This window comes from Zootoca vivipara, chromosome 11 (genome assembly GCF_963506605.1).
Source record: "Zootoca vivipara chromosome 11, rZooViv1.1, whole genome shotgun sequence".
Taxonomy (NCBI): domain Eukaryota; kingdom Metazoa; phylum Chordata; class Lepidosauria; order Squamata; family Lacertidae; genus Zootoca; species Zootoca vivipara.
Genome location: NC_083286.1, coordinates 4050906 through 4327299, shown reverse-complemented (window position 1 = coordinate 4327299; position 276394 = coordinate 4050906). Strand labels below are relative to the sequence as shown.

Genomic DNA, 276394 nt, shown 5'->3' with positions numbered 1-276394 from the left:
ACTTTGGCTGGTCTCCGGCATCAGGGGTTGCTACACCACTGCTACAAAGTGTTCTTTGCAGCTTAGGTGACAAAATTCAAATCAATCTGCAGCATGGGTTTACAAGCATCAAAAACTAAGCAGTTTATTAGTAGGTATGACAAATCAAGAATCAAGGAAAGAGTTAAAAGAAAACCAGCTTTTGCCTCTGAGAGAAGCTAGTATTTTCATTTTGGCCTTATATCAATCCCATCTGCAATCTGGAGTAGAAAAGAATGGTCTCATTCATTGAATCACTCCCATTTATTAGCCTCTTAAATGTTTTCCATGATTTAAAGTTTCAGGACTTTTCTTTTAAAAATAAAATAATGTTTTTCTTTTAAATTAATGTTATGTACATTACTATGGAGTCTGAAATGTGACTGCCAGCCTGTTCTTTAACAGCAGGACTTGAACCAATATTTCCAGTCTCACCTTCCATTTGCAGAGAAGTTCAGGCTTGGCGTGCAAAGGAAACATGTGCTCTCAGGAGCCGATTTGGGACCAAGGCATATGAAAATATATAAAGTTCCCTCCCTGTTAACAGAAGAACATTCTCAGTGTGGCTTAGACATACGATCCCAAGGAGCACAGCAACCTGGTATTTAATTAAAAATATCCCAACACCTAAAAATGCAATGTCTCATTAATAGTTGCTAAAAGAAACAAAGAAGTCTCTGTTGCCTGCCCACAGTAAATATTTTCAAGGCCTCCTTTCAGTAAAGTCTATATATGCCATGGGTTCACATACACTTTAAGGGTAAATCTAACTGTGTATAAGCTAATGTCTGAAATGTATCCCATGTTGGTCAATACAGTGGTACCTCTACTTACGAATAACTCTACTTACGAATGTTTCTACTTATGAATGGAGCTCCGTCCGCCATCTTGGATGCGGTTTAGATAGGATTTTTTCTACTTACGAATTTTTAGATAGGGTTGCTTTGACTTACGAATTTTTTCTCCCAATGCATTCCTATGGGATTCGACTTACAATTTTTTTCTACTTACGGATGTGCATTCGGAACGCATTAAATTCGTAAGTAGAGGTACCACTGTATTAGGTTTTAGGCCCGTTTGGTAGACTGGAACTCATAATGCTTTTCCTTTTTTCCGTGCAAGGCTTGTTGTTGTTTAGTCGTTTAGTCGTGTCCGACACTTCGTGACCCCATGGACCATAGCACACCAGGCACTCCTGTCAAACTCATGTTGGTGGCTTCGAGAACACTGTCCAATCATCTCGTCCAAGCAAGGTTAGTGCTGCCCTATTTATCCTCCACTCTTTTCCTAATTGCTGCATCATCCTAGAACTCTAAAGCCTTTCTTAGGGTGTAATCCAGTGGTTTTCAGTCAGTGTGCCGTGGCACCCTGGGGTGCCTTGAATGATGGTCAGCAGTACCGCGGGCAACACTGGCCTCTGTCCCTCTTACTTCCCCTCCCTCCTCTGATGCTGTATCGGATCTGTGCCTCCCTGCACAGCTGTTATTGCAGCATCCTCCCCCCCCCCCGATTTTTTAAATTCATTTTCTAATAAAACACACATAAAACATAATACACAGAATTTAAAAACAAAACAAAAAATAGCACATTGCTGCATATACAAAACACAAAACTAAAAAATACTTTTAACTCATACCTTTCTCTTAACATTGTTGTTTGGACTTCCCCAATTCCCTCCCTTTCTGATTTTCAATTTTTAATCCTCTTCAGCAGTTACATATGTCATAAATTCAATTTACTTCTTTTCTTTTCGAGTTATATTTTATCTCCAATATTAACAAATCATTACCACTCAAATTCAATTTTACATTTTTAATATAACCAAACTATCTATTTTCAATCAACAAAATCAACTAGCTCTAACTCTAAGCCCATAATCCCCTCCAAGATTTTCCATAACTTTAAATTCCAATATTAACATTTTTACCATTAAAAAAGATTTTTTAGTTCTGCTTCTCTTTCCATTTCTTAATCACCAAACCTCCCGATCAAATCATCAATTTCCATATATCCTCTCATTTCCATACATATTATTTACTTTTATCAACCAGACCGTTTTCAATCCATTTTTATCAATTAGTGGCAATTCTTTTATTTACCCCACTCTGACTTTAACATCTCTCATAACCCAACAAGAAATCATTCCCCCTGCTGCTGCCCACACCACTTCAGCTCTTCCCTTATCCAGCCTCCACTTTTAACTTTTACAATTTCAAACACTCCCAGGTTCCCCTCTTCTTGTCTCTTCCAATCAAAAATAATGTCTATTGGAGCTTCTTGCTGTGTTTTTTTCCTCATCTTGGTCTTTTCCATCATCAAAATTTGTTATTGTCTCTCCATCTCCTCTGTCCAGTTTATTACTGTACAATTCCTCCCCCCCCTCCTCTCTGATGGCTTGCAGCTCGTTTTCGTCCATAAAGCAAATTCAATACAGTCTGTTGAAAGTGAGTTAACATGTTGGCTGTTAAGGTCTCTTTATCTTCAAGGTCACAGCAGGAGTGTGGATAGCCAGGGATGTGGGAACTTCATAGAATCATAGATTTGGAAGAGACCACAAGGGTCATCCAGGCCAACCCCCTGCCAAGCAGGAAACACCATCAAAGCATTCTTGACATATGGCTGTCAAGCCTCTGCTTAAAGACCTCCAAAGAAGGAGACTCCACCACACTCCTTGGCAGCAAATTCCACTGTCGAACAGCTCTTACTGTCAGGAAGTTCTTCCTAATGTTTAGGTGGAATTTTCTTTCTTGTAGTTTGAATCCATTGCTCCGTGTCCGCTTCTCTGGAGCAGAAGAAAACAACCTTTCTCCCTCCTCTATATGACATCATTTTATATATTTGAACATGGCTATCATATCACCCCTTAACCTTCTCTTCTCCAGGCTAAACATACCCAGCTCCCTAAGCCGTTCCCTCATAAGGCATCGTTTCCAGGCCTTTGACCATTTTGGTTGCCCTCCTCTGGACACGTTCCAGCTTGTCAGTATCCTTCTTGAACTGTGGTGCCCAGAACTGGACACAGTACTCCAGGTGAGGTCTGACCAGAGCAGAATACAGTGGTACTATTACTTCCCTTGATCTAGATGCTATACTCCTATTGATGCAGCCCAGAATTGCATTGGCTTTTTTAGCTTCTTCATCACACTGTTGACTCATGTCAAGTTTGTGGTCTACCAAGACTCCTAGATCCTTTTCACATGTACTGCTCTCAAGCCAGGTGTCACGCATCCTGTGTTTGTGCCTTTCATTTTTTTTGCCCACGTGTAGTACTTTACATTTCTCCTTGTTAAAATTCATCTTGTTTGCTTTGGCCCAGTTGTCTAATCTGTTAAGGTAATTTTGAAGTGTGATCCTGTCCTCTGGGGTATTAGCCACCCCTCCCAATTTGGTGTCATCTGCAAACTTGATCAGGATGCCCCCAAGCCCATCATCCAAGTCATTGATAAAGATGTTGAATAAGACTGGGCCCTAGGCCTCTGTGGGGCACTGTGAGGCAGCACCTCTCTTTGAGGGTGGGGAGCAGCTCAGAGACCAGGGGCGGCAGCAGCAGCAGCTGCCCAAAGCACTCCCAATGAGAGGGGAGGGGAGAGGAGGGAACACTCCACAAGGGAGGGTGTTTGAAAAAAGGGTGAGAGGCTGTCAGCTCTGCAGGCAAGGGGTGACATAACTGTGTTCCTGAGCCCCCACGGGTGCCGCAGAAAGAATGTAGTTGGTTAATGGAGCCGTGGACTCAAAAAGGTTGAAAACTGCTGGTGTAATCCAATTTTCCACTATGGTGAGTTATCCATCTGCTCTGGCTGTTGCAACACTACCCTTCTTTCTCTGCTAATGCTGCGCTAAGTACTCAGCATTGCAAATGTCCTATTGATGCCAGAAATAGCATGCATTCGAAAATATAAACCAACTATATATCAAGAGCTGTGTGTATATAAGATTCTAGATGTTATTTGTTCCCATACAGTCTATAGCAGATGAGCCATTTAAATGTAATCTATATACAGTACATATAAATGTAGGCATTGTGGGTGCGGAGGTCACAGCCTTTGTCCGTAACTGCTGAACCATAATGTAACAAATTTGGCCACAACGTTCCATGCCCATCAGGGAGGGATCTGGCACAATCCCCCCCCCAAAAAACCCACACATTTCACACCTAAAATAATGATTAAACACAAAAAGTGGTGCCCAAATTAGTCGTCACCACCAGAAGCTCTGAAGACTCCAGCAGCATCCAATAGAAAGGCAGATCGCATGCTGCTGCCTCCAAAGCTGCACCGCCAGATGACATCACAAAATTCCACAGCAACCAACTGAAAACAGTCCTTTTGCAGCAACAAGGCCCAGCTTTTCCAATAGGCCTCAGCATTGCCAAGCAGGGAAAAACAAACAGAGTAGGGCCTTTCACAATGGGGGGGGGGAAGGGATGAGGCACAACAAAGGGAGGGGGAAAACACATAGCCATTGGGGGGGGGAGGACCCTGAGTCAGCCAAAGCAGTGGGGGGTGGGTTGGGACAGCAAAAACTGAGTAGGCCACAGCATTGCCCAGTAGGCAACAGGCAAAAACAACATAATATGGGCCTTTCACAGGGTGGGGGAATCCCAGGGATGAGGCACAACAAAGGGAGGAGGAACACATAGCCATGGGGGGGGGGAGGTAGGACCCTGAGTTAGCCAAAGCAGTGGGGGGGGGTTGGGACAGGGAAAACTGAGTAGGCCGCAACATTGCCCAGTAGGCAACAGGCAAAAACAACATAATATGGGCCTTTCACAGGGTGGGGGAATCCCAGGGATGAGGCACAACAAAGGGAGGAGGAACACATAGCCATGGGGGGGGGAGGTAGGACCCTGAGTTAGCCAAAGCAGGGGGGGGGACATTTTCAGGAACATGCATGGGTCTTATTTTTGAAACTTACAGTAGGGGAGTCAGGGTTGGGACAGAGCAGGTGAAGGGACTCTAAAGGGAGACTCTGAAGGTCCATTTAACAGAAAAGTTCCATTTAACACAAAAACCCACAGCAACGCGTGGCCGGGCCAGCTAGTCACTAATAAAATAGAAATGTCATTTGTAATCATCCTGAGACTTTCAACTATAAGGTTACATACAGCATCAAAATAAATTCCTACACATTTCCCCTTCATTTATTGCACTGTTAAATATGTTTACGAACACATTACCCTTCAAAAGAAGTTGAGTAACATTATAAAGGACACCAGTTCAGATACATAGGATGACTTGCATCAGAGCCATAATACAAGATAATCTGGTCCTGTGTGCATATGTATGACACATATTTGGAGTATAGGTAGCTTCTTAGGAACAAGATAAGCAAGACATTTCAACACAAACACCTTAAATTAACAACAAACTGTATTGTGATGTCAGCATCCAGAGATGGAGGGGTCATTACCAGGTTTAAGAGCTCACACACCCAAAATATTAGGTCTGAAGTTCATTCACAGGCAGGAAGAACAAGAAAATAGTAGTGAGGTGGTTGTAGAGATGTCATGGTCTGCAGCAGCCTTTCCAAACCTAAGCCCTCCAGCTTCTATCAGCCCCCTGCTCACATGGCTGAATGGTTGGCAATGGGAACTGTTGGCTGGTCTGAGGCAAAACTCCTTAAAAATAGCAGCTGAGCAAAAGGCACTGGGGGAAACAGATGCAAATGCAGGTTATTTGTAACCGGTTCAAAATGAGCAGAGTTCGTATAAAGAGGAAGGCAGAGCAAGAATCCCCAAAGGAACCGACATCTGTGCCTGAGGTTGATTCTGCAAACAGCCTGGCATCCTGGCCACTCAACTGGGGACTAGAGTCAGCAAAATGTGACCATACCTCCTCTTTGAGAAAATAATATGGATGCTGGTAGGTTTCTAGATCCCATTCTAAACTATAATTGGCTTTCTCCTTTTGTCTTCCATAGAAGATTGCTAATTTTTTTTATACCATAGCGGATATAAAAGAGCAGTGCCGAAATATTACTGTTACAGAATTATACATAGTACGGATCAAGTGTTATGGAGCAAGGCCACTTGGGAACACCTGAATCTTCAGTAGGGCATTTACGTCCCCTCTGAATCACATGCACATCTTTAAAGCGATTCCCCAAAGGCTTAGGGAAAGATTCCCAGAGGCTTTAGAATGGTATTAGTTCTGGGAAGGGCTTCAGGCTGTAGGAAATGCAATCCATATTGGAGAAGACAAGGGCATCAAACCCTGCCTAAGATTCTCACACCAAATTTGAGAAGTGGGCCTATGTAAATCATACCATGCCAACATATGCCTCACTGACCTCGCAGAAGTTTTTGAAAAAAGGAAAGAAAAAAGAAAATAGGTTACACCAGCAACAATTTTGAATGTCATGTCCTGCATTTCACACTCATGCCATTGAAGAAAACTGTTTAATTTATATTTAAGGTGTTCAGAAAGTCAGGACTAATATTAATATACAATTTCACTTGCATGAAATATTCCAAGAGTGTATCAAGCAACAAATAGAATATATTGTATACAATGAAGCATTTATACTAACACAACAAGGCACATTAATATTTCCCTGAGAATATTTTAGGCAGTAGGCTTTTGCTACATCACTCTTGAACAACTACAAAATGTGTTAAGAATACAGCCCACTATTAAAATTTATGCATAAAAATACATTTTGCGGTTTCTATGAAGTATGCTAAATACAAAGCCGTTGGCACCGTTTTAAAAAGCTTCATGGATTTTCAACAAAAGCAGGATTAAATTATTTGGCTCTAGAGATACTTGAGCAAACTGTAAATGTGAACTCTGCAAAGTTGTGGCTTTGGCATTTCTCAATTCCCTTTTTATTTGTAAGTATAGTCCTGCTATGCTAGACAACCCATGTTCTATCCTATGATGCCTCCTCGCTCCTGGCCCCTCCCTCCCTCCCTTCCTATTGCCATTGCTTCATAATTGATGCCCTTTGTAGCTGCACCAAAAAATTGAGAACACTGTCTCAATAAGATTCTTAAAGGCAGGAGAAGCTTTAGTTCAGGTTAACTGTTATGAAGTGCTAATGTTGAAAACCTGAGCTCTTTGTTTCCAATAACCATACCAAATGTTCTGTTGTTGTCTATTACAACAGAATGCATATGATGGGAATCCTTTGGGAACAGCAGAAAAGCAAGACAAAGTACATAGGACAACATAATCAGCTAGTAAACACCCTACAAGGCTTGTTAAAAAAGACCAGCAAGGCAGATGGAAGAGAGGGAAAAGGTGCACCGCACACTTAACCTCTTATATTTTTGACATCCTTATCAGAGGGAAAGGGTTTGTACCATGCAGATGGTTGCACTTTAATGGCTGTGCTGATACAGTGCTTTGTCTCTTAAATACTCCTCCAAGCAGTGAACTGCAAAGGGGTCAAAGTCTGTGTCAAACTTGTTGGCAAAGAAGTGGTGTTTTCGTAGCATCCAGTTCAAGTCTCCCACTCCGAAGACACACACAGAGCGGATATGAATTCCATTACAAGGTGGGTACGGGGCACCCAGGGACACATCCCCCTCAAAGTAATGCCACTTAACAAACCTGGCAAGAGCATTCATGTCAGAGACATCATATTTGTCGCTGGCAGAGACTGCACCTGGAACCTCGGGAATTCGCTGAATAGTAGCCCACAAGTATTCATCGGGACTGTAAGTATCTTTGGCCCATTCTATAAATTCAAGGATTTTGTTGTTCTCTAGGACATATTCAACAAACCTCCGGCTAACAACAAAGTAAGCACTGCCAGAGAAAATTGGTGTATTGAGAGGTGAGCGTTGTTTGTCTATCCCCATATTCTTCACTTTGCCATCAACAACTTCATAATGCTTCTTCCATCGTGTCTCCTTGTTTGAAGGCATTTTCTCGGTTTCCAAACTGTTTTCACCCTTGAGAGCTTTTAGTTTCTCTACTATTTCTTGGTTAGTCTTGATAGGAAAATCCATACCACAAAGATTGATCAGGTATTTCCAGCTTGCACTCCTCCTGTAGAGATCCTTCATGCAGTTGAGGTCTGCTTGCACTCTACTCCACGAAGCATATACTACACTCTCCAGCTGGCTGGCCACAAAGACATTGTCAAAACATGAAGCAATCCCCTTCACTGCAGCCAAGAAAGACTCGGGGGACTTCTTATCAACATGAATGCAATAATAGTTTTGTGGAGCGTAAATTGATCTCAGAAGTCTATCAAACATATTAATTTTGTGATAAATTACTATTGAATATGCTATGGGAAACTCAGCCTCTTCTTTGCTCAGAGGCTGCATAATATACTTTCGCCTCTTAATAAAGGCGTTGCAGTCTGTTGTCATGTTGATGTAATCATTTGGAGTTAGTTTCGGGCTCTTTTTAAAGGAAACAGTTAAGAGCTCCAACTTCACTTTCTGAATTTCCTCTGGATCTCCCTGCAATATCTTGGAGCAGTTGATGTTACTATTTGGGTATTCATCAGTTAGCTCCAGACGCCCATAATTGATGTATCTTGGCTTCTGGTGGATTTTGATAAGGGACAAGGTGCCTGCTGTAAAAATCAACACCAGCAGAAACTTGAAGCGTAGGTTATGACAGTGACGAAGTTTCCTTCTCAGCATTTCAGAGTGTGTTTGGGAACTCCCATGTATCTAAGAGACTTTCTTCATACGCATGATCAGGATCCAGCTTCAGAGCCTTCTGTCTGCATTTCTCAGAAGCTCCTAGAATAGTGAAAGTACACATAAATTCAAATGAAAAACTAAATTCTGCATTTTTAAAATCTGTGTCACAGATAATCTGTGGAATGTTTATTCACTAGGAGTTCTGTTGTGTCATTGGCATGTCCAGTCCAGGGCCAGTCTAGGTCAAGGGTAGCCAACTTGGGGCTGTCCAGATACTATGAGCTACAAATCGAATCAGCCCCAGCCATCATAGCCAATAGACATGGATAATGTTGGCTGTAGTCCAAAACAACTGAAGGGAATCGTGTTACCTATCTTTGGCCTAGGTTGTTCTCTCTCTCTAAATATATATATATATACCAGTATGGCCACTTTACACATTTACACACTTTATATGGCCACTTTACACATTATGCTGGGACCTCTCAGGACCTGGTGGAACGCTCTGTCCCAGGAGACTAGGGCCCTGCAGGATTTGTCATCTTTCCGTAGGGCCTGCAAGTCAGAGCTGTTCCGCTTGGTCTTTGGACTGACACAGTCTGACCCCGGGGTTACCCTCCCCTAAGGTTTTAAGGTTTTATCTTATAATGGTTTTATCTTATCTGTAGATTTTTAATTTTAAAATTGAATTTTAACATTGTATTAATCTGCATTTTAATTGAATTGTTTCTTTTATACTTGCGTTGATATTTTTGCTGTTAGCCGCCCTGAGTGGGAAGTGCGGGGTATAAATAAAATTATTATCATCATCATCATCATCATCATCATCATCATCATCATCATCTATTCTGTTTTATATCTGCTAAAATCATAAACATTTTAGTTACAAAAACATTTTAGTTACAAAATCATTCTAATTATCAATGGCTGAACAACATTCAGGCTCTTACTGCAAGCTTACAATCTATAAATTACAGACAGGGAAAGAGGAAGGTAAGTAAGTAAAAAGGAATAACAACTGATGTGATAAGTTTATTACAGTGGTACCTCAGTTTGTGACAACCTCGGGGAGCGACCGCTTTGGTTTCCGACTACTGCAGACCCGGAAGTGTTTACATACGGGTTCCGCAGTGCTCAGATGCGCAGAAGCGATCTGCGCAGCACGTGCGTAGTAGCGTTCTATCGGCGCTTCGCGCACACACCGAAGCGTGCCTCGGGGAGCGACTAGCTCCCCGGAACCAATTGTGGTTGCAAACCGAGGTACCACTAGATTACATTTATGTTCTGCTTTTCCTCCAAGCCACTCAAGGAAGCATACATAGTTTGTGTACACAGCGAACAGGTAGTGAGTGGCTCAAGGTCGCTCGGCTTCACAGTTGAAGGGAGAGCTGAACTTGGCACTTCTGGTCCTAGTCAGACACTCTAACCATTATTCTACCTCTGACCCAGAAAATATCACAGAAATTAAAGGACAGTAGAAAATGGAAGATTAAGAAGCTGCTTAAATAAATACAAGGTAAAGGTAAAGGTAACCCTGAACATTAGGTTCAGTCGTGACCGACTGGGGTTGCGGCACTCATCTCGCATTATTGGCCGAGGGAGCCAGCATACAGCTTCCAGGTCATGTGGCCAGCCAGACAAAGCCGCTTCTGGCGAACCAGAGCAGGACACGGAAATGCCATTTACCTTCCCACTGTAGCGGTTCCTATTTATCTACTTGCACTTTGACGTTCTTTCGAACTGCTAGGTTGGCAGGAGCTGGGACCTAGCAACGGGAGCTCACCCCATTGTGGGGATTCGAACCGCCGACCTTCTGATCGGCAAGCCCTAGGCTCAGTGGTTTAACCCACAGCACTACCCACGTCCCTAAAGACAAAGAGGAAGCAAAGTTGATATCAAGAGGAACAGACAAAGAGGAAGCAAAGTTGATATCAAGAGGAACAGACCTCTGAGCACAGGATGCAACAAAAGTGATGGGGGGGCATTGACTGGTATTTTAAAATACAACACATGTAGTGAGGTGGGAGGGGCAGATAAGAAAAGCGAAACCAGTGAAGGCGCAAAACTACAGAAAGTCATGCAACCTGACTATAGTTACTCCTAATACCATTCAGTGGATTTTGCTCTCTAGTAAGCCTACACAGGATCAAGACTGAGCCATGTCGTTTTGCTGCTGGAGGCAAAAGAAAGAATGCCGCCCTTGGCAGCCCCCTTCCCTTAGTCATCACCTGAGGTGACTGCGGGGGGGGGGCAGTTGAGTGAAAGGAGGCCAGAGAGCAGCAGGGCTGGTCCTGCACTGGGATGTATCTAATGCTGGTCCTGGAACAGACCTGTTGAAATGAATGAACATAACTAACTTAGGTTCATTCATTTCAATGGGTCTACTCTGAGTAGGACTAGCACTGGTTACAACCCAAAGGGCTGCAACCCTAGACACAAAGCTGCAGTAGTTAATACTGGATAGAAGCAATGAAGAGAAACTAACATAGATTTTGTTTAACTGGTGTAGTTTTCAACCTTTCATTTGATATGTTTCATATCCAACTGCCACAGTTGTTGTGGCCAAAAGTCAATAAACTGCATGATCACATGTTAGATTGAACCAAACAAATGGATAACTCCCATGAGTAAAAGTAGTAGGTCAATGATGGATGTAAGCTGGCACAGAAGACCAAGTCCTTTTGTCTAATTAAACATAAATCTGAGATTTCTCAGGGAAATAAAATGCTAGGATCTTTAGAGACAGGCTGAAGTCTTCGGATTTTAAGACACTAAGCAGCTGAAAGTGCATTTCATCAATCTGTAATTATTGTTTTTTTTAAAAAAAGTATCCTAGCATTACATTTGACACCACAGAATTAACAGTGATTTAAACTGAAAATCTACAAAGAAAGAGGGATAATGAAAGTTTTCTGAAAGCCTTTAACTTAAAAGATGGGTGCTTGGCTAAACATTAATGTTACCTTAAACAAAAGTTTACATTCTTTGGAACCTCTAATTATATTCTTATTGAATCAGTCTGAGAAAAAGATCACTTTTCATCAAGTTCCAGCAGAAGTTCATAGCAAATAGACAATCAGCAACAGAGAATTAGGTATCATTCATTTTACCATCAACTCATTTATCTATGGTAACATATATTCCATGCACATCTAGGACCAGAAGATCTGAAAGTAGCCCATGAAGTCCCATTTCTGAAGCCAAACAAATGTGGCTAGAGGACAAATGGAAGAACCTGCAGAAGCTGCCCTGAGTTCTGATAAGGAAAGGCAAAAATACAGTATTTCACCGCATGATCACCACAGACTTTGCCCTAAATCTGTGATGCAAAAAAGGGGGTTGCAACCATTATATGAGGCCCCTGCCTGCACCATGTTCCATGCCAGACCTCTGGCAGCTGTTGCTGCCCCAGGGGGCTGCCTGCCTGCTCAGATTATTGCCCCTCCTCCCTTGCCATCTTCATCCCAGACCACAGAGGTGGTGGCAGTGAGCGGCTTCTGGTCCCTGAGCCCACACCTGCCCTCTCGCTCACGTTCACCGCCCCTTTTGTGGCAGCTGATTTGGAGACTGGAGGAGGGCTTCTTCAGAAACCCCATAAAGAACCCTTCGCTCCACAGCTTCAGATCCAACCTCCACCTCCCTTCGCTTTCATGTGAAGGGTCCTTTGTTTCCCACCCCAACCTGCTGTCTGGCCTCTGGGAGATGATTGATTTGCACCTAGAGGTGCCCAAAGGTTCTGCTGGGGGCAGAGGCAGACGTAGGGGTCACAGACAGGTGTTGGAGATGGCTGCTTCGCCTTCTTGGGTGGCCTATCCTGGGATGCCAGCGCAGGACCCTCGTTGTTCTTGTGCTGCTCTTCAGGCAAGGCAGAGCAGCCCCACAGCAGTTCCTGGCTGTTTGCCACAAGTCCAGGGAAGTGGCCAAGACGGCCCTGGGGGCTCAAGGGGAGTGGGGTGGCAGCTGGAGGAGGAAAGGAATTTACCCTGCAACTCAACCAATTTTTGAACCGAAAAAACAGTGTGGCAATTATGTGGTGGTGAGAATTATGCGGTGAATTATGGTACAACTTTCAGACTTGGGAAGTATAGGGTTAAGTTACAGAAATTAACCAAGATGTTGAAGTTTGACCTCTTTTTACACCTCAGTGCCCCTTCCTCTTTCTTTCTTTCTTCCTTCCTGACCAGCAATCAGGGTTCACCTTTGTTTCGCCCCTGCCAACATCCTGAAGAGACCACTGTGTCAATTTTCCAGGCAGAGACCTGTAAATGATGAACAAAGTCCTGGTTAACGGTCTTGGCTGGAGTTAGCGCCATGAAGTCCACACTGTTCAGCTCCCTGCTAGCAAGGTAAAGAGATATTGATGATACACTCAACTGTTGCTACAGCACATAAAAAAAGCAACCTGGCTATATTAATGCTCCCTCCCACCCTACTAATTTATACTGACTTCACTACCACATTCTGCATACTGTGGGTTTAATTCTGATGACAAAGGTGAAACACAGAGATGCCAATCTAATTTGGCCTTCCTTGTAATCTCCCAGAAATGTCAAGGCACAGACAGGAGTAAGGACCCCAAGGTACACCCTATAAGAAATAAAATGAGTGCCTGCTCATAGAAGAATACTTCATGGGGGGAGATGTGATTTTACAGCAGCGTGTGGAAGAGCAGGTGGTCTGATGTTTCAAGAAGGCAAGGAAACACCTAGCAAAAGATTTGAGTCACGGGAGTGAGGAGGGTTATTGCTTTTGCTACTATGGTATGTATTTTTGTGTTATATTGTAATTCCTGTGATCCTTGGAGGAAGAGTTGTATAGAAATGAAGAAGAAGAAGAAGAAGAAGAAGAAGAAGAAGAAGAAGAAGAAGAAGAAGAAGAAGAAGAAGAAGAAGAAGAAGAAGAAGACGAAGAAGAAGAAGGGGAGGAGAAGGGGAGGAGAAGGAAGAGGAGGAGGAGGAGGAGGCTGAAGCTGCAGATGGAAAAAAGCTGACTGACCATGATTTTGCAAGTCACAGTGCTATGCAGGATAAAAGTGGGGTTTCCAAAGACTTTTAAAAGGATTGTGCTGGGCACTTAAACACTACCTAAATGTTGTGTTGCTACCACAAACTTGTTGGGTCCACTATACAGAACACCCAGCAGCCTTGGACATTGTCAAATCTTTCATTTAGTTTGGGTTCAACAGCAAACTCCAACTCACATGGCATAGTAAGATATATACTAAGCCTGAAACATGCTGGACCTGAAAGGCATTTACCGTAAATCTGAGCTTACTCTGACTACGGGAGAAAACATTGGGTGTGTAACATTAGGTGTGTATGTGCATATCTGCCTACTGACAATAACGCTTCGCCACTGCTGGAGTGGACAATGGCTTTTACATTTTTAAAAAGTGGCTACTCTTTAACACATAGTGGATCTTGATTTTTCATGTTAAAAGATGCAAAAGAGTTCAGCAATAACAAATCCAGCATCAAGATTTTTAGTTTGGCTTAGCATGACTGAGCGAAAGTACAGGTCCTGTGAGTGAAGACTGAAGCTACAGCATGACTTCTTTGGTCCTGGTGCCTGCTCACGGCTGTGTTCGCTTCACCCTGGGGCTCGTGATCTATCTTACTCTGGACAAACCATGGGCTGTAACCATTTGTGGTTTGTCTGCGGGAAACAAACCACAAAGTCAAGTCCAGGCATAATGCTAAGTTGGCCACACAGATATTGAACTAAATAGGCCTTTGGTCTAATCATGTCATCAGCCTAGTAAAATGCCAATGAGAAGAACAGTAGCAACACAATGGATGTGGAATTATAAGCACTGTTGAAAGGTTTTGAAGAAAATGACCTTAATAAAGAAATGATAGAAAAGCAGAAGAACCACTACATTTCCTCCTAGTAGATGATGGATACCTATAGTCTACAACATCCTACACTGTCCTACTCACATAGGTGATGCAATTGATGTAAAATCCTTCTTGTCCAGTTCCTGATCAATCCCCCCTTGCTATCTCTCCCTCCCTCTCATACTGCTGTCTATCAAACTCCTATTCATGTGTTCTCCCCTCTGGCTGGATAACCATAAACTTCATTGCAGAATACAAAGTCTGCTAGAAAACTTAGAAATTAGGATATGCTGTGGAAATTAGAAGTGCTGTTTGAGAATCAGATGGGAAGAGGAAATTAGAAAGAGGCCAAATCTTCTGTTTGGATGATTGATGGCTTTGTTAATGCAATTACAAAAGCAATCTTATAAGTACTATATTGCCATCTTACTTTGAATCAAAATGTAGTGATAATTATAGAGCAAAGTTCAGAAAAACATTATCTTCCATATGAAGAAATTATGTGCTTTGAATGAAGCACCATACAACTGATTGATTGTTTCAGTTACAGTCTTAAATCTGTGGTCTTTAACACTGGCTATTCTTTATTCCCCGACTTTCTGAGTTGCTAATGAGTGACCCCTGATTAGATAACCACATTAAACACAAGACTGTACTATCTTGCCTTCTCTTGCATTGGTGTCCTGTGTAGGATTCACACTGGGAAATGAGCCAGTGGGACCTTCATGGTGGAACTATTCTCCCTCCTCCATATCTTTTTAAAGAGGGACAGATAAGGGGTGTCAAGAAGAAGAAGGAGGTTGTTGAAAACAAAAACCATACTTCTAACATTATTCCCAACCCTGAATTATAGGAACCATCCTGTGTTATTGACCATTATTTTTAAACTATTAATTTGCACAGTTTACAAAAAACGCAGAGCTGTAATTACAAGAAAAGGGATTTGTCTTTACTCTTGTATAATAGGATTATTTAAGCAACTTAAATATGGATTCCTTAACCCTTATGTTCTTATTGCATTTTAGAAGGCTCTTCTCAGATTAGCCCTATGACCAACTAAATTTAATCTTAAACTCAGAAAAAGACATTACAGTCATACCTTGGTTTAAGTACACTTTGGTTTGAGTACTTTCAGTTTAAGTACTCCGCGGACCTGTTGGACTGGATTAATCCACTTTCCATTACTTTCTTCTTTTTTTCAAAAAATTTTTATTAAATTTTCCAAATAAACAAACAAAACAATAACAATTTTTTTTATACAATTCATCTTATGTTCACCCATCTCAGTTCGTTTCGTTCTGCCAAGCTGGGACTTCCCTCCCTCCCGTCATTTGGCTTTATTTCTCACTCTTATCTCGCAGTTCCTTTTTACCCACATTTTAAGCCAGTTCATAGAATTTATTTCAGTCCCGCATTGTGGGATCATTTCCTGTGCCATCTTCTGTTACTGTACTTGCAATATTTGAATCCATAAGAGTGAGGGAAATTATGGGGATCCTTCTCAGCTGGGAGGTAGGGCACCCATAAGATGGTGAAAAGACATCATTGACCTCATCCGGGGATGCCACAACTATGATTTAGAATGAAGTGTGACAGGTGGAGGGGCGCTGAATTTTGGTGTTGTGCAGGGTGCCGCTGAAATTTGAGACCCCAAGATCCACCATTGCCCACAGGGATAGATCAAGGCCATGATGGTCCCTGGGATATGGCCATAGCAATAGAAATCTACACAGATAATAGGTTGTCATAATTAATACTATGGGAAGGATTTTTTTTTGTCTCTTTGAATTCCAAAATGAATTCAGAAGGGAAGATTATGCACTGTTTCTTCAAGCTGACGGCCATTTGCTTACAAACTTTCCACAACTAATCCTGAGCATAAAATATGTCCTGATTATTATTAGTATTCATTCTTCCACAAACAAAAGCAGAGAATTTCCAAAGAATGATGGCTACTAATTGCTCATTCACATTTGGCCTGGGCCAGTCAGGATCTTGAAAAGGACAGCTTCTGCAAGATACCACACCATTGTTCTAAAAAGAATGTGACTGGAAGTGCCAAACAAAAGTTCTTACAATGGGGGAAAGCTCCAGAGAACTCTTGCAAACATTGCTCTTACTTGAGACAAATACGATTATGAATGCAGCGGAGAACAGTCATATCATAAAACAGCACAATATAACCTCCTTTAAAAGGCAGTGTTTCAGAAGGGTATTTGTTCATTGTGGAAAAACTGGCTGGGACCAGGCAGCAGTCACAAACTATGCAGCACTGTTACTGATCATCCCTTTCTAATTTTGCACAATATTTGTACAGTATTCACAGAATTCTTCCCTGTGGGAGACTTCCATTAAGCCCTATTGCTGTTCAGTCTCTCTTCTTGCCTATGGGGCTTGCTTAACACTCTGACATGAGCTCCACCGAAACAGATGGTAGCTGTGTAGTAGGAATGAGATGACAATCAAGGCTTCCACTGACACCACCTTATTAAAGTTCCTGAAAAGAAACCCAAGCTTACCCTGACCATCCCGCGATGGCAGGATAATTACTTCTTACAAATTAAAAAGGAAGAGAGGAGAATAAGAGAATTTTAGCAGAAAGGATAAACCAGCCAAGAGCTACCCAAAACAGAAAAGGCCTTTGTGCCTCTGCACAACAGCTTCTATGTTCTTGGCGAGCCTGAAATCTGTTACCTCCAGCCTTATTTAGAAGACCTGTTTGGAACAGCACAGATTCCAAATGGGCCACTCACACCCCTGTTTAAAAGCCACCAACCCCTCCTCTTTCTTTTAAACAGATATCCTTTTCAGAACACCCTAGAAAAGGAGGCATGAGGCCAGATCAATACTGAATTGCCTGCTCATGACTGCTCATCATAAATAGCCACAGATAGTCAATGGGGAATAGCTAGGTATCTGCTGTCCTTGAGCACCAGGGATGCTATTTAAGATTGGGTGCTTCAGTTGATGGGAAGTAAGGAAACAGTACAAGTAAATAAATAATTTCTTAAGCATGTTTGTTTATACACATGCCCATTTCAAGATAGCACACAACTTTCCCACAAGGTAGTGAAGTAGTCAGTCCTCAAGAAGGTATCAAGAAAACTTACATTAAAAAGAGAACAAAGATTTTTTTATAAAAAAAAATTGACTATAATTCTGCACAGATCCCACTTTAATCATAATGGTGGCACCTACCTATGAATTGCTAGGTGCAAGAATGCAGGCTTAGCTACTTTTCTAATCCACCACTTTTGTACTCTGAATAGACCAGGGGTTGGCAACCTTTTCGGCCTGTGGGCAGGAGGATTCCCACGGACTATTGTCCGTGGGCTGGACATGGGCCGGACAGGCGCAGAAGCGATTTCCGGTGCCATGCTACCCATGTCCCAAACACCGGAAATGGCTTCTACGCATGTCCGCGGCTGCACAGAAGTGATTTCTAGTGCTGCAGACATTTTGGAAATGGGCAGCGCAGTACCAGAAATCGCTTCTGCGCGTGTCCGCGGCTGCGCAGAAATGATTTCCGGTGCTGGCTGCCCATTTCCAAAATATCCGCAGCACCAGAAATCGCTTCTGCGGCTGCATAGACGAGATTTCTGGCGTCGCTTGGCAAGTCCCCGCGCCGCACTACACCGGGGCCAGATAAACGGCTGGAGGTTGGAGGTTGCCGACAGTATTTTTTAATAGACTGGAAATGTGCCAACCTCTTTGTTCAAGAGTGTTGCATTACAGATCAAACAGAATCATTCAGCAGAGGCAGCTGCATTTTTATAACAACTCCTCTTGAAACAGCTAAATGGAGGTATATTTTTAAAAAGAACGAACACATATTCAACATGCTTCAGGACCTGCTGGATAGCTTTAAACTATACTCATGCAACTTAAGTTACTTTCAATCATATTTGCATTTAAATTAAGTAATCAGCCCTGATGAAAGCTGCCAAATCATCAGTAATAAGGGCAAGGGCATCATTTGTGGTGTGCACTTTCAATTTTGTTCTACCAGTTACCAGTTACATATTGAGCGGCGATTGTTCTAAATAATGGGTTAGTGTATCCACAGTCCCAAATCCTTTTGGCTAATTTAAAACAAAAACATCATGACTATTTGACCAATGCTGATTACACTGCTCTAAATCCCCCCCCCCATTTTATTCCACATGCCAGTGGGGAGTCACAGGCAAAAAGTAGTGAGTGGAGCAAGTGATGCAACTCTAACTTTTGTACAGGAGGCTATATTCCAGACATGTCCAGGTGAAAAGTTTCTACATGAGCACCCCCCCAAACCATCTCTCCAGGTTTCGTCCAGATAACATCACAGTTCAAGGTGACATTCCAGCTAGGAAAGAGTCCCTGAAGAGGTTACACAGCAGGGACAGTGAAGCGTGAGGTCTGAGGAGGCATGGGCTGGAGAAAGTCCAGAGGGCTGGACAGAGAGGCTTGGTGGATGGACTATATTTGGTCCCTGGGCCCAAGATTGCCCACCCCTGCCCTACAGCATTCTACACAGGGCAAACAAACCAGATGCCAGGCAAAGACATAGGCTCAGAACCATATTCAGAGGCCTGAGGGGAAACATTTCAACCTCCCAGGACACTGGTTTTAAGATGCTGTTTTTCATGCAAATAACCTCAAAAGAGAGATTTTCCAGCATTGAAGGACAAAATTATGGTATCACCTGTGCTGTGAACAGTTCTGATTAACATGTGTTAATTAGCTGACCAAGGTAAAGGTATCAATACTGCTGTGTGAATGCTCACTGGTCTTATTTTACATATACTGTAAATTTTAATGTTAATTGCCAGTTTACTTTTTTACACTGTAACTTCATCAGACCTCACAATATGAGGATGGTAGGCCTACAGCCACGTGCCTATATATTCTTACTGACTTCATATAATACATACATCATGCATCTCACAAAGTGGCCTCTAGTCCATGAAAGTTGATGTTATAATAAACCTGTTAGGCAGCAATCCTAACCCTACATACCTGAGTATAACATCAACAAAGTTGACTGTTACAGGTTGGTAGCCGTGTTGGTCTGACATAGTCGAAACAAAATAAAAAAATTCCTTCCAGCAGGTCTCTAAGGTGCTGCTGGAAGGATTTTTTTTTAAAGTTGACTGTGTTGTTGATACCTCTCCAGAAATCACTTCAGCAATGTAGGACCTGAACTGAAATTATGCCGGTAGGAATATCAAACCCATATATGAACTCAAGCAAAACAATTACAATATTTTTTGGGGGGAGACATCCTGCTGTTAAACCAGAAATCCATTTTTGAAACTTTTCTTTTTCAAAGGAGCCACTTGCCTCCCCCGTGTTCTTTTGCCAGCTGGTAATGACTCTGGTTCTAGCGGGGAGGAAGCCAACGCTTTCCGAGCTCACCATTTGCTCCATGAAAGCGGCTTCCCCTCCGCCCGCTTCAAACTCAAAGATAGAAGTGAAGCTTGTCTGGAATCACCGCCTTACCTGTACAACCTTCCACTGATAATCATGAACGTGTGGAAGAGCTTTTTAGAATTGAATGCCTGAAACAGATCCCCCCCCAACACGTGAAGCTCGGGGTTCAGCAAGCCGAGTCCCAAGTAAGCAAGAAGATGCAAAACAGCTGAGGATCGCACGCACCTCCCTCGCCCGCCTAGCGTGACCCTCTGCGTGCCCACCTTGTTCCGCGGGACTCGTGGAGGATCGCAGCGGCGGGAAGAGAAGGCGCACATTTACGTCCGATTCGTTTCCTTTCTGTGCAGAGGCGGAAGCGCAAGCCTCCCTGCGAGGAGAAAGCGAGTTGTGCGGAAAGGTAGCCACCCCTCCCCGAAGTCAGCCGCCGGCGAGTGACCGCTCATCCTAAGGAGACGCCAGCCCAGAGCCAGACCTGCTGCGGACTGAGGGGGGCCGGCTCCACGCTGCACCTCGCCCCCACCGTCCCACCCACCCCCGGCTCTGGCTTCTGGCGTCGGAGGCGCCTCCCCTCCGCCACCAGCAGCTTCCCCCCTCGCTCGCCTGGCCTGAAAGCCCCTCCCCGCGCAGGAGTCCAGAGAGCTGCCTTTCACGCTCTCCTCGCTGCGGAACCCGCCAGGCGCGCCGCCGCTCCCGCCCAGCTACCTGCCACCGCCTGGAATCCCGCGCGTGGCCGCCTTACGCCGAATGGGTCTTTTTAGCACCGAAGCAGGGAGGCAATCCTGTGCGCACTTACTGACTGAGCGCCTCCAAGTGAGCAGCATTTGCTCTTACTTCTGCCACGGCTGACAACAGAGGCAAGAGTTAGGATCAGGGGTCAGCAAACTTTTTCAGCAGGGGGCCGGTCCACTGTCCCTCAGACCTTGTGAGGGGCCAGACTATATTTTGAAGAGGGGAAAAAAAGAACGAATTCCTATGCCCCACAAATCACCCAGAGATGCATTTTAAATAAAAGGACACATTCTACTCATGTAAAAACATGCTGATTCCTGGACCGTCCACGGGCCGGATTTAGAAGGCGATTGGGCCGCATCCAGCCCCCGGGCCTTGGTTTGGGGACCCCTGGTTAGGATTGTGCCTGTTTGTCAAGGAACATGGGAATGGAGAAGGTAGTTTCTCTGCAACAAGAAAAAGATGCTTGTCATCATAGGTTAGGTTGGGTGTGGGCCATGGAGGTGAGATGGTTGCCTTGAGGACCTATGTGAGTCTCCTCCCCATCTTCCCCCCCCCTTTCTCTGCCTTCCAGCCTGCTCAGAGCAAAAAGACACCTTTCCTCCTGGCCACCCCTTTCCAAGAATGCCAAGGGAATGGTTAAAAAGGCAATGCATGGGGGGAAACACCCCCTCCCAGCAACCTGGAATCAAAGGGGGGGGAGGAAGGAAGTAAAGCTCCATCTCATCCCTCCCAGTCCAGGCCAATACTGGGTGGGGAAACAAGAGAAGACTAGATGAACAAGCTTGGCTCTGTTGGAAGAGGGTGCCGACTTCTGTCTCGTCCCTCCTAGGCAGAGCAGAACCAGTCAGCCAGGTTGCGAAGGGGTCTCAGGTCCTAGCCCAACATTCTTAACTGCTACCGTATACTTCCCTGGCTGTCTTATTTGCTTAATCCTATTTTTTCCATAAAGAGAATCCTCCCCCTTCCCCCTCCATTATATGGGGCAACCTCCTCCACAATGTCAGTTTAACAGGGGACACATGACCTGAGGAAATGAAATACTACTTTTATAGAGGGATAACTTAACCAGAGTTGGATCACTGGCCTACCTAGCTCCATAGTGTCTACACTGACTGACAACAGCCCTCTGGGATTTTTACACGGCCCCATCCCAGCATACCTGGAGATGCCAGGACTGAACCAGGGACCTTCCGTATGTCAAGCAGATGTTCAGCCGCTTACACCAGTTCTAGACTAGACCACACATTTAAAGCACGTGACTTCTAGAGAATCCTGGGAACTGTAGCTCTGTGGGTGGGAAGCTACAGTTTCCAGGATTCTCTAAGGGAAATCATGTGCTTTAAATGTGTGTTGAATGTATGATGTGGGAAATGGAGTGGGGGCGCCAGAGGGATCTTTGTACCCTGGTGCCAGATATGCTTAAGACGCCTCTGCACCTGACCTTGCTACGCCGCTGATTATGGCCCCCTGCATCACGGGAGTCCTGGGCCCGCGTCATGCCACCCCGCCAGCCAAAAGGTCGACAACTCTGGGAAACTGGGGGGGGGGCACCGCCGGAGGGATCTTTGCACCACGGCTATACTTAGTGATACAAATAGAAGTCAATAAACTACCAGTATTTGCTGTTCCCTCACTGTACAGCAGGGAACCAGTGGCCCTCCAGATGCTGTTGAACTCCAACTACCATCAGCCCCAGGCAGCAGAGCCAATAGCGGGGATGATGGGAATTGTAGTCCAAGAGCATCTCAAGCTTAGCTTCCTGTACCATACAAAATGCCCCGGGAAACTGAACAATTGAGAAATGTTTAGTTTGCACAGAGTTCATGAATAAAATACCTTTATTTTAGTTCAGTGACCTGAACCAATTGACCTACTGTAGGTTTGTTTCTCACAGACATAATGATAGTGAAAGCCTCTCCAGCCTACTGAGATCATTCAAAGTGAAGATCATACTGTACTGGAAATGCTTTTTGTGAAACACTTCCCAGAATTTTTTCAGGATGCAGCTTGAGTTGGTTTGGCCACTGCTGCAGAAAAATGTTTTGTGGAGAGCTTTTCCTGTCTAAAGGGTGGCAGGAAAAACTATTTAATTTGACAAGGAAAAACATGATAGCTTGGATCCAGAGTTGTGCAACTCTGGATATGTGATAAAATGTGTATACAGGATCACTGCGGCAGCGCTGCAGAGCTGCCATCCTGGCACCAGCGTTGCTGCTACTTACGGGGGTGGGACAGGGTGGTGGCGAGGTCAGGGTGGCACCCCAGGGGAGCCACCCTAGCACTCTTGCCAACATACCCATGCTGCAGCACCCACTCACTGTCCAGGGTAGCAGCAGTCAGGCTGGTGTTGGGAGGGAGACTCTGCAGCAGCACCCCACTCTGCCAACTGCTTCTGTGTGCATGAATGTCTGTTGTGGATGTGCAGGTGTGGGGACATTATGAGAGATGCCCCCCCCCACACTATTGCATTGGTCTTGTCCACCACTGGCCTGCAACCCATGCTTCTCCCTCTCCCCCGTAGGTCACCTACAAGGAGTTGCAACCCTTGGGCTAAAATACGTTCCACGTCCCTGGCTTATGCTTTTAGCCAGGCATCCCCAAACTTCGGCCCTCCAGATGTTTTGGACTACGATTCCCATCTTCTCCGACCACTGGTCCTGTTAGCTAGAGATCATGGGAGTTGTAGGCCAAAACATTTGGAGGGCCGCAGTTTGGGGATCCCTGCTTTAGACTGTGATATAACAAATGGTATAACAGTGCTTTAAATGTCTGGTGCAGATGTGTGGTGAAGGCAGAGTGCCCCTTCTCCACAATTCTCCTTCACCAAAGCACTCCCTTGTGTGTTTTAAGTGTGACATGAGCCAGAGTGATTATAGCCCCAGGGAGCACATCTTAACATCTGACATGTGTCTCTTTATATCCAGGTGTTGATGTACTCTGACTGGGTACAGAGCTATACCAAATTTTATAAGTTGTTTTGTTTTGAAAGCAGTAAGAGATGGGAAGGCTGTCAATTTGTTTTCATTTTGCTGTTTTCCCCCTCACCCCTGAGCTCAATAGGTGAAATTTTCCTTATGCCTGCTCTATAGAAATAATAATAATAATAATAATAATAATAATAATAACAATAATATTTATTATTTATACCCCGCCCATCTTGCTGGGTTTCCCCAGCCACTCTGGGAGGTTTACAACAGAAAAATGAAAAAAAAAATCTATTAAACATTAAAAGCCTCCCTAAACAGGGCTGCCTTCAGATGTCTTCTAAAAATCTGGTAGCTGTTTTTCTCTTTGACATCTGATGGGAGGGCGTTCCACAAGGCGGGCACCACTACCAAGAAGGCCCTCTGCCTGGTTCCCTGCAACTTGGCTTCTCGCAACGAGGGAACCGCCAGAAGGCCCTTGGTACTGGACCTCAGTGTCCGGGCAGAACGATGTTGTTAAGGACATGGATGGGGTCTGAAGAGTATAGCATTTAGCATCTGTCTGCTCCTTCCATGTCCTGTACACAACTGTGTCCCTTTTTGGTTGCTACACTGGCATGGTTGTGTTGGTGACACAGATACATGAGGATAGTTGTTGTGCCAGCATTGGAATGCCAACTTTGCCAGCATAGCAGGGAGCTTCTGCCATATGGCCTGCAGGCCCTCTGCTGGCATATCCTGATTAAAGGATTGTGCCCTGAAAACTGGTCTAGAAAAATTCCATCAAGTTTAAAGAAATGAGTCAGTTCTTTAAGCACTGGAATTTCCTGTAATGCATCTATCATTCATTATGCAGGAGAATTTCAGAAATGAATGTGAGCTTTAAGAGTTACATGACATGACATTACACAAATATGCTTTCTGGCTCTGCAAGTCTGTTTAACCTGGCTTGCTTTCTGTTTGGGTCAACAGCTGCCAATTGTATAGTCCCTTGCCTGTGGGTTAAATGCTTACTTCCTGGAAAAACTAGATACAGAGAAATAGAAGGGTTGCATTAAAACTCTCTTTGGTCACCACTGGAAAGTCATGCTAGTTATTGTGGATATGATGGAAGCCCAAGACATCCTTGCTTCAATCTTTGAGACCTTGATTATGTCACCTTCAACCTCAGCGCTTAATGACTCCCATGTTGTTCACACACAGACAGCCTAATCAAACTGAGGCAAAACTGAGATCAAGGCATAGCCAGGATTTGTGTGTGTGTGGGGGGGGAGACTTTTGTTGGGGGTGGGACAGAACCTCAGATTTGTATCGATTTTTATTGACTTAGGGGGCCCAGCTGCCCCCCGCCTCCCCTCGGCTACGCCCATGACTGAGATGCAGACTAGTTAAAAGAAAAAGTTGGCTCAGTCACCATTGCTACATATTCCTCCTCCTCTTGACTTGCCCCTCTCCCTCTCCCTCTCCCTCAATGCTGCCACTGATTCACCTCACCCTGCCTCTCTTCCCTCCCACTTGCAGCAGTCCCTTCCCCCACTTGCTGCCTCTTCCTCTTCAGTTCAAAAGAGAGAGAGAGAGTGTGCTCAGACAAAAAAACATTTTGATGCATGGATAAAAGAGGAGACCACACTTGCATGACTGAATGCTAATGTGGAATTATGGCCAAGACTGATTTCCCCAGGGGTGCTTTTTGTCTTTTAAAAAAATGCTTAGGGGTACTCTCCTTTTCCTTCTCATATTGAAATACTGCCCCTCATTGAGGCCAAACTTAGATTCACAAAATGTTTAGGGGTGTGCGTACCCCTGTGCCCCCCCCCAGAATACAGGCACTGGCTACGCACAGTGCCAGTGTCAGAGGAGGGATCCTTTTTCACTGGATTACGTTAGGTCTCTGCTTTCAATGAGCAACTTAGATCTTGCTGAAAACTTGATGGCCAACACACACCACAATTGCCTGATTACATAAATCATGTTTGGAACACCACAACACACATGTAACTTGGCTGTAAAGTAACATAACATTATATGTAATAAAACTGTGATTTAATCGTCCTATCAGAAAATGGCAAAGCACAGTTCCTGATGGCAATAACATATCATGTTAACCTTAACATAACCTTCTATATGTATTATTGTCGTAAAGTCCAAGGATTGTAAAATTCAAAGATAGTCTAGTCTAACGATTACAATGTACAGTTCCTGTTGGCAATGCTTGACTTGACAACCCTTCGACTTTACGACAATAATACATATAGAAGGTTAATAGTAATATGATATGTTATTGCCATCAGGAACTGTGCTTTGCAATTTTTTTATATGACGATTAAATCACAGTTTTATTACATATAATGTTATGTTACTTTACAGCCAGTTATGTGTGTGTTGTGGTAAAAACTTGATGGTGTCAGAGCCTCTGTACTATCAGTGCTTCTAGACCAGGCATCCCCAAACTGCGGCCCTCCAGATGTTTTGGCCTATAACTCCCATGATCCCTAGCTAACAGGACCAGTGGTTGGGGAAGATGGGAATTGTAGTCCAAAACATCTGGAGGGCCGAAGTTTGGGGGTGCCTGTTCTAGACTATCAGTTCTGCCCTGGCTCCTTCTAGTCCAGCTGAAAGAGGTAAGCTCTGGCCAGTTTGGTGTCACTCAGCTGTTGGGCTGGCTCAGTACCAGCCAGAAGTGGATTGCAGCAGTAGGAGCCATCACTTTAGGGAACAGTGCAAGATGCTGATAAGCACACACACACATTTGCCATAGTTCAGACGTGTGGCTAACCATCTGGTCACTCATTTGACCTCCTTTCCATTGGCATATTCTTTTCTGGTTTTCTCCTTCATTGTTTGGAATCATTGCTATCCATCCATTTCCTTGACTTCCCCCAGCCCACATCCTCCCTCCTTTCCTCTTCCCCCTTCATACATATCTCCCTCCTCTAAAGAAAAGTCACCTTCCAGCTAACACCTCATTCATTTAAAATCTGCTCTGACTTCCTCTCATCATTCCAAATCCTCCCTCCATGATTGCATCCTTTCTCATGTCTTCTTCCTTTCTAATTTCTGCCTATTTATATCATCTTAATTCTTTGCAGCATCAAGTCTTATTTCCTCAAAACAAGACTGTGTATGCACACACACAAACTTTTCTTCCATGCAAGTTGCTGTTATCGTATTTACATCACAGTTTCAAGTGTGTGTATGATAAACATAAGTTATAGAGGTCAAGAAAGCATGATGTCAGCCAGGCAGCCCCTTCAAATGCTGAAGAGGCTCAGCTCCACTGGCACATACCTCCATATGTGGTGAGAATGCCCCCAAAATTAATCAGTGCTGCAGGAAATCTGCAAAATAACAAAACAAGTAGTAGAAGCAACCCCAGAATCAGCCCTATTAAATATATTCCAAGACAAAGATGCACATTCACATGACAAGAAACTCAAAGTCACTCTAAGCAGCTAGAAGCATCATACAGTACTGGAAAGACCTATCAAAAGGGAATATACAGTTAGACCTGGATATGGAATAACTGATTGGTTCAAAATTGGGAAAGGAGTACGAAAAGGCTGTAAATTGTCTCCCTGCTTATTTTACTTATATGCAGAATTCATCATGTGAAAGGCTGGACTGGATGAATCCCAAGCCGGAATTAAGATTGCCAGAAGAAATATCAACAACTTCAGGTATGCAGCTGACACAACCTTGATGGCTGAAAGTAAGGAGGAATTAAAGAACCTTTTAATGAGGGTGAAAGAGGAGAGCGCAAAATATGGTCTGAAGCTCAACATCAAAAAAACCAAGATCATGGCCACTGGTCCCATCACCTCCTGGCAAATAGAAGGGGAAGAAATGGAGGCAGTGAGATATTTTACTTTCTTGGGTTCCATGATCACTGCAGATGGTGACAGCAGTCACGAAATTAAAAAACGCCTGCTTCTTGAGAGAAAAGCAATGACAAACCTAGACAGCATCTTAAAAAGCAGAGATATCACCTTTCCGACAAAGGTCCGTATAGTTAAAGCTATGGTTTTCCCAGTAGTGATGTATGGAAGTGAGAGCTGGACCATAAAGAAGGCTGATCGCCGAAGAATTGATGCTTTCTCAACCGCTGTTCCGCGGCACACTAGTGTGCCGCGAGACGCTGGCTGGTGTGCCGCGACGTGCGGCAACGAGAAGGGCGATTTTGCAGCTGCAAACTCCACCTCCCTGGGCGTCCTATTTCTTCGCCCCTTCTAGTTTCCACAGACCAATCAGCTTTCATTATTTCCATTTTCCCCATGCCTCATGTGACAGGATCATCCCAGAATCCTTTAGCCAAGATGGCAGCCCCCAGCAGCTAATAGTGCCGCACGTGTGTCTCTTTTTTGGAAAATCGAGCGGACTTCAAGTAGCTACTTTTAAAATATTCCATCTCCATCATTCAAAAGGTAGTTTGTTGCTAATTCACGGAGGCATGAAGACCAAATCGTCCTCTCACAAGTCCGAGAACACGCACAGGGTAAGATACGGGATGGGGTGGATCAGAAAACCGGATCTTTTAAGAACTCGGCAGCGCTGACCCGCCGGAAAGCAATATTTGGCAAGTGTTTCTTACAGTCATAATTATAATATAGGGCGGCACAGAGTTAATTTTTTAAACTTTTTTAATGGTGGTGTGCCTCGTGATTTTTTTCACGGAACAAGTGTGCCGTGGCCCAAAAAAGGTTGAGAAACACTGATTTAAGTTATCTTAAATAAATAGACAAGACCACAGATAACCAGCAAGGCATCCAGTAGATACCTGTTTGTTTGTTTGTTTGTTTGTTTGTTTAATTCTGCTGCAGTAGGTCAGTTCCTCCAGTCAAAATCCAAAGGCACTGCCCAAACAAATAAATATCCAATGGATTCTACATGCCCTAACTATGCCCAAAAGACTGGTATTGATCAACTAGAAGAACAAAATATGCTCCCCTTTAATCAATGGATTGAAGACATGACAACACTTCCAACATATGAATGGATTGCTTACAGAAGCAGACTTTGCAAGTACCAGTATATTGATATTTGGAATGAGTTTATACAGATTATAGTAGGTTATTAATAATCATATATGTACTAGCATATATATATAAGAACCATCTACTATATATTAACTTATACAGTATTCTTTTTTTTCTTTTTTCACTTTATTTTGTGTAAGTGGAAAAACTTTAAATAAAATATTAATAAGATTCCTGCAACATTCTCCCTGCACCCATGAAGCTGGGTGACTGCCTAGGAGGAGGGGCTTGCCTGGGGGGAGAGGTAGAGAAGAAGAGGGAAGAGGGATGTTGGGGGTAGAAGGGGAGAGAAACACAGAAGACACTCCTCACTTTCTGAGTTATTTTAAAATCCCTCCTTATGAAGCACACAAATATCCAGGCACACACACCATCAAGCTACTTTGCTGTCTTCTTGCATTTCTCAAGCCCTCTGAAGCTGGGGAGGATTTTAGTTTGTGGTGGGGGGAAGCTTTTAAGAAGAGGCACATGGGGGGTGGAGAGAAAGAGTTGCAGGAAGATAATAGGCTGCAAGTTAAAGCTGCCAGCTCCCCTGAATGTTCGTCAGAGAGAAAGAGAGATAATGCAGGAAGAGATGGGCTGCAAATTAATGAAAGGACAGCCCCCTGGGGCTCTCCTAAATGTTCCTCAAGTCACCCCAGGGTGCCATGGCACACTGGTTGAAAACCACTGCTATAAATAATAAGCACTGCTTGTTTTAGATACCGGTAGTTGTATTGAATGGGTGATATGACCTACTTGCACAATGGGCTTTGCTTACGCAAATAGGAATTATATTTCCTCCTCTCCTGTCCTCTTCCCCTTGTGTGATGTTTTGCTTGTGCTTAGACATCCAGCAGTCTTAAATTAAAACAAGCAAACATTTTATTACTATTTTAAAAATAAAGATAAAACATAAGACTACAAACTTAGGACCTACTTTCTTCTGCTCAGTCCCCCAAGATCTGCTTATCAGTTTCAACTAGTTGTAACACCATTTGCTCTCCCGGTTCTTAGAATGAAATGTTCCTACATCTTGCATCCTCTAAATCTGCTCCGGAAGGTTGAAGGAGTCTCTGGGACAGATTGGGGTGGGGCTACAGTAGGGCTGCAACTACTGGATTCAGTTTATTGTGTGTTTGCAGCTGTTTATATTCCCATTTAATTTGTATAGGTCACATACCATTATTCTCAAACAACACCAAGCTTGAGGCTTTCCTACTATAAATGTGAGTTTATCTGATATGGGAATGATAACCTAAGAAGCTAGGGAGAATGGCCTCTAATCTGTTTTATCTGGGGTTGTAGGCAATTAGTTTCAGTGTTTTTGGGTGGATGGTGTTTCATCCTCACTTTCCGTTACTCCCCTTGCCATGCCCATTTATTTCTCAATTCTTTCTTTTCTGGCTGTGCTTGTAATTATTTCTGGGGCAATCCTGTACAGAGGAGCATAGCCTTATATATTTCTTTGGATCCCTCAATTTTGCAGAGAACCAGAAAACTGCACAAGCAAATGGCATTAAAAATGTCTGCAACAGATACTGCAGCAGTATGAAAAATGTGCATTGAGAATTTCTTTTCTTTTCAGATTATTTCCAGTGTGCTCCTGATCAAAGTGTTGTGATATTGGGGGTGGTTAGCTGCATTCCTGATCCCCCTTCTAATTCCTGGATCCAGCTTAGATTCAATTCCTGGAACAGCCAGGCTTGCTTCCTGGTTTGGTAATGGCCCTCTAAGTTGGGACCACTAAGGTGACAAAGGAAGTGGCTTTGTGCCAGAGAACGAATCGGTGGGACCCTCTCCTTCAACCAGCTGGTAGTTAGAAAGACAGAGGGCACCGTTGAGAGTTGGGTGTGTGAGCTAGAAGCTAGCAGCAAGGCTTTAGACTGGGCAGCTGGGAGAGACATAGCCATACCTGATTTCTGCTTGAATCCAAGGCTATGGGAGAAGCAAGATTCACTCATGGGGTTAATGCTGTGAGCCCCTCCATCATAGGCTCAGGGTGTATATGTGTGTGGCCAAACCATATATCATAATGACACCACAGTCTCCACTGTCTCATTCCAAGGAAGCCAAACCTTGGGGAAGTGCCTGGAACCTCTGGAATCTCACACTGCTCAGAGATTGGGGTGGCATGCAACAAAAGTATAGCCTTATATACATACATTGCTTTCGATCCCTCATAATTGCACAGAACTAGAAAACTGCAGAAGTGCATGCTGAGATTTTGCAATTGCCTGGCGATGTGTGCATTTGTGCATTTCCTGGGTGAGATTTGAAAACAAAAACAAGGTGCACATACTGCTATCTGCATACATGCTTCATCATCTTGGAAAAGAGTGACAAGTGGGGAGTCACAGGGTTCTGTCGTTGGCCTGTTATTGTTCAACTTCCTTATCAACAACTTGGATGAAGGAATTGAGGAGATGCTCATCAAATATTTGCATGACACCAAGCTGAGAGGGGTAGAATTGGGATTTGAGAACTGGGGCAAAAGTACCAAAATGAATCTCAATAGGGACAAATGTAAGGTTCTGCACTTAGGCAGAAAGAATCAGCTGCACAAATATAAGACTGGGGACACCTGGGACGCAGCTACACAGCCACAATTATAACATTATGTGTTATGAAAATGTGACACCAGATGGCACTATAGAGCTCAATGGCAAATTGCACATATATTTTTATAGTGGGTTTTTTCATAGCATTTTTTATAACTGTGTAGATCCAACACTAGATCACCAGTAGTACATGTGAAAAGGATCTAGGGGTCTTAGTAGACCACAAGTTTAACATGAGTCAGCAGTGTGATGCAGCAGCAAAAAAAGCTAATGCTATTCTAGGCTGCATCAACATAAGTAGATTGTCCAGATTGGGAAGTCATAGTAGTGCTCTATTCTGCCTTGGCCAGACCACACCTGGAATACTGTGTCCAATTCTGGACACCACAGTTTAAGAAGGATGTTGATAAGCTGGAAAGTGTGCAGAGGAGGGTGACCAAGATTATCAAGGGTCTGGAGACTAAGCCCTATGAGGAGCGCTTGAAGGAGCTGGGTATGTTTAGCCTGGAAAAGAGGAGACTGAGAGGAGATATGCTAACCATATAAAAAATCTAAACAGCTGTCACATGAAAAATGGAGCAACCTTGTTTTCTCCTGTTCCAGAAGGTAGGACACAAACCAATGGCTTCAAGTAGCAAGAAAGGAGATTCTGACTAGACTAGGGCTGGGTGACAGCAGCTTTTCAATGTATCACCAGCTAAACATTGCTATATATTGATACATTGCAATTTTGAAAAGGAAGGAGCATCGGCCCTGGCCCTGCGAGGGTGCAAAGGTGAAACCACTGCAGCACCCTCCACTGCCAGCACCCAGCATGCGGGGACTCCACCAGTCCTGGCCCTGTGAGGTGCCGGGGGAAACCACCGCAGCTCCCTCCTCCACCAGCACCCAGCACACAGAGTTCACTGGTGCCAGTTAAAACTGCTGCCACTCCTGCCACTGCCCATGCCCAGCGCAGGGAGGCAGGAGGCAGGCAGGCAGACGGAGAAGGAAGGTAAGGCGCCAAGCAGCAGGCAAGCCCCACCTGCGATATACCACCAGGTGAAGGCGCCATCACGCTTTGGCCCTCAAACCGGTCCTGAGCCATGTATCAATACATAACCCAGGCCTAGAATGGACTCCCTTGGAAGGTGGTGGACTCTCCTTCATTGGAACTTTTAAAGCTGAGGTTGGATGGCCACCAGTCCTGGATGCTTTAGTTGAGATTTCTGCATTGCAGAGGGTTGGAGTAGATGACCACCAAGGACCTTTCCAGTTCTACAATTCTATGATTCTATGCCCCATCAGTATTAATTGGCCTAATAGAACCAACAAATCAGAAGGCCACGACAAATTATAATTATATTTATTTATACCCCACCTTTTCCCCTGACAAGGACAAACACAAAAGGCAACACCTATTGATAAGAACATGAGTTTGACCAAACTGCGGGAGGCAGTGGAAGACAGGAGTGCCTGGCGTGCTCTGGTTCATGGGGTCACGGAGAGTCAGACACGACTAAACGACTAAAGAACAACAACAAACAATTGATATGAATGGGAAAGACCAATGTTCAAACTGAAAAACAAGTGGGTGTGGACTACTTCAGTGTCATTCAATGGGTGGAAAAATGGATTAACAACTAAATGATGTTCAAAGATGGATAAGCCCTTACATTTCATGGCTGTTAGGCTCCATTGTTAACATTTTCCCCCTGTGTACTTTATTTATGAATTAAAATAATTTATACCTTACCTTTCCACTATGAAATAGCACTCAAGGCAGCTAACAACATTCAATTGTTCAAGCCTGTCCATATTTACTTGGAAATAGGCACCACTGAGCACCACGATGTCATCTGCAAATTTGATGAACATCCCCTCAGTTCCTTCATCCAAGACATTATAAAGACATTGAACTACAACAGGCCCAGGACAAAGGCTTACTCCCAGGTAAACAAGCTTAGGCTTGCAACCTAAAATGATCATAAATGAAATACAACAAATCACAAAAAAATCACAAAAAGATATATGGAAGATAAATAAAAATAACATTTTAGTATAAAAATTAAGACTAAAATTGAAAAGTCTGCCTGAAGAGAATTAACTTTATTAAGGCAGTGGAAACTAAAAACCTCAGCTCATGGCATATTCTTGGGTGGGTCTTTGCTAACTTCAAAGGCACACTGATCTTGCAAAATGGAGACCAGTAACATTACTGGTTGAGTCATACAGCAGTTTCATGCTGGTTGAAGATATCAGATCCCCTTCTCAGTAACTGCCATGCAGGTGAGTAGTGATGTCAAAAGTACTTTACTGCTGCAGGCCTTTGGTGCATCTGCGTCAAGCATGGGAAACCTTGTTCAGCCCAGAGGCTGCATTCCTTCAAGGCTCCACATACCATAGTGGGTGGGACAATAGATGTCACTCTTATATTTGTGCAGTAGGATACTGTCCAGCCACTCACAAGTCAGCAGTTTCAATAATCATTACTAAATTAATTTATATACTACCTAACACTAATAAAGGCTTCTAAGTGGCTTACAAAACCCAGCCACACAAGCATTAAAATATGGACACTCACCATTAAGCTAGACAATAAAACAATCCCATTAAAATTAAAAACAGGAGACTCAGGTGGAGAGATCAAGGGAATGTAAACAGCTACATTTTCAAAAACCAGGGAAATCCCAATAAAGATGGAAGTGCTTTCCATATTGCTGGTTCCCTGTCACCACGAACCAATGATCATTAGGCTAGGGCAAGGCTAAGCTAGTTCCATTTGTTGCTATTTATGCCCTTACTGGGCAATGGAGGGAAGTCATTCTTTCAGGTAACCTAGCTCAGAGTTTAGGGCTTTTATATGTAAAAGCAACCAGTTCAGAGCCTTTAGCACAGGTGTAAGGGGCACTGCTCCCTACCTGTGTGGGCCTCAGCATTCTGAGCCAGCTGCAGCCTCTGGAGCAGCCTTAAGAAAGCCCCACATAGAGCACAGCACTGCAGTCCAAACTTGAGGTCACCAGTGCATGGGCCACAGCAAAGCTCTTCATCCAGCCAAACAAGATACTATTCTATTACTATAGGTAGCTGCCTTATACTGAGTCAGACCTTTGGTCCATCTAGCTTAGTATTATCAACACTGACTGGCAACAGGTCTCCAGGATTTCAGACTGGGGTCTCTCCCAGCCTTACCAAGAGAGGTCTGGGGTGTTCTGCATGCAAAGCAAATGCTCTTCTACGGAGTTATGATCCTTTCCCTGGGAAGCCCCCTGTTGTCCAGCCAAAGCAAAAACAGCATCTTCTTCAGAGTTATTCTCCTGTAAAATACTGTAGTTACTGACCAGCAACCTGCACTTGAAACTGATCTTCTTGATCCCGTTACCAGCTTAACAAATTCAAGACCTAAAAAATGCACTTCATCTATATTTTAATAAAGTGCATGTACAATGTCAGGTTCATGCTCTAATACCCACACAGGCGTTGAACTGTAAGACACACATTTTTCTCTGTGTGTGGTCACATAAGAATAAAGGCCCACCTAGGCCAGCATCCTGTTCTCACAGTGGCCAGTCAGGTGCCTGTGGGAGACCTGCAAGCAGGTAATGGGTGCAACAGCACATTCCCCACTTGTGAATCCAAGCAACAGGTAGGCAGAAGCTTACCACCTACAGCTGTGGAGGTTGTCCGTGGCCATCATGATTTGCAGGCTTATCTTCTAGGAATTTACCTACCGGTAATCTCCTTTTAAAGCCACCAAGGTTGATGACAAATCAAGGACAAATAGGTACATTTGAAAAAGTGGGAAGAGCATTTTTTTGACTCAGGGAAATCTTCTATGAGTTTAGTTTAGAATGTGTAATTGATTTAGAGTCTTATTTACAGAACAACTGTTAAGGGTGTGTTTGTGAGGGAGTGAAGTGGCAGTCCAATTGCCACCTTACCAGTAGGTTATCCGAGGTCCTTGAATCAGTTAAGCAGGTGGATAATTGCATTTAAAGCAATATTTTAAATTCCATTTACGCATATGGCAGAACCATGTGAATCCTTTATTCAGTAGAACATTTTGCTTAACAAATTTGCTAATGGAAAAATAAATGGTTCACAGGTATTGTGTCATTAATTGAACATTATATTTGCCATTGATTTTCTCACTAAGTGTTGTTTCTTTAACATGCAGATTAAGGACATATTCTCTATACTACTTTATGGCATAGTGGTATCAGGTTTTGTTTTTTGTTTTGTCATATTGATTCCTCCCATCAGATATTCAGGACAGAAGTCCAAGAGATGTAGCTTTTTTCTTTTAAAAGGTAGCTTTTCCCAGCACCAGAATGATCATGGAGCAATTAATGTGTGCCCTACAATCCAATCCTATGTCTGCTCTGAATTAGGTCTCTTTTAGTACAGAAGGGCTTGCTCTCAGGTGAGTATAGGATAAGGCCGGCTCTAGGTATAGTCCCGGTGGCACGGGGCACTGCGTGCTGCGAGGGCGGGGGCACCGGAGCAATCTCTGCGCCTCAGCGCCAGGGCGCCCGACCTGCTCGAGACTGCCCTGTATAGGATTAAAGGTAAAGGGTAAAGGGACCCCTGACCATTAGGTCCAGTCGTGACCAACTATGGGGTTGCGCGCTCATCTCGCATTATTGGCCGAGGGAGCCAGCGTATAGCTTCCAGGTCATGTGGCCAGCATGACAAAGCCACTTCTGGTGAACCAGAGCAGCACACGGAAACGCCGTTTACCTTCCCGCTATAGCAGTTCCTATTTATCTACTTGCATTTTGACGTGCTTTCAAACTGCTAGGTTGGCAGGAGCTGGGACCGAGCAACGGGAGCTCACTCCGTCACAGGGATTTGAACCGCTGACCTTCTGATCAGCAAGCCCTAGGCTCAGTGGTTTAACCCACATCGCCACCTGGGTCCTGTATAGGATTACATAGCTTTAATGAATGGGAATTAAATGGGTGCATGCACATCCTTCAATGGGGGGGGCAGGGCGAGGGACGTGCAACTCTAGGTGCACATTAAAATACAGCAGAGGACAAAAAATTAAGTGGAGAACTAGAGATTCTTGTGGTGGCATTCATACTTTTTAATTGTGGAACCTGAATGTTGCAATGTATCATGTATCAATAGTAAAAAAAGATCAGCTATCACAGCCGGACATTGTGCTTTGTCTCAGGTGGAGAACCCAAAACAGAGTTTGCACAAGATACCAGCAGATTCCAGACATCCAAGGAGCTTATTAACATATTAGTTTCTAAGCAGAGATCTTAGATATGAATTACATAGCAGCATTATACAGCAAGCTGTCCTAAAACTACTGACTTCTACTGAGTCCTGAAGTAACTTAAATTGTCCTGAGCAGCTATTCTTGAATCTAAAAGTAGATGATCTATGCCACCCAGTGGACAGAAGAATATTTAAACAATTAGCCTGAATTTTCTGAACATGACAGAACCTTAAGAAAGGTTAGTCCATTGCAGCAGAAAACAATAGGAAGTGTTTCATAGAATTTGCATTTTCTGTTGTGGAGTTTTAGAATTAAAGTCATTATGTTGGCATAACACTGGTTTTGCCCTCCATGCTGATCCTCCTAACCTATATTTGAACTAACAAAATTGGGATGAGCATTCCCTCCTCCTTCTCCTGTGCAAATAGTTGCTGACCAAAATTCAGATTCAAAGTACGTACTCACAAACCTGACTGTGGACTGGTTGTTTTTACAATCCCGGCACTGCCCATCAATCTGTACTGGCCACCTAGTCTTGACAGTCCCACACATCTGCTACCAATCTGTCACAAAGGGTGCACTTACTATGCTTATATTATTACATATAGGGTCTCTGCCACATACACCATACAGTATACTGTATTAAAAGTATGTACTAGCATTATCCCAGTTAACCAACCTACTGCCATCATTTCAAGTAAATAATAGCTTTGTATGCCTTTTCTTGCTAGATATAGATACGGGATGAACAGACCAGAAAATGAAGATTGGAGAGATGTATTACAATTTATTAAAGGTTACTATAATATAAAATAATAGGTTTATTTACAGGTTGGATGTATAACAATGTTGCTTCACCTATGTTAATGTTACTGTTATTTTAAAGAAGTGACTATATAGTTGCTGTAGATCCTACCTTCAAACATTAGCCAATTACCCTTTTAATCTTCACCCCAGTTAAATCACAGGCTACTTAGAGTTCATGATCTCTGCAGTTTAACAGCCAACTCCAGGTATATTGCCTGCAGTTCTTCCATAGTATTGCTACTGGAGTCTCCCTCTCACCCTTGCAGATCTTCTTAGCTTCTATCTTTAATGATTTCAGCTTTGAAGCATTGGCTTCTTCCTCTTTATCAGCTGCCTAGCCCTGGGGGCCCCAGAGCACCCTCAGGTACCCTGTTTGGAGCCTGCCAAAGTCCATACTCCTCCCACTTTATTATTATGATTGAGTTTTTGAGCTTGTTAATCCTGTTGTTGCATTTTTTTTTGCAGGGGAGAGGTTGTTGCCTACCTTTTTGTCAGTTTTTTGGGGGTGTGTGGGGGGGTGGGGGTGTTTGTTTGTTGGTCATCCCCACCACCCCACCCTGGTCCACCACCGAATCTTAAAGCTTTAATATCTCTGTGTTTGGAAGTTCAGCAGGTGCTGCTGTGAAAGGAAACCAGCACCCGTGAAAGTATCAGTGCTCTGTACCAATTAAAGGTAAAGCTGAAATCAGTGTTTGGAAGCATGACTTGACACTTATTTACGAGTAATAAAGACCACAGCCAAGGAAAATCCCCGGTGCCACCTGTTTTGCTTCCAGCAGTGTGCCAAGACTTTTTAATGCAAGAGAACATATTGGATCATGTGACACCTATGGCAGCCAGCCAACAAAAACAACGTTGTCTGCATGCCTTGCCCATGAAGGTGACCCTGCACACTTGACAGAACAAGCATCTTCACTGTGTGGACAGGAAACCTGGGCGCATGCCAAACACAGCATGTGGGCTAGGGCGTGTAACTGTGAGGCAGAGTTGGCAAGAGGGGAATCACTCTATAGAGAAGTACGGTATCTTAAGACAGTAGAAATGGTCAAAGCATTATCAGGGCCAGCCCACCCATGAGGCAAAGGGAGGTGACCACCTCAGGCAGCAGGATCCACAAGGGCAATAGATCCCAATGTAGATCTTGGTCTTTAGGTAGATCTTCACTCACTCCTTCCCTGGTGGAGGAGATTGAATTTTGTTCTCAGGTGCCAAGGTGTTTTGGTTTGGCCCTGAGCCTTATTGCCATAATCAGAAACTCTGCAAAAAGGAATCACAGAATTGTACACTTGGAAGGGACCCCAAGGGTCCTCTAGCCCACCCCCTGCAATGATCTTCCTGTATGTGCTTCGTGCACCATCTTCCCTGATGGAGAGTTCTCATGGGCGAAGTCAGAGAAGAAGTAAATAAATAAATAAAAATACTTAACAGAATTAATAGAAAGGTTTTGACAGATTTTTCTGAGCCCTTGGGGGTCAAAGGCAAGCAATTTAAAACAAGTGTTTTGGGGACATTTCACTCCGAATCTGCTAGAGGGTCAGACAGGGGATGGTGCCAGGTGGGCGTCCTGCCCCGTCCCCCATAAATCCTGGCTATGACCTTGAGACTTTTCGTGACGTTTTGGCCGGTCCCAATAAAGATGCTGCCTCGCTGTTGACTTCGAGGGCTTTTGACCTTATGCTTTTTCTGCAGAGAGGAGGGGCGAGGGCTGCAGCTCCCGAGGAGGAGAAAGGCAGTTCCAGGGCTCCTTCCTTTTCTCTTCCAAAGGAAAACAAAGAGAAGCAGAATAATAAAGCATTTAATACATAAGCATTTACTGTGGCGGAAGGGGATTGCGATCACTACTCGGGTTGACACGTGCCCGCGAATGCAGACGAAGCGAGCCCCGCTAGCCTACGAGGCAGCTTCGCCTCCGCGCAGGCGCAGAGGCGCCGCTCCTGCCGTAGCTCCTCCCTACAGAAACGGATCGAGAAGAGCGGTGGCTCCGCCCACCAGTGGGCGGGTTCGAGGCGTTGTTGGCCGCGAGAGCTGGAACTTTCCAGCGGAGTTTCGCCACTGCCTCCTGTGACGCAGCGCGAGGACCCGCCTCTTCCGTACCGGCACCGGCGGGTGTTCGTTGGCCGCCGCGTGCATTCCGGGCGGAGCTTGCGGCCGGAGTGGGCTGCGCATGCGTGCGTGCTTCTGCCTGCCTGCCTCCTTCGTCGCCTCGGGTCCCCGCTCTCCTCGCCGCGGAAAGTCCTTCCGACCGCGGCGCTCACCGCCCACCCGCTGCCGTGGGAGCCGGATCTGGCCGCCTCCGTGGCCGCGCGGGGCTTCGCTCGGCTCGCGGGCGCCATGAAGAGCCTGCCGTATTTCTGCCGCGGCGAGGTGGTGCGCGGCTTCGGCCGGGGCTCCAAGGAGCTGGGCATCCCCACAGGTGAGCACGGCGGCGCCCGCTCGGGGCCTCTTCCCGCAGGGAGGGGGGAGGGAGGGGGCCGGGCCAGGCCGGGCTCCGGGTGGCGGGTTTCGGTTTCGTTCTCTGCAGTCAAAACAGCCGGCCACCAAACGCGGATTCTGCCGCAGCTTCAAAGCTTCAAATGACCACAGTCCTTGCAAGCGATGTGTCCCAGACTTGAAACCAAACTTGGAAAATATCCGCGACCTGTTTAACCAGGATTTTGTAAGGAGAGAGAATCTGATAACGAAACCGGCTCACAGTTTTAATTTGATGCACTAACCACTCTGCACAAAGTTCACCGTCAGGTCTTAACCTACAGTCTTGAAAATTTTGTGGAGGATTGTGGCCCTTGTCTTAAAATAAGTTACCTTGCTTAGTGGTTTTGCATCTCCAAAGAAATAGAAGTACTAGAGGTTTTTGGGTTATTGTGTTGTGCAGTATAACAGTATAGCCGTTGTGTTATTCCCCCCCCCCCCCAGCAACCAATTACTATACACAATTGTTTTGCAAACCATGACTTGATAAAGAATTGATTTAAAACACTGGCTAAAACTAGGACAATCAGAACCCAACCTTGATCTGGATTCTAATCATGTTCCATCTAAATAGGAATACCAAGCTAACTGAACTAACTTGAGGCATTGTCCTTTTCCTATCGTTTATGAAACATTTTAATGTAATTGTTCATTTAAATTTTTCAGCTAACTTTTCTGAGGAAGTGGTTGATAGCTTCCCATCTGATATCTCTACTGGCATATACTATGGCTGGGCTTGTGTTGGAAATGGAGATGTGCATAAAATGGTTGCAAGCATAGGCTGGAATCCATATTACAAGAATGTTAAGAAATCGGTGGTAAGAATATTATATTTTATCTAGCTTATGAGAAAGCCAATGTACTTTCAGTTGGAACAGCTCCTGAGAATATTCATTGATAATGTCAGAGCTGATCTGAAAGCATTAAGGTCTGCATACTGCTAAGATCACAATTAAAGAGTTTTCCTTTTTAATAATAAGAGCATTTATCTTTTGTGCTTTCAAATACATTTCTTATTTCTGATCCTTGATGACAGATCAAATACTGATATTTAACACTTTAAACTGAAATTGGGATACATGTATTGGCTGTGGCAGAATGTTTCTTATCCTGAGATCAATGGTAGTTACTTTTAAATTCTCCAAGAACCCAGGTGTATGCCTGCACTTACACATTCTGTTATGTGCTTCATCAGAACTAGTTTGGCTGGAAGCTGTGTAAGCTCATGAGGAAGTCCTCCCTGAACTGAAGGAGATACACAGTTGCTATTTCAAACTGATTTCAAGTGAAAGGCTAATATTAGAAGAGTAGGTAGTAATAAAATGGTGGGGGAAAGTTAGTAGCAGCAAACTGTTGTGAAAGTGCAACAGGAACAGATGCAAAAGACTAGCAACCTTAAAGGGTTTCTGCCTCTATTCCACTGCATTGTTAAATGCGTAACACCTAGAAAGGGTTTTTTGTTTGTTTTTAAAGTGTGAAAACTGTACTCTGCCTTCTATAGTATATTTAATATCTGGCCATTAGGATTGCTAAATTCTCAATCAAGCCTATATATTAAATTACGAAACTGTTGTTCTAGGAAACACACATCATCCACACCTTTGCAGGAGACTTCTACGGAGAAATACTTAGCATAATTATTGTTGGATACATAAGACCAGAAAAAAACTTCAGTTCTTTAGGTAAGTCCTGAGTACCTTTTGTAAACACTGTCAGTGTAGCTATAGCAGTATTCATTCATTCATTCATTCATTTATTTACTTTAATTATTTACTGTACTAATATACCAACACTCTCTTGAGGGACCCAAGATTGGGGGGGCACAGTCTAACTATGGCAGCCCCAATGTTGCCTTTGACTGCCTCCCTTGTTCTCTTTTTCCTTCTCATGGTAATGGCACCTGTGACAAGCTAGACGTCCCTTTGTCAAGCTGCCCAGACATCAACTATTATTATTTAGTAGCTTCTTTTTTGAGTGAGATAAAAAAAACCTGTTTTTGGAGTTTCCTATATCAAGATACATGTCGCCACACCCCCCCCCCCCACTTTCTCCAGCTAACTAGACATTTCCAGGATCCAGTTTTGTATTGTTTGTATGCCCTTGTATGTTCTCCCTGTGTACTGCCAATGCATTTTATAACACAGGGTTATATAAAGGCAACCGTCTTAATAGGAAATGTATTTACTCTCAATATGGTGTACATTTCTTGGAGGATAGGTGGGAACAGAATATAAAATTACATTTACTTAGATGTATGATACTACAGTACCGGACTGGTAAATCTCAATTTGGCACAAAACAGAGAAATGTAATACCAAATCATGCCTTTCTCTTTTGCAAGCTACAGATTGTGCAAACCATACTTTAAAACATTGAGTCAGTTGTAGTTTCCGGTTTGGGGTTTAATTCTTTATATTTTGTCTGGGTTCAGTCCAACTTAGGGGATGTACTAAGGTTCTTGGATGTTCGTCATCAAAGCAAAGACCAGATCTGCTTAGCTTAGCAAGGTTGCTGCATCATGTGCCTTGAGACACTAGCTCATCCAATATGGATGTAATGCCAAACTGGTTTGCTTGCTGTGTTTGAACCAATATTGAGTCTGCCCCTTATCTGTGATAAAGTACCTTTGATACTTTTGAAGAAGGCTTTTAAGAATGTTTTATGAATCTTTAATTCAGAAGTAGTCTGTGAAATGGTATCAACTTCTTTTCATTTTATACAGATGCACTAATAGCAGCTATTCAAGACGACATTGAAGAAGCTAAGAAAAAACTAGACTTGCCAGAACACCAGAAATTAAAAGAAGACAACTTCTTCCACACTGCTACTGTTAGCAACATAGCTAATGGTCATTGACTGATGCCATTCCTTAATTTTCACTGTATATTGCACTAATTTTAGTGGCTGTCCTTTAGAGAAAAAAAACTGTAACCAGTATTCCTGTGATTTAGGAGTTCTGCTTGTATTGGTATTGAATTAAAATAGTTAGGCAAAAGTAACTTATTAGTCTACATATTATAATGGCAAGTTAGGAAAAAATGGCAAGTTACCCAGAGCAATGTAACACTATTACTATTACTAGGTCATCCAAGGTCAGAAACAGTTTTCTTAATGTTGACAGGTAATTTGTAAATGTTTTTAATGATGGTTAGCTAATCTTTAAGTGAGCATCATTTTCTTATTTTAAAGGTCAAAGCAATCATGCCAGAAGCTCTTGTAGTGAGGGGAATCCAATGGTAAAGTACTGTAAACTTCTCTTTTGGATACTTGGTTTTTATTTGTTACATAATTAAAAATGGGTTGCATCCAGGGGGAAACTAGTTACATTTCAGGATATATTTATAATGAAGTTTGTCTGCTGTACTTGCTTCTCAAATAGGGTGCAAAGACCCTGGTTTCCAGAGAAGCATTTGAAACCAGATAAATCAGAAACTTTTAAATAGCAAAAACACATTTCAGTCTTTGTCTCACCATATATATATGCACAACTTAACTTTTACAAAATGGATTCTAAAATAAATTGAGTTTTCAGTGATGAATATACCTTACTTAGAAGATGTATGGGGCTTGCTTTGCTGCTATATAAATTTGGCGGTTGCCTCTTGGTGAAATGTTTGTGCATAAGCACTGATTAGCTACATTGCCTGGTTATAGATTAAATATGGTATAGCTTTGATTTATGACTTGCGTAATATATGACTTGCCTACAACTTTAGTGATACACATATGGTGGAAAGCAAGGGGGATTGGCCTAAGCAACGTTTAGCTTTTGCAGAAACCTAATTGATAACAGAATTGTGTCTAATTCTGATTCTATGTAAAACCTTCTTTTAGAAGTACACATAGTATACTTCAAATTTTTTGAAACCTTTTATGTTAAACATGACCAAAGTCCTACAATGAAACGTTAGACTGCTTAGAAAAAATGTGTTGGAATGTAAACCTTTGGGCATTTGTGCTGTCCCAGAAAGAGCCTAAATTAAGAATAATGCAATTTAATTGTAGGGAGCTAAATACATAGCAGTTTTCACATGGTTAAATGTGTAAACATGTTTGTTGGCAGTGAAATTGCAGCGGGAAGCCCTGCTATGCATATGTATTGAAGATATACAAATGAGTATGCAAACTGAACGTGCACTTGAAGATCATACTTTTTCCAGACAGGTTGGAAATAAATGCAGGGCTTGTCATTGTGATCTTGATGCCTCCTATGTGTTTATTGTATCTATTTTTTTGTGGGAAAAGTGCTTATATATTTCGGAATTTTCCCATTGTGTTGATTTGCAAAGAAACCTCTAGTCTCCTTTTGTCATTGTTGAAATGTCCCAATATCCATATCTGAGTGATGTAGCTAAGTTTAAATATTCTGGTTTTCTTCAACTAACTTTTACACAAAGTACACCCATTGAAATGAATGGCTATAACTAATTTGGGTCCATTAAGTTGCAGTAAAAGATAGATGAATACTAACAGTTTTTAATAATATGTCCACTATTCTTCGTGCCGCCCATGTCCCAACAATTAGGCTTTCTGCATTTTTAATATATTAGATATTCATGATTTGTGCATACCACGGACTTGCAAGTTCTCTGTGTAATGTGTATGTTCTAGCATGCAGTTAGCAGGCCTGTAGCAGCATGTTTCTGCTTCTTCCAGCTTCAGGGTTGAGCAGCACAAAATTAGGTGGACTTTGTCTGGGATTTTAGAGCCAGAAAAAGCCATTTTTTCCTACTACAACGTTCTGTAGTGCCACATGGGAAAAATCCCCTCTCTGGCTCAGGAGAGGAAAAGGAGGCGCCATGCCATGTCAAGCTGAACTATTACTTCTGGAAAATAGGTTTGTGGAATCTTACCCCACAATACTTTAAATGTTAGCAGTTGGAAGTAAGCATACTATCTGACAGGTGATAATGTAAGCTTAACAATCTGAGGACTTGATAATGTTGCTACCTATGATTGTTTGCCATTTGGGTTGTCTTTAGAAATGAGTGCCTTCTGGAAGGGTTTATGAGTCTTGAGCATTTGAATGAAGAGAATGTAGTCACAGAGTACTTTAATTTTGTGGAAAAACTGCACTATAAAGTATGAACAGGAAAAATGTTCATTGTTCAGGCCAGATAAAAATACATGCGTGTATGAAATCATTTATTGAATTCTATCTTTTTATATACCTGTATTTAAGATGATTCATTTAAAATTTACCACTGTAATTTTATTAAGGGTTTTATTTTTCTACTCATTTCAACAAATAAAAGTATGGAAATGTGTATATGTAACTATTCAGTTTGTCATACTTGATGTACAAAGAATACAGAATAACATGACTAGTTTGTCCACATCTGGCACTTCACATGCATTACACTGGGGTAACAGTTTGCACTAACTACCATATTTTTCCGTGTATAGGACCATGTTTTTCTGCTAAATATTTTTGGTCAAAAATTGGGGGTCATCTTATACACACATGGTGAATGCACAGGGGTTCAGGCTCTGGTGCGGGAAGCCTGGGCTCAGGCTCTGGCCCGATTTGGGGTTCAAAAAAAATAGGGGTTGTCTTATACATGGAGGCGTCTCATACATGGAAATTTGGTATTGTTTACTTCACAATTTATGTCAATGTTTATAGTGAATGTTTTATGCTATTACCCTGTTTCCCTGAAAATAAGACATACTGTATATTCCTGCGTATAAGACTACTTTTTAACCCAGGAAAATCTGCTCAAAAGTCGGGGGTCGTCTTATACGCTGGGTCGTATTTCTTATACAGCGAGTATATCCCAAACTCTATATTTTAACTGGAAAAGTTGGTGGTCGTCTTATACGCCCAGTTGTCTTATACGCCGGAAGATACGGTACCCATAAAATAAGCCGTAGCATGATTTCTACGCATTTGTGCAATATAAGCCATACCGCGAAAATAATACATAGTGATAGGCACAGTTCTGGAGGGCGCCAAGGAAGAGGCGAGGTTGGATGCATAATTTTTTAAAAATAAGACATCCCCTGAAAATAAGCCATAGGGTGTCTTCTTGAGGAAAAATAAATATAAGACGGTGTCTTATTTTCAGGGAAACACAGTATGTGTAAAATGTGTACTGCTCCTGACCTGCTTTAATTGAGCAATGAGAGATTATTTGCTTTGGTACTACAGATTCTGTCAAATATTTACAAAACTGATTAAAAAGTATGCTCCACTTCATCCTTCACTAACAAGTACAAAGTATAGTTGGCAACAAGGCTATGGTCCAAATATTCAGCACATTTCATTAGGATAGGCGCTTTGGGAATTAAAACACAATTCTGACTATGAAGCCCAATAATGTCAGAGTGAGCACAAGGCAGGAGACCACAGACTCAGTTGCATGCACACACAAAGGGGGAGGGGATAAAAAGAAGTGGTGGAGACACAGGTGTGCCCACAAGCCCACCCCACACCTATTCTCTCTCCCCCCCCCCCAGCCACTACTTACACTTTATGACTTTCCAAAGGCTGACTTCTTCCACCACGAGGCCAGCAACTGAGCAGCACACCTACACACTGTGCACGCCTGGAGAACACGCTCTCCATTGCTCCTGGCACACGCAAAACAGAGCCAGCCAAGATGGCCCTGCTGTACTCTGACTGTGTCTCCAAACATGAGTAAAATACTCACTGAGGCCACAGCCTCATTTTTCTCACAAATACTCACTGAGGCCACAGCCTGTACATACCTGGTGCACTTCATAGCCTACAACTCATTTAGAGTGTAAGAAAACTCAAGTGATTTGATAATTGCACGGGTTAATTTTACTCTTCCCTAGTCCTGGTCATCTTCCTGTATCTGCCATTCAGCAGCTTTTACAGCAAGCCAAAAAGGAAACGTTTCCCAATAGCCATTCATAGGAAAGAGTAGGACTAGTAAGGGCGGCATAGTTCAAAGTCATTATTTTTAAAAACGAATATCAATTATATTCTGCAGTAAACTATTTGTTTGAATAAGCCATTTTTTTAATTGTCTGCTTAGAAATAGTAATGATTACTTAAAGCTATTTACAAGGAGGGTGTCGCAGAAAGGAACCCCAAAAGTAACCTAGTCCAACCCCCCGCAATGCAGGAATCTCAACTAAAACATCCAGGATAGATGGCCACCCAAGCTCAGCTTTAAATCCTCCAAGAAAGGGAAATTCCACTGTCAAACAGCTCTTGCCATCAGAAAGTTCTTTCTGATGTTTAGTTGGAAACTCATTTCTTGTAACTTGAAGCCATTGGTTCAGGTCCTACACTCCAGAGCAGGAGAAAACAGACTTGCTCCACCTTCCATGTGACAGCCCTTGAGATATTGGAAGATGGCTATCATATCTCCTGTTTAAAGTACTGGTAGGTAGGTATTCCCTTACCTCCTCCTCTCTTCCTATCTTGGGCTGCAGGTTCCTCTTTACATCATTTATCCTGTTATCACCAGGTTGGGCATCACTTTCCTTTTGAGTGAAGACCAGAGGCAAAGTAGGTGTTGAGTAGTTCCACCTTCTCTTTGTCACCAAATACAGCTAGATGAAATTAATTCGTTCCATGGGTCAATTCGTGTAACGAATTTTTCGTCTAGCAAGTCCCAGTTTCCCATAGGAATGCATTGAAAATCAATGTGTTCCTATGGGCTCTGGGGGGACTGGCGGCAGCATGCAATGGGGCTTCGGAGAAGGTCTCCGAAGCCCCGTCCGATGCCGGTTGGGTGCAAGGCGGTGGGGGGGGAGAAGCTTGCCTGCCTCCCTTGACATGGAGTGCAGCTTCGGAGACCTCCGAAGTTGCGCTCCGTGCCAGCTGTGCACGGCGAGAGGCGGCGGAAGAGCTTCTCCCGCCGCCGCCTCCCACCTGCTTCCCACGCTGACAGCTGATCTTCCTTTGCCACTTTCTATGGCTGTGCTTCGTAAGATGAAGCGGCAGTCATAGAAAATTTTGTCGTCTTACGAATGCCTCTCGCAACGCAAAACTCTTTCGTCTAGCGAGTTTTTCGTTGTGCGAGGCATTCGTAAAGCGAGGCACCACTGTAGCTATCGTCTCCACACAATGGACCTACCACTTGTTTGCTCTTCCTCTTGCTTTGAACATAGCTGAATAAACCTTTAAAACTATTTTTAACCTGTCTTGTAAGCCTGAGCTCATTCTGCCAGCCTGACCTTCACCCTGCAACTGTTGGCTACTTTGTGATTTTCCCTTTCTTCCATTTCTTACATCTTAGCTCACCCTTCTTAAATCTTAAATCTCACCCTTCTTAAATCTTAGCTCACCTGTAAGCTCCATATGCAACTACACCAGCTTCCTTAGATGCCCCCCCTCTTGTTTCTTGTTGGTATTTGGGACTTCAATATTTCGCCTTTAAGAAACTCCCATCCATCTTGGACTCCCTTCTCCCAGAGTATTTCTGGTCATGGGATCTCCCCCAGTAGCTCGTTAAGCTTTTAGAAATTGGCCTTCCAGAGTGCCTGTCTACACTCAGCTTTCCCTTTCCTCTGTATCATGAAATGCAGAAGGACATGATAACTTCCTCCCAAGGTTCCCAGGACTTCCACTTTGTCAATCCGTTCCTCCATGTTGATGAGGAGCAGGTCTAAGATAGATGATCCTCTTGTTGTGTTGTTTCTTCCACCTTCTGGAAAATGAAATTGTCAGCAAGGCAATTGAGGATTTTTTCTGAATACAAAGTCTGGATCCAACCCCATAGTCATATATATATACTGTAATCTAAGCATTAAGAAATAAAAAGAGAATTCTGACACAGAGTGAGGGACTCGATTAATCTCTGTCCTGCAAGTCTGCGTCCTGCATTCTTTCAGTGCAAAATAAAATGTAAATATGGGTTCTTTTCCTTCCTTCCAGTTTTAGTATCAGAATACACAAATGTTTTTAGTTGAACTGTGTAATGCTTACAATACTATCTAATCAGCATACTTCTGTATAAATATTTTTTTAATCTGTTGTCATAGGCATGACAGGTTTAGTGCTTGAATTACAAATGAACAAACCTTACATTCCTTGATGATACTGTTTTGTTTTTGCATTCCATTCATTTAATTTACCGTATGTTTTGGTGCAATATTAGGCCTTCCTCTTCCTATCATCATGAGCCATACAACTAATAAGAGAAGTGGAAAGATTAATTCCCTTGCATTTAAGTGCCATTAAAAAAAACACTTCTGCACAATCTTTTAGGGAACCAAAAGACAGTACTTTTTGTCCAATTTATAGGATTCCCCCCCCCCCCGATGAAATGTGCCAGTCTGTAGCCTGGGAAACAATCAAATACATAATTTCCAATATCAGAGTGTTTCAAGAATTATGCAAAAAAAAAAGTTTAGAAATTCTTGTAACGTTAGCTTTGTTCCATTTGTGGTGGACATGGGCAGAAACCTCCAGGTTAGGTAACTGCAACACATTATATGTAGGGCTGCCTTTGAAGATGCTTTGGAAACTTCCTGGTTGATCACAGCCTGGTTGATCACAGGGGCAAGATGGGTTGAGTATATTACCGTGTTTCTCCAAAAATAAGACACCGTCTTATATTTATTTTTCCTCAAAAACAACAACAGGGTGGCTTATTTTCAGGGGATGTCTTTTTTATTATTATTAAGTATGGTACAGTTTAACCTACAAGGTTAAACTGCCTATCACTATGGCTTATTTTCGGGGTATGGCTTATTTTTTGGAGAAACACGGTATGCCAATCCTGGTCCGACTGCACTGGCTACCAATTAGTTTCCAGGCCCAATTCAAAGTGCTGGTTTTGACTTAAATGGCTCAAGACCACAATACCTCTTCCCTCCCTGGACCCTGCAATCATCAACAGAGGCACTTCTTCGTGTGGCTCCTCCACAAGAGGCCCAGAGGGCAGCAATACAAGAACAGGCCTTTTCTGCAGTGGCTCCCCATTCGTGGAAGATTTGGCTGGTGCCTACACCTTCAGGTGCCAGGCGAAAATGTTCCTCTTCAGCCAGGCCCTTTGGCTGGTGCAGAATCTCCAAGTATCCCTACTTTCCAGGGGTGTCCCTGATTTAAAGAAGCCATCCTGATTTCTGATTTGATCCTGGAATGTTCTACTTTTCCTTAGACTTAGAATGTCTCTATTTTCATTGGAGAAATGTTGGAGGGTATGGAGTTATCTGACCCCAAGCCATTTGAAGGCAATCCTGTATAGGGAAGGAGTTTTTTTTTCTAAATGTTTAATGTATTATTATGTTTTTTTTAATATGTTGGAAGCTGCCCAGAGTGGCTGGGGCAACCCAGTAGGATGTGTGGGGTATAAAGATTATCTTTATGGAATGGGACATCCCTATTTTCATCAGAGAAATGTTGGAGGGTATGCTGATGCCCGTTTAAATGTGTTTGTGGTTTGTGTTTTAATTTTGTTCTTGTGTTTATTATCTATTTTGTGTTTTTTTATCTTGTATTTTTATGTTGTGAACCACCCAGAGATCTACGAATGAAGGACATTGTACAAATTTAATAAATAAAAATGAACGTTTACACAGAATGGTATTTGCAGTGACTTCCATGAGAAATGCACTTTAATGCATACTAGGAAACATTAAAAAGCTGAGAGACCTAATAAATTTGGTGGTAATATACCCTGAAAATGCAGACTAGAGAGAGATAAATCTATCACAAAATGAATTTCAGTGCAAACTATAATCCACCGCAGCAAGTAATATCATGAAAGCTCATTCCAGTATGGTTAACTATTTAAATATAAATACATCTCTCTTAATAACAGTACATAATTTAACAGATTGGTAAGATATTTGGGGCTAATGGCATGATTAACATACTTGTGCAATCTGTAATTGCTTGATGACTCCCAGATGAATGTATTCTACTTCATCTCAATTAAAAGTGAAATAGCAGGAAGTGACCTGGAAGCTTTGCCTGTGCTGCAGATTAGTGCCACTAGCCATCAAATTAGCAACATGCATGTATGAATTGGAACTTTTGCCTGACCTGTTTCTTTTACATTTATAACATAGCTGGATGAATGGGATGACTTTTGCCACATGTAGAATAACCCCAAAGATAGAACCATAGAGTGACACCCACAAGTAAGGCTTCCCTCCTCTCCTCCACTGCCCCGGAGGGTTGGGGGGGGCCTCCTGGAGCAGACCGGAGGGCTCAGGAAGCAGCAGGAAGGAGAGGAATGGGTGTTCCTGTCATGTCTGTTGGGGCCATATCAAGTCATGGCCACGGTTATGTAGGGGCTGCATTATCTATACCCCAATATTCCCAACAAAACAGTGAAAACAAAGAACACAGGCTATGGGTGGGCAAAGCCGAGCCTTATATTGCATTGGACCATGCATATTTATTGGATGGAATTCGATGTTGTGCTATGTTGAATGTTCCATCTGCACAAGCGTATCAGCTTGCCAGATGGAATGATTCCTCCTTCCCCAATGTTCTGGGTATTCTCCCGACCACGACAGGGAATTTCAGGGGACAATGGGGCACACAGGCAGAGAAGGGAAGGAAGCCTTGTTGGGCACATGGAAGCCTTTGACCAGGGATTCTGCTGCTCGGGTTCTTTAGGTGAAATTCCATTGTGTGTGAATGGGGTTGCCAGTCTGCCAGTTGTATATGGTGCTCTGAACCCTTGTAACTCTTTTTAGCATTGTGTCACACAATATAAGTAGACTAACAGTGGAGTGAATAAAGATATGTCGAACTAAGAAGACACCATGTCATTTTGTTCCATGCTTAGAGTGTTTTGTGTACTAGAAATGTGTCATGAGCCCTATAGACAATATAATATAATAATAAGAGAACAGGAGGAAGCAATTATATTATATCCAAACTATATTTGAAAAATTTCTGCGTGGCTATAGATAGCCATTTAACAAGGTGCTAATTTAGGATAGTATACATATAATTACTTGATAAGCTGAATGCCATCTCCTCCTTCAGAGCAGTAAGGATTCCACATCCACCCACAGTCACATACAATAGTCACAAATATATCTATTGTAAATGGCTGGCTGTACCATTCAGGTGAGATTCTGAGTGTGCAGGAAAGACAAAGTGACACATAATCTAACTAAAGGTTATCTAAAGGAGTAACTTTCATCATCATACTCCAGTTCATCTACTTCATCATCCTCTAGAAGTCCATATTTAAATTTGCGATAGACTGTGCCATCTTGGCCCATATAAACAATATCGTCGTCGTCATCATCATCATCATCTTCATCCCGGTCCTTGTATTCAATAACTTGGTCTTCATAATAACTGGTGCCCTGGTAGTGGTTACTTTTGAGAGAGGAAAGTGCCTTTGCATTATCTCCCAGCTTTTCATATCCACCTTGGTTTACTGGCTTAGGCTTGGCCCGTGATCTTCTCCATATGAAAACAAGAGCTCCAATGGCAAGGAGCAACAAAATGAGTATGGCAACAACCAAAGCTGCAGCTTTGCCTTTCGCTCCCTCTGGCAAGTTTGCGATGCGTAATATACATTCATCTGAAAAACAAAGCCTTCATATATATACACACACACACACACATTTACAAACAAGCACGCATGCATGCATGCATGCATGCACGTTTTTAAAAGTGGAAACAAATTTTAGAATAAGGACTAGCTGGCCCAGCCATGCGTTGCTGTGTCTTAGTCTGTTAAATGGGCCCTCAGACTCCCCCTTCAGACTCCTCCCCCCACCCCCAGCTCATCACTGTGATTGGCCCTACCCTGTCCCGATCCATGACCTTTCCCACCCCCTCCTCCCCCACCCCCACCCAGGGGAGCCCCCACCTCTATTTGGCCTAGTCTGCAAACCTCAACTCGGCCTAGTCTGCAAACCTCAACTCGGCCTAGTCTGCAAAGCCAAGCCAAGCTGATGTGGAGAGGGAAGCTTTCCTACCTGCAGTACCAGTGTAGCTGCCACTAGAGGCCGCTGTTGTGCAAGGTCTCCTGATTCTGGCTTCTATTTCCCAGCATGCACTTTAGGGTGAGTTTTGAGTTCTTGAACATGGGGTTTTGGGGTTTTTACGTGGCCCATGTGTGACATTTGTCTTTGAAAACGGTAAGGGCTTGCTCTCGTAGTCACATTTGACTTTGTGTCCAAATTTGAACACAATCGGTCAAGCGGTTTCGTTGAACATTGGAGACAAATACACATCCCCAGTTTACATTTTTATATATATAGATGAAAAACCTTTTCCATCCAGTTTTGAATTCATCACTAACAGCTGGTTTGTTCATGCACACAAAGATATAAACATGAATTTTTCTCTACACACTCACACAAGGCCACCACTGCCAATACTAGCTTTGGTTACAGTTGTAACCCTGCTTACTTGGGAGTAAGCCCCAATGAAATCAATAGGACTTAATTTTATGTAGATATACCGTAGTTAGGATTGCACAGTTAGTTAGGAACAAATGACACTAGAGAATCTGCAGGTGAATTCCCAATGATAAAACACCAGAGGAAATTTTGAGGTGCATTTGTAGTGTCTGCTGCTAATCCTCTGAGACAAAAGCTTTGTCCCTTAACAAAGAGAACTAGTAGGGCACAGGAGTATTGTGTTATGACGAATCCGTGTAAAAGTTACACCACTAAGGTGGTTAAACTTATGTCTGGGTTTTACCACTGCAGTCTGCTGATTTAATTTCAGACTGCAATTCTTCACAGGACTTGGATACAGGAGGGGGAGGGGGAAGGAAGAGAAGAAGAAGCTACTGTGCACAAGACCATCAAACATTTCCCATCAACCCCTTCTGCTCATTATTACCTCGCATTTTACTGCAGTCACAGCACTCCTGAGTTTGCCCAAGTTCAGAACTCTTACAGCATGGCACACAACGATTTTCATCCAGGTAGAACTCCATGTTAAGATGGCATTCTGTACAGTTGACGGGGCCAGGTCCCTTACACTGCATGCAAGTCTCATGGCATTTTTCACATCTTGCTGGGTGCTCCTTGAAGTCAGAAACACAGGAAGAAACTTGGACTTTGACTCTATAAGATGAAACCTACCATACAATATGAAACTGTCTGGTCCCAAACAAAAAAGTGTGCATGCACCAGGCCAGGTGGCTTTCCTATATAGCCCTTTTAAAAAAGCCAGAATCCTGCCGATAAAGCTGTTTAGCTAGGAAGGAGGAGCAGGGAGGACTACATCCAGCTAATATTTCACCTTTAAAAAATGTGCATGTGTGTAGTTCTGCCTGTTGCATGGGCTAGGGCAGGCATCCCCAAACTTCGGCCCTCCAGATGTTTTGGACTACAATTCCCATCTTCCCCAACCACTGGTCCTGTTAGCTAGGGATCATGGGAGTTGTAGGCCAAAACATCTGGAGGGCCGCAGTTTGGGGATGCCTGGGCTAGGGAATCATGCACACTGTACTTATTTGTCCAGTTCTTTATCCAATTCCTTATTCCTTGCAACGCCATCTTGGCTGTGAGTCCTGCAAGACCTGCCTTATCTGCCTTTTCCCATCTGGCTTGGAAGAGCAGAGCCCTGACTGACTCCAGCTACAAAGGTGAAGCTGCTGAACAGACACTTGGGTTGGGGTGTTGTTTGGGGTTCTTTTTTGGGGTGGGTGTTGTTGCTGCTGTTTTTTGTATCTTTATTTTAGAACTTGTGATTTATGTGAAATGGTTCAGTTTGGTTGTGTATTTTTTAATGTTTATTGTTTATTACTACCAGGGCCGTCCTTCCCATTGGGCTGACTGGTACGGTGCGCCAGGGGCCGCATCAAGGAGGCACATGGAGCCGCCCGCATCTCCGCCTCACCCCGCTCCTTTCCTGGCAGCGGTGGCTGAAGCGAGGCGGCAGCAGCGGCAGCGGAGCTGCCTCCGTCGAGGGAAACCTGCACTTGGACCTGGGCTACCTTCCGCCCACACTCCTTCAAGTCACAGCGAGCACAGACAGCACTGCCCCACAATGCTCCGCAGCACCTCATTCGCATGCCGCTGCTGCTGTCTCGCTTCAGCCGAGCAGGTGGCAGCCTCCCTGCCTGTCGCGCCGTGCCCTCCGACTGCCCCCTGCGCCTGGGCCTGCCCGGTGGAGCGCAAGGGGCGCTGGAGGGATCATTGTGCCATGGCGCCCAGTACACTTAAGACAGCCCTGATTACTACTTTTGTTACATTGTAGTTTTGTATTTTTTCTTGTTGTAAGCTGCTTTGAGCATGGTTTGAACTGTGACAAGGCAGCATACAAATAAAATTATGTATGTATGTATGTATGTATGTATGTATGTATGTATGTACCTGTGCAGAAGCTTATTTACATGCGTGTGTTGCATGTAGCTGGATCAGGGCCACTGATAACCTTGGGAAGCTGGACCATGGGATCAGGCTAGAGAAAACTGTTCTTATTTGTTATCACAGAATCACAGAGCTGGCAGGGACCCTGCAATGCAGGAATCCTTTTGCCCAACATGGGGCTCAGTCCCATAACCCTGACATTAAGAATCTCACGCTCTACCAACTGATATTTTTTCCAGCATCCTAAAGCAAAGATTTGGCTAGCAAGTTCTGATTGTTAGTGACACAAAGATCTCCTTGTCGTGCTTCTGTCTACCTTAACCATGGTCTTCTCACAGTGGGTTGCAGATAGCCAACCAAGTCATACTCAGATATTTTCCAGGTGACATTATTAGTGAGCATTCATCCTGATTGCTTCAAAGCAATTTTAGCACATTTCCCACTCACTTTCATTATCACAAAAGTCTGATTTTTCTGGGGAAGGTTTGTTGCACAGGACCTCCCAATCCACTATAATTGTGAGACATGAATTTTCTGGGATGTGATTGGACACCCCCCCCCCCCCGACAGCCTGAGAGCATCCTTAGAGTAGAAAGGAATAAATTTATCTGATTGATATAAACCTGTTCTACCTCCTGAGTATACCAAGTTAGAAAGAGCCCTTTTGCAGGCAGGTCCTGCTTGGGGGATTCTCACTGGCATCTGGTTGGCCACTGTGAGAACAGGATGCTGGACTAGAAGAACCATTGATGCAGCAAGTCATTTTATCTGTATTACAAGTCTGCAGTCTGTTCTTAAATCTAATCTTGCCCTTCCATTAGTTGCTTCATATATGAGAATAAGCAAGTAGGAAAAAATATGACAGCGCAATGGGTGCTGGTAATAATTTGTAACAAGGAGAGAACGGGAAGTTAATCTATGGATCGCTTGGTGAAATGTTTCAGAATCACTAGTTTAATGTAACAATGCCAATGAAGGTGTGTGTGTGTGTGTGTGTGTGTGTGTGTTTCTGTGTGTGTCTGTGTCTGTGTCTGTCTTTCTTTCTTTCTTGGTTGGTGTATGAAGTACCTCTGAGGCTTTGTATTTTCCTAGCAAGCATTCTGAGTTGCAGATTCCAGCAGCGAAATGGTAACTCCATACACAGGATGTGCAGAAGAGTGGTCCTTTCCCTTAAAACAACAAATAAAATCATTTTTAAAAGGTAAGTAATAGAAAATCACCCAACTTGTAGTTCAGTAGTCTTCAGTCTTTGGGGTCCTTTAGGCCAAACAGATAACTGGGAGCTCGTTTCATCTTATTTTGTAAGTTGGTGCTCCTCTTGTAACCCACCTTAGATCAGGCAGCAACACAGTAGTGTGTCCTGACTCACCAGTTGAAGACCAGTGGTTTTTCATTTAATTAACGAAGTAAATAGAGTAAAATAAGCAGGTTGCAGTGTTTGATCCCTAAAAGCTTAAGCTGATTTTGAAACAAAAACCATTCTAGAGGTATCTTGTCTAGGCTTCAGTTAAATCATTCAACTATTACAACTATTACAACTATCATTCAACTATTACAATATCAGTTTCAGACACCCCCCCTCCCCCTCCATAATTACATCTATTTTTGATAGGGGTTATATCATGGCAATGATGTGCCACCAGTGTTAGTAACTCAGTGATGTGGGAGGTTGGACAGGATGCATAAGGGGAACACGACACAGGCAGTTAGTGATTGTGCCGTGTGCCAGCCCGTCCTCCAGCCTGGGGAATTGTGGTTGTCTTATCAGCCAGCCCTTGGGTCTGCAGCTGCAGAATGCCAGGTTAGCTCCGAGAAAGACTCCCCTAATCCATGATCTGATTGTGGGTGAAGAGGCCAGTCTGACCTGTATCACTGAAACCTGGGAGGGTGAGCAGCATCAAGTTGGTCTCACTCAGCTGTACCTGTCTGGGTACTATTATCAGGGTAGGCCTGAGGCCAGGGAGGGGGGAGTTGCTGTGCGCCATAGAAATAACCCCCCTCTCTCCAGGCTCTCTGTCCACTTGCAGGGGAATCTAGTGTGTGTGTTCCTGGCTTTGGGCAATCAGGACACATTAGGGATTCTGCTGCTTTACCACTCATCTCACGGCTCAGCAGTCTCGCTGCCTGAGCTGACAGAGCTGGTCTCAGAGGCAGCGTTGAGGACCCCCAGACTGCTACTTTTGGGGTGCTTCAACTTCCATGCCGACATTGCCGAGGCAACTGGTCCTGGGGTGGCTGAGGACTTAATGGTTGCCACAATGACCATGGGGCTGTCCCAGCATGTCATCGGCCCATGTGACAGGCCACACTCTGAACCTTGTTTTCTTAACTAGGCAGGAAGAGGGTGATCTGAAAGTGGAGGAACTTGACATCAGTCCTTTGTGGTGGTCAGATCACTTCCTGTTGAGATTTAGGCTTTCAGCACCTTTCCCCCTCTGCAGAGGCAGGGGACCTACGAGGGACCTACTAAGATGGTCCACCCTTGGTTGCTGATGGATCCAATGGGTTTCCAGATGGCTCTGGGGAATTTTCTGGTGAAGCCCCACCTGACCTCTGTTGACACTATCATTCCTGAGCTCCCTCTCCTGCTTCGTAGAGCCTGTTAGGTATACCTCAGAGCTTAGGGCGAGGAAACAAGCTGGGAGACATATCAAATGCAAGTGGAAGAAAACTCCAGTCAGATGCAATAGAATACAGGTGAGGGCTCATCATTGAGCCTACCTAGTGGCAGTGAAGGCAGCAAAGAAGGAAAAGAATTTGTGAATGCAGAAGCATATAGGGTGGTATCTTACCACTGCAAGTACGGCAGGTTGGATGGCACCGCTCACAGCTGCCTGCATCACGATCAGCATAGTAATTTTCAGGACAGGAAATGTGACATTCATTTTTGGAGTGCAGCAGGAATAAATCTTTATCGCAGGACAGACAGTCTGTAGATTCTGGTCCCATACACTTCTTGCAACTTTTGTGACACCTCTCACAAGAGCCAGTAGAATTGTTTGCATAGTACCTGAAACAGACAAACAAAGCACACAAGGATTCTAGAGAAGGGTAATGTCTCTTGATTCTCTTTGCATTTTGAAAATCTGAATTGTTAACAGATGCTGGGTGTTTGTGCTTTGTAATAGCCATGAAGTTCTAACAAAACTTCTTCTTCTTGCAAAAGAAAAAGGGAGTGTGTGTTTGGTATTATTGCCACACACCTTGATCATTTTGGCAAGGATGGGTAATAAATTTAGTCTTACTATCTTGGCATTAACTGTTATGCTACAGCCAGCAGTTCTGAAAGAGTTCCAGCTTATAAACTAAACCTTCTTTTCGGGGAGTTGCAACATTAGTAAATATTGATAAAAATATCTTCCCCTTTCCACTTGGGTGTTAATTAGGAACATTAAAGATCATTTAGATTCAGTATGCCAATACATCCTTAGGCTACACTCCTCAATTCTAGGGAAATTATGTTACAGTTTAGCATAGCTCCTATCCAATTTGTTGTTGTTTAGTCATTTAGTCGTGTCCGACTCTTCATGACCCCATGGACCAGAGCACGCCAGGTACCCCTGTCTTCCATTGTCTCCCGCAGTTTGGTCAAACTCATGTTAGTAGCTTTAAGAACACTGTCCAACCATCTCGTCCTCTGTCGTCCCCTTCTCCTATCCAATAGAGCTTTTTAACTTGAGACCTAATGTCTTACCCAGTTGTACAAATTGATACACATCCCTTTTCTTGCTTGTACCAGCCTGGTGGGCAGGACAGGCACTGTCTGCTGTGCTTCCCATGGCAAGTCTCACAAGTCCTGTGGCAAGTGTGGCATTGGCCTTCATCCCTGTCCATATAATATCCATCTGGACAGACTTCAACACAGGTTCCATCTGCAGAGAGAACAGCACCAAATTACAGACAGGCAGCATCCCCGTTTTGCACTGCAATGAGAAACATCAACTCAACTGAGCTTGGGGATGCTGAAAGAGTCTTTCAAAAATCAATTCTTTCTCATTTTCACTTGTAACTCAGAAAAAGGTTATGGAAATCCTATGGCTGAGTTGCCAGGCACTATCACGTGAATGTCAGTGGAAGCTGGTGTTAAGGTGCAAAGAGTAAGTGGTTTGGAAAGGTCAGTTCCCTAGATCAGTGGTTCCCAACAGGTGGTCCGGGGACCCCCAGGGGTCCGCGAGCTATGCCAGAGGGGTCCTCAAGATCCTATTAGAATAAAAAATATATTAAATATATTTCGTATGATAACAGATTTTTTGTTTTGGCCGCTTCCTGCATGAGCAGAGTCTAGCGCAAAATTAGAATTAGATAGAGGCAGTAGTTCTGCTGTATGCCGCAAGGACTACAAGAAACTTGGAGATAAGGCAATGAAAAAGATCCTTCCATTTGCAACCACATATCGGTGTGAGCAAGCATTTTCTTCCATGTGTTTCATGAAAAACAAATATAGGAATCGGCTCGACATGTGGTCGGATTTCAGAGTGAAAGTTTCAAGTTTGGAACCTAATATTTCAGAAATAATGGACTCAAAGGACACATTTAACTCATCTCATTAAGAACTGAAAATTAAAACTAACTGTATACTGATGGAGTACTCTGTTGTAACTGTAAAAAACGCATAAATATAAAATATAAAAAGGCTCTTAATTTGGCTCTCACTTTTTAATTTTAGGATTAGGAATTAATGGGGGTCCTTGTCACAATAGCGGCTCGATGAGGGGTCCTCGAGAAAATTTTGTTGGGAACCCCTGCCCTAGATAAAAATCTACTGGAATATTCCCATCAGCAGAACGTTTGAGACTCTCATGATCTGATCCCGAGCACCTGCCCACTTCGCATGTTTCCCAGTCTCCTTGAATTGATTAGACAGCTCCGTGCAAGTTGCTTACTTTTGTGTTTAAGTGATTTGAGTCATTCACAAAAGAACTTAAATACAGAAGACGACAAAGAAGGATACAACCTTGGGAAAAGGGCAATGCTTACTGAGAAGAAGCGTATCTTGGGGACAGCTGAAACACTGATCTTCGGCAGGGCCTGTACACTCCAAACACTTCCTGTGACAAGGGCTGCATGCTTTGGTGTATCCATCATAGAACTCAGTGCTGGAGCAGCCTTGGGGCATCTCACACAGGCCTGAAGTAGTCATCAACAGACCTTCTGCACAGGTAAGGCAGTCAGTGGAAGAAGAACAGGTCTGACATGTCCTGTCGCAGTCTGAAATGTGATGAATCACAACTCTTTGTTCAAGGCTCTTACAAGTCCCAGGTGGCTATCTGGCTCCTTCTAGTCTATTTATACAATTAATTGTCCATCTCTAGCTTTTCCTATGTCTCTAATTGCAACTATTTCTGCATCCATATCTGTCTTTTCCATGGAATGCATGGTGTACCATTTATTCCCACTGCATTGGGTGGGCACTGTACTGAGACAGGCACCCACAACCAACACAGAATTGACACCAGCTGATAAGATAGGTGGTTGTGGTTTGGGGAAAATAGCTTTAGGGACCAAATTGGACACTACCGGGGGGCAAGCAATCCCCACCTCTGGGGTAAACTTGCACATAAGAAGTATGTGTGTATGTGTGGGGTGGGGTGGGACAAATAAGTCTTTAATTAGTTATTTTGTTGCATCAATACTGATAAAAATGATTTCTGACCTTTGCCTCTGAATTGAAAAACATACCTTTACAGATGTCAGTCTCTTCTTCATAGTAAGTGCCATCTGGACAATTTGAAAAACATTCACCATTGTATAGATAAAAGGAGCAATCGGTGCAGTCATTGGAATCTGGCCCATCACATTTTTTGCAGTCTTTATGGCAGGGGAAACAGCGGTTGGAGTCAGCAAAGAAGTCAGGAGGGCAAGAACGCAAACAATTCCCGTTGTGCAGGTGAAATGGTGGAAGGCACACTTTTGAGAAAGAGGAGAATATATCAGGATATGCAAAAGAATACAAAATATCACAGTGTGCTCTTGAATGTGCTATGAACTCTTCCTTTCCCTTGTTCTACATTTTGTTGGCTGCATTGCAACAAAACAAAAAACCCTTGCCACAGCCATGTCTCAACAAGAGCTCTTCTCTTCCTGCTATTTGCCGCTTAACTCGACAGGCTCACCCATCCCTAATCAGAATACAGCGATTTCCTTTCCGACTATATCAGAGTGGCACAATCCAAAACTCTAGTCATATCTGCATGTTTTTTGTAAAAGTCTTTGCAGTATTAATGTGAGGCACCAAATTTACACAAGCCGCTTGGCTCTTGGGTGGACCCCACATTGATATGCTAGCTAGGAAGAGCTGGCCAGGGAGATTCTAGATCAGAATGTACTGCAAAGTCTACAGGGCAGAAATATGCCAGACCTCAGTAAGCACCAATCTATTTTCCCCGGCACATTTTCCCCATGCTTTTGGTTTTGTCTCAAAACACCAAAATGGAAGAACACAAAACAGCCATTAAACATACCCCCCCCCCGCATTTCTAAATAGGCATTCATTTAACGACCTGGGTCAGTGCCATACTGCTGATTTTCTGCAGTACCTTTACATGAGCTCTTGATAATGCATTCCTGACACATCTCAGGGCAATCTCTACAAATGCCATCATCAGCAAAGTGCTTCTCTGAGCAGGCAAGTTTACATTCTGTTTGTTCTAGGAGAAAAGGACTTTCACAGGACAGACATCTGGTGGCATTTCCTTCACACGTATTACAAGGTCTGTCGCACTCTCTGCAGGCCCCATCTATGGTGAAAAAGCCCCTAAAGAAAGAAGCAAAGAATAAAAAAAGATCAAGCAACAGAATATGCTGTAAATAATCAGAGAATTAGAAAAGGCTCTTTGGGGTGAGCTGAAAGCTTTAAGAAAGCGTTCACAGTAGACATGGCTTGTGCACCATATGGCCTTAGATCTTGAGGTGTCAGGTCATCTTCTCTCCAATAATATATTATGCAGCCTGTCAGGGCTGACGGGCTTCCTCTCTTCACACAATCATCATGAGAGTCTCCTGACGGTTTTTATAGCCTTTATTTACAGTATTTACAACCGGTCATTAGCACATAATGATCATTCATCAGAGTCACTCAGTTCAGATCTCTGCTGAGGTCTGTGTTTACCCTTCCAGCAAGCCAGAAAATGGTGAATTCTCCCACTCCTCTCTTCTCTACACGCTTCCGGAGAGCTGGCTTAACCCCCCCCCCCATTCTGAACTGGAACTTAACCCTTGTTGGTCCCGTGAGCTCCCTGGCTTTATATCCCTCCCTGTCTGTTCCTCTAGACTGACTTCAATAACTCTCTCCTCCTTCTCCCCCTCGGGCACACCTCCTTCTTCCTCCAACACTAAGTCTCACCCTCCATCTGGGAAACTTGAAACCTCTGGCTCATCCCTGACACAGCCTATGGGACTCTATGACTGCAATCCTATCCACACAAGGCCTGAAGCACAAGGACTTATTTGCAATTGAATGCATAGCTAAAAAAAAGGAAACAGAGGACTCTCCTCACATTATAAAACTCTTTAGTGAACTTTAACTGTTTAACCTGCTGTAGAAATAGTAGTTTGGCATAAGATGTCATTTGGCTATAATTATGCATGTATTGTCTAAACATCAGCTTCTGGGTTAGGTTGGGACATTTCATTATTTATCTATGTTGTTGTTGTTTAGTCGTTTACTCGTGTCCGACTCTTCATGACCCCATGGACCAGAGCACGCCAGGCACTCCTGTCTTCCACTGCCTCCTGCAGTTTGGTCAGACTCATGTTGGTAGCTTCGAGAACACTGTCCAACCATCTCGTCCTCTGTCGTCCCCTTCTCCCTGTTCCCTCCATCTTTCCCAACATCAGGGTCTTTTCCAGGGAGTCTTCTCTTCTCATGAGGTGGCCAAAGTACTGGAGCCTCAGCTTCAAGATCTGTGCTTCCAGTGAGCACTCAGGGCTGATTTCCTTAAGAATGGATAGGTTTGATCTTCTTGCAGTCCATGGGACTCTCAAGAGTCTCCTCTGGCACCAGAATTCAAAAGCATCAATTCTTCGGCGATCAGCCTTCTTTATGGTCCAGCTCTCACTTCCATACATCACTACTGGGAAAACCATAGCTTTAACTATACGGACCTTTGTCAGCAAGGTGATTCTCTGCTTTTTAAGATGCTGTCTAGGTTTGTCATCGCTTTTCTCCCAAGAAGCAGGTGTCTTTTAATTTCATGACTGCTGTCACCATCTGTAGTGATCATGGAACCCAAGAAAGTAAAATCTCTCACTGCCTCCATTTCCTCCCCTTCTACTTGCCAGGAGGTGATGGGACCAGTGGCCATGATCTTAGTTTTTTTTTATGTTGAGCTTCAGACCATATTTTGCACTCTCCTCTTTCACCCTCATTAAAAGGTTCTTTAATTCCTCCGCACTTTCTGCCATCAAGGTTGTGTCATCAGCATATCTGAGGTTGTTGATATTTTTTCCAGCAATCTTAATTCCGGTTTGGGATTCATCCAGTCCAGCCTTTCGCATGATGAATCTATCTATATGTATGCTGAAATAATTGTAATCATCATAATAAACAGTTTTTAATACGCTCCATTGGGAGCGTAACCATTACATTAAAAAACCCCACAACACTGTTGATGTAAAGACTGAGGAAGGAAATGGTTGCTTAACCAGTCCTGGGGTGGACGGCGGTTGTGGCCCATTGCATCAGGTCCTGACCCCTCAGAGCAATGCCAGGCAGGGCAGCCGACAGTTAGAAAATCCCCACGTCAGCCAATGGGAAGGGCAGGCATTTCCGCCAGACCCCATTTGAATTCTGACCAACTGAGCCAGTCCAAGGGGGTGGGGCCTGGGAGCAGACTAGAGTGGAGCAGGCTTCACTCTGACCCACCCCCTGGCTATAAAAAGGCAGTATGTCCCCTCCCCCATCCTTGGGACCACAGTCTACCAAGAGCACACCCTCCCACCCCACCTTCATAATTACACGTTGGGGCTTGTTGTATACAGTGGAACCTCGGTTTATGAACACCTCGGTTTACAAATTTTCGGGTTACGAACGCTGCGGACCCATCTGGAATGGATTAATTTACTTTCCATTACTTTCATTGGGAAAGTTCGCTTCATTTTATGAACGCTTCAGTTTATGAACAGACTTCCGGAACCAATTACACCCATGCTTCGGGTTAAGTACGCTTCAGGTTGAGTACTCCATGGACCCGTCTGGAACGGATTAATCCACTTTCTATTACTTTCAATGGGAAAGTTCGCTTCAGTTTATGAACGCTTCAGTTTATGAACAGACTTCCGGAACCAATTGTGTTCATAAACCGAGGTACCACTGTATTAACATTTCTTCCCTCTAAGGTTATGTGGGTTTGTTGTGCTTCTATAATAGTTGCCGCATTCGTTGCCGGGAAGGAATTTGCCTGAAAACAGATTGGTCCCATTTGCAGGTTTTGCCTTCCCCATAGCAGTAGTCCCAACTTTGGCGGATAAGGCATTGGGTGGAATCCTTAATCTAACATTTCGGGCGGGGGGTGAAGTGGGGCCTCACCCCCACCTCAGAACCACACGGTCACAGGGGTACCTTGTTAGAGGGGTATAGGTGGAAGAGACCTGTGTCTTGCTATGGAACCTGAATCCCATGATTGACCCTGCCATGTGTCAGCCCAGCTGCAGAGTTGGCATCTATGGACTAGGCCTAGCTTCCTGGGGAGGGGTCACTGTGAGTAAAACCGCAATGCATTTCTCAGCACCCCCATTTGCAAATTGGCAATTGTTCTGAAGCATTCAGGTCATTATGCAGCTTTCTAGAACCAGAAGGATGAGATCCATTTTGTGTCACAGAAAATACGAAGGTGAGAACAACATAGAAGTATGTGAAGGAAAACTGCATGTCTGCACAGATTAATATAAATGGAAACGTACTTGGGACACTCCTGCAAGCATTTGCCTTTGTGCAAATAGCGTGGTATGTCTGCATCGGAGTGACACTCACAACGTCTTGTCTTCACATTTCCAAAAGTTCCTCGTGGGCAAGTGTGGATACAAGACTTGCCAAAAAGAAATCTCTCTGAAAATAATGGAACAGGCAAAGCATGTTGTGACAAATTGAAGCACTTTTAAAATGTTTATTTCTGCCCGGCTGGCAAAGAGTTAACCCACCTCCAGCCTGACTGGCATAGAACTCTGATGGGGGCGGGACTGTGCCCGGTTTGAAAGGAGGGAGGGTTGGTTTGGTCAGTTAGGAGGGAGAGGGAGGAAGGTGTGGTGTGATGTTATGTGGTGGCTTGTTAGAAGACAGTGAAGAGGCTAGGAAAACTTAAAGTTAAATGTTTGACTGAGTTTATTTTGTAAAACTGGAACAAAGCTAATTAATAAATGACACGTTAAAGAATCACTTATGTTTTTAACACAATAAAACTTCATCTCTGTTTTTGCCAACAAGAGGTCCGTCTGTATTTTTCCAGCGAGGTACCAGGACTCACAGCCGTGGTGACTCAAGAGAGAGCCAAACTCACCTCAGGCAGGGAGGTGGTGGTTTGTGTCCTGAAGTTACACGGAGGAGGCTTAGAAGGGTAACCTGAGGTGCCAAGAAGTTGCCAGAGTGCCTAGGGCAAACTTCTACAGTGGGGGAATCCAACTGAGGGAGACCCTTTACAGGAGGCTAGAGGTTATTCCTGGGGGACAGCCTAGAGTTTCTTAAGGTACCAGGCCACGTAGGCTGGAAGGCTCTCCTTACTTAGAAACCCATTAGGAAAAGGGGTTTATTTTTGAGGCGGCAGGAGAAGAGGGTGGGTGTTTTCCCCTCTGTATTCCTGTGTCGCAGTGATAGTAAGGTAGAGTGGGACCCGGGTCGTCACATTTTTGGTGGCAGCGTCGTGATCGAAATTCAAAGCTCACGCGCCTAGTTTGGTTTGAGTCTGTCAGGATTTTCCTGTGAGGAAAATGACTCACGTAAGAAAACCCAGAGAGGCAAAAGGAGATGAAAGAACGGAAGGGGCTGAGGGAAGCCCAGGTTCTGAGGTAGAACTGATGAAACTACGAATTGAGATGGCCCGAATTGAAGCTGAGAGGGAAAAGATAGCAGCTGAAAGTGAGAGGGAAAAAGCCAGAATTGAAAGTGAGAGAGAAAAAGCCAGAATTGAAGCTGAGAGGGAAAAGATAGCAGCTGAAAGTGAGAGGGAAAAAGCCAGAATTGAAGCTGAGAGGGAAAAGATAGCATCTGAAAGTGAGAGGGAAAAAGCTAGAATTGAAGCTGAGGAGAGAATGCAGTCCGAGAGGTTAAGGGTTCAATTAGAACAGGACAGAATGAAGCTTGAAGAGATACGTTTGCGATCAGAATTAACTAGTAGCCCAGTTAACAATGATAGTATCGCAATTAATTTAAAAAGGTTCCCCAAATTTGGAAAAGACGATAATGTCGAATCGTTTCTATTTACCTTCGAACGCGTTTGTGTGGAATTTCAAATACCTGAGGAGAACTGGATGCTTTATTTAAGACCTCAAATTTGTGGGATACTAAGTGAAATTTATGCTGACCTGAGGGAAGAAGAGCTGTCAAGTTACCAAGTATTTAAGCAAAGGGTCAGGGTTCGATGTGGACTCACGGCTGAACAAAGCAGAAAGGCTTTTCGTGAGGCAAAAAAGGAACATAAAGAGACTTATGCCCAACTAGCTAGCCGCTTAGATAAATTACTTGACAGATGGATTCAAGGGAGTGGAGTGAAGGACTTTGATGAGTTAAAACAATTAATTTGTTTAGAACAATTTTTTAAGCAAATCCCTAGCAATTTACGTTGGTTCTTGAGGGATAAAAAACTGAAAACTGTGGCACAGGTTGCTGAGGTCTTAGACGAACTACAAGGAGATTTCAATGAAATAGCATTCCCAAAACACTCACAGAAGGGTAATCCATGGAGAAACAGAGAAAATAAAGACAGGCAAGAAAATTTTCCTGTCAGGGAATCAGTTTCTGACAAGACAGGGTCTAAGAAAATCACTTGTTTTTTCTGTAATCGTGAGGGCCATGTACGTGCCAGGTGCCCCCTGCTGGTTAAATCGCAAACTACACCTACTGCAGCTAAACAAGTAAAACTGGTAATGCAGTCACAGGAAAATAGCTCGCCTCTGACAGAAGGCTCAGAGAAATCAGACAGTCCAGCTGAGACTACTTCTAAGGTCTTACAGGTCTGGAGGGCTGAGCAGGAGTGCAACCAAGATTACATGGAGCCAATTGAATTAAATGGTCAGTCTTTTTTAGGTTTGAGGGACACAGGAGCAGAAGTCTCACTTGTCAAATCACAATTTGTTCCAAAGGAGCAGTACCTCAAGGGTCAGTCCTATAGTTTAAAAGGCATATGGGGCCCACATTTTGAAGTACCATTAGCTGAAGTTGATATTACCTACAAAGGATTTTGTGGCAAATGGAGAGTAGGAATCCTAAATGAATTGGAGGTACCCTTTTTAATAGGGAATGACCTAGCTAGTCAGAAGCACCGTATTCAAGTGATAACTAGGTCACAGTCTCAAGTCACTGAGAGTAATCCTCCTGCAGTTATAGAGTCACCCATAGATCCTAGTGAGGGTGAAGGGCTGATTAGCGTGCCAGTGGTCCAGGAGCACGGTGCCCAATTCTTGAGTGATCAAAAAGAGGATGAAACTATAAAAGAGCTGTGGGGTAAAGCACAAAGTCCTAATGCCGAAGTAACTGTGGAGAACCCCTGCTTATTTACCACCATTGAGGGAAGACTGTATAGAATTTCTAGGAGGAGGAAAACTGCTGCGGTTTGGGAAAGGAAGAAACAGTTAGTGTTGCCAAGAGCTTACCGGTTGCAAGTGCTACAAATGGCACACGACGCACCCTCAGCAGCGCATCTAGGCATTAGAAAGACTAGTGATAGAATCCAAGCAAGATTTTACTGGCCTGGGATGGGCAAAGACATCAAAGAGTATTGCAAGTCCTGTGTGATCTGCCAAAAAGCAGGCAAAAGAGCGGACAAAACGCGAGGCTTGTTACAGTCTATTCCCGTAATTACTGAGCCCTTTTCCAGAGTAGGAGTGGACATCCTCGGGCCTATCTCCAGAGTTACAAAAAGGGGGAATAAGTTTATTTTATGCCTAGTGGATTATGCTACGCGCTATCCAGAAGCAATACCTCTAAAGGACATTGATTCCAAGACTGTAGCAAAAGCCCTCATGTCGGTGTTCTTAAGGCTTGGATTCCCCAAAGAAATTATAACAGATTTAGGGACATCCTTCACGTCCAAGACCATGGAAGAGCTTTTAACTCTTTGTGGAATTAAGCATGTTAAAACTACGGCTTATCATCCACAGTCGAATGGCTTGACGGAGAAATTTAATTCGACCCTGAGCCGGATGCTAAAAACCTATTCCATCAATCATCCTAACGACTGGGATGAGAGGCTGCAACACTTCCTATTTGGTTATCGCGAAGTGCCGCAGGAGAGCACAGGGTTCAGTCCTTTTGAACTCCTATTTGGACGACAGCCACGAGGACCCCTAGACTTGATGAAAGCAGCGTGGTCAGGGGAGGAGCAGATCGACAGCCCTGATGTTGTGACGTATCTACAGGAGCTGCAGAGCGACCTTCAAGAGCTACGGGAGCAAGCTGCTCACAACTTGCAGCAGGCACAGCGTCGACAGAAGCAGTGGTATGATGCACACGCAAGAGACAGAACTTTCCAGCCTGGTGACAGTGTGCTCGTGTTAAGAACAAGACGTCGAAAGAAGTTGGAGATGTCGTGGGACGGTCCCTTCAAAGTGGTCGAGAGGATATCTGCGGTGAACTATTTGGTAGAGTTAGATGGGGAAGGGAACCGATGTAAAAACTTTCATGTAAATTTACTTAAGCCTTATTTTGACAGAAATAAGTTGGTGTTACAAGTAAAGGGGAAGGTGACCCAAGGGATTCATTTAACTGGGTGGGGAGAGCTAAGTAAGGGCACAACTCTAGCCGAGGTGTCATTCGACGAAGGTCTGACCCCAGAGCAAAAGGAGCAGTTAAAAATAGTCCTTGCTCAGTTTGCTCAGATCTTCTCAAACATCCCAGGGAGGACCAACCTAGCAACTCATAAAATAGATACGGGGGAAGCAAGACCCATAGCTACCCCTCCTTACAGAGTGACGGGGGAGCACGCCGACTTGGTCTCTTCAGAGATCAGGGAGATGCTTGCACTGGGATTGATTGAGCCCTCTTACAGCCCCTGGTCATCGCCCCTGCTCTTGGTCAGGAAGCCAGACAATACCTTTCGTCCCTGTGTAGACTTCAGAAAGTTGAACCAGGTGACCGTGCCGGACGTTTACCCCATGCCACGGGTGGACGACTTGGTTGAGACCATAGGAAAAGCGAATTATATATCTACACTTGACTTAACAAAAGGGTACTGGCAAGTGGAAATGGATCCCTTAGACAAGCCCAAAACCGCTTTCATCACTAGAGATGGGTTGTTTGAATTTAAAGTGTTGCCTTTTGGATTAAAGAACGCGGCAGCCACGTTCCAGCGACTCATCGATAGGATGCTAAGGGGTCTGAATACGTTCGCCCTTGCTTACATTGACGACATAGCGGTATTTAGCCCATCGTGGAGAGATCACTTACAACACCTAAGTGTGGTTTTCCAGAGGATAAAAGCGGCAGGCTTAACAGTAAAAGCGGCTAAGTGTCAGATGGGGAAAAGACAGGTTAAATACTTAGGCCATGTTCTCAGAGGGGGAGTGATCAGGCCAGATACTAACAAAGTGGAAGCCATCAGAGGCTGGCCGGCTCCCAAAAGGTGCGTGCCTTTATAGGAGCTATAGGTTATTATAGGCGTTTTATCCCCCAGTTCAGCACTCACGCGGCTGTGTTGAGTGACTGTACGAAGAAAAGCCGCCCGGACAAGATTATCTGGACATCACAGTGTCAACAAGCTTTTGAACTTTTAAAGGCTGCTCTGATGACAGAGCCCATTTTAAAAGCACCTGATTTCTTTTGCCCTTTTAATTTAATGACGGACGCTTCAGGTGTTGGTTTAGGTGCAGTGCTGGCACAGGAGGGAGAAGGAGGGTTTTTACACCCAGTATTATATATCAGCCGGAAGCTATTGGAGAGGGAAAAGCACCTCTCCACCATAGAACTCGAATGCCTAGCGATTTTGTGGTCCGTAGGTAAACTGAAGCCTTACCTGTGGGGCCGAAAGTTTACCCTATATACCGATCACTCACCGCTGAAATGGCTAAACCAAATGAAGGGTAACAACAGTAAGTTAGTCAGGTGGAGCATGCAGTTACAGGATTACACTTTTGATGTCAAACACATAAGTGGGAAGGAAAACATCATAGCGGACGCCTTATCCAGGTATTTTTGAGAGGTATAGGATGGTGCAAATTATTATATGAAACGGTAATAACCCTAGCAGAACATTTGTGCTTAGGCATTATAGTCTGACACATGCCAAACATGGTTTATCTGTGTACAAGTTTATGAGATGTTAATTTAGTTGACTTTGTAATATGAATGTTATAGAATGCATTGAAGTATTTTTAACCCCAAGCCCATTGCTTTGGCATTGCTCTAGTTAGTTAAGAGCAAGCCGACGCAATGTCTTTGTGGTGGGGGAGATATGTGACAAATTGAAGCACTTTTAAAATGTTTATTTCTGCCCGGCTGGCAAAGAGTTAACCCACCTCCAGCCTGACTGGCATAGAACTCTGATGGGGGCGGGACTGTGCCCGGTTTGAAAGGAGGGAGGGTTGGTTTGGTCAGTTAGGAGGGAGAGGGAGGAAGGTGTGGTGTGATGTTATGTGGTGGCTTGTTAGAAGACAGTGAAGAGGCTAGGAAAACTTAAAGTTAAATGTTTGACTGAGTTTATTTTGTAAAACTGGAACAAAGCTAATTAATAAATGACACGTTAAAGAATCACTTATGTTTTTAACACAATAAAACTTCATCTCTGTTTTTGCCAACAAGAGGTCCGTCTGTATTTTTCCAGCGAGGTACCAGGACTCACAGCCGTGGTGACTCAAGAGAGAGCCAAACTCACCTCAGGCAGGGAGGTGGTGGTTTGTGTCCTGAAGTTACACGGAGGAGGCTTAGAAGGGTAACCTGAGGTGCCAAGAAGTTGCCAGAGTGCCTAGGGCAAACTTCTACAGTGGGGGAATCCAACTGAGGGAGACCCTTTACAGGAGGCTAGAGGTTATTCCTGGGGGACAGCCTAGAGTTTCTTAAGGTACCAGGCCACGTAGGCTGGAAGGCTCTCCTTACTTAGAAACCCATTAGGAAAAGGGGTTTATTTTTGAGGCGGCAGGAGAAGAGGGTGGGTGTTTTCCCCTCTGTATTCCTGTGTCGCAGTGATAGTAAGGTAGAGTGGGACCAGGGTCGTCACACATGTTTTGAAAGACATTTTGCATGACATTTTGCATTTGCATGACATTTTGGAAATTCCAACTAATTCAAGAATTAACGGAGAGTTAATTAGGGTGCTTTTTTGTATGCATGTATAAATAAATACTGTTATGTTTTAATGAATTCTTAACTGTATGTTCTCCACTCATGCATAAAACCTATCTTTAAACAATAACGTTTTTTTCTAGCATTAGCTGAAATCTATGAGAATATACCCAAACCTCTTGATAATGACAATGTGTAGCAACAAAGAAGATGAATGCTGTTACCTTGGGGACATGAAGTGCATGTGCTGGCAGTTTTCTCACAGGTTTGGCATGAAGGATCACATCGCTCAAACTGAGTAGTTGTTGCTGTATTAGGAGATAAGGAGGAAATGAGTTAATAATATCGCTTTATTTATTTGTGGGCATGCGTGCCCAGAATACATGGTTCCAGATATGATTATTTAGTATCATTTAGATAATAAAGGGAAATAAATTCAAATCTTGCTGAGATGATGAGACTTTCACCTTGACTGGAGATATTGCCCATAGTAACACAGAATATGAATGAAATAAGGGGTGGGAACAATGTCTACGAATCAGCAAGTAGCACCCATCTAGATTTCTGTTAATTACTTGATTCACTTTTTGCAACTGAAATTCTGATTTTAAAATGTGCAGAAATATACAAGCCACAGTGGCCTTCTACCGAATGCAATCCTATTAGAACAGCTTTCATGCCCTCCAACATTTCTCGGATGAAAATAGGGACTCTTCATGACCCCTATTCGACAACAACAATATTTATATATCACCCATTTGCCTGGGTTGCCCAGCCACTCTGGGCTCCTTCCAACATATAAAAAACACAATAAAACAGTTGCTGCCACTGTGGCAGCAGGGCCACGCAAATGCATTCCTTGGAGGCCGGATCTGCTGCCCATGGGGATCCTGCTGCCTGAGGCGGTCTCCTCACCTTGCCTCATGGGTGAGCCAGCCCTGCAAATCAGGTTCATTGCAGCTGATAATCGTCCTCACTTTGCTAAAGGGAATTGATAATCCACGTCTGCTCACAATGCCAGCGTGAGAACGTCAGAGAGTATCGGTGTACCCCCATGGTGTCTATTATACATGAAACATTGCCTTATGTGTCCCTACACAGGACTGGCCTGTGACCTTTTGTTACCTGAAGTGAAAGGCGATATGATACCTCCTTCCCATTCTACATGCAAAAACCAACTGGACTGGCAGCTTGGTCTTCTTTAAAACTCTGGCAGTACGATAACATTTTTCATTACACCTGAGGCAGTAAGCTGGTTAAAGGCTCAGGATAGGTCATGGGGTAACCAGAGCTCTTTTGTACAAACAGAGGTGAATGACTAGGGCAGTCAGAAGAGGAAGTAAAGAGGGAGAAGGGCCAGTGTTGCCCGCAGCACCCCTGACCATCATTCAAGGCACCCCAGGGTGCTACGGCACACTGGTTGAAAACCACTGAACTAGGGAGCTCAGGAGAAACAGAAGGAGTACTGCTGCTGACCGCAGTTGCCTCATTTTGTTCCTATGTCGATGATATCCTTATTTATCATTAGCTAGCACAGCTGATCTTACCCTCTGTTCTCAAACTAAAAATGGTAATATTCAAGGTTTGCATAATGCTTCTTCTGGCTGCAAGATCAGGAGTCAGCAAACTTTTTCAGCAGGGGGCTGGTCCACTGTCCCTCAGACCTTGTGGGGGGCTAGACTATATGGGGGGAATGAACAAATTCCTATGCCCCACAAATAACCCAGAGATGCATTTTAAAGAAAAGGACACATTCTACTCATGTAAAAACACGCTGATTCCTGGACTGTCAGCAGGCCAGATTTATAAGGTGATTGGGCCAGATCCAGCCCCCAGGCCTTAGTTTGCCTACCCATGTGCAAGATTATTAGTGCTGTAATATTTCTGAGTCTCCACCAGAGGGGACTATGTACTAGGCATTGTGGCCTTACAAAGTACATGAGACATGAAATGCGGACCAGTCAACAATTGTATCTTCCAGTCAGATGGAAATGCTTATAAATACTTACGTCCACAGCTGCTTTTGACATTACCCATCTCTTAAACCATAGCTGCCAAGTTTTCCCTTTTCTCGCGAGGAAGCCTATTCAGCATAAGGGGAAATCCCTTAAAAAAAGGGATAACTTGGCAGCTATGCTTAAACTACATTCAGATATAATTTAAAAGGGGCTGAAAATGCATCTCTGTCCCAGGGAAGATCTGAAAACTTCCAGGATTTTCCTGAATGTGCTTCTTCACAGGGATACAGTATCAGGTATGCTACTTAAAAAGCTGCACATGTTGATATGCAAAAGGTCACGAACTGTGATGTAACCAAATATCCTTTCACTTCATTTAGTCTAGTAATACAGCAATATCTTCTACTGTATCCACCTGGTCTCCCTGAATGCATTTTTTTCAGTAGTCAAAGTAACAAGTGGAAAAGCCAACAACATAATTACACCTCTAGGTCCATGGGGATTAGGAATTCTACAATTTGAAATCACTAGGGCAGGCACGTCCAACAGGTAGATCGTGATCTACCAGTAGATCACTGGACGCCTGTGGTAGATCAATGGCAGATCACTGGCTTCCCCCAAAGAAACTCAACAACTTTGGCTCCCCTAAAAAAAGCTCAATTTTTTTGCCCTGCACCCCCCCCCCCAAATGGCACATTCCTTCTCCCTAAAAAAGCTCAACAACAACTTTGATCTGAATGCCTTAAAAACGGGCCTTCCTCCTCCCCAAAAAAGCTCAACAACTTTGACTTGAACCCCAAAAAAGGGGGTAGATCACAGCAAGTTTTTAACTCTGTAAGTAGATCGCAGTCTCTTGGCAGTTGGCCACCCCTGCACTAGGGCATGTGATGAACAACTTGTGGGCAACTGGATGCATATTTGATTTCTTGTAGGTCAGTGAACTGCTGCTCAGGCATTAAGCCACAGATGTATACATGTCTCAGTATTATCTGGGCAAGAGTTCTTCTGATATTATGTCTATTCAAGGCAGCTAGATTGAGATTCCTATTAATGAACAACCACTTTTCCTGGGCAATTTATTGCCTTCAACTAACAATGAAATCCCAATCCTGTCTATTCAGAAACAAATCCTATTGCATTCAGTGGGGCTTACTTCCAGACAAGGGTTGCAGCGTAAAACAGTAACTTTAGATGAAGCAGAGCTCAACAGACCGAGAAACTGGGCAAGGTACTCTCAGTACAAAGTCCTTCATTCCACACCCGAGAAATTCCTGTGATTACTTGAACAGAGTAGATTGTTGTAATCTCTTCACTCAGTACATTTACTATTATTTCCAGTGCCTGGAAACATTTCCTTTTCTGCCTCATAGGCCATAAAAATGCATAATATCACAATGTATAATCTCCGTGGATTGCATGCAGCCCCAACAACACCCAACATACCATCTCAGGACTATTTAATTGCTCATCCTCTAACATTGTGTATGCCATCAAATGCCAACAGTGCCCTTCAGCTCTCTATATTGGACAAACAGGCCAAACCCTACGCCAAAGGATAAATGGACATAAATCTGACATCAGGAACCAGAAGACAGAAAAACCAGTAGGAGAACACTTCAATCTCCCAGGACATTCTATACAAGATCTCAAAGTAGCTGTCTTACTACAAAAGAATTTCAGAAATAGACTGGAAAGAGAAGTTGCTGAATTGCAACTTATCACCAAGCTCAAAACCATGGAGGGACCTGGTTTGAACAGAGATATCGGGTTCTTATCTCATTATACATGATAAGCGATCTTCAGCCATCTCAACCCTTGCTTTTTCATGCAAAACCATTTGCAGTCGTTTGCAGTCATCAACAGCTATCAGTCAGTCAATCACCCATTTCCACCACCCTTCTGAGTGATCCCCCCTCCCCATCCCCACCCCTCCCCACCCCTTCTCTACATAAGTGCCTGGAAACTTCCATTTCACTGTATCTGAAGAAGTGTGCATGCACACGAAAGCTCATACCAAAATAAAAACTTAGTTGGTCTTTAAGGTGCTACTGAAGGAATTTTTTTATTTTACTTCGATCCAGACCAACACGGCTACCTACCTGTAGCAAGCAGTAGCGGCTCATGTGCTTTGGATATGCTTTAAATGTAACTTCTGTACACAGTATCACAAGCTGTTTCACTGTGTAGTGATTATATATGTCCTCCAGATATGTCATAAAGTAAGAATAACCATGCTCTGCGTATTAATTCCCCCCCTCCCCATCGCCTTTCTAGTGAGCACTCAAAGCTGGTATCCTGTTAAATGAGGAAGGAAGCACATGTGCAAAAGCTGTTTGGGCATGTGATTCCTGATTCAGACAAAAATACCTTTTAGCTGTATTAGGACAGGTACACTTGACACTTGCAAGTCCTAGAGAGATGCTGTCGATTCTTTTGCTGATCACTGCTACTCCAGACAGAATGGCAAAATTAACACAGGTGGCATATTCCACCTGTGCTTGTAGAGTCTTTTAGAGTCAATACTCCTCAGCTGGTTACATCTTCAGGTAGATAACTTTCCCCTTAAATTCCTGTTTATAGTATTGCAGTTTTAGAGAAAAGCAGCCCTTGGGAACCTTATTCAGTGAACTGTGCAGCCCCCCCTTTCCATTAAAGCCCAAGGAAGATAGTAATATTTTAAAAGAGATTTTTTAAAGTCTTACATCGTTTCCAGACAATTGGGTTTTGGCGAACCTCCAGGGGAAAGGACTTCCACAACTGTGGAGCAGCCACCGAGAACGCCTCTTTAAGTGCCCTTTCCGTCTGGATTTGGTGCACGGATGGTACCAACAAGAGATCGTTCTCGGCTGACCGTAAGGACCGTGAAGGGACATAAGGGAAGAGGTCTTTCAGGTCTGCAGAGCCCAAGCCATTTGAGGTAGGCAGTTTCAGTCTCTCTATCAGTAAAATAGGATTGATAATCATTATTCATATTTCTGAAACAGAATAAGAGCTGCAAGTAAGAGAAAAGTGCTATATGTCATGGTTTATTAATTATTATGTATTTAATTATTAGGTACTAATCAATCATACAATAATATTAATGATTTATCATTTACTGATTCATGTAATGCTCTTGTTAAGATTTTTATTTTATTAAGATTACACTCTAAATTCAGTTGAATTCAATACTTTACTTGGATTTCTAAAACTATCATTATGCTCAAAACTGTGTTCATCTCAATGTGTACTGTATGTTTGTGGTGGTGAGGAGGGAATGTGGTTTTCATGTGCATGTGTTCTCATTTATTTTTCCTGGATAACTCCTGACCAGGTTATGATGTGATCAAAACGTTAAACTATCAAACAATCTTGACATACTGTTGATAGGGGAATGTAACTCACATCAGATGAGAGTCACTCCTGTGGTATAAAGCAGATGCAACAGCGCTGTGGTGAGTGAAGAGTTAATGATGATTGGAAGGGTCCTCTGTCTTCCAGAGGCAGTGCAGGAAGAAGCACTCTGTGACTGTTGCTGCTGTTAAGGGGGGCGGCGGTGGCAGTGACTTGTTAGAGGTTCTGGCCCTCCACTGCATTTTATACTAACATACAATGTTCACCTTCATTCACAAGAAACAATGGCTATTCTTTCTGTGATGCATATAAATATTCTATTTGCATTAGGTGTGGTGTTAGTCGTGGGCCCTGCTAGGATACTGGACTGCCAGAAGTTGCCAAGTGTTGATGTTGGGTCCTATGTAAATACAGTGGTACCTCTACAGTACTTACGAATTTAATGCGTTCCGAACGCACATTTGTAAGTAGAAAAAATTTGTAAGTCAAATCCCATAGGAATGCATTGGGAGAAAAAAAATCGTAAGTCGAAGCAACCCTATGTAAAAATTCGTAAGTCGGAAAAATCCTATCTAAACCGCATCCAAGATGGCGGACGGAGCTCCATTTGTAAGTAGAAAAATTCGTAAGTAGAGTTATTTGTAAGTAGAGGTACCACTGTACAGTCACTTACATTTCTATACATAAAATCTATTTGAGAGTTTGGAAAAGGATGAGGCTTTCCCCCCAGTGGTTGTGGGCAGAGAGAAATTGAGGGGGGGGGAGAGAGATTCAGAGGAAGCATGGCAACATACCGTTCCAGAATTTCCTATTTACTTGCTTTCTTTTGAGGTTCACACACTTTCCATGGAGTAACTGTAAAATTCCTTTGCAGCTGGTACAGTCGTTGGAGTCGAACCCTTTGCATGTTGCACAGGTCCGGTGGCAGGGCTCACATTCTTCTGTGACCTCATCGCTGTAGTAACCAGCTCCACAATCACTCACACATTTCCCATCTGGAGGAAAAATAAAAAAAGCCTTTATGTCATAGCTGCCAAGTTTTCCCTTTTCTCACGAGGAAGCCTATTCAGCATAAGGGAAAATCCCTTAAAAAGGGGGATAACTTGGCAGCTATGTTTATGTCATAATGTGACTGATGCCAGCTAAGTCCTGTTATTTGGAGCATTGAAAGTAGAGAACAATGTGTGATTCTATTGCCACTAAGCACCCTAGGACAGTTGAGCTCTACTAGAGAATGCACGTGTACACAGCCAAAACGGGGTATGAGTGTATAGATCTGTAAAATCAATATATAAAGTGTATATATGATATGAATGAATGAAGTGTGTCAATGAAAATGCACAACTTTAATCTCTCCACAAATTTCAGATTTGCAAGATGTTTAAAATGTCTGAAGTATCACTGTTATTGAAGTACCAAAGTTAAAACATACCAATTTGCAATGATATTGAAATCTCTATAGCTGTAGATTTCTAATTGGGAAATATGGTAAAACCCAAATATAAATATATAAGGTTAAAACATGTTTAGCACATGATTATATTTGGATTTTGTCACATTTGCTGGTTATAACAGTGGAGATTTTGATATCATTGTGCTTTGGTATGTTTTAAATGCTGGCAGTTCAAATATTTTAAATATCTTTTTGATTTGTATTTTGTGGATGGATTAAAGTGGTATGTTTTTATTTCCACATTTGTTATAATTTACAATTATATACACTCTATACCACGGGTGTCAAACACAAGGCCCGGGGGCCAAATCCGGCCCTTCAGACCTCGTCATGTGGCCCGCCGAGTGCCCCAGCCAGCGCGACCCAGCAGCGGGACCTTGCTGCTGAAGCGCCGCGCTGACAAAGCGCCGACAAACAGCTGGGGCTGGGGGGTAGAAAGGCGGCCGGAGCAGCGCCGCACGGAGAGTCCCGAGCCTCTGCGACGCAGCAGTGCTCTGTAGCATTTTGAATCCTCTTCCTCCTGCCACGGCTCGGCGCCTGGAAACGGCTGCTGCTGCTGCTGAAGCACAGACAAAGCACCCAGCAGCGCCGCGTGGAGGAGGAGGAGGATTCAAAGTGCTACAGAGCACTGCTGCGTCCCAGAGTCTCGGGACTCTCCACACGGCGCTGCCAGGCACCGACCCAGCAAGCCGCCTCCTCCTCCTCCTCTTGCCTCACCTCCTCCTCCTCCTGCCGCGGCTCAGCCTCACAAACGTGCAACTCTGAGGCTTTACGCACTTCTCCTAAAACGGACACCCGCTGCCTCACGCTGCACGGGAAATGCTTTTTGTCCCTGGGTCCCTTCGCGCTCTTTTCTGGCGCTGAATCAAGGCGACGACCCCCCCTTCCCTTCCTTCCTTCCTCTCTCTCGTTCTTAATCTTTCTTTCCCTCTCCTTCCTTCCTTCTTTATCTCTGTCTTCTCTCCCTCTTTCTTTTTCTTTCCTTCTTTATTCCTTCCTTCCTACTCTTCTTTCTCTCACCTCTTTCCTTCCTCTCTCCCTCCTGCTCCCTCTTTTCTTCCTTCCTTCCTTCCTTCCTTCCTTCCTTCCTTCCTTCCTTCCTTCCTTCCTTCCTTCCTTCCTTCCTTCTGTCCTTCCCATCTTTCTTCCTCTCCCTCATTCTTAATTCTTTCTTTCCCTCTACTTCCTTCCTTCTTTCTCCCTTTCCGTCTTCTCTCCCTCTTTCATTTTCTTTCCTTCTTTAGTCCCTTCCTTATTTCCTACTCTTCTTTCTCTCCCCTCTTTCCTTCCTTCCTCTCTCTCTCCCTCCCACTCCCTCTTTCTTTCCTTCCTTCCTTCCTTCCTTCCTTCCTTCCTCCCTCCCTCCCTCCCTCCCTCCCTCCCTCCCTCCCTCCCTCCTCCCCTCCCCTCCCTCTCCCTCTCCTCAGAAACATAGGATGCTGCTTTATACTTCTGGCCCTTAAACCCTGGAACCAGGAGAGCAGCTCCAGTGAGTCAACCTCAGCCAGTCCCTTTGGTGAAGGGTGGTGGCTCACTGGCAGAACATCTGTCCTGCATGCAGAAGGACCCCAGCATCTCCAGGTACTAGTAGCTCTGCAAAGGTCCTGCATGAAACCCTAGTGAGCCTCCACCACCCAGTGCAGTTACCAAAAATCATTTTTCAATAAATTGTACAATAATTGTACATTTGAATATCTACTTGCCATTATTCTGACTAGGTTTCTGCTTTCAGAGCTAGTTATTACTTACATTATTACAAAAAACAGTAATAATTGAATGCAGTGACAATAATTTATGATAATAAAGAGTGGACACATAGTCCTACAGATACAACCGGCCCTTTGAGGGTGACCAAACTGCTGATGCGGCCCCCGATGAATTTGAGTTTGACACCCCTGCTCTATACACTCATACCCAGGTTTGTGTTTTGGCTCTGCTACACCGCCTTCAACACTAAGTCTAGAGAAGTAAGTACTCTGAGCATAATTTCTACCTTATTACTTACAACAGAACTGCTGGCCAGCTTTCAGGAGCACACTGGTTCACTGTTGCAGCTTGGAGTATATGAGAGTTGAAAAACTGTAAAGCAGAGCCACAACTCCACCTCCTCATAATACCCCCAAACCAGATTTTCTTAACCTCTGACCGCAGAGAATCCAGTTTGAATAAAATAACAAGGTCCAAATAACTTATGACAAGGGGACAAGGTATGTACACCTGGGCCTCATAAAAGTTTCAAAGTGCATTTCACAGGTCTATACAAGTCTTGACTTCTGGAGTGTGGGCTGCATCCTTGCCTGCCTGCAATTTCATAACCATACACCATAATAGGAGGCATGTGGATTACGCCACATGTTGACTGCAAAAAGTCACCTACAAAGAATGGAAGTGATGTGAAACCATTTTCAGGCTAAAGTTACTTTGTACCATTCATTTATCTCTTATATTGAACAAATGACGTTTGCATTAACATGCTTAAAATGAAAGGCTCATTGGAAGTTTCATTAATAAATATATATTCCCTCTTTACCCCCAAAGTAGGGGGTTGTCTCTGAATCTCATTGCTGACATTTAAAATCCAAAGCTGATTAAAGTTTAAATGTGCATATTTGAAGACCTATTTGTTTGATGTTCTTGAGCTTCTAGCGGCATTATTTCCTGAACCTTATTTTACAATCACTTAATTAAAATAAATGAAATTTTAACCTTGAATACTTTAGGCTTATTGAAGCAGATGCCTGGGTGTCATTCTTTTTAAAAGGTGGTTGGGAACCTACAGTCCCTTAGATTTAAGATTGTAGTCAGTCTCCCTTAGGGATAAAATGATCTGCCAATTTTAGTTGCCTCACTTTCTCATGTTTCTAATCTTCAATTCAGTTGTCTACATTTTTTAAGCCTCATGAAAATTCTTCAGGATCTTTAATGTACATTTCTCCTAGTAAATGTATTTTCATATGCAGTTTTGACTAATGTAAGGGAGACCGGGGCACGTTTTCCAACTTTTTATAATTTAATTTTTGGTATTTTTTTTATTCTTATCTATTTTGAGGTAAACAGGATAGCATTGTATTTCCTATACCTTTGTCTACAAACTAGCACAATTATTTTTCAAAAAAGTAAATATAGTTTTTGACAGCAAATGGTTAAGTCTGATCATGTCAAATTGGAAAATGTGCCCCGTATGCAGGGCAAGTTTTCCAGCCTGCTAAAAATGTGCAGGGGCAAATTTTCCAACTATACTTTAAATGGTAAAACACAGGTAATAAATCTTGCTTGTTACTTAATATGTATTTTTTATTGTAAACTAAAAAGGCATAATAATTGTAGGTAAGATAATAATAGACTAATAGAGAAAGTACAGTCGTACCTCGGTTTACGAACCGCTCGGGTTGCGAACAGTTTGGGTTACGAACTCCGCGAACCCGGAAGTGTTTTCGGCGCGCGCGCTTTGCACATGCGCAGAAGCGGCACTCGGTTTGCGACCTTTTCGGGTTACGAACTGCGACCCGGAACGGATTGCGTTCGTAACCCGAGGTACTACTGTAATAGAGAAAGGAATTGGATATAGGAAACAAATGCCATTTAATGATTTTACAAAAAATGTCACTTAACAATTTAACAAAGACCGATTTTTTTTTAAAAAAACCAAAAGTTGTCATTGTCTGAATCACAGTGAACACAAACAAAAAATGTAGCATCCCGTTTGGTGCAGTCTTCATGCACCCATTTTCCAATGAGACACGTGTTGGAATACGTGCCCCGTATGCTGTTGGAAAACCTGCCCCGTCACCATATTGGATCTTTGACACTCCCTCGACGAGTAGCGGTGTAAGTTATTTACAAAACAAACGCATAGTTACGTGAAGAAAGAAACCCCTTTTTAGTACATGCAATGTCAAAACAGTAAGTTTAATACTAGTACGTTTATTTTAAGTTTCAATAAAGACCTGAAAGTTTACTGAAAGTTGAAAAAATGAAGAAAACAGCTCTTCCGACGATGAGACAGCAGCTACTAAACTAAAACTTCCGTAGATGATGTGTGCTGTGATGCTACTTCAGCCAGTTCGCCCCTTGGCGTCATCTAGCGGCTCATTTCAAAACTAAAGTGAGTTGGAAAACGTGCCCCTATGGAAAATGTGCCCTGGTCTCCCCTACACATTTTACAAGCAATTTCTCTTAATGCAGTGCATTATTTAATGCTTTTTTCACATATAGAGTCATTCTAATGCATACCTTCTCCTAATACATACATTTTTGCAAACATTGGTTGGAGAACTGCATTGTATAATTTGGGTAAGTGTGAATTTTGAAGGATGGCTATGTTTTGGTTCTCATGCTGTTTCAGAAAGAACAATTTTGACAGATTTGGCTTGAAATGGGAACTGAATGGAATTTCTGCCCCTTCCCAGTCTCGCTCAACTGAATGCACATTTTGCCTTCTTGGGCAAGGTATGAAATCATTTCCCCATGTAAAATACTTGTCACCTTTCTTACCTAGAAGGAAAAACCCTTCTTTACACCAGTAACACTCATATTTGTCGCAGCTTCTGCAATTTGGTTGACACTCTATGCAAAGGAGAGACTTTTCATCATTGTACGTATTCTGAGGACAAGTTCTATAGCATTGCTGCTTGTACCTGTGGGAGGGAAGCATTTTTGATCACCATAATTTTCATTATGGAGGGATAATGGTGCATCAAACAATTGTAATGAACAAACATAATCTTATAAATGTACTCATGTGTGGCAAGCATCTCCTCTAAAATGAGGGGTGATAATAGGAATGTTTTTAAATACAGTAGCTTAATGGTTAAAGGAGCCTTTTTCAGACTCTGTCCCATGCTACCCCCCCCCTCGGGGTTCTGTGAAGCAGTACAAGCAGGTCTGTGAAGAAAACAGTTGTAATGGCAGATGATGTGTCATTTCCATTGAGCTGCAGTCATGGGGATTAAATTACTCAAGCAATTGTCCTGGAAATCCCTCCCTGTTTTCATTTCCTCATTGAGGTTTCCAAGAGTTAAAATCTGCAGCAGTGCAGGCAGGATGAAGTTGCTTCTGCCCTCCATAGCTGCCAAGTCTCCCGTATTCCCCAGGAAACCCCCGTTTTTCCAGCTGTTCCCAGCCGAAAAAACTGATTTTTTTTTGTTTCCCCCCGGTTTATTCTGGCGCAACGGCCATTTTGGAACTGGGCGGAGCATGCTCAGAAGCGACTTTTGATGCTGCTTTGCCCAGTTCGAAAATGGCTGCAGCGCGACTTCTGGTGCGGCGGCCATTTTGGAACAGGACAGAGCAGCATCAAAAGTAGCTTCTGAGCATGCTCCGCCCAGTTCCAAAATGGCGGCAGCGCTACTTCCGGTCCACTCCCTTATTTCTCAGGCCGGAACTTGGCAGCTATGCTGCCGTCACAATGCTACACATCACTGCCAGTTACCAAGAGGGGGAGGGGGAGGCAGCAGAGAGCTCAGGATGGTGCAGCAACAGAACCTGTCCATCACACCCACTGTTTTCCCCTTTCCCCCTTGAGGACCACTGGGTTATGTTATGCTAACCTTTGGCTCTCCAGGGGTTGCTGAACTACAGTTCCCATCAGCCTGAGCCAGCGTTTCCAATGGTCACTGATGGTGGGAGCTGTAATTCAGGGACATCTGAAGGGCTATAGATTAACTATCACTGTGGTATACCTTACCCCCCCCCTTCAAACAGCGTATTCCACCCTGCTTAGCTCTGAAATATCTAAGGCCGCTCTATGGCCTTCCAATGAAAGCACTGTTGTGTTTCAGAAAAGAGAGAAAGAGAGGGAAAGTGGGGAAGAGAATAATAAACTTACATGTAATAATTATGAATGCATGATGTGCAGGCTCTTGGGTCATCTGGAATTAAAAGCAAACAACACATTGGAAACAAAATACTGTGCCAGTTTCTCATGTATCCAAATCTCATTTGGCTAAATGAACAGTGGGAAATTAAGAAATGCTTAAATAAATAGGGAATGCTACCAACATTGTTGTTCTAGATGATGACCATTCCAATTTAAATCCCTTTGGTGAAAAATTTATCCTTTGATAAATTGCAGTTTCTTCTTTTATAGCAAGTTTTTATTGCATGGCTTAAATTTGCTCTCACTAGAATTCTGGATACATAAAGACTTCATAAGGACTGTATAACAGGCATCCCCAAACTTCGGCCCTCCAGATGTTTTGGACTACAATTCCCATCTTCCCCGACCACTGGTCCTGTTAGCTAGGGATCATGGGAGTTGTAGGCCAAAACATCTGGAGGGCCACAGTTTGGGGGGTGCCTGCTGTATAACTTTCCTTCTTTATTCATTACATTTATATCTTGTCTTCCTTTTGAGGAACTTAAGGTGGCATACAAGGGACCCTCAATTCCATTTTATCCTCACAGTAAACCTGTGAAGTAAGTTAGGCTTCAAGATAGCGAGTTTCATGATCATGTTCACCCTGTGAGTTTCATAAGCAAGTGGGGATTTTAACCTAAGTCTCTCCAGCCTTTGTTCAACACTCCAGTCACTACACCACACTAGTATAAACTCAGGCCTATTTTTTAAAGAAGACTCTGGTTCCAAAAGACATATGGGAACATTGAACAGAACAGTGCTAAAGAAGGCAATCCCTAGTTATTTTCATGCATCTAATAGATACCTATTTCCACTCCCCCCAAAAAAACAGTGCCTGCCACTTGCACACTGGTGGCAGATAGGAAGGCCCTCTGCTTTTTGAAGCAGCTCCCACTGGAAGTATAATTGCTTGCACGGAGTGATCTTCACATAATGAGATTGCTTGTATAGTTGACGTTTCTTGACAGTTGGTTTCAGGCTGCAATCCTATAACACATACTGACCTACAAGGTAGTGACCCTCTAAGTCAGAGATGTCATTGGGTCCTCCAGATGTTGCTGGAATACAACTCACAGCAAACCACACCACTAGCCACAGTAGCAGACAGAGGGCCAGCACAAACACCTTAGAAGTCAATGGGGAGCTCAACAGGTGTGGCGCCCAATTGACACTCCTGTTGCCATGCCCACACCAGCTGAGCTCCCACTGCCTTGCCCCTCCCCCTCTTCCTCCCAGGAAGCGTAAGCAGTGCTCAGGAGTCAGGAGAACAGCACAACTTCGTCTGCCCCACCAGACGCTTCTGATTGACCATGCTGGTTGGGACTGATGGGAGATGGAGACCAAAAGCACCTGGAAGGTCACATCCAATGGTATTTTTCTGGCGGTACTCAACAATACACATTACCAACACTCCCCCCCCCCACAATCTTACAATAAGTAAATGGAGGGTTGGGAGAGCGAGCAGGCAACTGCAGCGAAAAGGGGGATTGTGAAAAGCAGGATCATTGTGAGTACCAGCACCATTTTTCTATATATAAAAAGCACTGGCACATCTAAGTGATGGCTGTGTAGTCCCTCTAGTCTCTCAAGAAAGACTGCTAGTTTTCAGTATTCCTGATTTTTTTCTTAAATCCAGCTACTGACATCAATACTGTAGCCCATCTTTTATGAACTATTTATTCTTATTTTTTAAGAAAATATTTATAGCCCATCCTTCATCGGTGCTGATACAAGGATGAGGTACAGCATAAAATAAATTATCCCACCAAATTTATGCAAAACCAACAGTAAAACACAGGTCTTTACACTGTGCTGTCCCCAACACAAAATTCATTGTTATTGCTAACCAAAGGCCAGTTTTAAATAAGTACGCATATAAATATTTTTGGAATTGGAAATCAAAGGGTCTTTTAAAAAACAGGACTAATTATTTCTCTCTCTCTTTAAATATGTGCCTTGCTTCAGTTGTTATATGATTCAGCCTCATATAAACAGGCATTAAGACTGCAGCCAAAGTCAGGCACCCTAGCTACTAAACCACGCTGAGTTCAGTACTGGACTACATATAATTTGCTCGGAATTTGTTGTGACAAGACATTTTGCATTCCCTAAACTTTGTGCCAGATGTGTTAGATATTTCACTACCTTAAGGTCAGGCAGTTGGAGATTTAGAAGACATCTGAAGGCAGCCCTGCTTAGGGACGTTTTTAATATTTGATGTTTTATCCTGTTTTTAATCTGTTGGGAGCCACCCAGAGTGGCTGTGGAAAACCAGTCAGATGGGCAGGGTATAAATAAACCATCTCTTCCAACTCTATGGTCTCTTCCAACTCTATGATTCTATGAAACTTGTTGGACCATCATCCCTCGTGAGCAGGGTCAGTGGTGAGGGATCTTGAGAGCTGTAATCCAATGTATGGGGTCTGAGCTTTGGATGCTCAGTGCAGGATGACATGGATCTTTGACTTGGTCCAGCTGACTTTATGATCTTCGATGGTATTTGCAAAGTGCTGCTCATGAGAGAATCAACAATCAAGTTTTCAGAATTCCAACTCACATGAAGCTCTCAATTGAAGTATTTTGCTGCTCAAGATAAAGGCAAGCAGCTATACAAATCTAAGGCTCTTTTTGAGGAAGGACTTATAATAAGGATATTTTTCAGCGGGGGGGGGGGGCAATGAGCATGCCAATAGAGGGAAAATTCTTACAAATAGTAGGGTAAATACATTTCATTTCCATGTTTTAAAAATTAAGTGGTGAAAGATGTCATCTACAAGTAAGTTAAATTGTCAGTTTTTCTTAAAGTTAAACTGCTGAGATGGATTTTACAAGGTTCTATAACACATGAGGTTTATTTCCCCATCTCTTTGGAAGTTTTTACACGTGAGGTTGAAATGTAACTTTGAGACTCTTATGTCTGTGCATCTTACTGATGTAGAATAGAATGCGGATGAGAAATTCAAGTGTCTAGGCTTTATGATCTTGTGACAAACTTGTTATGACACAAGAGACAACACCCTTAATTTTATCTGCTAGGTCAATAGATAAGACCAAGCTCTCTGTCTTGCTAGGTATTGTAGCTATTCATTCTCAGGGATGATTTTGAGATACAGTGTCTTTGTTTGTTTGTTTGTGTGTTTGGGCTTTCTTTTCAACAGAAATCAAAAGATTTTCTCCTAGTGAAAAATGTAACTTCCATAGTTCCAGCCATCAACTCATAAATGTGACAGTTGTGTCCTTTAGATACATCATTAGCTTCTTCCAATATTCCAAAGTCATCCTTGCCTTGCTCTCTTTTTTCCTATCTCTGTATAGGATGCACACGAAATGGAATCTGCAGAACCCTTTTCAAGTTATTACATCTCACTTGCAAATATGCCTGCACTAAATACAATTTAAATTTAAAAGATGGTTTTAAGGAAAGGGTTTATTCATGCCTGCATGAGCCTCTCAGAAAGACAGAGAGGAGAGATTGGGAAATTCCACAACTGGATACTCAGCATGCCATCTAAAGACAACAATAGGTTAAAAATGACACAGTGAGAAGATCAGTCACCACATGCTAAAACAAGTGCTATAAAATGTTGATGCTCTTTTGCCCCAGTAAGGCCCTAGAGTGGGAGAATGCTAACAAGGTTGATCCAGATAAATGATTTGAAGCAAGGAGTACCGAGTGCAGCAAGGAATTCTGCCATGCCACTAGTAGTATGAATATAAATTTAGAACTGCAGGGAGCCTTCATGATAGTCACAGCCATACTCCCTCCCAGTCACACCCCTTCTTTACGATTATATAGGAATATAATTGTAGACAATAATAATAATTGGGATGCACTGCAATGATCAATGGAGGTCTCCATGTGTTGCCTTTCAGCTAGCTAGATCTACTATCTTCTATCATGGGCAAATGATTTGGAGTATGGCAATATCATCTTTCAGAGTCATTTAAGTTGTGTTTACTTGTAGTTCCATTGTATATGATGCAAGAGTTGTTGAGCTTTTTTTGGCAAAGTTGTTGAAGGGTTAGGGTTAGGATTTTTGGAAAATCTCAAAAGTATTTAACCTTTTTTTTAAAAAAAAAAATCGCCCAGACACCATTTTTGACAGGCAAATCCCAGCTATGTCCAGGAAATTCCAGACATATGGCAGCCCTATCCTAAATGCTTAGCTTTAGAAGAAACAGAAGAACTATTCCTCACTGTTCTTCTGATGTACTTTCTCAAGAGTGACCCTAGGAGCCAATCACCAGTGACTGACTCGCCTCCTTTCGCTTGGATTGGCTCCCATCAGTGTAAAGAGTGAGAAGACTTCTCAGTGGCCAAAAAGCTTCCCTTTCATGCTGATTGGGTGGCCCTAGGATACTGGAGACCAGGGGCGTAGCAAGGGGGGAGCAGAGGGGGTGGCCCGCTCCTAGCTCCGTCTTTTGGGGGACAGCACGAGCAGTGCCACTGGCACCCCGCTACGTAGTGTGCATGCCCAGTGTCACGCGTAGCGACACATGCATCGTACGTAGCGACGCTGTGCATGCGCACTACGTAGCGATGCCCCGTCCCCGGGTGCGCATCATGTTTGCCACTCCGGGTGACCGAGCGGCTTCCTACACCACTGCTGGAGACAGTTGCAAAAATAGCAACAGGTCTTCAGTGCCCCATAATCTTGGACCCCTACAATTTGGATTCTCCCACAAGTTCTACAACTGTCCCAAGGTAAAAGGTAAAGGGACCCCTGACCATTAGGTCCAGTCGTGACCGACTCTGGGGTTGCGCGCTCATCTCGCATTATTGGCCGAGGGAGCCGGCGTACAGCTTCCAGGTCATGTGGCCAGCATGACAAAGCCACTTCTGGCGAACCAGAGCAGCACATGGAAACGCCGTTTACCTTCCCGCTGTAGCAGTTCCTATTTATCTACTTGCATTTTGACGTGCTTTCGAACTGCTAGGTTAGCAGGAGCTGGGACCAAGCAACGGGAGCTCACCCCGTCACAGGGATTCAAACCACCGACCTTCTGATCAGCAAGCCCTAGGCTCAGTGGTTTAACCACAGCACCACCTGGGTCCCACTACAACTGTCCCAAGCGCTCATCAAATACCATACAGTGTCTACATGCAGTGATTGGGTAGAAGAGTGGGGGGGGTTGCATAGTTTTACACTCATTGCACCTCTTTTATTCTACATACTGTATTCATCTGAAGGTGTAAACAGTAAAGCTTCATATGTACAATTCTCCAGAAAGAGCCTCACAGATGGATATTCAGAGGTTCAGATTGTAGGCAACCCCATTCCCTGACACCACATTTTCACTGACTGTGGAAATGACCTCTGAGAAAAGAAACAAACCTGCTTCTGTCCAGAAAGCAGGCTGCATCAGCACCCTTTTACAGTGCAAAAATTGTACCTGCATTTTGCAACTACCAAGCTGACAGCTTAGCAAACAAATGGTTGAGTAAGAGCATCAGGAAGTTGGCAGGGGGTTGGGCTAGATGACTCTCGGGGTCCCGTTCAGCTTTTAAATTCCATGACTGAGGCATCACAGCTTCATCCTGTTTGCCTTTATCCATCCTGTTGGGTGGGTTCTCTCAGATACCAAAATATTGGCTTTCAGGAGTTTGCAATCCTGCTTGAAGATGTCTAAGCTTATCTATGTTTGGAAATGTCTCTTTGTGATATTGGTGGGTTGTTTTTTTAAAAAAAGCAAAACTAAACTAAACTAACTGCTTGTAACTCCAGCAGTTTGAAAATGGTTTTCTCTGGGTCGTCCTGCTCCCATTCATTCCCAAGGTCACAGATCCTCCCAACATACTCCTGCCAGGCTTTGTGAGCACAAAAGTAATAAAACTAGCAAAATGAAACATCTTTGAACTTCGAATTATGTACCGTATAGCACAGCAAACCACGGAGAGTAATATAAGGGAGCAAAGGACAAATAATAGCTGCTCTCCACCTGAGCTTGTAAATGTAGTCTGTCCATCTCTTCAGATGGTATTTGGGTGGTGACTGCCAATTTTAGCACAAAACATTGAGCATAAAATGCACATTTCTTTTTCCTCATGATTTATTTTTGGCATTAATAAGCTTAAACATCACAGGAAAATTTGACCTATAATGAAATTTTAATTTTTTTATTTAAAAAACAGTATTATAATATACTTCAGAGTTTTCAAAGTTAAAGGAAAGGCAATAACTAAAGGATAAATTAGACATGACATGGAATATCCGTGATCAGATATCCTGATGTCTTTGATTAAAAGCAGCTGCACTGAGGTGGGGAGGGGGTGGTATTTGGACTGAGCTTGTGGTACTTGGGTAGGGGTCCCTCCCCATGTCATGACAACTTGGCCCTGAGTAAAAATATAAGCAGGCTCAGATTCCTGTTCTAATTTTCATCCAGCAGTTGGAAGGAAAGGAATAGATGGCATAAACAGGTTTCCTCCATTACAGCCCATCAACATATAGCTCCTCCTGCTGCTATCACATGAAGGTTGACATACTGTAGTCCAGGAGCAATTTTTATTAGACTGTAACATACCCATAATGAAATCCCATTTCACTCTTTAGAAGCCTCTGGAATCAGAGGTATCCTATATAGCAGAGGTTCTAAAACCTTTTACCCCCAGGGCTCACATAATGACAACTGAGAATTACTGAGGCCCACCACTCACAAAAACGATAGTGCAGGAGCAAAAACAGTCACAACATGGAGGCAGAGGGAGGCAGCGATTGGCATAATAGCAGCTAGTAACTATTGACATAATTTTTTACTGATCTCCAATCCATCTTTGGAAATTGCTAAATTCTATGCCACCGTATTTTGCTTGTCATCAAGCTATGTGCATACATTTGCTCTGGAAGTATCATCACTCAGCCTAACCAGTTAAGTCAGAATTTGACGAACCACAGGCTTTAAGTAGAGAATGTTTTTTCTTTTATATTTTTCCCTTTCCCACCTGCCCCTCAATGTTTATTTATTTATTTATTATTACGGTCGAGGACCAGTTCATAGAAAAATATAAAATACAGATAAAAATAAAAATAAAATACTGTGAGTCCCTTTTGAAAGAACAGTTTCAGGGAGCATAACGTATATATGACACTTTGTGGAACATTTAAAATACATTGTTAATTATATATACAATGCTGAAAGTTTAACCCTTAAAATAGAAGCTGCAGAAAACTGAGCCTAACTCGCTCGGGTACCATATGTTGGGAAATTCAGACGGACTCGGGAGAAAGTCTGTGTCTGCATAGTTGGGCATAGAATCTGGCGACCGCCCTGGTTGCCCCTCAATGTATTTTTACCCATCTCTACTAATTTATACTCACATTGTGTTGCACACTCAATGAATCCCTTCATCCATGTGTGCCCCCCCCCCCAATCCAGTTTCTTTCAACCCTTCTCCCTGGTCCCTTTATATTCACATGTTCCTCCTCTCTTACACCCTTCCTTTATTTTCCCAATTTATATATAACAAGAGGTAAATAATAATAATAAACCTTTCACTCCACTTTCTAACTCTTTTCAACAGCTCCTCTGGCCTTTCCCTCTCCCCACAACCAAAGGGCTATGGCATGCTAGCAGGATGGACAGGTAAGTGAGGAGGTTGTGGCACTGAGACCCACCTGAGGCCCATTGAAGGGTCCCAGACTCCCAGTCCACTCCTTGAGAAAACTGTGCTATGCATCAGTAGCGTCACCTGTAGCAGCTCACCACAGTTTCAAATTTCAAGGATTTCCTATAGGCTCCTGACCCAGAAATACACTGAGTTTGGGAACTAAACATAGCTCATAGAGGAACAGAGTTGCCTAATAGACAATAATCCTACCAAACGATTTGTCACCTAAAAAGATGTGTGACTGCATTATCCAAAGGAGGAATGTTCCAGAAGTGGGGAAGGTGAGTTACCTTAGTTACCCTCAACTATCAGACTCTAGACAAGTTCACACAAGCACAGAAAACTTTTGATTTTTGTGTCACCTGCTTTGATTTGTTAGCATAAACTGACTCCCAACTAAAAGCACTGTGTATGAGGCGTCGTTCAATTATAATAAAAGTCTATGGGGTCCAATTTGTGATCACTGCCCAGAAACAGTTGATACTGCAGTCATCAAGCAGAAGGCGTGTGTGTGTGTGTGTGTGAACCAGCCTTCACTGTGTGATGAAACAGCAGTTTTGGGGCCAATGCAAACAGTGGTCATTTTGGGAAATGATTCTATAGCCGTCCACACATTTTGTGCAAAATTACTGGTCAGAAATGAAAGAGCTAGTAGACCCCAGAAACTCAGAAACTCTTCCATCACCCCATCAAGATTGCTGCCACAAGCAGACCTTCGATTCTCACATGAGCTGGGGAAAGGAATGAGGCTGGCTTAAGGAGGAAGGGAAGGTATTGTTTATCAAGGCTGTTATTTGCCAAGGCTGTGCTGTGTTTCCCAACCAATGGCCATATAGCCCCCTAGGGGCCCCAGGATATTCCAAGGGGGCCACAGGTGAAAACCACATAAATGGGGGGCCACAGCAGGTGACTTAGAGGCCACAGAGGGAAGTGAGAAGTGAAGAAAGAAAGAAAATCATTTTTAAAAATCCTGATTGGTTGGCTAGCTGCTTAGCCAATCACAAGCAGGTAAGGGGGCAGCCCACCAGGGCCTGGTGCTCCTTTTTGCCACGTGCATTTTCTTGGAGCAGTCCTGGTTTGCTTCCAGGGGATGAGAGGGCGATTGCTGAGGCTCCCGCTTTGACCAGTAAAGCCCGTGATTCAGAACCCCCATGTCCGGTAAGTGTGGGGGTGGGGTGGCTGTGAATAGGGCTGGGCGAGCCAGAGCTGGACCTGGTGGCAGGCTGGGCCTGACTCTGCAAGGCACAGGGTGCAATCCACCCCAGCACCTAGCTGAGTGGGGTCGCCTGCTGTTGCTGACTTAAGTGTCTACTCAGAAGAAAGCCGCAGTGAGTTCAGTGGGCCTTACTCCCAGGTAAAGGTGTGTGGGACTATAGTGTTTGATCTAGGCAGCCAGGGCTCCTCCGGATGACAAGATCTTTTTGCAACAGGTCAGTGAGGAGCACTTGCTTTAAAAATTATCCCATATATACAGAACTCCCTGTGCACGTTTTGGACTATATGTGTAGGTTTCCCTCTCTGTGTCAAATAACTGGGGTCAAATAAGTGTTGTTTACTTTTTATAATACATGGAAGATGAATCTCCCTCTGGAGGTTCTGGACTCTTCTTACTTGGAAGTTTCTAATCAGAGGTTGGATGTCCATCTGTCATGGATGCTTTAGCTGAGATTCCTGCATTGCAGGGGGTTGCACTAGAAAGATGTCCCTCGGGGTCCCTTCCAGCTCCAGGATTCTATGTTTTTCTGTTTCAACAATATTTCTTTATGTTCCTATCAGTTTATGTAACTGTATTTTGTATAAATTATAAAAATTATAAATAAAACATATTCTATTTACCGTACAAACAACGCATTTAAATACAGTGGTACCTCTACTTATGAATGTTTCTACTTACGAACGGAGCTCCGTCCGCCATCTTGGATGCGGTTTAGATATGATTTTTTTCTACTTACAAATTTTTAGATAGGGTTGCTTCGACTTACGATTTTTTTCTCCCAATGCATTCCTATGGGATTCGACGTACAATTTTTTTCGACTTATTCTGCATTCGGAACACATTAAATTTGTAAGTAGAGGTACCACAGTAGCTACCTTTCTACCACTAGGACAGAAAGGGGCATGGGCGTAGCCAGGATTTTTGTTAGGGGGGCAGGCTTTTGTTAGGGGGGGGGAGAACCTCACATTTGTATTGATTTGTATTGATTTGTGGGGGAGCTGCCCCCTGCCCCTGCTTGGTTATGTCCATGGGGTGGGGCACAGGAAGAAAATGAGGTCAGAAGGGGGCCATAGTCAGATAAAGGTTGGGAAACCTGGTGTACTGCACTGACTGAGAAGGCCCTGAGAGCTTTATTAACCAAACAAATATATGTTATAGTCTTACTACTTGTTTGACATTATTTGTTACTTTTGCATATTTTTTAAAAATTGTTAGATATATCACTTTACTACAGAACATGACCATGGTCCATTTTTTTTTCATGAATGCAGGAGTTGCTAACACCGTTGAGCCTGTGGGCAATGGGCATATTTTGAGAAAGTTCTGTGGGTGCCAGTCACTAACTGTCTGTTGTGGGAGTGCAGCATAACACAACATGGCCGTTGTGGGGCAAGATGACTGTTGCGGTGACAGCAGTTGGTTACAGGGATAGTAGCTTCTATTGGGCCCACACAGGGCCGTCTCAAGCAGTTCGGACGCCCTGGTGCTGAGGTGCGGAGATCACTCTGGCACCCCCACCCTCGCAGCGCACAGCACGGCTTCTGCGCGGCTTTGCCGTGCAGCGCCCCCCCTGCTGGCCTGGTGCTCTGGCGCCCCGCGCCACCAGGACTATACCTAGAGCCGGGCCTGGGCCCACATCCAGTTCAACTCCAGGCTCTGGAGCTAAATTATCCTAGTATGTGCATGAAACAAATTAGCTTTTGTAAGCTGCCTAGGGAGGGCTCTGCCCTGAAGGGTGGAGTATCAGAATAAAAACAAAAAAACAAAAACAAATATATAAGTACATATTAAAGAAATAACTAAAAGTACAGAAGTAGAAACTTGAAGATTAAAAAATGAAACATACCCAGGCTGCAGGAGAGGCATCCATCTGCACAAGGAATGCAGTCTTCCGAGTCAAGTTCCTCTGCTTCGCCTGCACATTAGGCAGCCCAAGAAACAGTCAACATACATGGATTTCACTTCATGGGAGTCCAAACATCATTTCTCTGAGACTAACAGAAACTTGTAACATTGGTCTGTCAGCAGCAGTCCCCCCCCAAATATTCCATTGTCTGCTAATATCAATATTAAGGCGATGGCAGGTGAGCATCAGGTACAAAGGTCTCAATAAATGTATGCCTGGGGTCTATGCATCACAAATATACCTATTTATCAGAATAAATTACCTGGAAATGTTTTCATGTCCACTTTTTAAACTGGTGACTTAGGGGCATTTGGTGACCAATAATGGCTTAAACATGGAGAACCACTGGCCTACTTCACAGGGTGGCACACTTCTCTTTATCTGTTAAACGACACGTGTGAGAGTTCTCCACATGGAGGAGCTGCATAGGCAGAAGAGATATCCCCTCCATCACACTGGTTTGAGTATGAAGACTGAAGCCTTTTGTGTTAGAGCTCTTCTGGGGTGTGTGTGCAGAGGGGAGTTGTGTAATATCAGGGTTGGGGCCCTGGTCGCCCTCCTGCTCATTTTGCTGCTTGTTTTGTTCCAGCACTGCTTCTGATTAGCTCCAACAAACCTTACAGGACCTGGGATACCCCTGGGAAATAATTTTGCATCAACCTTGTTATGTATTGGAGTTTCCCCTCAGGTCCTCATCAGTTGTTTTAGGCGGGAAGTTTAGGAGGAAACTTTGAGTTAGGATTGTTACATTGTTTGAGCCAGCAGGCTATAAAAGCAGGCTGGCTGAGCAGTTGAGTTAGTTCTGTTCCAGCTTCCAAAAAAGAGCTGCTTTGGAGAAATAGCTGTGTCGTCTGCTATGTCAATCCACTATTCAACAAATCTCTTTCAGTATAATCTATGGCTGGGTCACTCTGGAGTCTCACACCCAAGTAAAGTGGAGCTGTTTTACCTCCAATCATGGGCGTAGCTAGGCATTTTGTTGGGGAGGGCAGAACTTCAGTTAGTTAAGTATTTATATTGATTTAGGGGAGGCAGCTGCCGCCCGTCCTCCCCTTGGCCTTGCACATGCCTCCTATGCTAGAGTTCTAATGGTGAAGCTTGTGTAGTTTTATTGTGAAAACAAAGCTTTTACACGTTAACAGTGCACTGTTGCAACTACCCCACTAACATTTTATTTCATTTCATCGTTGTGCCAGATGCAGTACAGAGCACAGATGTGTCAAACTGTCTGGACAGAGGGCATATTATAAGACAGGCAAGTTTCTAATCCCAGAACAAAATGGTTTTCATAGCAAAAAAAGCTTATGTACATTTCAGGTTCATCAAACCTGAAATAAAAACAAAAGTCTGCTCATGTCCTTCCGTATATGATGGCATACAAGAGTATTTAGAGTAAACTCGAGTATCATTTTGCATGAACCAAAAGGATTTTATTTGTATTTTCAGCAGCAAGCAACAGTAACCGACGTTGTTGCTGTTTATGGAAATGAGCAAGGCACTAATGTAATGGTTTTGCTCTTCACCAGAGGTCAGATTGTTTTAAAAACATATAGTGGATGTAAAATGCAAATGTAGGCAACGCCAGGCTTTGGGGAGATGACTTCCAGTCAGAGGTCTTGTACAAGCATGGCAATGTTGAACATAAATGCGTATAGGTTATAAACATAGATGAGTTTGTTGTTGTGGGTCAAGTGAGTCTCTATTTTACATTCAGACCCAATTTAACTGCAACCCCAATGAACAAATTACATGTCTATCCAGAAGTCAGTCTGTGGGCTGCAGTGGAGCTAACTCTGAGGCCAGCCTTAGCAGGGTCACCCAACAATGTCAACTATTTCCCTCCCTGAAGAGAGGGTTAAGACTTTGTGCATTTAATGTATTGACCTCTTTGGTTTTTTGTCTATTGGTTTTAAATAAATATACAGTATCCACAGAGACCAGAGAGCTGAAATGCTTTCAGAAAATCGGTGTATTTGAAAAACTGGAGATTGGATAAAGAAATTCACTCTGCATCATTGCATCTTCATCAGAGCAAAACAATCATTTTTGTAAATGGTTGTTAAAGCATCCCAAAGAGGTCAGCTTGTACTACTGTAGGAGGACCTAATACTGGCATGAGATTCTTCACCATCCAGCAAGGCAGCTCCATGCTTCCACCGCACAGTGGCTACCTTAGGGCAGGTGTTCCGGGAGAAAAACTTTGGCAATCAGGAACCAGCTTATGGGCACCACATGGCCTATACTTGCATCCCCTCCAACATTTCTCCAATGAAAATAGGGATGTCCCATTCCATAATGATAATTTTACTATTTATACCCTACATATCTTACTGGGCTGCCCAGCCACTCTGAGCAGCTTCCAACATAGATAAAAACATAATAAAACATTAAACATTAAAAAAAGCTTCCCTATACACGATTGCCAGGGAATTGTCCTGTGTGTCTTCCACCATTAGGTGGAGTGAAACTGGGAAATGATCACTCTCAAATCTGGGAAATCTGGATATGACCTCCATATTCTGTATGTGTAGGAGAAGCTCCTCAGAGACATTGATGTACTCAATAGCACTCATCCTGATTCCAGACAAGGAGGTGAACTCAGCTGGATGGTCCTTTCCAAGGGTACCATTTAGAATGTAGAGGTTTAGTTTGAAAGACATTTGTGCTAGGCAGAGACCTGCAAAGCTTAACATTTGGTCTTTTGAGTTGTAAGTGGGCCTTTAACCTCCAGATCTGGTGGGGTATGGCCAAACTGTATGTATAAAGTTTGGTCATTTGGCCCCAGTCTGGCATTTAGGTCCCCTCCCAGTACAACCATTGCATTTGGATTTTGCAGTGTAAGGTCTGCAGCATATTCTTCCAGCTCACCCCATTGGGCTCTGATCTCCAATTTCTAATGCATTGGGAGCATGTAGGCATTTCTAATTAACAGAGCCTTCTCGTTAAAGTGGGGCAGAGTAGCCATGGTGTATGTCTTAAGTGAAGGGAGGGGCCTTGGTGTGGAGTTGATGTTGGTAGAAATAAGGATCCCCAGTCCCCCCCTTTTGCTCTGCCATGCCTCTTCCTGGGTTCAGCTCCCAATGTAAAGGAGAGGTACCCATTTAATGACATCTCATCCCTGGTCCAGGTTTCCTGTATCAGTAAGATGTGATGTTGTGATAGAAAGTCTGTGAAACAGGTGTTCCTGGTAGATGAAGCCCATCCAGCCACATTTCTGGTTAAGAGGGTAACCTTATGCTGGCCTGTTGGCTGTCAATCCCTCTTTCCCTCACGAGGTGGTTGGGCTGTTACAGTAATTCCACCTGTGCCTTCGGAAGTATTAAAGAGGCATGCGCTGCAATGTGGGGGTCTTTGGCCAGGAAGGAGCCAGCTTCATAAGCAGGGTCATCATTTGTCCTGTTCTGCCAGAGATGTAATGGGAATAACTGGCCCTCCGGCTTGTGCCTCAGTAAGTTCCTGAGTCTTGGAGGCCTGTATGTAGCCTGGGTATTGTTGTGTGGCTTCAGCTGTCTGTCAGCAGCATGATCTTTCTTGGTTTCCGTAAAGGTTACTAGTTTAGGGGTAGCAGGGTTGCCAAGCTCCTCCTCCTCTTCTTCGGTGTTGCTTGAGAGAATATCTGGCTGATGCACACGTAGCCTTCTTTGTGGTGAGGAGATGTTGGATGTATTTAATTGGTGTGTGTCCAACTCCTGTGTCCTTGCATCTGGAGTTGAGATTACAGATTTAATGTTTGCTAATCTCCTCTTCAGATCAGAGAGTTCAAAACTCAAGGATTTCTCATCCTTCTTGGTGCTGTTAATATTTTTATTACTGTTTGTTTTGGTTTCCTCCACAGGGTATGTTACTATACTGGTGATCAGCTCTTTCTTTCTTCCCTGTATTCTTTTCAGTGCTTGTTAAAAACATTTTTGTTTAGACAAGCCTATTCAGATGTTTAGAAAGTTGATGTGAGTCTTAATTGTTCTAGTCTGCTGCTTTTTTAACTTTTTAAATGTATTAAATTGTTGTTGTTATATTTTCTTAGTAATAATTTTATTGTTTTATCTTTTTTGTAAACCGCTCTGAAGGTTTTTTTTTTAAAAAAACCCAATCAAGCAGTGTATAAATCTTACAAAAAATTAAGCTGTAATTACTATTGTGTGTGGAGGTGGGAGGAAATTGGCAACCAGCTGTTTGGTTGGTGCCAGTGTGCCTTGATGTAGAACTGTCTCCCTTGGGAGGTTGTGGACTCTCCTTCCTTGGAGGTTTTTAAGCATAGGTTGGATGGCCCATCAGTCATGGATGCTTTAGCTGAGATTCCTGCATTGCAGGGGGTTGGACTAGATGACCCTGAAGATCCCTTCCAGCTCTACAATTATGGAATCAAGGAGAACATACTGAGTGTTTGGCCTTAAGTGTGTTAAAGTGCTGTTGTCAGAAATTTTTACCTTTTCTGCATTTATGCTTCTGGCAACTATTATCAGCCAGGTAGTATCCATCAAAGCATCTTTCGCACATGGTTTGATCAGGGCACACTTCACAGTGCTCAAAGCACGGCAGGCAGGTGTTCTCTTCGTCTGAAGAATAGTGGCCCAGGGGGCAACTTTCTCTGCATTCTCCCAGGTACAGGAAGCGTGTGTTGCCTTTCTTATCTGTAAGGCAGAAAGCAAGACAAAGCAGAACAAAAAAACACTAGGAGAATTGTTCATCAAAAACAAACAAATCAACCCCAAACCTTCCTGTTTGTATTAAAATATCATTTTGATCTGGGGAACTGATTAGTGGGAGCATTTGTGGCTGAGCCACCAGGACAGTTAATTGAGATTCGGAGTTGCTGCTGCCCCTTCTCTTACATTTACCTGTCTGCTGAGAAATAGAAAGGTTTCCCATTAACAATAACTGAACCTTTTTCTTTCAGAAACTCATTCTGAAGCCCATTATTTTCTCTGAGAGCCTGAAGTGCTTAATTAAATTAATGCAGGGAAATCTTCAGGAAAAGCAATGACTGGAAAAGAAAGGTTCCCTGAAGGTGCTCATGCAGTAACCCAGGATACAAGCCCCATTGATTCTCGGGAGTATTCTGGGGGTGCATTCATAATTGCCATGTAAAACATTGCTTGTTTCCCATGTGCTGTCTGGCTTGTTCAAACCTCTTGTCAAACTAGCTGGATTTATGACAATGAGAACTGGCCTGTTAATTTTGTTGAAAATAAATACTTAGATGTATCAACAAATGTTTAGAATTGCACCTACATCTGCATGCCTGTCTTCTAGATAAAATCACACACAGTGGTGGGAGGATGTTTCACTGTTTTCATTAGGAACCTTTTAACCTAAAGACACAGACTTAATGCAACTTGATTGAGTGTTTTCCAAGTCAATTCAAAAGGCAACCTGAGTTCAATCACCTTGTTTTTTCCCTTAAGAGCTGCTGTCCTTGAGATCAGGACGACTAAATGGGTTGATGCCACAACATGCACACACACACACACACACACACACACACACACACACACAGAGAGAGAGAGAGAGAGAGAGAGAGAGAGAGAGAGACTGTTCTGTAGAGTGGCCAGTTATGCATCACCAAAGAGAGGAAATGTGAGTTGAAAAAGAAAAAAAGAGGACAAAAGAGGGCACAGGCTGGCATAAAATTCACATTTGCAAATAGAATGTCCCTATTTTCTAGGGAATGTTGGAGAGTATATTAAATTTATATACAGAGATGCAAATGTATATTATTTAAATAGACATGCACTGTACCAGAGTGGGGAGTAGCCTATGACCATGTCTGCCGTCAAGAACCTCTAAATGGAAAGTTCCGAGGTCCCTGCTGTCCCTTCTTAAAATGGTTATTTATCTTTAATGAGCCTTGGACCAGGCAGCCCTTCAAACAGAGGATGCCTTCATTCAGAGGACTGGAATCTGTAAAGTGTGGCACATCGACACTCTATCCCTCTGTCTAGGCTGTCATTGCTCAACGGGAGGGAAACAGCAGCTCCTGAGTCCTGGCAGCAAAAATCCTTCACTTCCACGTTTGATACTGTCAGGACTCTGGAAGACTGGGAACCCATTAGCTAATAAATTTGGTCGATATCCAGTATAAATATCTGGAATTCAGTTTTGGTCTGGGATTGGAATGGAGTGGGACCAAGAAAATCCCAGTTGTACAAAAGTACACTGGCTTACAAAATATATAAAATAAGTACTGTTTTTTTAAATAACAAAATCATATAAGCAACTGTACTATCCACTTTGGATTTTGAACTAAAATCAAGGCAAGGGAGTGAAGTGGTCAAAGAGCACATCCTTACCTTTTCCACAAGCAGAGCACTGGTCGGGTTCGCCTCCACTGCATTCCATGCAGGTTTGATGGCACGAATGACACTGACTTTCAAATTCATATTTCCCTTTAGGGCACTGAAGAACACAGCGCCCATCATTCAAAGAACTGTTACAAAAGAAAAGGGGGAAGTTTAATACTAGAATCAAAGAACAGGAGAATGCCTTCCTTTTAAAAAACAAGCTCAAACAGATTCTGAGAACTGCTTCCATGTTCAGTTATATTCTTTATATTCTTTGCACTTTGTTCTCCTATCAGTATGAAACGTATTTATGACATGTGGCAAGATAAAGAGTAAGGTCAACTAAGCTGTGAACTTTGACTTTATTTTGCCACCTGGAGCCAGATTTTCACAGACCATCCTCTTTGATCTCATGTTCCCGTCTCCACATCTTCGTCACTGAAGTATTCCAAGATCCTACTATTTTTTTTGAAGAATCAACCACTTTTCATGTACACACACACACACAGCTTTAGCTCATATATTGTAATTTTTACTCGATTTGGTTTGTGACATGACCTCCAGGAAGCCTAGCGTTTATTTTTAATTTTTAAATAGTTAACAGTTGATGCTTTTTATGAAGGATTTGTTGGTTTTGGCAGATGAATAGTTTAAGTTGCTAGAAGGATGCAAATGACTAGGTCCTTCAAATATGGGCCTCATTTCTATCTCTTTCTTTTTAATTACTGTATTTCACTCAACATTGATATGGGAAAGTTGTATTCTAGATGAGATGATGCAGATTCACCAGTGCATGAGACATAGAAATGACAAGGTCTTCCTGTACCCTGATCTTGTGTGTTACCTTACGGCAATGAGGAGAATGTTGTACCACAGCTTTTATTCAGGGGGACTTACTACAGCCCAAAGCTGTAGTATCTCCAGGGTATTAGAGTATCCGACCTTTGGCAGCTCTTTCCTGGCTCCTTACACTGTTTGCATTTTTTTAATCTGGTGTTTATTTCTGGATATTATTCCTAAACAATTAATGCTCTGCTTAGGTCCTTGTTGAAACCCAATTCTGATTCTGAACATGGATTCAGTTTTCAGATTCCTGATTGTGTTAGGATATTTGCTGGAAACAGATGGCATAGAATACACCTGTTCTTAGGGTGATAGAATCATAGAATCACAGAGTTGGAAGAAACCACAAGGGCCATCCAGTCCAACCCCCTGCCAAGCAGGAAACACCATCAAAGCATTCCTGACAGATGGCTGTCAAGCCTCTGCTTAAAGACCTCCAAAGAAGGAGACTCCACCACACTCCTTGGCAGCAAATTCCACTGTCGAGCAGCTCTTACTGTCAGGAAGTTCTTCCTAATGTTTAGGTGGAAGCTTCTTTCTTGTAGTTTGAATCCATTGCTCCGTGTCCGCTTCTCTGGAGCAGCAGAAAACAACCTTTCTCCCTCCTCTATATGACATCCTTTTATATATTTGAACATGGCTATCATATCACCCCTTAACCTTCTCTTCTCCAGGCTAAACATACCCAGCTCCCTAAGCCGTTCCTCATAAGGCATCGTTTCCAGGCCTTTGACCATTTTGGTTGCCCTCCTCTGGACACGTTCCAGCATGTCAGTATCTTTCTTGAACTGTGGTGCCCAGAACTGGACACTGTACTCCAGGTGAGGTCTGACCAGAGCAGAATACAGCGGTACTATTACTTCCCTTGATCTAGATGCTATACTCCTATTGATGCAGCCCAGAATTGCATTGGTTTTTTTAGCGGCTGCATCACACTGCTGACTCATGTCAAGTTTGTGGTCTACCAGGACTCCTAGGGTGAAAGGTTGGTTTCTGCTGCTCCAGAGAAGCGGACACGGAGCAATGTTCGACAGTGGAATTTGCTGCCAAGGTGTGTGGTGGAGTCTCCTTCTTTGGAGGTCTTTAAGCAGAGGCTTAACAGCCATCTGTCAGGAATGCTTTGATGGTGTTTCCTGCTTGGCAGGGGGTTGGACTGGATGGCCCTTGTGGTCTCTTCCAGCTCTATGATTCTATTTGCAAGGGCGTGTGCTAGCTTATTATTAGTCCCTTGCTCTGAATGACATTCAGTAGAGGGATAGCTGCAAAAAACAACAACAATAAAAATAGACTGCAGTGCTGACATAGCTTTAGAAACAGATACAGTAGCTTAGTCTCAACTTGTGGGTAGTTACAGACACTTATTAACCACTAGTGGGCTCAGTAGGCTGCTGAATTTGTCACCTGAATGCGATCTGGACAAGAAGGAAATAGTATTCCAAAGTGTTGCTGTATTATTGCCTAGGTTGACTCCATTCATTAAACAAAAGATTCAGAGGAAGGTTTTGGGATGTGAATGGTTGAGTGATGATGACCTGTTTTTGAGAAATCATGAGGCACTTCAGAATGATTTTTACCAACAAAATCTGGGAGTGTTGACCACACTGGAGTGTACTGTGTGTTTGCAGCTGTTGCATTTCCATTTAATCGGTCCACATGAGGTTACCCTGAAACAACAACAATCTTAATGCTTTCCCTTTGTAAATTTAGGTGCATTTGATTTGTGGACAATCCAAAAAAATTGGGGGAAGTTGAGTTGCACATCACTCTACTCACGGTCTCAGGTGATTTGTTTCCATGTTTTGAGGTGGGTCACTTTCTGCTACTATGTCATATCCTCCAACATTTTTCCAGTGAAAATGGGAATGCCCAATTCCATAATAAGAACAATTTTATTATTTATATCCCACCCATCTGACTGGGTTGCCCCGGCCACTTCCAACATATATAAAAACATAATAAAACATTAAACATTTAAAAACCTTTCTATATAGGGCTGCCTTCAGATATCTTCTAAAGGCTTTATAGTTACTTATCTCTTTGCATCGGGAGCCCCATAACCTCCAACATTTCTCTGACGAAAATAGGGGCATCCTAAGGAAAAGTGGGATCAGAACAGAAACTGGGACGGCTTCTGTGAATCTGGGGCTGTCCCTGGAAAACAGGGACACTTGGAGGGTCTGCTATTTCCTCAGTGCCTTCATTTCTTTTCTGACTGTGCTCATAACTATTTTCAGTATGCTACTGAATAGAAGAATTCCCCCCCCCCCGATTTGCACAAATCTTAAAAACTGCACAAGCAATTGCCTGACTATGTGCTTCTGCCCACTTCATGGACAGGTAATTTAAAAACAAAACAAAAAAGCATCGAGGGTTGATGCACAGCTCTCTGCATGTATTCCCAGTTGGCATTTGAATAGCATAATAAAATCAACAAATTAGAAGACGGGGCAAACACAGGGCATGCCTACTGTTATAAACAGGAAAGAGTGTAGTTGCTCCTTATATACAGATTCAAATACATGGTGGTGTAGACTACTCTGATCAAATTTGAAGGGTGAGGGAACTAGATTCACAGCCAAACAATGCTCAAATTTGGACAAACCACAAATGTAAAAATGTCTTCATTATCTTTTTTTGTCAGTGCAGATCTTTATCCTGAATTCTTCACAGCTTTTCTGATAAATTATGCTGCAGAATACATTATTCCTCTTTTAACTGAAACAGGTAGTGGCTTGATGCAAATAGTAATAGCAATAATATATAAAAAGGGAGATGGGTGGGATAGCACAGCAAGTGGTAATTTTCATGATGCATCAAGAAGCAGGAGCTTAGTGATTCTTTTTTAAAAAATAGGGAAATATCTTGACAGCAGATGCAAACACAATAGAGGACACTAGTTATGTAATGGTACCATAGAGGATTTTTTTCACAAGTTTTTTTCATTTTGGGAAGACCCACAATACTTGTTTCATACTTTGTGGAAGCAAAAGAAAATCTCAAGGTAGGAACTCATCTCAGCTGAATGTCAGGTGGCATTATTGATGTGTCATTCATTACTTGGTTTGGTCCAAGCTATTAAAAGGCCATAAAGCACCAGAGGACCCAGGAGATTCTGAGAGTGGAGAGGGCCGGCTGCCAATAAATTAAAAATAGCATGCTTCAAAGCATTTACTTTCTATTAGCCTCGTGACTTATTCCTATATGCAGTACAATCATTTATGTTTCACTTTCTTTTGCTTCTCATGATTTCTTATTGCATTTTCTATAACCTTAAAAGCACCTAGGGTGCATTACCGTGTTTCTCTGAAAATAAGACACCGTCTTATATTTATTTTTCCTTAAAAAAAAAAAACCCACAGTGGCTTATTTTCAGGGGATGTCTTATTTTTTATTACGTGTCCAGCCTTGCCTCTTCCTTGGCGCCCTCCAGAACTGCGCCTATCACTATGTCTTATTTTCGGGGTATGGCTTATATTGCGCAAATGCTTAGAAATCCTGCTATGGCTTATTTAATGGGTATGTCTTATTTTAGGAGAAACAGGGTAGATACATCTAAAAAATTAAAAATAAAGGAAAACCTAGTAAGAGGAGAGAGAGAGAGAGAGAGAGAGATATGTAAGCACTCAGGTGAAGTACAAAGGTAGAGTAATTTATTTGCAAATAGCCTGTACATTGGGGAGGAAAATATTTAAAACAGTGATATGAATGGAGCTGAACAGAAACCATATCAGGCTATGTGGCTTTACAAAGAGCTGCTAGAAATCCTTTCATAATTGTAGAGACAACCAAACACTTCTTTCAATTCAACATGTCTAAATAGGTCAGTTGTGGGGAACATATGGCCATCCCAGATTTTGTGGGCATTATCAAGGAGGATGGGAGTCGTAGTCTAGCAACATCTGAAGGCTCCTGAAATAGGCATTTTGTTAGACTGTAGACTGTGTGGATCATTCCAGACTTGGATATGTAAAACATGTTATTGTTTCATCACATGCCTGGCTTCTTCTTCAACTTTCAGAGCAGCTTGAACTGTAATGCACTAGACATGGACCAATTGGACCATGTTGCAAGTTTCAGGGAGCTACAGACACACACACACCCTACTAATGAAGAAGAATCACGTACCTTGTACAGCCAGTGCAGTTCTCTGACGTTGGTTCTGGGCACTTAGAACAGGAATCATCACAGAACTGACAGTGACCAAGAGGGTTGACATATTCCCCTGACAAATAAGAGCTTATTTATTACTTAATTTCTGTTATATGTTACAGACAAAGCCTTTTGTACAAGAAGGCATCATAATACCAGATGAAGAAAGCCCCTTGTCAATTTTGTGGGTCTCCAAGCTCCTGTTCCTAAGCTTTGTTCAAGGCTTGCAGCGGTACTGGTCAGGCCACAGGCACAAATTGCTTAAGGCACGGCCATAGAGTTCAAGAATACACCCGGGGTCTGAGACCAGATGAAAGCTGCAGAGATGCCTCAGTGGCTAGTCATGACCCTGGGCCAGATGGACAAAAGAGTCTGACTCAGTATAAACAAACAAACAAAAATTCCTTCCAGCAGCACCTTAGAGACCAACTAAGTTTGTCATTGCTATGAGCTTTCGTGTGCATGCACACTTCTTCAGATACTGCACACGAAAGCTCATACCATTGACAAACTTAGTTGGTCTCTAAGGTGCTGCTGGAAGGAATTTTTTTATTTTGTTTCAACGACGTCAGACCAACACTGCTACCTACCTGTGACTCGGTATAAGGCAGCTTCCTAGGTTCCTATTGTGAAGAGTGCAGGGTCCTGGCTGGTTCATTTGTGGAGAGGTGGTCCTTGAGTACCTGCTTTATAGGTCAAAACCAGCATTTTGAACTGAGCCCAGAAAATAATAGGTAGCCAGTGCAGTTGGGCCCGAATTGGTGTGATATGCTCCCTGGTTGTTTATTCCAGCTCGAGATGTGGTGTGTAAGGCTCCTAAGATGAGTTTGTGTTATGTAGAAGAATTATGAGAAATGGTTCTCAAGCATAGGGTGGCAATTTAAGGTATTTTTAAAAAGGGAATAATAATAATAATAATAATAATAATAATAAATGATGATGATGATGTCATGGAATACTTTATGTGGATTTGCTTGTTACAGGAACAGCTTCTATATTTAGCTATGAAGGAGACAGATCTAACTCCCCCTTTCACATACTACTCTGGAAAGGCAGAAAGAGGTTGTGTAACTCATTCTTCTCAGCTGATGGTAACATGTGAAAACACCCTTAGTGGGTGATTCCTGCAAACAAGTTGTTGAGATAATGCAATGGGGATGTTGGGAACAGTGTCTTTTAAAAAAAAAAATAGCAAATTTTTCCTGGAAGTGGTAGATCCAATTTAAATTGTAGAGGTGGGATTTCGGCTGGCATTTTGATGCCAATAATATCTTGTGGATGATGCAAAGAATTTGCATACACAAGGAGCATTGATATCACAATAAACAACCATTTTGGAAAGCACTCGGTATCTTGGAATGGACAGTGTTTAATTGTCTTTTTTAAAGTCATGGATTGGAAAAAGAAAAGCTAACAAGTAGGGCATTCCACAACCGAGACTGGTCAATCATAGATTTTGTAAAAGCAAATAAGGAAGAATTCAAAAAGGGCTGACCTACAGTTTGGAGAAACTCTTTACATGCTTATTAATGTGAGCAGAACAACAAAACAAAATAGGTAATATCATGTGATGTGGTAGTCACAAAATAGCAGTTTAAAGGTACTTGTATTAACATAGGTGCAGGATGCCTTCGGGGCCACCTCAACTCTTATATCACAGCTCGGGCAAAGAAAAATGTGTGGGAGCATCATCCTGTGGAATGCGCTTCCAGTAGGGTTCTTCGATTCCACGATCACTGCAGATGGTGACAGCAGTCATGAAATTAAAAGACGCCTGCTTCTTGGGAGAAAAGCAATGACAAACCTAGACAACATCTTAAAAAGCAGAGACATTACCTTGCCAACAAAGGTCCATATAGTTAAAGTTATGGTTTTCCCAGTAGTGATGTATGGAAGTGAGAGGTGGACCATAAAGAAGGCTGATCGCCGAAGAATTGATGCTTTTGAATTATGGTGCTGGAGGAGACTCTTGAGAGTCCCATGGACTGCTATACTATTAGCCTATCCATTCTTAAGGAAATCAGCCCTGAGTGCTCACTGGAAGGACAGATCCTGAAGCTGAGGCTCCAGTACTTTGGCCACCTCATGAGAAGAGAAGACTCCCTGGAAAAGACCCTGATGCTGGGAAAGATTGAGGGCACTAGGAGAAGGGGACGACAGAGGACGAGATGGTTGGACAGTGTTCTTGAAGCTACCAACATGAGTCTGACCAAACTGCGGGAGGCAGTGCAAGACAGGAGTGCCTGGCGTGCTATGGTCCATGGGGTCACGAAGAGTCGGACACGACTAAACAACAACAGTTGCCTGCTGCTTTAATATTTAGAAGTCTCTGGAAACTTTTCTATGCCACCAAGCCTTTGCAGGCAATGAAGAAAATATCTATCTGTAAAAGCTGATCTCTGATTTAAAATTTTACATGCCTTTTTTGTATGTTGTGAACTGCTTTGATTAAAACAAAAGAATAGTGGTATACATTTATTTTTTAAAAAAATCTAAAGATTTGTGAATGGGCAGAAGGTGAGAAGCATAGCTGGACAAAGAGAGCATATAAGAAGTAGGATTACGTGTTCATTTTTGTGTAAAAGCAGGACATAGCACACAGAAGAACACCAAGCACACAGGTTTTAATAGCTGAGTGCGGAGATGAAATATAGAAGAATTTGGAAATGGGGGTCTTTATAAATGTGGTTTTGGTTGGGATAAAAAGGGATTAGAATAAATTTTGGACATTTTGTTCTGCTCAGCATAAATAAGCATGGTAGATAGCTAAAGCTCTGAGAGATAGAGAAATGACACATCTCTGGAGGAATTCATTCTGCAGAGTTGGCTCTAAACTCATTTGGAATTCTCTATAACAAATGAACTGTTTTGCACCAAGGGATTTGCAAACATACACTGATTTCCAGGAATCATTAGCACATTTGTGTCTGGCAGGGAGTGAAACTGCTGAGCCTTTCCACCTTACTTTTTGTCTACAAGCAATATTTTTAAAATTATATTTTACTCACTTGTCCTATGCACATAGCAAATACAAAAGTATTAATGAAGAAATTCACATTTTTATCCCATTTATATCTGGTTTAGTAACACTTGTGTCACAGCAGGTAGCATTTCCCCACTTCCAAGACCAGGAAATATCTCAGGGAAGAATGAATGCTAGAATGAATTCAGTATATTGGACAGAATGTCCTTAATGTATTATGTTTGCTTAATATTTGGCGGCTGCTGCTAAATAGTTTTCACTGTATCTTGAATTCCATATACAAATATGGGTTATGTTTAACTATATGCATATTGCTGTCCTGACTTTCAGCAGATTAGTGAGACAGATTTTCCATTACAGCATCTGGGGCTGAGATGTAATGGTCCCAGGCCAATAACTATGGTTTATCTGCCTGCGAACAAGCTGTGACCTGTGTATTCCCTCCTTGCAGTGATATTGAAACCAGTTTCCTCCTCCAAACTGGAAAACTGTGGTTTAATCACAGATTACTAACCAGGATATGAAACCAGGGATCTTAGCATCGAAACCAGAGTGTGCAAAGAGAAGAGAGGTGAGCATGAGACTAGTCGCCGAGCTGATAAGCTGTGATTTATCAGCCTCAGAATGTTTATGTCTGAAACAGCCCGAAATGCATTTTGACTCTTTCTCAACATGCTCATGCGTTTGTGGCTTCTGCCATTTCATTATCTGCTGAAGCTAAAGAGCCCATGCCAGTATTTAGACATGTTACTAAGAAGGCAGAATGTGAACTGGAATGTAAAGGTTACAGCTACTGTCAAAGAGCCCAACTAAATGAGGACATGAAATGGAAGAAAGTCTGGTTTTCTGCTGGTTTTCTCTCTGAAACCTGCATTATCCAAACTACCCAAAATACAGTTTAATATTTATGTGATCCATATTTACAGGAAAGCAATATAGAGAATTATATCAACACAAATTATCTTTCAGGGAGATATGAAACACAAATAGACATCCCCCCCCCAGTATAAACCATATATATATTACAGGAAATAACAAATTTCCTCCAGGCATAGACCTGGTTTTTGTGCCTCTGATCCACAGAAAAAATGAAACACCTAGTACACTACTGGGTGCTGTAAGGGAGTAATTATGCACCAATTCAATAAACAGGATTTCCACAGAGCAATAAAAGCTGATGGCAATACAGTGGAAAGAAATGTTTCACTGAAAAGTTCTGTGGCTGTTCCTGTGGACTCTGATCTCATGATTTCCCCTGGGCTATAGAATCTGTCGATATACTATTAGCCTTGTATTAAATCATTCTTTGACCATTCTCTTTGTACAATGTCTGCTGTACTGTGTAAGTTCCCCCACCTTTACCCTCCATCAAATTGGCTGCATTATGGTAGACAATGCCCATATTTCTAAAAATACTGTTAAAAAAATTCAGCGGAATCATAAGCTTTAAGTCATGTTCTCCACAAGAATTGACACACACTGCTTCTGCCTTTCAAGCTCTAAGCCCCCAAGTGGAAATCTGGAATATATAAAGGTCATAATTAAGCAGCTGTTCACTCGTCTCCTTATTTTATACCTTTGTGGGGAAATGCATTTTGGGGGCCCAGACCAGCATTTAACTTCCTCCAAACACCTCTGAGGTTAAAGAACAGTTTGCAAATGGACACATTGTGGGACCATTCTCACTTCCACTTCATGTGCAGAGACGGTTTTGTCTGGTGGGCTCTCTGATCATTCAATGCTTGACTAACGGAAGCGGGGGGGGGGGAGCCTCCTACCTTTTGTAATGCCCACCATAGTAACTATTTTTAGAAGGCTATTTTGGGTAGGATTTGTCAATATTTGGTGAGAATCAGGAAGGGGGTGGGGCTTGTTTATTTCATTCACCATTCTGAAAATTGTGGCTGCCCTTCCTTTGGCTAACAATATCTTGAAACAGGGAAGAGACTATCACAAATTCATCGGGGGGGGGGGAGATAATTTTTTCTAGTTATTTCCCCAGCTACTGAAAATTGCCAATAATGAATAAAATGCAGCGGTATGGTGAATTGCCACACAGAATTTTTAATATTGGCATAGCAGATACTTTCAGTAATGCTAGACTTCACTGTTTGAAATGCATGCACAAATTTTGTGACCCATAGGGACCAATTCTGGCCTCATTTATTTTTTCTTATTAAATCAATACTGGCTCTGCCACACCATTCCTCTGTCTTTGTTCCCCTGCTTCTGGGTACAGATGATCATGCTTTTAGTTTCTGCATGCACTAGAGCACATGCTGGCAACCTACCACCCTCAACTGTTCTCCATGTGGTTCACCCTCCTGCCCAGCTTATCAACAATCAGCTAGGCAGTGGAGAAAATTCAGCTATTCCCATGCTGCTGGGCTTCAACTTTGGCTTCTTTGGGTGCTGGTGGGGGGATAAGATACACATACACTTATTAACATAAGGGAGGGGAAAGGACAGAAGGTTGCATGTTAGAGAGTGGGGGAAAGTTTGGTTCACATTTGTGAGTGCGTGGAGAAGCCATGCACCTGTGAGAGAGAGTAAGTTTGGATGTACAGCCATACCTTGGTTGTCAAACACCTTGGTACTTTTGGCTCCTGAATGCTGCAAACCCAGAAGTGAGTGTTCCGGTTTGCAAACATTCTTTGGAACCCGAACATCCAACGGGGCTTCCTGCAGCCAATCGGAAGCCGTGCCTTGATTTCCAAATGTTTTGGAAGTCAAACGGACTTCCAGAATGGATTCCGTTCGACTTTCGAGGTACCACTGTATATGTAAATGTGTGTGTGTTTTACCAGGTCTGGCCCCGCCCACAGACATGCAGCTTCCACCTTCCTGTTCATTGTGCCTGTGGTCTTCAGTGCCAAAAAAAGCTGCTCCTTCCTCAGCTGGATGAACTGTGTCACTCATTTGGCCCTTTGCATAAAGTTCAGGTAAGCCTCACTTATCCTCCTGTCCTCTAAAGCTAATTGTGTGAAAAATCTGCAGCAGCTGAAGAGATGCCCAAGCTGATCTATACCAGGATTCAAAAGAACACTATCAGATTGTTGCAAACACCAGTATTTTTTTCCTTTTTATAGACAAATATATATTTAATTTAAAACATTGTTTCACTTTATTTCAGTGATTTCCTTTTTAGTACCAAATTGCTTCTTGAAAAAAATGGGGCGGGGAGGAAGAGAAGCCCAGAAAAACTAGGTCCCCTTCTAAGCATAGAACTGTATGCATATGGTTCATAAATGTGCTTTACTACACCAATGGCACAGGAATGTAGGTTAATTTAATAAAAAATAAAATATGGAATAACATTGATTTTGGCCAGTATCAATTACAACAGTACTACCCTATTTTACAAATAATAACTGGACACTTTACACATGTACAGTATTCCTCAGTAAAAATGTATCTGGATTTAACAATGTATCAGTATTTAAAAAAATTAAATTCTTTTCTATAGTTGTGTTAGAAGCATTTGTAAGTATCCAAATAAATTCTTTACAATTCAATACATTATATCACAATTAGGAATATATATATATATATAATATTTATTTATTTATTTATAGAATATATATATAACATTAACTTAAACTTTGAAAGCATTATTTTCTTGTTAATAATGTTATGTAGAGAAACAAAGCATTCCAGACAGTACTAGCAGTTAAATTAGTACCAACAGAGTTGTGACAGTTTCAGAATTTTTAGTAAGTAGATAGATGCCAATGGAACTAAACATATCAAGTTGACTGTGGTTTCCTAGAAGACACAGTCACCAGCCCCAGGCCCAACATCTTCAAGTTACACTTAATTTCTGTTGAAATAAGCTTGACAAATTATCTGTGGTTAACTTAAGCTCCATTGATTTCAGTGGGACTTGAACATAAATAACTCCGCTGCATCAGTAACATGATGCCTGATGTTTCCCCATTTTCACCACTTTAAAGCCAAAAATACTGTTAGCATTTCCAGTTTAAAGTAAACTACTTTTCAGGTGCTTTGTCACAGATCATCTGTTTGTGCATTTCTTTCTGTTCTAGGTACCTTCTGAATGAGTTTTAGGGAATCTGTGTAACTTTCCTTTTCCTCCTTACTGCAGCCAGACGAGATGCCACAGGAGGGGGACCTGAGAGCAGGCAGTGGAACGCAATGAAGTTTCTTGCTCCATGCTCTGTGCAAGGCACTTGAAACAAATACTCTTTCCCCCATTGTGTGGATCCCGGATAGTTTTTAGAAGAGTTGTATTCTTTATTCTGTTAGTAATAAGTGTCTCCATCTGTCACTATGTTACTTGCATGTTTGTTTAACAAAACTTATATACCACTTGATGGTAATAAAACCTTTAAGTGGTTATGATTATTTTATTACAGTAACGTTTTTCCTAACTCAGAGAGTTGTCTCTAGAACATAAATGAAAGGAAGTAACACTAACTGGCCTATTGACACCATCTTGGACACTTATGCCCACACTTAATCCACTGCCATTTTGAATGTCTATTGACAAGTTTAAGTTTATAATAATAACAACAACTATTAAATTGATAATGGCAGTATATATTCAAATCATGAGGCCTAAAGTGACAAATTGTACAATTTTAATCTTAAAAGTGAGTTCTTTCGAACAATATATTTGGTGGTGATCTAGAGGGAGTTATCTTTTGGAATAATTCAGCTTTTCTGTTAAAAGAGGGTTTTGTTGTTTCTACAAACTGGCACAACCATTTGTAATGTTTAGGGGCTATTATGGTGCTTTCAGAAATCTGGGAAGTTCTGTTTTATTTCATGATGAACTAAACCTATTGTAGCACAGTGAAACAATTTTTTTTTGAAGGAAGAAATTTGGGTCCCTGTTTTTATCTCAAATAATCTATCATACGTTTATTTTCTCATGTAGGAATGTATGAAATGTACTTAAATGTTATTTCTAGATTGCCTAGAAAATAAAATATATGTAGTTTTAAGGGTTTTTTTGCGGGGGAGATTTTCTCTACTTATTATATGATAGCAGAATATGAATAGCACCAGGCCTAGAACTATTAAGTTAACTATTATTGCACAAGTACCATATTGGTCCACTCTTTTATGTTCCATTGATGATGTATGAACATCAAGAGTTAAATTTGGTTCAGTGTATTTCAGTTATAGGCACCAATCATGCAAACATTTTGTAGAAGTTCCATTGCAAGATAGATCTCAACACCAATCCCTTTACACCATTGCCACAATCCACAGAATGCAATCAGTGGACAGAAAACAGCCTACCGTGTATGTATAAGGTTTAGAATGTATTAAAACTCATGCACAAGCCACTGTATATGTACCTCCAGAAGGGCAGGCACATTATGATGCATACATTGTAAAAGTAGGGAGGTAACTTTCACTTCCATGGAGAAGGCAGTTCCAGCTGCATAAAAGGATGCAGGAGTTGGGCTGCTCTAACCAGTAAAGTGAATGGCGAAATCCACATAAATGCAAAGGGTTTCTGGATTTGTGTGCTGGTCATCTGAGTAGTGCCCCATGTCTAAGAGAGTGGATCCATATTATTATTCATGGTTATTGGTGCATTCCAGTTTCAAGTATGAAGACTACATTTTAAAAAAATATCAAAATCAAAACCTTAACAGGACTCTGCACCTTTCAGAGTTTATTCACAGCAGGAAGAAAGCCCTGAATGTTTTAGAACTTTGCACCTTTAAAAATATAATAAAACTATGACAAAAATGTCACCTTTCAAAATATACCAGTTAACATGGCTACACCTTAAAATGTTTTTGGCAAAATGTAGCAAATGCTGTATAATTAACACAAACAACACACAATATAGGATACGACTAGAAAGCATACGCAGATGCGTTGAGTCTTCTAATATTGCAGTGGATGTTTGAGCATAGCTCTGATTTGAAGCTTGTTTCTAATTCTCTTAAGGATTGCTTAATTGCCTAACATTCTTCCACATTCTGAGTATATAAGCACAAAAAAGACCAATGCAAGCATGTTTTTTGTTCTGTTTTAATCCTTGTAAACTTGTGTTGTATTCTTGAAACACTCTACACATCTTGAAGGGGAAACAACCAGGAAAAAGGAAATGAGAATGTTAAAAAAATATGCAGGAATATCCTTAAGTTGATAGGAAATCAAATCTTTAATTTTGGCATCAAATGCTTTGGTCATGATACTGACACTGTGATCCAGGGTGCTTTGTTCTAAACACCCAGTTAAGAAAGGTAGGCTTGTTGTAGTTTTCTATTTTAAGTTCCAACGTACAGTTCACCCTCTCCCCAAAGGGGAGATAGAGAAAGAGAGAGAGAAAGGTGGTTTGCTTTTTTTGTTTTTCATTTTTAATAATATGGATTAATCTATAAGTCTACAGGAGCAAGAGAACTTGGAGAGGTGCCAATTCAGCCTTTTAGTGTACATGTTCTGCAACAAAGTTGCTGAAGTACTTTTCGTTGACAAAGATTGTTCTTTTTCACTAGCATACAGAAGCCTCCTTCAGCCCAAGATTCTTCCGTTGCTTCCAGAGGTCAAAGAGAGTGAAGAGAAGTTGAAGTTTTAAACAGCATGGTATCAAGTGAAGGAAGATTTAATTTGTCAGACAGGCAAATTTGATGGAAGAGACCATTCAGGAGCAGGTAGCAGGTAACAAATAGGAAATTGCGTTTTCATCAAAGGGAGTTTCAGTCACAACAGCATTTGTTTTCAGGAAGAAATATTGTGTTCCAGGAAGGAGTGATTTGTATCCATTCATGAAAGGAGGGGGGAAAGACCAGAAAGAAAAAATATTAGAAAACAGTGAAAAATACAGTGGAAGGTAGTTTATTGAGTATTATGAATACTGTTGAATAAACAGCCACATCCCAAGAATATTTACATAATTTAAAATTGTACTGAGTAGTGGGTGGTATTCAACCAAGTTTCATTTAGTTCAGGGGTCAGCAAACCTTTTCAGCAGGGAGCTGGTCCACTGTCCCTCAGACCTTGTGGGGGGCCGGACTATATTTTGGGAAAAAATATGAACGAATTCCTATGGCCCACAAATAACCCAGAGATGCATTTTAAATAAAAGGACACATTCTACTCATGTAAAAACATGCTGATTTCCGGACCGTCCGTGGGCCGGATTTAGAAGGCGATTGGGCCGCATCCAGCCCCCGGGCCTTAGTTTGGGGACCCCTGATTTAGTTCATTTAGTTTCATTTAGACTGGACCTAACTTAGTCTTGCCTGAGTAAAGCTTAGTTGAATATCACCCATTAATCCTGTTCCTAAGCCTTTCTACTCCAAAAAGAAGTGTTTACAGTTAGGAAACAACCAGTGACAATTAAAAGCTTTCATGGGCCTGTTCACTTGTTACTTTCTGGAGAAATCTTAATCTGGTCTGGGCCTTAGGCTGGAGTCTACAACCTGCCCCCCTTACCTGCCTCCCACAATATGAGTAAAAAGTAATGAGTGAACTGTATTGTACTGGCCATAATGTCTCTGGAAAGAAAGCATGTTTTCACTCAGGTTGTAATGGAAATCCCATGATTAAAATAAATCTGCATAGCTGCCAGGTTTTCCCTTTTCTCGTGAGGAAGCCTATTCAGCATAAGGGAAAATCCCTTTAAAAAAGGGATAACTTGGCAGTTATGAATCTGTTGCACCTAAGTTCACTTTTTAATATCTCTCTCCAGTGTATAAAGGGTTGAGATTTCTCCCTGGACAGTAACAAGCAAACAGGAACTATGGCAGTATTTCTATTGTAAATTGTAAATCATAGATCAAAGTATGGCTGAAGTTCTCGATTCTCTCATCTATCTGTCAAATGTTAGCTGCTGTTCTCTCAATGAAGCTTGCTCTACACTTGCAAACTTAGGCAGAATTGGAGGATATTAAGCACCCAGTTAAAGTAACATTATATCAGTGCTGCTTGGTTTCAGCAGTTTTATGCCTTGTGTACAAGTGGGGGAAAGAGTTTAGAATTTCTTGTGACAGAGTATCAAAAAAGAGCTACAAAATGTGAGAAAGTGCAAATCATACTTGAAAGTAATCCATTCCTGAAAAATAAAAGGTCTTCACAGGAGTTTTGTTTTCTTAAAGCTCAGCATTAGTGGCAATCAGTATGAAGTATGTAGAACAGAAACCTACTTTCAGTAACAGGTAGGTAGCCGTGTTGGTCTGAGTCGAAGCAAAATAAAAAAATTCCTTCAGTAGCACCTTAAAGACCAACTAAGTTTATATTTTGGTATGAGCTTTCGTGTGCATGCACACTTCTTCAGATACACTAGTGTATCTGAAGAAGTGTGCATGCACACGAAAGCTCATACCAAAATATAAAATTAGTTGGTCTTTAAGGTGCTACTAAAGGAATTTTTTTTATTCTACTTTCAGTAATGCTTCCATGTGTTGTTATGGAGGTGGCAAGCTGTCTATTGCAGGTGGCTGACACAACTTTAAGTCAAAATACTTTGCACAAAAAAGGTTCACAAGCTAAAGCCTAGTTTCATTTACGTATTTAGTATTTATATTTTACTCTTCCAGAAGAGCTTATAAAAATATGGAAACATTAATATGGAAATCCATGAACATGACCAAGAGCTTTTTTAAACCAAACACAACACTGACAGATTATTATAATAAATATATCATAGCCCAATGCAGGGCTTTTTTTTTCAGTCGGAACAACTCGGGGGTCGGGGGGGGGGCATCACTGTCATCATTAGAGAACGAGGGAAGCATTCATGGTGTGTTCTGGCACCTACTTTTCTAGAAAAACAGCACTGACCAAATCTCAGTTTATCAGTAATTATTAGAGTGGTGTATGTTTGTTCTATTCACATCATTCACAAATGTCCCATTTAGACTGTCTAAATATACTAATTATATCCAAATATAGGGTATCTGCATTGATGCATTGTAAGGTTACTCACTGTGATCCTAGCGAAAAGATTAAAATTAGCTGAACAATAGTTTTAACACCCCCCCCCAAAGATCACAGGAACTGGAGAAAAAGGTGAAATTTTCAGTTTGGAGGCAATTGCAATTGGATACAAATCATGAAATGGGAGAAAACACTTGGGAAGGGTAGTGGAGTCATCAGAGCTAGAAGGGAAAGTTGCCAGCAGGTGTCCCACAGTAGAGGATAAGGAGATGTTGGTAAGACACAAAAGCAGCTGGTTCACAGAAACTGGGAACAAGAAGCAAGTGATTCTGGGTGAAAGGCATGGGTATCTGAAGACAAGGGGGCAATCCACACACGAGCCACCATTACAATATGTTATTCTGTCATGCCAATCAGCTGAGGCTTCCTTAGTAATCTAGGAAATCCAACACACTTTACTTTATGTTGAATGCTAATGAAGTCAACTAGAATGGACATTGTTTACAGGAACCAGTACTTTTTCTACTACTATAAGCTTAAAAAAGGTAAAGGGACCCCTGACCATTAGGTCCAGTCGTGACCGACTCTGGGGTTGCGTGCTCATCTCGCATTATTGGCCGAGGGAGCCGGCGTACAGCTTCCAGGTCATGTGGCCAGCATGACAAAGCCGCTTCTGGCAAACCAGAGCAGCACATGGAAATGCTGTTTACCTTCCCGCTGTACCTTCCTATTTATCTACTTGCATTTTGACGTGCTTTCGAACTGCTAGGTTGGCAGGAGCTGGGACCAAGCAACGGGAGCTCACCCCCGTCACAGGGATTCGAACCGCCAACCTTCTGATCAGCAAGCCCTAGGCTCAGTGGTTTAACCACAGCACCACCTGGGTCCCTACTATAAGCTTAGTCTTCAGTAAACATTTGGTTAAGATTTCTGGGTTGTGCATCATAGCATAGTCTAAAAAGGGTGAAATATGTGAAAGGAGGGACAATTACCTTCCCGCTGTACCTTCCTATTTATCTACTTGCATTTTGACGTGCTTTCGAACTGCTAGGTTGGCAGGAGCTGGGACCAAGCAACGGGAGCTCACCCCCGTCACAGGGATTCGAACCGCCAACCTTCTGATCAGCAAGCCCTAGGCTCAGTGGTTTAACCACAGCACCACCTGGGTCCCTACTATAAGCTTAGTCTTCAGTAAACATTTGGTTAAGATTTCTGGGTTGTGCATCATAGCATAGTCTAAAAAGGGTGAAATATGTGAAAGGAGGGACAATTTGCTTGCTTTTCTCAGATGGCTTGCACAAGGGATTGAGGCCTTGAAGAAAGTCGGACAGGGAGTCGATGGAATAGATACCCATTTAGCAAAAAGTAATATGGTCAGCATACAAACTGTTTGGGTAATTTATAGGTAGTGCTGCTGATGCAATTAAGAGAATTTTACTAGTAACTCCTCTGGATTAAAAAGCCAGGAAAATTACCATGGTGGGAATCATCATCATCCCATAGGGGTGAATGCTACTGATGTTCACTGGTCGGATGTCCACTTTGATAATTTACTTATTTTAAATGGTATGCAAAATTCTACCCTCTAGCCCTTGTTGTCTTCTGAAATCTGTCCTTCAATTTTTAGACTAGTGCAGAAATATATGCTGGAATTTGGATAGACCCTCATATCCAAACATCTATAGTTGTCCAGCATTATCCCAGCTAAGCTCCCCAGATGTGTTTTGAGAAGTACATTTGTATTTTGGGGAAAAAAACATTTCACTCAATGAATGATAGTTTACTCATGAACAGTCTTTGGGTAAAGAACACATTCTTGAATTAAAATCAATAATAAAGGGATAGCAGGCACTATGTAGATGATGACACTCAGAAATGTCAGTAATCACATTTTCATAACCTATTTTTCTACTATATTGCAGTAAAAATAAACATGGGGCACCTATGATTTAATGGATGAATATAGAGAAAAATGTACAAAATATAGATACAGACAATAGTATTTGGCCAGGGTGTGGGTTATTAATTAGAGCAAATGTGCATTTCTCAGAAAATAGATCAGTCCCAACATTCCTCATTTCCCACTTGTTACTCCATTATATAGCTCCCTTTAAGACTGCAAAAATTAAAAATAACATTCAGCCTCTCCCATATGTATATTTACTATTTTATGGAATGTTGTTCATGGATTTCTGCTTCTTGTTTTGTGAATCATGGATTTAAAGAGATAAATAAAAATAGATTATTACTTTAGAATACAATCCTGTAGTCCCAGGGACAACAAGAGTAGATCCCATTGGAATGAATGGGAGGGGAAATGAGGGAGACACCCAAGAAACAATGGGGGAGCTTTGGTGATTCTTCTGCCTTAGATTTTCCCTCATCCACCCAGTAGAATTTGCCTTGCCCTCCCACTGAAACAACAAACAACCACAAAGTGTGTGTGATGTGGTTTCACTTTTTTGCTGGCTGGTGTGAGCCCAGCAAAGCTCGGTTCCTCTGCTGCAGAATATCCCTACCACCCAGACTGCTTTTAGTTTATAATATTGCTAAATATTTGTAATTAGCTGCCAAAGTTACGGAAGTTACAAATGAAAAAAGTTAATTAAATAGTAGCACATGCATTCTATTCTTGTGAAATGAAAAACACAATTAATTGTGTCTACTATGGCTATGTCATATGAAACAGATGTGAAGAATCTGGAAAAAGACTAAAAAATATTTTATTTTGAGATAGGTGAAAATACTTACCATCTTTACAGACTAGACCAACTGTGCAGAGACCTGTTTCTAAGATATAGCCATTTGGACAACTTGTACAGTTTTTCTCTCCTGGACCACTGCACCCAAAACAGCTGGCATCACATCTTAATGAAAGGACAGCATGTTAAATATATGGTTAATCACATTGTCTCAGTATCAAAGACTGCTTGATTACTTCATTTCATATCAAGAGGTGCTGAAGCTAAGTACCGAAAGTAGAATATGTAACAAATCATATGCCAGAACTATATTCTCCAATTAGTTATGGTTCACATATTAAATAGATGCATTTGGTTTTTTTTTAAAAAAAACCTAAATATAGTTTTTGAGGAATACTTTTTACCTTTTGCAAGTTTTGTATCCATTTTCTAGTGAGTGATCAAAGTAGTAGCCATTGTTACAAGCCAGCACACATCTTCCATTCTCCATAAGATACTCTTCGGTGCAATTTATGCAAGCATCTGCTCCTGGACCTCAGAAGTCAACAGAACAAACAAGGTAACATATTGACAAATTCGCAGCAGAGCATAGAGACAATGGATGTGTATTATACCATGCACACAGAAGTATGAATGACTACTGAAAACACATTGAGTAGGTTTGTGTACTTAATGAAAAGTTATTTCAAAAAGATTTTAAAAAATGAAATCAAGTATACAGTACGTACAGAAAGGTCCTAGCACTGGACGAAGTGCTATAGTGTAGCAAATTAACAGCGTATGAACCCCCCCCCCCAATTTTAGCGCAAAAGAGATTGAACATTGATGGAAAGATATCAGAGGTACCTGCACAAGAAGCACAGGAATGGTGGCATGGCTCACAGTCCCTGCCATTGTAATATTTCCCTGTTTCACAGCGGATAACACACCTGGATCCTTGTAAACTACAGAGATACACAAGAAAAATTAGAAAATGCCGATTAGCATGTGGCATTTCTGTGTGGATTTTTTTTGGCAACAGTTAACATACTGTTAATGTTCAAACAAATGCATCTACTCTGAGGAGCACTTGTGTTTAGTACCACCACATGAGTATAGGGTCAGTCTGGTGAAATGACTTGCTTACAGAGGCTTTCCTGTAAGCAAGTCTTTCTCCGCTCCCGCACTTATACCACGAGTAGCATGCTAGTGCACTCTGCTGAATTTTGTTCTGCCCTTCCTGGAGCCAGCAGCAACAAATTACAGGCCTCGAATTAACGTGATGTGTAAACCCAAACAAGCCATGATTGGAAATACAAGAACAAACTTTGGCTTACCACTGAAGTTTGTTTAGAGAGAAACAAACCATAAGTTTTGGTTTGCACATTATGGTAATCAAGGCTCATGGTTTGCTGCTCCTGGCTAGGAAGGATAGAATGAAACAGGATCATGTCAACATGCTGCTCATTCACAGTAAGCCATGGTTTATGGCCCACTTTGACATGCTCATGCAGTCACTGTATATTAAACAGACCACAGGTTCCGTTTTCCAAAGCTTTTCATTTTTTTATTCAGCGTTGGGCATGATTACACATACTGTACAATGAATATTACACTTCAACAGACTGCAATGTGAAGTTTAAATAATATTATTTAATACAATCTATCATTTCCTTACCTTAGGCCATGTCTGCATTCTGAGCAGGTTTGAAATTCAGTGCATGTCTTACAGTTTTCACTGCATTTACGGCATACAATCTTATCTGAAAAGAAAAAGGAACACAAAAGAAAAAAAGAACCCAGTTCAATTACATGCAATAATATATTTATATCTCCTTGCTTATTGCTATTCCTAATGTGATACCACAAATGGGAGATGAATAAAATATACCGTATTGGCCCGAATATAAGCTGCACCTGAATATAAGCTGCACCTTTAAAATTCAGGGGGGGGGGGGGAAGAAAAAAAGACACTACCCAAATATAAGCTGCTCCCTTAAAATTCCACAGCCACTCACACCCATTCCGTTTTACCGTATGTCTGTTTCAGCAGCGATATCGTAAAAGCCAGTTTTTGTAAGGTCGCGAATTTAAGCTGCACTTTAACTTTTCGTGGTCAGAATTAGGAAAAAAAGTGAGACATATTCAGGCCAATACAGTAAAATTCTGTGCTGCTGAAGTACTAACATTCAAATAATTTCTATTATCTGATTATATAAATGATTTTAATACACGGGGTGAATTCTGTAAACCCTTGTTTAATGTAACTTTTCCTCATTGAGTTGTAGTAAACCTTTTCAGTAATGCCAAAAGAAAACAAGCTACTTTTATAAAAATAATAATAAAAAGACCTTATTTGCTGTTCTTCATAGCACGTAATCACTGGATCCTGTAGAAATAAACTTCTTGTATACATATCCATGTAATAATATTTATTATTATAATTAAAAATATGTACATAAATTAATTAATTAAAGTATAGTTAAAGTATAGACTGTATACATTCATTGTCACGAGGGAAATTTCTTGTGTGTGTAAAAGCTCCTATTTTCTGAGTCGTTGGCTTCAGTGCTGCAGACATAAAGATGACCGCCCTGACAGAGGAACCAAAATCAGGATGTTTGACAAAAACAGTATGAAAAAGAAGAGAAATGGGTAAAACCAGAAATGTGTTAGGGGGTGGCAATGCCATTGTAGAATGAAATGTCCTAGGCATAAAAAGGGAGACTAACATCTCATGCATGTTTACCCAGAACTAAGTCTCACTGTGTTCAGTATCTTATTTTCACTAATATGTTATTTTTTATACAAACTTCATCTCAATAAATGCATATTTGTAGATATTGTTTGGTTGGAGAATTTTGATTAGTACAAATTTTGAAAGATGACTGTGTTTCAGTTCTCATTTTATTTCGGGAAGCGCAAGCTTTAGAAATTCACCTTTAAATATGAACTGAAATTTCTTCGCAATCCCTGATGTGTGACTGTATTGTGACAGATTTCCTTTATATTATGCTTGTTTTTTATTGCTGTTATCTGTTTTTATGTGTTTATTTGGTGGCATTATAGAATTCTGAAATGAGACTTGAGTGTTCAAACTGAAACGGAAAGGCAATATGTAATAGTTTAATAAATATCATCAGCCTTAATATGCATTAATGGCAACTTGAAGATTTCCAATTATTTCCAATATTATAACAGGGTTTTGTTTTTAAATACTTACTATTATCCAAGTAAAACCCATCTGGACAGCTGGTAACACAATTCCTGGACTCTTCATTGATATAGTAACCAGGTTTACAGGTATTACATTGATCACTGTGGCTTCCAAAACATGTTTCACAGTTGGGTGAGCACTTTTTACAGCGTTTCTTGTCGGCGCTGTAGTGACCAGGAGGACAGTTGGGAACACAGATTCTTCATTGTACAAGATAATAAAAGACCGAGTCAGTTTATCAATCAATTTGGCAGGAAAAAGGCAACTGCGTTGATTAGAACAGTGGCTTTCCTCTTGTTTATGGAAGCAGAGACTACAACCAGCGGTGGCACAAACCAAGTCAGTCTCATTTGTGTCCAAAGCCCTGTTCGGCTGTCACACGATAAGGGAAGGTAGGCTCACTGAATCTGCTTCCACTGTTACACCCCAATTACCAGTCCTGCTACCCTCCACTTTGTTAGAAGGCAAATGGCCTAGAGCAGGCCTGTAGGCTCTTGTATGATCAGGTTTAAAAATTACAGAGGGACCCTCGGCATGTAGAGCAGGCCTCCTTCTGCAGATCTTTAGTCTCTAATGAGTGGAGGGTAAGAGACCGACTGACGTCAATGCATCAGAGAGGGTGGGCCTAGCAGGTGTGTCCCATTCTCCCCTTACCAAACCCTAATCACATGAAGGCTCAAACTCCTGAATATTGTGTCTAGATAAGATTCTTCACTCAGTTTTATCTTTTGCCCATTAATTGCCAAGCCCCTTCCTTCATATTTTTTAAAGTATTTCAGTTTGTATCCTCTCTTTCTGCATATAGAACCAATGACAACCAATGACAGTAATATCAATATCAATACAAATATAATAAAACACTTGTAAGCCAATCAGGATTCTTAACTAAAATAAAATGGTGGGCAGATAAAACCTAGTAAAGACACAAAGCCAAAGGCTTATCAAAATGAACAAGTTGTCGCCTGAAGGACATCTGACATGACGCCTAGTGGGCATCTCTAGGGAGGGAGTTCCACAGTTTAGGCACAACCATGGAGAAAAGTCTTTTCTCATATCCCTCCTAATTCTCAGATATTGGCAGGATTGAGAGAAGTACCTCTCTCGGAGATCTCTCAGCAGGCTTGTATGGGAAAGTCAATACATTTAGGTTGGAACCAGCACTTTGAATTGTTTCCAGAAACAGAAGTAGTAATTTAGGAATCACATGCTCCTTACATAACTTCTCCCAGTTAACTATTTGGCTAAATTGGGTGAAGTTCCAAACATTGTTCAAAGAGAGCACTACAGTATTCCAAATTATATATAACACAGGCATGTATATATAACCAAGGCCAGATTTGACACATCTAGGAATGGGTATAGTAGGCACACCAGTGTGAATTGTGCAAAAACCACTGCCAAATCTGGAGATCTAGGCTTATGAATAGATTCAGAAGAAAACTCAAGCTATGAACCTGAGCCTTCAAGTGCAGTGTAAGCAAATTCAAGCATGGTTGAACCCTTATCCCCTGATCTGCCAGTCTTGTTTGGTTTAAACTTTAATTTGCTCACCCTCAGGCAGACAGTAATGGATGCCAGACACTGACCGAGAACTTCAGTTGTTTCCATGTACTGAGATAGAAAGGAGATGTAGAAGTTGGACGCCATCAGCATATTGATGACCTCAAACTCCCAAAACTTGGACGGCTTCACCCAGAAGAGGCTGAATAGCATAGGAAGCAGAATAGAGCCCCATGAGACACTGTAGGTCAATGACCAAGGCATCAAATGGAAGTCTACCAGCTACATGTTTTGGAAACTTTGCTGTAGGAAAGACTGAGACTACCATAAAATGATGGTCCTAAGCCCTGTCCCAACACATGTGATGTGTTGTATCTGTTTGGAGAAAAGTAATAGCAAGTGAAGAAACAATAAATTACCTCCTCCTACTTCTTTACTCCAAATTTCACTTCCTAAAGCTGCAGGTTTTGTTTTTTGTTTTTTTAAAAAAATACCCTGTCATCAGTTTTAATATGTGCTTTAATGTGCACACATTCCTGTAACATATAGTTAGTCTCTGAAGCCTACTGATGCTGAAAATGTAAAAGTATCTTGAATAAGAATTTTGCTAAGATTCGAATTTAACTTTGTCAAGCAAGTTAAATATATTCAGTATAATCTAATGGTTTTGTGGGGCTCGTGTGCCATGAGTAACGCAATATACTGTCTTACCGCGTGTTGTTCTTAGATTTGTAGTAGTAGTGTAGACAGTCATTGCAGTGATCTGGTCCTGGACCACCACATCCAACTTTGCTGCACTCTGCATTGCATGGACCTTTTGCGAAAGGAGCAGGAGGGAGAAAGCAAATCACCACTTGTCTTTATTTCAAAGGAATTGTTAGAAACGATTTGGTTTTATGTATTTGCTTTGGAAGTAAACAATAATGATAAAATAAATCAAAACTGGAAATACGTATTGTGGGGAATTCTGGATTTCTGAATCAGACCCTGACTGATCTTTAGCCAGAGTCACTATCCAAGGTTTTTTGAACCAGGACATGACATTAATAGCTTTATGTAAAAGCAAGTGAAAAAGGGACCTCTAATTTTTTACACTAGTGTATTGGTGGGTACATTTGAGGCAGACACATCTGAAAAATTCTGCTTCATATTACCTGCATAGTCATCTGCCCCATAATCTTCTGTAGGGTCTTCTATTGGACTTGAGCGTACTCGTTCGGCTTTTGGGAAATCATTTCTTGGGGAATAAGGCTGAACAGAAGTACCATAAAGTACTAAGGACCATTCTTTCAATTTACCTAGGTGAGGCATATTAAAAACATGAGATGTGGGAAATACTTTTTCTAAATTTATTTTCTCCTACATTTGTATCATAGTCTGAGCTATAAACAGAAAAAAATGTAACAAACATTTTAATAGTTATAATTAATACTAATAACACCAATACAAAAAATAAAACCACTCCTTTCCCCACCTGAACAAACCTGTCAACAATGGCCGTATCAGTATTAGTGCAGGAAAGAAATGACTCGGCACCACGATAACATAGGCCTTCAAATGTCCATTAAGCAATGTTAAGTGAGATTCTGATCTAGTCTTTTTCCATGTACATCCCAGTTGTTTTCCAGTACCACATACGCAAGCAATTTCCAACTATCCCCACTCCTGCAGTACCCCACACTCTTAAACCTGCTCCAGAGGGTTGGAGAACCCTCCAGAGAAGATTTAGAGAGTCCAAGGAATGTCAAGGGATTGAGAGGATAGTTGAACTTTTAGTAGGTCTGAGTGGCATACAACCCAGGAAGGAAATGGCAGAATTTTTTTACATGTGTGGCAGATCTACCGTATATCTATATACTGTATCTGTATTACTCTCCAGGTCGTAATAGTCTCCAACATTGTCCTGAATCTCTATTTATACATAACAGAACCTGGACATAGTCTAACCCAGGCATCCCCAAACTGTGGCCCTCCAGATGTTTTGGCCTACAACTCCCATGATCCCTAGCTAACAGGAGCAGTGGTCAGGGAAGATGGGAATTGTAGTCCAAAACATCTGGAGGGCCGAAGTCTGGGGACGCCTGCTATACATGATTTAGGCCAGGGGTAGGCAACCTAAAGCCTGTGGGTCGGATGTGGCCCAATCGCCTTCTCAATCCGATCCGCGGACGGTCCGGGAATCAGCATGTTTTTACATGAGTAGAATGTGTCCTTTTATTTAAAATGCATCTCTGGATTATTTGTGGGGCATAGGAATTCGTTCACCCCCCCCCCAAAAAAATAGTCCGGCCCACCACATGGTCTGAGGGACAATGGACTGGCCTACGGCTGAAAAAAGTTGCTGACCCCTGATTTAGGCTTTGGCGTGATCCCCAGAACATAACCCCCACATAGGATACGCATCTGTTGTATTCAACTATTTTTATTCTACTACTCCTACTATCCTCCCAGTGTCTCAGCTGCCAAAACTTATAAACATGCATTAAAATGAAATGTACCAGAAAAATGATTTTGAAGTCACCCCAAATGAAACAGGAACATGGGAGTACAATTATTTTAAAAAGTTTTATATCTCTTTCTAGTGTTTGTAAGTTGCTTTGAGTTCATTTTTTTTAAAGTGACTGATAAATATACTACTACTACTACTACTACTACAAGACTTTTCTATCACTGACCCTAAATGCACATCACTATCAAAATTATCAGATTTGTACCTGGAGTCTTGACGTTTCTTAGCTGTGATGGGGTATCATAAATTTCCAAAATCCAGTCACCAGCTGCTTTCTCACCCCAGCAATGAGTAGTCATAAACTCCCAGCTTTTAAACCCTTCCATGGAATGGTCAAATAACCTTTTAAAGAAACCAATAATAATATAAACTAACTTAAAAATACTAATACAAAAATACATCGGAACATACTTTTGCACAAATGTTTTATATTATATAAAGTAATATTATTAAATAAACCAGGCAAGCCCATAAATCCAATTACAGTAATGGATCCAGTTAAAATGTACATTGGAGTTCCTGTCTCCAACTTCCTGGAGAAATGCATGCAGGGTTATTCCCTAGATAACCCTTGGTGTCCCTTCCAACTCTATGATACTATAGGATGCTACACAAAGAGCCTGGAAGGAATGACATGACACGAAAGGGCACCAATGCTACAGCAAAGTTGCAAATGTGCTTGTGTTCACCAATGCCATTAAAATGAATTCTATGAATAGATTTTTCTAAGTCACAAAACATGCACATTTGAAATAATTGTGCTTGAACCTGTGTCTGTCAGAAAGAAATGTCAACTTCTGCTCTAGTGAAGAATCTTGTTTTATAATGTTGCTCCAATTTCTTCTGGATTATAAGCTTGGCAGTCAAGTGATCTGGCAGGTTTTTAATGGGGCTAATGGCAGAACTAGTATAAGTCCAGTCAAAGGGACATGGGTGGTGCTGAGGTCTAAACCATGGAGCTTCTTGGGCTTGCCGATCAGAACGTTGGCGGTTCGAATCCCCGCGACGGGGTGAGCTCCCGTCACTCTGTCCCAGAACCTGCCAACCTAGCAGTTTGAAAGCACGCCAGTGCAAGTAGATAAATAGCTCCTGCTGTGGCAGGAAGGTAAATGGTGTTTCCATGTGCTCTGGCTTCTGTCACGATGTTCCGTGCACCAGAAGTGGTTTAGTCCTGCTGGCCACATAATATAATAAATAATAATAATAATATTTATACCCCGCCCATCTGGCTGGGTTTCCCCAGCCACTCTGGACAGCTTCCAACAGAAAAATGAAATAAAATAATCTATTAAACATTAAAAGCCTCCCTAAACAGGGCTGCCTTCAGATGTCTTCTAAAAATCTGGTAGCTGTTTTTCTCTTTGACATCTGATGGGAGGGCGTTCCACAGGGCGGGCGCCACCACCGAGAAGGCCCTCTGCCTGGTTCCCTGAAACTTGGCTTCTCGCAACGAGGGAAACGCCAGAAGGCCCTCGGTACTGGACCCGGAAAGCTGTCTGTGGACAAAGGTCGGCTCCCTCGGCCTGAAAGTGAGATGAGCGCCGCAACCCCATAGTCGCTTTTGACTGAACTTAACCGTCTAGGGGTCCTTTACCTTTTACCTTTAGTATTTTTAACCTGCAGAGAGCATTTCGGTCTCAGTCCAGTATACCTGAAGGAGCGTCTCCTCCCCCATCGTTCTGCCCGGACACTGAGTTCCAGTGCCGAGGGCCTTCTGGCGGTTCCCTCGCTACGAGAAGCCAAGTTACAGGGAACCAGACAGAGGGCCTTCTCGGTAGTGGCACCCACCCTGTGGAATGCCCTCCCACCAGAGGTCAAAGAGAACAACAACTACCAGACCTTTAGAAGGCATCTCAAGGCAGCCCTGTTTAGGAAAGCTTTTAATGTTTGATGGATTTCTGTATTTTAATATTTTGTTGGAAGCCGCCCAGAGTGGCTGGGGGAACCCGGCCAGATGGGCGGGGTATAAATAATATATTATTATTATTATTATTATTATTATTATTATTATTATTACAGAGCTTTGCATCTGTAAGAGTTTGGGTAAATTATTCTCTGAACAACTGTTCTCCAGGTTCTGGTGACAGCTTGAAAATAGGAAGAAGTAGCTACGAGGAAATCAAGACAGCTCAAATATCTCTCAACCAAATCCTTATTATATTACTTTTTTAAAGATGAAAAATAAAAAGCCCTGTCTAAAGCAGAAAGCACCGTGTTTTTTCCAACTACATCTGTTTATGTTACAGCCATCTTTCATATGAAAGTTGTGTGTTATCTGCCTAGTGCAGGCATAGGCAACCTTGGCTCTCCAGATGTTTTGGAATTACAGCTCCCATGATCCCTGAGCACTGGCCCTGTTAGCTAGGGATCATGGGAGTTGTAGTTCGAAAACATCTGGAGAGCCAAGGTTGCCTATGCCTGGCCTAGTGGGTCTGAATCTTGCCATATACAGTGTGTTACAGTAGTCCAAGTGGGAGGCTGCCAGAGCATGGGCAACTGAGACCAGCCTCTCCTGGACCAGGAACCGCTATACCTGGTGGTCCAGCTTAAGCAGGACATAAGCACTCAAGTGGCAGCTTGAAATTCAGTTGCAACCCTTCCCAGAATAGGTTGTACACCTAATTTCCAGACATGGGAACTACCCATCAATAGCACCTCCATCTCAACAGGATTCAGCTTCATTTTTTGGCCTCTCATCGAGTCCAACACCTTCTCAGCCTCTCCTGATTAGGATGGAATGGAGAGAGAGAGAGTTGCATGTCATCAGTACACTGATGACACCATACTCCCAATTCTCACATGCCAGCTCCCAAGAGTTTCATATAGATATTAAATAGCATAGAACAGTGGTTTTGAACCTTGTTGAGTCCACGGCTCCCTTGACCAACCACATTCTTTTGGGGGCTCCCTTGTGGAAGCCACTTACACTGGTGTTCTGTTACAGGACATGCGTAAGTGGGGATTTCTCTGTTCCACCCCTGCCCCATTCTCCCCTGCCCCTTTTGGGGGCTGTTTTTGGCATGCGTGGTGTTAGCATTTGTCGCCCGGGCCAGTTGTGAGACTGCCCAGGGCAGGGACAAAGCCAGTGCACACATGCCCGGGTACTTCCGGTGGTGCAATCAAATCTGTGATTGTTCTCCAACGTGAAGAACAACACACACAAGCCATTGGATGAGGCTAAACTGCTTTATTGTGGCAAAATGCAGAGTCTGTCTCTGTTTGCCCAGCTCAGACATTCAGAGCTGTTTAGCATGGCTGCCTCTCTCTAGCATAGCAGGCAGTGAAGAAAGAACAAAGGAAACAACAGTCCCACTTCAGGAACACAATAGTAGACGAACATCCTGTCTACGCCACTTCCACTCTGTGGAATGAAAAACACATGCAGTCATATGATAAACAACTATCCTATGACTGCAGGACAGGGAATGAATCTCAACACGTGAAAGTGGGAGTGCATGTTTTTTTTGACAGAATTACAAGCCTGGTAGATGAAGGGAACGCTGTGGATGTAGCCTATCTTGATTTCAGCAAGGCCTTTGACAAGGTGCCCCATGATATTCTTGTAAAGAAGCTGGTAAAATGTGGGCTAGACAATGCTACCATTCAGTGGATTTGTAACTGGCTTACTGACCGAACCCAAAGGGTGCTCATCAATGGCTCCTCCTCATCCTGGAGAGTAGTGACTAGTGGGGTGCCACAGGGTTCTGTCTTGGGCCCAGTCTTGTTCAACATCTTTATCAATGACTTGGATGATGGGCTTGAGGGCATCCTGAGCAAGTTTGCAGATGACACCAAATTGGGAGGGGTGGCTAACACCCCAGAGGACAGGATCACACTTCAGAATGACCTTAACAGATTAGACAACTGGGCCAAAGCAAACAAGATGAATTTTAACAAGGAGAAATGTAAAGTACTACACTTGGGCAAAAAAAATGAAAGGCACAAATACAGGATGGGAGACACCTGGCTTGAGAGCAGTACATGTGAAAAGGATCTAGGAGTCTTGGTAGACCACAAACTTGACATGAGTCAGCAGTGTGATGCAGCAGCTAAAAAAGCCAATGCAATTCTGGGCTGCATCAATAGGAGTATAGCATCTAGATCAAGGGAAGTAATAGTACCACTGTATTCTGCCCTGGTCAGACCTCACCTGGAGTACTGTGTCCAGTTCTGGGCACCACAGTTCAAGAAGGATACTGATAAGCTGGAACGTGTCCAGAAGAGGGCAACCAAAATGGTCAAAGGCCTGGAAACGATGCCTTATGAGGAACGGCTTAGGGAGCTGGGTATGTTTAGCCTGGAGAAGAGAAGGTTAAGGGGTGATATGATAACCATGTTCAAATATATAAAAGGATGTCATATAGAGGAGGGAGAAAGGTTGTTTTCTGCTGCTCCAGAGAAGCGTACACGGAGCAACGGATTCAAACTACAAGAAAGAAAATTCCACCTAAACATTAGGAAGAACTTCCTGACAGTAAGAGCTGTTCGGCAGTGGAATTTGCTGCCAAGGAGTGTGGTGGAGTCTCCTTCTTTGGAGGTCTTTAAGCAGAGGCTTGACAGCCATCTGTCAGGAATGCTTTGATGGTGTTTCCTGCTTGGCAGGGGGTTGGACTGGATGGCCCTTGTGGTCTCTTCCAACTCTATGATTCTATGTGTTGATGGGAACCCACTGCTCTGCAGGGCCGAGCTGACACACCCCACATGGCACTCCTAGCCTGCCTTTCCCGAAATTAGAGGCACATGGGGGTGGGGTGGGGCTGGAAAAGGCAAAACAAGATTAATGGTTAAATGGGGGTGGATTGCCATCTGTCATGTATTGATCCAGTTGAGATTCCTGCATTACATAGGGTCGGATTAGATGACCCTCAGAGTCCCTTTCAACTCTACATTCTATTATCTAAAATATCTCTGTAACAAGTGTTTGTTTTAAACAAAGTATTCTGACTTTCAAAAGGAATCACTAGGCAATAACTTATTTGAGAGGAAATAAAGTTCTTCTTTTGTTCTAAAAGTGCCTCCTCCTTATTTGGACTTGCTGGTTGAGAATTAATTGGGCACAAGTTCCCCTCTACATACAGTAGATGCTACCACAGTTAATCAAAAACCTCTGTTGTGGGAATACCGGAAAATTTTACCGTATCTAATAACACACCTATAATAGCCGTCAGGTTACCCATCTTCAGTGAGGGTGTCTGTCACACTTTCCTTCACCACTTTTTGGGGAAATATTATATAAACTGCTCATATCTCTTTATTTTGTAACACTGAAACCTTTGGACTGCTGACAATTGATTGTTTTTATATAATCATTGAGTATTATAAAACTTGAAGAACAATGTAATTTACTTTGGGAAACCAACAGTAATCTCAATATTGAATTTGAAAGCCTTTTTCTTTATTAAAGGCCCAAGCCCAAGAACCTTTCTGCTGGCCTCACATCTCAGGCCCCTGCTCCTTAAAAATAAAAAAAATCTTTCAACACAAAGCTTTTGTTACATCTCTTACAAGGTTGATTGGTATGCTGCGAAGTACTGTACAGTTGTACCATGAATCCCGAACGCCTTGCAAGTCGAATGTTTTGACTCCTGATTGCTGCAAACCCGGAAGTGAGTGAGTTTGCAAACATTCTTGGGAAGCCAAACATCCAAAGCAGCTTCCGTGGCTACCGAATGAGTGCAGGAAGCTCCTGCAGCCAATCAGAAGTCATGCCTTGGTTGTCAAACGTTTTCGGAAGTTGAACGTACTTCTGGAATGTATTCTGTTTGACAACCAAGGTACGACTGTACAGTACTAGTGAGACCTGAGCACACACCATCTTAATTTGCTCAGAAATTACATGTGCAATTTTTATGCAAATTTGCACCACAGACCTGTGTCAATACCCCTGATTAACAGTATTTTGCATTTTGCCTTACATGCAATAAAAGTATAGGGCCCTGTAACATTGCAAAATAGCTACTCTTCTTTAAAAAATGTGTTTCATGCTGTTTTGCAGTTTGAAAGAAACAAAAGTAAATGTTTTCCCCACATCTACTTACTCATGCTGTTGCATCCTAGACTTCAGCAATACTTATTTCCCCAGAGCCATAGAATCTATTTATTTTTTTATTCACTGCATGCCTGCCTGGAATGATGCTAATGCATTGGAACAGCACTTGTTTCTGTCAATTATATCAACAGAAACACTCAGGGCCTTTTGGAGGTTCATCAACATCCAGTTCAGACGGAGAAGTTGGGGCCTAGGCTATACAGCATTAAAAATGGGTAGAATACTTTTAGAATTATGTTTTTCACTGGAAAAAAAATAGAATGGAACAGCACAAAGCAAGCATCTCATAAAAAACAACAGGCTGAAGGTGGGAACAGTGCATTTTGCTTGTTCGCTTTCACAGTTTGATCAAGAGCTTTCAGTAATTCAGTGGATGGTTAGGGGACCTGCCAGGCTGGATCAATCGAAAGTTCCATGGACTCCAGCAAGGGCTGGCGAGATATTCTTAGGAAACTCAGAAGCAGGGTGTGGGAGCCCTCCCCTCCCCTCCCACCCTCCTGTCTGCCCACAGGATTGGATTCTCCGAAGTATATCGTCTCTGAAGACAGCATGTTCCATTTCTTGCGACTGGGGCTACTAGCTGCTGGTAGTTTTTTTCTCACAATACTACACTAAATAAACCATAGTTTAGGGCAGCACTAGATCTATTGAGCTTAAGCTATAGGAGGGTAGATTTTGATTTAACATCTGGAGAGACATACTGGTAACAAGAACACATTGACAGCCCTGTTCAGGGAGGCTTTTAATGTTTAATAGATTATTGTGTTGTATTTTTCTGTTGGAAGCCGCCCAGAGTGGCTGGGGAGACCCGGCCAGATGGGCGGGGTATAAATAATAAATTATTATTATTATTATTATTATTATTATTATTATTATTATTATTAACAATGGAACCAATTGCCCAGGGATGGTGGTGGGCCACCCCCACTATAGCTCCTCAAGGAGAAGCGTTTGAGACGTTCTTGCTCTGGAATTCCTCCACTGAGCAGGGGGTTGGACCGGATGGTCTTAAAGGTGCCTTCCAAATTTATTATTCTATGAGTCGCACTGAAAGCATGTGATCCCTGTCCCTTTCTAAGCTTGGGTTTTCCTCTTATTTTCTTCTGTTCTGTCCCCTGAATATCCAGTCTAACCACGTGAAAAGGCAGGTGTTAAGTGTCGTAACTTTGACAAACAATGTAAAGACTCCAGCAAATGACAACAGAATACAACAAATACCTAAAAGCAAACACTATCATTCTCACTCCCTTAAGGTTGTTTTTTTTGAAATGAGTAACCACCATTAAAAACTGAACTATTCATAGACAAAACCCTAACACTGTCTGATATAATAGCTTAACTGTCGAATAAAATGCACAATGAAGATTTGTTTATGTTTTAAGAGTTCAAGTGTTAAATACATCTTTGCAGTTCAAGCAATCTCAATAATCTCTTCCAAATCAAACCCACAAGATTAATGATGAATCAATGATTTTTCTGACTTCAGTAAAAACATGTGAATTGCTGCTATTAATCATGTGTATCCAAGGTTCACTGTGTCTGAAAAAAGTGTCTCTATGAGTCAGTAGCAACACAGCACTGACAAAGGATTGGGGATATCTGCTGCCAAGGCATTCCTGAAGCTAACAACATGCAACAATGTTTTCAAGCATTGCTTATCCTGTCCTTACTGTATTACATTTCTGTATTAAAACAAGCTCTTTTCTACAGAACAATGATGATGCACATTTCCAACTGCAGCAACAGACCACCACATATATTTTCAGTTACTTAGAAAGAAAATAACCTTGTAAACATTATTTTTGCATCCTCTTAGACATTTTTAAAAGAGCATACCAGAAATAAATAAATAAAATATTAAATTTGTATACAGTCCTTCATCCGAAGATCTGAGGGCATTTAACAAGATGAAAATGCAAGATAAAAGCACAAATAAATAGTTAGAACAAAAACAAAAACAAAACAAATCCCCCAAACACATTTTAAAGGCCCTAGAATATTAATCAGCCCAAGGCCTGGTTGAAGAGGAATGTTTTTGCTGGTGCCTAAAGATGTATAATGAAGGCGCCAGATGACCCTCCCTGAGGAGAACATTCCACAAAGGGGAGCCACTGCAGAAAAGGCCCATTCTTGTGTGGCCACTCTCTAGACTTCTTCTGGCGGAGACACACACTTAACGAATAGGTTTTGCGATCGGAGGTTGCCTTGCAAAACGACAAAGCTTCATCTTGCGAAGCGTGGCCATAAAAACATCCGATCACAAAACCTACATTTGTCTAGCGAAAGGGGCATTTGTCTAGTGAAAGGGGAACCAGCAGTAGCAAGGGAAGAAGGTGAAGGAAGATCAGCGCCTCTCAGCTGATCTTCCTTCGCCTTCTTCCCACGCTGCAGCTGGTTCCCCTTTGTGTTCCGCTGGTCTCTGCCGGTTGCCGTGAGGGGCAACTGGCAGAGACCAGTGGAACACTAGCGCGGGAAGAAGGCAAAGGTTTTTCCCCCGCCACCTGTCCGATCCAGACGGGAGGCGGCGGCGAGGAGTAGAGCTTCTTCCCGCCGCCGCCTTGCTGTGCACAGCCGGCATGGGATGCGGCTTCAGAGGTCTCCGAAGCTGCGTCCCATGCCGGGGAAGGCAGGCGAGGTGGCGGCTGGGAGAAGAGAGCTTCTCCTGGCCGCCGCCTCGCCGTGCACAGCTGGCATTAGACAGGGCTTCGGAGACCTTCTCCGAAGCCCCGTCCCATGCCGGGGAAGGCAGGTGAGGCGGCAGCCGGGAGAAGAGAGCTTCTCCCTGCCGCCGCCTCGCACACAGCCGGCATCAGACGGGGCTTCGGAGACCTTCTCCGAAGCCCCGTCCCATGCTGCCGTCCCCCGGAGCCCACAGGAACGCATTGATTAAGTTTCAATGCATTCCTATCGGAAACCAGGACTCGCTAGACGAAAAATTCGTTACGCGAATTGACCCATGGAACAAATTAAATTCGTCTAGCTAGGCACCACTGTATTACTTAGGGAAACCTTAAAATAAAACTTGCCAATTACCCCTGACAAACATAGGGTATGCTACAGGCAAAGTTTAACACTTCAAAAGTTGACTTAGAAGTAATGAGCATAATTCTTTCCCACCAATACTTAACCATGTATTGTTTTCAATTTGAATTTATGTACTTGATGCAGGCTGAACTTTATGTACCTTTCTTTTAATTTCTCTCTTTTGTGTATTATCTGGGCTTGGAGAGAGCCAAACAAAATGTAGTTTAAAGCTTGCAGTGCCAGCAGATTAGGCCAAAATGTAACAGCTATACCAAAGCAAGATCACAAAACCTGACATTCTGCTAGTAGTGAAATGATGGTCTTGTAAGCAAGGATGCTAACTGAGGCTCCAATCCAAGACTTCATGCATCATGTTGCATGCATCATGTGGCTTTCCTGTCCCCACCTCCCTATGCATGTCTGTGCACCCTTTAGAGCTGATCCTGACAGTTGAAGAAGTGTTTGGATTTGATATCCCACTTTATCACTACCCTAAGGAGTCTCAAAGTGGCTAACATTCTCCTTTCCCTCCCCCCCCCCACAACAAACACTCTGTGAGGTGAGTGAGGCTGAGAGACTTCAGAGAGGTGCGACTAGCCCAAGGTCACCCAGCAGCTGCATTTGGAGGAGCGGGAACACAAACCCGGTTCACCAGATTACAAGACTACCGCTCTTAACCACTACACCACACTGGCTCTCACACCACACTGGCTCTCCAGTTGAGAGACTCTCCAGATCAATATGGGACATGCAACAGAGAGAGGAAGGCATTGTCAGAACTTGGGAGACAGGCAACTTGCACATGTGGAAGTGTCACCTGCTCAGAGGTGGATTTAGGCCAGTGCAATGGGTTGTGCTTCACTGGGTGCAGAGTCTAGGGGGAGCCAAAGGGTGTTGCAACTATGATGTAGTGAATTGAACAGAATGGAAGGCGAGAGGCGGGGGTGCAGAATTTTGGGCTTGCATAGTGTGCCACTGAAATTTGAAGGACCAAAGTTCACCATGACCTGGTCATGCGAGAGCACTAGCTAACAACTCTGGAGACTTAGCTGAAAAAGTCCTCACATTATGCAGTATTACTTCCAAAGCGACAATAGCCCTAACCAGACCATTAAAATTAATAGACAAGCCTTTTTCATCATTTCATTGACTCTTTCATTACATGTCTTTCCACACTCAACTGTGGCTAACCGTAACTGCTAAGGTATTAAACCCAACCCACTGATTATGCTAAAGGATTCTCGGACCACTTGTCCACTTACCCCAGAAAACAACCTCATAAAAATCAGAGTTCATCAAATATTCAGTTAGAAGCTCTTGATCAGCACCAGAACTCAAGACAGACAGACAATATCAACAATGGAACTAAGGTTTATGATAGTATCATGTCTGAAACACTCAGGTCAGACATGACAGGCTGGAACATCTACTCTGGCATTAACCTTATTCTGGAAGGACAACTTTAACAGCACTTGTCATTAGCAGCTATTCCTCCATCAACCATCGTCTTGCAATATTGATCTTGTTTCACTTCCTCTGTATTCTGCAATGATCTCATCCCTCAAGGATTTGTCAAAACCTATTGTGTCCAACGCTAAAGATTACAACATTAGTCTAGCCACTGTTGATATTAATAGTGGCAGCAGATCTTCAATTCCACTTCATTTTTTTATTCTCTCCAAGACATGAGTATCTAAGCATTGCCTTTATTTAAACTGTGTACAGTACACCCTGGACAGTCAACCCTTATTGGACTGAAAGTTGAATATGATTATTATACCTGTTAGCCAATAGTTGAGATTTTGTTCCAGAAGGCGAAGTCAAATAAATTGCCAGGTCACCTCTCCGGGGATGTGTGACAGTGATGCGCACAACGACATGTTCCAGGTAGATGACATGGTGATTCGCATTATCTGCGCAGCCTGTCGCTTTGTATATTGAACGGACACCATTATCTGGTCCATTACGAATATTATCTGGTCGTATTGTTCTGTTTCAAAGACATCAACATAGTCATAAATCACTTTTATCCTTGAACTGTGTATTGAATTTTAGTGATACTGAAATAGGCTTAAGCAGGTCTTTTTTAAAAAACATTCCCGAGTTCTAATTCTATTCATTTGATGAAATCAATTATATCCTCACTTAAATAGTACTACAGGCTAAAAGATAAGCATCACCACAGTTTAACAAGAAAGCCAATTAGTTTACAGAAGTTCCAGATTCTAGAAAACAATTTATATCATCTTTCATATTTTTCTGTTAAAAATTATTTGAGCTGTATGAGTTAGCCTCTTCTGAAGGAACAAATGAGAGATGATACATTTAAGTCACAAGCCATCATATGTGTCCCTGAAGTCTGGTTCATAAAACCGTGTTAATCAAATGATAACTTTCACACAACAGCTTGATATTGTGAAACAACTAAAGATACATGCACTTTGATGTAAATTCCATATCATGTAAATCAGTAACTATCCTTGGAAGTGAGCTTGTCAAAAACAAAAGTTATAATCAGGGCCTCCAAAAAACAAGGCAGGCTTGGAGAGGTGAAGGGTAGAAACAGCAACTAACCCTCATTATTAAACTGGTTTCTCTGCCAAGTATGTTCTAGTTTACTTTTGGCTCAGGCTTTTACAAGCCTCTATGAGGCTGTCATTATAATTTGATTGGAATTATTAGATTTAGGCCTGATAAATACCACCTGAGACAGAAAAGTTGAGATAGGAAACCTGAGATCCAGACCACAAATAACTTTTGAATTGCAGAAAGAGAGGACTGCAGCAGAATTATGTACAGAATTGCCATTGCTCATAATATCCTGGGGCATTGTCTCGGTGTTTGCATGGAACGTATGGGGAGCTTAATGCTGTGAAGAAATAGTCTATTGAGCCCCACAGGGAGCCCTCTATGTATGGGCACAGCACCCTTACGGTATTCATCAAAGTAACAAAGGATTTAATTAAAAAAACAGTCTGAATGGAAACTTCATAAACTGTGACATTCACAGAATAACAGCACAAATATCCTTAATATAATTCTTTTTTCAAAAAACAACAACTGGGATTTATGTTGCACCTATTTTCCTGTAGTCCTGACTTCCATGAATTCAACTGCAGGTCTGAGCAAAGCATATGTATGCTACAGACTGCAGATGCATAGACATCCCTGATCATATATTCAGAGCCTACATGGTCTGGGAGTGAGAGCTTAGATCTTGTCCCAAACCCAGAAATGTTTGTGAGGTAGAAGTGTACTGAGTGCTGACACTAGATGGATTCCTCTCAAACTTATATATTATTATTATTATTAAACACAAATCATATTATATTAATGATATGATTTGTTATCTAGTATACCAAAGCTAAGCAATAGATCCAAAACTACAAAAAAGAGGTTAGGGTCAACAATCAAACACATGGAAGAAAAGGGATGGCACGGCATGGTGCCTAAAATGTAAAGAAAAAGGATGGTGCTAGGTGCGTCTCCCTGGTTCCACAATTGGGGAACCGCAGCTGAGAAGGTATTTTCTCTGCATCTCTACCACCCAGAGGAGGAGCTAATTGCTGACCTGGCACTTGTTCAAATTGGCTTGTTGTGAGTCTCACGGGCTAACAAGGCCCTGGCCTAGGGACCATAATTTTTATAATATGGTGCTATTTTCAATGACAATGTTGGCACTGAAATAATAATAAAAAATATGAGTTATATATGTGCTTTGATTTGTAAAACACAAACACGCAATTAAGTGATCTGCCAAGAATCTCAGAAATCTTCAAATGGCCAGGAGGAAAAAAAAATGTTTGAGAACCATTGCCTTAGGATAAGCTTACAAAAAACCAAACAAATGCAAGCTGCTGCAATGTACAACCACAGTAAATATATATGCATGCATTATGTCTCAACAAATGTCTTCAACAAGCATTACTTGATTTGCCGATCTGTATTTTCAACACACACATGCTGTGGAGGGACTGTTGTCCACTTTTCTGCTTCTATCACCATGGCTTCAGCATCCATCAATCCAAATCCATATAGGTGGCTAACTGCAAAATATAAACAGAATTGTTTACAATTGCAAAGTAATTCTATGCTGTTTCATAGAACACAACACACATTACTGCTACATTCCTCTTAATTCTCCTCCCTCACCTAATTGCCAAGAACCACACTGCATATAGTTGCCAATCATATCTAAATTTATTGTTCAATTGTTAACTGGCGGTGTCAGATATGGGTCTGCTTCACAGATACATGTGCAATCTATTTCCCCCATGTGATTGTAATGTAATTACAGAGTTTGTAGCAGCTGGAAAAATTGCAACTAAGATCACAGAAGTGACTGCCTGCAATCTTTGGATAACCACCTGGTTCACATTAACATTTCTGTATGTGGCTGCATGCCGAGATGGTGTTTAAACAAAAGTGGGGCTTGCAGAATGATAATTATAGAATGGCAATGTTTCTTGCTTGGATGCATCAACCAGACCTACACCTGAGATTCTATAATATCAGAAAGCAATAGAAAAATGCCTGGTGGAGCAAATGTGTGTGAACCAGATTATCTTTGAGTCTCTTTGGGAAACACTTCCCCACCTTAGCCCGTGCTTTTCCCAAGCTTTTAGAATGAAAGGTTGGAATGTTATAAGGAGTAAAAGCCATAATCAGAATCCACAAACACCATGGTGCTGGCTGCTGTGGAATTCTAAATATGATACAGCATAGACTATAGTATAGATTTATACTGTAAGCTCTTTTTCGCTTTATTGAAGCTGAGTTTTGCTTAAGTTAGCTGTATAATGTATCAAGCACAGTTATCATGTGCTCTAGGACTCATAACTTTCAAGGCAATTCAGTAATCCTTACTGTTAATTTTAAGCATTTGAGCATTTGTTCATGGAAATTATCTATTAAACCATGTTAGAATTGCGTACATAGTTCAACTAGCACCCTGATTTCATCACACTCTTCAAGCTATGGGTAGAAAAAGCTACCTTCCTATTAGCAACTTGATTTTTAAATGTATTTTATTTAAAAAGTCTATCTTTTTACTCCTGATAAAAAGATTACTGCCCAGTATTGTAGTACCCACATTAACCTCTTATGGCTGACAGACAGTACACTTAATATTTCAGAACTTTATTTTTGTGATGAGCAAAGAGTAGCATTAACATGTGCACTGCCATTTTAAAGAAAAATGCATACAAACAAGTGATTTAGACCCCTGCCAGCCAAATCAAAACAGCCTAAGTGGTGCTATTATGGACTTCCATGTGCAGCCATTCCAGACAGCTGATATTTGGCTGTCTGCGATGCTCACACTTCAAAGGCCCCAATCAAATGGATTTGGCTAGCAGCTCTAGGTACTGAGACAGGCCCATCATTTTCACAGACTAAATAACAGCAATTTGGGAAAACATTACAGAGTTGATAAAACAGCCAATCCCCCACATCTCGATAAAAAAAGATGTGCTTACTCATGTGACCACACCATCAAAACGTTACCCATTTTTATGTGTTTAAATTAGAATTGCTACTGTTGCTGAACCTGACATTATCAAATTCAGGAGCCTCTGGCAGTGCTATAAGATTCCTTTCAGGTAACATGTTAGAATTGCAATTGCATTAACAACTTCTCGGGAAAGATAATGGGTGGGATATATACTTTTATTTATCATGAACTGCAAAGCACTACCTACCTGAAAAGGTTGATGAAATACTGCCATATCTGTGCTACCAAAGGCCACTGCAGCCTCTCTGCTTCCCTAAATATATGTCTTTATTATGTACAGGTGTACTTTTACATCAATGTGAGTATTGTAGCAAGGGATCTCATTGTGAGCCAAGTACCAAGGTGACCTGTGACTCACAAAAGCAGGGTAGAAGCATGTGGAAGACAGATACCTGCTGATGCAGTTCTCAACTAGCTTGACTGTCCAAAAGAAGTAATCTTTTTTAGACTGTTTAGGTATTATAAACAAGGGAAATATCCACTTACTTTAAAGAATATTGGAACTGTGCAGTTCTGACGCCTAGTTTTTCTCTAGACTACACAGAATGGTCCCCTGTGACAGTGATGTAGTGCTACATTTTGAAGTGAAGGAGCTCATCATGGCAGCCCCATCGGGACCCATGCCACCCCAAGGGGAATTCACAGCTTCACCTCACCTCCATTATACAATTGTGCAATGAAGTACTGCCAAATTGCTAGCATGAAGTAGAAAAGGAAAAAATAAAGTCCCACATCTGTTCTCTATGCCACTAGACATCAAGTATGGCACAAGGAGACTGGATACCCATATCTCCCTGCCTGAAATACTGGGGCTTTGCAGACCACAGACCTGCCACAGGGATATGGAGATGTTTGACTTGGGGAAAGAGCAGATCAGCTTCTTGCCCCCCCCCCTAAACTATGTCCTCACCCCAACAAACCATTAATTAGTGTATGAGCTAGCATTGCTTCTCAGTAGAGTTCTGGTGGGTTACAGGATCTTTAGGGAACTTTGAAGATGTGCTGGGAGGTGTAACTCCAGTGGTTTTGGCAAATCTAGATCGTCTTTAATCCGAAAAGGGACTCCAGTCTTGCTTGGGTTATTCCTACACAAGGGATTCACTGAATACCCATGGGATGACAGCTGTAATACTGTCATTAACATTACTGCTCATTCATTTATTTGTATGACTTTTCTTCAGCAAAAGGGTTGCCAGAGCAGCACACAATATTACAATATTAAAATTACACATAAAACAGCGAAACACAAAACTGTCATACTGGATAGATAATAAAAACTCAGTCAACCAATCAGCAGTTAACACTAGATGAATTTATGTTGAAAAGTCTATGACCTCTAAACAAACAGGTCTTTGCCTGATGTAGAAAAGACTGTGGGTGCCCAGGGCCGTGTGATGTCAACGGGGTGTGTGTGCTGACGTCCCTCGTGCATGTGGCAGAGTATGGTGACGTTGCACGCGTATGCCCCATGGCGTGCATGCCCGGCTGTGCTGTGCTTTGTGGGTGCCCAGCCCCCACATTTGAAATGTTGTGTGAACCACAGCATGCAGGGCCCCTGGGACCCAGCGCCTAGGGTTGTAAGCTATAGCAGATAGAGATCAATAGTTTTGAGGCCTACGAAGAAAGGACAGAAAAGAATAGAATAATAGAATAGAATAATAATTTATTGGCCAAGAACCAACATACTTGGAATTTTGCTTCGGCTACATTGCAATGTAAATGTACCTGGAGCCTTTTCTTGTCCTTCTTGGAGGCTGTGCCATACCAGGCAGTAATAGAATTACAGAGAACAGTTTCAATGATACCTCTGTAAAATTGGATCAACACTTCCTGGGGCAAATCAAATTTTCTTAGTTGATACAAGAAATACAACCTCTTGTATAAAACCCTTGTTTTTGCAAGAGAGTGAACTTCTATTCATTATTCTAAAAGTTGTATGAGGTGAAGTAGCAGGTCGAAAAGGAGCCTTGCAGGACACACTACAGCAGGCATCCCCGAACTGTGGCCCTCCAGATGTTTTGGCCTACAACTCCCATGATCCCTATCTAACAGGACCAGTGGTCGGGGATGATGGGAATTGTAGTCCAAAACATCTGGAGGGCCGAAGTTTGGGGATGCCTGCATTACAGTGTATTAAGCTTTCTGTTTCTATTAAAGCACACTATAAATAAGCCAGATCTCAAGCAGTTAGAAAGGGAAAATGTAGTTTTCTGAGCTGAAAAAAACGAATACTTAGAATTCATTTGGCTGATGGGAATTTAAAAACACTGTTTGCTAAATGGTCATAGTGAATACCAGCAGCCCATTCTCTAACATGCAGAGTTGGAGCAAATATAAAGATTCACCCCCACTTCATTTATCTCCCATTACTGTGGGGAGCAATGGCTGCATTTCTAGCTCTTTCCATCTGTTTTCTGGCTTAAAATTGGAAGGAGCAACGGCTCTGAGGCACAGCGTTGCCATGCAAGCAAGTTAATCAGCCCACTGAAAAGGCATGCTGACCCACTTTCAGGTGCCAGCTCTCATTGACTCTTTGTTGAGTTTGAGACTCCTTCAGGTTTTTGCTGTTTTACTCCTCTGATTTCCCATTTCAAAAGAAAGAGGCATTCTTTCCTTTCCCCTACTCGCTTCTTACTCATTTTTCACGTAAAAAGGCAGTTCTCCCGCACCCTGTGTTACAGTGTAATCCTAAACGTGTTTTCCCAGAAGTGTCCCACAGTGTTCTACAGAATCCCTAGGAAAGTGTAACCAAGAGTAATCATGTCTACTCAGAAGTAAGTCCCACTGAATTCAATGGGACTTACTCCAAGGCAGGTGGGGCTAGGATTGCAGCTTACATCAGTTTTAGAAGCTTGCTTCCTTAATTTCTCAAATAAGCCTGGGTAAGAACATGTCATGGAAGAAATGTGTTTCAGCCATTAAGAGAATGATGGTACATTTCTACAAGAAACTCAGTCTGATCAGAGTAATTCATTCTATGAAAAACAGGCATTTAATTGTTATTTTTGGCTGTAGTTGAGGACAATAGTGAAATATTACACTAAATATCGCCATGTGCAATAGTAGAGTACTGATCCATTCTTGCCAACAGCAGTGTGCAATTCTCCCCCCTCTCACATCAAATTCAAAGTTGGATATTGTTATTTAATCTAAATCATTTGCTTTTCCTTGATCCAAAACTAACAAGAGGTTTAGAGAGAGCTACAGTTTTATTGGAACCATTGTTCAGCATTCATTGCCAAACTAATTTACTTAAAACTATTCTTTTTATTTGGGTTAAAGTTGATTCCTCAATTCCACAGTGAAGGGGGCCATTTCCCCCCCTTTTCCAAATCCAACATGAGGTTATAGAACAATTTTGTTAGGTCGCATTCTATTCCTGGTATCCCTTCATCTATGGCATTAATCAGGCGGTGGTGTGTGTGTGTGTGTGTGTGTGTGTGTGTGTGTGTGAGAGAGAGAGAGAGAGAGAGAGAGAGAGAGAGAGAGAGAACCCCACCCTAAAATATGGTTGACATATACCAGATGGCTCCCAATAGCAGCTTAAAATAAAAGATACAGAATTACTGCAACTGCATATGAATATTGCAATGTTTCACATATTTACATATTGACAAATACTGTAAAATACAATAGATTTCATAAATTACTGCCACTGTGGCAGAAAACATGACAAATATAGCATTCTAGATATTAGCATGTAAGAGCACATACAGAAAACGAAATGTGATGCTATATTCATGCAAATAATTTGGTTGATTCCTGACAACCTATTTACTCATCCTGATTTGTTTGCACAAAGTTTGCTTGGTTAAACAACTTCGGCTGTCTTTTGAAAATTCATTCTGATTTGTTTGCAGGGTTATATCATGCTGTGTTAAGCAATTGTTATCCCACTCTTTACAGTGCATTTTCCAACCAATTCCCTTATTGCAAAAGGTCTATTAGGTCTTTGGGGGGGGGGGGTTGTTGTTCAAGAACTCTAAATTAACTTTGTGCAATTTGAATCTGCCAGCATGTGAATGACTCCCACATGAAAATAGTGCCTCAACATCCGACATAATATGGCACAGTGTACTTTCCTCTGGCCCTGCCATTTTATATATCTTTGTGCTTATGATACTGAGCCAAGATAGGGCACAGATGAAAAAATATGCCCAGAGAAAAGTAGTCTGCAAGTCTTGCCTGATGACATACATCTGGGGTGGGGAACCTCAGTCCTGGGGACTTAATGTGGCCCTCGTGGCCTCTCTATCCAGCCCCCAGGACATTCCACCGACCATGTCTCTTCCCTAAGCCATTCCACCACTTGGCCATGCTTTGCACCTTCCTGGCCTGTTTTTACCGGGCTGGAATGTGCCCAGAAATGCCTGCTGCTTGCCTGGATAGAGGTCGTTTGCATGGCTGGACTGTAGTCCACCAGGCAAAGATAAGAGTCCCATCTGTTGCTCCACCCCCTTTTTTGGCTCTGACTTGCTCTGACCCACCACTTGCATGCAGCCCATTTTAGTTTTTTGCTTTCAGGAACCAAAAGTGAAAGGGTCATATTTCCTTCCTAAATCACAGTGGTCCCTTGGGTTTAGAACTTAATTCATTCTGGAGGTCCGTTCTTAACCTGAAACTGTTCTTAACCTGAAGCACCACTTTAGCTAATGGGGCCTCCCGCTGCTGCCGCGCTGCTGGAGCACGATTTCTGTTCTCATCCTGAAGCAAAGTTCTTAACCCAAGGTACTATTTCTGGGTTAGCGGAGTCTGTAACCTGAAGCGTCTGTAACCTGAAGCACCTGTAATCCGAGGTACCACTGTACTGCATATGCCTTTTTGTTATTCAGAAATTAAATATTCATAAAAGTTGCATAAAGGAAATATCATATAAGCTTAGATATATTGTATCGGCAAATATTTTCCCCAGGACTACCATTTTTTAAAAAGCAAAACTTTCTGCAAATGTGGTAAATGATGTCATTTATTATTTTGGAACAATGGTGGCATACATCTTGAAGTTTGTTGGTGCACTTCAACTTGGAACTATGTGTTGGTTAGCTTCCTTTGTACTAGAGATGGGGAATTTATGGCTCTCCTGAAGTTGCTGGACTCCAACTCCCATCATTCCTGTCAATTGCGTGTGGTGGCTAGGGCTGAGGGCAGCTGGAGTCCAACATCTGGGCATCCACAGGTTCCCTATCCCTGCCTTATACCATGATCCTAAATTTATAATATCTATATCTATATACAGTGGTGCCTCGCTAGACGAATTTAATTCGTTCCACAGGTCTTTTCTTATAACGAAAAATTCATCTAGCGAATCCCATAGGAATGCATTGATTTTTTTGGGGGGATTTTTTTTTGACCATAGGGACGCATTAATTGAATTTCAATGCATTCCTATGGGAAACTGCGATTCGCTAGACGAATTTTTCATAAAATGAATTTGTCTAGTGAGGCAACTTCCACTAGAAAAAACCTTTCGTTAAGCGGAAATTTCGTTAAGCAGGGCATTCGTTAAGCGAGGCACCACTGTAAATGTAAAAGGGGCATGTGTGTTTCCGTCACTCTTACACCGAAACCGCTTGACTGATTACGTTCAAATTTTGACATGATGTCAAATATGAATGTCTGAGTGACACCAGGCCCATTGGGAAGACAGATGTGACACCTCCGCAACATAAAAAACCCCAAAACGTGGTCATTTGGAACCTTCAAATCACACAGCCGGGGAAGCTGGGAAATAGAAGGCAGAGATTCCACAACAGCGCCCTCTAGCGACGGCTACACTCTCCACTGTAAATCTCGCCTATGCAGACTAGGCTGCTTTCAAGACTAGGCTGAGTGGAGGTGGGGGGCTTGCTTGGGGGGGACTGGGGGGAGGTAGCCGGATAGATAATCACAGGGATTCGCTGGGGGTGGGGGAAACAGGGGGTGGGATAGGTAATGGGTCGGAACAGGATGGGGGGAGTCACAGGGATATGCCTGTTTAAACTTACCACGTGTAAAACAGGGGGACTCTGAAGGTGAGGGGGGGTCTGAAGGGGGACTCTGAGGCTCCATTTAACAGACTGAGCCACAGCAACGCGTGGCAGAGCCTGCTAGTAGAAATATAGAAATATGTCTAACTGATTTCAAGGAACTTACTTCTAGGTAAGCGTTGTTTTGATCACTACTTTCAAAAATTCATAATGTTGTAAATACCATGCTAAACATCAGACTTTAAAATCACATTTAGGCTTCCAAGCCTAAGAGTTAGCTGAAGAGCATTTTTGCCTCCAAAACCAACCTATATTAACTGTTCCAATCAGGTTTCCTTTAACTTGCATACAGCATAGCTACATGATACAAGTGGCTGGTAAAGCCACAAGGAGGCAGACTTCCAAAATGTTTGACCTCATGGTCTTGTTTATTTTATTAATCAAAATAGAATGGCTCTAACTGGCAGGCAAAGCATATGGGATTTTTCTCTTTTGAAAGGTGGAAAAAGGGTTTGCAATGATGAATAGGAAGGGAATACTCACCCTTGTAACCAGCCCCATTGGTTTTCCAGTCATTAGCAATCAGATGCCCTGCCCGTGAAGTCCTTACAATGATATGCTGTATATCTCTCCATGTCAGTAGTCGACTAGGGAAAGACAGTGAACAGTCATTTTACAACAACAACAACAAAAAAGAAAATCCCAAGGAGGAGAGGGAGTGGGAGAGAGTGTCTCAAAGCAAAGAACAAAAACCTTTTGCAAAGTATTCAAGCCAATATACAGTGTTAAAAGACTGCAATATATTTCAATCTTCATAATTTTCAGGGCAGAAAAGTTTTTACAAGAATGAAGTGGTTCATAATTACAGGAAGAACATATCTATCTATCTATCTATCTATCTATCTATCTATCTATCTATCTATCTATATATCTAACATCATCTATCATCTATCATCTATCTATCATCTATCTATCTATCTATCTATCTATCTATCTATCTATCTATCTATGGTTCCTAAACTACTTTCCCCATCAACCAGTTGCTGATGTCTTGGAGGACAACTTAATGATCTCTCCAACCCTGACCAGAGAGCAATGCCAGTCTCACACTGCTTATGTGGAGCCTGCATAAAATCCCACAATGGGGCATTCTGGGGAGTAGGGGCTGTGTCGGCCTCACTGCCACCACATGACAGTGTTCCAGGCTGGTGCAAGATTTGCCTACAACCTGACCTTTGATCCCATCTAAAGTGAATAGCATGGCTCCAGAGGCTTGTGGCTTCATTAAACCCTGCTGGGTAGAGGCTGAAATTCAGATTGCACTGTAAATCTCTTTAAAAAACAAACAAACAAACCTGCAATAGAAGAAAATAATTGTCTATCTTTTATTTATTTAAACAATTTATAGAATGCTTAACTCTGTAGTGTCTAAATGGTAAGACTACTTATCTGTCCAAGAGCACTGAAATAATAGGCAACTTATGGTTGCTTTCAGGTATAACTGTGGTTTCTGTTAGTGATGGAATTGTGAGCAACTACTGCTAGTCTTGTTGCCCTTTTCCTATGCGGAGTCTGCTAATACATTTGAATTAGCAGCAATCAGTACAGTTCATGTCCAGGTTATGCTTGACTTTCATGTTAGTACATCAATGTGTCGATCACCCACAAAAAACCCCACAAAGATTGGAAAAAAGAAGAGGAAGAGGAAGAGGAAGAGGAAGAGGAAGAGGGAGAAGAAGAAGAAGAAGAAGAAGAAGAAGAAGAAGAAGAAGAAGAAGAAGAAGAAGAAGAAGAAGAAGAAGAAGAAGAAGAAGAAGAAGCCAGTCTCTGGAGGCATCTGAGCAGTAAATAGAAATGAAATAGTAATATGGATGAGATTAAGTTGTCAGGCAAATAACCATCCAATTCTCACAGATAATTCAAAAGGTTTCTTTGTCCAGCTCAGTTTTGAACAGAATCCACATTCTTCCTACAACAGAATTAACCTATCATTGGGACAAATGCAGCTGTTGGACACTTTAAAACACATAAAGGTTTTCTACTATACTTCATATGCAATTCCTCAAATATTTTTTAATAATAATAATGGTAATATTATATGCATTCCAATCCTACAACTAAACAATAAAATGTACCATAAAAGATTCAAACAATGCTTGACTTCACAAATATGGAAATTAAACAAAATAAAAGTAGGAAATGAAAGCTCAAGTACTCATCATTGCCTGCCAAATTTCTATCTATAACTGCTTGACTATTTGTTGATGCATAAATGCTCTCATGTTCCCACTAATACAAATAAAAGTGGCTTGGAAACATTCCCCAAATCATCAAACTTTCGAAAAGGTGAACTGTGAATATTCTGGGAAGACACAAAAGAAGTATAACTTTATGCACCTGGTATTCAAACTACACTGTTGATTTTGTAATTTTCCTAATCCACTTTCATATACTCCAGACAACATGGTCTGATGAAGAGTTTAGCTTTTTGAAACATTGGATGTGTAGATATCTTATACAAAAGCAAGCATTCCCATTCATTATTTTCTGCTGTAGATTAAATCTGTGAGATTTTCAACATTCAGCTTGGTCAGGAGAAATAAGTGCTTTGTGTTGCTGCTGAGGAGAGGATGCCACTTTGCTTTTAGCTATATGCATACAATCAAGATGATAAATGAAAGTATGAGGAATCAATGCACAAGCAAAAATTAAAGCAACCATTAAAGCCTTTGGGTAAAACTAGGATTTCCCTAGGCAACAAAAGGACATCGATTTCACCAGGTCTTCTACACTCATTGATGGGGGGGGGGGGTTTCAAACGCTCTGCCATAGCGGTTCAGCTTTAGATTGGAGATGCACTGTATAAATATCAGCCCTGTGTGAAAGACTCTTCTTGGCCTATGAGAAATATATATAGCAAGTAAACTATTAAAATAACAATTTTGTACATGTCTACCCAAAAGAAAATCCCACTGAGTTTAACGGGATTTACTTTCAGGTAAATAAGGACTACAATCTGAATGACTGTGAGAGAAAATGGGGGCAAGAATGGCCTCAGAGGATAGTTTTACACACAGTGCTAAAAATGTCTTATTTTCAAGTATGTTGTGTCTGAATGTTGTTAGTTAGAAGAAGACTACCAAGTATAATATTCAAGAGGCTTAGCTTCACCTCTTGCGTTACAAAATACAATCTATTTTGCTTTCCTAGCATCCCTGAAAATGCATGTGGACTTCAGCTGGGACTCAAACTTGACACAGAGAATTTGTTCTGATCAGGGCCGGGCCAATACATTTTGGCACCTGAGGCAAACCACAAAATGACACCCTCCCCCTTATTGGCAAGAGAAGAAGCGGTGAGTACAGATCTTCAACAGGAGCACAGGGGTGGGGTGGAATTAAGATCTATGTTGGGATCTGCCGCTCAATGGATCCTGCCACCCAAGGCAGTCACCTTGCCTAGTCTCCGGGGTGAGCCAGTCCTGGTTCTGATCATAAACAGCAACCTTCAAGAGAGATCTCACATTGCTACAGTATATGTTTTACATCTCCCCTGGTTTTATTGAAAATGAATATGTTGCAATCTCTTCTCCATGCCCAAGGTTTAAGTTAGTTTTGGAACTTGAAAAATAAAATGATGCTTTGAACATACACACCACATTTCCTTCAAGAGAAATAATGCATTGCTTTTTCTTTTACAACATAGTAATACTGATTATTGACACTAAATGGTGATATTTAATTCTGATAAATTTATGCAGTCATCACACCATGGTGTGTGTTAAACCTTCCCATATAACACAGGTCCTGAAAGATCTTCATTGGCTCCCAGTACGTTTCCGAGCACAATTCAAAGTGTTGGCGCTGACCTTTAAACCCTGAACGGCCTCGGCCCAGTATAACTGAAGGAGCGTCTCCACCCCCATCATTCAGCCCAGACACTGAGGTCCAGCACGAGGGCCTTCTGGCGGTTCCCTCACTGCGAGAAGCCAAGTTACAAGGAACCAGACAGAGGGCCTTCTCGGTAGTGGCACCTGCCCTGTGGAATGCCCTCCCAGCAGATGTCAAGGCAATAAACAACTAGTTTACTTTTAAAAGACAACTGAAGGTGGCCCTGTTTAGGGAAGTTTTTAATGTTTGATGCTGTATTGTTTTTAATATTCGGTTGGAAGCTGCCCAAGGTGGCTGGGGAAACCCAGCCAGATGGGTGGGGTATAAATATTATTATTATTATTATTATTATTATTATTATTATTATTATTTCTAGATTTCCTTGAATAAATGGGTAAAGGTCCTGGCATGGGTTCAGACTGGAAACAGAATGAGGCTACTAATATGCATACTAAGTTTATGATGTTAATAATCTCCAAGGGAGATGTTGCAATAGAATACATAGGAGATATCACATATTGCTTTCAATATATAAAATTATCTTTTGTTGCTACAAACTAGCAACACAAATGCCAAAAATTAAAGCATAGGCCTCACTTTGACCAACAATGTTTATGTGTTCAAATGCAAGATTTTAATAATATATTTCCTCTCTCCTACGTGGTATTAAACCCAATCCTGACAATAATTTCCCTAGTGAGTGCTCTTATTAAATATACCTGCAGTGTGCCCAACACAAGGGGAGAAAAAACACCTATGGTAATGAGCTGGTTTGTGATCAAAGGCTTTCCCTTTGACCAAAAAATCAAGAAATGAAAAACAAATATCTTGATTGCATAATGTAACTTCTCATTTGTATATGTGGCAATAAATCTGAACAAACATAATATTTGCAAATTCGCAAACATTTTAAAATATATTATTCCAATGACCATAGCTGCAAAAAGTCATGGATTAAAAAACTCTGAGCAAGACCACCCTGAAACAAATCTCACTAATGCAACATAGACTGCACAGAACACAGACATGTAACTTTTCCTTTTGGTGAGAGTACAAGAGAGAGTCCTGTCTTTCAAAAATCTCCACTGTGGTAGCCATTCTGTTTTGGTCCTTATTTCAGAACTGCTGTGTACAGCCAGGCTCCTCTAGCTTTTCCAGGGTCCCCCTTGTCACAGTGTGTACCTGAGTTGTTGTTAAGTCTTGCTGTCACTAGAGGACACTGTGGTGCCTACTAATCTCCTGCATACTCAACCGTCAAGTTTTAAATCATTGTACCTAATATTAATTGACAAATATATTTTGATTAATTTCTCCAATGTTAACTACTTACTTACTTACTATTTAAATTACTAGATATGCAACTTAATTTTTCTTAATTTAAATAACTATATTTCACCTGACATTTGAAGTAGACATGAGCAGCATATGAACTGAGGGCCTAGCTGTGCTGTGACCAATTTTCTAAAAAGAAATTGGGTTCTGGCAGGTTTGCAAATTCAAGCATTTACCTTTTTGCTGCTCTTTTTTGAGAGTCTCCTCGATCAATCCTTCTCACCAGCTACAGCTCCTATGGTCATTCTTGGCCATGGAGATTCATGCATTTGTAACTTCAAGAGTTGATTATCGCAATGTGCTCCATGTGGAGCTACCCTTGCGCTTGGTCGGGAAGCTCCAGCTAGTGCAAAATGCTAGAGTTGAATAGTTGGCGGGGACAGACAACCACCAGAACGTAACACCAGTGATATATATATATATATATATATATATATATATATATATATATATATATATATATATATAGGGTAAAGGGACCCCTGACCATTAGGTCCAGTCGTGACCGACTCTGGGGTTGCGCGCTCATCTCGCATTATTGGCCGAGGGAGCCGGCGTATAGCTTCCAGGTCATGTGGCCAGCATGACAAAGCCGCTTCTGGCAAACCAGAGCAGCACATGGAAACGCCGTTTACCTTCCCGATGTAGCGGTTCCTATTTATCTACTTGCATTTTGACGTGCTTTCGAACTGCTAGGTTGGCATATATACTGGCTATCCCTATGTTGTCAGACCAGGTTCAAGTTTCTTGTATTCATTTACAGTGGTACCTCGACTTACAAATTTAATCCGTTCCGAACGGACCTTCGTAAATCGAAAAAATCCTAAGTTGAAGCCAATGGGGGGGGGAATAAAAAAATTCGTAAGTCGGAAAAATCCTATCTAAACTGCATCCAAAATGGCGGACGGAACTCTGTTCGTAACTCGAAACATTCACAAGTCGAGTCATTCGTAAGTCGAGGTACCACTGTAGTTTGTAATATAGTATTAATTGTAATTTTTGACTTGTCAGCAGCCTTCGAGAGGGTTGATCACAATCTTTTGGACCATGCTTTTTAACATCTTTATGTCCCCCTTGCCCAGATTGTCCGGAGTTTCGGGCTGGGTTGTCAAGTAATCTGGTCCAAAACAATATAGGGATTTAAAAGCTAAAACCAGCACCTGAAATTGAGCCCCAAACCTCACTGGGAATAAGTGCAACTGTTTCAGTAATGGCGTCATATGGTCCAAACTCATTATTTGCACCAATAACCAGGGAGCTGCATTCTGTACCAGTTGAAATTTCCAAACTAGCCTTTAAAATTAGCTCCACATGGAGCACATGACAGTAGTCTAGACGCACTAGTCCATGACGAATTGAGGCCAAATCACCTGTCTCTAGATAGTGCTGCAGCTAGCGTATCATATCAGTCTAAACCTGCAAAAGGTGCTCCCTTTGCCTCCTCCCCCCTCTACAGTTAAGGAATTGTGTCTAACACTTGCAACTGCAAAATGATCCCTTGGACCAAAAGGGGTTCGTGAACTGAGGTCTCAAGATGTATACCCAACAGAGAATATCCTCAGGTCTCAATTTTCACCTTCAAAGGATTCTTTTGCATGGTGAAACGGAGTGGGGGAGAGAATTTTTGTTCTCTTTTGAAAGAACTGGGGGGGAGGGATGGGTAATTTCTTTCAAAGGAAAGGAAGGGGGCAGAAGAATAGAGTTCTTTGCTTTCACCCTATCCTCTGAATTATTCATAGGTCCCTATTTGTGCAAACTTAATAGGCTCAGTTACTTGACCAAAGGGCTCAATTACTTGGGAACAGCAACCAGTTCATCTTGTTTAGAGGGTCACATATTCAGACTAGAGACAGTGTATTAAATGGGCAGGTTCAAAAATGAATCCTTAGTCTGCTGGTGTCATCTCTCCTAAGGAGAGATGTTTTTGTAGAAGCATGTCAGAATATGAAGGTACACGTGATTTTAAGAGGGCTGGGATAAGCAGACTATTTCCAAATGCCACCATGAAGAAACAACAAAGCAGAATATTAAAAGTGTGGGAGCTATGCAGTCAAATGCAACAATGAATTTTTTTGCTACCGGTAGTTAGCATGTGAAGCGGTTAAGACCGTAGAGCTCTATTGCTAACAGGCTGACTCAGACCATAGACACATAATTGGTAGAAAAGGCTCTATGTGATATTTCCCCTCCTCTTCTGGGAGGAAAGAAGCAGCAGAGAAGTATTTCCTGTTCCTTCCCCCCCTCTCTCTCCAGCCAGCCATGAAGGAGGATTTGCTTCAGCATCAGGCACAGGGGCGTACCCAGTGCGGGGCGGGGGGGCAGCTGTCCCCCCCCCCTAGAAGCAAAAAAAGGGGGAAATGGTATAAAACAGCTCGCGGCGCGCGCTGTTGTCAAGGCAGTTCACATTCTCAGTCAGGTACACGATCTTGCCACAGCGGGCAGGGCCATCTTAACTATACCAGCCACCATGGTCCCACGCCCTGCCAGGCAGGGCGAGGCATGGCAGGCAGCTGGAGAGCACAGCAAGACAGGTAGGGGCACTGCCAGCTGTGCTCCGCCTCGGCCTGCTCGGCTGAAGCGAAACAGCAGCAGCGGCAGCGAAGCTGCCTCCATCGAGGGAAACCTGGACCTGGGCTAACTTGCATGTATGCAAATGAGGTGCCGCGGAGCATTGTGGGGCAGAACTTTCTGTGCTGTGCTCGCTGTGACTTGAAGGAGTGTGGGCTGAAGTTAGCCCAGGTCCAGGTCTCCCTCGACGGAGGCAGCTTTGCTGCTGCCTCGTTTTAGTCACCGCTGCCGGTAAAGAAGAGGGCAAGGCAGAAGCGCAAGCTTTGGGTGGCTCTGTGTGCTGCCTCGGCAACGGCTGGAAATGGCCCCCTCCCCTCTGGGGGGCCTGGACGTTGACCACACCTCCTGGGGGGATCCCGGCCACGTCATCGCCAGCCAGCCAATCGGGTAGCTGGGGATGGCGTGCCCCCCCCTAGTTTTGATCCTGGGTACGCCCATGATCAGGCACATACCTGAAGCTGTTTTTGCTGCAAACACAAATATTTTACCTTCAGTTACTGCTAAATACAAATACTTAACTGTGAGTAAACTATATGTTTTAAACTTACATTTTAGTCTGCGGCATGTTTCTTTGATAAATGGGGTAATAAAGGGGAGATCAGCCTAACAGCTAATTCTTATGCTTCTAATTAAACTGCCTAAGATGGGATTTAAACTCTGCTCAGCCCCCACTTTTAACTGCAAGTGTTAAGTGGATCCTTGTGTCTGTGAGTCTGTAGAGGAATAAAATATAGTTAATTATATTCCCTCGCCTACCTAATAAAATCCATAAAAATGAAGTGTGAAGCATTGCATTTGGCAGAAGATGTAGAATGCAAGGGGAGCTGAGCAGATTGAGTACAACTGCTTTTGCCTCAAGCATCAGTGCTCATAAGAAACACCCAGTTCCAAAAAGCAAGTCCTATTGTATTCAATGGAGCTTACTCCATTGAAAATATAGAGGAAGCAAGAACAACATTTTTGAATGGAATGCTCCTTATCTGCTCCCAGCAGTAGATGGTATGGTGGGGCACTGTTGCACAGCTGACCTCTAGTTGGTTGCTGCTGCTTACCAAAGAGTAGAGACATGAGGCAGTGGCAAGGCTGGTGCAGTGTACCTGTGGAGTCAGTCTGGCATACTTCCATCTCTACCTCCGGTTAAATAGCAGCTATATGACCAACAAGGGGTCAGGTGAGTGGAGGTGTCCCACTGTGGTTTCTACTTTGTTGTTCCTGATCAAAATAAAAAAGTATGCTGGGCTGTTACCTCATGGTTTGCAGTGAAGCAGGTGGAATAAAATCAGCAAGAGGTTCGCCCCCTCTAAAGTATGCTATATTGAAGTAACAGAACAATCCCATACATGCCTATTTAGAAGTGAGTTTAATGAGGTGAGTTTGTATATGATTACAGCCCTAGACATCAACAATGCACATTAACCTGGCAGTAAGCTCACTGAACACAGTGGGAGTTCTTCTGAGTAAACATGCATCAGATAGTGATGTAAGAGACTTTCCAAGTACTGTATTATATAACAATAGAATTTTACATTTTTGCTAAAGCTAATTTTATTCACATCTTTGAACCCTTCTATGTTGCAACCCCTCTGCTGTCCAATTAATTAATTTGCCGGTAGACCACTAAGAAAAAAAGAAATTAAGAAAACATTTGTATTCCAACACATTTTCCCCCTCTACAGTTTCCACAAAACTCCACTCCAAAAGGTCATAAACAGAACATAACACAGCTGCCTGGCTGTTCCACAAATTACCCATCATTCAGAGGCTAACCCAACATCTTCCAGTATTTTGTGCATCTTAAGATAATTCCAAATCCAGTGTTTCATCCAAACTTCACATTCTAATTTAAAGAACATTAGAAATATAATTTACAGCGGAGAGAGAGAAATTCTTCATACTCTATGGAGAATTAATACATCTCTGTGCCTTCCAATTTCTTAAGACTTCAAAGAATGTTATCCTTAAGCCATAGTTCATTGATGGTACAGATAAGCAACAACTTCCCACATTTTTTCCACTATCCCCAGACATTATACTTCAGCATGTATACCAGGAGTAGGAAACCAAATAGGCTGCTCCCCACTCCATGACCCTACTGACTTTCCCCCCTCTTGTTTTTGCCTGGCTGGAATGTGTCATTGAGCTCTGATGTTTTTTGGTTGTCTGCATGGAGGAGAAAGGCAACATTTGCACTTGTTGCTGTGCCTACTTCTGCCTCTGCCTCCACCCACCACTGCCATCAAAGCATCAGCCACTGCCTTCAGCACCAACCTCTCCCTCCTCTTGCCTCCCCAAGGCCCACTTATCTGGGGCTGGAGAAAGGGGGAAGGAGCAGACGCAGCAGCAAGCACCGCAGTTCCACAGCAAAGCAGTATTTCCCACTGAGGAAGGGACTGGAACTAAAAGTGCCACCAGTTTCCATGTCAGTTTCCACTGACAAGACAGGAAAGGACCCTCCTGTGTGGAGCTGGAGCACTGGCTTCAGAGCCTCTCCCTTCTCCTGTTCCAAATGAGCACTTGTGAGGCAAGGGAAGAACTCAGTGGGTACTCAAGGTGTGGATCTATTGGGACATATTCACAGTCTGCTTGCAAAATGCTATAAACAGGCCATGCTTGACCTATACCTACTTGGAAGAAGTCAAACAAGGAAACTTACTTTGATTTCTTGACAGATTCCCTGCAGATAGTACTTAAATAGACCTGGTGTGAATTTTCAAAACATTTATGGAACATTTGGCTGCCTCTACTCCTATTTATTTTCTCAAATAATGGTCTAAAATATATGAGATCATGTTTGGCATTAGTTGCAACACTGCTGGGATTCATCCATCAGTATTATGAATTATACTGGATTATATCCATCAATATTATGAATTCCCATCCGGAATGTTTACATCACGAAGCTCAGTTATTACTACATTTAGTTCTAGAAATATATGCAAGTTATAGTTACTGACAGTGGGAAAGCTCTTAGTGTATATAACAATTTCCATATCAAAGTGTGATCAAACAACAGTTGTAAAAAAAAAAAGTTGCAGGCTTTTCGGGGTGGGGGAGCTTCCTACTGATGAATTTTTCCTTTGGTTGTTTGCTGAATAGTAGTCTAGACACTGAACTCTCTCCCACATTAAGAAGAAAACATTCAAAGAATTGAATCCAGACTGGATAATGTGGAAAGACCCAGATTCATCCCTCAGCGCTACAGCTTTTGTCGTCAGTTAATATGAAAAAACACACACTCTTAAACTTAAAGAACAAAATCATATTGCACCACTGCCAGGATTCAGACAGACTTTGCAGGTCTTTAGGACATATACCAGGCACCCCCAAACTGCGGCCCTCCAGATGTTTTGGCCTACAACTCCCATGATCCCTAGCTAAGAGGACCAGTGGTCAGGGATGATGGGAATTGTAGTCCAAAACATCTGGAGGGCCGAAGTTTGGGGATGCCTGACATATACGATTGAAGTGCAGAGTGTTTGAGGACTGGGACATTTGCAGGGAAACCAAAGTGCTTGTTTACGAAGCTATTGTACTACCAACATTACTATATGCTTGTGAAATAATGGACCACTTACAAACGCCATTTCCAACTCCTCGAAAGATTCCATCAACGGTTTCTCCGAAAATTTTTACACATCACTTGGGAAGATAGGCAAACTAATATCAGTGTACTGGAAGAAGCAAAGATCACCAGTGTTGAAGCAATGATTCTTCAACATCAAGTATGTTGGACTGGTCATGTTGTGCGGATGCCTGATGATCGTCTTCCAAAGCAACTACTCTATTCCGAACTTAAAAATGGAAAGTGTAATGCTGGTGGTCAACAAAAGAGGTTTAAAGACTGTCTCAAGGCAAATCTAATAAAATGTAGTATAAACACTGACAACTGGGAAACACTGGCCTGCGAGCGCTCCTGTTGGAGAACAGCCTTTACCAAAGGTTTCATGGGCTTTGAAGAAACTTGATCTCAGGACGCAAGGGAGAAACATGCTAAGAGGAAGGCACGCTTGGCAAATCCACACTGTGATCAACTCCCACCTGGAAACCAATGTCCCCACTGTGGAAGGACGTGTGGATCCAGAATTGGCCTCCACAGTCACTTACGGACCCATTGTTAAAACCGTGTTTATGGAAGACAATCTTACACGGCTGCGAGTGATTGCCAAAGAAGAAGACTTGGACCTAGAATCTGGAGTGACTATCAGGAACAAAGACATGTGGATGAGGTATATATCAGCTTCCTAACAAGAGACTTTCAGGCTGTGGTATTCAACAAAGTTTTATTCACGGACTTCCGGTCGATCGCACAGCCATTTCGGTCGGGGTTTTCCTCATCGGAGCAAAACCCGGTATGTCAAAGGCTGGGGACACCACTCCAGCACAGTGGGTCCCCTTAGAAATCCCAAATTGAGCTTTTTGGGAACGTGGCGTCCGGCTAGCGTGGATTGTGGGCTCCCTCCTCCCCGGAAACGGCTCTATTTTGAGCCCCCAAGAGTGAGGGGGTGGGAGCTGCAGCACAAACGAATTTATCACTTCCTTTGACAGCGCAAAGCTGCAGGACTGATTGGCGTCAGCGATTGATACTTTCAAAGCACAATTACTAAAGGATGGTACCATGAGTACTTTGAGTTATTGGATTTAATTCAAAGAGAATTTGGCCACAGGAAAGGGATTTTTTTAAAAAACGGAAGCCGATCCCTTCCCACTGATTGTCATAGAAAGCAAGGACATATACCTTAAGCCAGAAAAAAGTGCAAGAAGTTAAACTTCCAAAGGTAGGACTAAAATCCTCCCCCAAGAAGCAGGGGAAGGGGGGGAGGAAATTTATTTTGATTTATATCCCTGTGAAATCTGAGAATTTGGATTGAGAAAGTGGCATCCTTTGTCATAGCTGCATAAGAAAATGGCGACAGCTTAAAAACAAAGGAGACATTCCACTTTCGCTTTTATATTCAGAGACACTGAATGCACCCCCCACATCCTGTTTTCTCTCTGTTGTGACCTTCACGTTGGGATAGCCACCACAATAACAGATGATCAATATGCGGACATAATAAAACTGGTGCAAGAAAACAAGCAGGAATTAAAAGCATGTATTTCTGAAGTTAAAAAACTTGGTGACTGTTTTAAAGGCTTCAAAGTGAACTTTGAAGAAAAAATGGGTACAGAAGAAAAACAGCAAGAAATGGAAAATGGAAGGGAGGACGCAGAGGTAAAAAAAATGATGACTGTTTCAAAAACTTTAAAGTGAACTTTGAAGAAAAAAATGGTTTTAGAAGAATCAGCAAAAACTGCAAATGAAAGACTGTGCTTTCAATGAAGAGTGTATTTTCAGTTGAGAAGAAAAGAAGAATGGGCAAGGGAAATAGGAAGGGGAGCTGTCAGGAGTGGGTTAGAAAGAATAGAGGTTTGGCAGGGGAGGTGGCGGCGGGGGGAGAACAGGAATGAGGGGGAGGGGAGACATTGGAGAATGGGATTGGGGTGAAATTTGTGAATAATAATGTGTTAATTGGGAGAAAGTAATCTGTAGTTATGAAGAGGATGGATAAAATTGGAAATAGTCTGAAGGGAATTTAATTATATATATATTAAAATTTAGTGAATATGAAAGGAATTTGGAAGAGATGTATAGGCTATAGGAAGAAAATATTTTAAGATTGTGTAAATGAAAAGAAAAAATTAAGAATGAATTAGAATAGATTAATTATGGTATTAGGGAATAATGGAGTTGCCCTATGCCCCTACCATTCACCCCTCGTCTTGGACCTTCTGGTGGCAGGGGGGGTGCTGGGATGAGGGATTGGGGGGGGGCTTCAATGAGAAAAAGGACTGCCTTCTCCTCCGTCCTACTACTGAGGATTCCTTGGTGGCAGGGGGATCTTTGGGAAGGGGGTGGGGGAGGGGCAGCATAATATATGCAAGAAAAATTTAGTTAAGGATTGGAAAATTATGATAAAGGATATTGCTAAAGAAGGTTATAAATTGAAGATCAGAAAGGGGGGGGGAAGGGGAAGTCTACAAGATAATGATTTAAAAAATGGATGTTTAAAAGTTTTTTTCCCTTTTCCTTCTTTTTTTCCTTTTTTGATTTTTTTCTATGTATGTGTTTGTTGGTGTATTTGTTATATTGTATGTTTATTTGCTTAATTATGTTTAAAATATCCAATAAAAATTAGTATTAAAAAAACCAAACGAAGTTTTATTCACAGTAGTGTCAATGAAATTAATGAACCTAAGTTATGTTCATTTATCTCAGTGGGTCTACTCTGAGTAAAACTTTATTGAATATCACACAGGCAACCAAATATTTTTGTTTGGGACTTAGGGGGAAAAACAGCATGATGCCTGACAAAGTATTGTGTGAAATACAACTGGCATTTTTCTAGATTTATAAGAAGTGGGTAATTGTTGTAAACGGGTGAAAATAGGTGGTATTTCCTCTGTGTTAAAGACTCAGTTTGGCACTCCCCACCACACACACACACACATATTTCTAAGTTAGATAAGTATGATTTATCATTTACAGGTTCTGCCTTGTTGACAGAAGAGATGCAGTTTTCTTCATCTAAGGCAGGTATCTTCCACATTTAACCCCAACCCAAATATGCATTGGGGGACCCATTTTGTAATCTTTTAATCGATAGTAATTTCTGTGTTAATTGTGCACAGGGCTGAGCCTATGGACTTATTCTGTCTTCCTGTGTTTACATTTATCATGCTTCTCCTAGGCTCGGCCCTGTGCACAATTAGCACAGAAATTGCTAGCATTCCTTCCCTCAATAATATCCTCCTTTATTGACCCCACAGCTAATCCTAGGAATTGAGGTTGCCACCCTCCTGCTTAGCCTGCCAGTATTTTGGACCTCTGCAGAGGGAGGGAGATCACCTCTTTGTTGCCTATTCATGCCTCACTGTGCTCCTGTGAGGTGGGGCTAATCTGCCCCCCCCCCCAATATTTTATTCAAGTTGGAAGAGGGAGGGAGGGGTGAGAGAGAGAAAGAAGGAGAGACAAGGAAGGAAGGGGTAAAAGAGAGGGGGGAAGGAAGGAAGGAAGGAAGGAAGGAAGGGGTGAGAGAGAGTGAAAGAAGGAGGGAGAAGGAAGGAAGGGGTGAGAGAGGGGGGGGAAAGGATGGAAGGAAGGAAGGATGGAAGCTGGGATCAGGGGCAGAAGGGGCTCCCTTCCATCTCTCCTCTCACCTCGCTCACTGTCACGGAAGCAGCCCAAGAGTCGGTTTCCCGCTGCGCGCGGCTCTGGCATTCGCTCCATAGGACGCACGGACTCCCCCCCTTCCTTTTTGGAAGGGAAAAAGTGCGTCTTATGGAGCGAAAAATATGGTATGAATTTTGTGGTTTTGTATTTTGATTTTATTCTGTGAACCACCCTGAGACCTCCAGGTATAGCGCAGTGTATGAATTAAACAAATAACAACAACAATAACAACACAAGCTAAAGCAGGTTTTTCAATTTTATGGTTAATTTTAACTACTTTTATGCTTTACCCCTTTAGAATTGCTCCTGTACTCCTATTGTACACTGCTTAGAAACTGTGGTTTAAAATAATATTTAAAATAAATGCAAGCGAATACAATTGGTTATAAGTGATGTGTTGCAGCCAAACAGTATCATTTGTAGTAAAGACACTGAATGGTATCTAAGTCATTCCCAGAATAGACTCACACCTAATCTGTCCAATTGATTTCAGTGAGACTATTTATGGCAAAGTCTGGATAGAAACCAATATTCTCAGAAACTAGGTATAATTCTCATTCATGCACACAAACATGGTCCCACATCTGGCTTTATTTTGTAAGAAACTGAGGATAGGAACTATAAAAGCTGATTGTATGTGCCACTTCCATATTTTTAGTTCACAAGCCTGAAACACTGACCTATGATAAACCACTAAGCAGTGGCTAAATATAAACTAACTTTAAGCAAGTAAGAATCTACTAGAATATAACTACAGTCCAAATCCATCTTGATGTGGAGGCATATGCCTACATACCGTGTTTCTCATATTATAAGACACGTCTTATAATTATTTGTACTCAAGAAAATAAGCCTATGGGTTATTTTCGGGGGGTGTCTTATTTTTTTAAAAAAATTACAGTATGGTACCTCCTCTTCCTGTCGCGGCTCGGTGCCCGGAACTGGCTGCTGCTGGGGCTCCATGCGGCGCGCTCGCTGCGGCTCTTGCCGGGTCCCGCCGCCGGGTTGGGGCTTGGAGCAGTGCCAGAGCCAAGCGCCAACCTGGCGGCGGGACCGGCAAGACCCGCAGCGTGCGCTGCTCCAAGCCCTGGCGCGGCGGCGGGACGCAGAGCCATAGCGCGCTCAAGCTCGGGACTTTTTTCACTCGCCCCTGCTTGGCGCCGAGCTCCCAGCGAGACTCACCGCCACTGCTGCCTCCGCACGCAGCAGTTCAAAGCTCCGGTGGGGCAGCCTCTTCGCAAAGGAGCTCCGGGAGGGACCAGCGAGTGGCAGCCGCGGCGGCCAATGAAGGCTCGGCTGGGTGTTTTTTGTTGTTGTTGCTGCGTCCCGCTGCGTCCCTGCGTACCTCCTCTTCCTGTCGCGGATCGGCGCCCAGAACTGGCTGCTGCGCTGCTGGGCGCGTTGTCGGTGCTTCAGCAGGGCACGCTGCTGGGTCCCGCCGGGTCGGGGCTCCACGCGGCGCGCGCTGCGGCTCTTGCCGGGTCCCGCCGCCGGGTCGGGGCTTGGAGCGGCGCGCGCTGTGGCTCTTGCCAGTCCCGCCGCCAGGTCAGCGCTTGGCGCGGTGCATGCTGCTGGGCATTTTGGAGGGGCAGCAGCATCCAGTTCCGGGCGCTGACAGGCATCTTCCCCTTCCATGGCGCCATCCAGACCTGCTCCCACCACTATGGCTTATTTTTGGGGTATGTCTTATATTTCTTCAACTCAGGAAAATCCTGTCATGGCTTATTTTGTAGGGATGACTTAAAATATGAGAAACACGGTATCTTAATTTTTCTCCAAATATCTCAATGTAAATGCAGCAAGAAAAACCCCCAAAATGTGCAAAGTCTAATGTCTTAATGACTGCTCATATCACTCAAATCTTACTTTGCTTCCAGGGCCAGTGCAATGATTCCTGCAGCCATAGGTGCCGATGCTGATGTTCCCGTGTGGCTGTCTGTGCAACGCTGCCTCAAGTCTGTAGTGATCTGGGGAAAAGGAGAGTATGTATTTGATGGCATGGTTTATTCATTTATTTTTTTGTTCCTTAGTTTTATACACTGCTCTTCGTCAAAAGATCTTAGGGCGGTTCACAAGACAGTAGGAATCAAAAACATGTTTCAGTTGTCCAAATGACTTATGAGCATGTGGAATATATTTAATTACTGATTGAGAAGAATTTTTTTTATTTTTTATTTTTTTTAAAAAGTATTTGGTTTGAATTCTTTAAAGCAAGAGGATCAACTAGCTGACTTCCAGAACAACAATGAAATTTCAAGCAACAGGTGAAATTAAAAGCCATTAAAATAATGGGTTTTATTACTTCTATCAGTTCATTAATTTCCAATATTCTATGCTAATACTGGAAAATTAAAATTTTAATTAAAAGTTTAATTAAAAAATTAAACTCCACCCTACTGTAAGTTTTTTATCTGTCAAAAAATGAACTGAATTACTTGCACCGTCAGTTGCTACAGAAAAGAAAGTTACCAAAACATAGGGGAAAGGTTGGATGCTGTGCCTTGGCTATTCAAGTAGACATAATGATCCTCAGGAATATAATAGCCTGAGGGAACAATGTACAAAGCTGCTAAAACAATAATGTGGAATGCCAATTGAAAAGATAAATGCAATTGCCAGTAGAAAAGTTAACAGGGAGCCAAGAAGGTAACATACAATAGGAACTGAGTTATGTATGTGCTAAAAAAAACCTTGTAAGTGAGAATAACAATATGCAGGGAAGAAAATTATGTGAAAATAAAATTCTTACTTTCGCAACAGTTGTCAGGAATAAAACAAGTACCCCACAGCAAGTCTGATGCTATTGAATTCAGGTGCACTCAAGAAATAATGACAATATAAGAACACTACTTCTATCTATATATCATGGGCTTGACATATCCTGAGTTCTATAACTTTGTCACAGCTATCCTTCATAAGTAATAGCATACTAGTTTGACTCTTTCAGGGCCATAGCCAGAAATATTATTGTTGTTGCTGTTGTTGTTATTATTTTATTAAATAGACACCCAATAAGAGAAAATATTATTGGTGATTTACAAACTAACTTTTAAAAAAAAAAAAAAAAACACACACCATTGCATTCATCAATATACTAACTACTAACAAAAACAATTCCAGGAATCATATCAACAGCAGCAACAATGAAACAATCAGAAGTGTATGGGCCATACAATCTGCAACAATCTACTTAACCTGGCGTTGAACAGTTTGTGCCAGGCAGGCTTAGCTGAGAGAGCACTCCATAGCTGGGAGGCCACAAAGGAAAAAGTCCCCTTCCATGTCACCACCCTCTGGTAGTTGTTGTAGTGGTGGGAGATAAGGGTAAAGATAAGGGGTCAGTACTAGCCCAAGACATGGTTCTGCATTAAGAAGAAGTCATATGGTGGCTCTCCTACTAGCAATAACACTTTAAGTCGTCTCGCTGCATCATTCGGATGCCACTGCCTGAAACAGGTTGCTTTCCCTTACTCCATGGCAGGCTCAACCCTAAGAGGGGGGTCATTTTAAGTCAATGCAAAACAACAAAACCTTAATAAAGGTAAAGGTAAAGGGACCCCTGACCATTAGGTCCAGTCGTGACCGACTCTGGGGTTGCGCGCTCATCTCGCATTATTGGCCGAGGGAGCCGGCGTATAGCTTCCAGGTCATGTGGCCAGCATGACAAAGCCGCTTCTGGCAAACCAGAGCAGCACACGGAAACGCCGTTTACCTTCCCGCTGTAGCGGTTCCTATTTATCTACTTGCATTTTAATGTGCTTTCGAACTGCTAGGTTGGCAGGAGCTGGGACCAAGCAACGGGAGCTCACCCCGTCACAGGGATTCGAACCGCCGACCTTCTGATCAGCAAGCCCTAGGCTCAGTGGTTTAACCACAGCACCACCTGGGTCCCTTTGTACTCATATTTGTCTGCTGATTAAGTTTCCTTCTATTCAAATTATAAAGGCTAAAAATAAATGTTAAGTGTTTGACAATGATCAATGATTATGTTAATAACCAGTGCCTTTGAATTCACTATTCAGAAAGACTGGAAAGCAGTGCTGCTTAATTCTTGCAGTAAACATATAGAGAACAGAATCACACAGGCACTTGTGGTGTTGTTTAAGCCCTCAAACAAGAAACACCTAAGAAACAGAAGCCATTCAAAAAAGAGACACACACTGTTGCCTCTCAGCGCTTATATAGCACATGAAAACTCGGTTGGATCAGTTTCAGAAATTAGCAGAGAAAGGGAGTGCAGGCCTAAGCTCATGACCAAAGAGAGAAACATGCAATGGTTCGGGATGTTCAGCTGTAGCAGTTTTCCTCAACTCATTCTAAATGCCAACCTCTTACTTTAAGGACCTTCTGTAAAAAAACAAAACAGGCTTTGATGCAGGATCAGTGTGAATGGGAGTTGCGCAAGCTGTTTTTGCTTGGTTAGACTCTTCCAAGGTTTTCCTCAGTCCCTCAATTCCCAGGACAGGTGTTGGCTGTTTTTGGACTGCAGCTGTGAGATGGGAAAGCTTGTTTTGTGAGCAGCTTCCACGTGGGGAAGTCCTGGATCCAAGCTGTATTTTTTTCCAGTTTTTTGTTTTAGTAGATTTAGTAGATTTCACACAGGATCTACAGTAGAACCCTACATACAATCAATCACAATTTTGAGTTTCAGCTAATTAAAGAGCCCTTTCCTTGGCAAGTATGTCACTACGGAAAATGTTGAAGAAAACTCACTGAGATGTCCCATTTGAGTCGACAGCAGTTAAGATATTTAGATGAAAGTCTAAAGACTTAACATTACCCCCCCTGCTTCGTTGAATGGTTGCTGCTAAGATTGCCTTGTCAGGGGCAGCTTGTATCCATTTTCAAAAACGAAAAGAGTGGGACCACCAAGAAACAAGCAACCTTCAAGAAGAAAAATGAGTTTGAGATTCCAGGACCACTGAAGAACCTCATTAATCACAATGTAGAAATGTGAAGTTTGGTAGGGGTATAAATTTGACATAAAAAGAGTATGAGTGTGTGAAAGATGTCAATCCATTCAACACTAATTTCTCCATCTTTTAACCACAGCTGATTAAACCCCGTCTGCTCCATAAGCTATCCCAACTGCTATCTCATGTTTGAGCTTGGCAATTATTTTATTGTGCCAGGTAAAATGACTTCAACTGAACTCAAATAACCATTTCATACGACTTGGGATGTAGTGGCAATAATAATTTTGCAAATAAAAACACAAAACTGAGGGCACCAAAGAAAATACTGTTATGAGTTTGTGGCGGCTAGGCTGTATACCTGAGCCCCGCTTCTAATTCCTGGATCCAGCATGGATTCAATTGCTGGAATAGCCAGGCAGCCTGGCAATGGCCCACACAGAACCACTCCCTTTGTTAAGATAACAAAGGGAATGGTTCTGTGTCAGAGGGCAAATGGGCAGGCCTCCCTCCCTCCCCCAGCTGTCTGTTAGTTAGAAAGACAAAAGGCCAAAGTTGAGAATTGAGTTATGTTAGCTAGAAGATAGAAGCAAAAGCTGCAGGCTGGGTTTCCATATTGGGGTGTTAATGCTGTGCCCCCTCCATCGTAGGCTCAACTTGTACATACAGTGGTACCTCGGTTTACAACCACAATTGGTTCCGGAAGTCTGTACTTAACCTGAAGCGTACTTAACCTGAAGCGAACTTTCCCACTGAAAGTAATGGAAAGTGGATTAATACGTTCCAGATGGGTCCGCGGTGTTTGTAAACCGAGGTGGTTTTAAACCGAGGTATGACTGTATATGTAAACAAGCCACATATCACAAAGATACCAGCATCTTTGCTGTGCCCCATTCTGAAGGAAACATGAACCTTGGGAATCCCTGGTATCTCACACCGCTGGGAGATTGGGATGGGGTGCAACAGTATATAGGTATAATAGCTATTATGGAAAAACACTTGCTATGAGAAAGCCTGAATATGCATTGCACCCCACATGGGACTCCCAGCAAGGCAACCAACACTTTTAGCTGTACTATTCTTAAATAATTTTAAATACACAAATTACTCTAAGTATGGTGTGTTAGAGATTCAGATGGTATGTATCAGAAATCCTTACCTACTAATATTCTCAGGAAGCAATGTGCTCTAAATTAAATCATGTTTCCAAAGAAACAGGAATTAGAAAACAGCAGTATTGCACAAGAGGAGGAGGATATCAAGTATCTTACCATGAACCAAAGGACCCTCAACAAGATGATGAGAAATTTCATCAGAGGAATGTTATTTACTGGGGAACTGAAAAATCTGTTTTCCTATTATTATTATTATTATTATTATTATTATTATTATTATTATTATTACAATGAGGAAGTAAGCCACACACAGATACATTTTTTGTTTTTAAAAAGCAGATATGAATAGAAATATTACTGGAATGAAGAATTACCTCAGAATTTGTCTTTAAATTAATCATTTGAAAACAGCAAGTTTCCAGGAGAGATGGTTAATATCCCAGATTACTAGAAGAAATGATAGACAATATTTTGAAAAACAGCTGATCTTAACTCCTTATTAGTAAGTAGCAAGAGACTGAAAAGGAGAAAATGTTGGGGCAAATTTGTAAGGATGACGGAAAAATAGTAAAAGAACTGAACAGGATTTATTTCCTTCAATAGGATGATGATCATGTGTTTTTGCTTCGTTTTGTTTATTTGACTTTTGTGCAAACCAATTTTTGCTTGCAGAAAGTGACTGAGAAATATAAGTACCAATTTTCTACTCCTTTGAATGTACCTGGTGTTCTGAGCAAAATTTTCTAGCTCAATAAATATATTCATCTGCATAAAGCCTTAGCTGATATACTTTCCTTTCCCACAAGATGAGTTACAAAACATGCTTTGATAGTGCTGAAAATATTACATACTATTTTCCTGTCATAGGATTCTCCGCTGCTGTAAGTTGTGGCAAGTGTAGATGCACATTCTTCCAGATACCAAGGTTTCCGCCCACTTTCAGCTGTGCTGCTGATGGAGATCGTGTAGATGCTGTTGGTGTAGCCATCACAGGAACAATGGTCCTTACTCCTTCCACCATTTCCAGAAGCCCAAACATAAATGGAACCTAAGCTGTTTCGGCCCTATTTGAAATAAGTAGGGAAAGGGTAGTTAATGCAATTTAGTAAGCATGAAAGTATTCCTTATTTGTTCTCTTTGTTTGGGGCAGGATAGAATATTCCCTGAAACCAATATATAGCTTGATTACCACTGCAGCCCACTCTCTTTCCCCCAATATAACTGGCCTGGAGGAGAGCTGAGCAAATGGTGGGAGATTGCCTACTTTTAAGCACCTGAACTGGCCCAGACAGAATGGAACAAATATTTCTGGTTAAAAATATAATTTACATATTAATTGCTATGGATCATTCATATAGGATTTGCAGTGTACCTTTATTATCTCTGAGAGCATAAAATTCCAAGATATCTGTGCATCTTTACTTGCTGGATTTCTTGTCCTCTTATTTTCCATTTCTCAAATTTCCAAGAATTAGAGAAGACCAGAATTTTGGTCTTCTCATAATTTATTGAGAGTTTATTGATTTCACAATAGGAAACCAGGGACAGTAGAAGACATTTCAGAGCTATTGTCATCAGTGATAATAAGGTCATATCATCTGCATACAGTAACAGTGGGATTTGATTGATTTTGGGGGCATTTTTTGAATGTGCTCTGGAAGATCTGATAAAAATAAATTAAAAAGAAAAGGGGCAAGAATACACCCTTGTTTTACATCTTTCATATTAGGAATTTCGGAATTGAGGTGACCTTTGGCATTGTGTTTGATCTGGCAGATGTTAAAGGGATATAAATTCTGTATTAAGATCAGCAAGTGTTGATTGCTTCCTAACTCTACAAGCTTCTTCCACAATATCACACTGATTCAAAGGCACCATGAAAATCTATGAAAGCTGCATAAATCTTGGACTGGTTTTGAAGTCTATATTTTTCAACCAAATGTGTAAGTATGAGACAATAGTCTAAGATAGAGCAGCCTTTGGAAAACCTATGGTATTTGTTCTTTTCCCTGGCAAGTTTAGATTTTTCATCCAGGTAAGTAATTTAAGTAAATGGCACTATTTAGCGGGAAGAAACTCCTATAAAAATCCTTGTTATTACAATTTTTTTCATGGCTGTTTATTTGTATATATCTTAAAATTTTATATATGGATGTTTTATGATGGTTTATATTTGTCATCTATATACAGTGGTACCTCGCAAGACGAATGCCCCGCGCAACGAAGAACTCGCAAGACAAAAGTGTTTTGTGTTGTGCGAGGGACTCGCAAGACAATGAGGTTTTCTATGACCGCCGCTTCGTCTTGCAGAGCACGGCCATAGAAAGACGAAGCAACAGCGAGCGGCAACAAAAGGGGAACCAGCTGTAGTGTGGAAAAAAGGCAAAGGAAGATCAGCTGCCAGTGCGGGAAGCTGTCAGCTGATCTTACTTTGCCTTCTTCCCGCACTACAGCTGGTTCCCCTTTGTGTTCCGCTGGTCTCTGCCGGTTGCCGCGAACGGTGAGGGGCAACCGGCAGAGACCAGCAGAACGCAAAGGGGAACCAGCTGTAGCGTGGGAAGAAGGCTGACAGCTGATCTTCTTTGCCTTCTTGCCGCGCTACAGCTGTCAGCACGAGCCAAAGCGAAGCAAAGCCCCGGGAAGGCAGGCAGGCAGGCGACAACAGCCCTGGAGCTGAAGCTCAGCGAGCGCTGCTTGCCGCCTGCCTGCCTTCCCCACCAGTCCCCCGAGCCGAAGCGCGGCTCGGGGGAGCCGCCTGCCTGCCTGCCTGCCTTCCCCGAGGAAGCCCTGCTGCCACCGCCAGTCCCCCGGAGCCCATAGGAACGCATTAATTAAGTTTCAATGCATTCCTATGGGAAACCACAATTCGCAAGACGAATTTTTCGCAAAACGAAAAATTGACCCGTGGAACGAATTAAATTCGTCTTCCGAGGTACCACTGTATATAAAAATGCAGGCATTGAGCGTGCAGAGGTCACAGCCTTTCTCTATAACCGCTGAACCAAATTGCATCAAATTAGGACAAAGCGTACCTTGCCCATCAGTGAGGGATCTGGCATATTTTTTCCCCCCAAAAAGAGTTTTCATACATTAAATAGTGATTAAACACAAAAAAGTGGCGCACAAATTAGACAGCACCAGCAAAAGCTCTGAAGACTCCTGCAGTATCCAATAGAAAGGCAGACTGCACGCTGTCACCAGCAAAAGCTCTGAAGGGCGGCGCCAAACAATGACATCATCAACCAAGCAACTGAAACCACCAAGGCGGCCATTACCAGACCCCTAGGCCACTGCCAGGCTGCCAGGCCCCCACTAGGCCTGGGGGTGGGGAGAGGGCAAGTGCCCGGATCGCAGGCCGCAACACGGCCTTTGTTTTATGTAGGTCCCTGCCAGGCTGCCAGCCCCCCACTAGGCCCGGGGGAGGAGGGGGGAGTGCCCAGATCTCAGGGCGCAGCACGGCCTTTGTTTTATGTAGGCCCTTGCCAGGCCCCCAGGCCCCCACTAGGCTCGGGGGGGGATAACCCACAGCAATGCACTTGGGGGCACGGCAAGGGGGTTTTACTTTTAAATTTTAGTGGGCGTTGTGTCACATGCGAGGCTCTGGTGGCCATTTTAAGTAAGGGCAGTCGTGCCCCTTTCAACCTAGGCTTTATACTATGACTGACTGCAAGCCTCTGCGTCTTTAAAAACAACAACAACCATGCACTTTCTCTCCCCAGTTTAAGTCCTCGGATATTTGCAGTGGCCACCCCCCCCCCCCGATTTACAATCTCCTACCTTCCTCTTGCCACTGCCTGGGTTTTTTATAGAACCAAACAGCTCGGGCACTTCAGAACGCGCCTTCTGTTGCTACGGGCTGTGGGTCTTCGCTATTTGATTCCCCCCCACCCCCATTCAGGATTATTAAAGTAGTTCTCTGGTTCTCTGGGTCATCTACTCCAAAATTAGAAAATCCAAATAACAAAACACACACACAACCCCCCCCAAACAAACAACAACGGCCAAATCATACAATACCAACCAAAATAAATGACAACCCTAAAAATAAAATTAAACAATAATAACTTCTGCTTCTCGTGTTCTTATTTCAAAAATTTTTAATCTAAATATATAAAAATGTTCACAATGCGTGCGCAGGGGCCAATGTATGGAGATACAGGGGGGAGGGGACAACACTCCCCGGGGAAAACAGAGGGAAGGGTCTCCTACCGAAACACAGGGATGAGCCAGGGGGTTGGAGGGAGGAGGGGCAGGATACGTCATGGATCGGGACAGGGTGGGTGGGGGGGGGGAATCACAGGGATGACCCACATGGCCGGGCCAGCTAGTGCCTAGTGAAGGAAGGAAGTATTTTGATATGCTTTGGCTACTTACTCTGACTGTATACAATTTCTTCCATTTAAGTCCCATGGAAGCCAATGGAATAAGCTAGTTTCAACTAACTTTAGTTGGACTGAGGTTTCTGTGTATGAGGTACAGTACACAATTAAGCATTGGAATTCAACACTATAGAAAACACACCCTATTCCCAATTCATCATTCAGATCTGAGCATTGGTATCTTCCATGTGAATGTGAAATTATTTTTAATTCTCTGCTATGATCTGTTTTTCACCTCACTGATCTCTCTCAAGGAATGATTAAAAATATTTGCTATTTCTAAAGAAAGACCACTTCCTTCTTACATTCTGATCTCATACTAATTACCACCTGTAATTTCTCTGCACAAATGTATCATTTAGAAATTAAAGACATGAAAAATAACTTTTTAAAAAACCAAAGGTTTTGATTCTATTGTCTTTGCTATCTGTGTGGTTAATTCCCTCTCTTTGGATTACAAAATTATTAGTACCAAATTGCCTGCTGTTGCCCACAGCTTCTCCTGTTCACTCCAGGTCACTGATTCTGTCTTCCTGTATATTTCCTACCACTTAAGATTTAGTTTTCTTTCTCCCAGCCAATTTGGTCACTGTTGAACCGACTAAAGAAAGAAGGGAAGGGGGGGGGGGGAGTAAAGAAAGACTCATTAACTAACTTCAATTCAGATTCGGCATACCTGCCAGTCAGAGAAATGTGATGGTGCTGACTTAGGCAAGAGTTTATTAATTTTATTTTAGGCGATGTGATGAAAACCAAATACTTAAAGTCAACAGTGTATAACTCTAAGCTACATTTTTCTTCCATCAACAGACTATTAACACAGTGAGACCTTTTCCATGATTGACTGGTGCTAATTTCTCACTGGCCTTGAATGCAAGTTCGGAGGGAATGAACTGTTATGTACAGGCAAATCTGGAAGCACATCTTGCCATGTCAAATCCCAAACTATAATCTCTTGGAAATAGAGTGTTTCTTAATGTATTTGGTATTATTCAGCTCTCTGCAGAGTTGAGAGATAATTTTTCTTCTAGCCTAATTGGCTAGGGCTTATACCACTTTTTGGTTCCTTCCACAAATGTACTGGTAATGAGCTTTGCTAGTTAAGCAGTTTATATCCTGTTTCTGCCACAATTTTCAAATGCTAAGAACCCTGACACAACCAACAAGAACCTATTGGTGATACTGAAGGGAAAGAGGGTCTTAAGACACTCATATGCTGTATAGAGCCCAGAATGTACATGAGGTTAATGGTTTCTGGTTCATAGTAAATTGTGTTGCCACAGCTATTTATTGGCTGGTATCTATAGTCACAGAAGACAAGCTTTCGCAAGCTTCATAAATTTTATTTAAAAGAAATGGTATGAATGTATCTGAATCAGGTTGCTTTTTTCTTGCTTTTAATAGAGGGGGAAATGAGAAAGGTGCCAAATTAAAAAACAAAAATACTGTCCAGGTTTTTAAGGAGCATTTTTATTTCAGACTGTTGTAGAGGACATATTTTAAATGCATAAATTGGCATGAATATGCTGAAGTATCTTGACAGGCTTTGGAGTAACTCAGAATTTTGCTCTCTTTTTTTTAAAGAATTACAGCCAAAACAGCTTCAAGCTATTCCCCAAAGAGCTATAATTAGTATTTAACAGTGCAAACATAAGAAAACAAAAGCTGCTGCTGGCTGGAATCTGAAATCGGAACCTGTGGAATGCAAGACATTTTACTTTCGCAAACACAATAAAGTCAGTAGCATAACCACATATTGTGTATTTTCACTCTGGCTAACAGTTCAGGCTGTTAGTATTAGTAGTAGCCTAGCTTTCCTCCTCAAGAGAGAAGTATTTCTGAACATTTTTGTCACTAGATAGATGCTCTGAGATCTTGAAAACAATCTTATATTCACATTTGGTTGTGTTAAATATCTCCAACGTAGATTGTGATAAAGGGTGATAATTTGCTTAAGTCACAGAGCAGACCCACTGAATAATTTCAGTGGGTCTACTCTGTGACTTAGTTGAATAACATCCAATAATGTCTCCAAATGTCATGTATTTATTTTTAAAGTCCAACAAACTCATACACCCTGAATGAGAATCCCCTTCAACTCTATGTGAGGTCGGGCAAGTAGAAAATTAATTTTATGAAACGGTACCTGACACCTTTAATTAATATATATTCTGTATTTCAAAATCAGATTTTTAACTTACTACTTATAGATGATCTTTAATGGTGCAAGTTTTGCATTTTTAGGCTGAAATTAGACATGACTGCAATTGCACACAGCTTCCCCCTGCTCCCGACATTTTTAAAACCGAAAGCAACTGTGAGGCCAGCAAATTTAAGTGGAATCATGGAGGCAAGCTGCTTAACTCCTCTCTCACTGGCTGCTTTACCTCCTGCACATACCAGGGGGGAAAGAGACAGATACAAAATCTGTTAGGGAAAGGGGGAAAACAATTTGGGACTATGACTTTGGGACTGGGTATGTGTGACTTTTAATTATGAAATATGTGTCACCGGTCTAAACCAAAGTTTGGGCTTACATTGGTACTCCTATTGCCTGTGCTCATTATTAGCTAGGATTCATAGTTAATAAAGGATTTGAAATATGTTGCTTCCTGAGGCAAAGTACATAAGGGTAGTTCTCTCCATTTCATGTACAGAAGTTAACTGGACTCCCAGTTCAATCTTATTCCAACTCTGGCAAAGGAGTAGCGTTCTCCACCACACCTGAAGCAGTATGATAGTCTAGTGACCAGGATGGGCTGTGTAGCATGTACAGCTTTGTTGTTATCCAGAGGGCAGTGGTCTGGGCAGGGCCGGCTCTAGGTAGAGTCCCGATGGCGCGGGGTGCCAGGGTGCCAGAGCGATCTCCGCCCCTCAGCACCAGGGCGCCCGACCTGCTCGAGACTGCCCTGGGTCTGGGTTTACCCCCAAGCCTCTGGTGCCTGAGATGGTCATCTCCCTCTGCCTGATGTTAGGCTTGGCTTCCAGTTTCATGATGGTGCTTATGCAATCTTAAAGTATGGTCAATAAATACCTAATTTATGGAAAGTGACTTACTCAAGGTCACACTGTAAGTCTGTGGCCTAAAATCTTTCAATATACAACAAGCACTTCTGCGTGAATCGAAGGTATCATAAATACACAAGAATAATAATCAAGACAAGAATTCTGCAAATGATAGCATTACAGTGGTACCTCGGTTTACGAACTCAATCTGTTCCAGAATTCCGTTCTTAAACTCATTGCTTACCCTAATGAGGCCTCCCAGCACTGGTGCCCTTCCACTGTTCGGATTCCATTCTTAGACCGAGGTAAAGTTCTCAAACCAGGACACTATTTCCGGTTTTGCGGAGTTTGTAAACTGAATCGTTCTTATACTGGACTGTTCTTAAACCGAGGTACCACAATACCTTAATCATTCTGAACACTACAGTATATTCAGTGAATTCTTCTGTGATGCAATCAACTAATACATGCCCCAGCCATAAGCCACTGTGCTGCAGTATTTAGAAGGACCTAGGAAACCAGGGTTAAAAACCCCATTTGGCCATGAAGATCACTGGGTGATATTGGGCCAGTGACTGCCTCTTGGGCAAACCTACCTCACAGGGTTGTTGTGTAAGAGGGGAAACCATGTATGCCATCCTGAGGTTTTTAGAGAAAATTAAAAAATGCAATAAATAAATAATAATAAATGCATAAAGCTCAAATGTGTGCACACCTATATATAAATACCATATTTATCTCTTCAAGAATGTGCTTGAAGAGCACCCAATTTGTGTGTGTTCAAATTGTGCTCAACTGTGCAGATGTGCACTTTTTTAGCACCAAAAGGAGGCAGGGCAGAACGGGGTGGAATGGATGGGAATGAAAGGGGCTGACACCTGTGGCAGCCAGGAACAGACCCCTCATGTAAGTGGGGATTCCACTGTACACTTACTTCAGATTTATGTTCACTCATTTAACATCATTTATCAAAAGCTTCTAAGACAGTGAACTGAAATTTTACATTTAAACTGGAGAACCTGTATCTTAAACATGGAGTAATTGGTCATGAGAACAGTATAGAAATGGACAGAGTGGCTGATTCATCTACTTTTTCTCCACTGTCTATGTCTCTCCATAATATGCCAATGACAAGACGAGCAGGCAATAGAAGTAATTAAAAAGCTGCCTCCTGTGATACTGTGATATCACACAGTGATTTTGAGACTGTAAGAGAAGGTACAGAAACTGGAAGGGGGACAAAAGAAACAACAACAATTCAGCTGCACAGAACATGTGAACTGACAAAAATAAGGTGGGTGGGTATTATCACTTCTGTATAGAAAACAATAGGGATGCGGGTGGTGCTGTGGTCTAAACCACAGAGCCTAGGGCTTGCCAATCAGAAGGTTGGCGGTTTGAATCCCCGTGACGGGATGAGCTCCTGTTGCTCAGTCCCTGCTCCTGCCAACCTAGCAGTTCGAAAGCACGGCAAAGTGCCAGGAGATAAATAGGTACCGCTCTGGCGGGAAGGTAAATGGCATTTCTGTGCACTGCTCTGGTTTGCCAGAAGCGGCTTAGTCATGCTGGCCACATGACCCGGAAGCTGTCTGCAGACAAATGCTGGCTCCCTCAGCCTATAGAGAGAGATGAGCGCCACAACCCCAGAGTCGTCCACGACTGGACCTAATGGTCAGGGGTCCCTGTAGCTTTTATAGAAAATGTCAGGGTGTGTTGTGACTACTCTTGAGTAACAACCATCCACATGCTAGTCTTTCAGACGTTTTTATTGGTGCACATTATTTACAGTGTAACGGATTGCTCATTTCATGTCTACCCGCTCGAGTCAGATTCCTGCACTACCCCCTTCTACGTTCGGGACCAGCATAAAAGCCTCGGAACTGAGAAGCGCCTCCCTTTCCTCCTCCTCCGCAATTCCGGCGTCTGGGGGACTGGTCTTCTGTCTGACCTATTCCTGTCCACTCTTTCCGCCTCCCTCTCTTCCTGCCTAGGGAGCAGGGGCTCTTTGATGTTGTCAGAGCCCTGGCACTCCCTTCTCCGTTTCCTGACTCACCCCTTCAGACCCCTCGCTCTCATGACTGCTGGGAGACGGGCTGCTTCTGATGAGGGGGAAGGGTTCTCTATAATCCCTCTATAATCCCTTACAGAAAACAATATAGAGTTTATGCAGTACAGTATGGTAATATTTCACTGAACATTCTTTGGTCATCCTTAAGAAAAATGCACAATATTTTTTCTTGCAAATTGGGTCCTCCCTGCAAGAGAGGGCACGTGTTGTGGTGTGTCCCAGCAGACCAGGTCTAGGTGTTGGGGCGGGACAATTGGAGCAGCCACAACACCCTATTGGTGGTCCATCTGACGGGATGCAATTGGGCTGAGGGCTTGCCAATCAAAGAGTCAGATGGACCAGTATTTAAGTGCTGCACTCACTGTAGAGATCCTCCTTCTCCAGTTGAATTGCATTGGAACACGACCTTCGTCTCCATTGCTAACCTGAGAGGGAATTGTGATCCTTTGGAGAGCTGTTTACGGTGAATCGTTCTAATTTCTGTTACCTTGTTTTTTCCGTTTTGATTTGTTTTGGTTTCTTAGCATTCCCACTTTTCTTCATTTCAGCCTTCATCCTCCCCTGCTATTCATCCCCCCGCTCCCCATTCATTTTATTTCTTCCCTTTCTTTTCTCCTCCCCCTTCCCTCTCCGGAGCTTCGTTTTGAGTCCGGGAGGGATAGGAACCCGCTTTTAAACTTACCACTTGCTTATTTGCCTCTTCACTAGAGCGTGGACGGGAAAGTTCCCTCTTCAATTTTAAAGTGATCAGGAGGTTTTAAGTTAAGCGGGTTATTTAAAGCTCCCTTTTGCTGAAGCAATTTCTCCCTGTAAATAAGCAGGGCTTGATTTGGGCTTCTAACGCTGCGAGCAGCGATTGCTGCTTGTGTGCCTAAATTTGGAGCGTTGCTCTGTTTGGATCGTCGGTCCTGCGGGGATCCCCCCCCTCGTCGGGCATAGTGCCAACGGGGGACTTGTGGAGACGTAGTTGTTCCCCAGATGCCACCAAGAGGGCCAAGAGGCACATCAGAGTGCAGTGGCCAAGATGGTCTTGAGTCTCTTCTGGAGTGCAATGGCTGAGATGGTCCTGAGTCACTTCTGGGGTGCAGTGGCCAAGGTGGTCCCGAGTCGCTTCTGGGGTGCAGGGGCCAAGATGGTCCTGAGTCGCTTCTGGGGTGCAGGGGCCAAGATGGTCCTGAGTCGCTTCTGGGGTGCAGGGGCCAAGATGGTCCTGAGTCGCTTCTGGGGTGCAGTGGCCAAGATGGTCCTGAGTCACTTCTGGAGTGCAGTGGCCAAGATGGTCCTGAGTCACTTCTGGAGTGCAGTGGCCTAGATGGTCCTGAGTCACTTCTGGAGTGCAGTAGCCAAGATGGCCCTGAGTCGCTTCTGGGGTGCAGTGGCCAAGATGGCCCTGAGTCGCTTCTGGGGTGCAGTGGCCAAGATGGCCCTGAGTCGCTTCTGGGGTGCAGTGGCCAAGATGGTCCTGAGTCGCTTCTGGTAGCTAGTCGAACCAGAGCCTATGCAACCACTCACTTGATTTGTAATCAATAAAGTTGTGGCCTAAATTCTGCCAAAAACCAAACCAAAAATATGAGTCATGTATGAATTTATTTCTAGGCCTGGGATAGAGGGTCTCCACACGCAAATCCCATGCCTATAGGTTTCATAGGGAAATAAAGGAAGCTTATTTCGTGGAACTCAACCAATGCCAACACTAAAAACAACAACATACAATTTACTTTGGAAGCAGGACTAAGTGCACTTAGTTGGAAAATGTCCATAACATCCAGTACTTAGGATCACAGCCTACTGAGCAGTTAGAATTCATAAAATACCATTGTTACCCTTTAGACTGATGCTTTGGACTCATGTTTCTATTAAAAACAATTACTTCTGAATAATGAAAAATTCTGCCTCCGCCTTCAGAAGATGGACAGTTGTTTTGTGATTGTAAGAGCGCCTTCTGTTCCTATCAGCACTTTGAACACACACTCCAATGCCAAAGTTGGTGAAGTGAGAGAGATGAAAGGGGGCAGTGATGATGAGAGGGGAGGCACCAAGCAGAGTTCTCACAAGAGACTCAGCAGCACAACATCTGATCATTAATGTCCATCAAACATTTTGGCTCTCATTCAGCTCACATAAGAGAATGGTGTATTGGGAACAAGAAGGAGGCTGCTGTGCTGACCCAGGAAAAAAGCCAAGGTGTCTGATTTAGGTTTCAGAGGCTGTCCTCCCATTCTCCGTTACAGTAAGAATGATATGCTATGCTAGAGCTGTGGAGTGCTTCATGAGTATGCAGATCTAGCTAGCCCTGTTAAGTATGCAGCTTGTACAGCATTATAATTTGGCTAGCTAAATAATTTAAAAACCTATTCCACAAAAATAGCTTTAATTTTCTAGAAACCTGACATTTTGGCTTTGGCTATAGTTTCTGTAAATGCAATGTCAAAATAACATAATATTTTGAAAACAATCAATATGCTAGGTAAAATCGTATCCATGAATTAATAGTGGTCCACTGTAAGATGTACTTTGACTCTTTGAACTGATTTCCAACTCTGAGATAATTTCAGCAAAGGCCACACTCTGCAGGCCATGGGCCCATTGAAAATCAACACACCCACATGAGTAATTGTGATAGGGTTTGGACTGATTGCCCACTAGACCATAGGTCTGAAAACAGAATTGCTAATTTGAGCGCAACTTGAAGAGGAAAAGCAACAGCTGGGTGCAGCATAAGTGCCATCTCCTTGCCCCCCCCAACTTGATGCATACCCCACAAGCCAAGTGCCTCTCCTTGCTCTCTGCTTGGAGGTTCCTTGAAGGTTGCACGAGTGTTAACAGCTGCAATACAGCTGCCAATTCCTAGAGCGGAAGGGAAGGTCAATGAGAGGGGAGGTTTCTGTTTCCCTGCTTCCTAGCTGTTTCCTCTGTTACTGGAGAAGAGAAATGTAAGTGAAATCAGAGAAGTCAGGGAGCCCAGGCTAAGGAGCACAGAGCCACCAGCTCTTTTATGGAACACCAACAGCCTGAGAGAAGTGTTGGAACAGCCTCACACCCACCAAGGGTAGGAAAAATAGGGAAGCCCAGGCTCCATCAGATAATATTTTGTGTCACTATTTCCTTTGCAGGAAAGGTGGTATATATATGCAATGAATAAATAACAGATTAAGGAGGCCAGGGCAGCAGATGGGGTGGGATGGGGTGGAGATAAGGTGAGGGAGAGGGGAGATTCAGTACCTCCCTTCTACATGCACCTTCAACTCTTGAAATATGACACACTGCTCCTTTCTTTATATACAGACAGCGCAGGCATATGAAAAGAAATATTGGGAACCCCTGTTGGTGGGCACCCCTAAACAAGGATATGTGATTCAGAGCTCTGTCATTGTGATATCACGCATCACTGTCAGCATTTGCAAAAGGATCCTCAGTCATCTGTGAGGGTTTTTTTTCATTGCAATGGTTTTAAAAAACATGTATATTGGGGGATATTTTCCACAAATACATAAGGCATACAGAAGTTTATCCACTATGAACATTATAAATAACTCAGAGCCCTATTAACAATGCAGCACAACAAAAGCAGTTAAGATTAATAGTTACTCACAAGTTTGCTGGGAAGAATTAACACTCACACAAGTACTTCAAATGCAGCCAGTGAATCAAAAACATTTCAATGCAGGAATATGCAGCTGTCCCATATGGGGGTCAAACATGCAACCTTTGTATTATCAGTACCATACTCTAATCAACTGAGCTATCCATTTAAATGGTTTTAAGGTTTTTAATGCTGTTTTTAATAGGGTTACTTATTAAACTGGTTTTTAATATTTATATTTATTGCATGTTTTCAATGGTATCTGTTTAATTTATGCTGTGAACTCCCTTGGGCCCTGAAAGAGTTCCATTTGGATGGTATGCTATAGCTACAGTTGCATAGGGGCTTTTAATATATGTTTCTTCGCAGAACCAACCGGAACTGGTTTTTCCCCCTGGATGCTTTACAACTTTACCTTTGACAACAAAGTAGTTTTTGCTCACAGAGTAAAAACATGGAGTCTTCCATGTTCAGACTCCCCAGAATTGCAGTTTCCTGGCTATTTTCTCTTAATAAGGTATGCTACCGCTTCTGCAAATGCAAACAGTTAATTAACGTTTACTTCCTGCTTTTCTTTATGAAAACCTCAAGGCAAAGAAAATGTAAATAAAAGGAAATAGAGCTCCTTTGAAAGACAAGAACCATATCCCTTGGGCACAGACAATCTACTGACTTGAGCTGTCATCATAATTTATTGGGTCCTGTTTAAATGTACAGATGATACAAACAGCAGAATTCTGTTGCACGGCTTCTGTTGCAGAAAGCATTGACTTAGCTCTGCGGCTGGCAATAGTTCAATTAGTACATAACTGGCCATGTCCAATGGAGATTTTTAAAAATAGGTGTAAATGTTTAGACCAGTCCTTATATCTTGATAAAAGCATTGTGGGCGCCAACACAAACTGGCTGCCATGGGAACAACAACAGAAGAAGTGATGGCACTCCACACTAGAGAGTACGCTCACAAAAAACATGGTGGCTATTAGGCACAAATTGGCAGCCATGGGACATGGAAAAGGAAGAACATAAAAGTAAAAGAAAAGAATAATCCACAATTTCCCTTGGGATCTTTCCCAAAACACCATCAAATCAAAGTCTCCATGGATGGACCTATAAAAATCACAGATCCAGAATTAGACAGCAGAAAAAGCCTCAAGGCACACAATTTTTGTTTCAGTCGGCTCAGCTCCTCTCAAGAGCACCAAGGGAGGTCTTGCTGGACACCCATTGAGGACACTGAGATTAGACAGCAATGTGCTGCGAATCAAGGGCTCTCCTGCCTCCTAATAGTGGTGGTGAAAAATTTCTAGTCGTGAATGGTGGGGGTGGGGGTGTGGCAGTGGCTCACCTCAGGCAGCACCAGGTCTTGCACCAGCCCAAGTGCAAGATCTGGAATGAAATGTGTTGGTTCCTTCTCAGATCTGCTATATATAAAGAATGAGTAATGAAGTAACAATGAGTGAATAATAAAACAATGGATGCATTAATATATCCATGCATTAATGCTTCATCCAAAATGCATCATTTCTGGAAAGATTTCTAAAGTTCAGGATGGAATGAGCAGTTAAAGGGCTGAAGCTGAGAAGGTCTGAGTTATTGCCTGAAAGGGAGATTACCTAAGGACCTAATGGACAACACAAGGAATTTAATTATGGAAGGCAGGTGGAATATACATCTATGAAATAAATACAATACATATATTTTTAGTTGTGGACAATAGTTCAAGTGATGGAGGTTATTATGTATCATTTGGTGTTTGTTAAGATTTGTGATGATTTTAGCATACACACTTTGACAAAGCTCTGTGAAGTATTCGGAGATGATTCTCTGTTTGTATGTAGTTGTTTTATCTTTGTTTTAAATAAGATTAAGAGAAAAAAAGCAGTTGATCAATTGATGAGTATGGAGATGGAGATAAGTTTAAAATCTGAATTTACAGTGCAGTCCTGTGCAAGGGGTAAATGTGCCCAGAATTGCCGTCTAAACCGCAAACCCACTTATACACATTTACCTAGGAGCTATTGAACTCAGTTTGGCTTGCTTCTGGGTATTCATGTGTAATAGTGTGTCAATACTGTATGAGTTTAATTTTTAATATACAAATAAATTATACAAAAATAATATTTTTAGAAAACACTGCTCCTGCCTCCTTTTACAATCCAAGTATTACAATCCAGCTGGCAGAATTTAAAGGAACATGAAGCCCAATTCATATTGCATGGCTTTCCAAAGATACAGTAAAAAGGGAGTTGGATTAGTCAGTTTAAGCTAGAAGGAACACAAAGAGAAGTGCTTACTTGGCCAGAAAAGGAATTGAAAAGATAAAGCTTTAAGAGACTTGCATTCCAAGACCACGCAGAGTTAGTTGTGCCTTAGCCCACTGGTTTCAACAGGAATAGCAAACGCCTCGATAAATATGTGTTGGGATATGTACTTTAGCATTATAGATTATGTTTGGCTGGGTGAGGTATGTGGAACTGGGAACCTCCAGATGTTGTTGGACTAAGTATTCAAACATCCCTGTATACTGGCAACGTTGGCTGTGGTTGACTGGAGATAAGAGTCTTTCAACATCTTGAGGGCCAAAAGTTCCCACCACATTTCTTTTATATGATAAATATGTTGAATGTTAAATTGTAAAATCATATATATATATATATATATATATATATATATATATATATATATATGTCATCATCCTGACCAGCACTTTACCCAGCGAGAGAGAAAGCAGCGGGTCAGGTGGGGGGAATGAGGAGTGAAGCGGAATGGAGGAGGGACAGCTCAGCGATGTATCAGAGCCCCTGCACTGCCCTAGCCAACAAGTGGAAGAGGGAGCACAACCGCTTTCGGCACCCGAATTGAGGCGCGCACCCAAACACAGGTTTAGGGGGCGGCCTTTCGGGGTCCCCAAGTTATTATGCTGGCCCCGGAGCAGAAGGATGCCATTGCCGGATTCTGTGAGTGACTAGGAGGTCATGTTTTCTGCCATCTCTGCACTGTGAATAGTATGCACCATAAAACCCTTAAAGACAGAACGGACTGGAGCGTCTTTACTTGGAAGTAGCTGCAACAATCCCCTGATAATATATATAAAGTTCCCCACCACTGGCTTAAGTAATGAACTTCCAAAGTAACAATTCCAATTGCTGTAGAGTCATGAAGAAAAATGGTACCTGTTGAATCTTTGCCTGAAATGCAGATTTCTAAAAGCATAGGATTGGTCCCCCCCAAAAAACCACAGGATTCTCAAAATTTAAAAACTTAACTAACTTGCTTTCTGCTCTTTTGAACAGAAGGTACGATGATTTCAGATTGCTGCAACAAAGGGAGCTTGCAATCTCTGTGCCTTTAAAATATAAACATGATGTTGAAATTCAGCAAGTTAATCACTTCCCAATCATGGTTACTCCATTCATTTGAGTTTGCAAGTGTATGAATAGAGAGCATTATTGTTTTGAAACACTACAATGAAAGGGAGCCCCCAGCCCTGCCAGTTTTATCTGAGATTTTATATCCATTTGTTTTTACTTCCATCCTTCATGCCCCACATGTAAGCCCTTTCAAGCACTACGCACATGAATAGGTCGCCATAGAATTACTGAGGTGCAGGGCTGTGACCCTGGCATCAAGTATGCCCTGCTCTGCCCCAGGGATAGCCACATATAGGCACAGATGTCTATGGGAAGGGGGTCTATGTGTGAGTGACTGCTTGCGTGTAGCCTTCAACACTATGAGAATTTCTGATTACAGAGTCCCAGCCATGAGGAAGCCTTTATACAAGCAGCTACCAGTACTCATGTAAAGCTTCCCTTCAAATGTTCATGACAACGTTCAAAGTTCATAGCATGCGTTAACGGGATCTGGCCCATTAGGTCAGCTAATTCCCCAGAAACCAACAAAATAGACATATACAGTCTCTTAGGCACCTCAAGCTCTTTACAAGTCAGTTTGAACAAACTGAGGAAGCTTAAGACATCCATGGGTGGTTTATATACAGGGAATAATCAGATATTAAAATCTCTGAGGGACAACTCACGAGTTGCACGTCTTGGGGCCTCGCCACATGGCTCCCCCTCGTAATACTCCTGAGCAGAATGGTAGATCAGTGCTTGGGTCTCCAGACGCCTTGCCTCTTCCTCATAGACATGCAGGGTCCTGGGACGCCGTAGATAGTTGTCTTCCTCTTATTGGTGAGGCGGCCTCCTAGGTTCCCAGTAACCCTCCGGTGAACAGACTCTGGGTGGGCTGGTCAGCCAATGGAACTCAGGTCCGCAACTTTCTCTGGGATAATGCGCCGGCTCTCTGTAGCCACTCACAGGGACTCCACAGCCTTCCCTCGGGCGTCTAGGCAGCTCCCTGTAGGCATATTCCTCCCGGCTAACAGGTCGGGCTTCAGCAGCATGACGGCGTCGCTCTCAACCCGCAGAAAACTCCAAGGGCCCCTCCGGTGCCCATTCTCTATGAGGCGACTGTCCCATCTCTCTCAGACTCACCCCCGGCCCAGAGTTTACGATGTAGGCTCCCCTCGGGTAGCTGGAAGTAACTCTGGCCTCCTCAGCAGTAAGGTGTCGGAAACGCCTCTGCACCCGCTCCTCAGCCTTCACTTGCAACCCTCTCAGTTGGTGAAGACTTGTAACTTCCCCCTCCTCATCCGAGAACAGGGGGGAGGAGGCACCTTTCGAACCAGCTCTGGCTGGCACCTCCGTCAAACAGGAGTGGAGACTGGAATGCTCCGTTGGTCCCCACTGGTCAACAGTCAACAGTGTCTGTGTGGGGTCTATGCCTTCTGCCATTCCTGACTAACTAATTTCTTAACAAACACCTGTAACCTCAAAAGAAATATGTGCACACTCACAAATGTAGCTTTGCTCGGAGGAGTTCAATCCCACTGCTGCCACCATGTTAGGATCCGGCACTCCCTGCCCCTCACACCTTGTCCTTCTCTATCCAGACTGGAACTGTGTGAGCGGGATGGGAATACAGACCCGTGTACAAAACACAGAAACCAAGCAGGTAGTTTTGCCACCACTTCCTCATGCCATAAGTGACCATAGGGCAGGAGCCAATGAAGTCCACTCCCACCTTTACCAGGTGCACTTAGCACTGCGTACTTTATCGTACCACAGATACGATAGGGTAGGTGACTAAGCAGCTTAGGAACTGAGTTTAGCTTTCCCCTCAGCAAAGCCCCAAAGAACAGAAAAGCAGAAATCCTTTTCCAGGATTTATTATAAAATCAAGACAGTTTAAAACAATGCACATTTCCTTAAAAAGTTACAAACATAAAATAAGAACGGTATTTAGTATTTCTATCTACCGGTAAGTTCATACAAACCATTAGCACTTCAGGAGCACAGCAAGAAGTCACAAGAAGTCAGAAGCTGGTTTCAAAGTGGTAAAGTGCCCTCAGGCACCTCACCCTGGCAAACAGCATGATGTGATGTTGCTCTGGCAAAGTTGCAAGTTGCAAATTGCAATTTTAAATCTCAAAGCCAGGTGTCTTTATACACATTTACACCGAGGGGTTTTTTGATCGATAGCCAATCCTCATTGGGCTCCAGTTTAAAGTTACCAATAGGAATATGGGTGAATCATAACTCATGGTCCACACACATAATAGACTTCGAAATAATGGAGGGAAACTCCCTATTTTTCCCCATGTCCGATTGACATATACCAGGCACCCAAGATGGAGAGGTGGAGATCTTTCCTAACCCATTCCACATCCTCCCAATTACCCCAGGTCTCTCCTTTCAGTGGTAATCAGACAACAGCTCTGGCCTTTTTACAGCCTAGGCAATTAAATCACCCTCTTAGAGACAGGATTGGGGGGGGGGGGAGAAGACGTCATTTTAAGAGGCCAGCTTGCTTTCCTAAAAAACATGGAGTTTCTTCCCTTCCCACAATGCTACATGGGAATATGAACCAGAGTTTAATATTTGGTGTTCTTAATTACACAACACATGCTGCCATGCATGCTGGGTCTTTCAGAATTAAAGGAAATGTGCTGAGAGACACTCAGGCCTACAGTGGTGCTTGAACAAGAGGCATCAGACCTTCTTTCCTCCAAGATGATTCGGCCAGAGGAACATGGAGGACCCAATCTCTGACAGGCAAGCTGCCAAATATTTTTAATTGCAGGTACTTCTCCTAACATTGGATTATTTTGAACAAGGTCACTCTAATTTCCTATGATGCCAAGCTGCCTGGGCATGCTCAGAGGCCTCTACCGTGTTTCTCCGAAAATAAGACACCGTCTTATATTTATTTTTCCTCAAAAAAACACACCATGGCTTTTTTTTTTCAGGGGATGTCTTATTTTTCCCCCTCCTCCTCCTGCCACAGCCGGCATTGCTGCTGCGCCTATCACTATGTCTTATTTTCGGGGAATGGCTTATATTCCTTGAATGCTTAAAAATCCTGTGACGGCTTATTTTATGGCTACGTCTTATTTTCGGAGAAACAGGGTAGTTTCTGGAATGCTGACTATGTAATCAGTGTGCAATTCATTTGTACTTCATAACGTCTGGATTTCTCAGTAATTAGCTGAGGGAAATTATGGAACAGAACCAATGGATTCCTCCTACCCCTGGTTTCAGCAAAACCTGGTACCATAAAATGTACCACATTATCTATTTTTCATTATCCTTTTAAATATAAAAAAAGCTTACTATATTACTTTATTTTTCTTCTTTTCCAAATGCACAAATAGAGGATGTGTGTGTACAAACATACCGTTCTGACGCCATTCTCAAAGGCCTGGCGCGTTAAAGAAGCAGGTCCATCAACTGTCTTCCCATCATCATCGGGACCCCAGCTAGCACTGTAGATGTGTATGTGCTGGGGATTGAGGCTAAGTGATTTTGCTTCTACCATGTCTGTAACATCACCATCTAGCATCCGTACTCCTTGAAAAGAAAAATGGCAAATTGTATGACAATGGACATATTGAAGCACATTGGGGTTTTTTTTGGGGGGGGGGGAATGGCTGGTGTTTTTAACTGACTCAAACATACTTTCGGCCAAAAAGCTTTGTTATTGTTTGTATTTCATGTTCTGCTTGACAATGTGTTTTTCATTTTATTAATAAACAAAATAAACCAAAGATAAATTGCATTTGAGCATTTTAATGCTCAAATGAAGTCTTTGGATTACTTGTTTTCATCGGATCAAATCTATTTAATGTTTTTTAAATGGCCATTTTCAAACAAAACATATTTTTTTAAAAAAAATAAAAAAGGGTTTTTCCGGAAAGTAATGGTGTGGAAACAAATTATAATACATTTTTAATTGGCCTCAGTTCACGATGAACATGCCAATCATCCATCTGAAAGGAAGGATAAGTGGAGAGGGAAGCCAGCACACTGCTAGCTAAAGAGACTGTTCAAAGGGGGGGGGGGAGCTGATGAGTCCTGAATCACCAGAATGCCTTCTGCTGAAATCTCCCTGCTAATATGGAAGGTGATCTCCTGTTGCTGGCAGTGTCTACAGCACATCCCACTAGGTAACTACTGTTCATAGCTGCCAAGTCTCCCGTTTTCCCCAGGAAATCCCCGTTTTCCCAGCTGTTCCTAGCTGAAAAAATGGATTTTTTTGTTTCCCCCCGGTTTATTCTGACTTTTGATGCTGCTTTGCCCAGTTCCAAAATGGCTGCCGTGCGACTTCTGACACGGCGGCCATTTTGGAACTGGGCAAAGCAGTATCAAAAATCACTTCTGAGCATGCTCCGCCCAGTTCCAAAATGGCGGCAGCGCTACTTCCGGTCTGCTATTTCCACCCGGTCCCTTATTTCTCTGATTTGGCAGGTATGACTACTGTTACCTCCACCATTTCACCCCACTGCCATTCAAATCCCACCTGGAGAGCTAAACCAGGAAGTTATGATTGTGGAATTATTTCTCTGTGGCAGAACCTGGAAAAGCTCTCTTCACGGTGACACAAATGGCATATTCTCAATCTCAGCAGGGCACACTCAGGCCTTGGCACAAAGACCATTGTTAGTGGTGAAAGAAGCAGGGAGAGTAGTGGCAGTGAGAAGTGGGCCCATTTAGTTCCTTCTCACGGTGTGAGGTTTTGTTTCCTCTTATGTACATGCATCTTATGTATGTGTACACAGGGCTAGGTCCAGATTTTCTATTTCTCTCTCCTCTCATTTTCATTTCATATTGGTGCCCTGCTTTCCCTTGCAAAACGAAGCCCAAAGCAACTAACAACAACATACTAAAGCAAATGTGATGAATATCAAAATGTGAAAAATTCTATAACAATAAAAATTTACAAGATTTTTTTTTGGGGGGGAGAGGTGCTCTCTGCAATGTCTCCCCATGACCTGCCTCACTGTCACCAAGGTGATGCTGGAGTTTCCTCCTCTTCCTCCACCAGACAGAGGGCAGGCAGTGCCCCTGACCCCGTTGTTTGCTCCTGCCACTCACCCTCCACACCCTAGGCAGGTGGGTGATGATGACTGATGCCAGGAGGCACCCCAGCAGCTGCCCCCAGAGGAAGGGAGAAAGCAAGTGAACAGCACTTAGCTACCGTTGCTGCTCACTAAGACTGGAGCAGCAGCTACCACTTGTTTCCTTACCCTCCATCTATGGACAGACATTACTGTTCACTTGCCTGCTTGGGAAGGCTAGTTAATATCACCAGCTGCTAGCTGTAGTATATGCGACACTGTTGGTGGCATGGCACAGTACAGGGGAGAGAAAGCAAGAAGGGTGGAACCAATCCTTTCAAGCAGCCCAAGGCTAGGAGGCTGCCCCACAATGCCAACTCCTGACACCAGCCTTGCGTGTATGCAAGTGTGAGGATGTTTGTTCTGTTTGCTGTGTGTTTCCTTTCCTTTCATGTATCTGTGTCTATTGTTCACAGATCCTATCCATGTTTACTCAGAAGTAAGTCCCACTATGTTCAATCCTAACTATGTCCACTCAGAAGTAAATTCAACTGAGCTCAATGGGACTTATTCCCAGTTATGTGGGTTTAGGATTGCAGCATTTGGGTCATAAAAGTGACACAGGTTTGTAAACTGAGAGGGGTTTTTATTGTGTAGTATAGCTGATCTATTTTAAACTTACAAATTCTTCTCCCAGTACTGCACTACAACCATAAAGGCATCATATGTTTTCAGTGCAATTAACATTTGTAAGAAATGCAAAGAACCGCTAACAGATCTTCAGGTTTTAATATTTAGCTTGATTCATTCTTGAAGCAAAGATAAATATAAGGTGAATTCCACTGAGGCCCTTATTTGAGTGGTGTCACCTGCTGTAGTGTGTTCACAAAAAGAAGTGGCCTATGGTGTGGTATGTTTTGCTTGTATTGCATTACATTGTGTTGTTGTTATTCTATGCCACCCTGGGATATGTGTGGATTACCAGTTTAGAACAGTGTTAGACATATATATTTACTATATGGGAAGGTTTTTTAACCATATGGTTTCTTGACCTTATTTATTATTATTATTATTGCTACTACTATTTATTAAACTTGTTAGTCACTTGCTACACAAAAGGTTTCCAAAAAACTAACCACATATTTAACCACCTATTTCTTCTTCCATGCCTCCCCCTTGCCCTCCAAAAAGGGATGTGGAGAAGACTCTCAGTTGAAGATTCATCAGGAAAGGCATTCCATGTTTATTAACAAACACATGGCTCTTCGCAGCCTTTTTATTACACTCTGTGTAATGTCTTCACTCCATAGCAAAACTAGTCAGTAACCAAGGATAAACTAACAGCAACCAATAATTCAAGAACAGACCTCTCTGTATTGCTGCAATTTAGCATACACTTCAGAAATGGGCACCTTCTCCACATTTATATATACCCACAGAATTCCAGTTTCTTTGTCTTTGAGACATTTATTTATTTACTAAATGTATCCCTTGCCTTTTTATCTATAGAGGGGATGTAAGGCTCCTCACAATTCTTAAAATACAATACAATAGATCACGTAAGAGTAATTACTATATATATTAATTATATATATATATATTATATATATATATAAAGCATCAGCAGAAGAAGTGCCAGACCATCCAGCCAGTATCTGGGTCATAGGCTTGCTTAAACAGACCTGACACTTAAAAGCAGGCAGGGAAGGAGCTACACAGTCCAAAGGCTGTGTAGGTGTCTCTTCCAAAAAGGCCTTTCCCTCTGGACTTCAGACAGTGATGGGACACACCCTAGGAACTCAGCTGGCAGGTGGAGGATGGCATTTGACACTGGAGAATACTGCACACTGCCAGGAGATTATTTACATAGAGAAGCAGACGGAGAGGCTTGGAGAACCATACCTGAATCCGTTTTATTTCTTATATAAAACGTGCCTTCATTCAAAGAATGGCATCATATTTGGATCTAATATGACCTGAGGATTCTCAATATTATTTTCTAAAATGCAGTTTCTATTATTCTGTCAGAGCAGATTCAACTTAAACCAGACAGCATCCCATGTCTTGACAACCTGCAGTAAGCGTAGCTATTTTCTCATTTAATAAGTATGTTTCTATTTATAAACCAAATTAGCATCTTTTAATTATGAAACATAACAGCTTTGTTCCCATCTTTGCTATGAATTAGCTTGAGTGTTTATTCAGTTCTTAACCCAAGCCTGGCTATTCTATTGAAAAAGCCCCCCCCCCCCAATTGATTTGAAACAAAACTGCTCATGCTTTGCGAGATCACACTTGTCCAAATACTGATCTTACTGTGAAATTTACTTTATGAAAAAGAACAAACATTAATTCAGGTCGCAATCCCTTTACTTTTATCTTAAGGATGTAAATAATCAGAGCAAGCAAGTTAATCAGTTGTAGAAGTTATGAATATAGGAAGCTGCTTAGTCACACTAAGTCTGGTCTGTCAGCAGTAGCAGGCCAAGGACCCAAGAAAAGTTCCTTCCAAGCATTCAGACTAGAAAAGCTGTAAGTGGAGATGCAGGAAAATGATGCTGGCAAATCATGTGCACTTTGGTGAAGTAGTTGCTATTGTTTGCCTACAGTTTGACATTCTTTAACTGGATTGCCTGGCACAATCCTGTTGGTCTTTTCAGCACAAGGTGAAGACTTTTCTGTTCACTTGGGCCTTTTGAATAACACATAAGCCTCTTATGTTAAGTTTTAAATTGTGTTTTGTGTTTCCGATTTTTAATTAATATGTTATCGTGTTATTTTTCTTTCTCCTTTGTGAGCTTCCTGGGGATCTCCAGTTATGGGCTGTTATATAAAAAGAGTAAATAAAATAACTGTAGCCTCTGATAATATTTTATTAATTGCTATTTTTTAAGGTGCTAAAAGATTCTTTATTGAATATTTCAAATAGTTATACCCTGACAATCTCCAACATACTGTTTATTTTTCCAACAATAGACCATTCTTCAAAACATTTTGGGTTTCTGGTAGCAGGAAAATCTTAATTGTCTATCAGCCACTTAAGCTTGAGACTGTGAAATCTGGTTCTGGCAACATCAAGCACAAGTTTGTTCACAGGTTTTAACAGATTATTGTTATTCATAAAATGGGTTGTATTCAACATTTGTCATACCATGAGCAGACCTGCTGAAATTTATAGATTTGAGTAACTTAAGTCCATTAATTTCAATGGGTCTACTCAATGTAGAACTTAGCTAGATACAACAATGCTATTTTCTTCCTTTAGCTGAAATACTAAGATTAAAGTGCCATTACTGAGCCAAATAACGAAGGAAAAAAAAAAAAAACACCTGAAAATCTTGAAATACAGAATTTCACTTAAAATTACTGAATTTAACCCAAGAACGGTAGGCTGGTACTATAAATTACAGAGGATGTGCAAAATTTAAAAAATTCCTTCTAGTAGCACCTTAGAGACCAACTAAGTTTGTCATTGGTATGAGCTTTCGTGTGCATGCACACTTCTTTAGATACCAAGAGGATGTGCAGTCTGCATATCCTGTTCTCCTGTAAATCCACTCTGCCGGCCGACAGGGAGGAGTTTCGGTGAATCACGTGACCGCTCCTTCCCCTCTGGGGGGCGTGGATGTTGTTCAGCACCACCCAGGGAGATCCAGGCCATGTCATCATCGGCCAGCCAATCGGATGGCTGGGGGGGGGGCATGGCTGGGCACTGTTTAAGCTGCCACGTGAGCTGAGAGGCTCCCTCTTGGCTCGCGCTCTTAATCTTCCCCCTCCCCCCCTATTTGCAGGTTTAGTTTGTTTTTTATTGGCCTTGCTATGGACCTCGGTTGGTCGCTGTTGAGGGGCCTGGTAGGAATTTTTCCACTTGGCAAATTGGCTCAGGCCATTTGGTTTTCACCTACCACGTAGCAATCGTCACAACTTTGTAAGGTTTTGCGGTTAGGCATTGGGTGACATCCTGATGGGGGAGGGGAGGCCTGGCCATCGCTTGCCCCTCCATGCGTAGGTGTATTCCGTTAAAGGAATCCGGGGGTGTGGATCTTGTCTGAAGCCCGGGGTGGGGCTAGGGCCATGCCACGACCCTTCCGGGAACCCAGGGGTGAGCTCGAGTTGGTTTGCATCAACAACCTACCGGGTTTTACCCTACCAGACTACCTGCACAACAGGCAGGAGTCAGATATAGCCTGGTCTACTCAATGCCTAAGCCAATACCGCTCACATTCTGTAACCAATAAAGTTGTGGCCTAAATTTGCCCAATAACATTAACCTTATATCCTGTGTCCTAGTGTTTTATTCCTTCTTGAGGGGGTGGTTGCTGGGTCTTGACACGCAACATAAAAAAACCCATGACAATGTGATTTCATGCTCCTGTTTCACTTTGTTGACTGTTGTTATGGAAGTGAGGAAGCATAGGGTATGATAACTACTTGTGACACAATGTTGTAGCCTTGGGAATTATAGGAGGAGATGCAGGATTGCTATTTTTAATGGCAGCCAGGCATGTCCCATAACATTGACTTTTAGGCCCACTTAAGCAACAGAAATTGTTGTAAGTACCATAACTAAGAAATTGTCTTCTAACTGAGATTCAGCCTAGCAAATAACAAATAATTTAAATTCCACTGTAACTTCAAAAACAGCAACAAAGCAAAAATGTAGCTGTTAAAACATCTGGATGGATTAGGGCTGTAAAAAAACAACACAGGCAAACATTAATCCAGCTCTCATGTAATGCTAAGGCAAACCATTACTTAGCCATGTGTGGATGGTATGGCAGCAGCTAGATCAAAGGCGGAGTAGCTCCATCCTTCACTCAGGGAAACTGGACATATGCTCATTCGTGCTAAGCCATAGATCGGTTGGTTTAGTATGTGTGGATTGAAGCCATGTACTAGCGGAAACTGCCTCAATGGGCCATGTCAACAATCCATCTTGCCAAAGAACTAATTTCCAACAATAGTTGGTAGCCTATAATGATATATTATAACAACATTATCATAGGTTTTGCATTTGAGATGTGCTTCTAGAAACAGTGTCCCTGACCAAGTGTAGCCCATCCCGTTTTGCCACCTGTGTGCCCACCATGGCCACCACTGCCACTGCACCCCACCTCTCATCGAAGGTGGTGGGAGCCAGAGTGCTCCTCAAAGCTTTGCCGCTCGGTTTCTCTCCCCACCCCCTGCCTGGTGGGAGAGTGGAGTGGCAAGAAGGGGCAAAGGAATGCCTTGGCTCCTGCTGAACTTGGCAGGATCTGGGGTACTCCTCAAAGCATTGCCCCTTGGCTTCTCCATCTGAGGGCAGGGAAATGAGCAGCAACACCGCGTGTTGGAGCACATCCCTCATTGACAGTAGAAGCAGTGGAGCGGGCACAGTGCCACCTCTTGCACTTCCGCTGCCTGAGGTGGGTGCTTGACCCTGCCTCTGGGCCCCTGAGGATGTATTTCCCCCCCATCCAAAATACACCTTGAACAAATCGCATGTCTAGCCAGGGATGTCATGTCCCCTTTCACCACTTGAGATGAAACAGGAAGCGCTGCCCTGCCCGCCCCGCCCCCCCCGGTCTCCACCACCTCCACTGACAGCATCAGCACTGATTTCAGGTGAGTTTTCTCACACACCGCTAAATCTCACCCAAAATTGGTGGGGCAGGTGGGGCCCCACCTTGAAGGCTTCCACTGCCTGAGGCAGCAGCCTTATGCCATCGATTGGCTGCACTGTGTCTTGCTTTAGAGTGTTTTCTCTCCCTTGTCTGGATTATTTCTGAGCAAGCACACTTATGATTCTGCTCTTAGGTTTTTACATTAATCACAGACAACAGTTACACTTACCTCCGATTCTGGCATTATATGCAATCCCAACTATACAGTGTGAGTTGTTTGCAGTAGCTGCTACTTCTCCAGCACAACGGGTTCCATGCCTATAGGAATAGACAGATATTTTAATATACCGTTAAGTACTATTAACCCGCAGCTGGGTAAGTTTGGGGACCCCTGCAGTATTAGCATCATGTAACCAAGATATGTTACTACCCAACAGTACAAAGACTCACATTTCTAAAAGCATTAAAAAGCTAAGTATGAACTTATTTGTGCAATGTGTCCTTTGAGTTGCTCAGAGCAGTATCATAGCATTCTCAAATGATCTCTCAGCTATGAACAAAAGGAGAGCCCTGCTAGAACACAGCAAGGGTTTATTTTGTCCACCTGTTTCCTAATGCCAACCAGATGCTTGTGTTCCCTAGCCACTGGTATTCACAGGCATTCTGCTTCTGAATTTAGAGGTACTATCCAGTCATTGTCCCATTTTAAAGCTATCTCAGGGAATGGCCACCACATCAAACAGCGATGAATTCCATAATCAATGTGCTATAGATTGGCTAGGTTCAGGTCAGGGCTGGGCCTACATAGTTTTACAGGCAGAATGCCATAAGGTGTTTTAAAGCCATTTTCTTGATATGTTCTTAGCACCAATACTTTTTCAATAGTTATCTCAGAAATATATTGTTTACCGATGCTATTTTTGTCCTCTGAACTCTACACATTACAACTTTTTCCTTCATAAATTAGTTTAAGGTTACCAGATTTTTTCCCTGATGAATCCAGGGACACTTTTCAGCTTCAATGGATTTTGTATGGGGACCGATTTGTAAATCCGGTGACTGTCCCCAGGAAACGGGGATGTCTGGTAACCTTAGGTTAGTTCTCAATATGCACTGATGGTAAAAGCAACCCAACCTCTTCCGTTACTTTGGTCTGTTTATGTCAGAATGTAGGCTGATGCAATAGATCAGCCGAGTTATTCTGAGATGAAGACGCTCAGGGCTTGGGAAATCGCATAGATTAACTAGGTGACACATTCATGTATTATGCATAATAACTACCTCACTTGTTTCAGAACGTATTGCCAGGTTGCTCTCAAAATGTTTAATTAAAAGAAAAAAGAAACCTGATCCATTTTGAGTTTGTGTAAATTTTAGTCTAGGCAGAAAGTCAAGGTGTAATTTTTGCTGTCTCAACTACCTGACCTTAACATTCATCCTTTCATTATACACAGTTACGGTAGCTTGTTTAGAGCACACCTCTGCCAGATTTTTTAAAATAAAAAACAATCTAATCCAATATAGAATTCAATAAGCAGAACTGCTTTTCAGTCCCACATATATGCTGACCACTCTTCACACTTTTAAGATAACCTTTTATTCCCACCAGATGTAAAGCAGAGCCAAACTAGACATGACCTTAACTATACAGTTCTGCCCTCAACACAGCTTATTCTGTGGGAACAGAGGACCCTTCAGCCTTTGCCCTCCACTATGGTGCCGAACTTGATGTGGCCACCTTTGAAAGCGAAAGCAATTTCTCCCAAAATATAAAAGCTAAAACATCTGTGCATTTGCACCACTTTGGAGCAGGGGTAGGCAACCTAAGGCCAGTGGGCCAGATGCGGCCCAATCGCCTTCTCAATCCGGCCAACGGGCATACCTGCCAAGTTGCTGTCGGAGAAATAAGGGACCGGGCGGAAGTAGCAGACCGGAAGTAGCGCTGCCGCCATTTTGGAACTGGGCGGAGCATGCTCAGAAGTGACTTTTGATGCTGCTTTGCCCAGTTCTAAAATGGCCGCCGCGCCAGAAGTCACACTGCAGCCATTTTGGAACTGGGCAGAGCATCATCAAAAGTCGCTTCTGAGCATGCTCCGCCCAGTTCCAAAATGGCCGTCGCACCAGAATAAACCGGGGAAAAACAAAAAAATCCATTTTTTTCAGCTAGGAACAGCTGGAAAAACGGGGATTTCTCGGGGAATACGGGAGACTTGGCAGCTATGCCCACGGGCGGTCAGCGTGTTTTACATGAGTAGAATGTGTCCTTTTATTTAAAATGCATCTCTGGGTTATTTGCGGGGCATAGGAATTCGTTCATTCCCCCCCCCCAAAAAAAATAGTCCGGCCCCCCACAAGGTCTGAGGGATGGTGGACCGGCCCACAGCTGGAAAAGGTTGCTGACCCCTGCTTTGGAGAGAGGCAGGTGGGGACTGGAGCTAAATTCACTACCTAGGACCAGAGCTCTTCCTGCAGCTGCCAGTCGCCCAAGCCTCCAAGAGCAACACTACAAGACGGTGCCATGCTACTCTGAACAGGGATATTAGGGGAGCCCCCCTGCCGCCGCCAAATCCCTCATCAGGACAATGCCAAATCAAATAGCGTCATTCTAGGAACCGTGCGAAAGAAGAGAATGATAGCCACCAGCTGCAAGGCATTGGGAAAAGCTTCAGTAGTATTTCGCCCTAATTCCTCACCATCACCAACCATGAAATATGATTGGAAAAGGGGTGCAGACCCTTGTATGCCCACAAATTCAAAGTGATTTTTAAAATAGAAATAATAAATAAATAAATAAGCCTTAATTAATAATAATAAAGGCCATGAAGGTGAAAGACTGACATTAAAGGGGGGAAAACATTCTTATTAGTCCGACCAACCACTTGAGTGATTTTGTTGGCAATATGATAAAGATTAACAGCAACAATTCAGTAAGAAAAGTCAAACCCCTTATGAAGTTATATCAGTCTAACTGTTGATTTACTTATTTTAGGAATTTTTACAGCAATGAAAGGCATTCACAAATAATACTTCAAATTTATAGGTTTTTTATTCCCGTTCCCTGGTGTATGCTGTGGAAATGAATTTGCATACAAAAGAATTCTGGCAAAAAGCGAGTCACAAATATTCATGTTATTAGCTGTCTGCCCCAAGTACGTCAGCAGTGTTTGTGCAGCTGTCTTGGAAAAAATTCAAGGGATTATATGTTATTTTCTTCTGCCCTCTCTGTTCACCACTGCATCCACCTGCTGCCTTGGCTGATAACTTCCTTAGAATTGCAGAATACAGCCTGGTTCATTTTTTATGAAAAGGGTGCTACCATAGTTGACAATAAACATATATTCAGCACATCTGGCAGGGATGCCAACAGATAAAAGATTTTTAGTTAACAATTTAAAATAAAATCTGAACTCCCAAAATATAACTACAGGAATGATCAGTCAATGTCTCTGCATCAAGAATGTTGGGAGAAGGGCAAGAGAAGGTCAATTAATTTAATTTCCACAAGATAGCGGGAGTTTATAACTATCAATAATAATAATTTGGAAAATGATTAATTATTTTGATGATTAATTAAAGTAGCCGCTTCAGAAATAAAGTTTTGGAGGAACATCCCACTGCCTTAAAATACCTGTGTCCCTTTACTGTTGTATTCTTTTCCACATATTTCAAAAATAAATAAATAAATAAAAATTCTCCTAACAAATTCAGGTCACAAAGCCAGAAACACCCAACTGTGCAATTCCACACATTTTTTGAGGCATGCAAAATAAACACTTTTTGTATTGCAAAACTTCTTCACTTTAATATATTCCCATTGCAGAATTTGTGTTTTGTGATTGCACAATCCACAATGTTTTACTACAGAATTCTAGGCTGGATCTACACTGATCTACAAAAGCACTAAGAAAATAATATTACATAGCTCTCAATGCAAAGCTCTCAATGCAATTTTCCATTGACTTCTGTACAGTGCCCCCTGGTGTCACATTTTTATAACACATTTATAACGTTATCACTCACTAGTATAGATTAGTCCCTAGTGGCCCTGGTAATTGACTCAGTACATAGTGAACATATTCTACAGCAAACCGTAGTAGATTGTTGCTGTTTTTTTTTTTAAAAAATATATATTTATTAATTTTCCAATTAAAACCAATTATATCACATTCATTATTTCAAATTATACACACATATATATATATCAATCAAACCGAATGTTATGCCAAATCATCTAGAGAATTTTTTTTTTTGGGTTCCCATGCTTCAAGAAATTGGGGATTCCTCGCAACCGTCCACTGCCGTCTTTTTTCTAAAGTTCAAATCGTCTCTCCAAGTTCATAATAATCCAGATCTTCCCCTTACAGTCACATAGATGTTTTCCACTTTCAACCGATTGTTTCCCAGCTGCTGAGATAAATATCAAACAAGGTTTCACAGATGTTCTTTCTCCTGTGTGGGTTAATCAGTCCAGCCTCCCCATAAATCTTCTTAGTCTGGAGCTCCCTGTTGCGTCGAAGCAGCGCCATCTTAAAAAGCTCAAATCACTTTCGTTTTCTCTCATAGCCATGTAGATTAACGATCTTTATAAAATTTACAGCTTTTCCAGGCAGAAGACCCAAACATCAAACCATAAACTCTTGGTAAATTAATGGATCTCCTTGCCCTATAGCTGAACTTAGCTTCAGGTCGCTGCTCCAATTCAAAGTGCGTCACAGCTCATCAATCCTCCGAACGCGTCCAGGACTCCTTCCGTCCGACTAGGGGGGGAGGCTTTTCTCATCGGCAACTCCACATCTTTAAAAAATATGCTCAGTAACAACAGTTTATAAAGTTCAACTCACACAGTCTTTTGCTTCTCTTTCACTCCAAACAAGCCAGGACATCGCGTCTGGGAAGGTACGAAGTAACTCATATGAAGAAAAATAAAAAAAACCTCACTTCCCTTATCGCTCCGTCCCCATCAATCCTTCTTCCAGATGAAATACAGCCTTTGACTCCTCTCCCTCAGCAGCATAAATTTCTCAGCAGTAAACAGCGCTTCTTCCCCTCCTTCTGAAGTATGTCCATAGATTTAAGCCTAATTATCTTCTTTAACCATGGAAATCCCCGCCATGCAGATTAGCGTCCGGGAGTCCTGGCCCTCGTAAGTGCTTTTCAGCCCAAGCTCCCCCCACTCCATAAACAGTCGGAGTGGGTCTGGGGGCATCGCGGGCCAGCGGCCCCTCTCCGTAACCCCCGGAGAGGGTAGGGGGTTGCCATTTACTCCCCTAGCAACCGCCAAATTCCTTACGAAGGTCAGAGGGATGGAAAACAGGTCCGCCATTCCTGCCGGCGGAAACCGGAACCCTAGATTGTTGTTGTTTTAAAGAGATAATATAGCAAAATCTTAAGGGAATTCATTCTGTGTCTTTGTTCTAAATATTACGCTCTAGTGTAGATTATGCTATTTTGTACCGGCTGTAATATTAGACATCTGGAAAGGGAGATTTGTTTTCCTTTTCATTTCCCAAGAGAGCAATAAAAGAAGGATAAAAGGTGTGTGTGTGTGTGTGTGTGTGTGTTTGGGTACAGGTGGAAGTTAAGTGTTGAGAGAGAGAGAGAGGGAGAGAGAGAGAGAGAGAGAGAGAGAGAGAGAGAGCGTGCACCCTTGGAGTTATGTTGACAGAAAATCATTTAAACGATGACTTTTGTCAACTACATGTGATCCTTTTCCATTTATCTTTCTGCAGACAGGTTTTGAGCAAGTTCACACTGGAATATTTTCCAGCAAGGAAAAACCAAAACTAGGGGCCAAACTAGATACTGTATCTTCCCCCACTTTTTTATTAAGGAAAAAATCATCTTTTGGGGGCTGGCTGCATTCTTTTCACTGTCTTTTTTCTAGACTAAAGCAGTACAGGGGACTGCTTAACTAACTATTTTCCCCTGGGCCACTTCCCCATTCACTGCCCATCCAAAGCTCCTCCCCAGAGAAGCGGAACTATATGGCTCTGCAGAGGAAAAAGCAGCTTGGCCGGCAGATTTGTATGGCAGAAGAGGAAATGATTGCAGTCGCTCCCCTCCCCCTCCCCTCCCCCTCCCCTCTGGTGCTCCACTCATGATTGCAGCCTGCATCTGTTGTTTTTCTTTAAGAAAAAATGTGGAGGGAAAGTTGCACAAAGGTGGTGAAATGAAGTTTGGTCTTGAGAGATGAGCTCAAATGGTTCAGATTGATTGGTTGTGTGTTTGAGGATTTCCATTCTTCTTCAGGGGACATGATAGATTTTTACAAGTATGAATCAACTAAACAAAAACATATTATTCCCTAACATATCAGTAGGATGTCCACTTGGGCATACGTATGTCTTAGATTGTTCAATAAATTGTTCCTGTCTTTGCCTTTCTGCATTAGGGTGGGTGCCCCTTACCAACATAAGTCCCCCTAGCAGCAGCTTCTGCATTCTCAGAGGAATTCCTAGGAATCAAGAAGGATGTATCTGTGTGTGAATGAAATGAAAATAATAATTTAAAATACTCCCAAACTGTCTGACAGGAACCTGTGAGTTTACAGAATATTAACGGCCATTTAGCTCCTTCCTTTCATTGCCATCTGCATGAAATTAGGCCAAGGGCTGCAGGCTAAATAAATACTGATGTTTCTGCCCTCCCCCCCCCCCAATTCTGCAAATGAATGAAAAGTTGTTTTCTTTGAGACCAGGGGCTATTAATCTCATTTCTTAAAGCTAAACGAATGGAGCAACCCTATGTGTATGAGAAAACCCCATAGTAGAGCTATGGCTCACTGTTACTAGGGCAGTGGGTGGCAGTGAACTTTTTAAGCCCTTCTTTTGCTTTCATTAAACCTCTTTTTCATTTTGATTTCCAGCCCCATGATCAACAGGAAGGAATTGTGCCAGGAGTGGTACAGCTGAGGGCTCCTCTGGGGAATTTGTCAGGCGGATGAGGCAGTTTCAGGCTCTGCAAATCTTCAGCCATCCCCAACATACTCTGATTTGAGCCCCACATTCCTGGAACATCGCTGGCCTCCAGAATATCGTATTTGTGATTCAATCAATTAGATTAGAGCAGTCAGTTGTCCCAATGCAACAAATTTATTCTCTTTAAAAACAAAACAAAGGGACTGAGGAAGTGCTGGGAGAATGCTGGGGAAATGCACTGGAAGGTGTGAGATAAATGAATGATGAACAAATGCTCAGTAGACTAGATATGCCACTGCCAACAGCCCCTAAGGTGGCCTTTGGTCAGCTTTAGAAGTGTACCAGGTCAGTTCTTCATACCAAAGCTCAAGCAGTTTAAGACCAAGGCAAGGCAAGGCAAGGGTGCTGGTGCTTAAACTGTAGGAAAACAAGCAATGGAAGTAGAAGGGCCCAAGATGGACTATTGGGAACTGCAATATCAGGAAACGTCCTGCAGAGACTGAGCAGCTTTATGCTAGTGCAACCAAATTTCCCTTCCTGATCATCAGTTGAGCTACAAGCTACTGTAGGGGCCTACTCAACCTGAGTAACCACTCCTTTTGACTACTATATCTTTTATTCTTGAAGTCTCCTTGCAGACACAAGAGCTTATCCACTGATTTTGAACATCCTAATGGGTCCACCTTCATCAGAACTCCATGGAGCAAATGGCAGAGTCTGATCTGTGATGTGGTGTAGGGCTTTGTGGGGTGAGGCCATAATGGGTCCCAAGTCTCTTTCTCAGACAGAGTATATTCCCAATGTCCAGCTCAGAATTCTGAATGTTAAATATAGTGAATTCTGAATGTTAAATATATATTCTGTCACACACTGTGTTCACCTTTCACGTCTTAGGAGAAAATATTCATTGCTTGGATTCATTATTTGTTTCTCTTGACCAACAAAATTAACTGAAGTTGCTCATGCTTTGTACAGAGTATTCCTCCTAAAGATTTCCATTCTATGTACAGAAATTATGTCAATCAATCAATCAATCAATCATGCTTCCTAAGCAACACACTGTATTAAGAATAGGAATCAGACAACTAAATGTTTTATAAGCATCCAATTCTGCATAGATGTTTAAGTGGGAGGTCTAAATAAAATTGCAAGGGGTAATTGGTTAAGCGTGATGTAAAAATTTCCCTGGAACCTAGCCTAGAGTCTAATTTCAACACTTACTAACATTCCAGGGATATGGTTATATTAATGATAAGAAGGGTAGTCTTACAGTCTATCCAACAAATTAAATATCCAGCTTCCTAGTGCTCTGGTAACTCAAGAGTTACCGGTAGTTGCTTTGTTGTTAAAATGTCAATCTTAAAATATATATGATTTTTGGTGAGATGAGAGATCCAGATATTGCCTAGCAAAATCTTGTTTAATGGCATATACAATTCATAAATCAGTTAAAATAAAGTAATTTGATTCAAGATTGTTTAAATCATTGTTTCGCTGGTTCCAATTCTCCCCATGCAATTTAGTTATAAGCAGCTTAAAAAGGTAGCATCCTTTGTTCTGTACTAGTGTAGACTAACCTTCTTTCTTGGATTCAGCACTAACAGAATAATCCCATGCATATGCCTACCTAGAAGTAAGTCTCATTGAGTTCAGTGGGGCTTATACCTAGCTAAGTGGGTATAGTATTGCACTTTTAATTTTGTAAAGTAAACTATAATTATGACTGCAGATATGAACATAAATAAATGTTAACCAATGAAAAACAGGTGATTTAAACAAGGTATGCCTTCAACGTAAATTTTAATATAATCTTGGCTTCAGTGTAAGTGCTTTTCTGAGACAGTAGGGAAAGAACACAGAATAACTGTATTTCACATCATATTTTAATCCAATATATACTGGTCTACTATTTAATTTTGAGGAACTGTACAACATGCCCTTAACTGCTACCTTTTAGTGTCTCTATCTTACACATAGCTGCCAAGTCTCCCGCGGAAAAATGCGGGATCAGCAGCGTCGCGGTACCGGAAGTTGATTCTACATGCGTAGAAGCAACTTCCGGTGCCGCTCTGCCCGATTTTCGGTGCCCAGGCATGGGTGGAGCGGCACCGGAAGTCGCTTCTACGCATGATGCGTAGAAGCGACTTCCGGTGCCGCGCTACCCATGTAAGGGCACTGTAAATCAGGCGGTGCCAGGATCCAAAATGGAGCCTCCCCGGCAGGTAGGAAATCCGGGGGATTTACGGGATTTTTCCCAATCCAGGCTGCCAGCGGGAAACGGTTTAAAAAGCGGGGGTTTCCCGCGAAAACCGGGAGACTTGGCAGCTATGATCTTACGCAGCTTTTTGTTTTATTTTTTCATTTTTATTTATTATCATTTTTTAAAAGATGCTATTTTATGTGCTAAAAACATGTAGGGTGGAATTGACGTCCGGGGGGAAATTTCCAAAAGGTGGTGCTTTGTCCTAGATATTAGGCAAGTCAATCGAAAATTGTGGGGGTGTTCTGGTTTTTACTTTTTGAAATATGGCAACCCTAAAACATGGTGTTTTGATATTGTATTTTTCCTACAAAAATCAAGTAAAAAGTTATTGACAAAAAACCATTAAATGTAATCTTTAATCATTAATTTTTTTCTGTCTCACAGTAATGAAAGTAGTCTATAAGTTAATATGTCCTCGCCTTATTTCCCAGCTGTTAAATTTCATCCTCACTAATAAAAAAATTGAACACTGCTTAACCAGCTAAAGCTCTAGTTGACTGATGTATTAATTAAACTGATTAAGCAGTAGGCCACATCAGGCACAATGAAACCTACCTCTGAGTAAGCATACAGAGGAATGCACTGAATAGCTTGCAGCCCAAATTATAACATGATTTCTGTTTCTGCATAGCTGCCAAGTTTTCCCTTTTCTCGCGAGGAAGCCTATTCAGCATAAGGGAAAATCCCTTTAAAAAAGGGATAACTTGGGGACTTCCGGCCACCGCAAGCACTGAAGCCGGCGGGGTTTGCCTTGAGCTCTGAGGCAACCCGGCTTCGCGAGGGGGGGGGGGAAGGTGAGATAGCGCCTCACCTCCCCAAAAGAGCCTCAGGTCGAGCTTCCTGGGGACGAACAAGCTCAGCGGAGTCCCGAAAACGCGATCCCTCAACTCCCCGGCAAGCCTCAGAGCCCCGGAGAGAGTCGGAGTGGAGTCGCGGGGGCCATATTGAGCACAACCGTCACCCTCGTGAGGAGAAGCTACATGCTGGCAGCGGAGAGCGGTGGATTTCTTCCTTTTATTTTCAAGTAAGGATTTTATATTCGAACCTGTTAGCAAAAAGCTGCATTTGGAAAAATTATTGAAAATATCAAGAATTGGCTGCAGGGGGTGATTTAAAAAGGGAGTCGATTACCCCCCCTTTGAGAGACTGCAAAGCAATGAAATAATCCCTAGCTGATAAAGTGGGAGACATTGAATTTACCGGAAAGTGGACATAAAAACCCTCCTCTGTTGCAGGCACAGGGGAGAGGATTGAGCAAGTGGGAAATCCTGCAAAATGACGATTTATTAAAAGAAAGCCCGTCTGGAAGCTGGTCCCGGGTTCTCAGATGTGTCAGTGAATGGTGCTTAGATTTTGGCAACAACAAAGAATGATTTAAAAATAATAATAATAATATTAAAAGGATTGAGTAAGATTTTTAGAAATTATCTGGAAAATGGTGTTTAAAGAATTTATGCAGTTTGGACTTAAAAATGGCGTTAGAGAAGACGAAATTTGATCCCAGCCATTTCCGGCCGCACATTCTGCTGGACTCATATGAAATATGAGATGACAAAGATGGCTGTAGCCATAACAACATCATCACAGGACCTGGCTTGGCAAAGGATCTCTGGGTTATTGTTGGAGATTAAACAAAAACTGGATGAGAATAACAAGCAACTGAAAGAGACCACCAAAGTGTGCGGAGAAAGTAATGACAGCTGTGATGCAAAAAATGGATCTGAAAAAGATATGAATTTAATGAACAAAGAGGATTTACAAGATGACCAAACACAAATACTGGAAGAAGAGGGAAAAGACGAAGGATACATTGTTCCACAAGTGAGAGATGTGGAACAGGACTTTGGGTTGATACAAGGAGGCCTCAAAAAAGAAACAGTGTATACTGTTGGACTCCTAGTGAGAGAGGGAGTCCAAAGTCTGCACTGGGAACTGGGTAAAAAAAGGAGAGAATTTGAAGTTGTTCTGGAATTGGACATTGTAAAGGACTGGTTTCTTCCCACATAATCAAAAAACCATGTAAAGTCAGTGGAAAGGGATTGGGCAGCAGGTGTAGCATGGAAGAGACGGCTCAAGATCTGGAAACAAACTCGAGGGGTTTGGTGGGAAAGGGTGGGAATGGGGTGAATTATAAAGGGATATTGGATTGGATGGATTTAAACGGTCTGAAACTGGCTTGATATTAGGAATTCGCTGAGGGGTCTGGGAAATTTGGTTCCAGCAAAAGGGGGGATGGTTCTAAATATGAAGAATTAAGAAAGGAGAATAATTTTAAGATTTGAACACAAATTGCATTTCTGGTAAAATATTAAGCGATGGGAAGAAATCTAAGACAAGGAAAAATTGGTAAGATTAGATATGGATAGTGGAGTTATAAAAAGGATAAGATTGTAATGTGTAAAGGAAAATAGTAGAGTCAGAGAACATTGCATATATGGTTATTACAAGGGACCCAGAGCGGGGGGAGTCGGGGAAGTCCAAGATGTTATTTCAAAGATTACAAATAAGATGTTTTTCTTTTTCTTTTTTCTCTTTTTTAATTTTTTTTTGTATTTTTGTATTTTTATTGTTGTTTGGCTTTTGTTTTGTCCCTGTTTTCTTTTTCTTTTTTTAGTTTTTTTTGGGGGGGGAGGGGAATACTTTCTCTTTTTTTCATTTTGGGAAGGGGGGGAGGGATATGTGTACTTCATGTGTTATTCTGTAAAATCAATAAAAATCATTTTTTTTAAAAAAAGGGATAACTTGGCAGCTATGGTTTCTGACATCTTTATAACCCCTTTGAGGAATTGCAGTCTCTGAGAATCTGCTGCAATTTAGGGTGAGTGTACATAGCCTTTTCACCTATTGTAACCTCATGCTGTAGTCTCATAGAGATCCTGGCTTTCTGAATGTCTGAAAATGAGGTCTAGCTATGAGCTGACACGAGTTCAACAAGTCTATAAAATCAGGTCTGCTAAACCTTTGTGGCCTCCAATTAGATTTTATATGAATCATTCACAAAACAAAGATCCCCACTGAAAAGTAATTCTGAAGCATATTCCACTGAAAATATGGTTGTATGGACTTATGCTTGATTCTGAGAGTGCTTCCTGATTGTTGACTCTGTGCAGGGACAACCTTTTTGAGTTTCCAGTTTTGAGAAAGTGCTGTGGGCACCTGTCACAAAATATCTGCCATGGGGGTATGGCATAACACAAAATTAAAGAGAGTATAGTATAGTCCTTGTATAGTATAGTCACCCCATCCCTGGACAATCTCATGCTTTCAGTGAGAAATCATGTATGCCCTGCTGGTGCTGATTGGAGATCACACAATATTGATTCCACACACAACTATGCTGTTGCTGTCTAATAACAGGGAACATTCCAGAGTACCGGGGGGGGGGGGAATACAAGGTGACCTCACACCTCTCACTTACAAACACTCACCACACACATACAGACCACAAACACACATGCATTTGTTTTTCATAGACATGGCGGCTAACAGATTGAGATTGAATCCTGACAAGACAGAGGTACTGTTTGTGGGGGACAGGAGGCGGGCGGGTGTGGAGGACTCCCTGGTCCTGAATGGGGTAACTGTGCCCCTGAAGGACCAGGTGCACAGCCTGGGAGTCATTTTAGACTCACGGCTGTCCATGGAGGCACAGGTCAATTCTGTGTCCAGGGCAGCTGTCTATCAGCTCCATCTGGTACACAGGCCGAGTCCCTACCTGCCCGCAGACTGTCTCACCAGAGTGGTGCATGCTCTATTATCTCTCGCTTGGACTACTGCAATGCGCTCTACATGGGGCTACCTTTGAAGGTGACCCGGAAACTACAACTAACCCAGAATGCGGCAGCTAGACTGGTGACTGGGAGCGGCCGCCGAGACCACATAACACCGGTCCTGAAAGACCTACATTGGCTCCCAGTACGTTTCCGAGCACAATTCAAAGTGTTGGTGTTGACCTTTAAAGCCCTAAACGGCCTCAGTCCAGTATACCTGAAGGAACGTCTCCACCCCCATTGTTCTGCCCGTACACTGAGGTCCAGCGCCGAGGGTCTTCTGGCGGTTCCCTCGCTGCGAGAAGCCAAGTTACAGGGAACCAGGCAGAGGGCCTTCTCCGTAGTGGCACCCACCCTGTGGAATGCCCTCCCACCAGAGGTCAAAGAGAACAACAATTACCAGACCTTTAGAAGGCATCTCAAGGCAGCCCTGTTTAGGGAAGCTTTTAATGTTTGATTTCTGTATTTTAATGTTTTGTTGGAAGCCGCCCAGAGTGGCTGGGGGAACCCGGCCAGATGGGCGGGGTATAAATAATAAATTATTATTATTATTATTATTATTATTATATTCATACACAGACTGCCCATCCCCATTGCATATGGCTGTGACTGCTGGCTTTTGGCAATATCTCACGAGAGATCCAGGAGATCTCACCTGAAGCTGCTTCTCCTTGCTTCTCCAGTGGCAGTGGCAGAGTGTCTACAGGGGTGCCACCCCTTGGGATTCTGCCACCTAAGGCAGCTGCCTCAGTCCTCCTGGTGGGCAAGTTCATGCACTTTGCATATCTTCTCTCTGCTCAAGTGGATCTCTCACTCTCCAACAGACCACACTCGCAAACACATCTCCGCACAGGCTTCATATGCATATCTCCTTCTCTTTCTGCCACACAAATACATAGAGCATACTTAAGCACACTTAAGCACACTCTCACACACACTCAGAAGAGCCCCTCTGCGAGTGAACAAAGTGCCTGACCTTTTTTTTTTTTAAAAAAATGCTCCTCACTCATTTCAGATTGGTGACCCCTGCTACTCAGTCATTTTGATGTAAGGTAAATACTGAATTACAACTGACTTTGCAGATTTCAGGGGGTGTAACATTCTGGGTTACATTCTGCTATGGTCCATGCACACTAGTGGGCTGCCTGTACAGGACAAACCACCTAAGCATGTCTTTTTAAAAACATGCAGGAGGATGATAGGCTTTTCTTCAGCCACATCACCCATGCAAATTACCACCATAAAACTGTATTTGTGAAAGTTTTATGCAGTGATATTCACAGGGCTGCACTGTGAACAATAACTTCAAACATGTAAGCCAGTCTTGCAACCTAACAGAATTATCATTACAATGATTATTTTCCAGACGTGATTAAAGATATACAACCTGCATTTGCACTCTAAACCTGAATCTTGTTTTGTGCTATTAACAAATGTACTCTTTCACAATACATTTATATTTGATGATGCAGTGAGCAGATTGATTTCTAGAGCCTGCTTTGCTGATCATTATCACCCCAGTTTTGTTTCATCTGCACTGGCTTCCAGGCAGTTTCCAGGCAAAATTAAAAGTGCTGGTTCTTGCTTGTGACCGTATATTGGAAAGACCCCCCCCCCCAACCCAATACAGTCCTATCCACTCATTGTGTTTAACATCAGAAAATCTGTTATGCATCCCACCACTTTAAGAAGCACAACTTGTGAGGACCTGAGACAGCTTTTTCCACTGCGGCACCCTGGTAATGAGACTGCCTACCTGCATAGGTGTGGTTGTTCCTCTCTTTTAAGGTTCAAAAATGATAATAAGACCGGGTTATATAGCTAAGCTTTGAACATAGGTTGAAATTATCTACCTTTTTAGGCTGATTACACACCGCTCCTGGTTTTTAATGCATGAAGTTTATTTTAGTCATTTATTAGTCTACCAATTTCTGGCCGATTGCTTAATGCCTGCTGATGATTAGGGTTATGAGGGAAAATACTAAATTAAACAGACTTTGTTTTGATATAACAAGGTACTTCTTATTTTCTAAAGCAAGAATTCATACGGTAGAATGATCCCTTAATATGGATGAGGTTTAAATATTAAGAGGTTTAGAATATGCATTATTGCTTTGTAAATGAAAAACATACAAAGTCCATGAGAATCTTTTCTTTTAAGGCAATCCAACACTAAAGTCAGCCCACCTTTGCTTTTAAGTTTATTTACAGGTAAAACCTGAACATGACAGAGGTCAGCACAGGAGTTTCAGCATAAAAACAAAACAAGACACTTTGCATAGCAGAAGTGATTTCATACGCAGCTGACTCTTGTCTTTAATGAAGCAAACATGAAAGTCTAGTTTGGGCCTGTGACTCCGACGACTTCATGAGTCTCTGCCAATTTGTTCAAAGCAAACTAATTATCTGGCAGGACTCCTGCATACCATAAGTAGTTAAAGAAACCATAATTGCTTCCTAAAAATTATCACAGGGCTCAAGTGATGAATGTTTGTAGGCTTCTTCCTGGCAGAATCCACACTTCTGAAAATTTGGTTTTAAAAACTGAAAGTGTAATTTAGTCAGTATATATAGGCTGTCGGCAAATCTGATACAGTATAATATAATAAAAGTCTTATAATGGAATGCCTAACGGACAGTTACTTGCCATCTGACCAAATACTGGCCAACTGGCCAAAATAATTACATTCCACTGTATGTTTCATTTCATTTTCATTTCCCTTTTAAATTGTATGCCACCTTTCTATATTACTATGCACAAGGCAGTTTACAAGCTGAAGAAACAACAAAAGAGACAGCAAAGATCACATATGAGCCAATACAAAAACATTCATAATAAAAACATAACTTTAAAATAAACAACCTACTGTTTATCAAAAAAGGAAACATTCAATAATCCATTAGAATATAATAGGAAACAGTAAAATTAAATACCAGCAAATAATGTGACACCTATTAAAAATCAATAAAGTAGCAGGCAGTGATAAAGAACTACTTCTGACAAAACGATGCCTGGCTAGTTGCCAAAGTATAAATTGCCAAAGCTGAACTTTAGTTGGCCACTGAGTGGGAGCCAATGCAGGGAGTGAGGCAAAATGAGCCAGCAGAGACTACCATGGCCGAGGCAATGTTGAAGCCTGAGCAGGGTGTGAGTAGCAGGTGCAATACCTTCACATCCTTCATTACTAGAGAGATATTCCAGACTATGGTTGTGGGCAGGGCTTTTTTCCAGCTGGAATGCCCCGGAACGCAGCTCTTCTCAGAGAGGGGTACTGTTCAGAGAGGGACTCCCGAGCAAGTGGGGCAGGCTGCCTCTTTTCCCAATCTCCACCATCCCCACCCACACGATCTTGCCACACCTGTCAAGGTGACTGAGGCAGCTCCGCAAACTGAGACTGACAGAGGCTGCCTCTGGCTCACAAGGAGACACCCCCCCCCCCAGCCAGAAGATATTGGATGCGTCTTCTTGGGGAGGGGAGTTCTGACACTTTGGGGGCTAGAAAAAAGCTTTGGTTGTGGGGGTTTGTTACACATGAACAGGGAACTAACTGCTTTAGCCCTGGGAGCTCCTGACATAAATACTAAGAAGTGGTCTTGTTTTGAGTTTCTTAATATTAGGAAGAGGCAAACAGGACATGTAAAAGTGTTTCTACAATTTAAGGCACATAAATTACTAGGAGTATTAAATTACTTAAACTGAGGTAACACACAGTACTTATTTGTTTTTAAATGAGAATATTACATAAACAATATTGGGCAACCTGAAAATTGTAGCTGTTTCACAGCTCAATACTTGATACTTGTGACACCAGCATAATAATAATAATAATAATAATAATAATAATAATAATAATATGCTCAGGATAGCACAAATATCTGTAGTAGGTATTTCCGTCCTCTGAAGTTGTTAAGAAAGAAGAGATTCCTCATTACACCCCACCAATGAACTCAGCAGCTAGAAGTCAATGCCCCCACGTTTTCCCACTCTCATTCTTTGAATATTTTGGCTTTCATGTTTTGGGCCAAGCTTTCTAATCTTGCAACCTTCTCTTCCTGCTGTATTATAGCCCCATATTCTGTTTAATTATTTTTATACATGCCAAATTAACAAGATAATTTGACTATTCTGTTTTCACCAGCCAAAGCCAACAAGGAGAAAAAGCAACTCATACAAAAAATGACGATTAGAATAATCTATTGCGCATGTTAGGGAAGATGCTGTTCTAATTGTTTTGAGTTTAGATAGTCAACTAGCTTAGAGGTCTTTTGTTCTAGTAAGTAGTATACACGTTTTATTAAATAAATAAAAATAAATTCTTAATCAGTGCCATATGTCCTTCAAGGGCCAATCTATGAATCTTGAGTGGGCATTCAGAAAGTACGATTGTACCTACCTGAATTGTAAGTTTTTAATTCCCAACGAAAGGTCAGCAGATTGGGTCTTGGCTCCACCCACAGGTTGCAGGCAGGCAGCAACATTTTGGGACGTAGGACTCCCAGGATTCAGTTTGTGAACTCACAAGCTTGAGAAAGAACAGGAGTTACAGAAGGAAAAATCAAATCCTATGCCCCAGACATACAGAGAAAGGGGAAAGTAGAGTGAAAATGATAGGTACTGCAGTCAGTCTTAAGGGCAGGTCCTGCACCTTTCATTGGGAATAGCAAACTACAATTAAGGAAGGAACAATCATACTTTTTTCCCATTCCAGCAATGAAAGGTCAGCAGATTGGGACATACCAGAGCTATCCCAATCTCAGGCAGGAGACAGGCTGCAGTGTTATGGAATGCGGACCTTTTGTAGGACCCTCCAACCAAAGGCAGCTTCCGTTGAAGCAAAGGCATCTTTGCAATAGTGTCTCGTAAAGTGCTGGGGGAGACCCAGGTGCAATGGGATCATTAGTAGAGAATGCAGCAGAGGTGGGTGCAGAATGTGTGGAGTGAGCAGTGATGTGAGAAGGCATGGGAAGCCTCACAGGAAAGAGCAATGCAGGCTTTTATCCATCTGGCTAAGGTGGCAGAAGTTACCTTCTTCCCCAAGGAGAAGAGATGGGAGGACACAAAGAGAGATTCTGTTCACCTGAGCTCTTTGGTTTGAGCGATGTATATTTTAAAGGCTCTGTATATGTCCAGAGAATGCCAAGCCTTTTATCTTGGATGCACTGGACAGGAGGGAAGAACAAGTTCTTGCTGCAAGTGGAAGCTAGAAGCGTCTTTAGAAAAGAAGGCTGGGTCAGTATGAAGGACTACAAAAGCTCATACCAATGACAAACTTAGTTGGTCTCTTAAGGTGCTACTGAAAGGAATTTTTTAAATTTTGTTTCGACTACGTCAGACCAACAAGGCTACCTACCTGTACTACCCTACCTTTGTGAAAGTTCAGAGGTGCTTGGCTGTGGATACAGTGCCAGGTTCCAAAATTGTGAGCTGAAGTGATGGCCACTAAAATAGGTGACTATGAAGCATAGCAGTTTGAAAGAAACTTTCCACAATGATTTGAAGGGAGGCTTCTGTGGCTGGTCAGGGAACATTTTAAGAGTTGCTCCTCTAAGGAACCATTTCAAGAGTGGATGGGAGGAGTGGGAAAAGTGAATGGTCATGACAGGATGGAGGAGAGTGCCATCCCTTCTTGATAGTATTTGGGCAAAGGCCTCTACTGAGGCCATCCTGGAAACAGGAAAAGATAGTAGAAAATTCCAGTTTCTTGTAGGAGCATCTTGTGGTCATGCACCAGAGCCAAAAGGTTTTCCAGGTGGATTGGTATAAGTAGAGGACTTTATTTCCCGCTGCTACCAACCAGGCTCTACCTGGTAAAATACTGAGTCCAGTCAGGGTTAAATTGGAACATAAAACTTCTGTTTATTTATTGCAGTTTAACAAACGTGTGGTTTCATAAACGGTCTTAAATTTATAAACACTTGCTGCCTATACTAGCCTATACCTTCCTATACCTGCTAACACTCCCTAAACCAGCCTCCTTCCTGTTCCAAACCAGTTCCACCCTGAACTTCCTAGCAACTAACTCAGCTTATATTCCGCTGCACTAACTCAACCTACCCACAGACTCCCCCGCAATTCAACTCCCACTCCAATCCCAATTGAACTCTGAACCAACTGAACTCCCCCCCCCTAGAGCTGGTTTTATAGTCCCTCTGACTCCACCCCCCTGGGTTCTTATTGGGTAAACCGTTTAACTATTTCACATCCAGCACTATCATAGGTCAACGTCACAGCGATTGCTGTTCTTAGGAGATTACCAAAAAGACAGCCCTTCTGCAGGTTGGATCACACTGTCCACTATCTCAAGACGTAGGGGGGGGGGGTTGACATGCAGGTGTCTGCTCAATGTGATGACTTTCTGGTAGGGAAGCAGAGCCCATTAGAGAAGGAATGGTGTGGTGCTTCTCCCCCCCCCCCGAGTGGTATGTGCTGCTGAGATGCACAGACCTAGAACTCGTGCCATAAACATGAGGTCCACTTTCTTGGATTTGATGAGGGTCCAAACCTCTGAGCCGATCTTTTTCACTTGTTCCAGAGAGAGACAAGCTAAGGCAGAAGCAACAAAGGCAGTGACAGCAAAAGTGGTGGAGGTGGTTGGGTTGGGTTTGGTTAGGCTTGTTGCTTGGCTGGAATCAATTGGAGAGTCGTGGCTTGCTCCTTGATCTGTTACATTTGTACTCTGTTTCTTCCTTGCTGATGAAAATTACGAAAGGGCTAGTTGGGACTCGGGAGAGTATGGTGAGTTAACGTCTATTAAATCTCTTGTCATCCCTCTTATGGATAAGTAGCATCTTCTGCTTCGGTAGTGGCACCCGCCTTGTGGAACGCCCTCCCACCAGATGTCAAAAATAAATAAAAAACTAACAGACTTTTAGAGGACATCTGAAGGCAGCCCTGTTTAGGGAAGCTTTTAATCTTTAAGAAATTAGTGTATTCTAATATTTCGGTTGGAAGCCGCCCAGAGTGGCTGGGGAAACTCAGCCAGATGGGCGGGGTATAAATAATAAATTCTTCTTCTTCTTCTTCTTCTTCTTCTTCTTCTTCTTCTTCTTCTTCTTCTTCTTCTTCTTCTTCTTCTTCTTCTTCTTCTTCCTGCTTCAACCAAGCTACCCTTTGAGATATTCTCTTCAAGCAGTTTAGTACCCATGTAGGGAGCTATTTAATCCTAGATGGGGGTGTCAGCATCCCAGTGCTCAAGCTATAGAGTATGCTTAGCCACAATGTCTGCTACCCAGAGAGTGGGAGGCGAACTAGGTGGAATCCAATGTGGCATCTGCAATAAAGGCATCTGCCTTTATTTGTCAAGTATGGTTTGGATCCTGATCTGGGTGGTAGAGGAGGTCGTCAGTCTAGACTAGAGATGCTCTAGCAATAAGGTTGCTGTGCATGAAACACAGATAAATAAGGAGGCACTTCAAGGGCACTGTGAATGACAAAGTCCAAATGCCATTCTGTAGCATCCTTCAGCTAGGAGTTCCCATCCTTAGGAAAGTAAAATCCTAAAAACTAAAGTGGAAACTGGGCAGTCTACATTTGGAACCTTTAATAAGTCCATAAACTCAGTATCAGGAGTGTAGAATTTGATACCAATGGACACTAGCTTAACTTGGTGACTCTGGTGGGACTTGAACCCACAAACCTTGAATCACTGCACTATGCTAGAAGTCCAATGCACTATCTTATTGCACCACAAAACCTTGGTGGGGATTCCCATTCAGATCTGGACACATTCTTTAGTGGAGCTATAACTGGGAAACTAGTTAGAAGTCTTAGGTTCAGCTTGCAGAACTGCTGCCTTGGAAGGAGTAAGAGGGGGTTAAAAATTAGAGCTAACTCCCTTCTTGAATTTTGGCAGGAAAAGACGAAGAGAGGACCAGCAGAACTGATGGAGAGCAAGCCAATGAGGAAACAACAGCAAGGTAAGAAGGGGCAAAACAAGGTAAATATATTTAAAGACCCAATGAGACAGCAAAAGAAAAGGAGCAATTGGAGCTCTGGCTGCACTCCATGAAGGTGGGAGCAAACTGAATATATTTTCTCCTATTCTGCCTGCCTTTGACCAGTGGGTGGAGCCAAGACCCTTATCTGCTGACCTTTCATTGCAGGAATGGGAAAACTTGCTGGGGCAAATAATGTTGGAGTTTTAGGTAGTTCCCTTCCCTCTAATCCAGAGGATAAAATCCTAGATGCTAGATTTCTCTCTTAGGCACTTAATTAAGTGGAACACAGCAAAGAAAGAACATGGCATGTCCATCACTACTTGGCAACCAAAACAAAAAAATTCTGCTCCATCATTTGCAATGAAACTAAGTATGTGTGGTGAGCTTGCAGGAAGAAAACAACAAAGGGACCATTGTAATTGCTATGATAACAAAAAGGCGAGAGAGAAATAGGTTTTCAAAAAAAGTATCAATTGGGTTAAAATGAAAAATTGACACTTTTACAAAAGAATATTGTTTCCTTATCCTCAAAAATAGTGACTTTTGTACAGAGTCTGCTTTTGCACTTACTCAACCATGCCTTTACTTGTTGATTTGCTTGGCAAAAAGTGTGGCCTCTTGAGTACAGAGGTACCTCGAGTTACAAACCCGTCAGGTTACAAACGCTTCAGCTTACAATCTCCGCTAACCTGGAAGAGTTACCTCAAGTTGAGAACTTTGCCCCAGGATGAGAATGGAAATCATGTGCCAGTGGCGCAGCGGCAGCAAGAGGCCCCATTAGCGAAAGCACACCTCTAGTTAAGAACAATTTTAGGTTAAGAACGGACCTCCAGAACAAATTAAGTTCATAACTTAAAGCTTGAGGTCTCAGCTGTCTATTATTAACAAACCTAACATTAATGAGTTGACTGGCAGCCATCAGGTACAAGGGTTGTATGGAATGTATGGCTGAGATCAGTGTGTTGCATGCAGTACATGTGAAAAGGATCTAGGGGTCTTGGTGGAACACAAGCTTAACATGAGTCAACAGCAAAAGAAAAGGAGAAAATGGAGAAAAACAGTGTGATGCAGCAGGGGGGGGGGGAGCTAACACTATTCTAGGCTGCATCAACTGAAGTATAGTGTCCAGATCAAGGGAAGTAATAGTCCCACTCTATTCTGCCTTGGTCAGACCACACCAGGAATAAATACTGTGTCCAATTCTGGTCACTACAATTTAAGAAGAATATGGACAAGCTGGAAAGTGTGCAGAGGAGGGCAACCAAGATGAGTAAGGGTCTGAAAACCAAGCCTTATGAGGAAAGATTGAAGGAGCCTGGTAAATAGGAGACTGAGAGGAGATATGATAGTCATCTTCAAATATCTAAAGGGCTGTCATGTGGAGGATGAGCAAGCTTATTTTTCTTGCTTTGGAGGCTAGGACCTGAACCTATGGACTCAAGTTACAAGAAAGAAAATTTAAATACCAGAAAGAACTTTCTGACAGTAAGAGCTGTCCGACACTGGAACAGACTCCCAGGAGAGGTGGTGGACTCTCCTTCCTTGGATTTTTAAGCAGAGGTTGGATGGCCATCTGCCATGGATGATCTAGTTGAGATTCCTGCATTAGAGGGGGTTGGACTAGATGGTTCTATGATATAATAAATATGTCTTACCTGGAGTTCTGTTTTTATGTCCTCATTTTTAACTTTTTTTTTACTTGTGGCTTTGGTGGCATTTAATGATAATGGTGACCAGAAGTGGATTATTCCAACATCTATGCCATCACAAAATTCTAAATTATGGCATTACATCTTCATTTCAGATGCATCAGGATGATGACACTATTTGGAATCAAAGCATTTGGATTGATTCGTTTTACATAGCAATCCAGGCATAATGAGATAGAAACTCTGAGTATTCCTCTGTAAAATGAACAGCCTTTGTGCAGTTATCTATGGTTTTATAACAACCACTTTTGATTACTGCAAGGCAATGTACGTCGGAATGTTTTTGAAGAGCATTTAAATACTTCAGCTAATTCAGGACATAGTTGTGATGCTGTGAACTTGGACCCTCATATCAAACATATATTGCTGATGCTTGAAGTATATCTTCAGGTGCAATTCAAAGTGCTGTTTTAAATTCCTAAAAAGCCTGCAACAAAGATATCTGAAGGGCTGCTGGTCATCCAGTTCTCAGATGTCCACAGCAGAGAAGACAAGTCAATAAAAGGAAGTGGTGCCTCTGCCCTTAGGCACTGACCATACTATTCCCACCATAAATGTGTCTTGTTTCCTAAACAGGGGAGAAGCATATTAAGACTCACAAAAGTGAACTTGTGCTTATAAGAATTATGGAGTTTGTGGAGCTTCCACATAGGTTTTTTCTCCACCTTTCTGTATCCAGGTAATAATGGGCAGACTAGCCCCATACCTTGTCTACACAACTTGACAGCCACTGAGCCGTTTTAGTCTGCCTGTCATGTATGGTGAGCCAATAGGAACTCAGCAAGCCTCTCCGTTTTATGACCACCCTGAGACTGCAATAATGACGCTTGCCAGACCACAATACAGTGAACTATGTTCAACTATATTCCAGTCACAGACAGACAGAAAAAAATAGGCATTTTATGAACCTAGTGAACAACAACTCTACATATTTGATTCCTGTTTGGTATAGACACAGCAACCAGTTTCGGATTACTCAAAGCAGCACCTATACACCAGAATTACAAGCAAGTATTAGAAGCTACCTGAGAAAGTATCACCAATACCATTCTGAAAATAAATGCAGTTCAAATATTTGTAACTCAAATTTATTCAAAGATCTAACCATATACATAGTTGTGTGTGTGTGTGTGTGTGTGTGTGTGTGTGTGTGTGTATATATATATATATATATATATATATATATATATATATATAAATATATATATAAAATTTTATATGCTCAGCTTCTTCACCATATGTCATGTATATGTAGATAAAGGGAGGTAAAGGGACCCCTGACCATTAGGTCCAGTCATGACGACTCTGGGGTTGCGGTGCTCATCTCGCGTTATTGGCCGAGGGAGCCGGTGTACAGCTTCCAGGTCAAGTGGCCAGCATGACAAAGCCGCTTCTGGCGAACCAGAGCAGCACACGGAAACGCCGTTTACCTTCCCGCTGGAGCGGTACCTATTTATCTACTTGCACTTTGAGGTTCTTTCGAACTGCAAGGTTGGCAGGAACTGGAACCGAGCAATGGGAGCTCACCCCGTCGCAGGGATTCGAACCGCCGACCTTCTGATCAGCAAGCCCTAGGCTCTGTGGTTTAACCCACAGCGCCACCTGTGTCCCTATGTATATGTAAGTGAGATGCAAAAGACACAATTCATACTCTGCATTACCTTTACTAGATAAAAGTTAAAAATTCAAACAAAAATAGAATTTTTAAACTTGCACAATTAATGCTGTAGAAAAAAGAAAGAGCACATTATACAATTGAATTTACAATGCCTTGCACTCCACAGAGGAGTGGCCTTACTTGTTTTCATTGCTGGCATCATAACGAGGCATGGGGTCAATATCATTACCATTCACATCAAAACTGGCATCTGGGTCCTGTAGTCAACAGAGAAGGGAAATGGAAAGAGAGATGGAAAAAGAATGAACTGCAGATCCTCATTAATTAGCCATTGACTCATCTGGCTCATACATTCCTCAGCAGGTTTCTACAGGAGTGTAATTAGGTTAACTAGCATTCCTGTGGTTTTGTGGTTGCTGCATGGTTTAGGAAAGTAATACATGTTCAAAACCTGCAGGGTTTATATATTATTTAAATTGCTTCTGGAAAATAGAAGTTGCATTAAAATACTTTTTATATATAATTTATGAAAACTACTGTGTTAATCTAAGTAGTACTTAGTTGTGTAGTTTTAGTTATTTGCTATATTTCAAATTTCTTTATCAAAATCTTCTTTATCCCAGTAATAGTTTGTTCACAAACTTGAATTAAATTATTCTTGTTAAAAGGCCAAGCAATTTAAATGATTCCAAGAGAACATTATTTGCCTTAAGGAAACATTTCCATGTATCAAGAAAGAATTTAAACATACAACTTGAAAGATAAAGCCGTTTGGGGAAAGTGTATCTTTATTAACAGTAGCTACTAAATGACATTTTTTTTTTGTATCTTCAGGGAGCATATGCAACTTTTAATGGATGTGAAATGTGGTTTTGTCTTCTCCACATTTGCCTGTAGAAAACATTGTAAACATCTGTGTATCTTTGCAACTCTTGTTATTTGATGTGGTAGAATGATGAAGCAGATTAATCTTTTATATTTCATCTTTGTCCAAAACTAATTAGTCTATTGGCTTCAAGTGATTTTGTATAAAATTGCCAAAATATATTCATTCACATCTGTAATACAATTAACCATTAATGTTATTTTCTCATTTCTGAATTTTTCAGCTTAGGTAATAGGTAGCAAGCAACGCGGAGAATTAAGTTTATCTGTTAAATTCATGAAGGACTTGAATGGGATGGAGTTAGTAATCCCTGCTGTTGAGAATGCTAAATGGAAAAGATAAATTTATTATTAATTGGCAAGAAATAAAAAATGTTTGCAATGGAATATTCATCACATCAATGTAAGGTGACAAACAGATTATATCTTTTCACTGATTTTATTCAGTGATTGTAATGAATTATACAAAATTCACAAGCAAGCCACAAGTAAACTAGTTGAAGCTGCTATATTCCCTGTATTGTATGCTAACAGTGAACAAGCAGATCTAGTTTCTTAATTTCTATATATTTATAGTACAAACATTTTCAAAATAGAAAACTATTAATTTATGCTCAGTGAGAATCTAGAAATGTGTTAACTATTGAGATTCTAACCATGCCCTAATAATACATTCCAGCATCAAGCTAAGGATTTCCTGATATGGTAGCTGGACTCGCAGCAATCAAAACAGGGATCATGGCCCTGAGCATAGATTATGTGTGAATTGTGCAGTAATTCATAATCCTTTTCAACAGCAACTCTATCTGAAACAGGGCTGCCAACATTCAGGGTGTGGTGTAAGAGCCCTCTGGGTTAGAGGGCATGGATTGCGTGTGACTGATGCAGTGATTCAGAATATTGCTCACCTGCAAAGTACACCAAATATGGCCACATAGCAAAAGACCAAGACAAGATTAATTATTGAAACAAAATAGGAAATGCATTACATTTGAGCTGGTTTGTGTAGGGCAAGACCAGATTTGGTTTACTGATAGGTAAAACTTCAGCAGTTAGTGGTGCCCATGTCTCAGATACATGGCTTAGAAAACGAAAATGGTAAGTTTCATTCTACTGAGTCTCCTGTACACCTTTTCAGAGGAAACTGTAATTAAGAAGTATACAAACTGTTGAAATAAACAAATAAGCACAAAAGAATAAAACAGCTATCTGAAGCAGTGTGGAAACTCACATAATTCTGCATCAAGTCTGGGTGGTTTCTTTCAATGCCATCATCCAAGATGGTGATCACAATATTCTTTCCAGTGTAGCCTCTCCTCCAGGCACCTACAATATTCATATCTGACTGACAGAGGTTTATATTATCGCTGCAGTGCTATAGGAAGAAAAACAAACAACAAGCAAAAAAGCATTGTATGTAGGAAATTAGTTGCCAGTGCAATGCAAGGAAATATGAGCCTATTAATTAGTACTGTATAACCAATTTAATTATCCACAAATGATCATATTGATTTAAACTGGAGAGACAGAAAATCAATGCCCTAATTAACAAACTGCGAGATAATTTGAAAGGGACGCTAAATGAAATGAAAATAGAGCTGGTTATTTCTTTTGAGATTGCTCATCATATCAGGGTATAGTTATCAGACCACTTAATTGTTATTATGGGCCTTTAGAAACCCCATAGCTCTTTTCTAAGCATTCCATATTACAGTACACGTGATTGCTGGGGAAAGAAAGTGCATTTTAATTTTCCAGCACAACTGCTTGTGGATAAAAGTAGACAAAGTGCCTGCACAGAATAGCCATGGAAACACAAAAAATGCTTTGGGGGGTGGGATGGGCAGGTGGGGGTGGGTGGGAAGGGAGAGGCAGTGTTATGTACTGTATAATCCCTGAAATAGCTGTCTGGAAACTTATCCAGATTCTTTTCTATCTACAAAAAAAGAGTTCCTGGCATGTTTAGTGCAGTACCAGCAGGAGGGGAACAGCAGCTAAGAACCTGTAGCCAAAACAATCCCCCCCCCAAAAAAATAGTTGCCACTTGAGGTGCTTATTGAACAGCAGCTATGACAAAACTTTTGTACACCAGTTTATGTTAAATGAAAAATGAACTGTTCTCTCTCATATTTTCTATGGAAGAGGTGAGTTTATAAAGAAATGAAGCTGGCATTTGGGAACCACAGAGAGTGTGAATCCTTTTAATGAGTATCCTATTCAGGCCTTCCTCAGGCGTGGTGCTTTGCTCCAGCTCCCCTGGGCTCCATGAGAATAAGCAGAAAGGGGGAAAATAAATTCTTAGAACAAGTATCATAGCAACACATACTAGCCACAAGAGTTCTCAAAAGTTCATTCACTCCCCCCGCCCCAATCAGTTCCCTTCTACTTCATGTAATCTGTTAGTGCTTTGGAATTTGGAAAGGTGGCAAGTAGGTTTTTTAAAAAAACACCCATGTCTTGGCCTTAGTAGTTTCCATTCTTTTCTTTTTTTAAAAAAATGTATTTTATTACATTTCCAAAAATTCCACAAAAATTCCAAAACATATTGTTTTCTTTTGTTTTATCAACTTCTCATCCCTTATTCTGTTGTGTTTTTTCTTTAATTCCCCCTGTCTTCATTCTTTTATACCATAACCACAATACAATAATCTCTAATTATTTCTGTTGCTCATAGTTCAAATCCTGCTCGTGAATTCATCAAATTATAATATTTCTTTAAATAGTCTGAAAAGCCTTCCATTCTTCCATTAAATAGCCATCATCAAGTTCTCTTATTTTAGCTGTTAACTTTGCTGATTCAGCCTAGCCCATCAACTTTGCTCATCCACTTTGCTTATTTTTATATTGTGTCCTAAATCTTAACCCTTTTCATCATTACCAATTTCACCATTTCATCTTTCGCTTCCCATTCTAATAATAATTTATACATTTTTAAATCAATTTCTCTCTTCCTTCAAGCATTTTTTCCCCAAAATCAGAACTCATAATAAAACCTTTTAATAGATCCTTATTCAGAATACTCATTGGTTTGATAATATTGAAACCAATCTGATATTCATTCTCAGATTTCTTCAAACTTTTTCAATTTATAAACATTTCCAGAAAAATACACTATATCTATATATTTACCCCACTTCTCCATCATATTTGTTTTCTTTTGAGTACTGACTGGCTTCTATAGGTGATAACCATAAAGGTGTTTTCTTTTCCAATAAAGCTTAGTATCTAGTCTATATTCCATATATGTAATGCAATGCAATGCATATATCTTATGCAATGATGTTAAAATTCTTTGTGTATTTTTACCTTATCATACCACAAATAAGCATGCTACCCATAACGGTTCCCATAACATTCCGGGTCCAACAATCCTGTATTCTTTAAAAATACCCATTCCTTTAACCAGATCATACAGGCTGCTTCATAGTATAGTTTTAAGTCAGGCAATGAGAATCCACCTCTCTTTTTTTTTACAACTGTTAAAATTTTAAACTTAATCCTTGGTCTTTCCCCATGCCAGATAAACTTTGATAGCTCTTTTTGCTAGTAGTTCCCTTTCTTTCTTTCTTTCTTTCTTTTTGTGTACAACCATTTTGCCTCAATGGATTTTAAAACCCCGCTGACTCTTTCTCATTTTTTACTTACTTTAGAAATCCCAATGCAATATGCTGAAGAGCAATGTTTCTGATTTGCAAACAAACAAGGCTGGGCTACTTAAATGACAGTCCGTCCAAGGCATTGCACAGTTTGTAACATAAAGATTTCAATTCTAATTCAGGATCCATTTTCAAGGTATTTTGACCCTGTCATCATAATTTCTAGTAAACATAGCTGGCCATTCTTCCCCCCCCCCCCGCCCCCCAAAAACCTGCCATGCACTCAAAATATACTTTTTATTATTTATTCTTAACCTGCCCTTCACTAAAATTAATCCCATGGCAGGGTACAACATAAAATATAATACATAATAAAATAAAAACAATCTAAAAAATTCGAACTGCAATAATAAATTAAGATTATATCACAGCACTATGAGATCAACAAAACATCTCCAGTCAACTAACCAGTTAGTTTGGCAAATAAAAATGTCTTTACAAGATGTCTAAAACTCATCAGGGTTGGTGTCTATGGAAACTGTGAGGGATGGGTGCTCCACAATCAGGGTGCCACAGCAGAGAATGCCCTCTCACATGTTGCCTTTGAAGGGGACTCAGAAGGTGACTAATCCAGAATGCAGCAAATAGACTGGTGGCTGGGAGTGGCCACTGGGGCCATATAACACCAGTTGTTCCCGAGCAAAATTCAGTGTTGGTGCTGACCTTTACAGCCCTAAATGGCTTCAGCCCAGTATACCTGAAGGAGCGTCTCCAGCCCTATCGCTCAGCTGAGGTCCAGCACCGAGGGCCTTCTGGTGGTTCCCTCACTGCAAGAAGCAAAGTTACAAGGGAACTAGGCAGAGGGCCTTCTTGGTAGTTGCACCTACCCTGTGGAACACCCTCCCATAAGATGTCAAGGAAATAAACAACTATCTGACTTTTAGAAGACATCTGAAGGCAGCCCTGTTTAGGGAAAATTTTAAAGATCAATGTTCTTATTATGTTTTTAGATATGTTGTAAGCCACCCAGAGTGGCTGGGGAAACGCAGCCAGATGGGCAAGGTATAAATAAAATAATAAGTAGAGTGGTACCTCTACTTACAAATTTAATGTGTTCCAAACGCACATTCGCAAGTCGATAAAAAATTGTAAGTCGAATCCCATAGGAATGCATTGGGAGAAAAAATTCGTAAGTAGAAAAAACCCTATCTAAACCGCATCCAAGATGGCGGATGGAGAAACATTCGTAAGTAGAGTTATTCGTAAGTAGAGGTACCACTGTAATAATAATAATAATAATAATAATAATAATAATAAGTTTTATGTCAACCCAAGAAACCTATCTGACCTTTGTATTTATTGCTGCCAAAACTAAAGAAAAGAACACACTGACCAATGTCTAGCCTACTCATAGGTTTTTCATCTCTTATCTTACAATAAAATAAACGATGAGTCCCCTTTATTCTTCTTCATCCAAAATATCCAATTGCTCTGGCAGCTTTCTTCCATTTCTATTAATGCTAAGAAATTAGCCCATAGGCAGCTCACTGAGGGAAATGACTCATAAGTTCAGTTATTTGGCTCAGACAAGCCATGCACCTTGGGCTGTAGAAAAGGGTGTGAGATTATAAACCCTGTTCCTGTGAAAAGGTTTGGGAACCTGCCACAAGGCAGCATCTTTCTTCTTTAGTGATGTCAGCATGCTGTCCTTGCCTGAACCTTCTCTTCTCCAATAAGAGCAAATCTTATTTACCATCACTGGTATGCCTTCCTTATATATGCTGAATAGAAATGGCAGGGTGCTCTCACTCTCTTTAAATTGTCTTGTGGGAAAGGTTGTATGAACTTGGGCAACACATTTTTCTTAGAAAACAATTGCCAGAACTGCCACCCAACCCCCTGTGCCTGCCTCCCTGCCTCTCCCGCTGCCCGCACCCTTACCCCCGACCTCCATGTGCCCTGCGAGCCCTTCTGCAGTGATCAGTTTCAGATCATGGTGGTGGGCTTCTCGATGGGAGCGAGAGGCAGGAAGGAGGAGGAGTGGGCAGATTCCACCAGGTCAGACTCAGCCAGCCACTGATGGGGGCAGAAAAAGAAGGGGAGCAGGGGGGACAGAGAAGAAATAACTGTGCAGGAGGGGAGGACAAAGACAGCAGGGAGCAGCAGATTGAGCAAAGGAGAAAACACAAGGAGGGAGAGGGGACTGGAGAGTGCAGGAGGAGAAGGCAGGGAGGGGGAGAAGGTAGAACTGTGTGTACCCACACATGCAGCGCTGCCGCTGCTGCCTGACCCCAAACTGAAGGCACATTCCTGATCAAAGGTGATGCACACACAGCCAGGCTGTCACATGGCCTCCCTGAGGGGAAGGAGAAGCTGGATGACCAGGAATGGCCTTAGATTAACAAGGGAGAGTATAATAATAATAGTTACAGGTAGGTAGCTGTGTTGGTCTGACGTAATCGAAACAAAATAAAAAAAATCCTTCCAGTAGCACCTTAGAGACCAACAAAGTTTGTCATTGGTATGAGCTTTCGTGTGCATGCACGAAAGTATCTGAAAAAGTGTGTATCTGAAGAAGTGTGCATGCTTCCAGCCTAAGCCAGCAACAAACAATTGCTTCTGCTGGGATGCTGTTGCTGGAGGACTAGAACAGCTAAAGAGCTCAGGGGAATAGCTAAGGTGCTTGAGAAGGTGCTCATTCTGCTTGATGAAATTGGGTAGACCATCTGTTCTCTCCCCCCCCCAAATATATTTATTGATTTTATAAAACTGAGAAAAAACATATCAAACACAGAAATACAAAAATACAAAAAACACATAAAACACAAAAATACAAAATACAAAAAGAGAAAACAAAAACAAAAACAACTACCATATTTATCACTCATATATCCTAACATTGTTGACTTCCTCAGTAGGGTTGTTCTTCCCCTGAAAGAGCAGGTACATTGTTTGGAGGTACTCTTTGATCCAGAATGGCCACTAGAGATACAGATGGCCTCCATGTCTTGGAGTGCCTTTTTCAAACTTCAGCTCTTCCTGAATAGAGATTACAAATCACAGTGGGCCATACTCTAGTGATGTCGTGCTTGTAGTATTGCATTGTGTTCTACATGGAGCTTTGTCCTTAAATCACCTGGAACTTTTAATTGGTACGGAATTATATACTCATTACTGCTGCAGCAGAGAAAAATTAATAGAGTGGTACCTGAGTATTTAACCATTGTCTGCTTACCCAATACACCTTAATGGCTCCAAAGTCCTAATAAACAGAAATTGTTGATAAATACAGACATAATTTATGTGAGGCTCTTAATTATTTCATTCCCATAAATTCCATGTATTCTTTTTCTAGAACAGGCATCCCCAAACTTCGGCCCTCCAGATGTTTTGGACTATAATTCCCATCATCCCTGACCACTGGTCCTGTTAGCTAGGGATCATGGGAGTTGTAGGCCAAAACATCTGGAGGACGCAGTTTGGGGATGCCTGTTCTAGAATGACAATACCATTTTGTTCATCTTCGTTCACAGCGCCGTCTTAAGCGCCCCTGTCGCCATGGTGCGCCGGATCTCTCCGGCGCCCTTCCGCCCCGTTTCGCAGCGCGGTGGGCGGGTGGGCGCGGTGCTGCTGCGCGGCAGGCGGGCAGGCACAGCGCGATCTCTCTGGCGCCCTCCCGCCCCGTTTCCCAGCGCGGTGGGCAGGTGGGTGCCGCGCGCAGCTGCGCAGCGGACCGGTGGACCGGTGGGCCAGCGGGCGGCCGCAGCTTGCAGCGCCCTCCTGGCGGGCCGGCGCCATGGTGCCCTGCGCCACTGGGGGTCTACGAAGAGCCGGCCCTGTTCGTTCAAATGACGTATCATTTATTATAGGCAGCATTTCTGTGAGGTTTAACTATTCAAACAGGTCATGACAAAGTGACAAAGTATTCTCTATACACACAGCTACTTTACTCCATATTTCACTAACACAATCAAACAAACTTTTTGTATTCAGCCAGTTTTAAAAATAAGAGAGTGTGGTGTAGTGGTTAAGAGTGGTAGACTCGTAATCTGGGGAACCGGGTTCGAGTCTCTGCTCCTCCATATGCAGCTGCTGGGTGACTTTGGGCTAGTCACACTTCTCTGAAGTCTCTCAGCCTGACTCACCTAACAGAGTGTTTGTTGTGGGGGAGGAAGGGAAAGGAGAATGTTAGCTGCTTTGAGACCCCTTCGGGTAGTGATAAAGCGGGATATCAAATCCAAACTCTTCTTCTTCTTCTTAACCAGTCTTATTTTACAGGCATATCCTTGTTTCCAGTGGCAACATATTTCCTTGGGGCCACATGGGTGATTGCCTGCTTACCTGAGCCACAGTATGTGGCCCAAACAAATCATTATTTCAAGGTACAATTTGTGGAGGGAATTTCATCCAACTGATAAAACTAGGTTCTGTTCCATGGGATACAATATGTATTTGTCAATTAATTACATCCTCATCTCTAACTCACTGAAATACAAAATACATATATAGGTACAGTGCTCATTTTGGATCATGCAGCCATTACTGTAGAGGTAAAGTGGGGAAACATACTGTCTTACAATCCAGTGTGGCAATTGGATGCTTCAGTATTGTCAAAGCAATTAATTCAAGAAAAATTGTCAACCAAGTTAAAGGAATGCCTTTATTTGAATAGCACTCTGGATGTTAACCTTGTATGAGATGTGGGATATGGGATGCCATGAAATCAGTTATTAGGGAAGTATGTTTAAGAGAAACATAACATTTTTGGAGGCGCAGAGAGGCAGATAAAGATTATTTGATTATGGGAATAGCAAAGTTAAAAGTCAGGTGCAGACACACTGGGAGTTGTAAAATTTACAAGAAATTACTAGTGAAAGGTGTGATCTAAACATTTATATGATACAATCATATACAGTATGTGGTCCATGAAGAGATTATAATACAGTTATTGATTGCTGCTTGACTGGAGATCGAGCACTAACTGAGAAAATAACATCAGTGCAGTTTAGCCCAAGGTGAAATCCAGCAGGATAAGTCAGATGAGATTTGATTCCCTTTTTTCACATAGGAAAATTGTCACATGAGAGATTTACAGCCCTCTTTTTCTCAACACTCATTCTAGAAAGCTTCACTTATGCAGTGCCAGGTATTACAAACTGTGAATGCATTGTTACGGTTTTTTGGATGCTGGTGATCCTTTGTTTGTAATAATTTCAGACTCAAAACTTATTTTTGCTATGATTATTACAACATTTAATTAAAATTTTCAATAAAATAAAAATAAAAAGATTTAAGTCCAGGCTTGCCTCCCCTCTGGTCGGGTCTATGACTAAGTCCTCCAGAGCACAATGATCTAGGATATTTAGAAGTTTTTTTTCCAGATGAGCTGCTGTACTTTGAAATACTTATGATATTCATACTAACAACTCTAAGATGTCATTACTGATAATGCATACTGATCAGGAGCTAAACAAGTCAGCAAATAAGTCTATGAGCTCAGTTCATTACACACTCTGCCATCATGATTTGCAATGCCTCAAGCAAACATGAAAAAGGAAAATACTGGCCAAGGGTCAAAGAACTGTAAAACTAGTTCTATGAGCCAATGGGAGCTTTAGAGTTATTTTTCTCAAACAGTAGCTCCCCAACAATACTCCACAGCAAACAGAGGGGAGTTTCAGAAGCAACTTGTGATACGTCTCTTCTGAAAGCCTAAACAGCTCTTTGAATCTGGACCTGTATTTTTCATTTAAAAGCCATACACAGTGCCAGTAGAATTCACAGGCATATCAACAGTGTAAACTGGTGCTACGATAAACTAAAGATCCATCACCCTTGACATTTCTTTCTCCCTTGCAGAGTTTAAGATGCTTGTGGCATTTTATTCAGCAGGTTCAGAAGCCAGTAAATAGAACGTTTGGCCGCTCCCTCCAGGAATTCAGTTCACATGCATTTTTTTTTTTAAAAAAACCCCAACAACAACAAGAAGAAGAATTCCTTTAAGAGACGTGTCCATTTGTACTCCTGAAACAAATGTGAAAAAACTGAAAATGTTCATCATAAAACAAATTGAGCTTGGGTGACCTCTTGTAAACTGCTTTCTCAAAGTGAATCAATAGCTGGGACTATAAAGTTTTCTTTCAGCCAGAGCTAGGGCTCACCAAAGTTTAGCAAAGAACATGCTTTAATCTACAGTGCCAGGAAAACAAGAGCTAGTGTGTGTAAACATGTTATTTTGCTGCACACGCTTTGCACACACTGACCTGACTCACACATCATGCTAAGTCAGGGGCTGCCAAATGTTTGGGGGCAGTGGGTTAGATTATTTCTCTCTCAAAGTAAAATCAATAGTCATAAGTGAAGTGTTCAACATTTACTGAAACCCCATACTATGTCAGGGACTGGGCAGAGGAGGAATTGTGGAGACTGCCTCCCCAGCCTGACCCTTCCAGAGAAGAAGACGACAGTTCAGAATTACAACAGGGGTTTGAGGGAGATCACAGCTCAGAGGCAGATAAGGGGAAAAGCTGGGAAGTTAATGGGAGAGGAGGAGGAGGAGGAAGAGGAAGCACCAGGGGGGCAACAGCTGATGGACACAGGGTCTTTAGAAAGCATTCCAGACCCCCCTCCCAGAACCCAGCGAGCCTTGAAAGTAGTAGAGCAGAGAGCTCAGAAGCAAAGGATCCTCAGCGCCTCCCGTAGGGGAAATGATGACAATGACAAATGAGGAAGTGGGAGAAAAGGGGAGTGGAGAGTCACTCGGGACAACACCATTATCCCAAGAGGCTGTGTTCCAAGCCTCTCTCTGTAAACAGTATCTGAAGAAGTGTGCATGCACACAAAAGCTCATACAAATGACAAACTTAATTGGTCTCTAAGGTGCTACTGGAAGGAATTTTTTTTATTTTGTTTCAACTACGTCAGACCAACACAGCTACCTACCTGTATCTGTAAACATTGAATAAAAAGCAGATGGCAAGGACTTTTCCTTGTCTTATCCATTCCTGGCAACCTGCCGTCTGTGGGGATTGTTACCTCTGCTGTCTGACACACTATATATATTTCTACAATTTTGTGTGAAAAATGCTCTTTTAATGAATATTGGCTCTATATTTACTGCTGGTCATTAAGAAGTACAAATGTATACACACCATTCCCATTATTTAAAGATAAATGTGTGGCCTCAAGTTAAAATGGTGTTTGAGATAAAGAAAGTTGAAGTGAATACTCTGATCTGCCATTTAATCTGTTATTTGTTTAGTTCTTCTCTTGGGCAGACTTATCAAAGCATGGCTTAGAGAGTCTTCATAAGATCTATCTGGTCTTTCCATTCCATCCCACCCACACATCTGAATGTCAATTTGTACACACCAGAACCTGTACTTGAATCTAATTTAGGCTTGAGCACCAGCTCCCACCCCACTTCACTGCATAAAGATGATGCTACGTCTGCCCAAACTCCAAAATACTATGTACATTTGAATGCAGGATCTTCAGGATCTTCCACTCCAAACTCCACTTTCCCTATGTCAATTCTACTCAGAATCAGTTCTAAAGATGGAATTCTTTTCAGATAGACTAATAGTATTTATTCCAAGGAACTATGTTTGTGAGTAGCATATGAAATAGCAGCATGCAAAGCTTGCTGAGCTATGTCCCTTAGACAGTAGGAGTCAACAGAATTATAATAAAGATCATTTGAGAAATATGAATGAAAGGTCTATTATGAAGAAGTTGGAACAATAAACTTAGATCAGCTCTTTTCATTGCTAGGCTAATATTACTATTATAGCCACCAATGCAAACACTAGTTACTAATAAAACTTTCAAAGTTGTTTGTTTCTGCACCATTTGCTCAAAAAATAGGAAAATAATTTCATCTGCAATGATATTTACAACACAATATCTGGAAGGATTCTTTTAAACTTATCACCTGGAGCTACTTGTTGAAATCTCAGACCAACTTTTTAACCAGCAAAGTGACTCCTCAATCCAGTCATGTTTGAAATAAAAACATGCTGGATGGATAGGCAGGGCTGTGCATTGCCCCCTCCACCCTGATCTTGCCATGTTAAACAGCAAGGTCTGAATGTTTGCTTGAAAAGCTTACAAGTCACCCTGCATGACTAGCATTCCTGATCACAGGGAACCTTGAAAGCAAGCCAACTGATTTAATAGGTCTAAGGTGAAAGGGGAGGCTTGGCACGCACAGCCCCCGGCCTCTCCAACACACTTTAACTTTAACAATGCCCGAATAGGGCTTGGGAGCCTTGAGAATAAGTATCACAAAAGATAGCACAGAATTTTATATGGAAAAAATATTATAAACAAATAAAAGAGCAAATTAAAAATTGGAAAAATTAGAAAGGTTATAGCAACAGTAAAAACAGCTTTGATAAGGCTCCTTCAGAAATGTTAACTTAAGAATCCCTAATAAAACTACACTGTTCTTTGTGTCCTTCTTAAAACAGGCATTGATGGGGAAAGATAATATATCCTTTGGGAGGCCAGCATTCCATGTCTTGGCATCAAATTCCACCTTTCTACTTACCCACCAAACCTCAGATTGGGTGGGGACAGAGAAAACAGCCTTAAAAGGAGAGTAATCTTCTTGGGCAAGTTTATAACCAAGGGGGTGATTCCTAAAATACTATGACCTTTAGGGTTTTGCTGTAAGAGTAAAAACCAGAACCCTGAATTGAGCACAGAAAACCCCAGCAACCAGTCATATTGACCAAGGATTGGCATAATGTTATGTGACCTGCTGACTCCAGATCAAACTCTTGTGCGCTGCTTTTTGCCCCTACAGAACTTTTCAGACTTTGTTGCCCCGTATAAACTTCATTGCAGTAATCCAATTTGGGGGGAAAGGAAGAAGCTTGCACTAACGTTGGTCAGAAAACCACAAAAGTACCATATTATCACTCTGGGATCTATGCTTCTTCTCAAGAAATTATAGCTTTAATTAAAGATAAATGCAACATCCTTCAAGAAAAGAATTTCTCTCTGCTAACACAGGTTCTCTTCTCCCTTTACCATGATAAAACCTTATGTACAGTATTGGAATTCGAAACACAGGTCCTGAATTGGTAACAGCTCATATGATCAAGTTTCATAACCTTTATTGCTTCACATAAAACAAAGTTATGGCATTCAATTCTGTTTACTATGAAATATTTTAGTCAAGAAATAGCCTGTATGTACTTACCATGTACCACATACTTTGCCATTTGGGATCATTAAAATACACGGATTGGATGCCACCAGGTTTGTAATCCCTCTTTATCCTTATTTTTACAACCTGCTGTTCTATCCATTTCACCTGTCAATAAGGAAAACAAGTGGTAAATATCAAAACAACACCATGGTTATCCTAATTAAATATATAAAATCTGCAGTTGTTTGTTCCAAAAAAGGAGCTGAATACATTTCTTGGTGCAGAATTCAGGTTGATGTACTACTTTTCTTAAAAGAAAATGTGTGTGCGGGGGGGGGGGGGAGAGCAGGCTTTCAAGCTATACAGTTGTTAAGAACACAGAGTGGTTTTTCTATTACTACACGCACAAGATCATGACAGAGAAGGAATGAATGCAGTTTACTCGCAACTTACGTACTTAATTTCCTTAACTCCCAATACATACATACATAATAAAGGGGGGGAGGCTTCCGGTGGGGGTGGGGAACCATAGACAATCCCAGCCACCATGAGTGTGTTTAGACTATATGCGTTTTTGGTTTTACATGCTATCCGCAGAACGTAACGCCCATATAAGTTGAGAGTCAACGACATAGCAAATGATACATAAATGTCTGTTTAAAAATAATGATTTTTGTGAACTATTTTATGTATTTGTTGTATTCCAATTCTACACAGCCTACTCAGATCGGCAAGTCCATTCTGTGCATTCAGAATCTTCAATAAGTTTCTGACAATAAGTAACTTAGTTTGAAAACATGACCTGGAACCTTGATCATCTTCTGTTTGGCATCCCTTTTAAGTTACTTGTTGTAATTTAACCTGTTGCTCATTGTTCAGCTCTTTACTTTCCTGGAAAATGTTTTATTTTTAAAATGCTTCTGAACATTCAGCTGTGCGTGAAGTTTGATAAACAATCACTTCTGAAGTGAATTGCTACCTATTTTTTGTTCTCTTTCTTTTGAATGGAATGTTACCATAGCCACAATGAAACTGTTTGGTATATGTTACAAGATTAGATATTGATGAGAGCAGAGAAAACAAAACAAAACAGAACATATAATAAAAATAACAATAGTCTCTCATTTAAAAAAAGAAATATAATCACCACCCACATATAGCACATAAAAACCACTATAGATTATTTTGTATAAAGTGTAGCACAGAACAGTTATATCTAAGAAATGCATCCCTGTATCACATTGCAATACAAATGTTTTATGGTGGGGTTTTTAAAACTTATGTCAAAGGAAGTTCTGAGGTTTATGGAGTAGCTAGCATATATTTACAGGAAATTTACTGCACTTTATTCTGCAAACTTATTGACCTTTCCTGTAAACATCCCAGTTTGGATTGCCAGGATTTTGCAACCCTTGTGCAGGGTGACTTTTTAAGGTCAGCAATAGAAGCTGCAAGCAGAGTTCATCCAGGGTTAAGAAACCCATCTCATTGCATCAAGGGCTGATCCTGTTCTAGTACTCCCTTCAGTTTTTGTTTCCTGTTCTCCTCTGCCCTCCCTTTGGAACCGTACACTGCCATAGCTCCCAAGATAACACAAAACATGGAGCGCAATAGTGTAAATATGTATTTACGGGGAAGTCAGCAGTAATGTATGTACATTTGTGGCTGAAACTACAAAGTGTATACTCTTACAGAGATTTATCTTTGGAAAGGTTGTAAAAGAGGTTTTTTTAATGTAATTGGATTCAGGTTTTGCAGCTCTTTATTCTTTAGCCCTCTAAATGTCACATAATCTGGGCCTACCTTTCTATGTACAGTGGTGCCTCGCTTAACGAATGCCCTGCTTAACAAAATTTCCGCTTAACGAAAGGATTTTTCGAGGAGGTTGCCTCGCTAGACGAATTCATTTTATGAAAAATTCGTCTAGCGAATTGCGGTTTCCCATAGGAATGCATTGAAATTCAATTAATGTGTTCCTATGGGCAAAAAAAAATTCAATGCATTCCTATGGGATTCGCTAGACGAATTTTTCGTTATAAGAAAAGACCCGTGGAACGTATTAAATTCGTCTAGCGAGGCACCACTGTACTTCAGTAACAACTTAGTTCTGCCAGGTGACTTTACTGAACAACCATCTAAGTACAGCTGGGCGCCTTTCTTTCTTTTCTTTAAAATGTTTTTCTTTCATCATGGTTGCCAGGGGAGGCATTTTCAACAAATCCAAGGTTTTTCACCTTCATTCTTTATTTTGATTCAATCCAATTATTTTGAGCTAAACTTACAAAAGAATGTCATACTTGTCTCTAAGAATAAAATTTCTCAAATGAGTTAGCAATGTAAGACATTATGGCCTATGCACGAAATAAATCTGAATCTTTGAGGGAGATATGAGAGAGGCTTGTAGACTTGGGTTTCTTGAACTCTTTATTAGGCAGAGGGGTTCAGTCTAGGAGGAAGAGTTTAAGTTGTTTTTGCAGTTTGACAAGATTGGGTCTTGTCTTCGCTGTACTGTTAGGTTTGTTTAGACCAGATCGTGGCAGATGTGAAAACCTAAAACAAAGCATAGACTCAACACGGTGCTATGGTCAGACTTTCTTGTTTACATAAACTGTCCAATAAAACAATTCACAGGTGGAAGAGAGAGAGAGAGAGAGAGAGAGAGAGAGAGAGACCATCACATAGCAGCAAAGGACAAATACACATTTGATATTTCAAGAGTTTCCTACAAAATTATAAACACTACTGATTCCTTATGTGTCCTGTGTAATCTGAACATGAATGGCCTTCTTTCAAGTATGTCAACTGCCTGCAGCATCACTTAGAATAATACAGAGGCCACCTTGAACAACTGGAAGTGGCTCCTACATGCACACATCCCTTCAGCTCCCATGAATTCTCCCTCATGCCACAGAGATTTGAGTAGACTGACGATTGCAAAAATTGAGTTAGGAAAGGAGTAATTGTGCACATATTCTCATTTCAGTTCAATTCCAAAAGTTCTATATTTCTATTTCCTGAATGTCTAGAAATCAAAGCCAAGCCAGATTGAAATTTAAATAATTGTTTAAAATACATTATTTCCAGTCTTGTCATCTCAGAGATCACTTTTGTATTCAATGCAGTATTTTATAAATGCTCTTCTAGCGGATAAAAATTGTCCCAAGTTAACATTAAAATGGATTTTAAAAGAAAAAAGAAATAAAAACAGAATCAGATGCATTCTTTCATAAAGCAAAGCAGTCCCCTTGAGTCGTCAGCTTGCTCTTAGGAAATAATGGCTTGCAATATACCAAAGCTGCAATCCAAAACCCCAATCCACCAGAGTGGAAAGGTTTGGTTGAGGCAAAGGTGTCCATCCAACAAGCCTTGTTCTGCCAGCCTCCACCACAGCATCTCAGTGTTTGCCTGGCAAAGGATCTGTTTGATTCTGAACCAGCTCTGCTGCCATCACATGATTCACCAATGGACCAAATGTAGTGTAGCAATGTAGCATTCTTGCCTCAGCTCACCAACCACTGACGTGGTTGCTGCTTTGAAAACCACAATGAGGTGGCCTTTTAAGTCCTACAAGAGAAATGCGTCACTTTCGGGCTCTTGCTATTTTGAGGTCAGATTAAATCACATATTGGCAAGTTCAGGCCACACATTTAAGTTGATTCGGAACTCTCACACAACAAACCTGCTTCCCCAAAAGTATCTCTCTCAGCTGCTTCTTTCTCCCCACCATAGGGGAGGAAAAAGCAGCTGAAAGACATTACTCAGCCCTACAGCTGAGCAAGCCCCCATACTGCTGCAGCTCCCACAAGAGGGAGGGGTGGGGTGGGGCTTCCTTAAACTGCTCAGCTGGGGAGTGGGAAGCCCCACATACCGCTCCAGCTCACATAATTCAGAGCAGCACAGGACCTTCCTCAAAAGTGCAGGCAGGCAGACATAGCCCCAGAGGGTCCTTGACTAGAACCTTCTCAGGCTCCTGCCTCCGCCTGAGCAGGCTCCCTTTTCCTCCCCTGACCGCTCCGGCGGAGGCAGGCAAGCAGGCAAGCAGGCGGAGCCTCAAAAGGTTCCAGCTGAGTACCGCCTGCCTGCACCTTTGCACCTGTCTGCAAGCAATTTGAGCTAGGAATACATCATGGCTCCCCGGCCATCACCATGTATTGCCAGCTCAAAATGTCTGAAATCGGTATTACGATCTGAACGCCATACTGCTTTCAGACAATTTCCCGATATATCATCCAGCCCTACTTGGCACAGCATCATATAATGACCACTAGGTGTGCCATCTATGCAGGGCCATGGGGCTGAGGCCCCCTCAATATTTTGCAGCTAGGAGGGTCCTGTCAAGCACTCCCACAGCTGCCACTAGGCCCCATTGGGCCTCCTCCCACTGTGTGACATCACATGCACACTGGGCCCCCATGTTGGGCAGAACCCGGTACACCTGATGACCACATACACAAATAGGATCAGATACTCAATAAAGAGGTAATCTGGAAGTGACCACTGACAACGAGATTTAACCCAAAGAAACCCCACAGTATTTTGTTTATAGCCAGGCAGTTGGGAGTGCTTGGAATCACCTCTTCCAGGCAAGGGTCCCCCCCTCGTTCCCACTATGACTTGATGTATACATGTTGATAGTATTTTTTGGGGGGGGGGAGTTTTCTATGGAATGCTTACAGTGTTTAAGGCAATTATGTATGGCTAGCAAAATCCAGGGACAAAAAGAGAGCCACTAAACACAAACAAAAAAATTCCAGAATACACATTTTCAAGGGTATTTTTTCCAAAACATTATTCCACCAGTTAGTAAAGTGTTTACTGTGTGGGGAGGCCAAATAAAAGACAAAAATAAATACCTGTTGAAAGAGGAGGAAGACGTATGGAATATTGTTCCCCCAGTGGGAGAGGGGGAACAAGACATGTTCGATTCAAGGAGTCCTCAAAGAAGAACCAGCATGGAATAATGTCCTCCCAGTGAGAGAGGGAGGGCAGGATCTATGCTGGGGCCTGAGTTCAACGGGGGGGGGAATCGAGATAGGGCTGAAAAGTGGAAACATAGCTGGGTGGTACTGTGCTACAGTTGGAAAATTGGGGGGGCAGCAGGGGACAAAGAAGGGAGAGTGGTGGATAGGTGGCGAAAGAGTGGGAATAGGGTGAGGAGCAACAATGGGTTATTTTCTGATTGATTAAGATGGTCCGAAACTAGAACATTTTATGGAACTGGTTGATGCATCTGGGAGATCCGGAGTCCAGGGGAAGGGGGGTAGAATTAGATAAAAGTGGTTAAAGGTTATTATGATAGAAGATATGATATTTGAATGTATGGAAATTTTGGGGGGTATAAATTGTGAGGCTAATGGAAGAACTAGAGATGGATGGGGAAATAAATTTAGATTTGGATTAATTAATGAATTATAGGTTGAGGATAGTAAATTTTCTTTCTTTGTGTAGATTAGAATTGGCTGTGAAATAATGAAAAAATTGTGTTAGAATGATTTAAGATGATAAAGGAAAATTGCTTAATTTAGATTTAAAAATGGACCCAGTGTGGGGGGAATCGAGGAAGTCCACAATGTCAAGTTAATGTAAGAATTGATATGTTTTTTTCTCCCTTTTTTGATTATTTTCTTTTTTTCTTTTTTGTTTTTGTGTTGAAATGTTTGTAAATCAATAAATATTTGAAAAAATAAAAAATAAAAATAAATACATGTTGAATACCTTGGAAGTAGGAAGCAAAACTGAATTCTGAAGAAGAAAGAGCTGTGTGTTGATAAAATAAGCAAAGAAGAAGAAAGAAAGCAATTAAAGAAGAAATCGATCAATTAAAGAAGAAGAGATTAATTTTAAAAAAACAGGTTGGGGGGAAGAGAAAAAAACAGAATTTAATGCGAAAGAAGTGAGAATTCTATTCAGCCTTAAGGTATTTCATGGACAGAGAGATGAGTGAGGAGAGTATTAATTGGAGACAGTCACTGACAACTGAAAAAAATAGTGTGAACAACTGCAGGTAATTGTAGATTCTGTCCGATTCTGTCCGATATTGGAAAAGAGGCTTAGACAAATTCATTGAGGCTAAGGCTATCATAGCTGCTAGCCTTGATGGCTAAGCTCAGTGCCTCTACAGCTGGAGGCAGGAATGCTTCTGGAAACCCCAGGAGGGGAGAGGGCTCTTAGGCTCAGATCTGACTTCCTGGTTTTGAAAAGCCATCTAGTTGGTCACTGTGAGAACAGGATGCTGAACAGGATGGGCCATTGGACAGATCCAGCAGGCTCTCCTCATGTTCTTATGTGGAGTTACAGTCTGAGCCACAGACTGAGGGAGAAACTACAGAAGAGTAAATATGGTAGGAAATATTGCATAACGAAGAACAAAAACCTGCAAAGGAGAGAGAGAGAGAGAGAGAGAGAGAGAGAGAGAGAGAGAGAGAGAGAGAGAGAGAGAGAGAGAGAGATGGAATGAGAATGATGAAGAACAAATTTGTAAAATGTATAAAGATTATAACACTCCATACCTAAATAAATAAGAAAATAAGACACAGGCAGTTAGAAAACTATGGATAAGGTTTCTCTGCTTAGGAAAGTTCAAAGACCAGAATTGTTTTAAGTTAGGAAAGGAAACTTAACATGAGGAAGGAGCATTAAAAGATAAACACTTTGTGTGCAAACATAGTAATCCTGTGAAGAAAAAAGTGATGGCAGATGTGCTTATATTGAAGGAAAGATTGGAGGGGGGGTGAAAGGGAAAACTTGTAGAAAAAAGCATAAAGAGTTCCTCTCTCTCTCTCTCTCTCTCTCTCTCTCTCTCTCTCTCTCACACACACACACACACACACACACACGGTAGCAACATTAAGGGATTAGGGCGTGTTGAATTTTCCGAATTTCAAAAATTAGGGGTGTTAAAAAGTTGTAACATGACTCGGGAATTTAAAATATGTTTTAGTTAAATTAATGTAATTTAGTTTTACTTGGTAAATAACCACATAAAAATACTGGCTATTTTACATTTTTGTGGAATTCTCAATAATTTTAAACTTATTTAAAAAATGTGGAAAATGTGTGTAAAATTGCAGAAAAATCATTAAAAATTATTGTCTGTCTGTGGACAAATGCCAGCTCCATCAGCCAGTAAAGCGAGATGAGTGCCGCAACCCCAGAGTCGTCCGCGACTGGACTTAATGGTCAGGGGTCCCTTTACCTTTACCTTTCTACTTTTAGTTATATTGTATATGCCTGAGCATAACAAATAAGCCAAAACATGGAAGTATCAAGAGGAGAAGCAGAGAAGGGAGCAGGCTGCATCAAATGCAATTATTTTCTCTGCTGATGAAAAAATCCCCCAAACAGCTGATGACCAAGATGGAAGTTATGAACTGACCTTAGGAAAACCAAGTGCACCTTCCACTTCTAATAAAAATAGAGTACGATACAGTAGAAGTACATGAAGTTGCTATGCAGAGCATCTGATAGGGTGTTGGCCTGCTTGTCCCAGCTGCCATCACCACTGCCACCTTTATGGATGCTGACTTGATCACTGAAGAAGAGACTTGTAGTTGATCAGAATAAAGTCAAGAGGGCTCAAGAAAAAATGATGAAATCCCTGGATCAGGAATTGGATTGACTTTGTCAGAAGGGTGAAATTGACTGTGGCTGAAAGCAGGCAATTCATTATCACAGAACAGCAGTATTCTGTGCGCAGTGTGCCAAGTATCTCCGCCACTTCACTCTGGAGAAAGGCTCAAAAAGAGAAAAAACCAGCTGAAGTTATTGCTAATAATCTTGTAGATTTCATGAAGAAGAAGAGCATTGGTAAGGGCCTGCAGGCCATTGGAGGTGATTCTGCCAGGGGCGCTGACTTGCCCCCTACATTGAGGGGCAGTGGCATTTTGACAACAACAACATTGTATGAACACTGTGGGAAAACATGCATGGATGAGCAGCACGGATTCCTTAGTAAAGTCCTGTCTGGAAGTACCCACAGTGCCACCAAGTGACTCACTTCACCTAAACCAGCCTCACTCCAGTACCTCATTTGCCTCAGGCAACATCAGATTTTGTGGCTGGGCTGTCAAATAAGCAGCAGTGTATTGGAATTCTGTTTAGTTATCAGAGGCTATTTTTCCAAGCAGCTGCTATCACTGTGGAGATAAGGTGTAGTAGTTTCACCACTAACAATGCTTTATTCTCATCTTAATCTCCTATTTTAAGCTCTTGTTTTGTGCAACTCTACATGATGAAGATCTGATAAATTCTTCTGCCCTATTTTTCTCAATTTGACTATGGAAACCACTCCTGAGTTGTCCTGTGATGTAGAATCTCTTCACAGCATCCAATTTCAGACTGGATTTTGCTGTACTTCAGCTGAACTTGATATCTGTGTGTCTTTGTTTAGTCTTAAATCAATGGTTTGGCCAACAGGAATTTGTTCAAAAGCTCTGTTGCCAGACAGGTGAACTAAGAACTGTCAATTCATAAAGTGCTGACATACCTCAGGGTATTCCACAGGAAGGAGTGTCACCTGGTGATAGTAAATTTGCAAGCACTCAGCATAGTTCACCTTGTCATAAGCAAAGCAGCAAGAGTTGGTATAGGCCGGGGAAAGGTATAACTGCCTTGTTGGGCAGCATGCAGCAAATGAACCAGCACGTTTATAAAGCTCTGTATTTTGTGTGTGTAAGAACCAGGACCAGCCCAAGACATATTAACACTTGGGGTGAACCACAAAATGGTGTCTCCCCTAGCTAGGGTGAAGCCCCATTTTGTGTACCCCTCCAGCTTCTTCAGCCATGCCTGAGCTTGCCCCATGTCTGCTCTTCACACCCACCCAGCATCCCGCCCTCCTCTTTCTCCTCCTCCTCCTAGGCCTCAGCCACAGAATGGAGGGCAGTGGCACTAGCAGCAGAGGCTGCTGCCCCCCTCTCCCCTTCTCTCTCCCTCCCTCCCTCCCTCCCTCCCTCCCTCCCTCCCTCCCTCATCCCGCTCTGGAAAGAGCAAGTCGAGATGAAAGGGAAACTGTGCTTGCACTTGCCCAGCCGCTCTTGGAGCAGTGAGACAGCGGCATAGCAGTGCGCCCAGGCAGAGAGTGCACATTGCAGGGTGGCCGAAGGGGGACAGTGCCACCCTTTGACCGAGAGCAGCAACAAGGGCCTCCTTTTTCCTTGCCACTGCTGCGTCAGCCTCCTGCTTTTCATAATTCCCCTTTAGCCATGGTTTGGGCTTGCTTTCTCCACCTTCCATTTACTGTATCACAAGATTTTGGCAGGGGAATGTGCCAGTACTATGTATTGTTGAGCATCGTCAGAAAGTTTGAGTTTACGCTGTATGCCCAGACACACGACAGCAAATCATTAAAACAGGCTGAAGCAGGAGACCAGGCATCCCCAAACTTCGGCCCTCCAGATGTTCTGGACTACAATTCCCATCATCCCTGACAACTGGTCCTGCTAGCTAGGGATCATGGGAGTTGTAAGCCAAAACATCTGGAGGGCCGCAGTTTGGGGATGCCTGCAGGAGCCCATCCAATCATATGCCTTTTGCTCCCCTGGCCAGAGCTATATATTCCCAGTGTTAGAAATTCCCCAGGCATCAGTTGCATTCTGCGACTAGTGCAGGTCCAATGACGGCCAGGTGGAGATCTCTGGAAGCCAGGTTGGCAACTGACATCTCCATCTGGCTGACCCCTCAAGCTTTCTTAAACAAGTAAGCAGAATAATTTATTTATTATATTTTATTTATTACATTTATATCATTTGTTTTTCTCCAAGAAGTCCATGGTTAATCCCTACAACAACCCAGTGAGGTGTTTCAAGGCTGTGACTGGCCAAAGGTCTCCCAGTGAGCTTCTTGACTGAGTGGAGATTTGAACCCTCACCTCCCAGGTCCTAACCATTACACCACACTGGCTTCCTAGAGTGCTTCTGCTATGGAGCAGCTATATAAATTAAGTAGGAAAATAAATATATGGAAAGCAAAATGTCACCTGAAATATCTTCCATGTTTTAATGCATAAACTGCTTTAAGATTTTTTTTCTTTAAAATATAAAGAAATGAAATGAATACCAGCAGCAGCAGCAACAACAAATTTCATTGTAAAAAATATATGGCGGCAAGACTTTCCATTGTGGCGACCTTAACATAGGTTTAATGTGCTATTTGGCAATTAGCTTGCATATCTGGAGTTGATATGTTTTCTTCCATACAAACCTATGAGAACTCTAAGGTCACTATCTGAAAGTCTGCTCTCTACAACACTGGAATGGTTTTTGATTGGGAATCCAAACCATCTTTAACCCCACCTCTGATCTGCTTCAGACCAACTCCCAACCTGGCCCATGAGTGCCTCCCTTGTTCTCCTAAAATGGCAATGGTTCCCACCTGAGAGGTGCCAAAACTGAGTTCCAGCAAGTTCAGGCTGAAAAAAAGCCCTGCAACCTGTTATAGGAGTTTAATACTGCTGGACAATACGGCAGGGCGGTTCGAATCCCTGTGACGGGGTGAGCTCCCGTTGCTTGGTCCCAGCTCCTGCCAACGTAGCAGTTCGAAAGCACATCAAAATGCAAGTAGATAAATAGGAACCGCTATAGCGGGAAGGTAAACGGCGTTTCCATGTGCTGCTCTGGTTTGCCAGAAGCGGCTTTGTCATGCTGGCCACATGACCTGGAAGTTGTACGCCGGCTCCCTCGGCCAATAATGCGAGATGAGCGCGCAACCTCAGAGTCGGTCACGATTGGACCTAATGGTCAGGGGTCCCTTTACCTTTACGCATGACTCAAGCAGCAGTTTTTCTGGTTTGCAGCATGTATGGGCTGAGTCTTTTAAACATTATGTGGGCTGCATGGAATACTTCTAGTTAAGGACTTAGCTAAGGACTCTAGTTAATGAGGCATAGTGGAACCAAATGCATCACACTAAAACTCATACACACACTCCCCTATGTCTCCTGCAAGATCAATGCCATTAAATGCTTAGGTTTCATCAGGTTGTGTTACATCTGTTGCAAGTTAATAGAACAATAACCAGCTTTCCTTCAACGTAAAAATCCAAAGTCCTTAATCTGCCTTCAAGACAAGTGCTATCAACACTGCAACTTGTTGGAACATGACACCTGCCTGTTTTCTGGAGCTTGGGTTTCTGATAACAGGATAAAGTGGACAGTGGATATTACCACTTTTTTCCACAACCTGCTTCAGCACAGTGAATCTAAGCAATCTCAAGCAATAGTCCATCCTTACAGCCAGTCTAATGAGCAGTTTAAGTAAAAGGAAAGGAATGAGTGCAATCTTATTGACTACATTTCACATCCTAATCTATTTGTCACACTAATTAGGAAGTGAATCATTGTAAAGTTGTAGATGAATCTTTCTTGTTCAGCAATCTATAATGAGATTGTCAGACTAATGGAACCTCACAAAAGGCTTAGGAAAGAGCGAGGGAGAGGAAATTTTCTGATATGCCATTTAAACAAATGCATGCACAATTAAGAATATGAAGGCTGAACCTTTTGAGCCATCTGCTCAGGATAATTATGAAGAAGGCGAGCTATAAATGCAAGAAGTCATAGAATCGTAGAGTTGGAAGAGACCACAACTGCCATCCAGTCCAACCCCCTGCCAAGCAGGAAACACCATCAGATGGCTGTCAAGCCTCTGCTTAAGACCTCCAAAGAAGGAGACTCCACCACACTCCTTGGCAGCAAATTCCACTGTCGAACAGCTCTTACTGTCAGGAAGTTCTTCCTAATGTTTAGGTGGAATCTTCTTTCTTGTAGCTTGAATCCATTGCTCCGTGTCTGCTTCTCTGGAGCAGCAGAAAACAACCTTTCTCCCTCCGCTATATGACATCCTTTTATATATTTGAACATGGCTCTCATATCACCCCTTAGCCTTCTCTTCTCCAGGCTAAACATACCCAGCTCCTAAGCCGTTCCTCATAAGGGATCGTTTCCAGGCCTTTGACCATTTTGGTTGCCCTCTTCTGGACACGTTCCAGCTTTTCAATATCCCTCTTGAACTGTGGTGTCCAGAACCGGACACAGTACTCCAGGTGAGGTCTGACCAGAGCAGAATACAGTGGTACTATTACTTCCCTTGACCTAGATCAGGCATGTCAAACCTGCGGCCCTCCAGATGTTTTGGCCTACATCTCCCATGATCCCTAGCTAGCAGGACCAGTGGTTGGGGAAGATGGGAATTGTAGTCCAAAACATCTGGAGGGCCGCAGGTTTGACATGCCTGATCTAGATGCTATACTCCTATTGATGCAGCCCAGAATTGCATTGGCTTTTTTAGCTGCTGCATCACACTATTGACTCATGTCAAGTTTGTGGTCTACCAAGACTCCTAGATCCTTTTCACATGTATCCTCTCAAGCCAGGTGCCACCCATCTTGTATTTGTGCTTTCCTTTTTTTTTTTTTTGCCCAAGTGTAGTACTTTACATTTCTCCTTGTTAAAATTCATCTTGTTTCCTTGGCCCAGTTGTCTAATCTGTTAAGGTCATTTTGAAGTGTGATCCTGTCCTCTGGGGTATTAGCCACCCTTCCCAATTTGGTGTCATCTGCAAACTTGATCAGGATGCCTTCAAGCCCATCATCCAAGTCGTTTATAAAGATGTTGAATAAGACTGGGCCCAAGACAGAACCCTGTGGCACCCCACTAGTCACTTCTCTCCAGGATGAAGAGAAGCCATTGATGAGCACCCTTTGGGTTCGGTCAGTCAGCCAATTACAAATCCACTGAATGGTAGCATTGTCTAGCCCGCATTTTACCAGCTTCTTTACAAGAATATCATGGGGCACCTTGTCAAAGGCCTTGCTTAAATCAAGATAGGCTACATCCACAGCGTTCCCTTCATCCTGAAGGAGCGTCTCCACCTCCATCGCTCTGCTCGGACACTGAGGTCCAGTGCCGAGGGCCTTCTGGCGGTTCCCTCGCTGCGAGAAGCCAAGTTACAGGGAACCAGACAGAGGGCCTTCTCGGTAGTGGCACCCGCCCTGTGGAACACCCTCCCACCACTTGTCAAAAAGAAAAATAACTACCAGGCTTTTAGAGGACATCTGAAGGCAGCCCTGTTTAGGGAAGCTTTTAATCTTTAAGAAATTAGTGTATTTTAATATTTTCTGTTGGAAGCCGCCCAGAGTGGCTGGGGAAACCCAGCAAATGAGATCAGATTAGTCTGACATGACTTATTTTTCAGAAACCCATTTTCCAGAAACCCATTTAGTGATCACAGCGTTCCTTTCTAGGTGCTCACAGACCATTTGCTTAATGATCTGCTCTAGAATCTTTCCTGGTATTGATGTCAGGCTGACTGGGTGGTAATTGTTTGGGTCCTCTCTTTTCCCCTTTTTAAAAATAGGGACAACATTTGCCCTCCTCCAGTCTGCTGGGACTTCGCCTGTTCTCCAGGAATTCTCAAAGATTACTGTCAGTGGCTCTGAAATCACCTCTGCCAGTTCTTTTAATACTCTTGGATGTAGTTCATCTGGCCCTGGAGACTTGAATACATCTAAACTGGCCAAGTATTCTTGTACTACCTCCTTACTTGTTCTGGGCTGTGTTTCCCCTTCTGAAACAGGTTGGGCATTGTTTTCTTTTTTGGAGAAGACTGAGGCAAATAAGGCATTGAGGAGTTCTGCCCTTTTTTCTGTCCCCTGTTCCCATTTCACCATCTTCTCCTCTAAGCGACCCCACTGTTTCCTTGTTCTTCCTTTTGCTAAGGACATACCCATAAAACATGGCTTTTATAGCAAGGTAAGATCTCAGTTTGCCAGTGAACATTTACATTCATTTCCATCAGTAATCCTATGTTGTTAGTAAAACCAAATCTTTCAAATGGCAATTCTAATATGAAATTCTAGCTTGTTTAATGAACAGAATGAAAACACATCAATTAATAGAAAGATAAACATTTTTAAAAATGGAAATAAGAGTTTAAAATGTGCTAATTTTCCATACATTGCTACCAAATGGTTGTTGTTGTTGTTGTTTAGTCGTGTCCGACTCTTCGTGACCCCATGGACCAGAGCACGCCAGGCACTCCTGTCTTGCACTGCCTCCCACAGTTTGGTCAAACTCATGTTCGTAGCTTCAAGAACACTGTCCAACCATCTCGTCCTCTGTCATCCCCTTCTCCTTGTGCCCTCAATCTTTCCCAACATCAGGGTCTTTTCTAGGGAGTCTTCTCTTCTCATGAGGTGGCCAAAGTATTGGAGCCTCAGCTTCATGATCTGTCCTTCCAGTGACCACTCAGGGCCGATTTCCTTCAGAATGGATAGGTTTGATCTTCTTGCAGTCCATGGGACTCTCAAGAGTCTCCTCCAGCACCATAATTCAAAAGCATCAATTCTTCGGCGATCATCCTTCTTTATGGTCCAGCTCTCACTTCCATACATCACTACTGGGAAAACCATAGCTTTAACTATGCGGACCTTTGTCGGCAAGGTGATGTCTCTGCTTTTTAAGATGCTGTCTAGGTTTGTCATTGCTTTTCTCCCAAGAAGCAGGTATTTTAATTTCGTGACTGCTGTCACCATCTGCAGTGATCAAGGAGCCCAAGAAAGTAAAATCTCTCACTGCCTCCATTTCTTCCCCTTCTATTTGCCAGGAGGTGATGGGATCAGTGGCCATGATCTTGGTTTCTTTTTATGTTGAGCTTCAGACCATATTTTGCGCTCTCCTCTTTCACCCTCATTAAAAGGTTCTTTAATTCCTCCTCACTTTCTGCCATCAAGGTTGTGTCATCTGCATATCTGAGGTTGTTGATATTTCTTCCGGCAATCTTAATTCCGGTTTGGGATTCATCTAGTCCAGCCTTTCGCATGATGAATTCTGCATATAAGTTAAATAAGCAGGGAGACAATATACAACCTTGCCGTACTCCTTTCCCAATTTTGAACCAATCAGTTGTTCCATATCCAGTTCTAACTGTAGCTTCTTGTCCCACATAGAGATTTCTCAGGAGACAGATGAGGTGATCAGGTACTCCCATTTCTTTAAGAACTTGCCATAGTTTCTGTGGTCGACACAGTCAAAGGCTTTTTGCATAGTCAACGAAGCAGAAGTAGACGTTTTTCTGGAACTCTCTAGCTTTCTCCATAATCCTGCCCATGTTTGCTATTTGGTCTCTGGTTCCTCTGCCCCTTCGAAATCCAGCTTGCACTTCTGGGAGTTCTCGGTCCACATACTGCCTAAGCCTGCCTTGTAGAATTTTAAGCATAACCTTGCTAGCGTGTGAAATGAGTGCAATTGTGCGGTAGTTGGAGCATTCTTTGGCACTGCTCTTCTTTGGAATTGGGATGTAGACTGATCTTCTCCAATCCTCTGGACATTGCTGAGTTTTCCAAACTTGCTGGCATATTTGGTGTAGCACCTTAATAGCATCATCTTTTAAAATTTTAAATAGCTACCAAATTAGCCATGTGGTTAAACATTAAGATATTCTGTGAAATGCAAATAAACTGGATCACATGCAACAAATGACGAACAATTGTTTAATTCTTGCCAAAGAAATGAGACTGTCTAATAACAGTTCTTGGTGTGGGTTTCCTCCACTTCCTTGGACAACTAACATGCATATACCCTAGGATTTGTACTTGTGACAAAGAAGGTGCCACATTACTACTGCAAGCTATCTGGCACCCAGACCCTAACATTTGAAGTGCATGAGGTAACTTACCTTTCCAAAGCAGTGGGCGGCTGCTTTCTGGGCTCTGGGAAGCAGGTGGGAGGACTTTGGGACCCTGTCAGAGTTCTCCTGCCTACTTCCCAAAGCCCAGCAATCAGCCCCACCCCAATTGCTTTAAGGGATTTTGTCCAGGCGCATAACCCTTGTGTTGTGCTAGCTATCGGTTCATGTTGTACTGAGAGACATCAAGCGACTGGCATATCAGGTCTCAGAATCAAGACACATACTGAAATGTACAAGTTCCTTAATTGGCAGTGATAGAAATGGCAGTAAAGAAGTGGCTGAGAGGGGAAACACAGTGGATGTTAGCAGCCATGAACAACTTTGGGAAATGGCATGCTTAGAAGAGGTTTGAGGGACAAAAGAAAAAGTGAGGGCAAAAGTTTGGCATAGCTATAATAATGGAAAAGTATCATGAGAAGTATGTTACAAAGGAAAAAATTATCTACAAATTCAACAGAAGTCAGAATACACTATTAAAAAACAGAAGTGTAACCATTGAAATTGTTCCCGATACATTAAACAAAAACTTGTCAAATAAGTACCATCTTTCTTTTCCCCATGGAAGCTCCATACATTGCAAAGTTGCACAACAATAAGAAATTAAAGAGGCACAACTTTTCCATCTTCTGCACTCTTGGAAAATTTGGTGTGTTGAATTTCTGCCTGTTGTGAAGCAGTTAAAGAAGGCTCTCTTTTTTGGGGGGGGGAGGGGAACCAGCAGACATCTAGCAAGCTTATCCACAAATTACTTGTGTCTGGTATGCAATACCCCTCAAGTCCTTTACATTTCAAATAGCTTCACTAAACAGCTGGACTACTCCAAAGTAAGGAAATGGTTTCAGGGCTGCAGCCTCTGAGTGAACACAGGTGCAATGCACCTACGTCTGCTACACTGGGCCAAAGGTTGTAACCCAGCCAGAACAACTGCTGTGCAACATGCGGTTTCTTGGGATTGCAATAGCAGTACCATCTACTGTCACAAGGTATATTTCTTCATTCTACTACTTGCAAAGAAAATACCAAGAAGCTAGGATACTAATTTGGGGCTGTTTAAATTATTGAAGGTTGATCTACAGATCACCAGATCCATATACCAGTCCCTTATAAACTAGGTTGCACATCTTAGGACAGCAGGTCCGTGAATAATACAATACTGTCTTCATTATATCCTAATGTGAAGCAGAGGCTCAGTGAACAGATAATATGTCAGCTCTTGAAATCTTAGATGCCATCCAGGTAAATGTCTCCTAGTGTAAAGTTTCAAATTAAAAATGTAAGTGCTTGCATCTTATATGATTGGCTAGCTGGGTTATCTTACCTTTGGTTCCATTGAAATGAAGCTGTGCGTACCTCTACTTGAGAGAACTGACCTTTTAATCGTTTTACTATGGTAGAAGTGGTAGTAATCCTTCAGTGCTCCAATCTGTAGGGAGGGGGGGGGGGAAGTGGAGAGGGAGAAAAGAGGGAGATTTAATTTATTAAAAACAGTTTGTTTGTTTTTGAGAAAACCAGCACTATAAATTATGCAATTTCCTGCTGTTTTACTTGATCCTCAGTGTTCATCTTTCAAAAGGACATATGATTTGAAATGGATGGACTGTCCTCAAGGCATAGCTGCAAAACCATATATTATACCTGAGCTGCTTATTCTGTCTCTATCTTTTTAATGTCTAATTTATATACAGCATTTTAAGTAATTTTGTACAAATCATCACCCAACTGTCTTCACAAAAAAAAGGATAAAAATCATCACTGTGTGTGTGTGTGCACGCTCGCACGCATGTGTAACATTTATATAACACTCTTTTCTTCCAAGGAGCTCAAGGTGGTGTTCATGATTCTCCTCCTCCCCAGTTCATCCTCACAACAACCCTGGGAGATAGGTTAGGCTAAGAAATGGTGAAGTGGTAAGACATCTCTTACCAGGGTCACCCAATGAGCTCCATGGCTGAGTAGGGATCAAGCCCCGGTCTCCCAGGTCACAGTACAACACTCTAATCATTATGCCGTATTGCTATCCAGTACACTCAAGGAAATTTACTGTAAAAAGTACTATATTCAGCTTTTTATATCATTAGTTCACAAAACAAAATCCATCTGACGTATCACAAAGAATAAATTCTATTAGAACTTTAGATTACTGGTATTCCTTTTATTAAAAATTAGGAAACCAGCACACAACTTATCTTTTTAAATGAACATTTTTTAAAAAAATTATAGATTCACTTTAAATATAATTTTAAAAATAATAATACCACTGACAATTCCAGCATTATAAATATTCAGACCTTTACAAAGCATGAGAAGGTTAAAAGACAAGCCTTGGGGGTTCGAAAGCCTCCATTTCTAACTTACATAACCCCTGCTTTAAAACAGTTGTGTTGGCTGCCAATTCATTTTCCAGCTGAATTAAATATGTCCACATTAGTGTTTAAAGCCCTAAATGGCATTTGAAAGGCCACCCCCTTCCCTACAGAAACTCTCTTGTCTTGAGATTGGCAGTAGGAATCCTCTTCCATCATTCTTAGATGTTCAGGTGGTGGCAGCCCAGGAGAAATGCTCTCTGTGACAGCCCCTGAGCTGTGGAATTCTCTCCCTGCAGAGGCATGTTTTGTATCTTCATTCCAAAGTATTCACTGCATTCAGAAATCAAACCATTTCTTCCTCATTTTCTTCACTCACAGGCTTGGCATAATTTTTGATATTTAAACCGAACTCCTTTTGCAGTCCAGTCCAGTTTACCAAAAGACTTAACACACTGGAGGATGGGGAAGAACTGCAGGCAGCCGGCAGCTGTTGCCAGCATTGTATGCTGTCCATGTCACAGAGATGTCTGACAGTTAAGAGAGCACAGCTGGTGCTATAAAGCTTGCAAAGGAATAGCAATGTGTAACTACCTGCTATCCAGTAGTGGTTCTCCTAACCAATCTTTGTAGGTGACCCTATTAGGAAAAAAACTATTGAAAAGAAGTGCTTTCTTACACCATCATAAATATCAATTTATACAACTATCTAAGGGACCCAGGTGGCGCTGTGGGTTAAACCACAGAGCCTAGGGCTTGCTGATCAGAAGGTCAGCGGTTCAAATCCCTGTGACGGGGTGAGCTCCCATTGCTCAGTCCCAGCTCCTGCCAACCTAGCAGTTCGAAAGCACGTCAAAATGCAAGTAGATAAATAGGAACCGCTACAGCGGGAAGGTAAACGGCGTTTCCGCGTGCTGCTCTGGTTCGCCAGAAGTGGCTTTGTCATGCTGGCCACATGACCTGGAAGCTGTACGCCGGCTCCCTCGGCCAATAATGCGAGATGAGTGCGCAACCCCAGAGTCGGTCACGACTGGACCTAATGGTCAGGGGTCCCTTTACCTTTACCTTTTTTGCAACTATCTAATCTTATAGCAATAAGCAATATAGGTTTCACTTCAATTGGTTACCTAACAAGACATTGTCTGTGCACCTGAGCACCATAACTCAACAACAATCAAGCAAAGGATTTGTGCATATAGGCTCAGCACCGACAAAAGCCCCATTCAGGAGCTCATGCTCCTCACGCATAACCAAAATCAAGGGTAGGAATTCAACGTCACACTCTCCCGATCGTTCAGTCACTGCAAGCATTTCTGCTTTCCTGGTGGAATTATCCCTCCTCTCATGCTCCCTCTCTTGACCCTCCAGAGAGGAACTGGGGGAGGAGAGCAGGGAGCCCCATTGTGCTAGCATTGTGCTAGGTTCCACTAGCATGGTGGGTTAATTGAATCTGGTGCCCTAGGAGCAAGAGTGTGCTCCAAACGATCCTCTTTATTGTGTTAACAGCCCTCAGTGAGATTGAGAGCAAAGGTCTGAAGCAAGGAGCTTCTTCTACTCTTGAAGGCTCCCCAAGCACTTTAGGGTTTTCAATTGTGTGGGGAGCTTCCACATGCTGTAGTTATTAAGCCAAAATATTCAATGCAATTTCATCTACTATGTGCCTCTCTTTAATTAACACAGATCAAAGAGGTTCTACTTTTTAATGAGGAACCTTTACTCCACCCCAATGACTGGAGTTATTGTAAAGCTATAATATTAAAGAAAGTAATTAAATTCTTTTTCAAATCCATTACTTGGTGCATACAAAACAAAATGCATTTTCGTAAAGAGCAAAGGAACTGAAAGTTTTCTCCAGGCCATTCAGTGTTTTAACTGCCTGCTGCTGATTTAAGAATATGTTGTTCTGGTGCATATGGAGCAGCCAAAAATGGCATTTTGCACTAGCAGCTCGCCACCGGCTTAATAACAGAATTCCATTTTACATTTTGCCAGTAGCAGTATAATATGGAATTACTTATGTACAATGCAGCAATACTCAAAGAAGAAACAGACAACTCTGGTGCTCAGAACTAATGTATATACTGCAGTGACACCAGGCTGCCCCCAACATTTTTTTTGAGGGGGCAATGCATGGCATGTGGGTGACCCAGCATGCATGTGGCGAGCGATGTCACACATCTACTGACATGTGCAAGCCAGTGCAGCCTTCCGTTAGGCTGTGCCGGTCGCCACAGAGTTTCTAGGTACCACGCAGGCTGATGCAACCTTCCGCAACATTGCTCCAGGTCCCCTCAATATTTTTTGGGGGGGGCTGAGCCCCCTTCAAACAAATATTGAGGGAGCGTAAGACACTTGGTGGCTACAGGAAGGGAGGGGCGAGATGCAGGGATCTTGGCTCAGTGCAGCATGTGGCAGTGGGAGGGGCAGAGGCGGGATGACGGTCACTTTGCGCTGTATCAGGCTAAGTTCCCCACCCCTCACCTGCCCCCTTACCCCTCCCATTTCCCTCTTGGTAAACACTAGAGACCCACTGTGTTGGGAGGCCAGGAGAGCAAGGATGCCCCACCCATGCCACCTTACTGGCTGCTGCTGGGTGCAATATTCTTAACAAAAAGAAAGATAATACAGTGGTACCTCGACTTACGAAGGCGATCCGTTCCGCGGCGCTCTTCGGAAGTCGAATCCTTCGTAAGTCGAAGCGTCCATTTTGCGCATGCGCAGAACGAGCGCGGGGCAAAAATACTTCCGGGTTAGCGGACTTCGGAAGTCGAGGCATTCGTAAGTCGAGGTACTACTGTATTGAACTTAAATTTATGATTACAGCCTTAACTGCTACATATTCCTTGAGTAATTTGCTCAAAAACCTAGAGGGGCCATGTGTTCCCTGCATTTCTGATCTTTGTCTGAATATTTGCGTAGCTAATTAATGATTATGTTGATAGACCGTTGTAACTGTTTAAACTCAATTTGCAAACTACTACTTGGGTACTTGAAGCCTGCATCCAAATATTAGAAGATTTTCAGCATTCTTCAGCTTGGCTGCTCTTGCTCTTGCTCTGTGCATTCTCTTGTCAAGTTTTCCTTCTCTTCTCCAGGTCTTTACCTTCTCATGCTATGGGCCCCATGCTTTCCTAAAGCTATGTACACACTTCCATTTACGCTGCATCAAGTGCACTTCCATCGATGGTTTGGGAAGTGGTATACACACGTTAGCCACAATCCATATCTATTTTGTAACTCTCTTGTCATTTTTTAATATACAAAATACTGTAATTTGATGCATTTCCCAGCCAACTTCAATCTGAATTGAGAAAAAGAACAACTTAGGTGCATTTTAAGCTGGCCATGTACACAACCTCAGGCCCTGGTTCCAGTCCTCCTTGCTGACATCTCTCTCTCTCATGTGAACCTCTTACGTTTTTCACTTCTCTTCTAAACTCTCAGGGCAGTGCACAACAGTCAAAAAATAAAATAAAATAAAAGCATATGGATTAACACAGCAGAACAATAAACCCCAAGCAGAGGAATAAAAGGCGGCAGCCACCCCCCAGACCTTTTCACTTTAAAGCCACACTGAAAATACACCTGGGGGCATTCCATACAGAGAGCTTCACAGCTGCAAAGGCCTTCCTCTTGTCACCGCCACCCCCACCTCACTTCAGAAGCCAGGGGAACTCAGAGAAGTGCCTCTGGCAGCAACCTCAAGTGATCTTTTTGATATCTGAATCCCAAAACTTTAAAGGTAAGGACCAGCACTTTGAATTGTGCTCAGGGAAGAAATGGCAGCCAATTTAGTTGCGTAGAACTGGTGGGGTTGTTTTCACTTTGGTCAGCTCCAGGTAGTACATACCGGTAAGTTTCTAAGAAGTCTTCAAAGGCAGTTCCACATACACTGTATTATCTCTTAGTCTGCCCTACCTATCTCTCATCTAAACTCTGAGCCAGCTCAGTCAGAGACAGTTAGAGATTTTTCTACCTACTCCATTCTGCTGTGACTTTATCGCAGATCAGCCAGCCACCTCCCTTAGTGAAGTACAGTATCAATTTTAAATATAGCAACACTGACATATTTATCTAGCTTACTGAATTTCTATATTTTAAAAAATCTTAGTTACCCTAAAAAGCTCAATAACAGCAAAAACACACTGCATATACGACTAGGAAAATATATTCAGAAACTAACTAACCCCCACAGTGACTGAAAGTTGTGCTTACAGTTAAAGGTAAAGGGACCCCGGCCATTAGGTCCAGTCGCGTACTACTCTGGAGTTGCGGCGCTCATCTCGCTTTACTGGCTGAGGGAGCCGGCATACAGCTTCCGAGTCATGTGGCCAACATGACTAAGCCACTTCTGGCGAACCAGAGCAGCACACGGATATGCCGTTTACCTTCCTGCCGGAGCGGTACCTATTTATCTACTTGCACTTTGACATGCTTTCCAACTGCTAGGTGGGCAGGAGCTGGGACCGAGCAACGGGAGCTCACCCCGTCATGGGGATTTGAACCGCCAACCTTCTGATCAGCAAGCCCTAGGCTCTGTGGTTTAACCCACAGCGCCACCCGCATTACATACAATTTGATGATATTTTTATAGAGACGTTTTTAAGAATTGATTATTCTCACACACCAGGCTGCAAAAAGCATCTTCTGTCTAGGGGAACAATTTTGAACTATTGGCTTCTTGAGTGGGAAGTGGGAAGAGCGAGCTAATAAATCCCTACATATTACCAGGATATGTATAAAAATCACCTGCTACATTAGTTTGTAATGAAGTCAAATTATCTGTGGTTTTGCTACATTACGCCTCATTCTGAGCCAGTAAGAGACATAAAAAGGTTAGTTTAACTTCCATAAGGAAGGATAAATTAATACATTTGTTTCAAGCAACCGTTTTATGTAGACAGATTGAGAATTCAGTTTTGCCTTTCAACATACACTGTTGTTGTTGTTGTTGTTGTTGTTTTAAAATACAGTCGTACCTCGGGTTGCGAACACCTCGGGTTACGAACAACTCGGGTTACGAACTGCGCAAACCCGGAAGTATTTTCGCCGTGTGTGTGTGCGCAGAAGCGCTGCACGCATTTGTGCATGCGCAAAGCGCGAAAATAGCGCTTTGCGCATGCACAAAATTGCGTTTTCGGGTTACAAACTGCGACCCGGAACGGATCGCGTTCGTAACCCGAGGTACCACTGTAGACAGTTTATATCTATTAAGTCATTGTGGGTAGCCCTCCCTTGTAAACTTCACTGGGGCATTTGCCCAGCAAAATAGGTCTTTGACTGAAATAGACCCAACTGCTTTAACGTCATCTCAAAAAACTTCCTCTGAGCTTCTGATCATCTGATCATTCCAATCCGCCCCCCCTCTCAGTATTGCCCTTGTTTTGGATTGCTATATTTAGAATATACCGTATGTGAGGAAAAACAGAACACAATATTTACCAAGATAAAATATTGATACTTCTGTAATCTTAGTCCTTCTTAAATGCAAAGGAGATATGGTAAAAATTAGACCATTTGTTTACAATTCCACCGATGATGAGTTTCTGCCTTTCTACATCTGTGAGCTCACACAATTTCACTGCAACATTTACATTACTCCTTTCTACTGCAGATGCATAAAATAAGATTATTTCAAACAACTGTGAAATAAATATTCACCTCTCATCTTAATGAACATATGCCAAATGCTAGGATTTCTTCATGTCCTGCAGTGCGAGCTCTGTGTTTGAAACACTATCTCTTTGAATCACAGCAATTGGTCTAAAACAAGGACATACTGCTTGTAAGCTTCTAAATATGACTTTCAGTCGGCTACATCAGTATCTTTTGCCCCCTTCCATTTCCACTTTGAAGATGCTGAATCTGCACATATAGTTAAACATCAAATGCGATGTCACTGAGAAATGACTCTCCTTCAAAGAGCAGATTAAAAATTGCCAGAGAGCAATGTGGCATAACTGTCATGCCTAGAATTCATATGCTTCAATAATGATTCCAGCCTTCTCCCTGGCACATTTCAAAATAGCAAAAAGAGATCTGTTGATATATACGGTACTTTTAGTAACTACAAGACATGATGTCCACTGTTATTTCTTTCTCTTTTTTTCTTGTAAAGTGGACAAGAATCCCATAATGTTATTTCTCACTGCATTTATCAATACACTGTGCAAATATAGTGAGAAGTTATTTACAATTTCTGAATAGTCTTTATATTTCATCTATTGATGTGTCAATATAAAATATTTTATTTGCATTGTGAGTTAATAAAAAGTGAAGGGGGAATTATTCTGTAGATTTTCAGAAGTAACTCTTCCTTCATTTAATGGAAAAATGATTTGTTCAACCCTCTGCAAAAGCCATTGTGCACCTCAGAAGGTTCAAGCTTTCGCTGAGCAACAGCTTAAAACAACTCAGGTGCTGGAAGTCAACTAATATTAACAGCACACTAAATAAAATTGTGTTCTTTATAAATAAAAAGTCAGATTAGCTCTGCTTTCAGTCTTGAGATTCCAAGAACAATGGAGATCCAGCAGGGTGTGATGGAGAAATATTGGTATGGATGAAGAAATCCACTTTAAATCCCTGCTCATATTGGATGACTTTGGGTCACTCACATTCTCTCAGCCTTAATTTACCACACAGGGCAGTTATGTCGATAATACTCCTCTGTGTGCCACTGTGCCCTTGAAGGAGGAGTTGGATACATATAATAGTAGATTAAGGATTATAATGTTTTCATAGGGGAAGCTAAGGACTGACCTAGATGGACTGGCCATTCTGTATATGTAAACATAGACCTGCACCATTTGGGTATAAAAAGGGGTTTGTATCAAATTTTAAAAGCCAAGGGCGAGGGGAATAAAAATCTTTCCTTATCTACAGCTTTGATCTCCCCAGTTCTCTCTCCTCCAGGTGCTTTTCATAGAATCATAGAAGCATAGAGTTGGAAGAGACCACAAGGGCCATCCAGTCCAACCCCCTCCCAAGCAGGAAACACCATCAAAGCATTCTTGACATATGCCTGCCAAGCCTCTGCTTAAAGACCTCCGAAGAAGGAGACTCCACCACACTCCTTGGCAGCAAATTCCACTGTCAAACAGCTCTTACTGTCAGGAAGTTCTTCCTAATCTTTAGGTGGAATCTTCTTTTTTGTAGTTTGAATCCATTGCTCCGTGTCCGCTTCTCTGGAGCAGCAGAAAACAACCTTTCTCCCTCCTCTATATGGCATCCTTTTATATATTTGAACATGGCTATCATATCGACCCTTAACCATCTCTTATCCAGGCTAAACATGCCCAGCTCCCTAAGCCGTTCCTCATAAGGCATCATTTCCAGGCCTTTGACCATTTTGGTTGCCCTCCTCTGGACACATTCCAGCTTGTCAGTATCCTTCTTGAACTGTGGTGCCCAGAACTGGACACAGTACTCCAGGTGAGGTCTGACCAGAGCAGAATACAGTGGTACTATTACTTCCCTTGATCTAGATGCTATACTCCTATTGATGCAGCCCAGAATTGCATTGGCTTTTTTAGCTGCTGCATCACACTGTTGACTCATGTCAAGTTTGTGGTCTACCAAGACTCCTAGATCCTTTTCACATGTCCAGGTATCACCCATTCTGTATTTGTGCCTCTCCTTTTCCCCCAAGTGTAGTACTTTACATTTCTCCCTGTTATAATTCATCTTGTTTGCTTGGCCCAGTTGTCTAATCTGTTAAGGTCATTTTGAAGTATGATCCTGTCCTCTGGGGTATTAGCCACCCCTCCCAATTTGGTGTTTTCTGCTAGTCTATTTTATTATTTATTGAGAATCATTTACATACCAACCTTTCATTGCAAAAATAACAAGGTGGTTTACAAAATAAAGCAGATACAATAAAATATGCAAACTGGAAAAACCAGAATTCTGTCGAATCAGTACTAAGGATCAGTGCCTAGTTATGTCTATGTGGGCATGTAAGTATTTACCAGCTGGTAGAACACAAACAGCAGATCAGTCCATCATATCTGCAAGGGACGTTTGTCTACAAGGTCCTCTTCTAGCTCACCATAAGATGACATGTTACAACTAGACTAGATCCCCCATTTTCTACACATTTAAATACATGGAAAAGCTGCCATCATACTGCATTTGGACATGATACTGGTTTCTCTTCCCAACTTCCTTTAAAAGGTAAAGGTAAAGGACCCCTGACAATTAAGTCCAGTCGCAGACAACTCTGGGGTTGTGGCACTCATCTCGCTTTACTGGCCAAGGGAGCCGGCGTTTGTCTGCAGACAGTTTTTCCAGGTCATGTGGTCAGCCAGACTAAGTCGCTTCTGGCACAACGGAACACCGAAACCAGAGCAGCGCACAGAAACACCATTTACCTTCCTGCCGGAGCGGTACTTATTAATCTACTTGCACTTTTTGGCTTCCCTTATTTTTGTTCACCTCCTTGAGCTACCAAATTAAAAAAAAAATAGATTCCCTATTCAGAGTAAGCTATGTAAATTGCTCAGTCTTCTTCACACTGATTGTTAGTTTATCAGCAAATGCTGTATCTACTCTGATATAATCTCATGTGAACCAGATGTAAAGTCAATGCACTTAAACTGATATGAGCAAAGGAATCAGCCTTAGAGAAAATAAATAATTTGAGATATTGATGAGTTTTGGAACAAGGCGTGCCTGTTTAGTGTAAACTACAGATTTGCATTTATGCCAAAAGAGCATACAGTGTTCAATGCAATTGATACAGTAGCCTTCAACAGTTATATTGTTTCCATACTACACTTAATAACACAACGACCAATAAGCCTTTTAACATTGTACTTTGCCTTACAAATCAAAAACCAGAAATGACTGGTCAGGATAATTGCAATGTTTTCATTTTACTGACTGCAGCATCAAGGTTGATTAAGTAATTCCCTATCACCAACTCCAATACAGTTTACTGAGAAATAATAACTCTCCAACCCATTGGTATTATTGGGGGTGAGTTTCATTCACTAAGTGATCTGTTGAGGTATTAAATATCCATCACACCATCTCATCCATTTATTTTATCAGCATCAACTGTCACAGCAGTAAAACTTTAACAGCCATGTTAGACTTTCTGCCCCATGTGGCTATCTGTAAAAAAAGTTTAACCAAGCATGGAAAATAGTAAACGCCGTTCCACAGTTTGATACATCAGTAATAATATACGTAGCATTTATTTCAACAATCCAAGAACCATTTATAAAGTCTATGGCACTGCAGGGAGAAGAAAAGGCTAAGCAAGAAACCCTACACAATCGCGAGTGGCGTCCCTAAGACAGTTGGATGGAGCCTTGTACGCCTCCTTCCAGCAACTCCTGAACCCAGCCAAAGGCATGCACGCCAACATTTTTGCCGCCGACCCCGCTGCCTTTCCTTCGCTGGTTCTCTATCCGCCTCCCCTGCCTCCTCCAAGGCCACTGCTACTTTTTCTGCCGCCTCCCGCAAGACCTGGCAGGCCGCTGCTTCTTCTGTCACCACCTCCTGCCACTGCAGCGAGGCCTGGCAGGCCATCACAGCAGCTGCACTTCCAGAAGCACACTTCTAGTGCCAGCTTCCAGAAGTACGTCATTGTCAACAAGGCCGAGAGTGGGGTCCTGTCGCCTGGGTAGCACAGGAGCTCCATACACACTGGCCAGGCTTGCTCCTCAGGGAGGTCACTTTAGCGCTGCTAACACAGCATTTGACTTCCCTCCCACAGCTGCCCTCCATTGTCTCTTGAGACAGTCAGATGCCAATCATTGCAGGAATAAAATATTCAGCCTTGTCTCTTCAACCGTCAATTCTGCAGAAATTGTTTAGGGAGGCCTATAGTCTTATCCAGGAACTAATATCAAGTGATTTTTTTAAAAAAATATTACTTACAACATTGATGGAATCTACACACATATCAAAAAACACTGAAAATGCTTTTTAATTTTTAGAAAAACACATTGAATTTGGCATAGCTCTCTTTCGCCATCTAGTGTCACATTTGTATACTGCACTTTACAACACATTTAAAATGTTTTATTTGCAGCTGTATAGCTGAGTCTGGGGACCCAGGGCGCGCTGTGGGTTAAATCACAGAGTCTAGGGCTTGCTAATCAGAAGGTTGGCGGTTCGAATCCCTGCAACGGGGTGAGCACCCGTTGCTCGGTCCCAGCTCCTGCCAACCTAGCAGTTCGAAAGCACATAAAAGTGCAAGTAGATAAATAGGGACCGCTCCGGCGGGAAGGTAAACGGCGTTTCCGTGCGCTGCTCTGGTTCGCCAGAAGCAGCTTTGTCATGCTGGCCACATGACCCGGAAGCTGTCTGCGGACAAACGCCGGCTCCCTCGGCCTATAGAGCGAGATGAGCGCCGCAACCCCAGAGTCGGACACGATTGGACCTGATGGTCAGGGGCACCTTTACCTTTACCTAGCTGAGTCTACTGTCACTCAAAAATAGTTTGGCTGTAGTCCTAAACATAATTACTAGGGAGTAAGTTCCATTAGTTCCATTTTTTTTTCTCCAAAGCCTGCAGGGAAGGGAAAGAAAAGACCTACATTCTGCCTCTCCCTCAAGTTTTCTGGGTCTTCCTGGGTTGCATCCTTCCCCTTCTAGTTTCATGCAGCATGCTGTGGACTTGGGAAAGTGGAGGAGTGTGCAAGGTGCTGTGGGGAGAGGGAGAACTGGAGCAGCATGACTGGCACACAGCTAAACTATCATAGGTTGATGTGGCCCACTAAGGGTGCATTGCCCCTATGAAAATACATGCCTAAAAATGGATATAAATACTGTACTGTTCTACATTTTAAACATTAGCCTTGGAGATAATCTGTCTTTGGAGGAAGCAAATGTGCTGAATCCTGATCAACTCTGATTTGTTCAGGGTCACAGTGGGCATCAGGGCTGTGGTCCTTGACAAAGCTGTTCTCCCATATGCAACTTATCAGGAATGTTTTAGTATAAAAGCACAAATGTTTTTCTGGCACAAAGCTGTGTTTACAGGGAATGGGAGAAGCCACAGGACTTAAGATGATACATCATTATACTTTAATTTTCATGGCTGCATTCAAATCTCCTGCTCCCCCCCCCAAAAAAAAAACCTGTACCAGGGTATTGTTGCTGTTGCAGCATTTATGTGAACACTTTCCGGGAGATTGCATTTTTAGGATATACTTCCTCCCAGTGCTTTTTTCTTTTTTAAAAAATGTTTAGGGGTACTCTCATTTTGACTCAAGAAAATAACCATTTTTATAGTTCAAATCCAAAAAAAGTAGCTAGTGAGTGATGCATTAACAAACTATGTTCAGATCACATCTTTAGGAATGCTGTCTAGTGTCAAGCCTAAACAAGTACATCCCTACCTCTGGTAGAGAGAGTATTTCATACAAGAGAAGCAGGAGCTAGAACTTCAGTCCCACACCAACCCCTTCAGTTACCTCTTGTCCTGAGAAGACATTAGGGTTGTAAGCAAAGAAAGGGGAAGGTCGTTGTTCCATGGTAGAAAGAACCTGCTGCATTTGTGGAAGTTTGCAGGTCAAAGCCTGGCATCTCCAGAGAAGGTGACCCTGCCTGAAACTTTGGAGAATCATTGCCAGCAGACAATGCAGACAATGTTGAATGAGATGGATCACAAAATTGTAGAGTTGGAAGGGACCACAAGGATTATCTAGTTCAACCACCTGCAATGCAGGAATCTTTTTGCTCAACGCGGGACTTGGAACCCATGACCCTGCTACAGTATACCAACTAATCTCCAACACAACATGACAGCTTCTTTTCCTAACTATCCAGATATCATCATAAGGAAATGGTGGTAGGAGTTGGGCTCAGCTTTTCAGCAGCATTTTTAACTTTAAAAGTTATTGCTGCAAACTTTTCCACACTCCTGTTTTGCCCTCCACTACATCTGCACAGTTAAATGCCTCAGCAGCTGGCCATGGCAGATCCTAGAGACAAAAATACTAATAATCCTAACTGGGAGACTTGAAGGATACCTGAACTGAACAGAACAGAAAACAATTGTGTAATTAGTTAAAGTATTTCCATCCCGTTCAACCAATGTTGTCAGAAGTAACACCTGACAGCTCTTCATGCATAATATAAGAGCACACATCTAAATAAGCACATTTATATTTTGCGGAACATTGTAAATTTCCCACAATAATCTGCAACAGTGACACAATTTAACATTAATCTTGTCAAATCTGGGACAGTGGCAAATGATGCGTGGGCATTAGGAGGGCAGGACAGATATATAAAAATATATGGTAAAGGAACCCATGAGCATTAGGTCCAGTCGTGACCGACTCTGGGGTTGCGCGCTCATCTCGCATTATTGGCCGAGGGAGCCGGCGTACAGCTTCCAGGTCATGTGGCCAGCATGACAAAGCTGCTTCTGGCAAACCAGAGCAGCACATGGAAATGCCATTTACCTTCCCGATGGACCTTCCTATTTATCTACTTGCATTTTGACGTGTTTTCCAACAGCTAGGTCGGCAGGAGCTGGGGCCGAGCAACGGGAGCTCACCCCGTCACAGGGATTCGAACCGCCGACCTTCTGATCAGCAAGCCCTAGGCTCAGTGGTTTAGCCCACAGCGCCACCTGGGTCCCCCTATCCTAACATTACATATATGCTATTGAGGTCTGAGCTGGTGGCGGCTGATCAAGAACCAAGATCTTAGGATCATAGCGGAAAGCTCAGTTAAGATGTTGATCCAGGTTGTGGCAGCAGTAAAATGGGTGAATTATAATGTAGTGACCATTAGGAAAAGGATTGAAAACAGAAACTGGAAATACCATAATGGCCTTATACAAGTTACAGGTAGGTAGCCGTGTTGGTCTGACGCAGTCAAAACAAAATAAAAAAATCCTTCCAGTAGCACCTTAGAGACCAACTAAGTTTGTCATAGGTATGAGCTTTCGTGTGCATGCACACTTCTTCAGATACACTGAAACAGAAGTCACCAGACCCTTATGTATAGTCAGAGGGTGGGGAGGGGTATTACTCAGAAGGGTGGCGGGAATGGGTGATTGGCTGATAGGAGTGGTAAACCTGTTGATGACTGTTAACGACTGCAATTGGTCTTGCAGGAATTGCAGTCGTTAACAGTCATCAACAGGTTTACCACTCCTATCAGCCAATCACCCATTCCCGCCACCCTTCTGAGTAACTACTACTGGAAGGGCCTTATACAAGACAATGGTGCAGCTGCACTTGGAATACTGTGTGTAATTCTGGTCACCACGTCTCTTAAAGGATATCATAATGCTGGGATTTCTTTTAGAAATGGTGGATCATCACCCTACTTTTGTAAAGGTTTGCATGAGAGCTCCTGAATCAATTACAGGTAAGTGAAGTGGGCAGCTTCCAACAGAAAAATGAAATAAAATAATGTATTAAACATTTAAAGCCTCCCTAAACAGGGCTGCCTTCAGGTGTCTTCTAAAAATCTGGTAATCTTTGATATCTGATGGGAGGGCGTTCCACAGGGCAGGCGCCACTACCGAGAAGGTCCTCTGCCTGGTTCCCTGTAACTTGGCTTCTCGCAATGAGGGAACCGCCAGAAGGCCCTCGGTACTGGACCTCAGTGTCCGGGCAGAATGATAGGGGTGGAGACGCTCCTTCAGGTATACTGGACCAAGGCCGTTTAGGGTTTCTGAGAGTTCCACTAAATTAATGCTTTGAATTACTGCTGCACTGATTGTAACTAGGGGTATTAACAATTAATTACATTTGTATACTACCCTATACCCACAGGTCTCTGGGCGGTTCACAAGATTTTTTGGTGTGAAATGAGGGGGCCACACTATTCCTGAACATCTACTACTTGATTTTATATATATATATTTGTGACTGTTCACTGGTATTCACAATGTGTCTTGTTTGTTGCTCCTGCACAATTCCCTCTCACAAACGTCCTCTTCTTATCCTGGGACTCCAGTCAAACTGGGGTCTTATGGTAAATGGGATATATAGTGATATACAGTATATAGTCAGTGCTTTTTTTTCTTTAAAAAATATATATTTAGGGGTATTCTCATTTTGACTCAAGAAAATCACAATTTTATAGTTCAAATCAGGAAAAATAAATACAGTAAATGGACAAAAGTACAAAGATTCACAAAATGTTTATGGTTATGCGTACCCCCAGAAAAAAACACAGTATACAATGCTATATAGCCAAGTAGATTTGGCTTTTTGAGAATGTCATGGAGGCAATTCAAAGTGAAGGCAGAAAGCACTACCTGCGCTCTGAAGAAGTGCAAGGAAGGAAGCTGAGAAGCAAACACTTTCATATCTGAAAATGTTTTACAGTCCTGAAATTTGCTGAAGAGTGAGGTAGTTTTCAGGGAGAGGAAAACAGTTTCTACAATGTGCCTGTTTCAGTTAAGCATAACCTTAAATGTTGGAGTAGTATTTTTCAACCATATTTTAACAGTATTTGACAGGTTAACTGACTAAATAGTTTCAATTAGTGAAATGGTTGACTACTACTTCTCTCAAAATTAATTTAGTATCAATATTAACAGTTTTCTCAGGAACTGGTTTGTAAGATCTGACTCTTGTCTTCTCTTTTAAAAAATATTTCCTGTTGCTCATAAGTTCTGAAAAATATCCTCATTCACTGAAGTCTAAAGTTTTCTATTCCTTTGGGCCTTTTGGCCCCAAACTTCGTCATATTAAAACCATCAAGAGTTCAAGGTTAATGTTTGTCTTTGCTAATCCTCAAATGAGGCCCCAATTCTATGCACTTATCTAGCAGTAAGCCCCATTGAATTACTGTTTTGTTTGTGAAGGAGTATGAAAACTTTCAAGTTAAACAGTAACCTTAATTAGGCAGAACTGCAAGAAAATTTACAGAGAGAAAAAAATTGTTCCAGACTTATTTCCTCCCCCCCCCTTCAAATATGGTGGTTGTAAGACAGGGGTCCTCAAACTTTTTAAACAGGGGGCCAGTTCACTGTCCCTCAGACACTGTTGTTGGTCGGACTATAGTTTGAAAAAAATATGAATGATCAGCGCTCAAACATATATATACTGCAACATTATTAAAAATCCACAATAATAAATAGGCTTTAGGTTTAAATGCCAGACTGTCACCCTGGTTCTGCCCCACTCCACCCTTTTAAAATTTACTAAGAATTTCACTCAAATAACTTCTCCCTAAATGAGCTTAGTAGGGAAGATGTGTGAAGTTAACACAGAGACTGGGAACCACAGAGCCCATTCCTTTTGGGTTGAATTTACTCCCAAAGGCACACAGCTAAGGACCCAATTCTAAAGCCCTGAGCATGCCCTTTTGCACTCGAGAGACAGGAGCCATTTTCTCATGAGTAACCCTATTCAAAGGAGAAGGAGCAGCTCAAGAGGCTGGGGAATTGTGGATTGCAACTTGGACCTGTTTGTAAACAAACTGCAAAACCCACCCTGGCTGGTCAGTTTCTTGAATGGAGAAAGAAAGAAAAAGACTTGGGTTTGACTGTGGGACCCTCACAGGACCCCATGGAAACCGAGAGGCATTTCCCACTGACTTCAAGCGTGACATGTGAAATCCTTGTGCACCAAAGGCAGCGGGGAGGCAGCGCGTGGCAGGGAAGAGGCGACAAAGGGATGGAGGGGGAGCAGAATGAGGGGGTTGGAGAATGAGGCTGAGGCTGAGGTAAACCTGGCATGGCGTTTCAGCCTTGGACTTTGCAGCGGGTTCTGAAATGGCCGGACAGGCCGGATCCAGCCCGCGGGACGTAGTTTGAGGACCCCTGTTGTAAGGTGCCTGCTTGAGGGAGGTGGGAATCAAAGAACTAGTCACAGAATGTGGTAAACTGAATGACTATATGAATAAAATCATAGACAATTTATTTTACAAATTCACATAGAAAAGTGAATATGAGCAAGAATAGTTTGTTACCTCTTAAGAATTCCTGACAGGGCTACTACTGCCTTTCTGACCTCTTACATCATGTCCTAAAAGTAAACCAATTAAACAATATCCCTGGGAGCATTTGCTATTTTCTGGAATACAAAGGACAGCAAAAAAAAACAGACCTTGGATTCTTAGGTAATGGCAGATATATGTAACCCTGCATCCACTGAACAACATATAGATGTATTAGAGCAGTATTTAGTCATCTTTTACCTCTGTCAAGTTAATGATATTAATACCATTTTAATACCAATTTTGTTTGTTATATTAATATATGATCATTCTGTCTAATGAAGTGTTCCAAATTAAATTGCTTGCACAAGTCAATGGCAGCTTGTCATATAAAAGACTTTGACATGTGAGATAATCCAGTGCAGCAATATAAATCAAAATCTGAGATGTAGGAGGGTTGTTGTTTTTTTAAGTGATCTGCCATGGAACAACCCCACAGAAGAAAATAACAGTGGTTACCCAGACCTCATTGCTGGTTGCGAAGGGGCCCCCAGATCCGTTCAAGCTTCAGGGTCCCAAAAACATAGGTCCACCACTGCCTGAGGATCTCTCCCAGCAGCTTCATATTAAAAAGCTTGTGGGAGAGGGCAGAATCCTGAGGCTCCCTACAAGTGATTGCTCAGGGGTCTGAACACTCATCCCCCAACACCATTTTCTGGACATGGCCCAGGAGGAAGAAGCCGCATAGCAGTGCCCCCAGCTCCAAACTCCTGTAGACGGTCCAGAAGGATGTCATGGTCAATGGTATCAAAAGCTGCTGAGAGATCTAGCAGAACCAGGAAACAGTTTTCACCTCTGTCCCTAGCCCACCAGAGATCATCGACCAGCTTGACCAAGGCGGTTTCAGTCCTATGATGGGGTCTGAATCCCGACTGGAAGGGGTCCAAATGGTCTGCATCCTCCAGATATGCCTGGAGTTGTTCAGCGACCACCCACTCAATCACTTACATTTCCCAGATAATAAAGTTACATTAGAAAGAAGATTTAATTGTGAAGTCTACTTCTTTCTTATAGAAAGGTGATAATTAAATTTTGCTAATACCTAGAGCAGGCATCCCCAAACTCCAGCCCTTCAGATGTTTTGGACTACAATTCCCATCTTCCCTGACCACTGGTCCTGCTGGCTAGGGATCATGGGAGTTGTAGCCCAAAACATCTGGAGGGCTGCAATTGGGGGTGCCTGACCTAGAGATTACTGGTAATCTTTATGTTGTTGTTGTTTAGTCATTTATTCCTGTCCGACTCTTCGTGACCCCAAGGACCAGAGCACGTCAGGCACTCTTGTCTTCCACTGCCTCCCACAGTTTGGTCAGACTCATGTTGGTAGCTTCGAGAACACTGTCCAACCATCTCGTCCTCTGTCATCCCCTTCTCCTTGTGCCCTCAATCTTTCCTAGCATCAGGGTCTTTTCCAGGGAGTCTTCTCTTCTCGTGATGTGGCTAAAGTATTGGAGCCTCAGCTTCAGGATCTGTCCTTCCAGTGACCACTCAGGGCTGATTTCCTTAAGAATGGATAGGTTTGATCTTCTTGCAGTCCATGGGACTCTCAAAAGTCTCCTCCAGCACCATAATTCAAAAGCATCAATTCTTCGGCGATCAGCCTTCTTGATGGTCCAGCTCTCACTTCCATACATCACTACTGGGAAAACCATAGCTTTAACTATACGGACCTTTGTAGGCAAGGTGATGTCTCTGCTTTTTAAGATGCTGTCTAGGTTTGTCATTGCTTTTCTCCCAAGAAGCAGGCATCGTGACTGCTGTCACCATCTGCAGTGAAGGTCAGGATGTTTGTTTCTACCTGCGAGGGTCACATATAGTTCATTGCTGGGTATATCTTATATTAAAGCAATGCTAGCTGGACCAATGCCATGATCTGTACTAATAACCCATGTAAAAATCCACACTAGCACATCATTATAATACTGTAATGGTTGGGAATAGGTTTTGCATGCAGGAGAGCCAATGTTCATCTCCACTTGAAAAATTCACAAGTAACATAGCTAGGAAAGAAACACTCTCTGCCAGAGACCTCAGAGAGCTTCTACCAATCAGAGGAGGCAGCCCTGTAGTAGATGGGGAAATGGTTTGACGAAGCAGAACGTAGCTTAAGAGACTGCCTTCTCCCTATCCACTGCCCAGGAATGGAAGATTTGAGACCAGGCAATAATTGGCCACATTGGCTGGTATTTTATTTTTTTAAGTGGTTTAATAACTGCCTCTTTAAGGGGCTCATGGAAGACTCCCTCAGAGGGAAACATTCACCACCCCACAGAGCCCACTGCCCAGCCTGCCTGGCTCGCTTTTATGAGTCATGATTGGTAAGGATCAAGGAGACAGGTGGTTGGTTTCACTCATCCAAGCAGCCTGTCCACAACCTCGGAAATAACAGGTTGAAATTTATCTCACACAACCTGACTAGACAGAGCTCTGGCACTCTCCCATAGCAGAGACTATCTCTTTCTGAATCTGAGCAATCTGTTCTCCTTGCAGACTTGTCCAATATTTATTGTCCCCAGGTTGAAGCTTAACTAGTATTTTATTAATACTACAAGCGTGTGGCATTATTACATACAAGCAATCTCATGACACCAATTCACTGTATTGCTTGAGTAACCTAACAATAGTGCTATGTGTACATGCAATGTATAATTCACGCCTCTATAAGACATATTGAGCCATGGAACATGAATAATCTGGGATTTAAAAGAAATTTAATCAAAGGGGTATTCTGTTTAGATGACAGAATACCCCTTTGATTAGATTTTTTTCTATCATGGTGTAACTTTTAAACCTGTAGATGATAGATTGATTCTATCTATCTATCTGCTATGATTCAACTATAGAAACAGAAGTAAGAATAACCAATACCAAAATACAGGAAGAGTTTAGAATTGTTGATGTTATGACACAAAATGCTGCTTCTAGTCAAGATCAGCATAGAATGACACTTCAGTATTTGCATTACCGTGCTCATTGATCTAACAGGTTTTTTTATCTGACTGAGCACCAACAGGTAGACTGTAGATCAGTCTCTTTTGACTGTATTTTAGTGTATACAACTTCAGTAGCTGACATCAACTTTTATTGTGCAAAGATTTTTACACTGCCTGTGCAGTAACACTCCATTTTCATAGAAGATGAGAGAAAGCTCTTCAAATTAAGGGCTATAATAAACTACTTTTTGAAACTTTCACTGTAATCATACAGTATGTGTGAACTAATTTTAGGACACAACAAAAATGAACAAGTGTTACTGTCCTTTGATCCGAGCTAGTTGGCAGGGGAGAGGTTGATAGTATGATAGCTCAAATGTATTTTATGGGTTATTACAGCATAAAATAAAGATGTGTACAGTATAGGTTGAAACTGGTGCCTTAGACTTCTGCATTTGTGTAATAAATATGTTAACCAGAAGGAAACACTCTGCTGTACTGGGGTCATAAAGAATAAGTGCAAAACTCTATTGTGTGTTATTTTAACCATGCCATGGATTATGCTCTGGGATGCCTGCTTCACACCTTAGCTGGCTAAGTGCCATGAAATGTGTGATGTGTTATCACAGAGACTTTGTCAGTAATGAGAATCTATTTTTCCCTCTTGTCTAGAATGACAGTTTAGCAGCAGGGTATTTTCTAAGTGTTACTGCATCCAGCAGGTGTTTCCTTACTGAGTGACTGCATTTGTCTGGGTCCAAGTATTTTCTCGTTGCCTTTTTCTTTCTTGGCAGGGGAATGTAGCTAGTTCCAGGTGTTTGTTAACCAAACATCTGTGGATTCTGCAAATTCCAGGTGTTTCCTATACGAGTAAATTTAAATCAAGTCAGATAAGTGCAAGCCCACTTTAATCCATTTGAATTCAAACATTAGACATCTCCCAAACATCTGCATTAAAGAACCTGCCAACCACATATATGGAATGAAAAGTCAGTAGAAATACCACTGAAGCTTAAGTACTTTTCTAAAGCACTTTGAAAGTTACATACAGTGTTCCTCAAAACATTTCTTGCAGACCTGAACATTTCTTCTACAAAGCTGAACACCTACGCCTCCTCTTGCATAATGGTTTCAGCACTCTCTGGATTTTAGCATTACAGCTGAATTTTCAGCCACTCTCTAGATGCTCCTGACAGTCAATTAGTTGAGCCCTGTCATGTCAATTGGCATTCACTGTTCCCATTTTTTCTAATGGTCATGGGGTCACCAACCTTTTTGGGCTCATGGACACATATGCAAAAAGAGAAACTTGCTGCAAGCAGCAGAAACACAACCAAGCACACATCACAACGTATTACAATATATTGGATACAACATAATTTTAATTTCAAGCCTAATTTCAAGTGGAGGCTGTGAGGACCAGGGGAAGCTTTTTGTAGGGACATGTGCAACCATGGGTGCCCAGCTGCCAACTCCTTCAGTGGGCCTTCAGATAGCTTCCACTGTTTTCAGTCTGTATTCTGTTTTGTGTGTCATTCATTTCCCTGTCCCCTCAACAAAGCAGCAAAGCCTCTGTAACTTTCCCCATCATTCAGCTTAAAAAATAAATCAACATGAGGTGGGTGGGATTAAGTCTTTACCCACTGTCAGAAATTTGTTTAATTAATTAAGAGGGGTGGCTTGAGGTTCTCTAGCACAATTGAAGTTTCAGCATCAGATTCAGAAGCCTGTGTCCTAATTGCAGAAGAGTGGAGTTAATGGAGTAGGGTCCGCTAACTCCATCTCCGTTCAAAGGTATTCCTAATTATACTTCCCAAATGTGGAGGGGGGCGGGCGGATCCTTAGTAGTGAAAAGTTCCAGGGCTGGTGCCTAATGGTACAAATGTGATCCTGTCTCCCGCCACCCCCGCCCGCCGCCTTCTCTGTTATGCTGGCTGAAGCCGAGGCGAAATCTTGGCCCATCTATGAGGAGGGACACACACCATCTGCTTGTTAAAATGTTGATTTCCATTCGCTGTGCTCAAAGTCCACTGCACAAAGAGCAAGGGAGAGCTCAGGACACGGGGAAGGGCCAGGCTGTAAACTGCAAGAGCTCTGACTACTAGCTGCTGAGGGTGCGGGGGGGATCTGCCCCCCCAGCAGAAGAATGAAAACCCGGAGAGAAGCAGAACAAGCATCCGGGCAGATGCATCGAATTCCTGCTTCCTGACTCAGGCGCGGGAACCCCACCAGCTCCAGCCCTTCGGGGCGCGGGGAGGATTCCAGGGGAACCGAGAAATCCACCTGGTCGGCAGCGCAGCGCGCGGCTCCTTCTCCCCTCGCTGCGCCCTTGGTTTTCGTCCCAGCTTTCGGCGCAATTGTCGCCTTTTTACGATCGACGAAGGGACACAAACAAAACCGGCGCCTCCTTTTCTCATCAGCACCCCACTCCCCCACTCCCCGCCAGCTTTAAAGCCGGAAGCCATTCCTTCCGATTAACGCCCAGCCCTATTAGCATGTCTTTAGCAAGCAGCCTGGAGGCAAAGCTTCACGGCAAAGGTGTGCGAGAGAAACTGCGCGTGAGGGGCCGGGGGCCGGGTTCAAACGGAGGCAGAGCCGGGCGAAGCTCCGACCCACGATCTGCGTGTTCCGTGCGGAGGATTAGTTCTGCAACGGCTTAAATAATAGCCGAAGACCAAGAGGGACCAAATCCACGGGCTTGTCTTCCGGGCAGGGCGCGAACCTCGGCGGCAGCGCTCTCCTTAATTCACAGGGAGACAGTCGTTGCCCGAAGCAGCGACCCCATAGCTGCCAAGTTATCCCTTTTTTTAAGGGATTTTCCCTTATGCAGAATAGGCTTCCTCGCGAGAAAAGGGAAAACTTGGCAGCTATGAGCGACCCCCCCGCCGCCTCTTTTACCTCTTCAACACCGGAAGTTTGGGAACGGCTTTTCAGCGGCTTCGCTCTTTCCCCGTTTTCAGAAGCCTGCGAGAAGTGCCCCATTGCAGCCCCGAGGCGAAGGAAGATGCCCACCCCCCGCACCCTCGGAGGGAGCTTTCGCCCCGCCGCCCTCCCGAGCCTCCTCGCATTCCTCCCTCCCTCCGCTTCCCCACCAGCCCGCGTCTCCCCTTTCCAAATCTGCCTGCCCTTCTTCCCCTCCGAAGACGCCCGTCGCGACCCGAAACACTTCCCTCAGAGACCGCGAGTTGCTCCTCGAGAACTCTGGGGCACGCGCGCGGGCCGCCGGGCGCGCGCACGAGGAGGAAGAGAAGAAGGAGGGGAGACCTGGCCAGACCTCTACCTGCCCTTTGCGCCGCCCGGTGGCGCGCGCTCGCCCGCTTCAAGAACCTTTTGTGGCCGCCCGCCGCACGAGATGACCGCGGGGGGGGGGCCTTCCTGCCCTTTCCCCGTCGGCAGATGTGCGCCTGCCTGGCCGCCGCCGCCGCCTCCCCCTCCCCCTCCCCGCCCGGCGGGACGCGAAACCGTGGGGCGAGCGCGCGGGGGGGGGGGGCCTTTGGCCGGAGGGTTACCTGTCCTATATTGATGTAGCCGTACTTGCTAGCTATCCTGTTGGCTTCTTGGTTCCCGCCGGTTATCCGCACCGCCCAGTGGTTGGTGTACAAGCGAGTCCTGCAGGCGGGGAGCAAGAAGCCCAGCCAGAGGGTCAGCAGGCACAGAAAGTCCCCTCCGCTCCGGACTCCGCAGCAGCGCCAGCCGCTCTTCCAGCCCATCTTGTCGGCGTCTTTCCGCGAAGCCACAACAACACGGACGCGCGAAAAGACCTCCCCGACGTCGCGTTCTTGCTCCGAAAGAAACTTCTCTCCGCTCCTTCCTCGGCTTTTCTCGCGCTTCCCCGCTCACCTCCAGGCACCTTCGCCCGCAGCGGGAACCGAAAGTGACCTCGGGAAGGAAGCCAGCCAGAACTTGGAATCAGTGCATGGGAGCTCCGGAGGGGGCTTCCGTGGCCCAGGCGCCAGAGCAGAAAGCTCCTCCACGTTTCCCAATTCTCTACTTCGAGGCGTTGAAAGTTTGTTTGTTTTTCAAGAAAAACCCGACCCTCCCACCCCACTTTCTGCAGCTCCCGTCTTTTTCCTTGCGCCACGAGAGTCTCGAGGGAGAAGGGAGGGGGTTGTCTCTTTCTCGTGCTTCCTCGGGGGCTTTCCTCGCCAGCACTCGGTGCCGTCTCGCTTTTCTTCCCCGTCTCCTCACTTGTGCAGAGTCGAAACAGCAGCAGCAGCAGGCAGTGTGTGAGTCTTGGCAGCCGAGCGCCCCAGTTCAGTCAGGCTCGGTCGCCTCCCTCTCACCACCCCCCTCCTCCTCCTCCTCTCCTCGCCGCCCTCCCGGTTCTGGAAGGGGGAACGCGGAGAGTGAGTGGAAATGGCAGCAGTAGCCTTCTCCGCATATAAGAGGTTCTCAATTCCCCTCCCGTCCGATGCCCGCCGTCTCTCAGTCTCCCCCTCTCTCTCTCTGAGCGCACGCCTGGTCCTAGCGCTTCCCGATTCTGACTCGACTGGGAAGACTTGAGCCAATCGTGGAGAGAGGGGAGTCGCTTTTTTAAAAAAAGAATACAGCCCGTGGTGCGTATTTTTGACGGACAGAAAGAAACGTACAAGAAATACAGTTTACTAGTACTGTATTTTAAAATGCGGGCAACTGCTCTGTCTGGGCCACGAGAGAGCGAGAGCGAGAATCCACGCAGCAGCAGAACTCTATTAAGACCCACTAGTCCAAAGCAGGGAGCATGTGCTTGAGTTTCACAGTAGTCTTCTTGGAGCGTGGTTTAAAAAACAACAGGTGGTGGGGGGGGGAGAGATGTACTGTAGTTAAAACAAAAGCAACATGTTACTAGACAGGGTGAATAGCTGAGTCTGCAATAATGCATAGTCTTCAAATGATGTTTCTTTTGGGAAGCTTTTTGCACGGTCAGACTGAGTAGTGCTTCCAGACACATGTTTATTGTGGGACTGGTGTTCGTCATACATACAAGTTTAAAAGCAAAACACAATTTTACTGAGATTCTTACGTAGCCAGGGTTTTTGTTGGGGGGGGCAGAACCTCGTTTGCATTGATTTGGGGGGCAGCTGCCTCCCCCTTGGCTACATTATGTCCGTGGCCCACTACAAACGACTTACGATAGGGGAAGGCCCTTGAAAATATAAAAGCCAGCCATTTGTTGGATCTGTTTCTAGCACTAATTGGAGTACACATTTTTTTTCTTCCAGTAGCACCTTAGAGACCAACTAAGTTTGTCATTGGTATGAGCTTTCGTGTGTATGCACACTTCTTCACAAGCCGCTGAATACCAGTGTATAAAAGCAGGGATAAAACCAGTTGTTTGTTAATTTGGTGATTAGATTGGCACATTAATGATAGTTTTAAAACATGAATTTGTGTTGAATTGTGAATTTTATAGAAGTTTTATAAACTTCTATGTTTCAACTGAGCAAACATGGGAAATGGCATGGCAGAAGATTTAAGGTTACTTCAAAGTAATCACCAAAGGTTT

At 42.5% G+C, this 276394-nt stretch overlaps 3 protein-coding genes across 9 annotated transcripts; 1 reads left to right on the top strand and 2 right to left on the bottom strand.

The window, feature by feature from the left end:
• Positions 1–6412: 6412 nt before the first annotated feature.
• GCNT1 (glucosaminyl (N-acetyl) transferase 1) lies at positions 6413–20480 on the bottom strand. Of its 3 annotated transcripts, none has more exons than XM_035100310.2 (3): positions 20133–20480; positions 12752–12882; positions 6413–8722 (listed from the first exon to the last, which is right to left on the bottom strand). In XM_035100310.2, the coding sequence occupies exon 3, from the start codon at positions 8618–8620 to the stop codon at positions 7340–7342; it is 1281 nt and encodes a 426-aa protein (XP_034956201.1). In that variant the 5' UTR covers positions 8621–8722; positions 12752–12882; positions 20133–20480; the 3' UTR covers positions 6413–7339. The 3 variants fall into 3 exon arrangements, with proteins under 3 accessions (XP_034956201.1, XP_034956202.1, XP_034956203.1); XM_035100311.2 differs by having other exon boundaries at positions 12822–12882; XM_035100312.2 differs by lacking the exon at positions 12752–12882 and having other exon boundaries at positions 20133–20479.
• An 18818-nt stretch (positions 20481–39298) lies between these two features.
• Positions 39299–44846, top strand: RFK (riboflavin kinase). Its single transcript, XM_035100187.2, has 4 exons — positions 39299–39527; positions 40250–40401; positions 41163–41265; positions 42306–44846. Exons 1-4 carry the CDS (start codon positions 39446–39448, stop codon positions 42437–42439), a joined length of 471 nt encoding a protein of 156 aa, XP_034956078.1. The 5' UTR covers positions 39299–39445; the 3' UTR covers positions 42440–44846.
• A 5148-nt stretch (positions 44847–49994) lies between these two features.
• PCSK5 (proprotein convertase subtilisin/kexin type 5) lies at positions 49995–275274 on the bottom strand. Of its 5 annotated transcripts, XM_060280059.1 has the most exons (38): positions 274419–275274; positions 251065–251169; positions 234115–234228; positions 222542–222685; positions 220606–220682; positions 196440–196528; positions 188948–189120; positions 170025–170237; positions 165012–165112; positions 148689–148792; positions 140596–140713; positions 138448–138657; positions 127800–127936; positions 126240–126383; positions 125797–125899; positions 123592–123785; positions 122047–122131; positions 121236–121333; positions 120794–120923; positions 120439–120554; positions 105816–105912; positions 100857–100993; positions 98994–99197; positions 94507–94575; positions 83806–83848; positions 82473–82615; positions 77320–77520; positions 75895–76128; positions 71459–71542; positions 64712–64856; positions 61348–61565; positions 60491–60718; positions 59789–60019; positions 58506–58683; positions 57604–57821; positions 55880–55980; positions 53334–53520; positions 49999–52059 (listed from the first exon to the last, which is right to left on the bottom strand). In XM_060280059.1, exons 1-38 carry the CDS (start codon positions 274617–274619, stop codon positions 51647–51649), a joined length of 5787 nt encoding a protein of 1928 aa, XP_060136042.1. In that variant the 5' UTR covers positions 274620–275274; the 3' UTR covers positions 49999–51646. The 5 variants fall into 5 exon arrangements, with proteins under 5 accessions (XP_060136043.1, XP_060136042.1, XP_034955879.2 ...); XM_035099988.2 differs by lacking the exon at positions 75895–76128; XM_060280060.1 differs by lacking the exons at positions 220606–220682; positions 222542–222685; positions 234115–234228; positions 251065–251169; positions 274419–275274 and adding exons at positions 213555–213683; positions 218754–219941 and having other exon boundaries at positions 49995–52059.
• Positions 275275–276394: the final 1120 nt, after the last annotated feature.

What these genes read in the sequence shown, in the direction of transcription:
- PCSK5 (XM_060280059.1), bottom strand. Translation starts at nt 274,619, where the DNA reads ATGGGCTGGAAGAGCGGCTGGCGCTGCTGCGGAGTCCGGAGCGGAGGG. An exon ending in GGCAAAGTATGTGGTACATG is followed by an intron (nt 222,686 to 234,114) that starts GTAAGTACATAC and finishes TTCTTCCTATAG; the next exon opens with CACTGCAGCGATAATATAAA. An exon ending in TGGTCTAGTCTGTAAAGATG is followed by an intron (nt 105,913 to 120,438) that starts GTAAGTATTTTC and finishes CTTATTTGTCAG; the next exon opens with GGGAATATGTCAACCCTCTT.
- GCNT1 (XM_035100310.2), bottom strand. Translation starts at nt 8,620, where the DNA reads ATGCTGAGAAGGAAACTTCGTCACTGTCATAACCTACGCTTCAAGTTT.
- RFK (XM_035100187.2), top strand. Translation starts at nt 39,446, where the DNA reads ATGAAGAGCCTGCCGTATTTCTGCCGCGGCGAGGTGGTGCGCGGCTTC. An exon ending in GGAGCTGGGCATCCCCACAG is followed by an intron (nt 39,528 to 40,249) that starts GTGAGCACGGCG and finishes TAAATTTTTCAG; the next exon opens with CTAACTTTTCTGAGGAAGTG. An exon ending in AAAAAACTTCAGTTCTTTAG is followed by an intron (nt 41,266 to 42,305) that starts GTAAGTCCTGAG and finishes CATTTTATACAG; the next exon opens with ATGCACTAATAGCAGCTATT.